The sequence below is a fragment of the Onychomys torridus genome, chromosome 6 (genome assembly GCF_903995425.1).
Source record: "Onychomys torridus chromosome 6, mOncTor1.1, whole genome shotgun sequence".
NCBI lineage: Eukaryota > Metazoa > Chordata > Mammalia > Rodentia > Cricetidae > Onychomys > Onychomys torridus.
The window spans coordinates 77,720,862-78,009,219 of NC_050448.1; the positions used below are offsets into that span (position 1 = coordinate 77,720,862).

The following is a 288,358-nucleotide window of genomic DNA, read 5'->3' on the forward strand; positions in this document are numbered from 1 at the left end:
GGAAATAATGAGGATCAAAGCTGTAAAGAGATTCTGCTAGAAAGGATTCTGCTGAGTTGGGCATGCTGGTGCCGCCAGTTTAGTGCCAGGTTTCATAAGAGACCCTGTCTGACGATAAACTAAAGAGAGATGGCAGACACCCAGATCCTTCTCCAGCTTCTGCATGGGCAGATGTAACTGTCTGCTCCACTATAGAATGAGAATGATTAGTCAGGTGTGGTAGTGCATGCCTCTGTGCCTATGAGCTCAGCACAGGTGTGGTGGTGTATACCTCTGTGCCTATGAGCTCAGCACAGGTGTGGTGGTGTATACCTCTGTGCCTGTGAGCTCAGCACAGGTGTGGTAGTGCATGCCTCTGTGCCTGTGAGCTCAGCACAGGTGTGGTGGTGTATACCTCTGTGCCTATGAGCTCAGCACAGGTGTGGTAGTGTATGCCTCTGTGCCTGTGAGCTCAGCACAGGTGTGGTGGTACATGCCTCTGTGCCTGTGAGCTCAGCACAGGTGTGGTGGTGTATACCTCTGTGCCTATGAGCTCAGCACAGGTGTGGTAGTGTATGCCTCTGTGCCTATGAGCTCAGCACAGGTGTGGCGGTACATGCCTCTGTGCCTATGAGCTCAGCACAGGTGTGGTGGTACATGCCTCTGTGCCTGTGAGCTCAGCACAGGTGTGGTGGTGTATACCTCTGTGCCTATGAGCTCAGCACAGGTGTGGTGGTGTATACCTCTGTGCCTATGAGCTCAGCACAGGTGTGGTGGTGTATACCTCTGTGCCTATGAGCTCAGCACAGGTGTTGTGCCTGTGGAGCTCAGCACAGGTGTGGTGGTACATGCCTCTGTGCCTGTGAGCTCAGCACAGGTGTGGTGGTGCATGCCTCTGTGCCTGTGAGCTCAGCACAGGTGTGGTAGTGTATGCCTCTGTGCCTATGAGCTCAGCACAGGTGTGGTGGTGCATGCCTCTGTGCCTATGAGCTCAGCACAGGGATGGTGGTGCATGCTTCTATGAGTTCCAAGCCCACCTGGTCCACATGGGTAGACCCTGTCTCAAAAAAAAAAAAAAAAAAAGAGTCATTAAAAGGACCTACTAGCACCTTGAATCCAAGCATTTGGGAAGGTCAGAGTTCAGTGCCAAGCTGAGTTGAGACCTTTTCTCAGACAGATCTTGAGAAGGTAGTGGAGTCAGAGGGTGGCAGTGGTGGAGCTTACCAGGCACGCACAGGCCGTGGGTCTGATGGCGAACACCCCACACAAAAGTGAGATTTGAGTCCTCAGACAGCAAGGCAAGTAGGCATGGTAACCCAGCTGAAGGTCAGCCTGAGCTGCAGGGTGGGACCTCGCTCAGACGAGCCAGGCCATGTAGAGAGGAAAGGACCAAGCCTTCCAGTAACCCAGGCTTCCTGCAGTGTCTCTTCTTACTAACTGCTGTTCACATCACTTGCTTTCCTTCAGAAACCACATTCAGAGAGTGTTTTGTCTCCTCCAAACACAATAGATCCTTTTCCACGGGAAGCATATGTTATCAAAGTAAACCTTCAAGAAGAAAGTTCAGACAAACATCAAAGATCCTTTTTAGTGATCAGAGGCCAGAGTAGCACTAAAGTGATAGCCTTCAGCATGTGGGGCGTGGGGAAACTGAGGGAAAAGCTGGAACGATGGTACGCCATGTGATGAAACAAGTCGGTAGAGGAGAGAAATGATGAGCAGCACATTGAGTTTAGAAGCCAGGAAGCCCTGGTGAGGAGCCTTGGTGTCAGTGCCGGCAACACAGCCTGCCCAGGGTTGCTCCAGGAAACCTGAAAGGTGATGTGCTATCATAAGTTGTTGATGTGGCACGTGGGTCTGGTGGTACCTTCCTTAACTTTGCAGCTGCCTGACCATAGGCTGAGGCAAGAGGATTGCCTGAGCATAGTTCAAGGCCACCCTGATCAGCATAGTGGGACACTGTCTTCAAGTCCCTAGAACTTAAGAAGTAACCTCAGGCCAGGTGGTGGTGGTGGTGGTGGTGGTGGTGGTGGTGGTGGTGGTGGTGGTAGTGGTGGTGGTGGTGCATGTGCATGTCTTTAATCCCAGCACTTGGGAAGCAGAGACAAGTGGATCTCTGAGTTCAAGGCCAACCTGGTCTGTAAAGTGAGTACCAGGACAGCCAGTGCCTACACAGAGAAACCCTGTCTTGGGGTGGGTGGGGTGCCGAGTAACATCAGTATCCAAAGTCAAACTGTCATAAAATGCTGGGTTAAACAAGCTAATATTTACTAATTTTCTGACATACTGGACACAGAGATCCCAGGATTTAATATTTTTAGCAGAAAAACTTGATTTTGTAATACAAATAGGTAGTTCAGTTTTCATGATGTTACCAAGATTTCAAAGGGTATGTGTTCTTCCTTCCTTAGAAACCTCGTTCATATGATTGAACATGCACAGAAAGAGCTTCAGAAGTTAAGGTGAGTTGGTTTTTTCTATTTGAATAAAGTTTAGGTGATCCCTGATAGAGCAGGGGAAGAAAAGCCATTAAGACTATGGTCCTATGAAAGTAAATAGCTAACCCACTTTCATTAAGAAATTTTTAATTATGTGTTGATGTCAGTGTGTGTAAAATAATTACCTTTGAGAAATAGAAATTCATAAATTCCAAGAGGTAGATACAAGGAGTAGCAAAAGTCTAAGTTTGTATGTTGTGGTGTGTATTGAATGGAAACTTGGGATAGACGGTCTTGAATGATTCCTGGTTTATGAGAAGTGGTTGGGAAACCCTGAACAATCCATAGATTGAGCCAGAAGTGTGGAACACAGGTGTAGCCCCAGAGCTTCAGAAGCTCACAGCCTGGCTACATAGTGAGACGCTGTCTCAAACCCCCAGGGGACATCTGCCTGCGGTCTGAAGGGATTTGTACCTGAAGCTACTCCAGTCAGCAGGGGTCATGTTGAACAGTTGGCAGGAAACCTGGGAAATTGACCTGGCCTCCAGCCAGGGGTGCTTAAGCACCTTCCTAGGTAACAACTTGGAAGAGCCAGGCATGCTACATTGGGAAACAGCTCCTTCGTGTAGGGCTGGTAGCTTGTGACTGACAGGACCTCATGGCTGGACAGTAGAGCTCCACACACCACCATGTATATTACTGAATATGTTACAAGTGCAAGAAACTGTCTGCATTTGGGGTTTTTGTTTTGAAGTTGGTTTGGTTTTAGACAGTAGATCATTTAACAAATAGCCATTTAATATGTAGCCACTGTAATCCACTGTGTCCAGCATGTGGCACTGAGTTTGCTATACCTAAGCGGAGACGGATAAGCTTGAAACCTGAAAATGTGTTCAACTCACAAATCTGCAAATCCAGAAGGAACATCTTGGGAATTAGGCAGGACATTGCAGGATAGCACCTCTGTACACAGGTGCATATAGGAAAGAACCTGGAAGGCAGCCACTGTCTTAGTTCATGTTAATAACACCACAGGCTAGATAAGATCTTTTGAAAGAAAAGATCTTTATTTTGGCTTATAGTTGTAGAGAGTCAAGGCTGAAGAAGTGTGTCTGTTGACAACCCGGTTAGGGACAGATCTCCACATGATATGCGGAATCATATGACGAGACAGGAGGCTGCATGTGTGTTCTGGACTCTAATTATAAAGCCACTAGTATTCTGTTCTTGGAGTTCTGTTCTGATAACCTTATCTAATCCGACACCTAAGCATTGTAATTGGACCCTTCCATCCCCTTAGCATCTCACAGTGGCCGTCTGCTCCAGTGTGAAGGTTAGACAGGGTAAGCATTCGAAGTCCAGTACTCATTGAAAATCCCACAGCCATTGCCAGCAAAAAGTTTGTAGAAGGAGGGATTTGTAATCTATGTACGTGTTTGTGGGTTGGTTGGTGTTTTGTTTGTTTTGTTTTTTCCCACAATGAGCTTATTTTCTGAAATTTGTAATTGAGAAATAATTAGAAGAAAGTTAACTCTGAAAGTTAATTCCTAGAATTGGCCTGTAATTGTGTATGTGAGTCCTAAAGAGTTTAAAGAGCCTTTCTTGCCAGGCCTTTAATCCCAGCACTTGGGAGGCAGAGCCAGGCGGATCTCTGTGAGTTCGAGGCCAGCCTGGGCTACGGAACGAGATCCAGGACAGTCTCCAAAAGTACACAGAGAAACTCTGTCTCAAAAAACCAAAAAAAAAAAAAAAAAAATCTTTTCTAGTATTATCTTGTTCTGTTGACGTTTATGGTATGTTAAAATGTATAAAATATTTTTACAGGAAACATATTCAAGATTTAAACTGGCAGCGAAAAAACATGCAGCTCACAGCTGGATCCAAATTGAGAGAAATGGAGTCAAAGTAAGTGTAGGGTTTCATCGTGTTCTAAGTTGTTTGGTGTGCTCTGTGAGCAAGAGTTAAGATTACAGTCATATTGGTTGGGGGGGCTGCTGTTTGCTGAGCGAGGCGCCTATGGAGCAGCCGTGACTAGAGACCAGGGCTGAGCTACTGCTACGCGGAGCTGGTTTTACCGCCCCCAACGTGAGGCCGTTTGTCTTGTAGGAAGGGAGAGAGGTGCCATGCTCTGCCTAATTTGTTTGCACCTTTGTTTGTTTACCCTGTTAATGCATATTCTTTTAAAATATTTTTCTACATACGCATACATACATGCATAATTTCTAGAAATCCCTAACTACAAGCTGTGTGGGGCCAGCCTGTGAGAAATGAAGGAAGATGGGTCTTGAGTTTAAGGCCAGCCTTGGCTACAGAGTGAGATCCAGTTTCCAAAAAGAGAAATTAAGTTCATATATCCAGCGATGGGTTTATCATCTCTACTTTCTCCTTCATGACCCCCACAGCATTCTCTTGTCCTCTCCCGTCTCCAGTGTCCTCAGTGTCAGGTACCTTCTGTAGAGGGCCAGCGTCCACACTCATTCCCCCGGAACTCTTGAGGAATGAGGGATAAGAGAATTGGTTAGAAAGAGGGAGAGAGAAAACCCAGGATAGACTTGGGTGGGCCTGGATCCTTAGCCACCGGCCCAGTACTTTATTCCAAGGTCTGTTTATAACAATACCAAGGGATGGAGCAAAAGACTTTTCTCTTGCTAGTTACAGTCCCCTGGTACCCAGGCCCGTGGTCCAGTCAACCTCTTCTGCAGTCCTGCTGGGTACAGCCACTAGGAAACCTAGTGGGCGCCAACAACCTTCCACGAATTTCATCAAGCTGATGCTTCTCTTAAATTTGTCCTTGAGATTTATTTACAGGAAATAGTGATGGTGACCTCCTTAAGTTTTGTTTGTTTTTGTTAATTCTGCAGTCTTACCCACCATCTTCTCAGACTCCGCCCTGTTTTCTGTTCATCTTAGGCTTTCTTCCAGCACCCCTTCCTGGAAGTCTCTTTGTCTCACTCATTCTCTTCAGTTTCTGCTTATTGTCTGAGGAAAACGTTCAGGTTCCCTTAGGATTTTAAGAACTAATGCAGGGGGTGGGGATTTAGCTCAATGGTAGAGCGCTTGCCTAGCAAGCACAAGGCCCTGGGTTCGATCCTCACTCCAAAAAAAAAAAAAAAAGGACTACTTTCCCATAAGTGTGCTTCACTTTGTTTTAAAAAGAAAGTTAGAAATGTTAGTGCCCTGAGTGGAACTCTGTGTTTAAGATAAACTCCTTATTTTCCCTTCCCCAGTTGGGTGTCCCTGGTAAGTAAGAACTATGAGATTGAGCGGACCATCGTGCAGCTGGAGAATGAGATCTACCAGATCAAGCAGCAGCATGGGGAGGCGAACAAGGAGAACATCCGCCAGGACTTCTGACCTGGGGCGGAGGGCAGAGGAGCGGGCTCCACAAAACCTTCGGCGTGGGCTTTCTCAGAGCAGCTGTCTGGTTAGGTTTAGAGACTGTGGACTGTGTATACTGTTGTATTGCTTTATATATGTGTTGTAGCAAAATAAAGATTTTCAACATGTGGCTATTTTTGTAGCTGTAAGAATCTGAGTGTGTTCAAAGTTTAGAATAATCTCATATTTTGTAGCAGAGGTCCATTTTTAAGGCTTCAAATTTTGTGACGAAACTTCTTTAAGGTTTCCAACATGTTCAGGAAGCTGGGAACTTTGAGTTATGTTTTTGTGGAATAAATTTTTTTTTTTTTTTGTGGGTGGGTCCAATGAACTTTATTGATGGTATTCAGGAGAGTGGAGCCCCCTTCTGGGGATTTGTGATAGAAACAGGACATGCTCAGTGCTGGGGGCTGAGTTGGGTCAGGAGCTCCTTAGCAGCTGAGGGCCTCTGTCTTCCTCTTTTGCTGTGGTGTGTGGTTCAGGGCCTCGTACTCCTCCTTGGGAGCCATGTAGGCCTTGCAGTTCACCAACCTGGCTATAGCCGTAGTCATTGAGTACCAGGAAATGAGCTTGACAGAGGTACTGAAGTGACGCAGCCCCAGCTGATGGTGCTCTGCGTTGAGCAGGACAGTCAGAGAAAGAGGGAGGTCTAGCCTCTGGTGGACTGAACCTCCAGCCATTCAGAAGTGTATTGATTGATTGTAATACAAGTTCCTCACACCAAAGCCTCTTTGAAGAAAAACATCACAGCCCTGCAACCTCAGTCCTGATTGTATACTGTTTGCAGTACCCAACAGTGCAAGATGCTCCAGGTGTGCTGGGATAGTCTTGTGACCAGAGTCATGGAAAACTCCTTCAAAAAGCCACTCTGAATCATAGAAAACAATCTCTGTTCTCTACTGTGATTTCTTCAGGGTCTAGGTACTCCAACAAACAACTATTACATTCTAATGTTATCCTGGATATGGTGGAAAACAACTATTTCATTCTAATGTTTACCCTAGGTAACAATTGACTACCAGATTCCCACTATACCTAGCATCTAAACTGGAGGAGTGGCCAGTGGTGGTGGTGCATGCCTTTAATCTCAGCACTCGGGAGGCAGAGGCAGGTGGATCTCTGAGTTCGAGGACAGCCAGAGCTACACAGAAAAACCCTGTTTCAAAAAACAAAAGCTGGGCAGTGGTAGTGCCCGCCTTTAATCCCAGCACTCTGGAGGCAGAGGCAGGCAGATCTCTGTGAGTTCCAGGAAAGGTTCCAAAGCTACACACAGAAGCCCTGTCTCAAATAAATAAATAAGCAAGTAAATAAAGATAGTGGTAGAGTGGAGGTTGCTGTTAAAGTTGCAGGAGACAACCTGGTGCTCAGTGCAGCCCAGGATGACCTTTATCATGTGTCACCACCTTATTGAACATGTCGTCTACTTGGCAGCTTCAGGTGGCATGTCAGATCCACAATGGACATATTAGGGGTGGGAACACAGAAGGCCATGCTGTGGATATTACTCTGTATAAATAAAAATGCTGTTTGGCCAGTGGCCAGGCAGGAAGTATAGGCGGGACAAGAGAGGAGAATTCTGGGAAGTGGAAGATGGAGAGAGAGACACCACCAGCCGCCGCCATGAAAAGCAACATGTAAAGACGCTGGTAAGCCACAAGCCATGTGGCAAAGTATAGACTAACAGAAGTGGGTTAATTTAAGATAGAAGAAGTAGATAACAAGAAGCCTGCCACGGCCATACAGTTTGTAAGCAATATAAGTGTCTGTATGATTATTTTGTACGAGGGGGCTTGGTGGAACCTGGAGAGAAGCTCTCCAACTACAAGGCCGTACTAATGAGTTTTCCATTTAGGTCTAGGATGACCATGCCACAGCTTTAGCAGGGCCAGTGGGTGCAAGGATAGTGTTTTAGGCAGCCCTGTGTTTTCCAGAGAGGTCACCTGCAGTCCTCTGGGTAGCGATGATGGCTGCATTGTAGTCATAAGTCCCTTGATGGTGCAAGAGTTGTTACAGATAACCGTCATAGTGGGGGAGGAGGGTTGCTAAGCCGCTGGTGATGCAGGAAGCATTGCTGACGACCTTGAGCTAGTTGTCACACTTCTTATGGTTCATACCCACTACAAACAGAGGCATCGGCGGAAGGGAGAGAGATGGCAGCTGTACCCTTCAGTGGGCCCTGTTCTCCATGGTGGTAGAGATGCCAGGAGACCCCACAACATACTCAGCATTTGATGGTGGGATCTTACTTCCGGAAGATGGAGATGGCCTTCCCGTTGATGACACGCTTCCCGTTCTGAGCTTTGTGCTGTGGAATTTGCCATGGGTAGAACTGTACCGGAGCATGCATACCGTGTATTTGTAGTCAAAGAAGGAGTCATTGATGTCAACAATATCCACTTTGCCAAGAGTTGAAGGCAGTCCTGATAACTGAATCGGTTGTCCCCTGCTTATAACAGGCCAGTTGTTTTTGTTTTTGCTTTTGCCAGGGGTCAGTTTGACCCATATTACTCCACCATCCTATGTTGACTCATGTCTGGCTTCAGTCAGACTTGCAGGAAGTACATCTAGTCTAGTAGCCAATCAGGGTCCTACCTGGCCACAAACATGAATTTGTTCTTACTATTTTCAGTCAGACAGACCCCTGACACAGCAGACAGACCCCTGACACTGCAGCCACAGTTGCTGACCAGATGTCATGGCCAATCATAAAATGATTCCTGTACCAGTAAGGGTCTATACCCAATCACTTCAAAGTCCACTTAACCACAGCTGGAATTCCCCTGATCCTCCTTAGAAGGAGCCTGTGAGCTTCTCTTGGGGCTCACATTTGCCACTTTGTCAGATGGTTTGACCCCCAGCATGACGGAATTTTTTTTTATTAAATATGGTCAAAACCAGCCACTGACCTTCACCATCGTGTCTCAGGGACTAGGCTGGACTGCACAAGAAAATGCTGCTGTCTCTGGAATGGGGAGAGCAGAGGACCTAAGTGTAGGGTAAAGGGGTCAGTCAAAGAAATACACCCTGGCCCTGAAACCAGAGCCAGGGAAAGAAACACACTTTGGCCCTGAAGCCAGAACCAAAGGGCTTAAAAGGGCCCACTAGAAATACACTGGCCCTGAAACCAGAGCCAAAGAAACACTCTGCCCCTGACCAACTCAACATGAAAACCAACCAATCCCCGAGCACTAAATCCAGCCAATCTCTGAGTACCCAAACTCAGGGATTGAAATCCAACCAATTCCCACCCTGAAAATCTTCACCCTGGAAAAACTCTGCCCCTAAGAAGCCCTGTATAAGCCCTGTACCTGCTCAGCTGGGAGCTGCCTTTTTCCACTCTGGTAGAGGCAGCTACCCTCCTGGATTCTTCCCTCCCAATGCATCTCCTGAGTGAGGTTTGGGTGAGACCCCACCCCCCACCCCACTTCCCTTGCTTGCCCAATGGAGGAACTTTCCCTGGAGCCAGAAGAGCTGAGCAAAACTGTAACTTTCTGGTGAGGAAACCTTCCCCTGCTGGAGCGGAGTTGTTACACTCTGGAGGACCTGAGCAGAACTGTACCAACTTCACTGGGGAAACCTTCCCCTGCTGGAGCAGAGTTGTTACACTCCGAGGACCTGAGCAGAACTGTACCTACTTCACTGGGGAAACCCTCCCCGGCAGGGGCAGAGTTGTTACATTGGGGAAACCTTGCTCTGAAGCAGGGCTGTAAGATGCTATGCTTATGATGACTCTGGTATTCCTTGGCTCCCAACTGCATCCGAGCTGCAATGCTTACACTAAGAATTGTGTTGATCAGCAAATGTTTTAACTCATCTTTGCTGTCAACCTGACTTGTTTGCAAGGCACCTGGAAAGTTGTCAAGTGAGGTGGCAGTGACTTATTACAACATGGACTTTTCAGACCCTGGAATTGGTTTGTGATGGTGTCAGGTCCAAAGGAAACTTCAGATCCCCAAACTCTAAAGGGCAGAGCATATGCATATGTTCAGAAAAGACAATCTTGACTTAGCTCAAGCTGGACTGAAGAAGGATTTTGGCAGTTAGGTAAAAGCCAGCATTCTTTAGGAATTTGTGGAACAGATTTAGCCAAAAAAATCATTTCCACTGTGCTATGGTGGCGCATGCCTTCAAAGGCAGGCGGATCTCTGTGAGTTTAAGGACAGCCTGGTCTACAGTGAGTTCGGGGCGGGAGGAGGGAGAGAAAGAAAAAGAAAAAGTCATTTCCCTTACCTCTGGCAGAAGGGACATATGCCTCTTCACTTGACATATACCTGTGGTTGCATATCAAAGCCCATGCCAGCCTCCAGGCACCCTCATGAGGTGCCCTATTCCTGCACTTGTTAAACACATCAAAGCCTGTCCTGCCCCTTCTCACCACCCCCACTACCCTAAACTCTCTCCAGCCTCCCTTCCCAGGACTCACTTTTTCTTTACTACCCTCCATATTTCCCACACCCTGCTTTCCTAGCCCTGGCCACATCTACTCCGATTCTCTTTCTGCTCTGGACTCTTCCCCAAACCTCTGGATGTTCTCTCTCTCTCATCCACAATAAAAAGCTACCCCTGACCATGGAGTGGCCATTTTGATGGTTTCTTTATTGCACCCCCTGAACACAGTAGGATTGGGGACTATTTGGAAAAGCAATCGAGGGGGCATAGAAGACTGGAAGCCGAGTTCCATGGCAGTCCTGCTGAGGGCTTGCTTATACAGTCAGCAGTGTAAAGATTATGCTTATGGAGTTTCAAGTGGGAATAAGGACTGTTAGTATTGGGATTCCTGGCCACTCCCCCAGCTACATGACCATGCATGAGCTGGCAAAAAACGATCAGTCATTTCAGAGCCTATGTGATCCATGCTCCGCGTGGTTGTGTAATGTGCACGCAGCATGGCATAGCTCCATAACCCCATATGGCCATGTGCAGGGGAATCCATAAAAAGCGGGTCACAGACTCCTCCCCCATGTTTTCCACAGGCCTGATCACAGTCTCTTCTGTCCCTCCCTTCTAATAAAACTCTTTATAGTGGGTTTTGTTGTGCCTGGTGGCTTTTCCTCGCAGGATAAAAGCGCCGCATAAAACCAACAGTTAGGAAGCCCCAAAGGCCACCCCTGCAGCTTTGTGGGAGGCTGGGTTTAAAGGGAACAGACTAATGTAGGAGAAAGTCAAGGCAACAGTGTTCCGGGTTTACCCTGGGTGTTTCTGGCTCCTTGTAGCCATTTTTACAGGGAGAATCAGGAGCAGCATACTGGCGCAGAACTGTTGGGGAACCAACAGTTTGGCCCGAATGGAAGCATGTTGAGAAGTACTGCCGTGATTACTAAGAGAGGGAGAAAAGAAAGGTCTAGGTGAGATTGCTCAGCACGAAGTCCCAGCACTTGAGGGGTTGGTGTGAGTTGAGACCAGCGCAGGCTCCTGTCTCGAAGGAAGTGCTTAGAAGAGGACAATAGAGAAAAAACAACATTGAAGCGATTTTCCACAATTAGCAAGACCTTCCATCATGGGCTCAAAGGCAACACAGTGTATCAATTTCAAAGCCTTTAGGAAGGGTCCTGGGACACCCTGATCGCTCTGAGTCATCTGGCGAACTGATTCTCTGGGATTTTTCCTCCGTATTTAGCCATCAAGGCATTCAGAGACTGCAGGAGGTTGAGGGGGCCCCAGTCCACTAGCCCCAGCCCCACGGCCGCTGCCGCGTGCTCCTGTCCTCGGGATGCCGGTTTTGCTGAGGAATGCAAGACTTAGAGGTTCTAGAGAGTTGGTGAGAGATTTCCAACCAAAGCCTGAGGCCCGCTGTGACTGTGTCATGTCCCACAGCGGCCCTGGTGGTGAAGCAGCAAGCTGGGCGTGAGACCAAAACTGTAGTGGAGAAATGCGGGCCCTGTGGAGATAGAGGCGGCGGCAGAACCAGCCTGAGAGAACCAGCAACACCAGAGGGGTGCGGCTGTCACAGGATCCATGTTACTAGTCAGCAATGAGTTAATGTTAGCGCCACCGAGTTTCTGTTTCTGAGGATTCTACTCAAATGCTCCCTTTCTGAAAGGCTCCTATTCCGATTGGGAATGGGAATGTTTGGCCTGTGCTGCTGTATCTTGGAAGTATGGAACTTTTGATTTTTACAGTGTTTCAGAACCAAGAGTGCTGACTGCCAGAGGGGCCCCCCAGAGCCTCGGAACAAGGGAGCTCTGAAGACTTTGGGGATTCCTGGAGATGAACTGATTGCATTTTGCATTGTGAAGTAGACATGAGCCTTTGGAGCCAGACACAAATGCTGTAGATTGAATCTTAAATGCACTCCCCCCCCCCCCAAGTCCACTTGTCAGAAGTTCATTCTCCTGCTAGAGCGGGTTGGTGGAACCCTTAGTGGGCAGAGCCTACTATATAAACATTAGGTCATTGGGGGCACATGCTTGACGGAGATATTAGGGCCATGACCTCTTCCCTTTCTTTTCTGTTTCCTGACATCTATGACGTGAGCAGCCCCCTCTACCATGTCTCCACTGACATGACGGGTACTCAAAAGCAACTGAGCCTGCCGTGGACTAAAATCTTGAAATCCATGAGCCAAAATAAGCTCATTCCTTCTTACAAGGTATCTGTCTCAGGTACTTATCACTGTGACAGAAAGCCGCCTAACACACCAAATGAGATGGGGAATCTAGTGGTTCCGTTGTCTGCCATTGCTATTATCACAAATAACACACCAAGCTTAACGTGTGTTGGGCCGTAACCCTGAGCCTCTTCATTTTTCTGTAGGTTGAGGGAAAGTCTCATTAAGCTGCCTGGGCTGGCCTTGAATTCACTGATTATCTATGTAAGCACTTATCTAGAGAAGAGCCATGTCAATCAATGGGCAGGACTTGAGTATCCATAATCAAAAGGCACAATCAGGCCAGTGAGAGGGCACTGTAGGTAAAGGCCCACATCCATGCTCCCAGGGCTTCCAGACCCTTTTGGGTGCCCCCTTTTAAGTATTAGTGGAAAACAGAAGGTCACTGAGTAGATAGCTGAGACCAGCCTCCACCTCGAAAGAAGGAACAAATCTAACAGGAAATATGGAGAGAAAACCTTTCTTCTTGTAGAAGTTACTACATACAGCCAGAAGATAAAATACAGATTGCTGTTCTCCTAAGACTACTGAGAAAAAAAATACAATTTTTTAAAATTGCAAATTATATTAAAAAATGTGTCCTCTCTTTTTCATGTATCCATGTATAGTGCATGTGTGTGCCTGTGTGGGCATGCCTGCATATGTGTTTGTGTGTTTGTGTGTGTGTGTGTGTGTGTGTGTGTGTGTGTGTAAAACACAATTCTTGATGGGCAATGGTGGGTGGTGGCTCCTGCCTTTAATCCCAGTGCTTAAGAGGCAAAGATAAGAGGATCTCTGTGAGTCTGAGGCCAATCTAGTCTACATAGTTAGTTCCAGAACAGCTAGGGCTGTTCTGATATATCACTCGGGGACCCTGAGGGTATCTCTCATGTGCAAGGAAACATGCTGGCATGCTGGGCAGATGTAGCGGTGGGCTGGCAGGCTACCCACTCCATGTGGGCATGGTAGCTGGGTGGTGGGTGGACATTCACATCCCAGACACTACATCTGAGAGGAAGTGGTTTATTATAATAGAGAGAGAGATGGAAAGAAGATAGGAAAGAGGGAGAGAAGAGAGAAAGAGGGAGGTTGAGGGGGTACATACCTCATAGGAGTGAAGAGAGAAAGGGGTGAAGTTTTTCCTTAAGAAGAGGCTTCTACATCAGGACACAGGGCGGCCCCAAGGGGCAGGATTTCAAGGGGTGGATCAGAATATTAACAAGGGCTACCCAGAGAAACCCTGGCTCTGGGGAAGCTGAGCCAGGACGATCACAATTTTGAGTCCAGCTTGCTATAAGCAAGACCCTGTTTCAAAACAGAAGAGAGAAAAAAATAAATAAAGGTAGCAGAACTTCAAATCAGAGGAGCTGAAATTAAACTTGGTTGAACTCAGTGTGGTGGTGTATGCCTGTAGTCAGAGCTGCCCCAGAGGTTGAGACAGGAGGCCACAAGGTAGAGGCCAGTGTAGACAACATAACAAGCAAGTGAAACTGTAAAGGGCATGTGGAAGTTGTGAATGGAGTTGGTGGTAGAACACTTCCCCAGAATATACAAAACGAATAAGAATAAATAAATAAGTGGATAACCAGGCATTGTAATGTGTTTGTAGTTGCAGATACCCTAGAGGCTGAAACAGGAAGATGACTTGAACTCAGGATTTCGAGGTCAGCCTGGGCAACAGTAATCATAACATAGCTCAGTGGGAACCTCCAGAAGGGCTCCAGGTTCTTCTGTCCAGGAACAAGGAATTGGATGAGATACACGGATAATAGCGAGTAGAGCAAGGATATTTATTAAAGGGCTAGAGCAATGGCTCAGCGGATAAGACCCTGGCTGCTCTTTCAGGGGACCAGGTTTCAATCCCCAGCACCCACACAGTGGTTCACAGTGGTCTGAAACTTCAGTCCCAGGTGATCTGATGCCCACTTCTGACCTCCATTGGGCACTGCACCCATGTGGCGCACAGACACACTTGCAAACAACACCCATACACATAAAATGTAACTAAAGTTCTGATTTTTAAAAAATATAGGCTGGGCAATGGTGGCACACACCTTTAATCCCAGCGTTTAGGAGGCAGAGGCAAGTGGATCTCTGTGAGTTCAAGGCCAGCCTGGTCTACAAAGCGAGTTCCAGGACAGCCTCCAAAGCTAGAGAAACCCTGTCAAGAAAACAAAACAAACAAACAAGAAAGAAAGGAAGAGAGAAAGAAAGAAAGAAAGAAAGAAAGAAAGAAAGAAGGAAAGAAAGAAAGAGGAGAAATCTCACACTAGTGACTTAACAGTACACCTGAAAGCTCTAGAACATGAAGAAGCAAACTCACCCAGGAGAAACAGACATCAGAAAATAATCAAACTGAGGACTGAAATCAATAAAATAGAAACAAAGAACAATACAAAGAATCAATGAAACAAAGAGTTGGTTCTTTGAGAAAATCAACAAGATAGACAAACCCTTATCCAAACTTGTAGATGTAACCAGCTTGTTAAATAAGAAACACAGAACCAATTGCAGAGTTAAAAACCACGAGGTCAGAGCAAGAGCGGAAAACCTTACCCTTCACTGCTTCTGCTGCTCTTCCTCTCCGCAAGAGAGCTACCTCTGTGTGTCCTATCTTTTTTATAGACTTTCTGTTCTGTTTTCTCATTGGTTGTAAACCCAGCCACATGACCTCCTCGTCACCTCCAGGTCTTCTATGGTTGAGATTAAAGGCCTGTGTCTGCCATGCTGGCTGTGTCCTTGAACACACAAAGATCTACCTAGCTCTGCCTCCCAAATGCTGGGATTAAAGGTGTGCACCACTACTGCTCAGCTTCTGTTCTGGCTTGCTCTGACCTCAAGGCAACTTTATTAACATACAAATAAAATCACATTTCAATACAAATAAAATATCACTATACAAACTAACCAAAAGGCAGAGAGACAATATCCAAATTAATAAAATCAAAAATGAAATGGGGGATATGCATGCCTTTAATCCCAGCACTTGGGAGGCAGAGGCAGGCAGATCTCTGTGAGCTCCAGGCCAGCCTGGGCTACAGATTGAGTTCCAGGAAAGGCTCCAAAGCTACACAGAGAAACCCTATCTCAAAAAAACAATATATATATATATATATATATATATATATATATATATATATATATTGGTTTCAGGGCAGAATTCTACCAGAATTTCAAAAAAAGAGCTAATACCAATACTCCTCAAATTGTTCCACATAATAGAAACAAAAGGAACAATATCAAACTTTTTTTACAAGGCTACAGTTACCTTGATACCCAAAAACAAAAACACACAAAGACAAAACTAAGAAAAAGAATTATAGACCAATCTCCCTCATGAACATTGATGTAAAAATACTCAATAAAATACTGCAAACCAAATCCAAGAACACATGAAAAAAGTCATCCATCATGATCAAGTAAGCTTCATCCCAGAGATGCAGGGATGATTCAACTTACAAAAATCTGTCAATGTAATCTACCATATAAACAAACTGAAAGAAAAAAGCCACATGATCTCATTAGATGTGGAAAAAGCCTTTGACAAAATTCAATGCTCCTTCATGATAAAGGTCCTAGAGAGATCAGGAATACAAGGAACACAACTAGACATAATAAAGGCAATTTACAGCAAGCCAGCAGCCAACATCAATTTAAATAGAGAGAAACCCAAATCAATTCCACTAAAATCAGGAACAAGACTGTCCACTGTCTCCATATCTATTCAATATTGTACTTGAAGTTCTAGCTAGAGCAATAAGACAACAAAAGGAGATCAAGGGGATACAAATTGGAAAGGAAGAAGTCAAGCTTTCCCTATTTGCAGATGATATGATAGTATACATAAATGACCCCAAAAATTCTGCCAAGGAACTCCTACAGCTGATAAACACCTTCAGTAGTGTGGCAGGATACAAGATTAACTCAGAAGAAAAAACAAACAAAACAAAAAAAAACAACCAGTAGCCCTCCTATACACAAATGATAAAAGGGCTGAGAAAGAAATCAGAGAAGCATCCCCTTTACAATAGCCACAAGTAACATAAAACATCTTGGGGTAACTCTAACTAAGCAAGTGAAAGATCTGTATGACAAGAACTTTAAGTCTTTGAAGAGAGATATTGAAGAAGATGTCAGAAAATGGAAGGGTGTCCCATGCTGTTGGATAGATAGGATCAACATAGCAAAAATGGCAATCTTACCAAAAGCAATCTACAGATTCAATGCAATCCCCATTAAAATCCCAACAGAATTCCTCTCAGACCTTGAAAGAACCTCAACTTCATATGGAAAAACAAAAAACCCAGGATAGCTAAAAGAATCCTGTACAATAAAGGAAATTTTGGAGGAATCACCATCCCTGACTTCAAGCTCTACTATCGAGCTATAATAATAAAAGTAGCTTGGTCTTGGCATAAAAACAGACATGTGGCCGGGCAATGGTGGAGCTCGCCTATAATCCCAGCACTCAGGAGGCAGAGGCAGGAGGATCTCTGTGAGTTCGAGGCCAGCCTGGTCTACAGAGCTAGTCCAGGACAGACTCTGAAGCTACAGAGAAACCCTGTTTCAAAAAACCGGAAAAAAAAAAAAAAAAGACATGTGGATCAATGGAATTGAACTGAAGACCCTGACATTAATCCACACACCTATGAACACCCGATTTTTGACAAAGAAGCCAAAATTGTACAATGGTGTGGGGCATACATGAGCTACAAAGATGGTGCCAGAGGAAGTTAGCTTAAGCTGTTTATGCAGAGAGTAGATATAAAGGATGGTGTGGAGAGGAAGTTAGCTGGGGTTGTTTGTATGGAGATTAGATACAACTGGTGCCAAGGAAGTTAACTCAAGTTGTTTATGCTGAGATAAGATACTAAGATCAGGAGATGATGTCAGTGCATAAATAACTCATAAACAAAAAAAGGGAGTGTAGGATGACCTTTAAAATGATTGGTTGGTTACTTCACCCCCTCCTAGAGTTCTGAGGTTTTTGCTATAAAAGAGGCTTACTGCCTAACAGTAAGAGTTCTTGCTTGACTTGGGAGGCTGGGAAACAGGCTGGCAGTGCACTTACTTTTGCTTGGTTCCAGGCCACCTCTTCACAGGTAACCTAAGTTCCCGGTGGGGCAGGACCCCACACAATAGAAAAAAGAAAGCATCTTCAACGAATGGTGCTGACATAACTGGATGTAGAAGAATGCAATTAGATCCATATCTATCACCATGCACAGTTCATTCATGTCCTCTTCCTATTAAATATAGAGAACCACTCTGCTCGCCAGCCTTGCCAGAACCTTCAGAATATACTAAGCCTTTGTTTCCCAGAACTCAGTTATGGCCTGTAACAGGAAATTTCTCAGTCCTACCCAGTCCCACAGCCATTTATAAAATAATCACTCAGAGGCTTATATTAATTACAAACTGTATGGCCTATGGCTCAGGCCCATTATTAACTAGCTCTTATAACTTAATTCAACCCATTTTTATTAATCTGTGTTTTGCCACGTGGCTTCACCTATTCTCTCACATCTTGCTTCTGCTCACAGTGGCTCCAGCATCTCCCCTGACTCCGCCTTTCTCCTCTCTCTATCTTCAGTTTGAATGTACCGCCCAATGTTATTCTGCCTTGCCATTGACCAAACAGCTTTATTTATCAACCAGTGGGAGCAAAACATATTCACAGCGTAGAGAAAGACATCCCATAGCAATGGCCATTTTCCCCAACTTCATTCAAAATAAGCTTTGTAACCATCAGTGAAACTGAAGCCAACCATGACCTATTTTTGTTCAGCTTGTTTTACCTCCATCCATTGCTGTAAGCTGCAGGAAAAAATAATAGAATCCAGCTACTATCACAAAAGCTACTCCTTGGAAAGGTCAAGGACTTTTCTGAAGGTCAAGCCATGGCTTAAGAAGTCTTGGTGATAATTTAGCTGGTTCCTACAATGATTTTCTTGTATGCTATGTGTGCTATATATCTAAAATACCTAACAAGCATCCAAGGCCAAATGATCTCCTGAACTAAGGTAACACCCTCATGGAAACAACACCTGTCTCCTGGATCAGGTGGACAGCTTTATACTTGTGAAATTTCAGCTGAGACCTTCCTTTTCTTATACAGCCTTACTAACATTATAGACTCCTAACTTCGTACCTAACCACTTTTAGGGCTGTAGATAGAGCACATAAATTCCTTTTTTTGATATACTAACTGATCATTAGCTCTCAGATGACCTCCTCCTTTACCACTCCCTTTTGGGTTATAAAAGAAAGCCCAGTGGTCACTGCCTAAGGAAAATTCTTACCTGCCTTTATGATCCTGTAAGAATTCAAGCCTGGTAACCTTGCTTGGCCAGAGGATTGCTATTGCTTGAGTTTATATTTGAATACTGGAGAGATGAGGGGATGGAGAGGTGTAAGGAGACTTGCAGGAGGATTTGAGGGTGAGAACTTGAGGACAAGACAAAGAAGGGGAATGAGAATGGAAGAACTAGATGGGTAAGAACTGGAGAGGAACAAACTGAGATGGGAAAGAACTAGATTAAAGGGCTAGAAGAGAGGACTAGAGGAACAAGATGGAAGATGAGGAAGAGCCAGATGGGGAAGAACAAGATGAGAAAGAAGGAGATGGGAGAGGAGCTAAGATGGGAAGGAACTAGACGGATGAGAACCTAGAAAGGGCAGAACTAAGATGAGAGAATTAAGATAGAACTTAGAGGACAGCAGATAAATGCAGAGAGAAATCAGGCAAGAAAGGAGCTAGGCATGAGAGCAGAATAGAAGCTGTGTAGAGAGAGAACTGACTCAGAATAATAAAGTGTATGGACTAAAGAGTCTCGCGTACATAGATTCACTTCCTATCATCAAAGATCAGATTATTAACTGGTTGTAGATTCTTCCCGGACCCTGGGAGAGAACTATCAAGGGGTAGGATCCCCATAGCCTTCATTAGTCCATCCATAGAAACAGTGACTTTTCTTTTGAAAATAAAAAGTTATTTATTTTTCTTCATTTCTTTTTAGATTTATTTATTTATTCAGAAGAGGGCACCAGATCTCATTACAGATGGTTGTGAGCCACCAAGTGGGTGCTGGGAATTGAACTTAGGACCTCTGGAAAGCAGTTGGTGCTCTTAACCTCTAAGCCATCTCTCCAGTCCTCTCTTCTTTTTTTTTTTTTTTTTGAAACAGGGTCACTCTATATAGCCCTGGCTGTCCTGGAACTCACTACTTAGACCAGGCTGCCCTGGAACTCACAGAGATCCACCTGCTTCTGTGTTGCGGTAGTGCCCGTGCTACCACCACCTGTTTACCATGTCCAAGTGAGGGGCTGTGGATAGAAAAACAGAGACAAAAGACAGTGGGTCATTTGTGCCAAAGGATGCCAAATGCCATTTATTGAAGAAGGGAGGAAATCTTAAATACAGGCTTACAGCACAATGGAGGAACCCTGGAGGGCAGAAGTTCTCTACTGAATGTTCTATATTCTTGCATCTAAGCTGTTTACACCAAATGCAGGATACATACACAAAGAACCTCCAGTGAGTGTTCAGGAGGGTGGAGACCAGCAGAGAATCAGCATAGGGAGGACATCAAGGTCAAGGTAGGCAAGTGGGGCTGCAGTTACCCAACTTGGGAGTTCCAGGGCGCTACAGGTCCCCCCTTTTTACTAAAAAATGAGCTTCTGACTTAGGTTGCGTGGGACATCAGCAGGTTGCCTTACCCGTCATGGAGACAACTGCCCAGTACACGCAAGCGTTCTGTCTTAGGTTGGCAACCACCCCCCAAGCATTACCCGTCTCTGAATACTCATTATCATACAGGCTCAACCACGTGAGCTGTAGGGTTAACTGCTGCCAAAGATCTCAAAGCAGAGTCCTAACCCACCCATAGCCAGTAGGCTAAAGGCAATTGAGCCATTCCCTTCCTTAACAAGCCTTACTGCAAATTGGAGTCCTTGTAAGATGGTATCCCAAAAGCAAATGGAACTTGAGTTTATATAAATTTATAACATTCAAAGCCAATCGAAATGTATATAACTACTGAATTAAATTTATCATGCCCAATAGAATGAAAGAGTAATTAACTATGGTAGCCACTTTTGCTGCCAGGGTCTCCATTGTGCTAGCTGTAGTGAAATGGCAATCCCAGAAATAGTAGCAGCAGTGGCTGCCACTGCTATAACAGCAACAACAGTGTCAGCGGAGTCAAATTCTCTTTGGAGCGTGTGAGCATCATCTGTGTCTAACTGCCACAGTCCACTGGCATGGCCACAGCTCCAGGAACATGAACCACCAAGGCCCATTTTTCTTGATCCCAACACGACTTAAGTTGGCAGCTCTGTAAAAGAACAACTAAGAACCATAAAGAAAAAAAAAAGACAGACAGAAGACAAGAAGCAGAACTAATGGTCTCATAATGGCTACATTCAGGCTCACAGATTTTAAGGTATCTTCAAAAGAGGCTAGATGAATTTCAGGAGGCCAACAAATGTTGCATAGAGCCACTCCTGAAAAGTAGGTACCACACCAGCTTGCAGAGGATTGTAAAAAGTGAAAAGGCTTAGCTTGCATGCTACTGTAAACAAATGGAAGTCAGTGACCTTCGGAGTTATCCTTAATCTCCTAGGTGTCTGGGTGACACGTTCTCAAACATACTTGAAAGAGCAGTTACCATACATTACCTTCTGAAGAATCCAACCACATGGCTACAGTTCCTAGGCTTCTGTTAATGCTTGCCAAGGCTGGCCGTATTGGGCTCTCAATCCCCATTGGCATCAGAAGGGGAGAGTTTCTCACAAAGGCCCGATACGTCTCTGCCATGCTGGGATTCAGCAGCAGCCACAGGGCACACACGGCGCTCAGGAACCCAAAAAGGAAACTCATTGTCCTGAGGAAACACACAAACAGAACCCCGGGCCCACACCAACACCGGATCGGGTCCCTTCCAAGTGCCAGTAGAAAGATCCTTCCATCGCACCAGAGGGTGATTTGCAACAGGAGCCCTCTAGTGCTTATCTTCAGCGGATACTCCAGCAGAATCCACTGATAAAAATTTAAAATGTATAAAACAAAGGAAAGAATAGAATGTGGAGAGGAGAGATGAGCCCCTAACTCCCCCCTTAGGTATGATGGCAGCGTTCTACTGAAGCCTGTCCTTGAGGATTATAGGGAATACCAGTCTTATTAGCAATAGACAAATCTTGGCAGAATTTTGAAAATCCTGTACTGCTGTAGGCAGCACCATTATCAGTCTTTATGCATTTAGGCACTCCCATATAAGCAAAGCATGAAGACAATGATTCTTTACATCCTTAGCCTTTTCCCTGGAATGGGCAGAGGCAAAAATTAGAGAGGAATATATGTATCAATAGACACATGGACATACTGTAATTTTCCAAAGGAAGGCACATGTGTAACGTCCATCTGCCACACATGATTAGGTAAAAGTCCTCGGGGATTAACTCCCAAATGAGGAACAGGTAAAAATTCAGCACAAAGAGGGCATGATTTAACTATCTGGATGGCTTGCTCCCGGGTTATGCCCATGTGATAACGAAGAGATCCAGCATTAAGATGATAATGTTGATGCAACTGAGTAGTAGCCTTTTCAAAGGTGGAACAAATTAATGTGACAGCCATAGGAGTAATGGCATCAGCCCTCTGATTACCTTCACTTAGAGGTCCAGGCAATCGAGTATGAGCTCTAATGTGGCCCACATAAAGGTCATGTGAGCGGGAACCATATGAGTCCTTGTACTTGCAACAAATATTCATGAATGGAGAAATGGGATGGTATGTAGGCTGTTGTCTCCAAAGGCATAATTGCATGTGCCACATATTGGCTATCAGTATAAATATTTACACACTCATCAGAAAACATCTGTAAAGCAAGCAACAGTGCCTATACCTCCGCCGTCTGGGTGGAAGTGCCCTGGACTTTCATTCTTTTCACTATGTTACCAGAAACTACCTCAGCAAAACCACGTGATGTGCCATCAGTAAATACTAGACTGGCCTGAGGAATAGGAGTCATCTGTACTATCTTGGGAAATATGACAGGGTGCAATTTAAAAAATTGACACACATCATTGGAGGGGTAATGAGTATCAAACTGACCCTGCATGGAGCATGTCAGTATGGTCCAATCATTATCATTAGCTTGCAACCATGCTATTTGAGACTGGGTGTATGGGGTCACCGCCACATCTGTCTCCTTACCAAAAGTTTGAACACTGATCTTGATTCCCTTAAATATAATTTGAGCAACAGCCTGAGGATAAGGAGTAATGGTTTTCGCTGGAGAAGCTGGGGAATGTACCCATAGAATAGGACCTGTTTGCCAAAACACTCCAGTAGGTGAATGAGAAAAACAAAATGTTTATGATCTAAATAAGGATAGGGAAAGGATACCTACACATTTTCTGGGGCTATCTGTAAATTAGCCAGGCTAAGAACCTCTTGTAATTTAGAAAAGACATCAAAAACAAGTTTTTAACTTTAGCAGCCAATAAATTATCCATGTAAGTCAATCATAATTAAATGCCAATATTTAGGAATTGCCACAGGGGCAGCCAAACCAGGCTGTGTTGCTCCCATGAGAAGCATGGTTTTATTTACAGCTCTAAGATCTTGTAACAGTCTCCATTTTCCTGACTTTTTGTAGAGGCCAGTTGGGATCTCAGGATTCTTGTGAAATTATAGATATATCCAGCACCAGAATCCAATTATCTTTCAATCAATCCCATATAATTTTATTTTTAATTTAGGCTGTTTGTCATTGATAACTGTTTGTCAAAACATCTTTTCTCCTGTACTTCCAAAGCCTCCAGTTCTACATATAGGCGCCATTTTGCATTTAAAATATGAAAGCAATAATAATTGAGCAATTTTATCACCAGCTTCTATTTCCATGGTCCTTTTCACATATGCCAATTATAAAAGCATTAAATACAATCTCTATAGGATCTGAAGAGGTAACTTTAGGTAATACTCTTCTAGAGTATTTTTATAAAATCTTAAAAAGAGGATCCTTCTTTATAGATTCCAAGTAACACATCAATGTAAATCACCAATTATTAACAATGTGGACCAAGCAATTTACCTGCATTGTATTTACTGGAAAAATAATTTTGTAGCCTCTTTATTAGTAAGAGATTATTTTTATGAGTTTATCTTAGCAACATTATTTAATAAGCTAACAACATAATCCATTTCAAGTGTTATATTTCTATAGCATTAAACCAAGAATTTCTAGAAAGCAACTTAAAGAAAGAGCAGAGGCAAATTTTCAGTAATGATCAACAGACCTAATATATAGTTCAAAATTATGAATTCTGTTCCTTTAGCTTATCTACCATGAGAATCCACCATTCATCCAAACATTTATTAAGACAAACAAAAGAACATAACACTCTTTATTCAATGAATGACTAATATCCCTGGAAATTCAAACTGCATTGACTTAGCATTCCATGTCCTGACCGAAACCTTTTCCACCAGAAGTTGTTGGGCCCTTTTAAACTTTTAGCGCCTGTCCCTCTCCAGGCCTCTGCTCTCTTGGCACAAGCTTCAGCTTTGGTTCCATCCAGTGCTTGGGCTCTAGTGCCGGCGCCCACCCGAGCAGAGCTCCACTGCAGCTCCACCTCCCACTGGTGCGTACCTGCCTGCCTGCCTCTCCTGGCCATCTCAAGGGCCATCACATGCCTTTGTCCACCACATGCACATCCCGTTTAAACTTCCTCTTACTCCCATGAAGGGACTACCTAATAATGAATTATTCTCACCATAAGGGAAAACAGAAAAACATTTCCCACGAAGGGATCCTAGATATTGAATTATTCCCTGAGGGAAAAAAAAAAAAAAAAAAACATTTAAACCAAAGTCAAGCAAACAGACAACAAAACTTGAACCTCTCTCTGGGCTTGCTTGCTTGTTCAGCCAGCAGCAGTGAGGCCCACCTGCCGACTCCCTGCAATTCAGATGCTGCTGCTCTGCATAATGGGAAATTTCCTTTCCTTCCCTCTTCTCTATTGGGAAGATTTCCTTTTTATTTTAAATCTTTAGCTGTCTTGCCCTTTCTTAACTTTGGTGCTTTCCTGCTTCAGCAGTCCAATTAACTGTGAGCTAGCTGCACCCATTTCAATTCACCCTTATCTTCTCTTTTTTCTTTCTTTAAATTGAGGGCACCAGACTTACCCAGGTGTCCATCAGCTCTTCCCTTCTTTCTCGGATCTCGGTGGGTCCTCCATTTGTTGCGGTAGCGCCTGCGCTACCACCACCCATTTACCATGTCCAAGTGAGGGGCTGTGGATAGAAAAACAGAGACAAAAGACAGCGGGTCATTTGTGCCAAAGGATGCCAAATGCCATTTATTGAAGAAGGGAGGAAATCTTAAATACAGGCTTACAGCACAATGGAGGAACCCTGGAGGGCAGAAGTTCTCTACTGAATGTTCTACATTCTTGCATCTAAGCTGTTTACACCAAATGCAGGATACATACACAAAGAACCTCCAGTGAGTGTTCAGGAGGGTGGAGACCAGCAGAGAATCAGCATAGGGAGGACATCAAGGTCAAGGTAGGCAAGTGGGGCTGCAGTTACCCAAACTTGGGAGTTCCAGGGCACTACACTTCTGCCTCACGAGTGCTGGGATTAAAGGCGTGAGCCACCAGGCCCGTTTACTTTTCTCAGCATAGCTAAATCTTGCGTGCATCGTGGTTTTTATACTTGCTATCTTTCCATTCTTTTCCAGGTAGATAGCCGCATTAGGCTTCCTACTGGTCCCTGAAGATGACCGGAATCAAATCCTTAAGTCAAAAATCTTTGTGTTGACCTAGGTAGACCCAAAGTAATGACAAGGATGCTAATAAAAGGCAGATAGAAGCCAGGGAGACAGAGGATGCTGATCTGTTAGTTTTGGAAATAAAAGGAATCATGGGCCAAGGAATGCAAGATAGCTTCTAGAAACTGGAAAAGCCTAGAAACCGATCTATCCAAGTATTCCCAAGAAGCCCAGCAGAGCCACTTCTGGCTTCAACTTCTGGAATTGGGGAGGAGACTTGTTTGTCCTTAAGCCTGAGGTGTGGGATAATTTGTCACAACAGCAGCCAGAAACTAATACGAGTAACTGGCAGATAATAACTGTTAAACGTGCTTACAAAATTGGTATTTTTTATAGGCAGCTCACAAAATACCAGCAGAAAGAAGAAAAATTATTCATTCGCAAGTTTGCCAATGGTAGCCACTTTTGGCACCATGGAGAATGTCTTTGTCACTTTTTGGTACCAGGGTTCAAGCCCCAAACTTTGCACATGGTAGGCAAGTGTTCTGCCTGTTCTAGACCCAGATGGCACTGTTTTTATTTAATGCCACAAGAACACATATTACAGATAGAAACCCCACATTTCCTTTTATTTCAGTAAAAATTGGTTGGATATCATGGAATCGAAGATCAAATAAAATAGGACCTGGGCTCTCAGTGGTGAGCTCTATCCAACAAGTGCAAGATCTAGCGATTCTCACACCCATAAGTCCAGCTAATGAGACGCTCTGTAACGTATTGGTGAACGGACCTTTATGTTTTTCTTTTACTCTGCTTTGTGCCCTGAGGGCTTGTGCATATTACATATTACATTACATCCTGCTTCTTCTACCCTTAGAGTGTGTTTCTGTAGATTAGAATTCTCTTTGCCGGGACAGCTTAAGCTTTGAAATTCCCCGTAAGCTGTAAAAGGGGATTTATTGGTTTATTCATTTAGCTGGCCAGGACAAGGGTGGAGCTCACTGCAGGGTAAACTACATCCTGAAGTTCCATTTTACTCTTTTTCATCTGCCTCTCTCTGGTTTCTTACTGTCTCCTCCTCTTACCTGCAGGCTTCCACTGTGCAATGAGGCAAAGCCACAAGCAGAGTCAGACATCCATCTTGAAAGGTTAGCAGTCCAAGAAGGCAATCCCGACAGTAGATGTAATTCCAGAGAAGGAGTAGAGTCTGTGTTTCTCCTCGGATCTGGAGATGTGGCTGGGGGCTTGGGGTTGCACGGTTGCCATCCGGGATAGGGTGTCTTACCTTTGGTCACGGTGGTGGAGCACTGTATGATTGGACCTGATAAGCTTTCATCAGAACAAGCAGAGTGAAAGGAGGAAGCTGCCAGGTGGAGACAGGAGTCCGTTTACATGCAGGATCTTCCTGGGGTAGGAGATAGCCCCTTCCCTTAGCCGGCCCAGAGTGATAAATCGGTCACCCTTTACCTCCTGGGTTTTATTTTTGCTTCAGAAACACACACACACACACACACACACACACACACACACACACACACACACACATATATATATATATCTATGTATTTTTTGTTTGTTTTTGTTTTTGGAGACAGGGTCTCATTATGAAGCCCTGGCTGGGCCTGAGACTAACTATGTAGACCATGTTGGCCTGGAACTCACAGCGATCCACCTAGCTCTGTCTCCTGAGTGCTAGGATTAAAGGCATGCGCCACCATTCCTGAGTAGACATATTATATTTATAATGGTATAATTCCTTTAGTTGGAAAATTAGGATGTTTTTACTGACCTGAGACATGGTTTGGCCATGTCAGAAGCTGACAGCTCTTAAGCATATTAAGTTGTTGAAAGATAGAGATTAAATAATTCATGGGGGTTGGGGATTTAGCTCAGTGGTGCAGCGCTTGCCTAGCAAGCACAAGCCCTGGGTTCGATCCTCAGCTCCAGGAAAAAAAAAATCATGTTTGACAGTTGACATCTGTAGCCTTGTGGGAGGGAGAGTTGGTTTTTTCACTGTGCTAGGGATCATGAGTGCCAGGCAAGTGCTATACCATTTACTTATATTCTGGCCCCAAGAGTTTCAGGTTTTAATTCACTCTCTCTCTCTCCTTCCCTTCCTCTCCCTCCTCCTTCTGCCTTGATCTTCCTCTCCCTCCCTTTTCCCCTCTCCTCTTCCTTTTCTTCTTACTTTTATCATGGGATAACACAGCAAGAAGGCACTCAGTGGAATTTTAAATCCTTCCTATCCTTCAGAACCATGAACCAACAAATTCATGATTTAAAAAGAAAAAATTTAAGACTTTCCCTTTAAATATATCATACAGGTTCAATGCTATACTTTTGCTTGGTTAAATTCTTACATGTTTTGAGGTGAATGCAAATCCAGATATTGCTGTCTTGATTACATGTCTGGGACCACTTGTTCTATTTTATTAATTGCTTCGCTTGTTTACCTTATGTGTTTAACAGTTTTGCCTGAATATAGGTCTGAGAACCACTTTTTCGCACAGTGCCTTCAGTTGCTAAATGAACAGGTCAGATCCTCTTGAACTAGAGTTACAGATGGTTGTGAGTTGCCCTGTGGAAACTGAACCCAGGTCCTCTAAGAACAACCAGTGCTCTTAACCACTGAACGTCTCTCCAGCCCCCTACTTGTTCATATGTGTACATATAATCTCTGTCTGTGATGATAAAACTTGAATTAGTTTCACCCAACCTCCTAGTTCCCCATCCAAATATTCACTTAGGGCACGTGAAAAGATGGAGTCCTTTATGAAGGCGCTGAATCTACATATACAGTACAGATTTCACTCAGTTTCCACGCTCCACCAACCAGGAGCCTTGTGATGGGACAGTGATGACTTATCATCCAATGAATCACCATTAAGCCCAGGGTCAGGCTGTGCCTTGCTCTGAGTTACTTCCTGTGGCTTGCAGGCTGGGCCTTGCCCTGTGTGACTCCATCTTACAAAGCAGCAGCAGTTTACTATACTCCAATGAATAAAAGTGCTAAGGCAAAATTACTCTGCATCTTTTCAATTTAATTTTATTTTATGTAGATGGGTGTTTTACCTGCTTGTATATACACCATTTATATGTAGTACCTGAAGAGGCCAGAAGAAACCAGATCCCCTGGGACTGAAATTACAGACTGAATCAAACCCAGGGCCTCTTAACCTCTGAGCACCCTCTCCAGCTCTATTCAACTCTGCATCTTATTTATGCACATAAACAACCATCGTCTGTCCAGAACACACCATGAAGAACACACTGGTAAGGTGCCAGGCAGTGGTAGCACATGCCTTTGATCCCAGCTCTCAGGAGGCAGAGGCAGGTGGATCTCCGAGTTCGAGGCCAGCTTCCAGGGCAGCCAGGACTACACAGACACAGAGAAACTCTATTTTGAAAAATAAAAAAATAAAATAAAAATAAGGAATTTATTAATGCGAATTTTAAAAATGCCACTGGCTGGGCAGTGGTAGTGTATGCCTTTAATCCCAGCGCCTGGGAGGCAGAGGCAGAGGCAGAGGCAGAGGCAGAGGCAGAGGCAGGTGGATCTTTGTGAATCTGAGACCAGCCCACTCTACAGAGCTAGTTCCAGGATAGCCAGAGCTACTCAGAGAAAGCCTGTCTCAAACGAACAAACAAACAAACAAACAAACAAACAAACAAAAACAACAGAACAAGAAATTGCCACTGGTGAAATTAGCAGATTACATGAAGAACATACAGGCACATGTATGCTGATGTCGTATAGGAGAAAGCAGGCCTGTGAGTAAACACACTAGGCTAGTGAATGGCACAGCCTCACCACCTGGACTATATAATAGGGCAGGTACCTGTTGGTGTGGCAGCTCCTCCAGGCCAGGCAGTAAATGAATTACCACATCCATGCATAATCCTGCCCCAGGGCTTCAGCTCCTCCCATGGCCCCATTTAATTCAACCTGCGCTACAACTTGACAGCTCTGGCCATGGCCTCTGTGATGGGCTCCTTAAAACCATCCTTAGCTAACCACCTGCAGGGACTTGCTTTGCACCACTTCTCTGCCTCTACCTTCCAGAAGGCCCCTCGGACCTGTGCCTCTTTAACTCTAAGATGGTCTATAAACTATAGCATTATTGGGTAAAGTATAATGTGTGACGCTAGTCTTTAAAATTTGAATGGAATAAAAGAAATGAATTCCTGGGGTCAAGATTGCTGTGGTGGTTTGAAAGAAAGTGGTCCCCAAAGGGAGTGGCACCATTAGGAGGCATGGCCTTGTTGGAGGAAGTGTGTCATTGTGGGGGCGGGCTTTGTGGTCTCTTTTCTCAAGCTTGCCTCAGTGTGACTGTCAGTCAGCTTCCTGTTGCCTCTGAGTCACAATGTAGGACTCTCAGCTCCAGCACCACCTCTGCCTGCATGCTGCCATGCTCCCCACCATGATGGACACAACCTCTGAACTGTAAGCAAGCCACCTCAACGAAAAGTTCTTATTTATAAGAGTTGCATGGTCATGGTGTCTTTTTACAGCAATAAAAAACCCAAACTAGGGTTGGGGATTTAGCTCAGTGGTAGAGTGCTTGCCTAGCAAGCCCAAGGCCCTGGATTCGATTCTCAGCTCAAAAACAAAAACAAAAACCAAACAAACAAAAACCCAAACTAAGACAATTGCCAAGCAAAATCTAGAGTTATTGGGGTGAATTATACCCCGCAAAACAGTCTATGTGATAGTGCACGCCTATAACTCCGGCTTCTTGGGGGCTCAAGCAGGATTCCAAGCTTCATGGCAGCCTGGGTAATTTGATAAGACCCTGCTGGGGACTTTAAGAAGGAGTGGAAGTGTAACCCAATGAAGGGTCACTTGCTGGGTATGTGTGAGGTCCTGTGTTCAGTCCTCAGTGGAGAGGGGTTGGCAATGAAACTGATATGGCTTATGAATTTATTTTTTAGTATTTATTTTATTTTCTATGTGTGTGTGCTTGAGTGTATGTATGTGTAACATATGTGTGCAGGAGTCTGAGGAGGTCTGAAGGGGCACTGGATCCCCTGGAACTGTAGTTACAGATAGGTATGAGCTTCTATGTGCGTGCTTGGAACAGAACCTGGGTCCTCTGAAAGACTAGTATGTCAGCTAGTTTTATGTCAACTTGATCCAAGCTAAAGACCTCTGAGAGGAGAGAGCCTCAATGAAGAAGATGGCTCCATAACATTGGGCTGTAGGCAAGTCTGTAGAGCATTTTCTTAATTAGTGATTGATGGGGGAGGGCCCAGCCCATTATGGGTGGGGCCATCCTGGGCTGGTTGTCCTGGGTTCTGTAAGAAAGCAGGCTGAGCAAGCCCTGGGGAGCAAGCCAGTAAGTAGCACCCCTCCATGGCTTCTGCATAAGCCCCTCCCTCCAGGTCCCTGCTCTGTTTGAGTTCCTGTCCTGACTTCTTTTGATGATGAACAGTGATGTGGAGGTATAAGCCAAATAAACCCTTTCCTCCCCAAGTTGCTTTGGTCATGGTGTTTCACCACAACAATAGTAACCCCAAGACAGGTAATAAGGGCCTTTAACTGCTAACCAATGATTGCTCCCCCCACCTTTAAAATTCATTTGTATTGTTTTAAATTATGTGTAAGTGTGTGTGTCTGTATATGGGAATATGCACTCGAGTGCAGGTGCCTGCAGAGGTCAGAGGTGACAGCTCCCTCTGGAGCTGGAGTTTCAAGTGATTGTGAGCCATCTGATGTGGATCCTGGAAATAAAATGAATCTTTCTGAAAGAGCAGTACATGCTCTTAACTGTTGAACTGTCTCTCCAGCCATGAATTTACCAAATATAAAATCCACAATGTCGACTTATGGAAAAAAAAATGAATTGTGAAAAGACAAAACCATGTCTGTCTGTGTTAATGGCATGACGTGTTCTTGCTACACAAGTCACAGGAGAAGAAAGGCTGTTAACTAAGGGGAGTACTGTGCTGAGGAGAAGATTGCTCGGGACTCATGTAAAGATGGAAGAGAGAACTGACTCCAGACCTCTGACCTCCACATTCATGTTGTGGAGTGTATGCATATAGAAACACATTATATATACAAATTAGGGTCTGTGAGAAGTTCCCAAAAGACCACCAATCACAATGCAATCAGCAAGAGCGTTTATTATCACATGCCTGTGGGGTCACTCACCTGTACAAAATGGTGACAACCTTGAGGGGCCTGTGAGCTCCTTTTAAGCACAGCTAAAGGAATTTCAAAAGCAGTGGGACCATTCTACTTAGGATTGGCTTACGCAAGTGGCAATTATATTAGTACATTTCTAATTGGTTAGAGCTAGTGGGGACGAGCTAAGGCCATAGCTTTTCACTCTTGGGCAAGTCTGGACAAGTCCCAGGCTTTTTCTTTATTTGGTTATCACCTATGGGTGGGAAAAGGGTTGGTCCAGGCCTAGTACATGCAGGAACTGAGGCCTAGTACTTATTGAATTACTAGGGGCCTGTCTTGATATTTGCCTGGCCCTCTCACTACACATGATCACAATATTTGTTTAAATTTAAAAATAGAAACCATAGTAACAAAAAAAAAACAATGAAAATTAACATAACCACATAAAATTTTACCACAAATAATCACATTGGTTCCCAATTTCCTTCTAAAGTCACTGAATATAATCAGTCACAAGAATTTATTATTATTATTGTTGCTGTTGTTGTTTTAGGGTTTTTCAAGACAGGCTTTCTGTGTAGCCCTAGCTGTCCTAGAACTCTCTATATCGATCAGACCACCTTGAGCAGATTACAAAAATATTTTTTAAAAAGATCAAATATCAGTGTTTTCTTTTAAAGATTTGTTTTAGGCTGGACATGGTGGAAAACTCCCTTAATCCCAGCACTTGGGAAGCAGAGGCAGGTAGATCTCTGAGTTTCAGGTCAGTATGGTCTACAGAGCAAGTTCCAGTGCAGTCAGGGCTATGTAGAAAGACCCTGTTTCAAAAAATATATATATAAATAAATAACTAAATAAAATTTAAGAAAGAAAAGTCACTGTTTCTATGTATGAATGAAGGTAAGTTCCCAGGAAAAAACAAGCCTGTCTTGAAAAAAACATATATTTTATTTTGTATTATATATATATGTCTGCATATGGATGTGTGCATATGTGAGTACAGTTACCTGTGGAGTCCAGAAGAGGGCACTAAATTTCTCAAGAGCTAGAATTACAGGCAGTTGTGAGCCACCCAATGTTGGTGCTGGGAGCCTAACTCCAGTCCTCTTTAAGAGCACTATGCACTTTCCCCACTGCACCCCACCCCAAGACAGGGTTTCTCTGTGTAGCCCTGGCTGTCCTGGAACTTACTCTGTAGACCAGGCTGGACTCAAACTCCCAGAGATTGGCCTGCGTCTTCCTCCCAAGCACTGGGATTAAAGGCATGTGGCACCACCACCCATCACACTATGTACTCTTATCCACTGGGCCATCTCTCCATCCCCATGTCAGAGCTTTCTTGTGGCATACATGTATAATACAGTGAGAGCATCTTTATATGTTAATCAATTGTAATTGGTGTAATTATTACTTTGCTATCTTCTTCTAGTGTTCATTACTGCTGAATACACAATCACAGAACAGAACATAATCTCTTCTTTGGCAGCATATCAGTGGCAGACCCAGTGTTTTCCGTATGTTTCCCTTATACATTGTGTATGTACTGTAAAGAATGAAATGTAAATGCATCTACTTCAATGTTAGAAATGACCATAAAAGCCAGCCATTGTGGCTGGCACACACCCTTAATCCCAGAACTCAGGAGACAGAGGCAGGAGGATCTCTGTGAGTTCATGGCCAGCCTGGTCTACAGAGTGAGTTCCTGGACAGTAGGAGCTACACAGAGAAACCCTGTCTCGAAAACAAAACAAAACAAAAAGTAAAAATAAAGAAGGTGATGGGGCTGGAGAGATGGCTCAGAGGTTAAGAGCACCGACTGCTCTTCCAGAGGTCCTGAGTTCAATTCCCAGCACCCACATGGTGGCTCGAAACCATCTGTAATGAGATCTGGTGCCCTCTTGTGGCCTGCAGTCATACATGCTGTATACATAATAAATTTAAAAAAAAAAGTGATCATTTCGGAGAGCACTGGATGTTATTTGTCCTTCTAATTGTATGGATTTACGTTCCAGAGAACAGGGCATTTGAGAAACCAAGAAAAAGAAACGATACTGTCAATACTGGTGATCAGTTTTGCTACTTCCGCCCCCTTCTTTCTCTCTGGGAAACCACCACCCGGGATCTGCCTGCTTTTATTTCAGAACTTTGTTCATGGATTTTTCTTTGTGTTCAACATGGTCTGGCTACGTAGCCCAAGCTTGTGATCCTTAGTGTCCTCAGAGTCCTGAGTGCTAGGACAGCAGGAGTGTGCCCCCACAGCCAGCTTTCTCTGAATGTTTAAAAGAGAGTAGTGTCCTCAGGTGAGTGCTGTCTGCCACTGCCATAGAGACTTACCAAAGCAGTGCTGAGGGCAAAGTGTGTGTAATTGAGACATTTGGGGGCTGGGATATACCGCAATAGAGTGCTTACCTGGTGTTGTAGGAATTTATCAGACTCACTGTGTGGGGTAGATAGTAGATCGGACAGCTGTTTTTCACAAGTACTTTGACCTTGAAGAATCCTTGTAGAAAACTGTTTTGTTGAAGCGCCTTTGCAGCCACCCCTGGACTAGAGTCATGAAGGGATGTGATGCTCTCCTTTAGTAAGACATGTAAATTAGATTAGGGACCTTGGTATGGGGAAATACTTTGTGTAACTTTCAATAAATATGCCTTTGTACAGCTGTTTGGGGTTCAGCCCATCAGAAGAGGCTGGACCTTCCCTGCTGCCACACAGGCCTTAAAATTTTATCTTGGAATATCTTCTTTCTTCACCTGACCTGTGCTACACATTGCACCCCAACAGCCTGGTATGGATAAAGCCTGGGTTCAATACCACCACTAACTGGGTGTGGTGGTACATGACTGTAATTCTAGGCCTTAAGGTAGAGGCCAAAGGATCAGAGTTCAAGGTCATCCTTAGCTACATAGCCAATTCAAGGCCAGCCTAGGCTATATGAGATCCTGTCTAAAAAACAAAACTAACTACAAAAATTGAAAGCAAATGATGTCACAATTCCTTTAAAACCCTAAACGATACTAGGTGAAATTTCCGACTTTGTGAGTCCAATTATGGACTCCCTCTTAGTGTACTTGTGGCCTTCAAGTGATTGTTATACAAATACCCAGTGATATGCTCTATTAACCAAGGGTATATCCTCCCAAGCTATAGTTACCAATTCATTATTTTCATTATGAATGTCTAGCTGATTGTGGCTGCTCCTTTACACACATCTGACTTGATGTGTCTTGCCAAAAGGGGTATATGCTATCTTAGATATGGTGACTTTTTGGCGATGAGACTACTGTTAATCCTACTGAATGTTAATCCCACTGATTGAGAATTAGACCACTACCTCAGTTTAATGCCAAAGTTGAAGCAAGCTTTAATTAAATACCGGCCAGGAGAATGGGCTCTGGCCAGATCTGTACCCAGGTTCCCGGGAAACAGCCCTGAGTCTCAGTTTGCAGCAGCTTACTACAGAGGAAAGCCCATAATTCATTGCACTTCCCATCAGGTCCAATCAGGAGCGAGCATACATCCTGATGTGCAGTCTGCATCCAGTGTGGGGCAAGCGTACATCCTGACATATTTCCTGCCTGTGAACCTCTGGTCCACTAGTGAGCAAGAGCATCCATGCAGATGGGTCAAACAAACTTGTTTAGGGGAGTGAAAAACTTGTGGCTTGTTACCTCCCATAAACAGTAGCCTCCAGCATTTCAAGAACTATCTGTCCTTGGGCAAGAGGCTTGCAGATCAGAGACATTTTTGTTTCATGGATCTCTTAGGCATAGTAATTAAAACTCAAAATGTAACTTTGGCTTTCACAGTACAGGTGGTAGATGGGTTCCAGCATGTGAGAGGACCCTAGATTTGATCTCCAGCATGAAGAAACCAAATGAATAAGCTATAACCAACTAACAGCAAAAAAGTAGATCTTGGAGTCTAGAACCACAGATATAAAAATTTGTTGAGGAACATTGCTTTAAACAAAACATAAGATTTTTTTCTACAGACAAATTGTTAAATAGCATAGATGAAAGTTGAATGAAATTATAATTGTTATGTGAGCTATAGATTCATTCCCCAGGAAGCAAACTCTGGGGTGAAAATATGGAATGCAAGAAGTTTACTGTTAGCATGCTCTTCGGGTCGACACTGTGGGAGGGAAGAGAAGGTGGGACTGAGCAGAAGCTAATCTGAGCTGTGCTTGTGGAAAGGCCCTCTACAGTCCCTCCAAGCCCTCTCACCTGGGATTGTGAAGTGATGGGGTGGGGGTGAGGGTGGGGGGGTGGGGGTGGGGGCAGCTAGGTGGTTTTCTTCCACTGAGGACGAGTCTCAGTAAGGGAAACTGGGGGACACATGCTCCCCACCTGGGGCTAGTAAACACTTCAGTGCCTCACAGCAGCCCTTACTGGTCAACCTGGAAGTGACAGCAGGGGTAACACCAGTGAGACATTGGGTGCATTAGAAACAGCTAGGGAGGCGTTGGGGATTTAGCTCAGTGGTAGAGCGCTTGCTCTGGGTTCGTCCTCAGCTCTGGAAAAAAAAATAGCTAGTGAGAGTGGGGGCCAGAGAGATGGCTCAGCAGCTAAGAGCACTGGCTGCTGTTTCAGAGGACCCAGGTTCAGTTCCCAGCCCTCAGGGTAGCTTACCACCATATGTAACTCCAGTCCCAGTAGATTCCCATGCTCCCTTCTGACCTCTGTGGACACCAGGCACACATGTGGTGTACATACTGACTGGCAGCTTGCTTTTACTCATTGTCAAATGAATTAAATATCTTCTTTTGACCCTGGACTTTTTTTTTTTTTTTTTGAGCTGGGTGGAGGTATTTTCGGATTCTAATAAATGTAGGCAGAACATTCATGCACATAAAATAAAATCACTATATCTAAAAAAAAAGAAGCTGGGTGGAGGATGATTTAAAGGGTTAGGTGCTGCCATCATGCATGGAGATCTGGATCCAATCTCTGGAATCCACATGGTGGAAAGAGAGAAGCTGCTCCCACAAGTTGTCTTCTGACCTCTACACACATAGTGTGACAGGTGTCAAACACACACATTTAAAACTAGACAAGCGGGGCTGCAGAGATGGCGCAGAGGTTAAGAGCACTGGCTGCTCTCCCAGAGGTCCTGAGTTCAATTCCCAGCACCCACATGGTGGCTCACAACCATCTGTAATGAGATCTGGTGCCCTCTTCTGGCCTGTAGTCATACATGCAGACAGAACATTAACATTGTATACATAATAAATAAATATATAAATAAGTCTAAAGAAAGTTTAGACAAGCATTTTAGGGTTCCCTGCAAGCATCATGCAGGCAGGGAAACCATCTGAGTGAGATAAAAACAAGGACTTAGCCGGTGCTGGGTCAAAAACATCTGGAGTCTGACCAAGCAGTGTATTTTTTTCACACATTTAAACACAGTAAAACTGGGGGGGAAAGTTTCCACATGACAATGATCACAAGGGAGCTTTAGGCACGGCTGCCTTGAAACCCCCTTGCAATGCACATCTCTTTAGTGAAGGCACCTGTGATCTTTAACGTAAGAATGAGTTCTGTTGACTGAGAAACAGTGCCCAGGATAAGAGCCCAGGGAGGAAGGGTTTGGAATAAGCATAAGTGGGTTTTATTTGTGTTTTAACAATTCTGATTCCTGAGTGCTTTCTGTAAACTGTGCCTGCTACAGGGCTTGGTGGCAAACATCTTTAACATCTTTAATCCTAGCACTTGGGTGCAGAGGCAGGCAGAGCTCTGTAAATCCAAGGCCAGCCTGGTCTACAGAGCAAGTTCCAGGACAGCCAGGCTATGTAGAAAAAAGACCCTGTCATTAAAAAAAAAAAAAAAAAAAAAAAAAAAAAAGTGGTAGCTGGGGTCTATAATCCTAACACTTCAGAAGTGTAGGCAAGGAGATCAGGAGTTCGAGGCCAGCCTAGGCTATATGAGACCCTGTTTGGGCTAAAATAAAAGCAAAAGCCAAACAAAATCTATTGACAGGCATGTAGCACAGTGGTTGAGTACTGCCTGGCCCCCACAAGGCCATGGATTCAGTCACCAACACTGTGATAATAGTAATAGCCAGGAGTGGTGGCACTTACCTGTAATCCCAGCACTGGGGAAGCGGAGTCAAGAGGATCACTGCCAAGGCAAGGCCAGCCTGGGCTAACCGGTGAGACTGTGTCTCAACATCTCCATCCAATAATAATAAAGTTGGAAATAACTGTATTCCAGAGCTGAGCTATTACTCAGTGGCAGAAGATGTGGTTAACATGTGAAAGGCTCATACCTAGAACCAATAAACAAATAATAAAACTGTGTCCTATGGCGTAATCATAATCCAGCCTTTAGTAGTTCTTTGTATTAATTCTAAACCCCATGCCCCTGAAAAATGAAATAAAAAGGAAGGAAAGGGCAGGACTGCTCCCAGGTACGATGAGGAGAAAGTTTATTGTAGATAAAGGGAGAGTTTATTGTAGATAAGGAGAGTGTAGTAGAGGCAGGGACATCTGGGAGAATCCAGAGTGGACATGACCAGACTGAGCTGGGTCATGTGGAGAGAGGGAGCAGAGGGGAGGAGGAGGAGGAGGAGGAGGAGGAGGAGGGGTAACCAGGTGCAGCAGCCAGGAGGCCAAGGTACACAAGGGGCAGGTAACCAAAATGTCTGGATTACATAGAGAAGAGCCTCTAGAAGGGCAGCCCAGTCCCTGGGCCGCAGAGTTCAGGGTAGATGGCCGGGTATGCCAGCCACACCCTGTAACAAGTAGGACTGAGGGATATTGGGAGAAGCTGGCAGCCAGGTCCACTTTGACATGTTAATAGGCACCTCAGCCATTTGTCCCAGGTTTGAGACTTAACAGCTCCATTCTCTGGCTTACAAAATAGGGAGGCTTTACCTGTCCTATCTGAACCGGACTTCAAGTTCAGTCAGTAAGTAAATGCAGACTTTTTCTGCTCCCTGACACCTCAACCCATGTCCACTCTCTCCTCCATGGAACACCGTCTGCTCAGTACTCTGCCTTCTCCTCTGGATTTGCTGCCCACAGATTGTGTCCCCAAATTCATCTGTTTGTCATAAATTTTCTCCATCTCCAGCAGGGCATGTGTTTGCACGTGCGAGAGTGTGAGTGTGTTTGAGTGTGTGTGGGGTGTGTGTGTGTGTGTGTGTGTGTGTGTGTGTGTGTGTGTGCATGTGTGTGTCAGTCCAGGCTCCTAGAGAAGAGGTTGTCCCTTGGGTCTTATGGCATCGGTCATGTTAATGAGTACAAGTCAAACTGAATAGATTTAGAGACAAAGGGGACTTTCAGAGATCATTTAGTTCGGCCAGACTTCACAGGTGAGTTCACAGAGACTCAGAACTATTAGGTGGACTCTTCCTCTGAACTCCCCCGTGACTTTGTACTTCGTGTATAGTGTTTATTGCTTTCTACTTTGCGTTTTAATGATCTTCCTACCAGTTTTACCTGTCTATGGATTTTTATAGGCCACTTCTCATTTACTCACTGCTTGAGTGGTGTGGTCCCCTAAGGCTCTGTCCTGAGTCAGCTAACCTGGGCCGTCCATTCCCACAGGTGTCAGTGACTCATGCTCTGCATCTTCTGTCCGGTGGTGACAGGTGACACTTCCACCTGAATGTCCTGAAGATTCTCAGAGTCTGTTGTTGTTGACTTCTCTCTCATCAATCCTCCTAACCTGTCACCAGGTCATATTCATTGACTTTGAAAATGCCACAGGACCCCATTTCTGTCCTCACTGTCACTTGTCATGAGTTCAGGACTCATCTCACAATGACAGATGTACCTTCTGCTCTCTTCTCTAAGCTTTCTTTTCCTATGCCTTACCCTTGATGCTGCTACCAAAGTAATCTTGCCCAAGAAGTAATCTAACAAGGCAGCACATTAGTTTAAAAATCATCTTTGGCTCTCTGTGGTTAACATCTAAATTCCTAGAGCTGGTGGTAGAACACTGGCCTACCATGAGTAAGGTCCCAGCATAACAACAAGCAAATGATAGATGGACAGACAGACAGACAGATAGACAGACAGACAGACAGACAGACAGACAGACAGACAGACAGATAGATAGATAAGTAGATAGATAGATAAGTAGATAGATAGATGATGGATGGATGGATGGATAGATAGACTTGTTATAATGGTATGCAAAGCTTTTACAAGACAGGCAGAAAGCCTAGTTGTTAAATTAAGTTCCCAGGAGGTGCTTTGTTTTAGAGACATTGTCTCATTTTGTAGCTTTAGCTGACCTGAGACTCACAGCCATTTGATCTATTGCCCCCTTCCTCCTGAGTGCTAGGATCAAAGTTGTGTACCACCCTGCTGGAGGTAAATATCCATTGTTACATAATTACTATGTAAACATAGTCAAATTTATTTACTTCTCTGTTTTCTATGTGAAAAATGAGTACAGCCATTTTTACCAATGGCTACCAATTCAACAGGATTAAAAAAAAATGCTTTGTTTTGTTTTTCAACACAGGGATTCTCTGTATAGCTTTGGAGCTTGTCCTGGAGCTTGCTCTGTAGACCAGGCTGGCCTTGAACTCACAGAGATCTGCTTGCCTCTGTCCCCCGAGGGCTAGGAATAAACGCATGCACCACCACTGCCTGGTAGTATTTATTTTTAACTATGGTATGTCTGTAGTGGGTATGTGCGTTAGGGCATTTTAGTGCATGTGCTCTTGTAGCAGGCTTCCTTGGACCACCAGCCCCCAAGTCATGACATGGAGACTTCTTATTAATTATGAACACTCGGCCTTAGCTTAGGCTTGTTTCTAGCTAGCTTTTTTCTTTAACTTAAACTCAATTTTAACTTAAATTTCTATTAATCTATGCGCTGCCCCAAGGTTCACTTACCGCATCTATGTACTGTCTATCCTGCTTTCCTGCTTCCTCCATGTCTGTCTGTCTGGCACCTGGCTGGCTGGACCCTGGCTGGCCAGCTCTCCCTTACTCCCTGCCCAACAGCTCCACCTATCCCTCCTCTGCCTAGCTATTGGCTGGTCAGCTTTTTATTAGACCAATCAGGTGCCTTAAGCAGGCAAAGTGAAACAGCAACACATCCTTACACAGTTAAACAAATATTCTATTCTACAACGTGCCCAAGAAGATAAGAATCAGATCCCCCTAAATTGGAGTTACAGGTGGTTGTGAATCTCTGGAAGAGCTGTGAGTCCTTTGCAAGAACAAGGGTCTCTTAACCACAGAAGCCTCTCTGCAATCCTGATAGGGTTATTTAAAGGACTAATTCACATATAGCATACATTGCTGCTCTTTCCAGATCCCCTGTTCTTCGGAGAAATGCAAACAATCTAAAGCAAGAGAAAACAAAACAAAACAAAAACAAACCTCCCTAGAAAAACCAAAGGATTAAAAAGAGCAGCTAGGGCCGGGCGGTGGTGGCACATGCCTTTAATCCCAGCACTCGGGAGGCAGAGGCAGGCAGATCTCTGTGAGTTTGAGGCTAGCCTGGGCTACCAAGCGAGCTCCAGAAAAGGCGCAAAGCTACACAGAGAAACCCTGTCTCAAAAAAAAAAAAAAAAAAAGAGCAGCTAGAGATGTAGCAACAGGCTGGGGATTTGGCTCTGTGGTAGAGTGCTTGCCTAGCAAGCTCAAGGCCCTGGGTTCTTGCTTAGCACATGCAAGGCCTAAGGTTATTTTTTACTACTGCCCTGGTAGGAAGGTAGACTTTTGTGCCTCCATTTGACCTTTGGACTACTAAAACCATGGTCCCCCAAGAATGTGGCATTTCTACAGGAGCCTCATGCTCACAGAAGGAAGAAGCTGTTGCCAGTCAGAAAAAGAACTCACCTCCCAAGAGAATACCTCACATGGCTGTAACAATTTACCAGGCCACCCTGCAGGAGAGACAATGATGGATTGTCACAGACACCATTGTATTTATAGCCAGATTGCCATACTATTCTCAAGAATCCCCTGGATGTCCAGAGGTCCATTGCTAGTAAGGGTCTTTGGGGATCATGGCATTGCAGGCTGGAGGGGGCTAGAATGGCCAAAACCTTTTGTAGCAAATCTTTAGCTTCATGGGCAAGCCTGACTATAGTGGAAGGACAGGTGAGGCCCTCCAGCAATAAAAATAGGTGTCTTATCTCTTGGTCAGGGATGGGTAAGAAAGGTTTAAGCCAATCAAAACATAAGTGAAAATCCAAGAGGAATCAAACAGCCTTTTCATATTATACCAAACCTTTTTAAAAAATTGTCAAAGGCCATGACCTCTGCCCTTGTCTGATTTAATTGTGAAATTACATGTGTTAGCTGTAATGAATAATAGAGAAACTTAGCTGACCATGAGCCCTTAATATATTTAGCTAGCTCCTGGCATGCTAAACTAATCTTCCTCATCTCAAAAGATGTCATATAAAATGAGGAAAAGCAAGGGTCCACAATTCTTCAGCCTTTAGAGGGGCAATGAGAGCAAGAAAGGGGAGTATACACATTACCCATCCTGGGTTATTTCCTCCTTGGTGGAGGCAGGCTGATCCATGGCCAGGTACACATCTCTTGCTGGGACCCATATTGACGTAGTGCACTTTGAATAAAAACACAAGCATACCCTCTCCCATGGGTCAGAAGTGGGGCTAGTGGCTGCCATTGGAGGGAGATAGGATCTCTCCATCTCACCAGGGGCAGAGGCATGTTCCTTGGCAAAGATGCCCTGTGCTTGTAGGCCAGGATGAATCCCTTATCATCAAAACTGAGAAATTTCATATGGAAAAGGATCTCTATTAAGGCCAGATGAGGATCTCTCCCAGCCTCTGATAAGATAGATAGTCCTTGTCAACAGCTCCTTAAGAGCTCTGTTTGTCCTGTCAACAATGGCTTGTCCCTGTGGGTTGTAGGGGATGCCCATCATATAGGATATCTTCCAGGACCCCAGAAAGTCATTGAATTGCTGAGAGGCATAGGCAGGGCCATTGTCAGTCTTAAGTGCCCAAGGTACCACCATAACTACTATGGCTGACTTAAGGGCCTTGATAACATTGACAGCTTCTCCCCAGAAAGGGCAAGGGCATAAACAAAGGAGGAATAGGTATCTATTATCACATGAACACATTTAAGATTGCCAAAAGGGCCAGGCGGTGGTGGCGCATGCCTTTAATCCCAGCACTCGGGAGGCAGAGCCAGGTGGATCTCTGTGAGTTGGAGGCCAGCCTGGGCTACCAGGTGAGTTCCAGGAAAGGCACAAAGCTACACAGGGAAATCCTGTCTCGAAAAACCAAAAAAAAAAAAAGATTGCCAAAAGGAGCAAAGTGCATAATGTCCATTTGCCAAATGGTGCTAGGCAATAAGTCTCAGGGGTTGACCCCTGCGCATTGAAGCAATCCTAAGAGGTCAAGAGGGGGGCAAGTTGCGCATGCTCATGACAAATGTTTACACCAGGGAACCAGTAATTCTGGAAGAAGTCTATGCAAAATCTGTGGAGACAGATGGAATTGCTGGTGAAGAGCCCCGGCTTGCTCTAGGAGATCCATACTGGCTATGAATACAATGGTGTCTGTGACCTCATTTCCTCAAGCCAATATTCTGGGTAATTTGAAGTGAGCTCTAATATGGGACAGGTACCAATGCTCAGTCCTCTGATTTAGGACATCTTGTATGAGCAACATGGTACTGGCAATGGGGGTCAGTGAGTCTTTGACTCAAGAAAAGGCCAGGACACAAACTGCCTGTACAATGTCCTGGCTGTCAGAAAAAAATATTAACAGGCTTGGTCTGGCACTCCACTAGAACTTTTAGGTGGACCAATAGTTCACCTAATTGAATAGAACCAGGGTTGGGGATAACATATGTAACATCTTTGGAGCCAGGATGCTAGATAAAAATACCATATCTATTTTTATTGGACTCTGAAAAGGCCAGGGTGGTGTGAAGGATGGGAGTAGAGGAGAGGACTGCACGGGGCTGTATCTTTGTTGGAAGTGTGGGGAATTCTGTTAAGATCTTGCTTTTTGGCAAATGATTGTCAATAATTCCTGTGAATCCTGCAACCATTTCCTGGAATGAGATAGAATCTGCCCAGAGGGACTGCGTATTCATTAAAGGGGAAGACAAACTTACCTGGCTTTCCTCCATCTGTCCTCTGTGCCAGCATCCATGCCTTAAGGCCAAGTTGGAAGGACTAGTCAAACATAGGGGTGGCCTTGTGCAGGTCAGAATGTGCTTGATGTATCCATAGAAGGGGCCTAGATTACCTACTATTCTCAAGAATCCCCTGGATGTCCAGAGGTCCATTGCTAGTAAGGGTCTTTGGGGATCATGGCATTGCAGGCTGGAGGGGGCTAGAATGGCCAAAACCTTTTGTAGCAAATCTTTAGCTTCATGGGCAAGCCTAACCATAGTGGAAGGACAGGTGAGGCCCTCCAGCAATGAAAATAGGTGTCTTATCTCTTGGTCAGGGATGGGTAAGAAAGGTTTAAGCCAATTAACCATGACACATAATTGTTGTAATTCTGTGAATGAGTACAATTCTGTCATTTACAATTTAAAGGAAAGGGGCCAGACCTGTTTAGCAATGGAAAATCCTAAAAAGGAAAAGGGGGTACCATTTGGACCTTATCTGGAGCCACCATCAGATGTAACAATGCGAGATTCTAATACTCCCTTGGCAGTCTTTTGCAGGTAGGCTGCCAGGAGGCAGGAGGAGATCATCCATATAATGGACCAAAAGGACATCCCTGGAGACATTGACCAAAGCTTGAGAAACATAACCGGCAAATAGTGGGGCTATTCTTCATTCCGTGGGGCAAAACAGTCCATTGATATCTCTTGGCTGGTTTATGCATATTAAGTGCCCACACAATAAAGGCAAAATTATCTTGATCTTGTGGCTCCAGGGGAATTTGGAAAAAGCAATCCTGAATGTTTAAAACTAGAATAATAATAAGATAGAGGAATAGTGCTAGGGTGGGGGAAGCCTGGCTGTATGGACCCCATTTTTCCCATTTGACCATTAACTATCTGAATATCCTGCAGGAGGCGGTAGCATCCAATCTCTGGGGGTATATATAAATATATATTGGGGGTATTATGTTTACTTGTGGACGGTTCTATGTGCTCCATATTTAGCTGCTCTGCAACCAGTTCCTTTAGGATTGACACTTGGGTTCAATTATGGGCCACTGTTCCACCTATTCTTCTTGATCTGAGTGCCATGTCAATGGAATGGGGCTAGGTGGCTTGATAGTGGTGGATCTCATGGGGACAATGGCCTTTAGAATTTGGAGTACAGATCTGATGCAGGGTCATGGATCGTAAGACTCCCCTTTTCATGGACCTTGATGTCATCAAAAAAGGCCTTGTCATCTGTAGTTAGGGCAACACCCATATCCTCCAATATATCTCTGCCCTGCAGGCTCCTAGGTACAGTGGAAATGATGTGGTGAATGGTTCCCTGATTGTCATCAAGGTCCTTCCAATGAACCAGATGGGTGGTCATCTTAGAATCTTGTTGGCCTCCTACACCACTGATGTGGGGGCCATGTTTAACCTTCCAATGAGGGATGCAAAGCACCTCAACCTTGGCTAAAATAGCGGCATCTGCACCCATGTCAACAAAGTCTTTGACAGCTTGTCCATCAAGATAGAAGTCAGCATTGGGGAGTGTGGAAAAATGGGCATTGTGCAATAGATGTTTGGATTACCAGAGCTTCCTCCTACTGGCAGGGCTGAGGAGCGCCTTGCTTGGAATTTAAAGGGGCTGGTGTTTCAGCAGGCTGTGACCTGCGGTCGTTTGCCCAGTGAAATCCCTTATTGCATCTGGGGCATTGGGTCCTAGATTTTGCGTGGGGGCAGTCATGCTGCAAATGGCTGGGTTTGCCGCATCCCCAACAAGTTTCATCTACCTAGGGCCCTTTGAGGGTGTCATTAGCACACTGCCTGGCAGTGAGGAGAGAGAGTATCTAGGGAGGCAGTAACAGTGGTGATGAGAGGTCTCTGGTGGCCAGCACCCATTTATGTGTCCTCATTGCACACAGCTGCAACTGCATTGTGGATTTGGATACTGAGCCCCTACCAAATCAGCTGTTTAACCAACATATCTCTAGTGGGGCCTGCATCCACTCTGCGCTCTACTGTCTCATTGACATGGGCCAGGAAGTTAGTGAAGAGCTCCTCTGGCTGTTGGATAAGATTGCAAATGTAAGCTGAAGGGTCCTGGGGGCTGTGTGCCTTAAGAGCCTTGAAGGCCAGGTAAGAAACCTCTTGGTAGTAGGCTCCATGGCCAATCTTTGCCTTCTGGATGGGATGGACAAAGTGACCTCGTCCAGTGAGAATGTCAGGGGTCACTGGAACGTTAATTAAGAGGTTCATTCATGTTTGGGCTTCTGCTGGATCATCGTAGCCGATCTCCAGCTAAGAAAGGCAGCCAGTTCCAGCACAGCTTTGAGCAGACTATACGAAAGTATGTCTGTAGTTGCATTGCCTATTGAGTGAGGACTTATTCAAAGTAAGGGGAGTCCTCCCTGACTCATTAGCCACCTTCTGGAGGAGAGAGAGTCTAGCTACGGGGGTGGGAATCCAGGGCTGGACCATGCCATTTGGACCCAGGTTAATCGGATAAGCCTCCTCAGGCCTCCCAGTTATGAATGGGGCTGATTGTGGCCTGTGAGGGGTATACAGTGGAACAGGGGAGTGGCCAGCCTCTGAGGCAGGTAGGCCCTGGGGCAGGTTACTCCAGGGATACCCTAGCAGTGGGGTTGACACGTACAGTGGAAGTGGGGCCGAGGTGGGGGAGCAGCGCATGGGATCTTAATGGAAGCTGCATTCTCCTTGACAGATTTCACAGGGCTGAACTGTCTGCCTTCTCCTCATCGGATGCCATGGAGAGGTCAGACATGGAAGGGGAGGAGGTGATGAAGAAATTACCCATCTTGTAGAGGGAGACAGCAGGCAAGCAACAGTCAGAGAGAAGATGACAGTCAACAGGGGTGGAAATTTGTATGAGACTCTTATGTCTTGTGCCTAGTGGGGGACTTCTGTTTTTAGGCCACAGCTGTATACCCACATGGTGTCTCTGGATGAGGGATAGCATTTGGGAGTCAAGCCTTGGTTCCACCTTCTAGGGGGTCAATCCTTATGTGGGGGCAACAGGCGAACTGAAACAGAAAAAAAATGTGTCTTCCTAACTGGATGAGAAGACAAAAATGACAGACAATACAAACAAGGAAAAGAAACGCAGGGTCCCAATGCTTAGCTGCTGAAGGGACCGGGAAGAACACAACACTGAGAGGTCTTCTCACCAAAACACACCGCCTTGGGGTGCTGTCCAGCACCACGAGTGGAGGGAGGGAGGTGGGAACGGAGGCAGGGAAGCAACAATAACAGAAGCCCCACCTTCAGGCGCCAGATGTTGCTGGATCCTAATGGTTCCAGATGTTGCTGGGCCCTAAGGGCTCCCTCAGGGGAGGGGGTGAGAAGGCACACAGATGCAGGGAGTCAGGGGTAGGCAAACAGCAGACTTGTTATTCAGTAACAGTGAAGGTCTTATATACCCTCCTCCCAGCACCCAGGCTGTGTCCCAATCTGGTGACATTACGTGGTCACCCCTCATTAGCCAGGCATGATCAGGATCTCTGACAGGGCCTGTTGCTAGTCCCACAGGCAGACTCTGCATGATCTATACAATATCTTTTTTTGTTTGTTTTGTTTTTGCTTTTCAAGACAGGGTTTCTCTGTGTAGCTTTGGTGCCTGTTCTGGCTCTCCTTCTGTAGACCAGGCTGACCTCAAACTCACAGAGATACCCCTGGCTCTGCCTCCCAAGTGCTGGGATTAAAGGTGTGTGCACCACCACCACCACCACCACCACCAGCAGCTCAACATCTTTGATAGACCCAAATATCTCACTTTTAATATGTTTGAAGAAGAGTGTAAAGTAAAGCAGTATAACTTTTTGTGTCTATGAACAGTTAGTCAAATCCAAACTATACTTATGACAGGACGAAGTAAATGAGGATCATCTGTCTCCATTCCAGAAGCAAAGCTTTGGGTTTGTTTTTTCATTTCAATATGTGTGTGTGCATATTCGTGTGTATGCAAGTGCATGTGTGTGTGTGTACACATATGTATGGAGATCAGAGGACAACCTTGGGAATTCCTTTTACCTTCTCTGATACAGGGCCTCTTATTTGCCTGGAGCTCATCAATTAAGGTAAAGTGAGGTACAGCTAGGGCAAGGCTCACCAGTATGTCCTAGAGATCATCTCTCTCTTCTTACCCAGTTCTGGGATTGCAAAAGCACACCCTGCATGGAAACTCTAGGACAGTGGTTCTCAACCTTCCTAATGCTGTGACCCTTTAATACAGTTCCTCATGTTGTGGTCACCCTCAACCATAAAATTGTCTTGTTGCTACTTTATAATTGTAATTTTGCTACTGTTGTGAATTATAGTATAACTATCTGATATGTGACCCACAAAGGGGTCGCGATCCACAGGCTGAGAACCTAGATAACCTAGAGGCTATCAAGAGAATATATGGGGTCCTTGAGAGCAATGGAGACTTCCCCATCTCAGGTGTGCACAGCTCAGACAGCTACGGTGCTGGTCAAATCAACAGCCACCAAAGCAACCAGCGCCAGTGGCTTCCAGGTCCTTTGTCTCTCAAAGAATGAATTTCATGGGCAACAGGAGGGTAAGTTTAGAAAGGCATTTTATTATAAGTGGGAGCTAGAAAAAGAAAGAATGCAGAGCTCCTGTGTGGCGGGAGTGGGTCCCAGAAGCAGGGTACCGTGGAGCTGTTAGTCTGTGTGTGCTGTACAGGGCTTAGAGAAGAAGCTAGGGAGAGAGAGCGCAAGGGCAGTCAGCTCAGTTGTCCTGCTCTGGAGGCATTTCTAAAACATCTGGATTGGTTAAATTTAGTCCCAAGTGTCCTAGCAGCTGTTGTTTGCTTCACAACAACCAAAAAATTCGAAATCAACACAATAACATATAGGATCCAGATTCTCTGTGTATTTCCCATCATACGTGGATTATTCTTTATTTTATAAACTATTCATTTTTTTGTCTATGACTATACCCTTTTTCTTAAGACTATGCACATTGTTAAACACACTGTAACCTGCTCAGAGGTTTTTCTGTCTGGACCTCTTTTACTACGTATCTCTAGTCTTTTTTGACCTTACGGACAAACCTTAGACTGCTAAGGTACACCTGGATCCTCCAAGCACGGCTCTTGGCTGGCTCCATCCACCTCTCAGATCTCGAAAGCCAAGAGTGAAACTGCATTTATCTGACCAGGAACTGCATTCAACCTTCCTAGAGTTCTAAAATGTCAATGCTTGCACTGTGGCAGGTGTTTTTATTTAGTTTTTTGTTCCTATTTAAGGTACTGGCTGCTCAAGGGCTCAGTGGCCAGCAGAAACTGTCCGGCTGAAACTCTTTTTTTTTTTTTTTTTAAAATAAATATTTTTTAGAGTTTTATTTTTTATGTATACAGTATTCTGTCTATATGTAGACTTTCAGGCTAGAAGAAGGAACCAGGTCTCATTACAGATGGTTATGAGCCACCATGTGGGTGCTAGGAATTGAACTCAGGACCCCTAAGAAGAGCAGCCAGTGCTCTTAACCTCTGAGCCATCTCTCCAGCCCCCAGCTGAAACTCTTAAAGAAGCCATATCCCTTTTTTGTTGTTGTTCAGCTTTTTCAGGCTCTAGATGGGTATTTGAGCCCCAAGTTGTTACATCAAGTTGTTGTTTGTTTTTGCTCTTTAGGGGGTCTGCCACCCTGCTCCCAAATAAATCACACACAGAGGCTTATTCTTAATTATGAATGCCCAGCCTTATCTTTGCTTAGTTTATAGAAAGCTTTTCTTAAGTTATCCCGTCTATCTTTTGCCTCTGGGCTTTTCCTGTTCTCTTACTTCTGTAAATCTTACCCTCACTCCGTGGCTTGCTGTGTAGCTGGGTGGCTGGCCCCTGGAGTCCTCCTCCTTCTCTAGCTGCTTGATCCTCCTCCTCCCAGATTTCTCCCTCTATATATTCTCTCTGCCTGCCAGCCCCGCCTATCCTTTCTCCTGCCTTGCTATTGGCCAGTTCTTTATTACACCATCAGGTGTGTTAGACAGGCACAGTAACACAGCTTCACAGAGTTAAACAAATACAGCATAAGCAAAAGTAACACACTTTAAAATAATATCCCACAACAATTAGAGATGGCCAAAACCACAACAGGCTTTTGTGCAGTTCAGCAATTGAACTCTGTTCTTCAGGCTGTGTAACAAGTCCTTGTATCTGCTGACCCATCTTGCCAGGTGGTTTTTGCTTATTTGTGTGTGTGTGTGTGTGTGTGTGTGTGTGTGTGTGTGTGTGTGTGTATGGGTTTCTGCCTTCCAGGAAGGGCCACTCCCCTTTCTGAATGTATATCTGTTGTTACCTATCAAAGTCCATGCTAGCTTCCCAGTTCCCTTAGTCCCTGTTCACATGTACTTGTTATACATCTCAAAACCTACACTGGCATCCTGGCCCCTCTTACCTCCTCCTTTACCCTAAACTCCCAGGCTGCTCCAGTTCACAGGACAGTATCTCAACTGGTCTTCTGTATATACTGGCAGCCCGAAGAAGTCAGCTCCGATGCCAGTGAAGGAATGGAGGTGCTGGCAAGCAGGCAAAGAACAAAACCTTCTTTTTTCCATGTCCTCATATAGGCTTCCAGCAGAAGGTGTGGCCAAGATTAAAGGTGTGTCTTCAAGCCTCAAGATCTGGATTAAAGGTGTATATATGTTCCTGCCTCAAGATCCAGATCAAAAGCCCACGTGTTCCCACCTCAAGATCGGGATCAGAGGTGTGTCTTCCTCCCTCAAATGTCTGGACTAGCAGTAGATTCATTCACCCACTTCAAACCAAGCAGAAAAAAATCTCACAGGTGGACCCTCCATTTCTGGCTTGTGGTTCATTCTGGATACAGTCAAGTTGACAACCAAGGACAGCCGTCACAGGAGGACTCCCAGGATGTGTACAACCTGAGATGTTCCAGGTACGGGGGAAATCCTCTCTGCCTGATGGCTGCTGAGCAGAGGCCCACCACTGCCACCGGAAAGAGAAAGATACATCAGAAGTCATCTGGTCTGAACACCTCCAGAGCTAAGTTTGGCTTGTAGGGGATGCTATCTGGTTAGGACACAATGGGAGGTCTGACTCAACTGAAGATCTTGTGTCATAGGGTTTCTACAGTTATGAAGAGACACCATAACCATGGCAACTATTTTTTCCCCTGAGACAGTTTCTCTGTATAACAGCTCTAGCTGTCCTGAAACTAGCTTTGTAGACCTTGCTGGCTGTAAACTCACAGAGATCTGCCTGCCTCTGCTTCCTGAGTGCTGGGATCAAAGGCATGCGCCACCACTGCCTGACAACCACAACATCTCTTTTTTTTTTTCAGTGATTTTCTTTTCCTCATTTATTTTCACAATCATCTTATGCCTCCACAAAAATAACAAGTGATATTTTCATTGGTGTTGCATTTAGTGTATGGATAAATTGTTAGTATTGTGTCTAAATTTCCTTTGCAAACTATCTAGGTAAATAATTTTACTACATGATAGTGTAGAAATCATACATTTATTTTCTTAGACTTCTAGGTGTTTCTTTTTTTCAGTCATCATTTTTATAACTGATAATTGCTTCTCCAAATTGTGTGTCCTGTTTCTCCTTAGCAGTGGGTAGGTGACAGGAAGGCTTCCAGTTGTTAAGCAGACACTCTACCACTGAGCCAAACCCAGCTCCCCAAAGTTGACCTGTGTTTCTAGTACATTTTCTTCTGGCTAGTGATCTTGCTAAGTCAGCTACTAACTCAAATTCCTTACCTGTAGATGACTTTAGATTTTCTATGATAGCCGGGCAGTGGTGGCCCATGCCTTTAATCCCAGCACTTGGGAGGCAGAGCCAGGCGGATCTTTGTGAGTTTGAGGCCAGCCTGGGCTACAGAGTAAGTTCCAGGAAAGGCACAAAGCTACACAGAGAAACCCTGTCTTGAAAAACAAACAAACAAACAAACAAACAAACAAAAAATTATTTTCTGGCTTCCAAGTAGGTGTCATGGCATATGTGCACCAACCCCTATACATACACACCCACCCACCTACCCATACTCCCCCCACGAATGCACATACACATCATATACACATATCCATGCAAATATCCATCTTGTGCATGTGCTCATGTGCACTCACACACCCACAAATAACAAAAAAATAAAGGAAAAAAATTAATGACAAGGCTAGTGTGGGCTATATAGTCAGACCTTGTCTCGGAAAAAAGAAAACACAGCATCTCTTGTAAAAGGAAACATCTGATTGGGCTGCCTGACAGTTTCAGATGCTGAGTCTATTATCATCATGGTGGGACATGGTGGTGTGCAGGCAGACATGGTGCTAGAGAGGAGCTGAGCTCTACAGCTTGATCTGTAGGCAGCAAAGCAACTGTGGTGACACACTGAGCATAGCTTGAGCAAAGGAGACCTCAAAGCCCATCCCCACAGTGACACACTTCCTCCAACCAGGCCACACCCACTCCAACACAGCCACACCTCCTAATAAATAGTACCACCCCTATGGAGGCCATTTTCTTTCAAACTACCGCCTCCTGTATCTGGCTTCTGTGTGAGGCATTGCTGGCCTTCCCTTGGTCTGTTCCAGTGTAGGAATGTGTGGTGACCACCCCTGGTTGTCTATGTGTCTCTCTGCATGATGGTGTCTCCCTGTGTGTTTCTGTCAGTTCTGTTGGTTGGAGAAACAGATCTAAAATGGAAGAGGGATTGCACTGTCCAAGACTGCCACCACTGCTGCCCTGAGATGGCTTTCTCTGGTGCGAGACCTGCCTCTGTGGTAGCTTAAGACCTGTGCCCTCTTGTTGGGGACACATAGCCTTTTCGCCTGGCCAGGTGGCCCAGAGAGCCCTGAGACCAATGCCTGGTTTTCAGGCCCACTCTGAGCACTCTCTCTGGCTTGTTTAGTCACTTGAATCCTGCTTATGGTCCTGGGGTCCTGGCCCTGTTCCCTGAGGGGAGGGGAGGAGAGGCCCTCCGGGAGGAGATAATAGTTCCCCTGAGCTAAGTTGCCCATGGGGAAGGGGGAAGTAGTCCCCAGTGGCACTCAAGGGAAGAGTGGGACATCAATTATGTCCCAGTCTCGGCTTTTGTCTCCCTCTCTGCCAGTGACTTATGTAATTGAAAGACCCAACCCTCCCTTTTCTTGCCATCCTGTTGGAAACTGTTTTAAGGTACAAGGGCGTTGGATACCTTTAGCCAAACATGATTGAGAGGATTAAAAGCAGCAGCCAGAAAGCCTGCTAACTTATCCAAGGTAAGTCAGCTAACACAAGGACCTGATGACATCGCCTGCCGGGTTTCTGGAAAGACTCTGTGAGACATATCAGCTATTTATCCCCATATTCCCAGATGCTCCCAAAACCGACAGACCACTAATACTACCTTTGTCGCGCAGTCGGCCCCAGGCACAAGGAGAAAGCTCCAGAAATTAGAGGGATGTAAAAGGATCAATAGGTCTCAACTTTGGGAAATTGCTCCGGTTTGCAACAGCCAAGGGGATTCATCTGGAGACAGACATGGAAGAAACTCTGTGATGCAGTGATTGTTGCCCATTGGTAGACAGACAAGAGAGGAAATAGGGAAGTAGATGAGGATAAAGGGTCCAAACCTCACCAACATTGTTTGGTGAAGCCCTGGGTGCAGATCAGACAGCTGGTGCCAGTCTCTGTTTACCTGGTCCCCATTGCTGGCTGACTCACTATCAGTGTTAGCAGGATCTCATTGACTCTGATTCTATTTGGGCTAACAGTGGGACCCTGAATCCTCAACTGCATGGCAAACTACATCAAACAGAAATAAACTCAGTTAAGCGACTTGTCCTTAGGATCAACAAGGACCCCCTAGAACAGGATAGGGTGAGTCAATGATTTGACTCGTGCCCATAAAACCAGTGGGGAAGGTGACAGGGCAAGACAAGGCAGAGGCTCCACCATCTTGTATTTTTGTTTGTTTTATTGAGACAGGGTTTCTCTGTGTGGCCTTGGCTGTCCTGGAACTTGCTGTGTAGACCACACTGGCCTTGAACTCACAGAGATTCACCTGCCTCTGCCTCCCAAGTGCTGGGACTAAAGGAATGTGCCATCATGCTTGGAACCATCTTGCATTCTTTTTTTGTTGATTTGTTTTTGTTTTTGTTTTTGTTTTTTAAGACAGGGTTTTTCTGTGTATTTTTGGTTCCTGTCCTGGATCTCACTCTGTAGACCAGGCTGGCCTCGGACTCACTGAGATCCACCTGGCTCTGCTTCCCAAGTGCTGGGATTAAAGGCGTATGCCACCACTGCCCGGCTGGCTCATCTTGTATTCTTGATGAGGTCATTTTAGGTTTAACTAGAATTTGATCGCCTTGATGGGGAATCACTTGAAAAATTTCCCACCTCTATTAGAGGAACCTGACATCAAGATGCCCCAGCTAATTTACCTTAGCTTCTGTTAAACTGCCTGCTTGTGTAAACCTCCTCCTGCAGATGCCAATCAAGATACCAGGATTTGGGTTTTGCCATTAAAAATCTCTCACCCTAAACTCTCTGGGCTATACTTGGGTTCCAAATACCTGAGTGTGGTCCCTGCCAGCTAGACTAAAGACTTTCAATTGGCTACAAACTGTGTCTGGGTGGTCATTTCTGATGGGCTTTCCATAACACTGGGAACCAAACCAGAGTCCTGTGCAAGGTCAGTAAGTGCCCTGAGCCACTGAGCCATATCTGTAGCCCCTGAGAGTTTGTTCATTTTTTTTTTTCACAATTTGCTGCTGAGAATGGTGAACTGAGTTTGAGTCTCGGGACTCACGTGGTGGAAGGAGGAAGCAACTCTCAGATGCTGTCCTCTGACTGTTAGGGTCCTAGAGAAGTCCCACAAGACCACCATCCATGTATGCAATCAGCAGGAGCATTGATTATCTTCAGAAGGTACCAGCATGCTGGGGCCACACATCCAACACAAAGGGAAAATGGCGACCCCCACCCCACCCCCAGAAAAGCATGCAGGCTCTTTTATACACAGCTAAAGGAATTCTAAAGGCAGTGAGGTCATTCTATCTAGGATTGGCTTACACAAATGGCAATCATATTAGTATGTTTCTAATTGGTTAGAGCTAGCAGGGGTGGGCTAAGGATGTAGGTTTTCCATTCTTGGGCAAGTCTGGACAAGTACCAGGCTTTTCCCTTATTTGGTTATTGCCTTGAGGCGCTCTCTCTCTCTCTCTCTCTCTCTCTCTCTCTCTGTCTGTGTGTGTGTGTGTGTGTGTGTGTGTTGGGAGGTTGGCCTAGGCCTAGTACTAGTACATGCAGTTTCCTGTCCTTACTGTCAAGGCATTGGCGATTGATTGCCCTATGTTTGTGGCTTCCTCAGAAACTGTCTTGTTTAGTTTCAAGAAGCAGGAACTGAGGCCTAGTTCTCAACTGTAATTAGGAGCCTGTCATGGTATTTGCCTGGCTTTCTCCATGACCTCTGCTTGTGTTCTGTAGGGGTGCACTCATGTGCCCTACACACTTATAGACATACACAAAATGCACATAAATGTAAAAAATTAAGATAAAAAGAGGGGTTGGGGGATTTAGCTCAGTGGTAGAGTGCTTGCCTAGCAAGCGCAAGGCCCTGGGTTCGATCCTTAGCTCCAAAAAAAAAAAAAAAAGATAAAAAGAAATTAGGAAGCAAAATTGGCAAAGGAAAATGGATTTATTACAGTTTGGTCAAACCATGGAGACAAAAAACAAAACAAAACAAAAAAAAAACAAACAGAAAGAAAGAAAGAAAGGAAGGAAGGAAGGAAGGAAGGAAGGAAGGATCTAAGAAATCTAAGTATTTCCCCACTGTGCTTGTGATAAACTTGCAATTACAGAAAGTCATGAGATCATGAAATAAAGGCTAGCAAATGTGATATTTTTACTATTAGATATGCTGATTGGTTCTTTTCTGGGAGGGGAAGAGCTTGACTCCAGGTTGTCTTTATCTGTTACAAAAGTGGGTTTAAATTTTAGTGTATGTGTGTGTGCAAGCATGAGATGTTATGGCATATGAGGATAACTTTTAAAAAAACACTTTATTTATTTTTATGTACATTGGTGTTTTGTCTGCATGTATAACAGTGAGAGGGTGCCAGATTCCCTGGAATTGGAGTTCTAGGCAGTTGTGAGCTGCCGTGTGGGTGCTGGGAATTGAACCCGGGTCCTCTGAAAGAGTAGCTCTTAACTGTTGAGCCATCTCTCCAGCCCACAGAGGATAACTTTGAACTCCATGTATGAGTGTGTCTTTTTGTGGGTATATGCATGTGAGTACAGGTGCCAGTGGAGGCCAGTTTTGAGCAGCCTCTGATATGGGCTTGGAAATTGAGCTCAGGTTCTCTGGAAGAGCAGCACATGTTCTTAACCACTGAGCCATCTTTCCAGTCCCTTCCCCCATTTTTCAAAGAGAAAATAGTCTTGGGTTAGTATGGTATAAAACACCCCCATTCACTCCTGGCCCGGCAGAGTTCCTAGGCTTGAGAGAGCTCTTTGTCCATAAGTCTTTCCCTTTGATGGGTACAAAGTGGAAAGCTTTTATATCTTTTCTTTGCATGTGACCTTCAGCTACTGATCCCTGTAGTTCTGCTAAACACAGTAATTTTAAAAGTGAAAAGATAGAGATCATCTGATCACCAAAGGGAGAGGCTCTCAGTTTCTAGATTTATTTACTTTATGTATGTGAGGGTTTTGCCTGTGTGTATGCATGTGTACCACATGTGAGCCTGGTACCCATGGGAGGCATTTGAGCTGCTGGAGTGAGTTCTGGATGGCTCCTAGGAATGGAATTCATGACCGCTACGAGTGTTCTTTTTGTTGTTGTTGTTGTTTGTTTGTTTGTTTTTTGGTTTTTCGAGACAGGGTTTCTCTGTGTAGCTTTGCACCTTTCCTGGATCTCCTCTGTAGACCAGGCTGGCCTTGAACTCACAGAGATCTGCCTGGCTCTGCCTCCTGAGTGCTGGGATTAAAGGCATGCACCACCTCCGACTGACCACAAGTGCTCTTTCTTAAGTGCTGAGCTATCTCTCCCACCCCGCTCCCCATGTCTCTCTTTCCACTCTCTCCTCTCTCACCAGGGCTTCACAATAGGATCACAATTACACAATTACATTTTCTGGATCTTTTCCCCATAGTTCCATCTTGAGGAACTTTTTAGTGATAGATTGTTAGAAACCAGAGCCCTTGCTGGGTGGTGGTGATGCATGCCTTTAATCCCAGAAGCAGAGCCAGGCAGATCTCTGTGAGTTTGAGACCAGCCTGGTCTACAGAGTGAGATCCAGGACAGGTACCAACAATACACAGAATACCCTGTCTCGAAAAGAAAAGAAAAGAAAAGAAAAGAAAAGAAAAGAAAAGAAAAGAAAAAGAAAAAAGAAAGAGAAAGAAAGAAAGAAAGAAAGAAAGAAAGAAAGAAGGAAAAGAAAAGACACCAGAGCCCCTCCCATTCTGGAAAGGAGCTGCCCCAGAAAGACCTTGTGATCATCCAGGGTGGTCATGATTGGACCTTGATGTGGGGAGCATAAGAGAGGAGAGTAAGTATATCATGTCACAGGCAGTGTGATGGGGCCTTCAAGGGAAACACGGGCTTCTGTTTAAAACCTAGAGGGGGACTAGAGAGATGGCTCAATGGTTAAGATCACTTGCAGAAGACCCAGGTTTGGTTCCCATCATCCACATAGGGGGCTCACACTCACCTATAACTCCAGTTCCAGGGAGTTTGACACCTTCCTCTGGTGTCCCAGAGCACCAGCCACACATGTGGTGGACATACAAATGTGGTGGACATATACACATGTGGTGGACATATACACATGTGGGCAGATACTCATATGTATAAAACAAGATACATCTTAAAAAAACAACAACCAAAAACCTAGAGAGGAACTTCATTAACAGTGTTTTAGCTTAGGGAGCTGGAGAGAGAACTTAGCACTTAAGAGTACTTCCTCCTCTTCCAGAGGACCTGAGTTCAGTTACCAACACACACATCAGGTGGCTCACAACCGCTGTAACTCCAGCTCCAGAGGATCTATTGCCCCCATCTGGCCTCCATGGGCCCTTATATGTATGTGGCATGCACGCACGTGTGCGCATACACGCAGGCATGCATATGCAAGCGCGCGCGCGTGCTTGTGCGCGCACGCGCGCGCACACACAAACACACACACACACCTCTTTTTCAAAAGAGTACTGGCTTAAAGTAAAAGATGCTACCATAGATAACATGGCGGCAGCGGGGGGGAGGAGGGGGGTTTGGGTGGGGTGGGGTGGGGGTGGGGGTGAGGGTTAGGGGGATTGAGGGGAGGACACAGACCCAAAAGAGAGCGAGCTATCCAAAGAGGGAAAAAGCCCTCCTTTAGCTATCCCCAAGGGGTATGGAGCCTGGCCAAAGCCCACAGCCAGTTTCAGGGCAGGCATTATCAGAGCTATTGGTCTGAAGAGGCAGAGATAAGTCTGTTTATGAATTCCTGCGGCCTCTGCAGCAGAGGAGGCGCAGCCTGATTTTCCAGGCTGCAGATCTGATCTCCTAGAGTGGCCAACATCTTAAAGCAGCAGGCCCAAGGTCTAACGCTTGTGAAAAATCCCTGGAATGTGCTGTGCCTGAAAATAAAGTCATGAGCAGAGTACCCACAAGAAACAAGAAATGTAGGTGAAAAGGCATTTGGTGAATGTCAGGTGGGAATGCATAAGGTAGACTTTTTAAAAAAAATATGTATATATATATATTTTTAGATTGCATTTATTTTTATTTTCTATCATGAGTGTGTTGCCTATATGCATGTCTGTGCATTACATGCAGGCAGTGCCTGCAGAGGCCAGAAGAGGTGTCAGATCCTGGAACTGGGGTTACACACTATAAATATGACTGAGCTACCATGTGGGTGTTGGGAATTGAACCATATTCTCTGGAAGAACAGCAAACACTCTTAAATGCTGAGCATTCTCCCCAGCCCCAAATATTTTGTTTGTTTTGGTTTTTTGAAACAGGGTTTCTCTGTGTAACTGCCCTGGCTGTCCTGGAACTCACTCTGTAGATCAGGCTGGCCTCGAACTCACAGAGATCCACCTGCCTCTGCCTCCTGAGTGCTGGGATTACAGGCGTGAGCCACCACTGCCCGGCTATTTTTTTCCCCCCAGAGCTGAGGATGGAACCCAGGGCCTTGCAAGTGCTCTACCACTGAACTAAATCCCCAACCCCGATTTTTTTTTAAATCATTAACTTTTCTTTTAAAATTCTTGGCTTGAAATGAGAAAAAAAGATTAAATCAATTTAGATTTTTTTAGTTTAAGAATTCTGACATTATGTTTCAAGTAACATTTTGTTTGTTTGTTTGTTTTGGGTTTTCAAGACAGGGTGTCTTGAAACTATAACTATCACTGAGCTGCCATGCGGTGTTGGGTTTCTATTGCTGATAGACTGAGGGAAACTTAAGCAAAAGAGACCTCAAAGCCCACCCCACAGTGATACACTTCCTCCAACAAGGCCACACCTCCCGATAGTGCCACTTGCTATGGATTTATGGGGGCCAATTACATTCAAACTACCACACAGGGATTCTCTGTGTAGCCCTGGGTATCCTGGAAGTCACTCTGTAGACCGGAGATCTGCCTGCCTCTGCCTTCCTAGTGCTGGACTGAAGGCATCCTTAGTGTAGTTCCAAATGCTTCCACAATCTTCCAACAAAGTAATCCAAGGGCATGAAAAGTCACATGATCAGGTCTATCACAGCACCCTCCCCCCACACACACACTTTAGTACCAATTTCTGGTCCAGTTTCCTTTCTCTTGCTGTGGTAAAACACTCTGACCCAAGCAATTTAGGGGAGGAGTTTATTTGGCTTATCCTTCCTGGTCATTGCCAATCACCAAGGGAGGGCAGGGGAGAAACTCCGAGGTAGAAATCATGGAGGATGCTGGTTGCTGGCTCATTCTCAGGCCCATGCTTAGCTAGCTTTCTTATACAGCAGCAGAACACCTGTCCAGGGAATCGTGCTGCCGGTGGTGGGTTGGGCCCTCCTACATTAATAATTAAGATAGTCGTCCATATACACAGTCACGGGCCAATCTGATCTTGGCAGTCGATCTCTTGAGACTCCTTTCTTGGGTTACTCTAGGCTGTTACAGCAAAATAGGACAGATGCAAAAGGTATTCAAAGAACGTGGACCTAGGTGCTGTGGGATAACGCTCTTGCACACTGTACGGATTTGTCACTCAAATTGGTTTAATAAAATGCTGATTGGCCAGTAGTCAGGTAGGATGTATAGGCAGGATGATCAGACTAGGAGAATCCTGGGAAGAAAACAAGGTAGAGAGGGGGTCACTAGCCAGACAGAGAGGAAGTAAGATGAGAATGTTGGACTGAAAGAAAAGTACCAAGCCACGTGGCTAAACACAGACATGAATTATGGGTTAATTTAAGCATAAGAGCTAGTTAGGCATATGCTTGAGCAACAGGCCAAACAGTTTATAATAATATAAACCCGGTGTGTTTATTTGGGCCTGAATAGCTGCGGGACCAGGTGGGACAGAAACGTCCGTCTACACCTAGGGAACAAGTAGGTGTCACTGACCTAATGTCTAACAAAATAGACTTAAACCCAAATTAGCAATTAAGGAGACAGTCCATCAAGAGCACATGAAGATTATAAACATACATGCATTGAACACAAGTGTCCACTATTTCATAAAATAATACTATGAGACATAAAGTAACAGATTAACCCCAGTGCAATAGTAGTGGGTGACCTGAATACCCCTCTCTCACCAAAAATAAACACAAATATTTGAATTAAATGACATCATAGTCAAAGTATTTTGAAACTTAAACATTAGTAGTCCAGACTCAAGGTTTTGGTTTTAATTAATATATAATGCTTGCATATAAATGACAACCATAATTTGCTTAAAGTATAGATTATATAAAGTATATAAATTTATATGAAGCTACACATTAAGACATGAACAAAAATTCCAAAGAGTTTTGTGATTAAATGTTACACAAAACCAGGTGGTGGTTGCACTTGCCTTTATCCTAGCACTTGGGAATCAGAGGCAGGCAGATCTCTGTGAGTTCAAGGCTAGTGTGGTCTACAGAGTGAGTTCCAGGACAGCCAGGGCTATGTCTCAAAAGAAGAAGAAGAAGAAGAAGAAGAAGAAGAAGAAGAAGAAGAAGAAGAAGAAGAAGAAGAAGAAGAAGAATGTTTAAAAGGCATTAAATGTGATGGGTGGTGGTGGTGGTGGTGGTGGTGGTGGTGGTGGTGGTGGTGCATGTCTTTAATCCCAGCCCTCAGGAGGTAGAGGTAGACACTGAGTTTGAGGCCAGCCTGGTCTACAAATTGAGTTCTAGGACACACAGAATTGTAATACAGAGAAACCCTGTTTTTTGTTTTTTGTTTTGTTTTGTTTGTTTGTTTTTGTTTTTTGAGACAGGGTTTCTCTGTGTAGCTTTGTGCCTTTCCTGGCACTCTGTAGACCAGGCTGGCCTCGAACTCACAAAGAACCATCGCCACCACTGCCCGGCGAGAAACCCTGTCTTGAAGAACCAAAACCAAACAACCAAACACAAGCATCAAGTGCTATGGGAAGAGACCATCACTTCAGAGCTTCTTATTAGCCAAGGATCGTGAATTCCAGCACAAGTAATATTTGCTGTTAAGGTTGACTATGCAGAGAAAATATTCCCCCTATATAAAGATAATTTCAAATAAGCACATTAAAATAGCAACAAACTATGCTTGGGGTCTATGTGTGTATGTGACATTGAAGTATGAGTTTATTCGTTTTTTCAAATAAAAATCTGGAGTTGTCAGAGTATCTCACAAACATGACTATAAAATTTTGTTTATAATAAAATACATCTTAACTGTCCCTACAGCCTCTGTGTCTGTTGAGATTTGCCTGTGTCACACCCCAAGTTACTCTGTATCATGTAAGCTGTGGTTTCCCAGGATTTGCCTTGCTCTAAGAGACTCCATTTTACAAGGAGCTTTCAACTCCATTTTGAGGATGGAGGATGAGTGTATATCTGGGGGAGGATACACAAACAGCCCAATCTGTCTGAACCCAGTCATGCATCACAGACTGAAGATGACATTCCTGGGAATAGAGGGACACTCTGGGAATTTTATCAGGATGAATTGAGACTTGGGGACATATGGGCATGTTAAAATCGTGTTAGAGAAACCAGACTCAAGAACTTTTCAGACACACCTGGATCTCAGCACTTTGATGGAGATTGCCCATCCCCACAGGGCTGTCATTGGACTATTTGATGTGAGCATCCAGGACAGACAGGCAGAGAATTCCTGACTGTCACCGGGGCTTCAGTTCAGCTTAGTACCTGCAGTTGATGGCGTCTACCCAAACGTTGTCTTCCCATCGCTGGCTCACCTATCTGGACCTGCTTGTTCCTCTGTCTGGACCTGCTCTCACCCTTCCACCTGTGCAACTGGATTTATCACTACAGCTCAGTTCTCAAACCTGTCCCACTTATCAGCTACCTTTACTTTTCAGTTTTCTTCCTTGAAGCTCAGTTTGGGTTATCTTTTCGACACAACTCTATTTGCATTTCTATCAGCCAACTTAAAATCATTTTTAGATTATTCTACTTAATGAGTCCTTTGCATGCGTGTGTGTCTACGTACCACATCTATGTCTGGTGCCCATGGAGGTTGGAAGAAGGTATCAGACCCCCTGGAACTGGAATAACGGATGGTTGTGAGCCTCCATGTGGTGTAGGAACTTGAACTGGGGTCCTTTGGAAGAGCAAACAGTGTTCTTAACCATGGAGCCATCTCTCTTGCCCTCCTTCAGCCAGCTTTTGAAATCTCTTGTTTTAATCCTTTGTGATGGTTCTGTGACCTCCATGTTTACATGTAGATGTACTTACTATGTGCTGTGTTGGTCTGAGAGCTAACACTGGACCAGAAGAGCCTGTGTTCACCTTGCTAGGATTACCAAGGGAAAGTGGGAATATTATTTGGCAAATTGCTGCTACTGAAACCCCCATACCTTATAAAGTTATTGTTATGTAGTGAATTCTGACATTGTGGAAAGACATAGATGTAGCTGGAGTTTTCCTGGTCCCACCCGGCTCTCAGCCATTCAGACCCAAACAAACATGTAGACGCTTATATTAATTAAAACTGTTTGGCCTAATGGCTCAGGCTTCTTGCTAGCTAGATCTTACACTTAAATTAACCCATAATTCTTATTTATGTTTAGCCACGTGGCTGGGTACCTTTTCCCAGTTTTGCCTTTACATCTTGCTTCTCATGGTGGCAGCTGGTGTCTCCAGACTCAGCCTTCCACTTCCCAGAATTCTCCTCTCTGCTTGTCCTGCCTATACTATACTTCCTGCCTGGCTACTGGCCAATCAGCATTTTATTTATCAATCAATCAGAGCAACACATTCACAGCTTACACAAAGACATCCCCAGCATAGCACACAAACACATGGATCTATGACATGCCCACTCACGACACAAGGGGTTTTGTCTTAACAGGTGTGATTCTATCCAGCTAACCTAAGGAGCCAGCCACCTGTGATCTTATTTAAATTACCTAGTGCCCCTTTGAGATGTAACTTCAGTCTTGGATACCGAACAGGTCAGTGGGGATGGGGGGGGGCATCTCTATTGCATTGCTGAGATCCAGGTGGGTCTGATAAACTCCTGAGCCCGGTTTCTCTAATATGATTTTAACATGTCCATATGTCCCCAAGTCTCAATTCCTCCTGATAAATTCCCAGAGTGTCCCTCTATTCCCAGGAATGTCATCATCAGTCTATGTTCCAAGGCTGGTTCCAGACAGATTGGGCTGTTCGTGTATCCTCCCCCAGATATACACTCAATTGTTTGTTTCTTGTAAAGACACTGAAGTATGACTTTCTTGAAAAGCCCACACTCACACCTGATATTCGGTTGGAGCTTCTGGTTCACCCATGCATGGTCCGGAAAGCCCCATTAGCGATCTCTCTCCAAACCCTGTCCATTCAGATAGTCTCTGAACAAAGCCCAGTTCCAAATTCTTTGCAGCTAATCAAGCCGCCCAAGTTGACACCTAATGGCTCAGCTTTTGACTATACTTGGGCACAAACCCAGCTTGTGATGAACATGTCATCACCCCTCAGGTACAACCTATAAAGTCTCCCTGCTTTAGTTTGGGTGTGCAACATCTCTGGCCTCAATCTCTGGGACTGGAGAACCTACCTGGGAGTTGCTCTGTTCAGGACACCTGTTATACCTTTTCAATTTGGCTTGATCTAAGTCATCCCCCCAGCCCATTGTAAACCCATTACTTTGATAGGTGGAGAATTGAAGCCCCTTGGATTTGGTCTTTGGAGGTCACCTTTAGCTCCTGATGCCTGTGTTCTTGTTAAACACATGTTTTTGCAAAACACATAATTTTGCAAAGAAAAAGGGTGACTGCTAGCTGAAGGAAGTGGCATAAGTGTCTCTCTCATCCAGTGTTCAGCATAGGATCACCTGTTGACAGGGAGGAAGGAAATGTGTCAAAATGTTAATAGCTGAGAATCTGGTTCAAGTGTAAACAGGCAGCTGCCTAAGAAGCCGCATACAAAAATCCTCCTCCATGCAGCTAGCCCACTTTTATTCTTATGTCAGAAAGGGTGACTTTTCCTTTCCCTTCATTTCTTTTGCAAATACTGGCCCAAAGCATCCTTTCTCTGAAACCACAGGCTTTCACATCATTTCTCCATTTCCCTTCTCCCAGCTCATGCCTGGGTTCCCAGTTGCCTGCCCTGTTGTGGTTTTTTTGTTTGTTTGTCTGTTTTTTTTTTTTTTTTTTCAAATTATAATGAAATGGTCCTTGAGCTTTAAAAAAAGTTTAAGAAAGTTATAAGCATTTGTTGCACTATTGAAACTTTCCTATAAATTTAGTTTTTCATTATTAAATGTGCAGAGGGCAGGCAAATACCTGTAATCTATCAGAATAAGAGGTAGAAGCAGGGTTTTCAATATGTGTCCATGGTCCAAGCTATTTGGGGAGCTGGACTAGAGGAATCAAGGCCAGCCTGGACAACTTAATGAATCCCTGGTCTATCTATTTCCTCTGGTGTGACTTGATGTCTCCATCATTAAGGGAACTGCTATAACAATCTACAGAAGTCTTTGGCCTATAGTCCTAGCTATGAAAGTAGTCAACACAGTATGGCCAATAGCTTAGTCTAGGGTTATGGTGATGAGATCAGTTCCTTGTTAAGACTCTCACCTGAGATTCCAGTCCCCCCTCCCTTCTGCATTCCTGACACATGAAATCCTGTGGTAGATGGAATATATCTTCGGGGTGCTATGGCATATGGAAGTGGAAGTGGAAGGATAACTGGAATTTCTTGGCAGTGCAGCTGGCTGTGAGTCACTCACGTTCCTGTAAGTAACCCCAGTAAATCGACTGGGTCACCAGTCTAGACTTAGTTAGAATCCTCTCTTTTGTCTCTGTGTGCTCTCTCTTTGTGGGGTGAATAGATATTTCTTTATGCTGTCCCAGGAAAGTCACAGTTACTGGGGAAATCAGGGTTTCATTTTGTGGGTTCTCAATCTTATTAATGAAAGAATTTTAAAATGGATTCAGGCTCAAGGGTAAAGGCACTAAAGGCATTTGCCATTAGGCATGGTGACCTGAGTTCTCTCCCACATGATAGGAGAGAACCGACTTCCACAAATTGTCCTCTGACTTCTACATGGCACCATGCTGTGCAGAAGCTTCTCCCCACAAAGCAAAACAAAACACAACTCCCCTGCCCCCAATCCCAGGAAAGAAGATAGGCTTAGCAGTCAAGTTCTATAAACAACTGCATAGTATCTCATTATGAAGATAATTATTTCTACCATCTTCCTGGCCTGTCTGCAGGTGAATCAGTTTCCTGGCCAGGTGATTGACAGGACCAGCTGGATTAACTCTGAAAAGGAGACAGTATCCAGAACTAGAATTTAGATTCTACTCTTCTGACTGGGAGAAAGCCTGAACAAAGCCCAGACATTCTCATCTTTTCATACTCTAAATATATATATATATATATACACAAAGATTTATTTATTTATTATGTGTAGTTAGAGTTTTCCTGCCTGGCCCAGTCAGGACAAATCTCTCTTACCCGCCAGTCCCACAATCGCTCAGACCCAACCAAGAAAGCACACAGAGACTTACATTGTTTAGAAACTGTATGGCTGTGGCAGGCTTCTTGTTATCTACTTCTTCTATCTTAAATTAACCCATTTCTGTTAGTCTATATTTTGCCACATGGCTCGTGGCTTACCAGTGTCTTTACATGTTGCTTCTCATGGCGGCGGCTGGCGGTGTCTCTCCCCAGCCTTCTACTTCCCAGAATTCTCTTCTCTCTTGTCCCACCTATACTTCCTGCCTGGCCACTGGCCAATCAGCATTTTATTTGTACAGAGCGATATCCACAGCAATTATGTATACAGAAGAGGGCGTCAGATCTCATTACAGATGGTTGTGAGCCACCATGTGGTTGCTGGGAATTGAACTCAGGACCTCCGGAAGAGCAGCCAGTGCTCTTAACCTCTGAGTCATCTCTCCAGCCCCTAAATATATTTTTAAAAGTGTGTTATGTATACACATGTTCATGTGCGAGTGCCACAAGGTAGGGAGAAGACGCCAGAAGATGTTGGATCCCCTGAAGTTGGACTTACAGGCATTTGTGAGAAAGTTGACATGGGTGCTGGGAATCAAACTCAGGTCCTCTGCAAGCAAATGCTCTTAATTGCTAAGTTGTCTCACTAGGTCCTATTTTATTAATTATTTAGTTAGTTTTTGAGAAAGGGTCTAACTATGTCATTTGGGCTGTCCTGTTCTGTCTGCCTCCCAAGTGTTGAGACTAAAGGCATGCACCACCACATCTGGCTACTTACTTATTTTTGAGATAGACTGTCATTATATAGACCTGGCAGTTCTGGAACTCACTGAGATCCACTTGCCCTGCCTCTGGAATCTGAGATTAAAGGCATGTGTCACCACACCCAGCCAGGCCCTAATTTAAATCTTGAATTGAGGTAAAGTTGATCCTTCCTTTCTGGTTTCATTAGTCAGGGCTCTCTAAAAGAGCAGAGGTGATTGAATTTATGTTGAAAGGGGATTTACTAAAGTGGCTTCCAGGCTGTGGTCCAAGTAATCCAACAATGACTGTCTCCCATGGGGAAGGGCAAGAGTCCAGCAGTTGTTAGTACTTCAGCGGTCCTAATCTGGTGCCAGGGTCCCTAGGAAGTCCTAGAGAGCTGCTGGTGTTTAGTCTCCACTGAATTCTGAAGTTGGTTCTAATACCAGCAAAGGGAGGTTTCAGCAACAGGATACAAGACTTAACCGTCAAGAGTGAAGGCGAGCAGATAAGAAGCAGAAGCTTCTTCCTTCCTGGCCTCTCATGTGGGCTGCCCCCAGAAGGTGTGGCCCAGATTTAGGGTGGGTCTTCTGACCTCAAATGATCAGGAAATAAGGTGGGTCTTCTACTTCAAATAAGCCAACCAAGAAAAATCCCTTGCAGATGTGCCCCGCTGCTAGAGTTTTAGTTGATTCCAGATGTAGTCAAGCTGACTACCAAGATTAGCCCTCTTACTTGTGGCGACGGGAAACAGGAGGTGGGATTGAAAGCTGACCGTGAAGGAAGGGTCCGTCCTCAATGGCATCCAGAACTGCTGCTACCTAACAATACAAAGAGACACTTTCTCAAAAATTAAAAACTCAAGTATTATATTAGGATGGTCACTTGTTATCAGAACACTTGCTTAGTATTTGCAAGACCGAAGCTTCAGTCCCTGGTATTTAAAGTCAAATAATCTAACGGATTTCTGCTTTGATGGTTTTTTCCAAATGGCTGATGTTATGGGGCACTCTACTTTCCATCTTGGCTCTATCTATCTCGAAGCATTTAAAGCATTGGAGATTTCATTTGTTTGTTTGTTATTGTGAGACACAGTCTCTATTCCAGGACAGGTCCAAATTCTCTAGGTACTAGAGGATGACCTGGAACTGCAGGTCCTCTGCTTTCACCTCCCAAGTGGTGGGATGCCAGGCCTGTGACACCACCCTGTTGAGTGTGGTGCTGGTGATGGGCCCCAAGGCCTGTTCATGCACACTAGACAAGTACTCTAGCAGCTGAGGTACATTCCCCAGCCTAACACCAGAGACATTTAATAATATGAATGACCAGTCATGCCAGAAGGCAGGACACTGAGGCAGAAGGATCGCAAGTTCAAGAGCAACCTGATCTACATATTGAGGCTTTTTCTCAAAATAAGCTAATAGGTATGAAGACTACCCTCCTAATGTGATCTTTACATAAAGCATTAAAAAACAAACAAACAGGGTGGTGGTGGTGGTGGCGGCGGCGGCGGCGGCGGCGGCGGCGGCGGCGGCGGCGGCGCACGCCTTTAATCCTAGCACTGGGAGGCAGAGGCAGGCAGATCTCTGTGAGTTCAAGGCCAGCCTGGGCTACCAAGTGAGTCCCAGGAAAGGTGCAAAAAGCTACACAGAGAAATCCTGTCTCGAAAAACCAAACCAAAACAAACAAACAATAGTTTTACTAGATATTTTTCACCCAAAGTTTTTTGTTTGTTTGTTTTTGTTTTTTAAGACAGGGCCCAGTGTAGTTGGAATTTTCTTTGGGCTGTCAAGCAGTTCCCAAATAAAGACACAGAGACTTATTATTAATTATGAATGTTTGGCCTTAGCTTAGGCTTGTCCCACTAGCTCTTTCAACTGAATTTAATCTGTTCCTACTCATCTATGTTTTGCCTCAAGGCGTTTTCATTTCTTTCTTCTGTATGTCCTGCTTTCCTGCTTCCTCTGTGTCTGTCTGTCTGGCCCCTAGCATCTCCCTGGTATCTCTTTCTCTTTCTTCCCCTAAGCCTAAATTCTTCCTCCTACTTATTCTCCTGCCTGGAAGTTGCTCCTATACCTCCTCCCTCACTATTGGCCATTCACTTTTTATTAAGCCAATCAGGTGCCTTAGGCAGGCAAGGTAAAACAGCAACACATGTTTACATAATTAAACAATTGCTACACACCTTTACATAGTTAAACAAATATTCTGCAATATTTCCCCCTTTCTGTCTAAATAAAAAGAAAGGTTTTAGCTTTAACACAGTAAGGGTATACACAATAAGAACTATTATTGGGTTGGGGATTTAGCTTAGTGGTAGAGTGCTTGCCTAGCAAGCACAAGGCCCTGGGTTCGGTCCTCAGCTCAAAAAAAAAAAGGAACTATTATCAAGTAAGAATAACATTTAAAAAATATCCAGTCCATTTGCATTTGGCAGATTCAGAGAAAATACTCCATTATCTATCCTATCTCGGTGAGTCCAAAGTTGTATACCTAATTTACTTTATATCCTAATTTGTATTACCCAAAATTATCTTTTTTAGACCTCAAGACATTTTCTTAGATAAACACTTTAAGCTATTATGTTTCTCAACCTTATAAACTTTATATCTCTTATGTAAGTTTCTTTTTTGAATTTGGTAACAAGGTAAACTATAACTCCCTCCTCTTCAACTCCATCAAAGATCTGAGAAGGATATATTCTATATATTCTATATAATATATGATATTACCTGAGTAAACAGAAAGTGCTTGGAAGTTTGGAAGTAAGCAACTTCCAAAACTATAGAAATGACAGAAGCAGCCGAATGCCTGGAAAATCACTCCAGGTTCCTCTGCGACATGGAGTGTCCATCTTTGGCCTGCAAGCTCAGCATATCTGACAGACTTTTCCATGAAGCAGCAATTTTTAAGGACTTGTCTTGGCAAGGTTTGGCACTCTTTTTCCTTTGTGTCCTGCTTGTCCAGTTTGTATAGTACATCAGTAGTCAAGGCAAGTGCAGTCTCTTGCCCAAATGGCTAGCCCCACCACAATGAAAGCAAACTCCATATGGAAGTCCTTCAATGCCCATCATCCTTTCATGAAGTGTTGGGCCCTGGCCCCCGTTCCTTGAGTAGCTGTTGCCTTGCTTGCTGACCTTGATGTCCTCCCTATGCTAATTCCCTGCTGGTTTCATTCCTACTAAACAGCTTACCAGAGGTTCCTTGTTTGCATATCCTGCATATTGGTGTAATGCTAGAATATAAAACAGCTGTAGCTAGGTTCTTCCACTGTACTGTAAGTCTGTATTTAAGGCCTCCTCCCTCCTTCAATAAAGGGCATTCTACTGAGACGATTGACCTGCTGTCTTGTCTCTCTTTTTAATCCTCAGCCCCTCGCTCGGACATAGTGAATGGGTAGTAACGTGGGTGTTGCTACAATGAAGTAAAATGGTCCTGCCGGGAGCAGACATGTCTCACTGTCATAAAAATCCTTAGGTTATTAAACATCTTAAATGTTATCTTCTGTAGGTCTCTGAAGTGTTTCAAGATTGCCTAATTATCTAAAATATATCTGTTTAACCTTGAAAACATACATGACTACAAGTTTGATTATTAGAGATGATTGACTACTAATCTGCATTTTTGATCATCCTAAACTGTTTGTAGTAATAGCTTTGAAGGACTAGAACATTATATTACATTTTTAAATGAGCTGCAAAGATACAATACCTTAAACAAGAGAAGAAACATATATAGTATATTTAAAATAACCAAAGAGCTGGAGAGATGCCTGGAAAATCATTCCAGTTTCCGCTGTGACCTGGAGTGTCCATCTTTGGCCTGCAGGCCCAGCATATCTGACAGACTTTTCCATGAAGCAGCAATTTTTGAGGACTGTCCCACCTTGTCTTGGCAAGGTTTGGCACTCTTTTTCCTTTGTGTCCTGCTTGTCCAGTTTGTATGGCTCATACGGTTAAGAGCACTAGCTGTTCTTCCAGAGGTCCTGAGTTCAATTCCCAGCAACCACATTGTGGCTCACAACCATCTATAATGGGATCTGGTGCCCTCTTCTGGCCTGCATGCATACATGCATACAGAACACTGTCTATATAATAAATAAATAAATAAATCTTTAAAAAAATAAATCTAAAAAAACCTTAAATTTATATTAATATATAAAAATCCATACCGTTGTAAAATATTTGAGATGAAGAGTTGTCTTTTTATCCTATATTCCTATATTCCCACTAAATGATGACAAACATCCATAATTTACCAAATGACTAAAAACCACCCATCCCACCTCTTGGGAATGTGGGCATTGTGTTTGCTAGACTGCTTCCTGTTGTCTGGGGGCAATGACATCCCCAGGGGACCCTTAGAAAATTGTGACAATGGTCACGTCCTAAAAATAACCAGCCATAACATTTGTTGTCCACTCTCTGTGTAATGCACAAGGCTTATCTGAAGTCCTGGCTAGAACAGTTGGTGAGGCTGGACCATCTCAGGCAGCAGCCTTGAAGTTGTTCTGAATTCCTAACTCAGCAAAAAACTTCAACAGAGGCATTCTGAAAGACTGGATTGCATGGACACCTATTTTCATTGGTATCTGATCCTCTTGCTCTGAAAACACACAAAGGTAACATACATATCTGCATTAACACATGTATGAACTATGCATTGTACACAAACCCAGCCAAAGATATTTTTCTTTTGTTTTATGTTTGATCAGGCAAAAGCTATCTATCAACTTTATAAGTTTGTTTGCACTGTATAACCAACCCTCTATCCATTCCATATGAAAGTCATGACGACTCTGTAACCAACAAGATTTATCATGCCTCATCCATTCTCAGAGCTATTCCAATGTCAAGGGATCAGCATATATCTCATCTGGCTTGTAGGTTTATTTCTTTATGTGTATAGCCAAGATTTTCATGGGGTCTTCCCCATTCAAATATGGTCTCTATTAATTTTGAAGGAATCCACAGCCTTTCATTTCCTGTGGAAATAAAAGCAAAAAACTCTCCCCCCAATGCAATACATTTTCTAAATTTCATTTTAAAGTTAAGACTTCCCTAAAGTATCTAGGCTGGTTTAATTCAGCAATCCCTTTTAAAATCCTATGTCTCTCAGCAGCTGTCATTCACTCATGAGCATTCAAAAAATTCAAAGTCAAAAGAGCACCAAACAGGATCCAGACTCCCTGTGTATCTTTATGTGGCTTATTCTTTTCGTATTATTTTATTCTTTCTTTAAAGCCTTTAATTAATTATTTTTAAACTATTGAATTTTCCCTCTGACTATCTATACCCATTTTATTTTCTTCCTTTAAGTACCTATGCACACTGTAACCTGTTTAAAGGGTTTTTGGTCTGGACCTGTTTTACTGTGCACTTATAGTGTTTTCTGATCTCCTGAGCCAAACCTCACACTGCTAAGCAGCAGCTAGTCCTTCCACAGTGTGGCTCTGCTGGGTGGCTCTGCCCCTCCTTAGTCCCTGAGAGCCAGCCGTAATCCCTCAGGCCTGGCTGAGAGCTGCATTTCCCTGGGAGCTGCTTTTAACTGAGAGCTGCATTTTACCATCCCAGCTCTAGGAAGTTGGTGCCTGCACTGTGGCAGTCATTTTTCTTAGTCTGTTGTTTTTACTTAGCCAGCTGGTTGCTCAAGTGCTTTGCTGCACAGCAGTGCCTCTTAAAAGAGCCATACCCATTTTTATTGTTGTTTGTTTATTTTTCTGCTTTCTCAGGCCCTATGTAGAAATTCAGGCCCCATGTTGGGTGCCAATACAGTTATAGGCCCAGTCCATTTTCAGGGTTCTGACATCAGGTTTAGGTTCAAAGCAAGGGGAAGAACTATGTATAATTAAGCAGGCTGGTCAAGGTATAGGTCTACCCACCATCGGTTACCAGAACGGTGTGAAATCTCTTTGCTTTTTCCTTGGGACCCAATGTGTTTCAATAGTCTGGTAGCTACCAAGATGGCACGAGGGTCTCCTAGAGTCCTGCCAATACAGTTACATGATCAACCTTTTCCTATTTCAGAGTTGTTAGAACATTTTATTACTAATGTTTGTCGCCAAGAGAATTTATATCATGCTATGGAAGCAATAAAATACACAATATTTTCTCTTACTTAAAATTAAGCAACTTGGAGCTGGGCGGTGGTGGCACACACCTTTAATCCCAGCACCCAGGAGGCAGGGTCAGGTGGATCTCTGTGAGGTAGAGGCCAGCCTGGTCTTCAGAGTGAGTTCCAGGACAGGCACCAAAACTACACAGAGAAACACTGTCCCAAAAAACAAAAAAACAAAACCAAAAAAACAAAAACAAAAAAATTAAGCAACTTGGAATTAAAGTATATGCAACTTCTCAAATTTACCAGAATAAAATTCTGGATATTCATACAGTTTCCACAGAAACATACAATGATTTCAAATCTGCATAAATTGAATTTATAAAATGTATAGAAATGCATAATTATATTCTCAACTTACAAAACAAAGATATGGGACTCATTTGTAAAGCAGCCAATTGTATAGAACAACTGCTTCAGCTTATCATGGTTTTCATGTTTGATAAACATTGCAGCAGGAATGATGAGACCAAGGAGTGGAATTAAAGAGATATATCTTTTCTTTTTCCCCCCAGAAACATAAAAAGGCTTTATTTGCATGGGAGCAGGAATTTAATCAAACAAGCCGCATCCTACGTCATCACCTGACTCCTCAAGCTTCTCCTCTACGGCAGCAGGGGCAGAGCCAGGGGCAGGAGCTGCAGAGCCAGGGGCAGTAGAAACAGCCATGGCCCTGCCAGCAGGCACACTGGTGAGCTTGCCAGCACCCTGGGCAATGACGTCCTCAATGCTTTTCCATTTAGCTCACTGATGACCTTGTTAAGCTGGTCACTGTTACCTTGATGCCCATGCTGTCTACATTCTTCATGTCTTTGATGCTGGGAGAGGAGCTGCCCCCTAGGGCAGCCTGCAGACAATTGGCTGTGGCAGACAGGCCTCATGCATGAGATATGTTTTAATAAAAATATACACAGTGCACAGAAAGTGGAGAGCTCCCCGAGAAAGAGAGTCACATGCCTGAGTGGGAACGGGGTCCTCCTTTTATATCAGTTGAGAGAAGTAACTTAATCTTATCTCATGGACAATTGTGGGGGCCATTCATCTTTAAGTACTTAAGAGATGGACAGCTTATTATCTTGTTAGGTCAAAATCTTTTCCTTCCTTTTTTTTTTTTTGAAACAAGGTTTCTCTCTTTAGCTATCTTTTAACTCACTCTGTAGAACAGGCTGTCCTGGATCTCAGAGATCTGCCTGCTTCTGCCTCTGGAGTGCTGGGATTAAGGGCGTGTTCCACCACTACCTGGCAGTTGCAATTTTTCTAACACTATTTGTTCTTCATGACACTGGCCACTTAGGGTAAAGTGTTGTCATTGTTTGAATGAGAAATGTCCCCCATGGCCTTAGGTCTTTGAAGCCTTGGTCCCCAGTGGTGACACTGGGGAGGCTTAGGTGGTACACAGCCTTGCTGGAAGAAGTATGTCACTGAGGTCGGGCTTTGAGATTAATTGACTTGTGCCATTTCCAACTCTCTCCCTGATTTGTACTTGGGGTTTAAGATGTGAGCTCTCAGCTTCCAGTTCTTGTTACTATGCCTGCCACTGTGAAGGCAATATGAAGACCTAGACTTGACTTTACAGACTCCATCTTAGGGAAAGGCCACCATCCTAGACCATCTGGTGGCTGGGGGCTATACTCATTTCCAGGAAGAACTTCAGGAATGCACCTTGACAACAAAATCCAAATGGATACCCTAGAGGCATCCAACTAAGACACAGGGCAGTAAAGTTTAACAAGGTCCAGATGCTCCTGCAGACATCCTGTCATCGGTTTATGGCCCCTGCAGATAGCCAGACATCCTGTCAGCAGGTTGTGGTTCCACATGGGAAGTTTAACCAATAGTTTCAAAAAATCACCTTGCCCCATATCTCTACCCAATCCCAAAATGCCAAGGCATCCGCTATGTTGGAGTATAGGGCGGCAGTCCTAGTTCGAACCTGACAATAAAAAGACCCTTGTGTGCTTGCATCAGAAACTGGCTCTTTGGGGGTCTCCGAGGGTTTTGTGACACGGGTACACCACCACCTGCTTCCAATCTGTTCCTGCTATTATGGACTGCCGCCTTGTGGAGCTGTAAGAATAAACTCCCTTCTGTAAGTTGTCATGCTCATGGTTCTTTATCACAGCAAGGAAAGTAATACAGGAGGAGGAGGCCATCATTAGGTTCTAACAGGAGGAGGAGGCCATCATGAGTTAGGCTCTAACAGGAGGCAGAGGCCATAGTGAGTTAGGCTCTAACAGGAGGAGGAGGAGGCCATCATGAGTGAGGCTCTAGCTGTTAGCTGAAGGCATCACAAGTCACTGAACCAAGACCAAGCAGTCAGGGTCCAACTGTTGGAGAGTGGACATTTTGCTTTTGCTTTTTGACTTTTTTTTCAGGGGGGAGAGGCTTCTCTGTATAGCCCTGGCTGTCCTGGAACTTGCTTTATATAGACCAGGCTGGCCTTAAACTCACTGAGATCCAACTGCCTCTGCTACCACCACCCAGCTTTTTTTCTTTTTAAAATAGTTTACTTATTTTTATTTTATGTGCATTGGTATTTTGCCTGCATGTATCTCTTTTTGGGAGTGTCATATCCCCTGAAAGTGGAGTTACAGACAGTTGTGAGCTGCCATGTGGGCGCTAGGAATTGAACTTAGGTCCTCTGGAAGAGCAGCCAGTGCTCTTAAACACTGAACCGTCTCCCCAGCCCTCGGGTTTCTGTTTTCAATAAACAGAATGGTGTACATAGAGTACATTATTTTATTTCATAATATATTATATCTTTAATAAGCGTGTGTGTGTGTGTGTGTGTGTGTGTGTGTGTGTGTGTGTAAACCATGGCATTGAGTGTATATGAAAGTCAGAGGAAAACTTGTGGGAACCAATTCCTCCCTTCCCTCTTGTGGGTCTCTAAAGACTGAACTCTGGATTTCAGGCTTGGCAGCAAACATCTTCATCCACTAAGCCATCTCCTTGCCCCTCCCCCCATACATCCCGATGTGGGAGCTGGTTAAGACACAGAATGTTTATAGGAAGGTAAAGCAACAGGATGTTCTAAGGCAGTGGATCATGACCCCTTTGGGGAGGTCAACGACCCTTTCACAGGGATCACTTAAGACCATTGGAAGACACAGATATTTATTTGCATCATGACTCATAACTAGCAAAATTAGAGTTATGAAGTAGCAATGAAAATAATTTTATGGTTGGGGGTCACCACAACATGAGGTTTTATGGTTGGGGGTCACCACAACATGAGGAACTGTATTAAAGGGTTGCAGCATTAGGAGGGTTAAGAACCAGTGTTCTAAGGCGAGGTGAAACATTCCATCCTGCAGGGAAGCTCCTTAAGCTCAGGAAATGAACAACTTCATAGCTTCAGGTAGTCCCCGAAATTGACCAGATTCACTAGGCCCTTCTCTTCCCAAGCATATATAGACAGTAAGGCCTACTGAGAGACAGTCTCAGACAAGCTGAATTGTTTAAATTCAGGGGGCAGGAGAGGTGGCTTATCGGTTAAGAGCACTGGATGCCCTTCCAGAGGACCTGGGTTCAATACCCAGCACCCAAATGACAGCTCACACCTGTCTGTAACTTAGTTCCAAGGAAGGGAATCTGATACCTTCACACTAATGCATGTAAAATGAAATGAAATAAATTATTAAAAAATAAAAAAATAAAAGAGACTCAGACCAGTAGAACAGGCTGGACGAGGCTCAGACCCACTGAGCTACCTAGAAAGGACACTGTCCAACCTGATGAGCAGGGTGTGTGTGAGCTCCTGGTTTCCAGCTTTCATGAGCTGTTATCCATGTAGGGGTGGGCTTTGGTGGTGCACCTGTCTGTGAGTCATTTCTGCTCCTGTAAATTCTCTCACCCACGCTCCTGTCAGAACTCTTGGTTCACTAAGTTGGACTTTGGTGGTCTCCCTACTCCTATCTGGGATGAGTAGACATTTGTTCACATCTCCTCAGGAATCTAGAAAAATTAACAAAGTAGAAGGGGAACTAATAGGTAGCAAAAGATGTGGTGATATCTTATCTGTGCTCTAATAAATAAAGCTTGCCTGGAGATCAGAGGGAAAAGCCAGCCACTGTAGTAAACAGAGAAATCAGGCAATGGTAGCACATGCCTTTAATCCTATCATTCAGGAGGCAGGGATCATCTGGATCTCTGTGAGTTCAAGGCCACCTGGGAAACAGCCTGGCATGCTGACACACACCTCTAATCCTAGGACTTGAGATCTCATGTCTTGCTTGGGAAAGACACATGCCTTTCATCCCAGGAAGTGATGGTAGGAAGCAGAAAGGTATATGAGGCATGAGGACCAGGAACTAGAGGCTTTTAAACTTTTAGGCTTTTTGCAGTTCAGCTGAGATCCATTCAGATAAGGACTCACAGGCTTTCAGTTTGAGGAAACAGGATCAGCTGAGAAGTTGGCAAGGTGAGGTTAGCTGTGGCTTGTTCTTTCTCTCCAATTTTCCCACTTTCACTTCAATACCTGTCTGGTTTTTTTTGTTTTAATTATTAGTAATAAGACCATTTATAAATTCGTGTTACAAAAAGAGGGTATGGGGTGCATGGGTTCAAAGCTCATTATATTCATTTATGAAAATACCATCATGAAACCGGGCCTATGAGATGATTCAGCAGGTCATGGACCTGCTGCCAGCCTGAAGACCTAGGTTCAGTTCATGTGACTCACACAGGGAAAGGAGAGCAGTGACTTTACCAGCTGTCTTATGACCTGCACACACACAGAGGAATGCACATGATCACACACACATGCACACAGAGTAAATGCATAATACAATGAGACATTTACTCTGAGATGTCATACTGAAACTCATTGTTTTATACAATCACCATATGCTGAAAAGCTATGGGAGCTAAACTTACATTGACTCATCAACAGTGCATGTGAATATGAGCATTTTTTTCTCATCTTTTTTAAAAAATTATGATTTATTTATTTTGTATACAGCATGTATGACTGCAGGCCAGAAGAGGGCGCCAGACCTCATTACAGATGGTTGTGAGCCACCATGTGGGTGCTGGGAATTGAATGAACTCAGGACCTCTGGAAGGGCAGCCGGTGCTCTTAACCTCCTAGCCATCTCTCCAGCCGCCCAAATATGAGCATGTATTCACAATCAGTTTTACTTTTTTCTTTCTTTCATGTTGCTGAAGCATGAATCTTTTTTTTTTCCTCGAGACAGGGTATCTCTGTAGCTTTGGAGCCTGTCCTGGAACTCTCTCTGTAGACCAGGCTGGCCTCGAACTCACAGAGATCCACCTGCCTCTGCCTCCCGAGTGCTGGGATTACAGGCGTGCGTCACCACCGCCCGGCTGTAGCATGAATCTTATCAGGTCTTACTGATGAAATCAAACCTGATGCCAGGTGTTGGGGTGAATGCTGGAAGATCAGAGAAGCAGAACAAGCCACAGCTACCTCACCTCGACAGTTCCTCAGCTGATCCTGTTTCCTCAGACTGGAAGCCTCTGAGTCTTCATCCAAATGGATCTCAGCTGAACTGTTGCTCAAAAGCCTAAAAGCTTAACCAACTCTAGTTCCTGGTCTTCACGCCTTAAATACCGTTCTGCTTCCTGCCATCACTTCCTGGGATTAAAGGTTCTTATTACCACGCCTAGCTGTTTCCAGTGTGGCCTTGAACTCATAGAGATCCAAGCGGATCTCTGCCTCTGGAATTCTAGAATTAAAGGTGTGTGTGCCACCATTTTCTGGCCTCTATATCTAGTGGCTGTTCTGTTCTCTGACCCCAGATAAGTTTATTAGGGTGCACAATATTTTGGGGAACACAATATCACTACATGTTGTTGCCACAATTTCAAAACCAGAGTTAGTAGAGACAGGATTCTTCTGGAATCTTTTGGATAGGAGCTGGACATAGTGGTGTGTACCTGATCAGAAGGTCAAAGCAGTCTTAGCTACATAATGAGTTTGAAGCCAGCCTAGGCTATGAGAAACTCAGTTTCAAAGCAAGAAAACACAAGAGAAGAGAAAAAAAGAGGAAGACTCACTAAGGCTTGGAGTACAACTCAGTGGTAGGATGCTTGCCTAACATGTGCAAGGCTATGAGTTCAGTCCCAGGCAGTACAACTGTCTGTCTATCCATCCATCTATCATCTATTTATCTATTATATATATATATATATATATATATATATATATATATATAGAGAGAGAGAGAGAGAGAGAGAGAGAGAGTGAACATATAGAAATAAACTTCTTAATTATTAAATACAGAAAAATACATAAAATATAAATTACATAAAAATCAATAATTATAGAGTGCGTTATCCAAGACAGGAAATGCAAGCATGCCAGCATTCCTTTCTAATCATAATCTCTCCCACACAGTTACCTATCACCATTACTCTGATGGTAAGCACAGGCTTTTTAAAACATTTAGAGTTTTGTAATCTATGTAGGCATTGTTAGTTTTATTTTGGGACACATAATATTGTATTTATTTTCATGTATTTTCATATAGAAAGAGATATTGATTTTCACAGAATTAGGAATAGAAACTGGGGCTTAATGTATGATGCTAAACAAGTGTTCTGCCACTGAGCTAAATATCCTAGCCTATTTCTTTTTAAATTTTTCTTTTTTCTTCTCTTTCTTCTTTCCTTCCTTTCTTTCATATCCCGACTGGAATTTCCCCTCCCTTCTCTCCTCCCGCTCCCTCTCCCCACCTTCCCTCTGCCTCCTCCCCCCAACCTATTCCTTCTTTACTATTCAGAAAGGGGCAGGCCTCCCATGGGTACCAACACAGCATGGCATATCATTGTGGTAAGACTAAGCCTTCCCCTTGTATCAAGGCTGGGTAAGGCAATCCAGTATGAGGAATAGGTTCCCAAGAGCCAGCCAATGTGTTAGGGAAGCCCCTGCTCCCATTGTTAGGAGTCCTGTAAGTAGACCAAGCTACAAAACTGTCACATATATGTAGAGGGCCTGGGTCGGTCCCAGGCATGCTCCCTGGTTGTTGGTTCAGACTCTGTGTGTTCCTATGAGCCTGGTTAGTTGATTCTGTGGGTTTTCTTGACCTCTCTGGCTCCTTCAATCCTTCTTCCCCCTCTTTCACGGGATATCCAGAGCTAGGTCTAATGTTTGGCTGTGGGTCTCTGCATCTGTTTCCATCAATTACTGGATGGAGGCTCTCTGATGACAATTGGGGGAGTCACCAATCTGATCACAGGAGAAGGCCGGTTCAGGCTACATATCCATTGTCTGTGGGAGTCTTAGCTGTGATCATCCTTGTAGTTTCCTGGGAGTTTCTGTTGTACCCCAAAATATTCTCCCTTTCTAGTGTAAAGTTTTCTTTTAAAAATTAAAATATAACACCATTATTTTATTTTAAAATGTGTTTCAAGATTCATGTGTTTTATATGTGTGTGTGTGTTTATCTAAATCTCTGTGTGTGTATCTATATCTATATCCTTAGATCTCTTCCCCTTCAGATAGTTGGATAAATCTTTAATATTTCCTATTGAAAATCTATAGTCGCTGTACATCTACACAGAGTCTTTGAATACCCACAGTTGTCTACACATCATTACAAGGTTCAGAGTCACAGCTGGGAAAAGAGCTCCAGGGAAACCCAGGAAGAGGAGGAGGCTGAGGCCTAAGCTGGCTGTGGTTGGCCTCGTGGGCAGGTGTGTCGGGGAGCCCTGGAAGTTTGACTTCAGGACAGTTCGGTGTTAACTAGAGGTTTCCCTGAGACTGGTGGAGAAGATGCAGCTTAGATCTCTGGCCCTGGTCTTTGTGTCCCTCTGGGCAGTGGAGAAAGTCTGCAGGTACAGAAAGTTTGGCATTTTCCTTCATCCTGAACATACAAGCTGAGAAAAAAGTCACAATTCTGAGTTAGCAGGAAAGAGGCAGCTTTCCTGGCAGAGCCTGGGTCTTGGCAGCCAAGGTGCCTGGGGGCTTGATCTCTTCGGAGAAGGAACTCTGGCAACCCATTGCTGGGCTGCTGGGAGAGGCAGGAAAGAGGAAGGGGGAGATGGGGGATGAGGGTTCTTTCTGGCCTGAGGCAGGAGGCCCTTTCACTGGCTCCATCTGGCTGTGATTCCCCATCTGCCTCTACTAGGATTGATGCAAACCCATCAAATCAGTGGTATGAGCTGGGGAAAGAAGGTAAGAGCCCAGACTGCAAAGCCCCTTCTCCTCCTCTGTCCTGTTGTCTAGGTTATAAGATGCAAAAGGGCCTTCGGGAGCAGAGCATTCCTGCCAACTGTTGTGGCCCCAGGACTAAAGGACGATCTATGTGTGTCCCTTGGGTGAAATAGTGCCGTTCCAGGCCACCACCAGGAACACTTAACAAAACCCACAGACGTGCAATTAAGATAAAAGTCGTGTGCAGTTTTTGCCCTAGGTAGACAAGACACTGAGCCTGTGCTCAAAATCCACCAAGAGCGGCCTCGGTAGCCTGGCCATTGGCCTTTTTAGAGTCAGGATCTTGCTGTGCAGCCCAGGCTGGCTTGAGCGCCTGACCCTCCTGCCTTTCCCTTCTGAGTGCTGGGCTGCAGGATGCACCACCAGGCCTGGCCACATTCTTAGGAGGACCGCAGGCTGTTATCTGAACATGAAGCCAGCCTCCTTGTCACAGAGATGCTGTCACTCTTTCAGCTTTAAAAAAACGGCACTTCATCTATCGGCCTTGTCCACACTCCCCCTCCTCTCTTTTTTATTTCTCTAGAGGGTTATCTTTCTTTTCTTTTTTCTTTTTCTTTTTTTTTTTTTTTTTTTTTTTTTTGGTTTTTTGAGACAGGGTTTCTCTGTGTAGCTTTGTGCCTTTTCCTGGATCTTGCTCTGTAGACCAGGCTGGTCTAGAACTCACAGAGATCCACCTGCCTCTGTCTCCCGAGTGCTGGGATTACAGGTGTGCGCCACCACTGCCCGGTTTCTTATTGACTTTTAAAAAGATATATTTTAAAGTATATGCTTGTGTGTGGAGGGCACATGCCTGTCACGGCCGATAGCCACGGAGGCCAGAGATTTCTTTCTTTAGCTTTAGGCCTGGAACTTAGGTATGTAGGTATTTGTTCTCTGAGACACTGTTTAGTTCTACCAAAAGAGAGAGAGAGAGAGAGAGAGAGAGAGAGAGAGAGAAGGGCCAGCAAGATAAGCAAGATAGAATAGTGATCCCTGGAACCCACAGAAAAGTAGGAGAAAGCTGACCTTGAGTTGTCCTCTGACCTCCGTGTGTGGGCTGTGGCACACACACACACTGCCTACCCACACAGTAAGTGAATAAATGTAATTTAAACAATTTTCAAACAAAGACAGCAGGGCCAGGGAGTGTAGTTGGGAGAGTGCTTGTCAGGCACGCATGAAGCTGTGGGTTTGGTACTCAGCACTGCATAGACCAGGCATGGTGGTGCACACTTCTAATCCCAGCACTCAGGAAGTGAAGGAGGAAGAATCAGAAGCCCAGGGTTAAGTTTGAGGCCAGCCTGGAATACATGAGACTTCACCTCAAAACAAGAACAGGAACCAGCTCTATTTGCCGGAACACATAGGATCTCAGTGTCATCCGCTCCTCTGCTTTCTTCACTCACTTGACAGAGGACGTCTCAGAAGAAGTTTCTTTTCTAATTTCCCAACTTAAAAACAAAGCAACCACAACAAAACACATACAAAACCATCAGAGACAGCAGAAAATTGGAATCTACATTTCTGAAAAAGGAACGGGTACCATAGGCTGATGAAGAGGGACTTCAGAAGCAAGATCCTGGGTTATAAGGCCAATCTGTGATATTCAAATGATGCACCGAGAGAATTCTACTGAAAAGATCAAACAGTGTATGTGTATTTCGAGACAGGATCTCATTTTGTAGGCCAGGCTGGCCTGGAACTCACGGCAATTCTTCTGTCTCAGTCTCAGGATTACTGAGATCATAAGAACGCACCCCAATGCCCAGTGGGAGGAAAAACAATGAATGACCATTTTTAAAGTCCCCAGATAAAAACCATTAAACGCTTAATATGTGGGTATACCAGATCACCTTATATCAGAGTCAGTATGTAAAAAAATTGCCATCAACAATTTACGGACTTGATGGGCTGGCAAGATGGCTCAGTGGGTAAAGGTGCTTGCCACCAAGCCCTCTGACGTGAGTTGGATCCTTGGGACCTCAGATGGTGAAAGGAGAGAGCCAGTTCTAGACAGCTGCTCTCCATCTTCTATATGCTCACCATGGCGTTCATATGCACAGGCACAAAAACTAAACATTTTAAAACATAATTACAGTGAAAACATAGAGGCTTGAAACAACAAGCCTTTGTTACTGTGGGCATGGCTTAGGGTGCCTCTGTGGCTCATAGTTCCTCACAAGATTTAGGTCAAACTTCTCGCCAGGGCTGCAGTCTTATGTGAAGATTCGACACAGGGAAGGATCCACTTCCAAGCTCTTTTGTATGGTTTCTGGTTCCCGAGTAAGTGGGCATCTCCACAAGCTGATAGAGGGCATGATAGCAGCCATCTTCTTGGGTAAGCAATACATGAGAGAGCATCCAAGTGAAGTCTCAACTTATCCATCATCTAATCTTAGAATGGACACCCTACCTGCTACAACTCACAGCACTCAGTGACATTCTAGTCAGGTTATATAGACTAGTTTATATAAAACAAAGGCTACAGATTAAATAACCAAGAAAGGAGGCACACACAGCATGATCTAGAATTGTGTGAAGTGGGAAGATTAGGTTCTTCCAGCTGCAAGGGCATTTAACGTGGCACATGGCTTGCTTCCAGCTAGGGAATTCACCTGAGCCCTTGTATTCAAAATTTTCACTGGGGCTTAATCACATAGACACAGATGGTGTGGCTGATGCTCCAGGTCCTCCTGAGCTTGAGCTGATACTGTGGGGCTCAAAGTGTCCACCACAAGGCACATTGTTAGCCCAGATTAGCAGACACCGCACTGCCCCCAGGGTCCCCAGGTAAACAGCATTCTTATCAGACAGAACATTCCAAGAGTTGAGAGATTCCGTCTCAAGCGGTGAGAGCAAAGAACAGGCCTGTCGTCAGGCAAGGCTCAAGAAGTGAGGTTCCCACGGCATGCTTCTGATCGGCTTCTAAGTGCCCCATTCTTAAATATGATAATGCTCACTTAAGAAAAGTCTTCACTGTGAGAGCAATGAAAGTAAACCAGGAGGAGAAAGGCCTTCAAAAAAGAGACTGAAAACAAGCCAACTGCTGTTTCCAGTGGCACAAAGCTGTATTCCAGGGCTTCGCAACCTTCCTAAAGCTGCAAACCTTTAATACAGTTCCTCAATTGGAATGACCCCCAACCATAAAATTATTTCATTGCTACTTCATAACTGTGATTTTGCTACTGTTATTAATTGTAATGTAAACATCTGATATGCAGGTTACCTGATATGGGACCCCAAAAGGGTTGAGACCCACTATTTGAGAATCACTACTACAATCCCAGCTACTTAGGAGGTTGGAAAATTGGAAATTAACAGCCTGCCTTGGCTGTGTTATGAATTCCAACTCAGCCTAGAAAATGAGCCCCTCTCTCATATATATATACACATACAAAATATATATATACATATAAAAATAAAACTTTTTTTAAATTTTTTTTTCAAGACAGGGTTTCTCTGTGTAACAGCCCTAGCTGTCCTGTAACTTGCTTTGTTGATCAGCCTAGCCTTGAAATCACAGAGATCAGCTTGACTCCAGGGATTACAGGTGTATTCCACCATGCTGGCTTATTTTTATACATAAGTATTTCATGAAAAAGTTAGCAATATGGAAGAAAGCAAGGAAACTGAGGGTTTTTTGGGGGGGGGGAACTCAAATAGAAATGTAGAAGATTAAAAAAAAAATCAATGAGTCAAATATAAAAAAATCACCATGGAAAGCGTCATCAGTTTTCTGGAGAAGAGAGAACATCAGAGACCAAAGACAATGTTGACAAAATACTGTATTCAAACATCAATAGCTGGGCAGTGGTGGTGCAGGCCTTTATTCCCAGCACTCAGGAGGCAGAGGCAGGCAGATCTCTGAGTTCAAGGCCAGCCTGGTCTACAGAGCTATTTCTAGGACACCCAAGGCTACACAGAGAAACCCTGTCTCAAAAAACAAAGAACAAGAAAGAAAGAAAAAAAATCAGTAAAGAAAGAAAAAGAACATGACCATAGTGTCCATGTCCTCTGGGATATAACCAAGAGACCAAACTTAAGGAGACAGGATAAACACTAAAGACACGGTAACTCTATTCAGATCTGCTGGAGCTGGATTAATAGGTAGTTGTAACCATCAAATGTGGCTGCTGGGAACAGAACTCAGGTTTTCTGCAAGAGCAGCAATCTATTACTTGACCAACTGCCGAGCCATCTCCCCTGGAGGCTCTCAATTTTAGAGAACAGCGGGCATAAGATGTCAGTTGGGTACTGATATAGTTATGGTAGATGATTTCAGTATCTAGTCCCACCTTTACAGAAGCCATCCAAAATAAGATTCCATAAACTGAAGAACATAATGTAGGAGACCAGCCACCACACTTACTTACCCCAGGTACTCTTGAGGATTGAGAGATAAGAGACATTGTTAGAAATAGAGCTGGAAAGAAAACACAGGATAGACCTTTGGTGGGCCTGGATCCTTATCCAAACGGCCTAGAACTTTATTCCGAAGGTCTATTTATAACAATGCCAAGGGGTGGAGCAAAAGACCTCCCCCTTGCTAATTAGACCCTTACAATCACCTGATAGCCAGGCCCATGGTCCAGTCAACCTTCCATGAAGTCCTGCTGGGTACAGCCACTAGGAAACATAGTGGGCTCCAACAACATTAAAAAAAAAGGGGGGGGGGTTAAATGATAACATTAAATGAACTTAACAGATATATACAAAATAGCTCATTCAATAGCTAGGATGTACACACTCCTCAGCAGCCCATAGAATGTTCTCTAATGTAGGCCATATTCTAGTAGGCCACAACTGACTTCTTCTTACCAAATCCAAAAGGATCAAAAACAATTTCTTGATTATATCTGATCATGGTTCAATAACCCTAGGAACCAACAGTAATTAAAACTACAGAGTCTACACAAGTACATTAGGGTTGAATGATATTTTTATATTTTAGTTTTATTGGTGTGTCTGCCATATGTATCCACAGAGTCTAGAAAAGGGTATCAAACCCCTAGTTCCTAGAGTTACAGATAGTGGTGAGCCATCTGTATTGGAATCTGAACTTGGGACTTCTGCAAGAGCAGCACATGAGCCAGGCAATGGTGGTGCACACCTTTAATCCCAGCATTCTGGAGGCAGAGGCAGGCCTATCTCTGTGAGTTCCAGGACAGCATAGGCTACATAGAGAAACCCTATTCTCAGGAAAATAAGTAAGTAAGTAAGTAAGTAAGTAAGTAAGTAAGTAAGTAAGTAAAATTAAAAATAAAAATAAGAAAGAACAGCAGGTTATTTTTTGGGGGGCAGGATTTCTCCATGCAGTCTTGGCTGGCCTGAAACTCACTATGCAGACCAGGCTGGCCTTGCTTCTGCCTCCCAAGTGCTAGGATTAAATGTGTGTGTCCACCATGCCAGCTAACAATATACTTTAAATTACTACTGTGTCATTGAAGAAACCAGAAAGGAAAATTTTACATTCCTAAAATCAAATGGAAATTAAATCATAACTGGAACCTTCAAAAGTTCTAAGAGCAAAGATTGTAACTCTACTCAATAAAAACACTGAAATAGGGACAGGAGAGTGGTTTAGACATTATGAGCATTGGTTGTTCTTCCAGAGGTCCCAGATTCAGTTCCGGGCACCCATATGGCAGTGCACAACAGTCTAATAGCTCAGTTCCAGGAAATCTAATGTCCTCTTCTGGTGTCTGCAGGCATCAAGCCAAACACCCATACACACAAAATATAAAGAAAAAATAATTTTCAAAATAACCTGGAAAGGGATGCGGGGCCTTGGGGAACATGGTTTTGTTGGTGACAAAACTTTTCCTGGAGAAATGCAACAGAGCATCTACTCACCCCCACCACCACCACATAGATCCCATAACACACCAAATCACAGATCCCACCAAAGTGAACCAATGAATTTTATTGGGGTTACTTACAGGAGTATGGGTGAGGTCACTTACCGGAACGTGGGTTAGGGGTTACTTACAGGAGTATGGGTGAGGGTCACTTACAGGAGTATGGGTGAGGGTCACTTACAGGAGTATGGGTGAGGGTCACTTACAGGAGTATGGGTGAGGGTCACTTACAGGAGTATGGGTGAGGGTCACTTACAGGAGTATGGGTGAGGTCACTTACAGTAGCGTGGGGGAGGGGTTACTTACAGAAGTATGGGGGAGGGGTTACTTACAGGAGCAGAAACTACTCCAAGACAGTTGCATCACCAAAGGCCAGCCCAGCATGAGTGACGGCTCACAACACCTGGGAACTTGGAGCACACTGCACAGCCTTGCGGGCAGCAGATCAACATATTGGAGAGCGTCCTTCTCGGGTGCTTCAGTTGATCTAAGTCCCATCCAGGTAGCTCTTTTCATCTGAGTCTTCTTTGCAGCTTTTCTTCTCTCAGTGCCTTCTTGGTAGCTCCAGCTTGCTAAGAGGGACGCTCCATTTTTTGTTGTTTACTCTGGCAGGGAGGGGCCTAGTGAATCTGCTCAGTTTTAGGGAGTTCCTGAAGCTGTTTTTTAGTTGTTTACTTCCCTGCTTAAGGAGCTCCCATTAAGAATGAAATGTTAGCCAGGTGGTGGTGGCACATGCCTTTAATCCCAGCCAGCCTGGTTTACAAAGTGAGTTCCAGGACAGCCAGGACTGTTTCACAGAGAGACCCTGTTTCAAAAAACAAAACAAAACAAAACAAAAGAATGAAATATTTTTTGATCTCTGAGGACACTTATACAACAGGCTTTAATCCCAGCATACAGGAGGCAGAGGCAGTTGGATCCCTCTGAGTTCCAGGCCCCCTAGGGTCACAAGGGGAACAGAACCTACATCAGGAAAAAAAAATCTGAAAGGTGGCTCAGTGGGTGTCCTAATCAGTGTTCTATTGCTGTGAAGAGACACCATGACCAAGGCAACTCTTATAAAGGAAAGCATTTAATTAGGGGCTTACTTAGAGTTTCAGAGGCTTAGTCCATTATGGCAGGGAGCATGGCAGCAAGCATGGTGATGTGAGAGGGGGCTGGGGGAAGGATGGAGGGAGAGAGAGGAAGAAAGAGGGAGAGGGGAAGGGAGGGGAGCTGGCATGACTTTGAAAACCTCAAAGCCCACCCCCAGGAGACATACTTCCTCCAACAAGGCCATACCTTCTAATCTCTCTGATCCTTTCAAAGGGTTCACTCTTTGGTGACTAAGCATTCCAAAACATGAGCCTGTGGGGCCCATTGGAATTCAAACCACCACAGTGATGGGGGCACCTCCTGCCAAGCCTGTTATCTTGTATTTGACCCCTAGAACCCACATGGTAGGACAGAACTGACTTCCAAAAGCTGTCCTCCCACCCACCCCACCACTCCTGCACACACATATACACCTCCCCCCACCCCTGCACACACATATACATCTCCCACCCACCCCTGCAATACATATACACCTCCCACCCACCCCTGCACACACACATACACCTCCCCACCCACCCCTGCACACACATATACACCTCCCACCCACCCCTGCACACACACATACACCTCCCCACCCACCCCTGCACACACATATACACCTCCCACCCACCCCTGCACATACATATACACCTCCCACCCACCCCTGCACACACATATACACCTCCCCACCCACCCCTGCACACACATATACACCTCCCCACCCACCCCTGCACACACATATACACCTCCCCACCCACCCCTGCACACACATATACATGCACAGTCAAGGACAGAGAGAAGACAAATTCATGGATTCTCCTTTGCTTGCTTGCTGCTGCTTATGATCAACTCCTTTTCTTCCCTCTTCCACAGTTCAGGGCCCAGTCCATCAACAAGTGCCACAAACATTCAGGCTGGATCTTCCCACCTTACTTAATAATCTAGACAAGCCCTACAGGCATGTCCACCAGCCTGGACATGATAGCCTATCATGAACTAGATAATTTCTCATCATGGCTCTCTTCCTGGGGGCGGGGGACAGCTTGACCACATAGATGCCATGGCAAGCTGAGAGGCTCAGACACAGCTTCTGGCAGGCAACACCTGGACCCAGGAAAAGTCATAAGCTGACCCTACCCAGTGGGGCCTGCATCTAAGGGGAAATATCTGACATTTCAAACATTCCCTATACCCCTAGACAAATGCTAGCCAATCAGGGTCCTGAACCCTGGAAATCCCTTCATGCCAACCTCTGCTATGATAAAAACCCCAGCCTGCCTGGGCTTGGGGCCCTCTGCTCACACTGCTGCTTTGTATAGACAGAGAGACCAAGCCTGAGTTTGAAATAAAGGCTCTTTGCTTTTACACACAAGACTTGGTCTCTGTGGTGATCTTTTGGAGGTCCCCCACGATCTGGGCACACCACTTCATAGGGGAATTCTAGGTCTGTCAAGTCCTCAGTTACAACTAAGCAACACAGGTGTAGTGGTTCACACCTGTGACCCCAGCACTTGTCAGCTGGCTCCTTCTCAACCAGGTATGAGCTAGAGAAAAAAAAACAGTAATAAGATTGAGAGGATGCCAGAGTTGCCATCTTACAGAAGGGTCAAACAGGGATCAGCAGGCCCTTGGACACAATGTTCAAAAAACCCCCACCAAAGGATGTGCTGCCCCTTCACCCCAGACAATTAGGAGCTGTACACCAGACATTTCCTAAAGGATATAATGTAACATAACTGGAATGATAAACAAAGCACCAGATATGTCCTGGTGGATGTTTTCTGCTGTTTAGATTGTATATCACAGCTGTCAGAGGGAATGAGTTTCCTGCGGATAAAAATGGGATGTCTGACTATCAGAGGAAATGGGTCTGCTGGCAAAATAGATACAATAACATAGATGGCTAGAGAATATGGCAGTTCCCTTGCAGCTGCAACTCTCCAATCAGTTCAAACCAAGCATCTCTAACCTCAAGTAAGCACCAACCCTGAGCTTGTAACTATATAGAGCTGGAATTCCCCCAGATCCCCTACCCTAACCACTATAAAAACCCTGCTTGATTGCTACTCAGGGTCTCTCCTGCACTGCTGCTGTGTCAGATGGATGGAGAGCCCCGAGTTAACTCAAAATAATAAAAAGACTCTTTACTTTTGCATCAGATTTGGTCTCTTGGTGGGCATTGGGGAACTCTAGGTACAACAAGATATCAGAAAGAATCCAGGATTGGTGCTGCATGGAATCCCAGCAGAAATAGGATTGCCGCAAATTCAGTCAGCTTGGTCTACATAAGGAACCCCAGACCAGCTAGATCTATTCAATATAATCCTGTCTCAAAACCAAGCAAGCAAGCAAACAAAGTAAAAAAAAAAAAAAAAAATGAATATATTGAAAAGATCTCATATAAAGAACCTAATGAGTCATTTTAAGGCCTTAGTAAAACAAGAACAATTGTAGAGACCCACCGAGGTTTCCTAGTGGGAACTCAGAGTCCAAGAACCTGAGCTTGCTTTACCCAGCAGGACTGCATATGGGAATGACTGGACCATGTCGTGGTTACCAGGTGTTTGGAAGGGTCTACACTTGGAAATTGTCATAAAAAGCCCTTTTGAAGAGACAGATGAGCTGGTGGAATTTGATCCAGGTCCTCCCAAAGCTATCCTGTATTTCTATATGTCTCCTCTCTGCTGTTTTTCTACCTAAAAGTTTCTTATTCCTCTCTCCTCCTCATACGAACCCCTTAAAATAATCCAAACTCAAAGCAGTAGATGGAAAGAAATAAAGTTTAGAGCAGAGATTAATGAACAGATTTTGAAAGAACAATGAATTAACCAGTTTGTTTTTTAAAATAATAAGGAAGATTGACAACCCAAGCCAAACTAAAGACTCTAGAGAATACACAAATTGATAAAAATTAATGAAAGCAGGGAGGGGCTGGTGAATTGGCTCAGCCAGTAAAGGAGCTTGCTGCAAAGCCTGACTATGAGAGTTCAGTGCCTGGGGCCTGTGTGGGAATGGAGGAAGGAGAAAACCAACTGCAGTGAGTTGTCCTTTGCCTTCTGCACAGTCACTGTGGCTCATGCACACACAAAAGAAATGAATACGTGAATAAATAAATATTTTCTTTCTCTTTTTAAAGAAAAAAATGGGTTGTGGTGGTGAATGAAAAAAAAAGATAAAAAAGAAGGGCATGACTGCTCATAGGTATAGTGGAGGAGAAAGTTTATTGTAGATAAAAAGAAGAGCACATGCCTTTAATCCCAGCACTCCAGAGGCAGAGCCAGGGTATCTCTGTGAGTTCGAGGTTAGCCTGGGCTACAGAGCAAGTTCCAGGACAGACACCAAAACTACACAGAGAAACCCTGTCTTGAAAACAAACAAACAAACAAATAAAGGAGAGCATAGCCAGAGGCAGGAACATCTGGGAGAGTCCAAAGTGGCCATGCCCCTGAACCATATGATGGGGGGGAAGGGTGAGTGGGAACCAAGTCTAGCAGCCAGGAGGGCAAAAGGTAAAAAGGGGGCAGGTAACTAAAGATCTTTGGCAACAGTTAACTCTGCAGCTCTCACACAATTGAGCCTGTATGATAATGAATATTCAGAGACAGGTAATGCCTGGGGGGCGCTCACCAACCTAAGACAGAGTGCCTGTGTGGCCTGGACAGGTGTCTCCATGATGGGTAAGGTGACCTGCTGACGTCCCATGCAACCTAAGACAGAAGCTCATTTTTTAGTAAAAGGGGGACCTGTAGGGCCCTGGCCCCTGTTTTGAGTAACTGTTGCCTTGCTTGCTGACCTTGACCTTGCTGTCCTCCCTATGCTAATTCCCTGCCAAGTTCCACTCTCCTGAATGCTTAAGGGAAGTTCCTTGTCTGTGTATCCTGCATATTGGTTCTCCCTTTGTGCTATAAGCCCGAATTTAAGACCTCCTCCCTCCTTCAATAAATGGGCATTTGGCACTAAAAGAAGGAGAAGAAGGAGAAGGAGAAGAAGAAGATCATGATGGGGAAACCTACAGAGACAGCTGACCAGTGCTAGTTGGAGCTCACTGACTCTGGACTGACAGGTCGGGAACCTGCATGGGACTGAACTAGGCCCCCTGAATGTGGGTGACAGTTGTGTGGCTTGATCTGTCTGTGGGGTCCCTGGCAGCAGGACCAGGACTTATCCCAGGTGCATGAACTGGCTTTTTGGAGCCCATTCCCTGTGGTGGGATACCTTGCTCAGCCTTGATACAATGGGGAGGGGCTAGGCTCTCCTTCAACTTGGTATGCCAGACTTTGTTGACTGCCATGGGAGGCCTTACCCACTCTGAGGAGTGGATGGGGGTAGAGTGGAAGAGAGATGAGGAAGCAGAAGGGGAGGGAGGGGGAACTGGGGTTGGTATGTCAAATGAAAAAAATTTATATATATATATGGGGGCAGGTAACCAAAATGCTGGATTATATAGGGAAGAACCTCTGAGAGAAGGGCAGCCAAGCATCTGGGCTGGAGAGTTCGAGGGTAGAGGGCAGGGTATGTTAGCCATACCCTGTAACAGGTAGGGACAGGGGGACCTGCTTTGATTTGTTAACTAGGCAGCTCATCCATTTGTCCCAGGGTTTGAGACTTAAAAAAGAGAAAAGACCAGAGGATGGCTATAAAATCCACAATATCACAATGGAACTTTGAAAACATAGGTTCTGAAAAACTAGAAAACCCCAAAGTAGATAAATTAGTAGCCACATATGACCTCTTAAAGTTAAATCAAGTGAATATAAACAGCCTGAAGAGCTCCACAACAGTCACTGAGATTGAAGCGGTAATGGGAAAAAGACTACCAACAGCAAACCTGAGGATCAGATGATTCACTGCCCAATTCTACCCAGGTAAACGAGGCGGCCACGCCAATGCTCTTCAGACTGCCCCATGACACAGAAAGGGAGGCGCTATCAAACTCATTCTAGGAAGACAGTATTACTCTAGCACCAAAACTGGATAAGGAAAGCTGATTTTGAACAATTTCCCTGATGAATACAGATAACAAAAATTCTTAATTGAATTCTTGCCACGTATAGTCAAGAATGTACTGAGACCATAGACTGTGATTTAGATGGCCTCATTCCAGTGATGCAAGTTTGGTTCAATATATACAAATCAATAAGCTTAATACAGCACATTAATACATTTAAAGAAATATCGATAAGAACAGAAATAACCTCTGAGGAAGTTCGGCATCACTTCATGATTAAAACCCCTAAAGAAACTAGAAAAAGAAGGAACACATCCCAGCACAGTTGAGGGTGGAAGGAGCAGACCTACAGTCAAGCTTTTACTAAATGGGAGAACTGAATGGGAAACTGAAAGCATTTTCTCCAAAATCCGGAAGGAGACATGTGTGCCTGCTATCGTGTTGAAAGCCTTGGGACAGTAAGAGAAAGGGCTGGCTACACAGCTCAGTGGGCAAAAGTGCTTTCCACTGAGGTGCTTGATTCCTGGGACTCACAGGAGGAAGCAGGAACTGACTTCCATAAGTCATTCTCTGACCTCCTTGTGTTTGCCTTGGCATGAACACACATGGGTGCATGAGTGTGTGCATGTGCACACATTTAAACAAGTAAAAGTAACAAAAATAAAAATTAAGGGATATTTAATATTTCTGTTTGGTAGGAACCTCTAGCTCTCCCCTGCATGATCCGAAAAGCACCATTCTTCTCCCCTTCTTCCCCCAACCCTGCCTGCTCAGAGAGTCTCCAAAGAAAAAGGAGCAAAAAGCTCAGTTCTTCATTCTTGGTGACTATGGCAACTTCCTCCCCTGTTGTCACCAGCAGCCAAAATCACCACCTCATGGCTCAGCTTTTGACCAGACTTGAGCACAAATCCAGCTTGTGGTAGACACATCATCACCCCTAGTCTACAAGCTATAAAATCTCCATGCTCTAGTTTGGGGTGTGTGGCTTCTTTGGCCTTGATCTCTACTGCAGAACTCACTTCGGAGTTGCTTTGTTCCAATAAACCTATTGTTCTACTTTTTCAAATTGATCTGGTTTATGGTGTCAGCAGAGAAACCTATTATGGGGTGTTGTACCTGTTTTGTGAAACTCCCAGAGACCACCAAGGAGCTGGGGGAGCAAGAAGCTTCTGATGCAAGCACATAAGGGTCCTTTTATTCAGGTTCAACCTGGGCCACCTCACAGCAGATGGAAGGAAATGTTGTGGTGGCCAAGAGCCCAGGTGTAGAGAGTTTTTATTGGGAAAAACCACAAGCTGGGAATTGGCAACTTGGGATTGGGTAGAAGGGATATGAGGCAAGGTGATTTTTTTGAAACTATTGGTCTAGACTTTGGGGCAAAACTACATTTGAAACCATTGGATTAGACTTTTGGTGGGGAATCACAACCCACTGAGCAGGATTATCTGGATATCATCAAGGGCCATAAACCGCAGACAGAATATTTGCAGGAGGACACTGCTCTGTATCTGTTCCAGTTGTCATGGCACATTCCTTAGGTCCTTCCTAGAACTGAATACAGCAGGTGGTCTAAGATGGTGGCCCTACCCTAAGATGGGGTTTGTATTGCCTTCACAGGGGTGGTGGTGCAGAAAATCTATTAATTTCCAATTGTATCCAGGTGATGGTGGTGCATGCCTTTAAACCCAGCACCCAAGAGGCAGAGGCAGGAAGATCTCTGTGAGTTCAAGGCCAGCCTAGTTTACAGAACTAGTTCCAGGACAACCAACATTATACAAAGAAACCCTGTCTCAAAAACCAAGAAATAAAATAATAAAATTAAATAAAATAGAGAAAGCAATATAAGGCATACAAGGAGAAAGTCAACTATCCCTAGTTGCAGAGAATATGATCCACACACAAATGACCTGAAAATCCCACCAGAAAACTTATTCTGAGAAATACTTTCAGCAAAATATCAACATGCCAAACTACTGTTAAAAGTCAGTAGCTTTGCCAGGTGGTGGTGGCATACACCTTTATCCCAGCGGGAAGCAGAGGCAACTTAGTTCTCTGTGAAGTAGAGGTGAGCCTGGTCTACAGAGCAAGTTCTAGGATGGTCAGTGTGAGAGTCAAAGTTATGCTTTAAGTTTTAATTACTGTGCGTAAGAGACCCATGAAACAAAAGACAGATAGTTCCTAAAATGATAGAGGCTATTGTTTATGGGAGATAACAAGCCTTGTTTTCACTTCCCTCAACAAGTTTGACATCCCGCCAGATGTACTTGATCACATGTAGGTGGGAGGTATATGAACAGGAAATAAGTCAGTATGCACACTTGCCCCTGATTGTGGGCGGGAGTGGGGAATGATGGGATGGGGTGGGGTGGTGGGGTGAGTGGGTGGGGTGGGGTGGGGAGGCTGGTGAATGGTGGTGGGGTGGTGAGTTGTGGGTGGGTGGGGGGATGTGAAGTAGAGGGGTGGAGGTAGGGTGGGTAGGAGTGGGGTGGGGGGTAGGGTGGGTGGGAGTGGGATGGGGGCTAGAGGGTGGGAGGGTGCAGGCAGGAAGTTTATCAGAATATATGCTTGCCCCTGATTGGACCCGAAGGGAAACATGGTGGCCTTATGGTTTTGCCCCTTTTAAGCCTCTGCAAAATGTGACTTATGGTCATTTCCAGGGAACCTGGATCTGCCCAGAATCCATCTTCCTGGCCAGTATTTAATTAAAGCTTGCTTCAAATTTGGCTCAAAGATTACAGCTGTAGTCTTATTCTCAACCGGTGGGATTAACACCAGGACTACACAAAGAAACCATATCTCAAAAACAAAACAAAACAAAACAATTGGCGTTTAAAATATATCAATAAAGACTTTCTAAGAATGAAATCAAGGGGTTAAAAAAAATCCCATTCCCAGAAGCTTCAAAAAATAAAATAAAATAATATATCTAGGAGTAAATTGAATCAAGGAGATGGAAGACCTTTATTAAATCTTCAAGATAATGGAGAAAGAAATTTCAAGAAGACAATGGGAGATTCAAAGAGCTCCTATGTTCATGGGTTGGCAGAATTAATATTGTGGAAAGCACTATAGTACTAAAAGTGGTCTATAGAGTGAACTCAGTCTCCATGAAAAAGCCGATGACATTATTCACAGAACTAGAAAAAAATACTACCAAATTGATATGGAACCAAGACAGACTCTGACTAGGCAAAGCAATCTTTAACAAAAGGAACAATTCTAGAGCTACCACAATACCTGACCTCAAATTATAGTACAGAGCCATAGTAACAAACAAAACCTAGGTACGAATACAAGAACAGACATTTAGAAACAATGTTCTAGAATAGAGGACCAAGAAATAAAATCACACAGTTACAGACATGAAAATTTTTTAAAAGGTCTCAAAAACTTTAACAACTGGTATTCCCCATGTAGAAGAATGTAGCTAAATCAGTGGTTCTCAGCATGTGGTTTTGACCCCTATCACAGGCATTACCTAAGACCATCAGAAAACACGCATATTGGGGTTGGGGATTGAGCTCAGTGGTAGAGTGCTTGCTAGCAAGCACAAGGCCCTGGGTTCGGTCCTCAGCTCTGGCAAAAAAAGAAAAAAAAAAAGAAGAAGAAGAAAACATGGATATTTACATTATGTTTTATAACAATAAAATTACAGTTATGAGGTTGCGGATTTAGCTAAGTGGTGGAGCCTAGCAAGCACAAGGCCCTGGGTTCCATCCTCAGCTCCACACACACACACAAAAATTACAGTTATGAAGTAGCAACAAAAAATAATTTTATAATTGGGGATCACAGCAACATGAGGAATTAAGGGGTCTCAGTGTTAGGAAGGTTGAGAATCACTGAACTAATCTATGTCTGTCACCCTGAGCAAAAAAAAAATAATAATAATTCAAAATGGATCAAGGATCTTAATGTAAGATCTGAAATTTAGTGACTGGGAGAGAAAAGCATAGATAAAACACATAACATTTAGGTAATGTGCACAGGCACATTTCTGAAAAGAATTCCAGGACCACGAGAAATAATCTCAGGAATTGACAAATGGGACTGCATGAACTAGAAAGTTCAACATAACAAGGAAAACAAACACAGTGATAAGATAGCTTACAAAATGAGGGGAAACATCTTTGCCAAATACATATAGACAAGGGATTAGTATCCAGAATACATAAAGAGCTAAGAAAATTATTGGGACTAGGGAGATGGCTCCATGGGTAAAGTGACTGCTGGTAAGAGTGAGGACCTGAGTTTGGATCCCCAGCACCCACATAAAATGCCAGGTACCGACTGGGTAATATAGCTCGGAGGTAGAGTGCTTGCCTAGCATGTGTGAGACTCCAAGTTCAATTCCCATCAGTTCTTCTGTAGCACCAACACACACACACACACACACAGAGAGAGAGAGAGAGAGAGAGAGAGAGAGAGAGAGAGAGAGAGAGAGAGAGAGAGAGAGAGAGATATGAAAAAATTAAACACGCAAAGACTAAATCATCCAGTCTGCAAATGGGCCGGGGAGCTCAGAGCTCAGCAGAGAGTGCTCAGAAAAGGAATACAAATGAATGCAAGTGACACAAATTCTACACAAATGTAGAAGAGTGAACGACCTGTGAGAGAGAACCAGACAGAGTGGTCAGCACATGGGCCACAGCAGAACAAAGCGTGATGACTAATGTGAGTGAGTGTCATAATGAAACATGTTTCTTTACATGCTACCTTAATTCATTAAAATTCAACACAACAAATAAATGAAATATAAAACATCAAGTAATACTGAGTCATTGATTTGGGAAGATTTTATCCTGACTTTATTTTATGTATTGTTTGAGGATTTTGTATGTGTATACAACTTGTCTTGACCATCTCCTCTTGATCCAGTTTTTACTTGACTGTAGACAATGAGGCCATTTCACAGGTCTAATCTTCCAGATAGGTATGATAACACAAGAGACTGATGGCGGACTGGTAGAACCATGACTTCTGGGTATCATATGGCATTGAACTCTTGAATTCACAGCAAATGTGTTCACTGGTACAAGATTGAGATTGTTAACATCCTGTTGTGGAGGGGGAAGGGCTAATGGTTGCTCCGGAAGAGACATTTTTGCATTGCTGTTGCCACTGGTGAGTTCTCATGATCCTTCAAGTAACACTAATGAAGTTATTCTGGATACACACACACACACACACACACACACACACACACACACACACACAGACAGATGGACAGACAGATTTGAAAGAGTGTTGGTTAAGCGGCACGCCCACTTTTTAGGATGGGACATAATCCTTACATCCCAGACTTCCGCTTATTATTTTAAAAAAAAAAAAAAAAGCAGGTAGATGGGAATAGAGGCATTGTTCCTCTCAAAAGCTGCTTCCAGCTGACTGTTAGACGTCGGTTGGTTCTTGGGGGAATGGAGAAGGGGAGTGTTCTGAGGCAGACAGGTGTTGTGGGATACTGTCTGGCATCCGTCCTTCTGGAGATGTGTATCCCCCTTGGCTGTGGCTGGGAACCTTCTGTCTGACAAGATGCTGGTGACAAAGAAGAAAGCTTTTATCTGTTACAGTTTTTTACTTGATGATCTTTAAACTCCGGTTCTGTGGTGGTCCTGAACAGTGAGTTAGAACAGGGAACTGGGAAGAGAAAAGCTTGTGGTGCATGAGAGTTTATTTTTTGGAATTAGCGACAAGGCAAAGATCAAGACCCTGTCTGTATGCACGAGAGAAACACAGGCAGTAGATTTGGAATGAGACAATGAGCTCGGTTTTTTTGTTTTTTTGTTTTGTTTTTGTTTTTGTTTTTGTTTTTTGAGACAGGGTTTCTCTGTGTAGCTTTGTGCCTTTCCTGGAACTCACCTGGTAGCCCAGGCTGGCCTCTAACTCACAGAGATCTGCCTGGCTCTGCCTCCTGCGTGCTGGGATTAAAGGCGTGTGCCACCTCCACTGGGCAAGACAATGAGCTCTTATCTTAGTTGGAAATCTTTTTTCTTTAAGTAACTCTGAAAGTGCAATTAAATCTGGTGAGGTGGGTAAGGCTGTCCTCTGTAACTGACAATAGAGAAAGGAGAGGTGACATCCCAAAACTCCCAGGACTGAGTCAGTGGTTTTGGTGTCCAGAAAGAAGGAAAGAAACGGATCACGGATCACTTCCCTGCTTCGTTCTGGGTTCCCTGCCATGTCTGTAGCCAAGCCTAGGTCTGCTGGAGGTCTTAGCTTGATGTACCCATGTGTCTTGGTGCCTGGGGGCAGTCAGTTGACTGGTTGTCTTTCCAGGCAGCACTTTTAACAAGGCTGTTGAGGGCCTGGCAGGGCATTCACTAGCCTGTGGTCTTTTTTTACTTAAAACAGGGACCCAACAGCTTTTGGGAGTCAGTGAGTGCAAGCACTTGGCAATTTTGTTTTCGAGCTTTAATCTCTTCCTTGACATAACTTAAAATGCCACTCTTTGCCTGTGGGGTCAGGAGCCTTGCTCTCCAGATGCTTAAGTTTTAGTCGGGGAGGTGTGGGGAACAAGAGACATATTTTATTCCATGTCCTGAAAAGTCAGACAGAAAAGGTTGCACGTGGCAGACACAGAAGTGGGGAGGGAAAGGGGTTTGGAGCTTTAGCAGAAAGCTTGGGGATAAAGTAACTTTTTTATTTGCCCATTTGCTGGCAGAAGTTCCCAAGATGCTGTTATTTGGCCATATTTACGTAGGTACCGCAGAGCTGTTATGCAGTCAGGTTTACCAGTACCTGCTCCTTTGTTCTATGGCTTTTGCCCATTTGTTGGCTGAAGTTCCCGCAACACTATTATGTAGCCAGATTTATTGGTACCTGCCCCTGATAGGAAATCACAACATGTCCACACGGTTGGGCTTGCCCGGCCGACTGCCTAATTATTTCCGGTTCAAAATAGCCATTTCCAGGTCAGAACATTTCGAGTGGCTAGGACTCCTTGGCTTTACATGGTTGCATAAAGCGCGCACGACCATGTAATCTACGCGCATTCGTGGAGTAGCCACATGCGGTCCTGTACGCATGTGCGGCTCACTCTTTAAAAAGCTGGCGCCATTTTACACAGGTCTCTCTTCTCTCTCTTCTCTCTTCTCTTCTCTCCTCTCCTCTTCTGTCCTCTCCTCACTCATGTGTGTGCTTCACACAGGCCTGTCACGTCTCTTCCTATCCTCTATTAATAAACAGCTCTTCTGTGGATTTGTCGTGTTCAGGATGTGTTCCTCGCGGGGTAAGAGCGCCGCCTAAATAACTAACATTGGTGCTGTGAGGGAACAGGTGCTTCTGGGCACCCTGAGCCTGGAAACCCGGGAACTAGGGACGAAAACTCTGCGCTGCACAAACCGGGAACTCTGCTCTGTACGTGACAGATCCATTTGCCTGGTTGCACAAATCCGCAGGCAACACCGCTCCTCTGATCAGTGAGTTATCCCCTTTTCGGCTAGCATAAACGGTTTCTTGAATCTGTGAGAACGACCGTTGAACCTCGCTGGTTATTCTTGAAACTGGGGGAACCCCTGGCCATGGTCTTCACTGGCTATGGTCAGCCCCTATCTTAGGCCCGAATTTCCAGCCACCTCCCACGTCTGCTGCTTGAGATATTTTTCGCGATAGGACCACCACCGTCAGGTGCATCCAAGGCTGTGTGAAGCCAGCACATTCTTTGTGCCAGACAGGGCGGCTGGGCATTAGGGGCTCCCGGGGAGTCCTTGCTTCACACAGCGGGGTGCGCCCCCCCTCCTGCTTATCGGCTGATAAGGCGGCTGTGCCTGAGATCTGTCCAGCCTCCGGGAGGTCTTGGCTCCAGATCACTTTTTTTTTTTTCTGCCTCTCCGCTGTAGACATAGGAAATAAGGCTTCCAACCCGATAAGTACGTCCTCTCCCTTAGGCTGTCTTCTTGAAGCTTTACTTAAAGATTCCTAAGCTTATCTGTCTCTGTACTGAGAGATGGCCCAAGTATGCTTTAAAAAATTAAAAAAAAAATCCCAATCTTTTATGGGAGTTATCTAATTCTTGCCAGCAAACAGGCAAATGGAAAGAGTTGCTCTTTATCTTAGCTTTCTCTCTCTCAATGTTAAACTGTCTCTTCATTCTCTCCTGCTCATGTGCTCCTAGCTATGCCTAAACCGGAAGAGTCTCTGTCCCTATGTCTCTCTCAATAAAGCTCTAGAAAGGTAACCATGGCTTATGATTCTTCTGCCAACCAGCACGCACCTCCAGGTGGCCGCCCAGGGTGGTGGCCAGCCATGAGAAGTGCAGCTTTCCACCACTGATACCACCACGATTTTTCACAGTGAGTCTCCTGTTCTAATGGCTGAAATCTGAGCTATATGTTTGCAACGGACAATCCTGGGGGTTATCCTCAGGCTGTGCTGGCAATGGCAGGCACATTTTTGCTCGGAGCAAAAATGGCACCTGGGGCCTACCGGGTAGACCACTGCAGCACAGTCGCAGCCCTTCCCATCCCTGGATGAAGAGGATGGCAAACTTGAGCTGATTCTTTGATCTCTCTCCATTCTTTGGGGACACCCAAGATTGGAGTCTGATCCCGGTTTGTTATTTTAATTTTTTATTTTTCTCTCGGCTACAGCCATGGGACAGAGGGCGGATACATTTACCGCCTACAGTGGCGGATAGGGGTGGGTACTGGAAAACCTGGCCACATAACAGCATAAACCTGACCGCATAACAGTGTGGCAGGTACTTCAGCCAGCGAACAGGAAAATAAGAGTTGCTTCATCTCCAAGCTTTCTGCTAAAGCTCTAAACCCTTTCTTTCCTTTCCCACTTTGGCATCTGCCACGTGTAACCTTTTCTGTCTGACTTCCACGCCAGTAGTGGGCAGGCTCAAATGCTTGGGCTTGGGCAGTTTCTAAGACTCGCCCTAACTTACCTAAAAGAAGCTGAGATCTAAACAATTAAGTTTACAATAATCAGGATGGCTCCTAAGCCCCCCCCTCCCAAAAAATCAGCTTATAGCCTCAGGCAAGTCTTCCAAAGGATCGGTTTACAGTCTGCCTACTGGCAGATCTTCCAAAAGCTGTCCCTAAGCCACCAATCATCAGGAAAAATTCAGGTCACAGAGTAAAATCCATCTCTTGTTCCCTGCTAAAGTTAAGTATCTGGAGAGCAAGGCTCCTGACCCCACGGGCAAAAGAGTCATCTGTGGCGTTTAAGGTGTGCCAGGGAAGAGATAAAAGCCCAAAAACAAAATTGCCAAGTGCTGGCACTCGCTGACTCCCAAAAGCTGTTGGGTCCCTGTTTTAAGTTAAAAAGGCCATGGGCTAGCGAATGCCCTGCCCATCAACAGCCTTGCTAAAGATGCCACCTAGAAAGACAACCAGTCAGCTGACTGCCCCCAGGCGCCAAGACCCATGGGTACAGCAAGCTAAGACCTCCAGCAAACCTAGGCTTGGCTACAGACATGGCAGGGAACCCAGAATGTAGCAGGGAAGCGATCAGTTTCTTTCCTTCTGGACACCAGAGCCATTGACTCAGTCCTGGGAGTTTTAGGATGTCACTCCTCCTTTCTCTATTGTCGGGAACAGAGGACAGCCTTATTTACCTCACCAGATTTAATCGTACTTTCAGAGTTACTTAATGAAAAAAGATTTCCAACTAAGATAAGAGCTCATTGTCTCACTTTAAAGTTACCGCCTGTGTTTCTCATGTGCATACAGACAGGGATCTTTGCCTTGTCCCTAATTCAAAAAAATAAGTTCTCTTCCACTCTTAAGCTCCAGAGGACACCAGGATCCACTGCCTTGTCCCCAATTCCAGAGGAATAAGGTATCACCCCTTTCCCAACTAGGGCCACACAGGGCCGGAGGCAAAAGGGACCATCAAAATATCCAGGCGGTAAGGATATAACAGTCTATCACTATTCAATACTCAGCAACTAATCACCTATATAAATGCTAAACTAACAAAACAAACAGGTGCCTTAAATAAACCACCTGGAATAATGCTTGTCTCAGGTAAAAATTAAGCAGAGTACTAAAACATCACAGCCACCTTTTTAACGTGATTCCATCCAGACAGGTCAGATCTACCTCAGATAAATGTCAACTCCAAAAACAAAATAATAATGAGTCTTTTCTCCAAGCTTTTTATGTCACCAGTATCTTGTCAGACAGAAGGTTCCCAGCCACACCATGAAGGATGGACAGCTGCAGAACAAGGCATGACAGAACTTCATCCCAGGACCAGCCACACCATGAAGGATGGACACAGCTGCAGGACTTCATCCCAGGACTTCAGGAGCCAGCTTCCCCATTTCCCCCAAGTGCTAACCGACGCCCACTATTCAGCCTGAAGCAGTCTTTGAGAGAAACGGTGCCCCACACCCACTCATCCACATTTTTTTTCTTTTTTTAAGAGAAAATTAGTCAGGAATGAGAGGAAATCACAACATGTCCACACAGTTGGGCTTTCCAGCAGACCGCCTAATTATTTCCGGTTCAAAATAGCCATTTCCAGGTCAGAATATCTCGCGTGGCTAGGACTCCGTGGCTTTATATGGTTACGTAAAGCATGCACGACCATGTAATCTATGCGCATTAGTGGAGTAGCCACATGCGGTCCTGTACACATGCGCGGCCCACTCTTTAAAAAGCCGGCGCCATTTTGCACAGGTTTCTCCTCTTCTCTCTTCTCCTCACTAATGTGTGTGCTTCACACAGGCCTGTCACATTCTCTATCCTCTTTTAATAAAAACTCTTCTGTGGTCTTGTGTTCCAGACATGTTCCTCGCGGGGTAAGAGCGCCAAAATAAATAACTAACAGCCCCTATCTGCCAATGTAAGTGGTAAATGTATCTGCCCCTTTGTCCCATGGCTGTAGCTGAGAGAAAAATAAAAAATTAAAATAACAAACCGGGATCGGACTCCAATCTCGGGCATCTCCAAGGAGTGGAGAGAGATCTAAGTATCAGCTCAAGTTCCCGACCCTCTTCATCAAGGGATGGTAAGGGCTGCAGCTGCACTGCAGTTGGTCCACCATTGGACCCAAGACAGCACTGACCCCCTCATCAGGAGCAAAAATGTGTCTGTCATTGTCAGCACAGCCCGAGGACAGCCCCCAGGGTGTCTGTCGCAAAGAATATAGCTCAGCAGACTACAGCCGTGAGAACGGCGGACACTCACTGTGGTGAAGAATCGTGGTGGTAGCAGCAGTGGTAGCTGTGTGGGGGTCCAGCACACGCTTGCAGTCTCACTGGAGGGGGTAGGAGGCAGGAAGTGGCAGCAGTCACAGCAGGTCCTCAGTGGTGTGTCGGAGTCATGGCACCAAATGTTGGTTAAGTGGCGGCACTCATGGCTGGCTGCCCTGGGGGGTGGGGCAGCTATGCTGACAAAGGAGAGTGCTGGTTGGCAGAAAAATCAGGAGCCATGGTTACCTTTCTAGGGCTTTATTGGGAGAGAGGGAGAGAGAGAGAGAGAGACTGTGTGGAGGGTGGAGAATATGGAAGGAGAGTGTGGACAAAGAACACAGAGAGAGCACGCCTGCTTTTTAGGCTGGGACGCTGTCGCAGGCTGGTGACGTAATTAAGGACAGAATCCTTACAGAAAGGACACTAGTTAGAAAAAGGAAGGCATATTAGTTACTTTTCTTTTGCTGTAGTAAAATGTTACAAACGCAAGTTATAGAAGGACGTGTTTTATTGAGGCTTATAGTTCCAGAAGGATAGGCGTCCAGCACCATCATGGCAGGGAGCATGGCAGCAGGCAGGCTGGCATGGCCACCAGAGCAGGAGCTGAGAGCTCACATCCTGATCCACAAACAGGAAATGGGCGAGTACACTGAGGGTGGATGGAGGCTTTAGAAACCTACTTAAGCCCACCCCCAGTGGCATGTCCCTAGAGGCCACACCCCCTAGTTCTTCCCTAAGGGCTACCAATTGGAACCAAGTATTCAAATGTCCAAGACTTAGGGAGGACACCTCATTCAAGCTACCAGAGAAGGTCAGAGGAGTAGAGGATTGGAGAGGGACAAGAGAGGGTAACAAGGCTGGGTATGAATAGGATTAAAATCTGATAAAACTATATATAACTTACATGCTTTTTGACACAAGATTTCACTGTGTAGCTCTGACTGTCCTAGAGCTAGCTCTGCAGACCATCTGCCTCAGCCTCCTGAGTGCTGGGATTAAAGGCATGTGCCACTATGCCAAGCCACCAGGCACTTTTTTGTTTGTTTGTTTTTTGAGACAAGGTTTCTCTGTGACTATTCTAGAACTCACTCTACAGAGTGATTAGGCTGGCCTTGAATTCAGAGATCCACCTGCCTCTACCTCCTGAGTGATGGGATTAAAGGCAAGCTCCATTACTGCCTGGCCTCAGGCACTCTTTACAGTAATACAAAGTCAAATTATCTATATTCTGGTAAGTCCCAATCCCTTTTTCCTTTCCTTCTCACTTATATTTTCTTTTGTTTTTTTTGTGGGGAATGGAGGAATGGAATGGGAGACATGGTTCATCAATTAAGAACATATAAAGCCTTTCCAGAGAATCCAATTTCAGTTGGACAGTGGTGCACATCTTTAATTTCAGCACTAGGAAGTAGAGGTGGGCAGATTTCAGAGTTCAAGGCCAGCCTGGTCTACAGAGAGAGTTCTAGGACAGGCAGGGCTATGCAGAGAAAGCCCTGTCTCAAAATAAGCAAACAAACAAATAAATAAAACAAAAATAAAAACAAAAAAAGAGAATCCAAGTTCAGTTCCCAGCAAGCAGGTCAGGTAACTCACAGCTGCCTGTAATTCCAGATCCAGGGACTCCAACACCTTTGTCTAGCCTCTGTGGGCACCTGAATTCACGTGTGCACACACCCACACAAGGATACATAACAAGATAAATAAATAAATCTTAACTCTGTGTGTGTGTGTACATATGTGTGTGCAGGGGTGGCCTGTGTAGGTGTTATGCTATGTAGTCCAGGCTGGTCTGGACTCCAAGTCTTCTTTCCTCAGCCCCAAATACAATTACAACATGCATCACTATTCAACTTTGTTAAGAACAGCTTCTTGCATTTGCTGCAATTTCGGGAAGGCTAGGAGAGGGTGTGGGATTGGAAGGTGGCAAATGATCTTCTAATAACATAGACACTGGAACAATGAAAATCTTAGGACTCTTAATGGAATGCATTGCACCAGTCTCTGTATTGATGGCTACGCTATTATGTGCACAATCAGCTACACCATATACAGTATTTTGGTGACTGTTTAAAAAAATGTTTGAGTGAGTGGATAATTATCTCCTTAGAAATCCCACTTCTGTTTATTTTCTTAGTGAAAAATTACATAATGTTGGTTTGCTCTATTCTTAATTTCTAGATTCTGGAAATACAAGTTTTTCACATCTTTCACAATTAATAATGTTACCTTCTTTGGTCATCCCAACTATATGACAAATGATAACATTTTTTTATTTGTTTTTTTTTGGCATAGTTTTTTGGTGGCTAGTGTACTTTAAATGTTTTTTCTCCTATATGTGTCATTTATTTTTTTATTTTTGTGTAATTTGTCAGTTGTGTTCTTTGTTTCATATTAAATGCTTTTCAGCTTCTTGGTTTTGAGATCTTTTCCTACACTAGAGTAACTAAGATATGGGCCATGCACTTGAGGAACAAATGTAGTCAGCTGCATCTCCGTTAATGTTCACTATTGAAGGCAAACCTCCCACATGCTCTGTGAGAAGGCTTTCAAACCGCTTGTGATTTTCTAAGAACCCTAGGAGGCTTACTCAGCTGTAAGAGACACAAAGTCTTTGTCTATTCTGGTCTCCTTCAGCACTGGGCCTTTGCACATCCAAATAAAGTCTCCTGAACTTTCTCTTGAAAAGCTCAACTGGGGCCAGGCGGTGTGTGTGCATGTGTGTGTGTGTGTGTGTGTGTGTATGTATGTGTGTAGGCACATGCCTTTAATCCCAGCACTTGGGAGGCAGAGGCAGGTGGTGGGTTCCAGGCCAGCCTGGTCTACAAAGCGAGTTCCAGGACAGCTAGGACTGTTACACAGATAAACCCTGTCTCAAAAAATAAAAATAAAAAGGGGAGGGGGGCTTCAGCTTCAGAGAAAGAACAAACTCCCATAAGTTGTCCTCTGACCTTGGGGAGAGGTAAGGCACATGTGCTCACGCTCACACACACACACACACACACACACACACACACACTAAATAAATAAGTAAACAAATAAATAAATGAAGGAATGAAGGAATGAATAAACAAACAAACAAACAAACAAATAAATAAATAAATAAATGTTAATCCGGGCTGGAGAGATGGCTCAGAGGTTAAGGGCACCGAATGCTCTTCCAAAGGTCCAAAGTTCAATTCCCAGCACCTACATGGTGGCTCACAACCATCTGTAATGAGATCTGGTGCCCTCTTCTGTGTACATAATAAATAAATAAATAAATCTTAAAAAAATGTTAATCCCACTGGGCAAGAATAAGACCACTAACACAATTTAGAGTCAAATTGCAAGAAAGTTTTAATTAAATATTGGCCAGGATGATGGACTCTGGCCAGGTCCATTCCTGGTTTCCCAGAAAATGGCAACAAGTCACACTTTGCTAGGGCTTATAAAGGCACAGCCATAAGCCACCATATTTCCCATCAGATCCAATCAGGGGCAAGCATATATCCTGAGGAACTTCCTGCCCACATACTTCCTGCCTATATCTGATCAGGGCAAGCATACATCCTGACATATTTCCTACCTACATACGTCCTGCCTCCATGTGATGAACAAATCTAGTGCTGTTGGGTCAGGGGAGTGAAAACAAACAATAGCCTCCAGCATTTCAGGAAGTTATGAAGTTATCTGTCCTTGGGCAAGGGGCTTACAAGTTGGAGGCATTTTTGATTCATGAATCTCTTAGGCACGGTAATTAAAACATAAAGCTTAACTTTGGCTCTCACAAAAGCCAACAGTTGTAGACATTATTCTAGTCTTAGCTAGGCTATTTCGTTCCAAACTTCTCCTTGATATGTCAAGTACATGGACTCCACCTTCACCCTTCTCACCTTGGAGAAGGTGTGGACAGGCCCATCATGTTGTGCCTGTTCGCTAGGAGGACAAAGCTTGGTTAGCAAGCTAAGTGTCAGCACCTTCTAATTATTTTGATGGGCTTGCTCGCGTTGACATGTATGGTTTCATCCAGAACAGGCAGCTGTTTCTCACCCTTGTGTTGTTCGAATGTCACCAGATATGGGTGTCTTTCCGATGAGCTGGATGTTGTCTACTCTACATTTGAAGGAGCAGCAGGATGTGGGGGTCCCTTGTGTCTCTTGAGCCTGCAGCTGGGTCAAACGACAGACCTCATGCCGGATGGAGGCAGGCCTGGGCCCTCTTTAAAGAGTTTTTGGCCAGGTGGTGGTGGCACATGCCTGTAATCCCAGCACTCGGGAGGCAGAGGCAGGTGGATTTCTGTGAGTTTGAGGCCAGCCTGGTCTAGGACAGGCTCCAAAGCTACAGAGAAACCCTGTCTCAAAAAAAAAAGGAGTTTTTGTTGGTTTTCAAGACAGGGTTGCACTACCTAGCCTTGGCTGGCTTGAATTTTGCTATGTAGTCCAGGCTGGCTTTGAATTTGCAGAGATCTGCCTGCCTCTGCTTCCATGTGCTGGGATTAAAGGCGTGTCTGCCATGCCCAGTTTAAGAGGATTTTTTTTTTCTTTTTGAAAGAGGCTATCTTAAGTAGCCTTAAACTTGCTATGCATTGAAGGCTGACCTTGAACTCTTGATCTTCCTGGTTTTACCTCTAAGGACCTGTGGTTATAGATACTATGATGCCTAGTTTTATATGGTCCTGGGTTCCAACCTAGGTTTTTGTGCATGTTAGGCAAGCTCTCTATTAACTAACTTATATCCCCAAACATCCAAACATGGTAAATGTTGACTTTTTCCCTACTATGGGCTTAGGTGTTGTTTTGTTTTGTTTTGTTTTGTTTTGTTTTTAGCTGAGGACTGAACCCAGGTCCTTGCGCTTGCTAGACAAGTGCTCTACCACTGAACTAAATCCCCAACCCTAGGTTTGATTTTTTGTTTTTTTTTTGTTTTTTGTTTTTGTTTTTCCAGACAGAGTTTCTCTGTGTAGTTTTGTGCCTTTCCTGGAACTCTCTGTAGACCAGGCTGGCCTCCAACTCACAGAGATCCACCTGCCTCTGCCTCCCGAGTGCTGGGATTACAGGCGTGCGCCACCACCGCCTGGCCTACTTTAAATTTTTAAGAAGAGAAGAATAAACCTATTAAGTTTATTTTAATATGTGTGTGTGAGCACGGGTGTGTGAGTGCCTGTGTGGAGGTCATAAGGGGCATCAGATCCCCTGGACCAGGTTGCATGTTTGTTGAGCTATCTTGGGGGTGCTAGGAAACAAACTCCAGTCCTCTGCAAGAACAGCCACCGCTCCTAACCGCGAGCCGTTTGCAAGCCGTGACATTTAGGTACTCAAATCCATGGCCTTAGACTTTGTCAGTTTTTTTGTCAAGTTCAGACTTTTCCCATCCCAAATTTATCAAATCTATCCCAATTCTCTTTTTTCATTTCAATGTTCTATCCTGGGACCTCTAAACCTATGTCTTTCCAGAAAGCAGAAGCATGTGGTGAAGCAGTGAAATGGGTAATGTTCCCGATTTATTTTTCCTGTGTAGGAAAAGCCAGCTGTGTGATGACATAGTTCATAACTTAATGCTCTTTGTGATCTGACAATAACGTATGGGCAGCTCTCAAAGCAAACTATTCTACAGCATTTGTTTGGAATTAACTTATTTATTTTGCATCATCAAGGGTCGAACATAAGGCCTTAAACATGTGAGGTGATCACTCCACCACTGAGCTCCACGCCTAGCCCTTTTTATACTTTTTATTTTGAGATGGGGTTTCCCTAAGTTGCCAACTGGCTTGAAGTTTTGGCCCCCCTGCCTTAGCCTTCTGAGTGCTAGGGCTACACGTGTGCCTCTATTCCTAACTTCATGGTGTTTGCTTTTTTGGTTTTTTAGTTTTTGTTTTTTTCTGAGACAGGGTTTCCCTGTGTAGTTTTGCACCTTTCCTGGAACTTGCTCTGTAGCCCAGGCTGGCCTCGAACTCACAGAGATCTGCCTGGCTCTGCCTCCCGAGTGCTGGGATTAAAGGCGCGCACCACTGCTGCCGCCACCCAGCCATGATTTTTATTTTTTAACTTATTTTTTATTTAATGTCTACAGGTGTTTTGCCTGTATGCATGTCTGTGTACCACATGCATGACTGGTATCAGCAGAGGACAGAAGAGTAGAGAACAGATGTTTGTGAGCCACCATGTGGGTACTGGGAGTCAAACCGGGTCCTCTGGAAGGACAGCAAGTGCTTTTAACTGTTCAGCCATTTCTCAGACACTATGACTATTTTTCACATAAGCATAGACCATTACCTATCTCTTGGTCAGGTGCTGGCAAAGTTTCTCTTTGGCAAAGGCCCAAAACAGAAGCTACTTTAGTCAGAAGATAAAATCAAGATGGGGCTGGAGAGATGGCTCAGAGGTTAAGAGCACTGGCTGCTCTTTCAGAGGTCCAGAGTTCAATTCCCAGCAACTACATGGTGGCTCACACCATCTATACTGTGATCTGATGTCTTCTTTTGGCATGCAGCTATACATGGAGAGTACTCATACATAAAATATAAAAAAAATTGAAAAATTAAAAAAAAAAAAGAGTACCTGTTGCTCTGGCAGAGGACCTAGGTCTGGTTCCTAGCACCCACTTGGTGGCTCACAGTCATCCTTAAATCCAATTCTAGGGGATCTGATGAACTCTTCTGACCTCCATGGGCCCATGCAGGCAAAACACAAAGACACATTAAAAAAACTATTCTAGAGGCAGGCAGGCAGACCAGAAACTTAGCTACTACCCACTGAGGAGTTAGTGAAAACAAGCTCCTAATCAAGAGCTTTGAACAGGGACACCTTTAATCCCAGCACCTGGGGAAGGAGCCATCTCCGTGGGAGGAGACCAGAACGGATCTGTACACTGTCTGAGACCAACCCAGGGCCCAGCTGCTCATCCAGAGAAACCCAACAACTTGGAGGTGTTGCTGAGACTACCCTACTCAGCTGAAACCCATCCGGGAGAGGAATCAGAAACCTACAGTTTGCAGCCTGAGGAAACAAGAACAGCTGAGGAGCTGTTGAAGGAGCAAAACATGACCTGAGAACACAAAAGAAGGCACCGCCCAGCCACTGAACCAGATCACCAGAATTGTAAGTATACACTTCACAGACTGAGAACAGGTAAGCTCCCATCTCCAGACCAGCAGATCAGATCTCTAGCTCCTAGGCCCCACCCATCGGAGTCCCAGCGACCAGACAGCTACCTTTCCCCGCTCCCCCACCAAAAACAAAACAAAACAAAAACAAAACACAAAACAAAACAAAACAAAACAAACAAACAAACAAAAACTAACCCCTACGAACCTAACAACCTCTGAAACCATAAACACACCCTATACCAACTGGGAACAACTGCTCCCAGAGACAGAACCCACTAACATTGATTTGACTAAGCTGCTCCCAAACAAACAGAGCCCAACAGCACCAATTTAACAAAGAACTCCTTGTGAACCAAGGTTAACAATTAGAACAAGAGAGGCACCTTCAGACACAGATACTGCCTGCACCGAACAGAGGAAGAGATGAGTAGACGCCAGTGCAAAAACACAGGCAACAACATGAAGACCTATATGACAACATCACAACCTAGTGATTCTACACCTGCAAGACCTGAACATACCAAGGCAGAAGAAGCAGAAGAAATCAACCCTAAAAATAACTTTAAGAAGATGATAGAGGCCCTTAAAGAGGAAATGAAAAATTCCCTTAAAGAGGAAATAAAAAATTCTCTTAAAGAGGAAATGAAGAACTCCATTAAAGAGGAAATGAAAAACTCCCTTAAAGAGGAAATAAAAAATTCCCTTAAAGAGGAAATGAAAAACTCCATTAAAGAGGAAATGAAAAACTCCCTTAAAGAGGAAATAAAAAATTCCCTTAAAGAAATGGAAGAAGGGCTGGAGAGATGGCTCAGAGGTTAAGAGCACTGACTGCTCTTCCAGAGGTCCTGAGTTCAATTCCCAGCACCCACATGGTGGCTCACAACCATCTGTAATGAGATCTGGCGCCCTCTTCTCTATACATAATAAATAAATACATTTTTTAAAAAATTAAAAACTCAAAATGTCTTTAAAAAAAAAAGAAAGAATTGGAAGAAAAAATTGGAAGAAATCAAAGAAAGCCAAGAAAAAGTAATTAAACAGTTGAAGGAAACAATCCAAGATCTGAAAATTGAAATTGAGACAATAAAGAAAACACAAACTGAGGCAATTCTGGAAATAGAAATCCTGACTAAACGAACAGGAACTACAGAAACAAGCATAACCAACCAAATGCAAGAGATGGAACAGAGAATCTCTGACAATGAAGACACAATAGAGAAAATAGATGTATCAGTCAAAGAAAACACTAAAGACAAAATGTTATAACACAAAACATCCAAGAAATTTGGGACACCATGAAAAGACCAAACCTAAGAATGATAGGGATAGAAGAAGGAGAAGAATACCAACTCAAAGGCACAGAAAACATATTCAACAAAATTATAGAAGAAAACTTTCCTAACTTAAAGAAAGAAATACCTATGAAGATACAAGAAGCTTACAGAACACTAAATAGGCTGGATCAAAAAAAAAAAAAAAAGTCCCCTCACCACATAATAATCAAAACACTAAACATACAGAACAAAGAAAAAATATTAAGAGCTGCAAAGGAAAAAGACCTAGTAACATATAAAGGCAAACTCATCAAAATAACACCAAACTTCTCAATAGAGACTATGAAAGCTAGAAGGTCCTGGACAAATGTTATGCAGACACTAAGAGACCACGGATGCCAACCCAGACTATTATATCCAGCAAAACTCTCAATCACCAGAGAGGGAGTAAACAAAATATTCCATGATAAAACCAGATTTAAACAATACCTGTCCACAAACCCAGCCCTACAGAAAGCACCAAAAGGAAAAATCCAACCTAAAGAAGCTAAACACACCCATGAAAACTCAGGCAATAGATAATCACACACCAACAAACACTAAAGAAGAACAACACAACACAACCACAAAAATAACAGGAACTAACAGTCATTGGTCATTAATATCCATCAATATCAATGGTCTCAACTCACCTATAAAAAGACACAGACTAACAGAATGGATAAGAAAACAGGATCCACCCTTCTGCTGCATACAAGAAACACACCTTAACTTCAAAGACAGACACTACCTCAGAGTAAAGGGCTGGGAAAAGGCTTTCCAAGCAAATGGACCTAAGAAACAAGCTGGTGTAGCTATCCTAATATCTAATAAAATAGACTTCAAACTAAAATCAATCAAAAGAGATCAGGATGGACATTACATATTTATCACAGGAAAAATACACCAAGATGAAGTCTCGATCCTGAACATTTATGCCCCAAATACAAAGGCACCCACATTCATAAAAGAAACATTACTAAAGCTTAAAACGCACATCAAACCCCACACATTAATAGTGGGAGATTTCAACACACCACTCTCACCAAAAGACAGATCTACCAGACTGAAACTTAACAAACAAATAAAGGACCTAACAGATGTTATGACTCAAATGGACTTAATAGATATCTACAGAACATTCCATCCTAACACAAAAGAATATACCCTCTTCTCAGCACCCCATGGAACCTTCTCAAAAAATTGGCCTCATGCTTGGTCACAAAACAAATCTCAACAGATACAAAAACATTGCAATATCTTCCTGTATCTTATTGGACCACTATGCCTTAAAGTTAGACTTCAACAACAACAAAAATTATACAGGGGGCTGGAGAGATGGCTCAGAGGTTAAGAGCACTGGCTGCTCTTCCAGAGGTCCTGAGTTCAATTCCCAGCAACCACATGGTGGCTCACAGCCATCTGTAATGAGATCTGGCACCCTCTTCTGTATGCATAATAAATAAATAAATCTTAAAAAAAAATTATAGAAAGCCTACAATCTCATGGAAACTGAATAATGCCCACCTGAAACATCAATGGGTCAAGGAAGAAGTAAAGAAATTAAAGATTTCCTAGAATTCAATGAAAATGAAAGTACAACATACCCAAACTTATGGGACACCATGAAAGCAGTGCTAAGAGGAAAATTCATGGCTGTAAGTGCACACATAAAGAAGATGGAGAAATTTCATACTAATGAATTAACAGCACAACTGAAAGCTCTAGGACAAAAAGAAACAAACTCACCGAGGAGAAATAGACGCCAGGAAATAATCAAATTGAGGGCTGAAATAAACGAAATAGAAACCAAGAGAACAATACAAAAAAAAAAAAAATCAATGAAACAAAGAGTTGGTTCTTTGAAAAAAATCAACAATATAGACAAGCCCCTAGCCAAATTAACCAAAAGAGAGAGCACCCAAATTAACAAAATCAGAAATGAAAAGGGAGACATAACAACAGACAATGAGGAAATGCAGAGAATCATCAGGTCATACTTCAAAAACCCGTACTCCACAAAATTGGAAAATCTGGAAGAAATGGACAATTTTATGGATAGATACCACATACCAAAGTTAAATAAAGACCAGAGAAACCATTTAAATAGACCAATAACCCCTAAAGAGATAGAAACAGTCATCAAAAGTCTCCCAACCAAAAAAGCCCAGGGACCAGATGGTTTCAGTGCAGAATTCTACCAGACTTTCAAAGAAGAACTAATACCAATACTCTTCAAATTGTTCCACACAATAGAAACAGAAGGAATACTATGAAACTCTTTTTATGAAGATACAATTACCCTGATATCCAAACCAAACATAGATGCAACAAAGAAAGAGAATTACAGACCAATCTCCCTCATGAACATTGATGAAAAAAATACTCAACAAAATATTGGCAAACTGAATCCAAGAATACATAAAAAAAATTATCCATTATGACCAAGTAGGTTTCATCCCAGGGATGCAAGGATGGTTCAACATATGAAATCTGTTATTGCTAGAGCAATAAGACAACAAAAAGAGATCAAAGGGATATAAATTGGAAAGGAAGAAGTAAAACTTTCACTATTTGCAGATGATATGATAGTATACATAAGTGACCCCCAAAATTCTACCAGGGAACTCCTACAGCTGATAAACTCCTTCAGTAAAGTGGCAGGATACAAGATCAACTAAAAAAAAAAAAAATCAGTAGCCCTCCTATACACAAATGATAAAAGGACTGAGAAAGAAGTCAGAGAAACATCACCCTTTGCAATAGCCACAAATAATATAAAATACCTTGGGATAACACTAACTAAACAAGTGAAGGACCTTTTTGATAAGAACTTTAAATCTCTAGAGAAAAAAAATTGAGGAAAATGTCAGAAAATGGAAAGATATCCCATGCTCATGGATAGGTAGGATTAACATAGTAAAAATGGCAATCTTACCAAAAGCAATCTATAGATTCAATGCAATCCCCATCAAAATCCCAACACAATTCTTCACAGACTTGGGAAGAACAATACTCAACTTCATATGGAAAAACAGAAGACTCAGGACAGCTAAAAGAATCCTGTACAATAAAACAACCTCTGGAGGCATCACGATCCCTGACCTCAAGCTCTACTATAGAGCTATAGTAATAAAAACAGCTTGGTACTGATATAAAAACTGACATATGGACCAATGGAATCGAACTGAAGACCCTGACATTAATCCACACACATATGAACACCTGATTTTTGACAAAGAAGCCAAAACTATACAATGGAAAAAAAAAGAAAGTATCTTCAACAAATGGTGCTGGCATAACTGGATGTCAGTATGTAAAAGATTGCAAATAGATCCATATCTGTCACCATGCACAAAACTCAAGTCCAAGTGGATCAAAGACTTCAACATAAATCCAATTACACTAAACTTAATAGAAGAGAAAGTAGGAAGTAGTCTTGAATGCATTGGCACCGGAGATCACTTCCTAAATATAACACCAACAGTACAACACTGAGCACAATTAATAAAGGGGACCTCTTGAAACTGAGAAACTTTTGCAGGGCAAAAGACACGGTCAATAAGACAAAAAGACAGCCTACAGAATGGGAAAAGATCTTCACTAACCTCACATCTGACAGAGGATTGATCTCCACAGTATATAAAGAACTCAAGAAATTAGACATCAAAATACCAAACAATCCAATTAAAAAATGGGCTAAAGAGCTAAACAGAGAATTCACAAAACAAGAATCACAAATGAATGAAAGACTTTTAAAGAAATGCTTAACATCCTTAATCATCAGAGAAATGCAAATCAAAACAACTCTGAGAAACCACCTTACACCTGTCAGAATGGCTATGATCAAAAACACTAATGACAGTCAATGTTGGAGAGGATGTGGAGCAATGGGAACACTACTCCACTGTTGGTGGGAATGCAAACTTGTACAACCACTGTGGAAGTCAGTATGGCGGTTTCTCAGAAAACTGGGAATCGAACTACCTCAAGACCCAGCCATACCACTCGGGCACATACCCAAGGAATGCTCAACTATACCACAAAGATACACGCTCAGTTATGTTCATAGCAGCATTATTTGTAATAGCCAGAACCTGGAAACAACCTAGATGCCCGTCAACCAAAGAATGGATTAAGAAAATGTGGTACATATACACAATGGAGTACTACTCAGCAGAGAAAAACAATGACAGCATGAAATTTGCAGGCAAATGGATGGAAGTAAAAAAGTCATCCTGAGTGAGGTAACCCAAACCCAGAAGGACAAACATGGTGTGTACTCACTCATAAGAGGGTACTAAATATAAAGCAAAGAACAATCAGACTGCAGTCCACAGAACCATGGAGGATATATATATATGGCATGGGGGATCCTAGGATGACTGTAGCTTATAATAAGATTTGGTTTTACTCAATTACTGAGCAACCTTCAACGAAACATTTCACTATTAAGATAAGAATTTATACTGTATCAAGCTGGTAACAGAAAAAATAAATAAATTAATTTAAAAGAAAAATAAAAAATAAACGAAAAATTTGAACTATTAAAAAAAAACAAACACATTTTGCTGAAGCAAAAAGGGGAAACTAGGGGCTCATCATTCCTCTCCACATTCTATTCTTTCCCTTGTTTTATATATTAAAAATTTTTTATCGGTGGATTCTGCTGGAGTACCCACTGCAGATAAACACTGGAGGGTTCCTGTTGCAAATCACCCGCTGGAGCGATGGAAGTGATCCAATGACACTTGGAGGGGACCCCATCTGGTCTTGGTGTGGTCCCGGGGTTCTGTTTATGTCTTTCCTCAGGACAATGAGGTTCCTCATTGGGTTTCTGAGCGCTGTGTGTGCCCTGTGCCTGCAGCTGAAGCCCAACATGGCAGAGACCTATTAGGCCTTCATGAAAAACTCTCCCCTTCTGATGCCAATGGGGATTGAAAGCCCAATATGGCCAGCTTTGGCAAACATGAACATAAGCCTAGGAACTGTATCCATGCGGTTGGATTCTACAGAAGGTAATGTATGATAACTGCTTTTTCAAGTATATTTGAGAACGTGTCACCCAGACACCTTGGAGATTAAGGATAACCCTGAAGATCACTGGCCTTCATTTATTAACAGTAGCATGCAAGCTAAACATTTTTATTTTTACAATCCTATTCAAGCTGGAGTAGTACCTACTTTTTAGGAGTGGCTCTGTGCAACATTTATTGGCCTCCTGAAATTCATTTAGCCCCCTTTGAAGATACCTTAAAATTTGTGAGCCTGAATGTAGCCATTATGAGACCATTAGTTCTGCTCCTTGTGAGGTGCCTGTTTTTCCTTTATGGTTCTTAGTTGTTCTTTTGCAGCGCTGCCAGCTTAAGTCATGCTGGGATCAAGATTAATTGGCCTTGGTGGTTCAATGTTGCTGGAGTTGTGTCCACGCCAATGGATACCCACATGCTCCAGAAGAGAATTTGACATCGCTGCTGCCATTGTTGCTGTTATAACAGTGATGACCACAGCTACTACTGTTTCTGGGATTGCCATTTCATAATTGGTTACTACAGCTAGCACAGTGGAGACCCTGGCAGCAAAAGTAGCTACCACAGTTAGTTAATCTTTCATTCTATTGGGCATGACAAATTTAAATCAATAGTTATATACATTTCGATTGGCTTTGAAAGTTCTAAATTTACAAACTCAAGTTTCACTTGCTCTCAGGATACCATCTTACAAGGACTCCAATTTGCAGTAAGACTCGTTAAGGAAGGGAATGGCTCAGTTGCCTTTAACCTACCGGCTATGGGTGGGTTAAGACTTCTGTTGGTCTTTTCTATGTTGAACACACAGATTGCAAGCCCATTGCCACTTAGAGATCTTTGGCAACAGTTAGCTCTGCAGCTCTCACACATTTGAGCCTGTATGATAATGAGTATTCAGAGATGGGTAATGCCTGGGGGGCGCTGACCAACCTAAGACAGAACGCCTGTGTAGTCTGGACAGGTGTCTCCATGACGGGTAAGGTGACCTGCTGACGTCCCATGCAACCTAAGACAGAAACTCATTTTTTAGTAAAAGGGGGGACCTGTAGGGCCCTGACCCCCATTTTGGGAAACTTGCCTTGTTTGCTGACCTTGACCTTGATATCATCCCTATGCTAATTCCCTGTGAGATTCCACCCTCCTGAATGCTTAAGGGAAGTTCCCTGTCTGTGTATCCTGCATATTGGGCATTAACAGCTTAGATGCAAGATTGTAAAACATCTGAAGCGAACTTCTGCCCTCTGGGGTTCTCCCATTGTGCTATAAGCCTGTATTTAAGACCTCCTCCCTCCTTCAATAAATGGTATTTGGCACTAAAAGAAGGAGAAGAAGAAGAAGAGGGGGTCAAGATCATGATGGGGAAACCCACAGAGACAGCTGACCAGTCCTAATTGGAGCTCACTCTGGACTGACAGCTTGGGAACCTGCTTGGGACTGAACTAGGCCTGCTGAATGTGGGTGACAGTTGTGTAGCTTGATCTATTTGTGGGGTTCCTGGCAGCAAGACCAGGACTTATCCTAGGTGCATGAAGTGACTTTTTGGAACCCATTCCCTGTGGTGAGATACTTTGCTCAGCCTTGATACAATGGCGAGAGGCTAGGCTCTCCTTCAACTTGGTATGCCAGACTTTGTTGACTACCATGGGAGGCCTTAACCACTCTGAGGAGTGGATGGGGGTAGAGTGGGAGGGAGATGAGGAGGCAGGAGAAGGGGAGGGAGGGGAACTGGGGTTGGTATGAAAATTTAAAAAATTTTAATAAATAAATATTTTTTTTTAAAAAAAAGAAAGAAAGAAATTGAAGACAGAGATGTTCTAAAACAAAGTGGTGATGGTGTCATGGGCCTATGAGGATGCTGGACTAAAGTGTATCAAATTATGCAAACAGGAAAATTGTATACTATGTGAATTATCTGTCAATAAAGATCTTTTAAAAAAATAAGGCAAAAAATGAAAAAAATAAAATAAAAAATAATAAAAGGCAAAAAAGAAAATATTACAAATATTTATAAGAAAAAAGAAAGTAGTTTAGGTATAAAACTTTGGACCCACTATGATAGGATAGACAATATTGTACTTTCTCTGAATTTCCCAAATACAAACATCCTGGACATTGTAAATGTAATCCTTACTTGATAATTTTTCTTATTACGTATAGATTTACAGTGTTAAGAGTTAAAACCTTTCTTTTTAATTTAGACAAAAAGGGGAAAATGTTGTGGAACATTGTTTACACTGTGAAGATGTGTCTTTGCCAAAGCACCTTGTAATTTGGTTTAATAAAGAGCTAAATGGCCAATAGCTAGGCAGAAAGAGAATTGGTAGGACTTCCAGGGAGAGAAAGAACTCTGGGAAGAAAAAAAGTAGGTGCCAGCAAGAGATGGAGAGGAAACAGGAGGTATGAGATGGAAGAGAGGTAAATTCATGCCACATGGTAGAATGTAGATTAATATAAATGGGCTAATTTATGTTATAAGAGGTAATTGAGAAGAGGCCTAAGCTAAGGCCAAGTTTTCATAATTATTAAGTCTCTGTGTTGTTATTTGTGAGCTGACAGCCCAAAGAAAAATCCAATTACAGCCATCTGTATGTCTGATGTTTGCACTGTGATTCATAACAGTGGCAAAATTGAAGCTGTAACATAGCAATGAGAATGACTCAATAGTTGGAGGTCACCACAACATAAGGAATTGTGTTGAAGGGTCACAGCATTAGGAAGGTTGAGAAGCACTGGCTTAGAGAATGTCTCTCCTTATCTAAAGTCTACGCAGGCTAACAGAGAAAGTATGTCTAGCCTCCTTGACGTTATGAACTTGGTTAAACTTTAGCTATTTTGATCATCTAAGTCATAAGAAATGGTTAAATTCTATAATGGTATGGATCAGGAAATGTAATGTAAAGGATCAGGAAAGTTCTTAGTCTCTCTGTGTACTATGTCTTTGAGTAAAATGTTTTATATTTTGATAATAAAGGGAGCTTCAACTCAGAAATTGTTATTTTAAGGTACAATATAACAGAGATAAAGCTATAAAATCCTTATCTTATAAAAAGATATTAACTTATTGTAAATTATTAAAGATGATTAAGACATACAAGCTAATAGATCAAATTATTTAATATGTTCAGAACTATACTTGTAGTCATGCTAAATACTAATGCAATTAATTATAAGAAAAAGATTTATTTAGATTCCTGTATGTGTTTTCAAGGTTAAGTGTAACACAAGTAACTAAAAACAAGCAAAGGTGGTTTAGCTCAGATATACTTAATAGGTAATGATCCTCAAATGTGTCAGAGATCTGCTGAATATGGCATTTAAAATGTTAAATGAAAAAAGTTACCATAACAGACACAGAAACCCCAGCTCCTAGTGGTGACCCCAAAGTCTCCAAAGAAGATGATGGGTCACAACAATGACTCCACCTGGATTGTGGTAATGCTTACCACAGGGTGTAACTTCCCCAATGCCTCAAGTGCCATCAAGACCCTACATGTACTGGCTGGTTTTGTGTGTCAGCTTGACACAAGCTAGAGTCATCAGAGAGGAAGGAGCCTCAGCTGAGGAAATGACTCCATGAGATCCAGCTGTAAGACATTTTCTCAATTAATGATCAAAGGGAGAGGGCCCAGGCCATGGTGGGTACCATCCCTGGGCTGCTGATCCTGGGTTCTATGAGAACACAGGCTGAGCAAGCCAGGGGAAGCAAGCAGGTAAGCAGCACCCTTCTCCGGCCTCTGCATCAGCTCCTGCCTCCAGGTTCCTGCCCTATTTGAGTACCTGTCCTGACTTCCTTCAGTGATGAAGATCAATGTAGGAGTATAAGCTGAATAAACCTTTCTTCCCCAAGGTGCTTTATGGTCACACTGTCTCATCACAGCAACAGAAACCCTAACTAAGACACTACCCAAACTGTAGACAAGCAGGACACTGGAGAGTTGGTTGCCCCACTTTGCTTAGACAACGTAAGATCAGTCCTCCATGTTCCCCCTCCACAGGAAAAGTCTCGTAGGTCTCCTGGAGCTGGTGGCCAAAGACTGACACTGCCCTAGGATCCCCAACAAAGTCATCAAGACCACAGGAGCCTAGGATAACCATCTAGGTAATGTGGATAAGTCTCTGTCATGTTAACTGATACATAGGCCATTTGGATTATATTCCCTGCTATAATTTATCCTTCTCAGATCTCTGATAGCATTGACGGCTAAACTAACTAGCTTTGTCAGCTTGACAACAACAGACAACCAGCTTCTTCCCCAGGACTTCAGCTATCTTGTCAATTCGCTTCATATATAAAAACTGGTTCTTGCTTTTTTAGATCTACTAGGTCCCTATTGAGTAAAGGCAGATAGATTTGCCTTGCTAATAGGCTTCATATTAAAGGATAAAAAGGAACTTGCTTTGCAAAGACTGCTCTCAGTAATCAATCACTTATGTCTTATGGCAAATGATTATATAGAAAGAAAAAGTTTTTAAGTTTATGTAAATTCTGAGAGTCTAAGGAAATTATTTAAGACATATAAAAAATGGGAAATGTTTCAGATTTCAAAAAAATATTCTATAGTCAATTATATAAAAAATGTATAATGGCTAATCTTGAGATAGTGAAGCTCATTTCTGAATGTGTCCATGAAAGTGTTTTCAGAAATGATTAGATGACAAGGGGTGCTGTTCTAACAAATGTTTTAATCCATTGATTCCAAATAATGCACTACTGGGGGAGAGAGGGAAAAGTCTTTGCATGGTTGGAGGAAGTGGATTACTAGCTCACTCTGGTCATCCTTGGGCTACATTCTGCCCTAATCAATCCCTCCCTCCCTCCCTCCCTCCTGCTTCTGGTAACAGGTTATAAACCACTCTAACATGCCTTTCCCACAGTGATGAAAACCTCGGGAAATGTGAGCCAAAATAAATCCTTTCTCCCTAAAGTTGTTCATGTCAGACATTTTGATCCTAGTGAAAAAAAGTCTGATTACTATGAGGGAAATCAAAGGTCCACCTTTTTTATGTGTGATGTTGGGTATGGTAACCCATGCCTCTAGCATGCTAGGTAACTGCCTTTCCAGGGAGTTATATTTCCAAGTTCCCACCAAATTGTTATTGATAAGTAGTTGTGTGCAATCTTCTGTTTTGTTTTGTTTTTTCAAGATAGGTTTTCTCTGTGTAACTGCCCTAGCTGTCCTGGAATTCTCTTTATAGACCAGGCTGACCTTGAATTTGCAAAGATCCACCTGCCTCTGCCTTGCAAGTGCTGGGATTAAGAACATGGGCCACTACTGCCAGGCTATGTACAATTATTTTTGTAATTAAAAAAACAAAACAAAACTAGGGTTGGGGATTTAGCTCATTGGTAGAGTACTTGCCTACCAAGGGCAAGGCTCTGAGTTCGGTCCTCAGCTCAAACAAAACAAAACAAAACAAAAACAAAAAACTACCAATGATTACCATGTGTAAAATCCCTGGTTCTGTGCACAGCACTGCAAATTTAAAAAATAAAAAAAAAAAATGATCATGACTCTTTGAGTGGTCCAATCAACACTTTGCTTAACTGGGACTTATTGCTGTAGATGAATTTTTAGTGGTCTTATTAAATAAAGAACACAGAGCTAAATATAGGGGTGAAAGGCTTAGAGATCAGGGAAATAGGAATAGTCACCAGCTAAACTTACTTCACCATGCCACAAGTTCCAAAGTGAGATACTTCCTGTCTACCCGCACCTTTATTGCCTTGCTGTTCTGCCCTCTCATTGGCTCTTAGCCCAGCTACCTCACTTCCTTGTTACTACCTGTCTGTACAGACCTCCAGGTCTCTATGTTTGGTACTGGGATTAAAGGCATGTGTCACTATGCTTGGCTCTGTTCCCTAGTATGGCCTTGAACACACAGAGACCCTGACTGCCAAGTGATCAGATTAAGGGAGTGTGCTACCACTGCCTGACTTTTGTGTTTACTTGTGGTGGTATTGTGTTCCCCACAATATTGTGCACCCTAATAAATTTATCTGGGGTCAGAGAATAGACAGCCACTAGAACAAAGCCAAAAATGGTGGCTAGAAAATGGGTCAGAGCAAGCCATAACAGAAGTTGGGCGGTGGTGGTGCACGCCTTTAATCCCAGCACTTGGGAGGCAGAGCAGATCTCTGAGATCAAGGCCACAGTAGAAACAGCCAGGCATGGTGACACATGCCTTTAATCCCAGAAATCCAGCCTTTAATCCCAGGGAGTGACTGCAGAAAGTAGAAAGATATATTAGGCGTAAAGACCAGAAACCAGAGGCATTTTTGCTAGTTAAGCATTTTGACTGGTTAAGCTTTTAGGCTTTGGAGCAACACAGTTCAGCAGAGATTCATTCTGGATGAGGACTCAGAAGCTTGTAGTCTGAGGAAACAAGACCAGCTGAGGAACTGGTGAGGTGAGGAAGCTGTGGCTTGTTCTGTGACTCTGATCTTCCAGCGTTCACCCCAATAACTGGCCTCAGGTTTGTTCTTATTAATAAGAACTTTTAAGATTTGTACTACATCTACTTAAAATGGCTTACTATTTCTTCTGATCTCCAGGCAAACTTCATTCATTAACGCACAAATAAAATATCACCACATTCTAACACAAATAAAATATCACCACACACTGCATTTCCCATTACCAAATTTCAAGTGTTTGTGTATTAAACCATTATTCCCTCTGGAAGCACACAAAAATAGGCTGCAGCCTGTAGTTTGTTTTTAAGACAGGGTCTAATGTAGCCTAGGCCAGCCTCAGACTTGCTATGTAGTTGAGGATGGTCTTGAACTCCTGATCCTCATGCCTCTAACAGCCAATTGCCAGGATCCAAGTGTCCCCACTGTGCCAAGCTAGGCCTTTGTTCTTAACTACTTTACTCTACTGTTTTTCACAAATGTCTTGGATAGAAGAAATACATTCACATAATGAAGTCTGTTAACTAAAATTAGGATGTGTCTTACTGATTGAGCATACTGACAATTGAGAACAATATCTAACAAGGAAAGCTGATCAAACAGGAGGCTCTCTGAGGGACACTACTTGAGACAAGACACAGAACTTCAGTAGGTGGTGGTGGGAATGGCCGGTCCAGCTAAATAAGGAAATGTACAGTAGCCATAAGACAAGGTGTGTGTGTGTGTGTGGTGTGTGTGTGTGTGTGTGTGTGTGTGTGTGTGTGTGTGTGTGTGTGTGGTGGGTGGGTGGGTGGACACAGAGAAGCTGTTGAAGACCACTGAAGCTAGAGAGAGGGAGCAAGGGGAGAACTGGACATGGTGTGGCTAGAGATAGTCTGGACCAGATGATACAAGGACTAGGAAGAATTAAAGAGTTTTCTTTTTCATGTTAAGAGGAATGGGAGAGCTGGAGAGATGGCTCAGAGGTTAAGAGCACCAACTGCTCTTCCAGAGGTCCTGAGTTCAATTCCTAGCAACCACATGGTAGCTCACAACCACTTGTAATGAGATCTGGCGCCCTCTTCTGGCCTGCAGGGACACATACAGGCAGAATACTGTGTACATAATAAATATATAAATCTTAAAAAAAAAAAAGTAGGAATGGGAAGACATGGGGATGGTGGTTGGGGAAGTAGAGATCAGTTTCTGTAGTTGGCTGTTTTTTACTTTTTACCTTTTGGGGGGCCACCAAAGTCACCTAGCCCCTAAATAAATACACACAGATTTTTTCCTTACTTATAGATGCCCAGCCTTAGCTTGGCTTATTTCTAGCCAGCTTTTCTTTCTTTCTTTTTTTTTTTTTTTTTTTTTTTTTTTTTTTTTGGTTTTTCAAGACAGGATTTCTCTGTGTAGCTTTGCTCCTTTCCTGGAAGCAAAGCTACACTTGGAAGCCCAGGCTGGCCTCAAACTCACAGAGATCCATCTGCCTGGCTCTGCCTTCCAAGTGCTGGGATTAAAGGCGTGTGCCACCACTGCCCGGCTAGCTTTTCTTAACTTAGATCACCCCATTTAGCTTTTGTCTCTGGGCTTTTATCTTTCTCTATTCTATATACCTTTCTTCACTTCTTACTCCATGGCTGGTTTTGTAGCTAGGTGGCTGACTCCTTGAGCCCTCCTTTCCTTCTCCTTTTCTCATTCCTTGATCTTTCTTCCCAGATTTCTCCTTCTATTTATTCTCTCTGCCTGGCAGCCCTGCCTATCCCTTTCCTGTCTAGCTATTGGCTGTTCAGCTCTTTATTAGACTAATCAGGTGTTTTAGAGAGGCACAGTAACACAGTTAAACAAATGCAACATAAAATAATGCAATACATCTTTGCATCATTAAACAAATGTTCCACAGCATAAACAAATGTAACATATCTTCAACTAATAATTCCCCAACAACTTTGTTCCTAAAGAATTATTGCAGCTTGGACAATGATTTCAGAGGAGACAACATAAAGATGAAGACAGTATCTTGAGGATAGAAAGTTTATTTAGGGGTTGGGGATTTAGCTCAGTGGAAGGCCCTGGATTTGGTCCTCAGCTCAAAAAGAAAAAAAAAAATCATTGAAAGTTTATTTAAGATGGTGACTGTGAGCTGGGCAGTGGTGGCGCATGCCTGTAATCCTAGCACTCGGGAGGCTGAGGCAGGAGGATCTCTGTGAGGCCAGCCTGGTCTACAGAGTGAGTTCCAGGAAAGGCATAAAGCTACACAGAGAAACCCTGTCTCAAAAAACAAAAACAAAAACAAACAAACAAACAAAAAAAGACGGTGACTGTGGAGATGGAGACAAATGGAGAGATTTTTGTATGAATATTTGGGAAGTCAAACTTGAAAGAATGGATAATACATTTTGTTTTGTTCTATTTTGAGATAGGGTTTTGTTGTTCAAATTTCTAAAAGGTCTTATAATGAAAACCCAGAGCCAGAATATTGTGGTAAATGCTGAAAGATCAGAGAGACCAAAGAACAAGCCTCAGCCACCACCTCTTACCTCACCAACCCCTCAGCCTGAAATACCTCACTGGATAGACTGAATGAGCTTCCTCAGCCAAAAAGCATTCAGCTGAAAAAGCCTCTAGCTGAAAGGGACACTCCTGCCGAAAAACCCTTAGTTCTTGTCTCCTCATGCCTTATATACCTTTCTCCACTTAGCCATCACTTCCTGGGATATAAGCATGTATGCTTCTCAATACTGGGATTAAAGATGTGTGCCACCACTGTGTGGCTCTGTTTCTCTCCTAGACTGAGTCAATCTCATGTAGTCCAGGGTGGCTTTGAACTTGCAGAGATCCAGACAGATCTTTGCCTCCTGAGTGCTAGGATTAAAGGTGTGCATCACCACTGTCTGGCCTCTGTGTTTAATCTAGTGGCTTGTTCTGTTCTCTGTTTTTCAGGTACTTGAATTACAAGTGTTAGCCTGCCATTCCTGGCAGGAGATTGGATAGGAATCAGAATTTGTATGTTTCAAGCATGTTTTTCTCTGGAAAAACATAAGTGCTCTTAACTGATAAGCCATATCTCCACCTCCTTTAAATATTTATATTTATTCCTCTCTCTCTCTGTGTGTGTGTGTGTGTGTGTGTGTGTGTGTGTGTGTGTGTGTGTATGTGCCACGTGTGCCTATAGAGGCCAGGAGTGGGCATTAAATACCCTGGACCTGGAGTTACAGTCAATTTTGAGCCACCCTGCTGTGGATATCACTCTGTATAAATAAAGTGCTGATTGGCCAGTAGCCAAGCAGGAAGGATAGGGTAGGCGGGGCAAGGAACAGGAGGAGGCTGGGAACAGGAAGGTTGGGAGAGTCACTGCCAGCCGCCGCCATGACAAGCAACATGTAAAGACACTGGTAAGCCACAAGCCATGTGGCAAAGTATAGACTAACAGAAATGGGTTAATTTAAGATAGAAGAGGTAGATAACAAGAAGCCTGCCACGGCCATACAGTTTGTAAGCAATATAAGTTTCTGTGTGTTTACTTGGTTGGGTCTGAGTGACTGTGGGACTGGCGGGTAAGAGAGATTTGTCCTGACTGGGCCAAGAAGGAAAACTCTAACTACACCACCCGGTGTGGGTCTGAGAATTGAATTCTGGTCCTCAGGAAGAACAGCACCCTTAATGGCGAAGCCATTTCTCCAGCCTCCAGTATTTATTTTCTATGTATCTTTCTACTGCAATCCAGTGAATAATAATACCATTCACTGAGAATGAGAATGTGGGGAGATGAGGAACATCTGTAGGGAGATATAGTCTTCAACATGCTGAGTTTGTGGAGCCTTTTATCAGTAAGAAAGAAGGCAATATGCAAAAAGGCCTAGTCTTCAAAGCATAGATCTGGACTGAAGATATAGTCCTGGGAGTTGTCATTGTATCAATGGTAACTGAACCTGTGGCATGAATGAACTTATCTAGGGGGAAAATGATTGAGAAGAGAAACTACAGTAGGATTTGAGAAAATCCAACATTTAATGACTGTACATGAAGTTAGTTTATGAAGGGTGGTGGTGGCACACGCCTTTAATCCCAGCACTCCAGAGGCAGAAGTAGGCAGATCTCTGTGAGTTCAAGGCCAGCCTGCTCTACAGAGTTTCGCAACAGCCAAGGCTGTTACACAGAGAAACCTGTCTTGAAAAACAAAAACAAGTAAACAAACAGTTTGCTTAGTAGGACTGATTGTTCAAATTGTACACATTCTAATGAAAAGCTTGTCTTTAGACTTCCTGGGAAATAAGTTCTGAGTCCTTGGAATACTCTAGTATGAGTTTCTATCTGCTTGAAGAAGTGGTTTCTGTGTGCATTTGACCTCAGGGAGAACAGAGTCTGAGTAGTTGAGATGTCACAGGGCATCGCATGTCTATGGGACTGACTCCCAATAAAGATTCTGACAGCATGTCTCGGGTGAGCCTCCCTTATTGGCAGCACAATACATGTTGACACATATCATTGTTGGAGGAACCAAGGTAACTCTAACATGAGAGGATACCTGGGAACGTTGAGACTTTGTTCGCCATGTCTTTTGCCTTGGATGATTTTTACCTATACCTGTGAACTTTAATAAATTGTAGCAGGTGCCAGGCGGTGGTGGCACACGCCTTTAATCCCAGCACTTGGGAGGCAGAGGCAGGCAGATCTCTGTGAGTTCGAGGCCAGCCTAGTCTACAGAGCAAGATCCAGGAAAGGCGCAAAAGTACACAGAGAAACCCTGTCTTGAAAAACCTAAATAAATAAATAAATAAATAATAGCAGACTTTTGAAATTGTATAGGTTCATTCAGAAAATCACTGAGCCTAAGAATGGTACTGGGCCTCTAACAGTCTGTAGCACAGAAACAGCAGTTCCAGTGGCAAGAGGAAAACCAGGAGAGGGTGGTATCTTGAGAGGCAAGGAAGTGACTCCTGAAGAGGGAGAGAGCAACGGTGTTAAACCCCTTTGAGATGACAGTTAGAAGTCAAACGTGTACACTTAATGCAAATATAATGGAAATAAACCACAGTGTTGGAGAAAGCAGTTTCAGTAGAGTGATATGAGTGGAAATCTGGCCAGAGTGGATTTAGACATTAGTGGAATATGAGGAACTACAGATCTTTTTTTTTTTGTTTTAAAGATTTATTTATTATGTACACAGTGTTCTGTCTGCATGTATGACTGAAGGCCAGAAGAGGGCACCAGATCTCATCACAGATGGTTGTGAGGCACCATGTGGTTGCTGGGAATCAAACTCAGGACCTCTGGAAGAGCAGCCAGTGCTCTTAACCTCTGAGCCATCTCTCCAGGCCAGGAACTAGAGATCTTTAGAGTGAGAAATGTGAAAAACAAAAAACTGAAAGTTAACTTCAGTTATGAAAAAATGCATCAAAACTATTTGGTTATTCATTATTATTATTATTATTTTTAAATAAGGGTTCCTCTTTCTCCACATCCTCTCCAACATTTGTGTTTAGTTTTTTTTTTTTTTTTCTTTTAAAGATTTACTTAGCCGGGCGGTGCTGCTGGTGGTGGTGGTGGTGGTGGTGGTGGTGGTGGTGGTGGTGCACGCCTTTAATCCCAGCACTCAGGAGGCAGAGCCAGGCAAATCTCTGTGAGTTCGAGGCCAGCCTGGTCTACCAAGCGAGATCCAGGAAAGGGGCAAAGCTACACAGGGAAACCCTGTCTTGGGGAAAAAAAAAAAAAGTTTACTTTATTTACTATACATACATGCCAGAAGAGGGCACCAGATCACATTATAGATGGCTGGCTGTGAGCCACCATGTGGTTGCTGGGAATTGAACTCAGGACCTCTGGAAGAGCAGCTAGTGCTCTTAACCTCTGAGCCTTCTCTCCAGCCCTGTGTTTAGATTTCGTGATGATAGCCATTTTTGACTATGGTGAAGTGGCATCTCAAAGTAGTTTTTATTTTCATTTCCCTGATGACTATGGAAGTCAAACATTTAAAAAATTAGTTATTGGTGGGGTTGTGGTGGCCCACGCCTTTAATCCCAGTACTCAGGAGGCAGAGGAAAGTTCCAGGACATTTAGGGTTGTTGCACAGAGAAACCTTGATTCAAAACAACAAAAGTTATTGGTCATTTATTGGATTTTTTTTTTTTTTTCCAAGACAGGGTTTCTCTGTGCAGCTTTGCACCTTTCCTGGATCTCACTCTGTAGCCCAGGCTGGCCTCGAACTCACAGAGATCCACCTGCCTCTGCCTCCCAAGTGCTGGGATTAAAGGCATGTGCCACCACCGCCCGGCTTTTTTTTTTTGGTCAGAGCTGAGGACGAACCCAGGGCCTTGAGCTTGCTAGGCAAGCACTTTACCACTGAGCTAAATCCCCAACCCTCCAGCTTTTTAAAAAAAAAAAAGTATCTATTAGGGGTGGTTAGGGGAGTGAAGGCTGGAGGGGTGGGAGGAGAAAAGGGGGGAATCTGTGGTTTGTATGTAAAATAAATAAAAAATTTCTTACTAGAGAAAAAAAAAGAAGTGTAAAAAAGTAAAATAAAAATGTGAAGAATAAAAAAAAATGTATCTATTCGTTAGCCCCTTTGATGACTGGTCATTTTAAGTTGCTTGATTTTTTTTTTTTTCTTTCCATTTTTGGTAAATTCTGGATATTAGCCCCTTGTTTGAGACATAAGAGGTAAAGATTTTCTCCCATTCTGTGGACTGTCTTTTTGCTCTGCTGATATTTTCCTTTGCTGTGTAGAAACTTTTAATTCCATGTAGTCTCCATCTGCTGAAACTCGGAGCTAGTCCTGTGTTACTGTTCTGTTCAGGAAGTCCTTGCCTAGTCTAATGGTTAATAGCCTAAGAGATTTTAATTTTATTATTAAAAACCTTTACAATGGCCATACTATTTAAATCAGCAATTTCATTTTTTTAAGATTTATTTATTTATTATGTACACAGAAGAGGGTGCCAGATCTCATTACAGATGGTTGTGAGCCACCATGTGGGTGCTGGGAATTGAACTCAGGGCCTCTGGAAGAGCAGTGGGTGCTCTTAACCTCTGAGCCGTCTCTCCAGCCCAGCAATTTCATTTTTAAGAATATTCAGAAGAAATAATTGGAGACCTGTAAATTATGACCACAGTGCTTATCACAGTATTTTGTTTTGGTTTCTTTTCTTTTTTTGAGACAGGGTTTTTCTGTGTAGCCCTAGCTGTCTTGGAAATGGATCTGTTGGCTAGGCTGGGCTTGATCTCAGGCCTCTGCTCCTGAGTGCTGGGATTAAAGGTTTGTGCCACCACTGCCCAGCCGCATAGTATTGTTTTTTAATAGAAACTGTGGAAACCATCTTATTGTTTAAAAATAATAACCAATGCATTATAATATATTCATATAATGAAATCTACTTATTGTCTAAATTAGGACACATTTTACTAATTGCAAGAATTAGAGAATACTTTGTAAATTGGACATTTCTGCTTTGGTACTGGTGTATTTATTATTGTGCACCTCAACGATCTTGGAAATACAGAGAAGCTGATATATAATAATTGGGTGCAGAACTCGTTTCTGTTCTCACTCTCTTGATATTAGTGGTTGTCAAACTTACGCAGTGACAGAACTCTCCAAGTAGTCTTTGCAAGCCCCAGCGCCATACTTCCTCCAACAAGGTCACACCTCCTAATCCTTTCAAGCAGGTCTGCTCCCTGGGGACCAAACATTCAAATGAATGAGCCTATGGTGGGGGGCCATTCTTATTCAAACCACCACAACAGTCTTATCTCATGTTTTTCTCCTTTCCCTGTTCAAGCCATCCTAAGCACTCACTCTCCAGGTTGTTCCTCTCCGGAAACCAGGAATCTCTATTTGCTTCAGGCCTTTTGTATCTGTCACCTGTTCCTCTATCTGAATACTCTTGTGCAAGCCAGGCTTCTTCACCTATCAACAGAGCCCTTACTCAATCAGCACTAATCCTTTACACTCTCCTGATTTTTACTCCAGAACGTTTATTATTCCCTGACACATATCCGCGTTCATCCTTTAAATTTGTCAACTTCTTGAAGGCAGAGAGCTTCTTTGTTCTAGCCCTGCAGAAACCCCAGCGTTGTATCTAACACATTCGGGGGCAGCAGAGGTTTTGAAGGGATGAATGAAAAACGTTTTTCTGTAAATTTAAGGACTCAGACAGATATATTTCCTGCAATACTGTCTATAGTTCACGGTGGATTTCTGAACCTAACGTTAAAGCAGCTGTTGCACTTTCATACATTCCCCTCCCCCATTTCTCTTTGGAGACAAGGTCTCCCAGTGGAGCCTAAGCTGGCCTTGAACTCGGCCTATCTGCAGGTGACTACAGATGGCCACTATCATGTTACGACTGTACTGGGAAAGTGGAGGTCTGAAGCCAGCCTGTACAGAGGCCTGATCTCAAACCAAACCAAACCAAACCCTTTCAGAAAGCTCCTATGACAGACGGTGAGGACAGTCAGCTTGCTCACCCGAAGTCGCTGCGTGAGACTCTCAGGATATACAATATTGGTTAGAAACGTGGTCTCCTAAACTGGCACATCAGCCACAAGGACTTTTCAACATCCATCTGCTCTCCAACTTCCTGATTCTGCTCTGGGGTGTGGCCCTGGCATCTCTGTTTAGAAAAAGATCATTTGATTGGCTTCCAGGTATGTAGCAACGTTGGAGAATCACCTTAAGAGGCTAAAAATAGCTATTAGGAGACTTCTTTCTCACTGGAGGAAGCCTATTTCTGGAGACCTTTGGGGTGTGCGTGTGGGTGGGGGAGTGGGGGTTCTGCTCAGCTGCTCTCTGGAGTCACAGCCCTCTAGAGGACGCGGTCCATCAACACCTAGCACAGACCCAGGTGGTCCGCACCTCCTAGCTTGGAAGGCCGCCGCGTCCGAGCGCGCGACAGGTGAAGCTCCCGCGGAGGCGCGCCCGTCGCTGGGGACGGCGTCGCCGCGGAGACGCTCGCTCGGGGACGAACGCGGGCCAGCCTCCTACCCTGGCACCCTTTCCCTCCCTTCTCCCCGCCCCACCGCCCCTTCGGCGTTAGCAGCCAACTCCAGACCACAGGCACCCAGCTGCACCAACTTCAGGCTTTAAAAGCTCCTTCCGAGCTACAGAGCCCTGGCTCTGTCGCAACGCACCGCCCGGAGGCGCGGACGGGGCTCCGCGGACGGTCCGGCGCGCGCGCGCGCGCGCACGCCCCGAGTTCCCGCCTCCCTCCGGAGGACGTCGGCCCGTGCGTGCGCGCGCCCGCCCCTCCCGCCGCGCGACGCGAGGGCGGGGGCGCCGCGTGCGCGCGCGCTCTCGTGTGCTCGCCTGCTCGCTACCTCGCTCGCTCTCGGCGGCCGCTCTCGCTGTGGCTGCGGCTGAGGCTGGGGGCGGCGGCGGCGGCGCGAGCGGCGGGCGGCGCGGGGCGGTCCGGCGGGTTCAAAGAGGAAAACATGGCGGAAAACAAAGGCGGCGGTGAGGCAGAGAGCGGCGGCGGGGGCAGCGGCAGCGCGCCGGTAACCGCCGGGGCCGCCGGGCCCGCGGCGCAGGAGGCGGAGCCGCCTCTCGCCGCGGTGCTGGTGGAGGAGGAGGAGGAGGAAAGCGGCAGGGCTGGCGCGGAGGGCGGTGCGGCTGGGCCCGACGACGGGGGGGTGACCGCGGCCTCCTCAGGCTCGGCCCCGGCCGCCCCGGTCCCCGCGGCCTCAGTGGGCTCCACGGTTCCTGGGGGCGCGGCATCGACGCCGGCCCCGGCTGCAGCGTCGGCCCCGGCCCCGGCCCCGGCCCCGGCCCCGGGTCCCTCGTCGGGGCCGCCTCTCGGGCCACCAGCCTCGCTCCTGGACACCTGCGCCGTGTGTCAGCAGAGCTTGCAGAGCCGGCGTGAGGCGGAGCCCAAGCTGCTCCCCTGCCTGCACTCCTTCTGCCTGCGCTGTCTGCCGGAGCCCGAGCGCCAGCTCAGCGTGCCCATCCCCGGGGGCAGCAACGGCGACGTCCAGCAAGGTGAGCCGCAGGCCGCGCCCTGGTGCGGGTCTGGTGTCGCGGGCGGGGGTCCTGGGGCTGCTCGGAGGTTGCAGTGCTGAGAGGTTTCAGAGGCGAAAGGCACGGCCCCGGGGACGGTTACCAGAGAAGCTGCACCGCCGGAGATACGGGGAGGCAGAAGGGAGGGGTGCCGGCAGCGAGGGGCTGGGGGAGGGGATGCTGCGAGGGAGGTTTGAGGCGCTTCTGCAAGAGGGTGGACTAACAGACAGAAAAGGGGTCTGCAAAACCCGCCGTGAGAAGTGTTTTTGGGTGCAAGGGCTCTGGCCCGGGAGAGTTGTACGAGTGAGTGGCCAGATCGGGGTTGGGATGGATTGCTTTGGAGAGGGGAATTGGCCTGTTCTCTGCTAGGAGAAAGAACTACCGATTAAATGATAATAAAAGGCATCGGAAACCTTAGGCTAAAAAGAAGGCCCCACGATGACATTGCGATGAGGAGCTCGGTAAGTGGTAAAGGTTGTGAGGGGCCTGCATGGTTAGGGGAAATCCTTGGATTTGAGGATGAAGAAACGAACTTGGAACGGAAGAGAGTGTTCGGAAGAGTTGGGCTTAACATTATTTCGTTCGTTATGCATTAATAGGCCCAAGTATTCAGGGCACTGTACTAGGACTGAGTAAAACACTCAGGATTTCATTCAGTCTGTGTAACCTGCTGTAGTAGAGGTGGCTACCATGGTTGGGCATGATGGAGGGAAGGTCTGGGGGGAAGCTTCCTGGTAAAGGAAGTCCTGGAGCATGTTTCTTGATGAGTGAGCACCTGGATTGGTTGCACAGGGCACTTTCTACAACCCTTTAACTGAAAGATATGTGAGGTGATTGGTGGAAGTTAGATTTACTAATGGGCTCGATACTTAAGGGATCTACCCTTCCAGTTTCTGAAACTGTTATGTTTAGATGTGTTATGGATTTGAGATGCAGTATTGGAATTTTCCATTTCCTAGAAAGATCTCTTGTGTACTCTGTAGCAGAGTATAAGTACTCATTATGAAACTATGTTTCTATATCGAAATTAAGAAATACATTAATAGGTAGATACATCCTACAATTAAATGAGTTAGGTTTTATGACAACCTTGCTAAAAGGCTTATAATTTCAAAGCTTTTTGAATGACTTTGGAACTGCCAGGAAGGAATTCTGGGTTATGCCAAAGAGTTGATTGGAATTTATCCTGCAGACTAGAGGACTTTCTTGAAGGGGTCTCTTACCCTAGGCTGTCCTCAAACTCTATGAAGTGTCTCGGATGACCCTGAACTTCTGGTCCTACTGCTTCAGCCTCCTAAATTCAGGGATTAGCCATGTACCAGTACTCCTAGATTTATGTAGTGCTGATTGTAGTTGGAAAGTTGGGATTTTTTTTGGGGTGCCAACCAGCTCCAGAATAAAGACATGGAGACTAATTAATTATGAATGTTTGGCCTTAGCTTAGTCTTGTCCTGCTAGCTCTTATAACTTAATTTAACCTGTTTCTATTATCTACGTTTTGCCTCAGAGCTTTTTACTTTTCTTTCCTTCTGTATGTCCTACTTGCCTGCTTCCTCTCTGGCTGGCCTCTGCCCTTCCCCCCATCCTCCTCCTTACTTTCCCTGCTGGGAAATCCTGCCTATACCTCCTTCCTCACTATTGGCCATTTAGCCTTTTATTAGACCAATCAGGTGCCTTAAGCAGGCAAGGTAAAACAGCAGTACATCTTTACATAGTTAAACAAATGAAACACATCTTTGCATAGTTAAACAAATATTCCGCAACAGCTGGTGGTGGAATCTAGGATTTCATTCTTGTTAGGCAAGCACTTGACCATCTGAGCTGGCCCAGCTTCTGAAGAGCTTTTCTTTCTTTCTTTCTTTCTTTTTTTTTTTTTTTTTTTTTTTTTTTTTGTTTTTTTTTTTTTTTTTTTTGTTTTTTGAGACAGGGTTTCTCTGTGTAGCTTTGCGCCTCTCCTGGATCTCGCTCTGTAGACTAGGCTGGCCTCAAACTCACAAAGATCCACCTGCCTCTATCTCCCCAGTGTTGGGATTAAAGTCATGCGCCACCACTTCCCGGCTGAATTTTTCTATCAGGAGGAAAAAACATACAGATTTGTGATCCAGAAAGATGATGTAGGGCACTTGGAGGATCAAGGAGAGGCAAGGCTTCAGGCAGGGGGACCAGTTAGAATCTTGACAATGATCTAGGTGAGAAATTCTTTGGAATAGGCAGTTAAAAACTGATACCAGATGTTCTACAAGGACACATTTGGTATTAGGGTAGGTATTGGCTTTATGAGAAATGCTGAATTTGGTTTTTTTTCCTAGGGCCATTTCCTAAGAAATTGGAGAGATGAATTCTTTCTTTTCTTTCTTTTTTTTGAGACAGGGTTCCTGTGTGTTTAGCCCTGGAACTTATTCTGTAAACCAGGATGGCCTTAAACTTGGGACACTTCTGCCTACTGAGGACCAGGATTAAAGGTGTGCACCACCATTGGCCAGCCAAGAATAAAGTTCTTAGCTGAGTGTGGTGGTGTATACCTATAATTCCATCACTTAGGCTGAGGCATGGAGGATTGCTGTTTCGTCCAAGGCCATCCTGGTTTACATGGTGAGTTCACAATGAAAGGCTGTCTACAAATACAACAACAAATAAATTAAAATCTGAGTTTTGGTTGATGGAGATACTAAATAATAATAGCTATAAAGAGGATAACTGCTTATGGCCCTTAAGAGCATAATAAGACACATGAGAGTCAGTGTTCTTGTGAAAGCCTGTGTTAAGGGAGACATTTAGAGGGAACCAAAGATGCAAATGTATCTGATTAGCTGAGGGCTGAAGTTACAAAGTTGGCTCTCTGAATTTGTGCAGGAGAGAGAATAATCTGTAAATTCCTTCAATTCTCTTCCCTTTTGTTTTTGAACTAAAATAAGTGGAAAGGAATAAACACGGTCACTTCTAAGTAATGCTGCTTTCTAAGTAATTTTGTTTTCTGAGGAGTATCTAAAACAAATGGAGTATTGAATCAGCCATTTTTAGGCAGACAATCTAGGAAATATTTTGTCAGTAACTTATATGTGCCCTTTACATTTCATAGCACAGTTAAAAATCTAATTTTCTTACTTGCTCATCTTTGTTTTCTGTTAGACTATTGCAGAATGTGTTCAATAAAGGACTTTTGAGCAAATAAGAATCATCTAAAAGCCAGGGGCTGGTGGCACATGCCTTTAATCCCAGCACTTGGGAGGCAGAGGCAGGTGGATCTCTGAGTTCGATGCCAGTGTGGTCTACAGAGTGAGTTCCAGACAGCTAGGGCTATGCAGAGAAACCTTGTTAAAAAAAGAACCAAAAACCAAACAAAAAATCATCTTCCTAATACTTCAGCCCTTTAATACAGTTCCTCATGTTGTGACCCATAAAATTATTTTTGTTGCTACTTCATAACTAATTTTCATACTGTTATGAATCTGTAATGTAAATATTTCTGTAGATAGAGGTTTGGCAAAGGGGTCATGAGCCACAGGTTGAGAAACTGATCTAGGGGGATTGGAGAGATGACTCTGGTTAAGAGCACTGATTACTCTTACAGATGACCAAAGTTGGTTGCCAGCACCAAGGGAACCCATCAGGGGGCTTTCAACTGCCTGTAACACTGCCTGTAGCTCTAACATGGACACAGACACACACACACACAAATCTTAAGATATGAGTCATTGCCGGGCGGTGGTGGCACACGCCTTTAATCCCAGCACTCAGGAGGCAGAGGCAGGCCAATTTTTGTGAGTTCGAGGCCAGTCTGGTCTGCAGAGCGAGATCCAGGAAAGGCACAAAAGCCACACAGAGAAACCCTGTCTTGGGAAAAAAAAAAAAAAGAGTCATCTGCAGAGCTTATTTTATTAAATGTTGATTTTGGGGATTTTTTTTTTTTTTCCAGAAATTTGTTTGATTTGAGATTGACTCCATGTAACTATACCTTTTTTTTTTTTTTTTTTTAAATAAATAACTCCAGCTCTAGGGGTATTCTTTTTTTTTTTTAATTTATTTAACTTTATTTTTATGTGAGGGTCTCCTGGAACTGGAGTTAAAGACAGTTGTTAGCTGCCACGTGGGTGCTGGGAATTGAACCCGGGTCCTCTGGAAGAGCAGCCAATGCACTTAACTGCTAAGCCATCTCTCCAGCCCCGTAACTAAACCTTTAAAATAGAGTTATTTGTGGGGTGTTTTGCCTGCCTGTATATCTTTGCATGTGTGTGCCTGTTGCCTTTGGCTAGAAGAGGACATCAGTTCCCCTAAAACTGACTGTGAGACACTATGTGGGTTCTGAAAATCGAACCCAGCTTCTCTTGAAGAGCAGCCAGTGCTCTTAATAGCTAAGCCAGCTCGCCATTCCTTTATTATTATTATTATTATTATTATTATTATTATTACTATTACTATTTTAAAATTTAACTCTACCTTTTTATTTTCAAGGTGGGGAGGTTGGATTCAGGGCCTTTATCATTTAAGGCCAGCCTTCTACTGATTTTACCTCCACCTCTTGTATCTGCACTTTATTATTGTTTTTGAAACAGGATCTCATGTAGTCCAGGCTGGTCTCAGACTTGCTTGTATCTATCTGAGTATGGTCTTTAACTCCTTATCTCCCAAGGACTAGGTTTGTAGGCATGTGCTACCAGATTGGGCTTGTACACACACACACACACACACACACACTTTTAAAATGCTCCTCATGTGATTCTGGTGCAGGTAATATCTACCAGACTTTGAAGAACTTGGATTTAAAAATTTTAATTTTTATCTTGTGAGTGTTGTATCTGGATGTATATGTGCATACCATGTGCATGCAGTGCCCATGGAAGTCAGAAGAAGGCATTGGATCCCCTGGAAATGGAGTTATAGGAAGTTATGAGCTGCCAAGTGGATGCTGGGAATTAACCTGGGTCCTCTACAAGTGCAGTAAGTGTTACCTTGCCTGCTCCTGGTATTTTGAGAAACAAGTTTAATTTAGTGTTAGAGCATTGGAAAATCAAACTAGTTCATACTGGTTGAATCTCAGTAGTGAGCTTTTAAAAGTGCTTTTGTGGTTTAAAAAATGTTTGATCCTTATCAGGTTGTGTCAGAAAAGCTTTTAATAGTGTGTACATTTAAATCTATAATGTAACAGTAGAAATACAAATTTTATTGATACGTCAGAACAAAGTTTGTTTCAGATACCAGCACCCCTCCCCCCTTTCTCTTTGTAGACCTAGCTGTCCTGAAATTTGATGTGTAGGCCATGCTGGCTTTAAACTTACCTCTGCCTCCTAAGTGGTAGGATTACAGAGGAGACCTACTTGGGTACATTTGTGATAGCACAATGATGAGGCCTCCTATTCCCTGGAGATGGAGTTATAGGCAGTTGTGAGCCACTTGATTTGGGTGTTGGGAATTGTACTGGGATCCTCTGGAAGAAGAATATGTATTCAGAATAGCATAAGATGGTGGCTTCATGCCTTTCCACTGAGCTGTACATCCTAGCCAGCCTAAGTCATTGTGTCCATACTGCTACTTTGTTAAGAGTTTTGAGTTGAGTTACTTTGAATACTGCATTTTTTTTTAAATGGAAAATCATTTAATTGAAAGTGACTGACAGACGATGTTTTCAGGCATGGGTGTTTGGCAGCCATTATATCAAGAATGAATGAACTGAGCCTGTCACTTATAGGAAAACAAGTTGCAGTATATGTTTGCCAAGAATAAAAATTGAGCTTTTAAATGAAAATTGGAATTTTGGAAAAAGGGTGTCTGTTGCTGTGAGCCTGACATTTTTTTAGTATTTAAATCCTTTTCTGATGACATTGGTAGAGCGCGTGTGTGAGCATGTATTTATATTGGATAATAAAATGTCAGCATTTGGAAGAACTATACAACCCGGTGAATGAATATTAAACCAACTGATCAATGTGTAATGTTGTAATATGCCTAGGAAAGAGATTCTAAGCACAACAGGCTAGAAGGACATAGATTTAAATATAAGAGAAGTAAAAGGTTTAGGAGTCCACATTACAACAGATACTTAGAAATGTACTTTTGAAGTTTTTCTGTTATATGAGAGAACTATCAGTTTTTCTACAATTATTTAAATTGAAAAGACTACTAAATGTAATCTTTCCTTTTCTTAAGTATGTAGTTATATGAGGTTAGGTTTTTATGTGCTTCAAAGAAAAAATATAAAGACAGATTAAATGAGCTTGGCTTGGTGGTACATTTCTGTAGCCCCTGCTACTTGAGAACTTGATAGAAGAAGATCACCTAAGTCTACAAGTTCAGAGCCAACTTGTTTCAATGTAGTGGAACTTTGACTAGACAACCCTGATTAATGTGAAAGTTTATATCACAACTTCTACTAGCAGACGTTAAAGAGATTGGAAATAATGTAGGACAATGCCACTCTTAACTATGTACATATGTATACATGTATGTATTTTGGTGGTAGAGATTGAACCCATGGCCTGGAGCATTCTAGACACATGCTTCATCATTGAGTTATAGCTGTAGCTTCATACATACATACACACACACACACACACACACACACACACACACATACACACATATGAAAACTATTTCTGATAGAATTATATTTTGTTATGTATGTGGTGTGTGTGTGTGTATGGGTACATGTATGTGCAGGTATATGTTCACATGTGGGTGCCTGCCCATGGAATCTTGAAGTTTATTTTGGGTGTCTTCTTCCTTGAATACTCTACTGAGGCAGGGTCTCTTGCTGAACTGGGAGCTTTCCACTTCCAACCAATCTGGCTAATGGTTCCCCTGTTTCTGACACTCAAGTATTGAGATAACTGGCAGCAGTCAGGCATACCCTGCTCCCCCCACCCCCCTTCGTTTTTCAAGATAAAGTTTCTTTGTGTAGCCCTGGCTGTACTGGAGTTTACTCTGTACATCAGGCTGGCCTCAAACTCACTGGTATCCTCCTGCTTCTGCCTTCTGAGTGCTGGGATTAAAGGTGTGCACCACTTGACTGAACCTTCCTATGTAGACCAGGCTGCCTTGAACTCAGATCTCTGCCTGTCTCCCTCTGCCTTTTGCCTCCAGTCCTCCAGCCGTCTGCCCTTGTCTCCCAAGTGCTTGGATTAAAGGTGTAAGCTCCCATGCTCAGACTGTGGTGTTTTAAAGTATAGGTTCTGGGAACTCTGGTCCTCATGCTTGTATAGCAAGTACTTTGTATCCATTGAGCCATCCTCCTGTGCCCTAAGGAATTGATAACTATTTAAAAAATTTTAATATTCTGTGTATAAATAGCTATAATGTAGGCAGAAGTGCTTTGAGTCTTTTAAGAACTAGAATATAAAGATTCTAAGGTCAAAATAAGACCTGATTCTTTAAAGGACAATAAGAAAATGATAATTTACAATTATTGGGACAGTGAGAATAGGAGGTGTCAGATTTGTTCACTTATAGTCTTGAGATTAGGTGTATACATCAGTATGCCCCTAACAGAATGTAAAAATGAAGTAAGCACTTATTACCTGGAGTTAGCCTTTTCATAAATAGTTCACCATAGACCTACTGATCTTGTTTTCTTTATGGTTATGACTTTTCTATCACTGTTTTTTTCCTAGTGCCAAGTTCAGAGATTAGGCTGGCATGATGGATAAATTAACCTCTGTCTTTTCTGTGAGTCACAAACTGCCCCTCTGTCCCTAGTCATTAGACCCAAGGGACAGTGGGAAAGACTGCAAGACTGAATGAACACAGATGCATCCTTTGTAGAGAAATGCTTAGTCCATAGCTTAGTGATGAAAGAGCGGGTACTACATGGTACTAATGAACAACCCCCCAGCTCCATATGTTGGGGATCTATCCCATGGCCTTTACATGTTATGTTAGACAAATGCTATACAGCTGAGCTACACCACAGCTCCAGTAATGCTTTTTGAATGTGTGTATGTGGTTTACGTTTCTTCTATGAATTGTCTGTATGTTTCTATTTTTCTTCCGACTACTTACCTTTGCTTTTGCAAGAATTCTCAGTGGATTATGTATATTTTTTGTTGAATATGTAAACTGAAGATTATTTTGAGCCTGTGTATTTTGGTATGATAATCAGCCTCTAACTCAGGTAGACCTCTTGTTTTTTGTCTTTTATCTTTTTGTGGTTAGTGTCCACTGTTTCTCAAGGCTGATCTCTATGACCAAGAAAACATGACAATTAACAATGACTTCCTAAACAGTGCCACCAGCTGGGCACCAGGTGTTCAATACCAGAACCTAAGGGGTATTTCTCATTCAAGTCACCACACCAACCACAGGGTCAACAAGTCACCTATGTAAAGCAGAGTGGCCGTGTAGTGAAGAAGGGAAACGAGGCTTGAATAGAGTACTCAGGATGTGTGTGTGAGGTGGGGGTAAGGGGAGAAGAGGAGGGGGCAGGCAGAATTGTGATTAGGAAGGGTTGCAGGGAATGAAAAGGAAACAAAAGAAATGAAAGAAGAATAGAGCCAGCTATGGTGGTGTATGCTTGGTTGCTTAGTGGTAAGAAGATCAGGTGTTCCACATCATCCCCAAGTACATAGCAAATTCAAGGACAGCATGAGCTATAGAAGACCACATCTCAAAAAAAGCAAACCCCCAAAATGCCTCAAGAATTTGGCAGTTAGGGCTCAGTGCTTCTAGTATGGTTGTAGTCAAAATCACTAGGTAGGCTACAGTTATCTGAAATTGATAAGGCTAGAAGAAGATGCACTACCTCAGAGTTGCTCTCTCATATGGTAGAAAACTTTTTCTATATGGGTCCCTTTCAAAGGACTATAAAAGAGTGTTCTCACAGCACAACTTTTCCCCAAGAACCAAAGATCTAAAGTATAAGGAAAACAGTTGTGTGCCTTAAATGACCTGGCCTTAGTCACAGCAGAATTTCTTAAATAAAAAAAATTAAAATGCCCTTAGGATCTACCTCAGAGGCTGGCTACCAAACCAAAATACATAGGCTCAAAATAGTAAACAAGGTAAATTTCTGAGTGTTTTATTTCTAAGCCAAGCAAGGAAAGCCCTCTATATGTGGTAATTATATTAAATCTTCCTCAGTTGAGCAAAATGTCCCAAGTTATTCTATAGATGTTCCTGTTCTTTTTTTATTTGTTTGTTTTGACATGGTTTCTGTGTAGCCCTGGCTGTCCTGGAACTCTAAACCAGGCTGACCTAGAATTAATTCCAAGATCCACCTGCCTCTGCCTCTGCCTCTTGAGTGCTGAGATTAAAGGCATGTACTACTACTGCCAGGCCTTTATTCTTCTTTAAGTATTACAAATAATTTTACTAGGCTATTTTATTGAAAAAAATTTTCAATGAAAATTCTAGAAATTTTCTTTTGTTATGTAAGTTCCTTTTGTATCCTTGATATTGTCTTAAAGCCTAGAACATTTGCTCTACCCTCTGATACCGTGTCCCCATATTTGGATTTGGTGGGAAGTATTAAATAACAGTTATGAGTCAGGTTTCAAGAAGTGTGTTTGCAGTGTAGTATGTTATGCAGGATTTGAAAGAGATCGCTCAGATTTTTACTTGAAACATTACAAATGACTGCTGGAACAAAATTTTTGGAGCGCTTTGGCCTGTTACCTCTTCGTGGTTCATTAATGGAATGCTAATATCAAAACTATACAACATTTTTTAGAAACAAGTCTCACATAATAAGTACTAGTGTACAGGGTGAATGTTATTGAAGAAAACATTTACCCGTTTTTATATGGAATACAGTAGATATGAGGTAGGGTGCTTAGAATTTCACTGTGCTTGTACTTGTAAGTCTGAGGAATCACAAGTAACAAAAGCACTGCATTTCAGTGTTTTCAGGATATTAAGTTTTCTGTTTTCCACTCAGTATGGATTGTGGAGCATATTAGGGGGGGATGTGTAATAACTTTGAGCCCATTGAAACTTGCTGAAGTGATTAATGATCAAATTATTTAAAAAATGGTGTAAGATATTTTGTAACAGTAAATCAAATAGTCATTGAAATGTTCAGAAGTAGAGATTAGTTATGGCTGAAATTTGCTGCTTCTGCCCATAATGTTGCCTTGCAGATGATCCCTTTTTCTCATATGCATGTTATATATGATTGATTTTGATCTGTATCCTTTCACTTGCAGCTCAGACTGTTCTGACATCTGTCCAACTTTTCCTCTTAATATTGTATGCACTCATGCCTGGCGGTGGTGGTGCACGTCTTTAATCCCAGCACTCAGGAGGCAGAGCCAGGTGGATCTTTGTGAGTTCGAGGCCAGCCTGGTCTACAGAGTGAGAGATACAGGAAAGGCGCGAAGCTACACAGAAAAACCCTGTCTCGAAAAAACCAAAAAAAAAAAAAAAGATAGATTGTCTGAATTAATAATGGCAGGAAAAATTAGCTGTGGATAGTCAATGAATTATTTGAATACTCCCCTTGAATTCATCTCCACTTTGTAAAATAACATGAAGTCCAAGCCAGATTCAGTATTGCTTGTCTGTATTTCTAGCACCTGGGATTTTGAATTTGAAGCCAGCTTGGGTTACATATAACATGTTCCTTTGAAAACAAAGCAAGGAAATGACCAGTCTCAATGTAAAACATTTTCATGTTACCCTATTGCTTATAAAGATCTAAAAGGTACAGTAATGTTATTTTTCTAGTGCTAAGAATCAAACCCAGGACTTCTCCATGTCAATGAACCATCTCTTCCCATACACTCATTCATTCCCCCTTTAAAAAAAAATGTCAGGTTTCACTGTAAATCCACTCACTTTAACAAACAAGGCCACTGAGGTAGATTGATAAAGTCATACTTAAATACGGCTCTTTCATGTTGGAGATACTAACCTATAAAATAGAGGGAGTAATGAAGAAATCCAGCCTGATACTGAGAAACAGGTATTGGAGCGAAGTTGCAGACACTTGTGAGTTGTCATGTGAGTGGGGATTGAATCCAGTTCCTCTGAAACAACAGCCAATGCTCTTACCCACTTAGCCATCTCCATCCCCTTAGTTTGATTTTCTAACTTTGAAGTTTAAGTACTTAAGTAAATGTTTCCCTTTAGAGGGTTTTCAGTAGCTGTATTGTAATATACTGATGTTATTTGTATGTGTGTGTTTATTCTTATGTGTGTCTGCAGTACCTAGAAGTCAGAGGAGGTTGATGTCAGGTCTTCCTAAATTGATTTCTGGACTTGATTTTTTGAGAATGGGTTTCTTATTGAACCTGATTGAGCTAGACTGGCTGTCCAGCAAACGCTAAAGATTTTTCTGTCTGCCTCTCCAGTGTGCATCACAGTGTGCAGCCCATCTTTTTTTATCTGGGTGCTGGAAATTGAACTTAGATTCTCCAGCTTGGTCATAAGCACTTTACCCAGTGAGCCTTCTTCCCAGCACTGTAATATGTTATTAACAACAAGCATCAGGGGCTAGAGATGGCACAGCAGTTAAAACACTGACTGCCCTACCAGAGGATGTGGTAAATAAATACTTTAAAATACAAGCATCATTATAATCATCAGTATTTCACTGTGCAAGAAACAAATGCAAATATATTTTCAAATTAATATTGGAATCTTTTTTTGGTTTTTCAAGACAGGGTTTCGTAGCTTTGCGCCTTTCCTGGAACTCACTCTGTAGACCAGAGAACTCACAGAGATCCACCTGCCTCTGTCTCCTGAGTGCTAAGATTACAGGCGTGCACCACCACCGCCTGGCAATATTTGAATCTTATAGTCCTATTTGGAAAGTGATTGGAACATCATACTAGTTAGTGATGTTTAGGTCTCAGAATTCACATAAGCTCTTTTAATTATAGGTGTCTTCAGTATGACACTAAATCTTTGTGTTGGGTATGTAGTAGTGTAGAATATTAAAATTTAAAAATGTTATGTGTGTGTGAGATCAGATGACAGGGTGTGTGTGTGTGTGTGTGTGTGTGTGTGTGTGTGTGTTTAGAAAGTAATAGAGGCTTTGTTGAGACCAGACTTAACAGGTACTGAAGTCTGGAGAGTTTAGTTAAACTGGTCTACATACATCAGGCAAAACACCCATACACACAAAATAATAAAAAAGGGGAAAAGACACGCCACATCTTTTTTTTTTTTTTTTTAAAAGAAAGAAAGACACCCCATACCTTAAAAAAAAGTTTCAGAACTCTGTGGATTCAGTTGCATTGGGCCAACAAACAGTACATATTAAAAGCATCTTGGGGCTGGAGAGATGGCTCAGAGGTTAAGAGCACTGCTTGCTCTACCAAAGGTCCTGAGTTCAATTCCCAGCAACCACATGGTGCCTCACACCATCTGTAATGAGATCTGGTGCCCTCTTCTGGCCTTCAGGGATACATGCAGACAGAACACTGTATACATAACAAATAAATAAATCTTTGAAAAAAAAAATCTTAAAAGATTGCATAGAATAGTACTGTGATGAATGTTGGTGAAAATGTGACCAGAGCTTTGCAGAAACCTATGTTGTATTCCTTATAGGATTAGTTCAGCATTTGTTACATTTTTTTACAAGCAGTTTTATAGAGATAACTATCCTACATAATGAGTTGTCAATGCAAATAAAGTCAATGTAAGTGGAAACATCACTGAAGACTGTTTGATCTGATATAAATCTAGCCACTCTCAATTTTTTTTTTCTTTTTTTTAATGAGATGTAGCTCATTGGAAAGGGGGCATGCCTCACTTGCCACAAGGCCCTGGATGTTCAATCCCCAGCATTGTAAAAACAAACCTTGGGTTGGGGATTTAGCTCAGTGGTAGAATGCTTGCCCAGCAAGCACAAGGCCCTGGGTTCGATCCTCAGCTCCAAAAAAAAACAAAAACAAAAACCAACCAAACAAAAACTCCTTAATTGTAGGCTGAAGATAAGGATCAGAGGTTGTGAACCTCCATGTTGGCACCAGGAACTGACCCCAGACCCTCTGCAAGAATGTCACTGCAGAGCCATCTCCCTACACTGCCTGTTTTTAAAGGCTTTTCTGAGTCCCTTGACTTTTTTTCACTACATATAGATAAATGTTGTTATCTGTATGCTAGTTTATCTGGCCCACAATCCTGTCTGTCCAGCCATTATGGGGACTGAACCTTTGGACTCTTGTGTGCTAATTATGTGCTTCATCTCCAGCTTACTACATTAAAATTAATGTACTGATTCTTTCTTTTCTGTGAACATCTTCCTTCCTTCCTTCCTTCCTTCCTTCCTTCCTTCCTTCCTTCCTTCCTTCCTTCCTTCCTTCCTTCCTTCCTTGTTGTTAGAGTTTTCCTGCCTGGCCCAGTCAGGACAAATCTCTCTTACCCGCCAGTCCCACAGTCGCTCAGACCCAACCAAGAAAGCACACAGAGACTTATATTGCTTACAAACTGTATGGCCATGGCAGGCTGCTTGTTATCTACGTTTTCTATCTTAAATTAACCCATTTCTGTTAGTCTATACTTTGCCACATGGCTTGCGGCTTACCAGTGTCTTTACATGTTGCTTCTCATGGCGGCGGCTGGCGGTCTCTCTCCCCAGCCTTCTACCTCCCACAATTCTCTTCTCTCTTGTCCCGCCTATACTTCCTGCCTGGCCACTGGCCAACCAGAATTTTATTTACACAGAGCGATATCCACAGCACTTCCCCTTTTCTTTTTTTTTTAAGGGAGGTTTTAACTTTTACATAGTAAAATTACATATAACAAAACAATTATCAAGCAAGAATTACAGTTACAATATGAAAGAAGATATCCTATCTATCTTATATTTGTGAGTCCAAGGTTTTATATCTAACTTATCTTTTATCATAACTGAGAAAATTATAACTATCTAGTCTTCAACCACATCAAAGACCTCAGAAGGATATAATATAACCTGAGAACCGGGAGAAGGATGCAAGCAACTTTCGGGAGTCTTGCAGGGTAGACAGAGACAGCTGGCAGCCTGGACAGTCACCTAATGTTCCTTGTAAAGTTGGGGCATTTGTCTTCAGCCCACAGGGCTAGAGTCTCTTGGTCACTTCTCTCAATGTCCTGTAGAATGTCTGGCAGTTTCCTCTGTGAAGCAGGAACCTGAAGGACCATTTTGTCAAGCAAAGTTTAGTGGTCACCTTTCTATGGGTCCTGCATGTCCAGTCGATCAAGCAGTCCAGGCAAGAACAGTTTCTTGCCCAAATGGCTATTTTTGCTAAGGTGAAGATAAGATATGAAGTGTCTTCAATGCCCATCCTCCTCTCTGAAGTGAATTGGTGCTGCCAGGAGCAGACATGTCTCACTGTCCAGAAAGTCTAAATTTTAAAAATATTTTAAATGCCATATTCTGAAGGTCTTTGAAGTATTTGAAGATTACCTATCTATCTGAAATATCTCTGTGTATACCTAGAAGACTTAACTAACATGGCTACAAGTATAATTATCCTAGATGATTAATTATTAATCTATTTTTAATTACCCATTACATTTTTAAATGAGCTATACAAACATACCTTAAACACGAGTAGAAATATACACACAGTATAACAAAATTAACTTTAAGTTTGTATCAATAGACTAAAGTCTATACCAATGTAAAACATTTTAAACAAGTTGTTACTCTTTAGAAGTTCCTTAATCTACCCTTTCATCCTATTATATCTATATCATTTCCCCTTTTCTTCTTTAGAAAGAGATCACATTTATAATCAACCTGCTTTAAAGAAAAATATTGGTTTTTCTCTGTCCCACACCAGAGGGCTCTTCTGATTTGGGACACAAGAATCTCTTAACCTTTTCTTTTAGCAAATGTTTGGGTTTAGAGAAGGAGTGAGCCAATTCCATCTCCAAAGCCAGCTTGATAATTTTGGGAAATTGGACGTAGTTTTTCTTACTACTTCCTGCTGGAGGGGGGCGCTGCATCTTATGAGGACACAAAGAAAATTTGAGGATTATGGAGTAGTCCATTAGGGTGAACCTCTGAGCTAGTTGCCTTGAAACCATTTTGGATGTTGGATCATCTGAGCCATGGTGTCATCGGAAACCTTTCAGGTGGTCTTGGCTGATTAAACCTCACGTATCTTAATCTGGAACAAATCCATAGCCTCTGGCTTTCTGTGGAAACAAAAGCAGAGACTCTTTTCCAAAGCAACATATCCTTATATCCAAATTTTGAAGTCAAGGTACCTTTAAAATTTACATATTTGTTTAACTCAATAGCTTTTACGGTCAAATCTTTTTTTGCAGTTAAAAATCCCAAAGACAAGACAAACCAGATTCTCTGTGTAATATCCATCTTTGTAACACTGAAATGCCACTGTGGCTGCTGGCTCCACCCACCTCAGTTTTCCAACATGGCGGTGGTACAGTTTACCGCCAGCTCTGGGTCTGGAGCCATGTGTACCATCAACTCTCAGAAGCAGTTCTATCAAAGCAGCGCATAGCCCAGAAATCTTTTTTTTTTTTTTTTTTTAAACTAGCAAAGGCTAAATCCACCACGCAGCAGAGTAAAGTGTCACTTATAGATTCCTCATTCCCGCCACACTGCAGGTCAGACGATCACGCCAGGAACTCGCCATAGTAGCTCAAACCCGCAGGCTGCTGCTAACTTGAGAGAGACAGTTAGGAAGCTGTTTTTAGCTCCGTTTTAAATTCTTTTTTCTCAGGTTTTAGGTGGAAACTCTTGCCAACACGTTGGACGCCATTTGTTGTTAGAGATTTCCTGCCTGGCCCAGTCAGGACAAATCTCTCTTACCCGCCAGTCCCACAGTCGCTCAGACCCAACCAAGAAAGCACACAGAGACTTATATTGCTTACAAACTGTATGGCCGTGGCAGGCTGCTTGTTATCTACTTCTTCTATCTTAAATTAACCCATTTCTGTTAGTCTATACTTTGCCACATGGCTTGCGGCTTACCAGTGTCTTTACATGTTGCTTCTCATGGCGGCGGCTGGCGGTCTCTCCCCCCAGCCTTCTACCTCCCACAATTCTCTTCTTTCTTGTCCCGCCTATACTTCCTGCCTGGCCACTGGCCAACCAGAATTTTATTTACACAGAGCGATATCCACAGCACTTCCTTCCTTCCTTCCTTCTCTCTTCTCTCTCTCTCTCTCTCTCTCTCTTTCTTTCTTCTCTTTCTTTCCTTTCTTTCTTTCTCTCTCTCCCTCCCTTTTTCCCTCCCTCCCACCCTCTCTCGTCTGTCTGTATGTATGTCTTAACATAGCCACTCCAGTTTTTTCTTTAAATTTCATCAGTTATGTATGTTTTGTCTTTCTATATATCTCTGCATTGGTTGTGTGCCTGGTGCCCATAGAGTACAGAAGAGTGTGTCAGATCTCTGGAACTGGAGTTTTAGAGGGGTTGTGAGCCACCATGTCGGTTCTGGTAATCAGACAGACCCAGGCCCTCTGGAAGAGGAGCCAGCTCTCTAGGCATGTGTACACCCCTCTCCTCTTGTTTACATGATAAATTTTTTTCTCACCCTTTTCCTTTGAATATATTTGCATATTTAAGTGTAAACTGTCTTTCATTACATTTCATTACAACATACAGCTGGATATTATTCTTGTTTTTAATCTAATCCTTAAAAATCTTGTTTGTTTGTTCTGGGACTTGAATTTAGTTTATTTAAGTTACCAGTGAGTTATGACCCAAGTACCACTGCCTGCCTTTGGTTGTTTAATCCATTCATACTTAAAGCTATTATTGGTTGACTCTAGAGTTGGTTTTACACCGCCATTTTGGTTTTTCTTATTTCTCATGTGTCATGTATACCTCTTCTAACATTACTGCCTACATTTATTTGGTTTGGTTAATTGATTTTTGAGACAGTCTCATGTAGCCCCCAGCTGGCCTCAAACTTACCATGTAGCTAATGATGACCTTGTACTTTTGATGACCTTGAAGTTTCCTGCCCCCCCCCCCCAAGTACTGATCACTCTTAATTCTAGTACTGTCAGTTGTTATTTACTGATTTTTGTTTAGTGATTTGAGGGAGTCATTTAGCAAAGTCTATATTCTGCTGTCCTGCTGCCTCTGTGCTTGAACCATTGGTTTGAGAGATGTTCTGGCCCAGGAGGAGAATGCCTTTTTGTGGCCTGTCTTGTCAACTTCTGTTTCATTTGTTCTGTGGAGTTACCATCTTCGTCTTAACTGTTTGCTACCAGAACTTCTTGTTTTTAAGAGAGTCAGCCACTGGACAACCAAGTATCCTTAAATCAACTGCTGACAAACAGGACAGACAGGACATAAAACCAAGGACTACCAATTCTTGCCAAAACAAATATGATTATGACTTTAACAAAAGACATCTTCTAAAGCCAGGACAATATGACACCATCCCTGAAATAAATGACCTTTACAATCTGTAAAAGATACCATGCCCTTTTCTTCAAATAGAGCTGAACAGGGAGTGGGCCAATGACTTCTGATATACAATAAAACAACAGATAAAACAGTTATTCTTGAGGAATAACTAAGCTCACATCTCTCAATAATAGACTGGCGTTTAATAGAGAGATGTAAAAAAAACACAAGATGCCAAGAGAAAGCCACATATACACAACCAAAAAAATGGACAACTAAATTAAAAAAACATCAATAATTTCCAAAATTTAAAATCCTAAATCATGACATGACACTAATGAAATTCAGGTGTTTCTGATACATGGACTGCTCTCACCAAATGTGAGGTCAAACTGTTGACCTTGTATACATCTTAGTTCACAAAAGAGTCTGTCAGATACGAATTCAGGTGTTTCTGATACATGGACTGCTCTCACCAAATGTGAGGTCAAACTGTTGACCTTGTATACATCTTAGTTCACAAAAGAGTCTGTCAGATACGCTAAGCCTGTAGGCTAAAGATGATGCCCCAACACTATGGAAAAACCTCAGGTGACTGTCCAGGCAGCTGGCTGTTTCTGTCAACTCACATTTTTTTTTTTTTTTTTAAAGCTGCTTACATACACTTCTTGTTTTTATTTTTTATTAGATAGTATTATTTCCTTCTTGGGTCTCTGAGAGAATTAAAGATCAGTTATAGTTATAATTATCTTTGTTAAGGATTTCAAAAAAACTCACTAAGAACTGTAAATATATAAATTTAAAAGACGTTATAAGACAGTTCCGTTAGCTATATAAGTTAGGATAAAAAGTAAATCAGATACATTCTGGACTTACCAAAATAAGATAGATAATAAAATTATTTTCTCTAAATTTGTCAATTACAAATAGACTAGACATTGTTTAGGTATTTATTGTTTGTATATATGATATATATAGTTATTATACTTTTGTATATAATTTTTCTTATATTAGTTATAACTTTTTCCTTTTTTTCTTTTTATTAAAATAAAAAAGGGGAAATATAGTGATATTTTATTTGTATTGAAATGTGATTTTATTTGTATGTCAATAAAGTTGCCTTGAGGTCAGAGCAAGCCAGAGCAGAAGCCGAGCAGTAGTGGGGCACGCCCTTAATCCCAGCACTTGGGAGGCAGAGCTAGGCGGATCTCTGTGTGTTCAAGGACATAGCCAGCATAGCAGACACACGCCTTTAATTTCAATACCAACCATAGAAGACCTGGAGGTCTGTACAAACAGGCAGTGACGAGGAGGTCATGTGGCTGGGTTACAACCAATGAGGGAGGAGAACAGAAAGTCTTTAAATAGACAGGACGCACAGAAATAGGTCTCTTGCAGAGAGGAGGAACCACAAAAACAATAAAGGATAAGGTTTTCCGCTTTGGCTCTGACCTCATGGTTTTTAACTCTACAACTGGCTCTATGTTTCTTATTTAACAAACAAGATACATCTACAAGTTTTAATTTGTATTTGGAGGTGTTTAAGTTACCTAGCTCTATTTAAGATGATTATTGATGTGTCACAGCTTAAATATGCCATACATTGTATCTTCCCTTGGTGCCTCCATGTGAGAGTTACCTAAACATTTTTAAGATTACATTTTATTTATGATTTTATGACTTACTATGATTTTATATAGTGTTTTGACTAGTTTCTTTGAGACAGGGACTCCCATTGTAGCCCTGGCTAGCTTGGAACTTAGAGAATCTGCCTGCTTCTGCCTCCTGAGTTAAAGATTTGTTTTTTAAATTAGTGTGTGTGTATCTGTCTGTCTGAGTCTGTGTGTCTGTTCATGGGTGTGTACACATACGAGCACATAGAGGCCAGAGATGTCAGACTCCCCTAGAGCTGTAGTTGCAGGGGTTGTGAGTCTCCCTATATGTATGGATGCTGGGAATGGAGCCCTGCAGTAGGCACTCTTAACAACTGAGTGTTTTCTCCAGCTCAACTAGTTTCTTCTTTTCTTTTTCGAGACAGGGTTTCTCCGTGTAACAGAGTCCTGGCTGTCCTGGAACTTGCTTTGTAGACCAGGCTGGCCTTGAACTCACAGAGATCCTCCTGCCTCTGCCTTCTGAGTGCTGGGATTAAAGGTGGGTGCCACTACCGCCCGGCTCTCAACTAGTTTCTTAATGTTCTAGATAAAATATCATCTGTAAGTTTTAATTTGTTTTTGTTGGTGTTTTGCCATGTAGAGCAAGTTATAGAAACTTCAGGCTGAATGTGATGACATACCTGTGATTCAACGTATAGCACTTGGAAGGCTGAGGCAGGAGGATTGACAATTCTAGGCCAGGCTGGGCTATATAGTGAGACCATCTCAAAAACCAGTTTTCTCTGAAGCCATCACATGTTAAGTAGTGATTTTGATCTCAGTTGTTCTTCATCACTAAAATAGACATCTTTAGGTTCAGCGAGAAACCTTGTCTCAGAAATAAGGTAGAACGTGTGCATGCACATGTACACAGATCTCAGCCTAAGCACAAATGTAAGGATTTAGCATGTGTGTATGTTGGTACCTGATGAGGTGGGAGGTGCCGTATCTCTCTGGAGCTGGAGTTAGAAGCAGTTAGAAGCATGCCTGACATGAGTGTTGGTAACCAAGCTAAAGTCATTTGCAAGAGCAATACTTGCTGTTAGTTGCAGATGGGTTTCCAGTCCTTAAACAGAAATTTAAGGGGACTCCAATTTTGTTAAAAGCCTGGCGAAATTTAACAGGAAACAGAACATTTAATTTTTGTCTATCAAGCTTAGTTCTTTAAAAATTTTATTAAAAGTAGAGTAACATTTTGAGAAAGTGTAGTTGCTTTGATAATAAAGTATGAAAACCCATAAACATTTCAATTATGGGGTTGGGGATTTAGCTCAGCGGTAGAGCACTTGCCTAGCAACCTTATGATCAACCTTATTTTGTATAAATCATGTAAGACCTATTTTCTGTAACCCTCATAAATTTATATCTATACTCTGAAGAAATTATGGATGACATTTGTAGATCTAATAACATGTTACATTTGTCAGATACCTATAGCATTATATTACAGACATAACATTTTTTTGTTGTAAACATAGTCTAGTGATCTAATGAATAGATTTTAAATGTAATATTGCCTTTTGTGACAATACTGATTTTATCTTGATAACTACGGTATGCTCACTAAATACTAAAATTTCAAACTCTAACATTTATATTGTGTTAATTATCAGCAGTGAACTAATGTTGAACAATAACTTTATTTCTTTTTCAATAGCAAAATTAGCCTAGCTCAACATTGACAAAGTATATGGAAATTTAATATTTTTAACCTTTTATGTGTATGGGTGTTCTGCCTGGGTATATGTCCTTGGTGTGTGTATGTGCACTATGTGTGTACAGTTCCTGTGGAGGCCAGATGAACATGTTGGATCCCCTTGGTCTGGAGTTAGAGACAATTCTGAGCTGCTATGTTAACTGGGAATTGAACCTGAGTCTCCTGGAAGAACAACTGCTGAGCCATCTCTAGTCCAATTTTTGATGTTTTGTTTTGTTTGTTTGAGACATGTAGTCATGGCTATTCTGGAACTCACTATGTAGATGAGGCTATCCTCAAACTCTCAAAGACCTGCCTTTGTGTGTCTCTTGTGTCCTGGGATGAAAGGCTTCTGCCACCATGCCCGGCTTGGACTTAACTTTTTAAATTTTACATTTTAGTTTGTCTAGCTAGAAAGCAATTCAGAATTTTTTTGAAACACAAGATACTAGGTAGTTCTCTGGCAAAGCAACATAGTTACGAAGTATCCCAAATGTTACTCTTTCTTAGTGATGATGAAATTCTTTTGTAATTCTCATTATGAAAAATAAGTTTAGCATAACAAACATATCTTTCATTACATATATTGACATCCTTAATAAAAAAAATCTCACATTTACCACTTCTATGTTAAGACTGATTCTGGAAAGGAAACCCATATCTATAGTCTAATCGCACACCTTTGATCCCAGCACTCGAGAGGCAGAGCCAAGTGGATCTCTGTGAGTTCGAGGCCAGCCTGGTCTACAGAGTGAGATCCAGGACAGGCACCAAAACTACACAGAGAATGTTTTCTTGATGATAGTCAGTTCTGCTTGAGGTGAGATGGAATCTCAATGTAGGCCTTTATTTTTGAGTAGGAAATACACATGCATATGGATGTCCAAGGTGGATGTCAGAAATCTCGATGGCTCTTCCAACCTTATTCATTGAGGCGGGGTCTGTCTCTCAGTTAAACCCAGAACTCACTATTCTTGCTAGCTTGCTTGCTCTGGGGATCTCTTGTCTCCTTCAGAGGCTGGAATTACAGACAGCTTCAGTGTCCACCTCACTACCCAGCATTTACATGGGTTCCAGGGATTTGAACGTCAGTCCTCATACCACAGAGCAAACACTGTAATCACTGAGCTATGTCCCCAGCCCTTCCATATAATTTCATTTATTTATTTATTTACTTATTCATTTATTCATTCATTCATTTATTTATTTAAATTCTCCCAAGACAAGGTTTCACTATGTAGCCCTGACTGCCCTGGAACTCGATTTGTACAATAGGCTGGCCTTGAACTCAGAGATCCAAGTGCTAGGAATAAAGGTGTGCACCACCACCACTTGGGCCCTTTGATATAATTTTGATTTGCATTTCCCTGATGGTTAAAGATGCTGAAAAATTATTTTAAGTATATATAGGCCATTTTTATTTCTTTTGAGAGCTGTCTGTTCAATGTGTTTGCTTATTATTGTGTTTTTATTTTGGATATTTAATTTTCTGAGATCTTTATACTAGTATTTGAAAAATGCTTACATTTAGTCTAAGTGGGTTCAATGGGTCAAATTTAGGTCTGGTTTGCATAGCAAGTGCCTTTGCCAGCTTGAGCTATCTTGTAGAATTAAATTAATTTTCTATGGATGAATAATGTTTCCTGCTGTATTTGTGTGTGCATGATATGTTGTTTATGTGTTTACCACATTTAAAAAAATCTGTTCACCTATTGATGGACACCTTGTTTTATTCTGTATGTTGGTTACTACTGCTACAGTAGACAAGGGGAATTTTCAGATATCTCTAGAGCATGCTGATTTCATTTCCTTTGAATATATACCTGATAATGGATAGCTGAATTATAAGAAACTGTTATTTTAGTTTTTCAGAACCTCCATACTGTTTTGTATTATTGCTATGCTAATTCTGCATCCTCACCAACAATGCATAAGAGTTTCTCTTTTGCTTCCCCAACAGCATTTTTATTCTATTGTCCTTTTGATAATTGGTGTTGGTTTGTATTTTTTTGATGTCAGTGATGTAAATTTTTCATGACATCGTGTATGTGTGCACATATACTTGCACATGTATACAAATGTGGGTCACGGGGATTGAATTCAGGCCTTTGGGCTTGCAACAAGTATTTTTACTTTCTATGCTGTCTTGCCTGTCCTTGAACAGAATTTATATAGTTGCTGACCATCTGTATGTCTTGAAGTATCCAAATCACTTTTCCATTTCATTCAGTGGATGAGGACTGATTACACACTAGGCTATCGGGTTTTTTTCTGAACTTCATCCTTATCCTCTATTTGCCCATTTTTAGTTTGGATTATAACTGCTGCTGGCGTTTGCTGTTGTTTTACATATGTTCTGAGTATTAATTCCTACTCAGGTGATTAATTTGCGAATATTTTTTTCTATCCTGAAGATTGTTTACTTTGTTTCCTTAATTATATAGTTTGACTTTTCTGTTTTTGTTGCCTTTGCTTTTGAGTCTTCTAAAGTTATGTTTTGTAATTTGACCTTCCTCAATAATTTACTTCTGTTGCTTTTCTATTTTAATATCTTTCAGTTTTTAAAATGTAGAAATCATTTATTTCATTCTTGGAGAGCTTTTTCCTTTTAATTGAATTTCTCTGAGAGTTCTTAATTGTGCTGCTGCTGCCACCATGTAGTCTCCTCTCCTTTTTGATTTTTTACAACAGCCCTCCTCTTCCTCTTCCTCCTCCTTCCCTCCCTCCCTCCCTCCCTCCTTTTTTCAACTCAGGTTTTCTTTTGTTTTTTCCATTAGTTACGCCTCAGTAGGAATTTCCCAGCCTGTTCAGATTGTTCAGCTTCCCTCAAGTTACCGAATCTCCTTAAATGGATATACTTGTTCTTTGCTTATTCATGAGTGTGACTCCCTTTACAGGATCAAGTTGGTGCATGACTTTGTAGTTATTGGTCAATGGTGAGCCAGCAGACCATGTTAGACATGATGCCCTTTGTTTCAGTTGCCCTATACTGACTACATTTTCAAATTAAATGTTGTTTCCCAAGAATAACAGATCCTCACTGTCCCTGGTCGGCGAGTACAAATGGGGTTGGAATAGACCTCTCTTGATCTTTTCATAACTGACTGAATTCTTAGTACAGAATTCAGATGACCTAAAAGGAGTCAGTGAATAAGCAGATGCACTGGATCCTGGCAGCCATAGATGTAGATGTAACCTGTAGTTAAGAGTTTTCCTGCCTGGCCCAGTCAGGACAAATCTCTCTTACCTGCCAGACCCATAGACGCTGAGAACCAACCAAGTAAACACACAGAAACTTACATTGTTTACAAACTGTATGGCCGTGGCAGGCTTCTTGTTATCTACTTCTTCTATCTTAAATTAACTCATTTCTATTAATCTATACTTTGCCACATGGCTTGTGGCTTACCGGTGTCTTTACATGTTGTTTGTCATGGCGGCAGCTGGTGGTGTCTCTCTCCAGCCTTCTGCTTTCCACAATTCTCCTCTCTGCTTGTCCCGCCTATACTTCCTGCCTGGTAACTGGCCAATCAGCATTTTATTTATACAGAGTGATATCCACAGCAGTAACTGTCTTGTTAAATAAGAAACACAGAGCCAATTGCAGAGTTAAAAGCCAAGGGGTCAGAGCAATAGCTGAGAACTGAAAACCTTACCCTTCACTGCTGCTTTGTCTTTCCTCTCCACAAGAGAGCTTCTTCCTGTGTCCTGTCTTTTATAGACTTTCTGTTCTGCCTTCTCATTGGTTGTAAACCCAGCCACATGACCTCCTCGTCACTGCCTGTCTATACAGACCTCCAGGTCGGCTATGGTTGATATTGAGATTAAAGGTGTGTGTCACCATGCTAGCTGTATCCTTGAACACACAGAGATCTGCCTAGCTCTGCCTCCCAAGTGCTGGGATTAAAGATGTGCACCAATACCACCCAGCTTCTGCTATGGCTTGCTCTGACCCCAAGGCAACTTTATTAATATACAAATAAAATCACATTTCAATACAAATAAAATATCACTATACATAGACTCCCCTACCTTCATGGTTACTGCTCCACAGTTCCTTGGGTCTGCGCAGTTCAATACCTCCTTCCTACATAAAGAGGAAAAACACCCAGTTGTAAGTGAATTTACATATACAAGCATTTGTGTATGCATGCAGACAAAAGCCCTGTGTCCTGTGACTGTATCCTTAGACCCAGGATTTCCGTACTTTGAATTGAATATTTTAAGAGCTATCTTGAAATTTCTGGTTATGAAGTACAATTTCTGCCTACTTTAGTGAAAAATCACACAGTAAACAATGTGAAAGACTGTATAGTAAACGTTTCTATAGAAATAAAAAATCATTTTAAAAATAAACATTAACATTCTACAATTGCATACATATATAATATATTTTGATGGAATTTTCTCCATTATACTTATACCCCCTTCCACTGGACACTTGACCAAATCCTCCTCCTACTTAAAAGTCAATCTTAGGTTAGTAGCTGAAATATTTTACTATTGATTTGGTTTGGTTTTGCTTTTGGGTTGAGATAGAATCTTACTCTATAGCCCAGACTTCCCTTAAACTCACAGCCATCTTCCTGCCTCATTCTCCCAAATGACTAGAATTATGACTTTATTTTACTTAAACATTAACAAAAAGTTCATTTGTTTAGCGTATGTGGGCATGCATTTGAGCATGTGCACATCATGACATTCTCTTAAAAATATTTTATGTATATGGCTGTTTTACTTGTATGTTAGGTCATGTGCCTAGTGCCCATGGAGACCTGAAGAGGTAATTAGATCCCCTGGAACTGGAGTTTCAGACAGTTGTGACCCACCATGTTGGTGCTGGGAATTGAGACTGAGTCCTTTGGAAGAGCAGCCAGTACTGTTGACTGCTGAGCCATCTTGCCTGTGTGACATTCTTGAGGTCAGGACAAGTTGTAGGAGTTAGTTTTCTCCCTCCAGCATATGAGTCCTCATGTTTGGAATAATGTTTTTGGGTTTTGTGAGACACGGTTTAACAGTCTTGACTGTCCTGAACTCACCTGGTAGACCAGACTGGCCTTAAACTCACAGAGATTCGCCTGTCTCTGCCGTCTGAATGCTGGTATTAAAGGGGGTGTGCCACCACTGCCTGGCTTGGAATAATGTTTTGTTGGCCCTACTTTATTTTTTAAACTTGCTTTTTTTTTTTTTTTTTTTTTTTGGTTTTTCGAGACAGGGTTTCTCTGTAGCTTTGGAGGCTGTCCGGGAACTTGCTTTGTAGACCAGGCTGGCCTCAAACTCACAGAGATCCACCTGTCTCTGCTTCCCGAGCGCTAGGATTACAGGCTTGCGCCACCACTGTCTGGCTAAAACTTGCATTTTAAAAAACATAGTTAACAAGCTATAATTATCTTAATTTTATGTATCACTGTTTGAAAAGTATGTTAGTTTTTTTTTTTATACAGACTTTTGCCATGTTGAAAAAACTTGTAGTGTATTTTAAATTATGCTGAATATTTCTATATTCACTCATTGTTTTCTGGTTACATAAGATTTAAAAATTTTAGTTTGAAGACATATAGATCCTTAAGAATATATGAAACATAGCCAGGTGGTTGAACACCTTTAAGCCTAGTAGCACTTGGGAGGCAGAGGCAGGAGGATCTTGAGTGCAGCCTGGTCTACAGAGTTCTGGGACAGCCAAGGATACACACAGAGAAACCTTGTCTAGAAAAAACAAACCACATACACAAAAAAAGAATATTTGAAGCTAAGAATATCAATAATTATTTACTGTAATACCTAAATATATTTCATTCTGTTTGATATCAGAATTGGGTTTAATATGATCATGTATGCACATATATCACTATATAACTAATTTCAACGTATTTTCATGCATAGTGCTAAAACTGACTTGTGGGAGTTTGCTGGATATTTATGAACATAATCTAAACATGTTGCTATATGGCATTACTTTAGGGATGAGCCAGTTCATAAATTATTTTCTGTGATATACCTCTAAGTTTCTTTGTTTATTTAGATTTATTTTATGTGTAAGAGTCTGAGTACCATGTGCATGCAGTGAGTGTCCTCAGAGGCCAGAAGAGGCCATCAGAGCTTATGAAACTAGAATTACAGATGGTTGTGCACTCCCATGTGGATGCTGGGAATTGAACCTGGGTCCTCTGGAAGAGCAGTCAGTGGTTTTAACCACTGAGCCATCTCCCCAGACCCCATCCAGTCTCACCTGTGTCAAGCAGTGGTTTTTATTTGGCTTCTCAAGGCCATTCTGTCCCTTTACCTTTTTGCCGGTGGTTTTGTCATAGTTTTCCACACTTGTCATCTCTAGCTCTCCACATGACTGTTAAAATCTATGTGCTGTTTCCCCATCTTCTGTTATTTTACAGGACAGGCAAGACAGTTGAACACAGGGCTTACAAGTGTAGGGGGAGTGCTTTATTTACCACTGAGCAGTAGTCCCAGCCCTTCCCTGAATTATTTAATTCAGTCTTCCTATAATTAAATATACAGGACCCTCTCTTTGCCTGAACTGACCTCTCACTTAAACAATTAGGGACCATATGTGTTACTTCTGTCAAGAACTTCTTCAACTGAAAATACCTGTATCTTTTTAATCTTTACACACTTTCTGAGGGAGAGGCTTGTTTATGATTGAAAGATGTGGATGACTACTCAAAGATAACAAAAGGAAAATCTAAGGCTAAATTGAAAGGTTGTTAGGTCATGCAAAGAACTGCTGGTCCAGTATAGTATATATTTAAAAGTAAATTTCTACTTCAGCGGTGGTGGCGCACGCCTTTAATCCCAGCACTCTGGAGGCAGAGCCAGGCAGATCTCTGTGAGGTCGAGGCCAGCCTGGTCTACAGAATGAGAATTCAGGACAGGCACCAAAACTACACTGAGAAACCCTGTCTTGAAAAAGCCAAAAACCAAAAAAAAAAAAAAAAGAAAAAAAGAAAATTGCTGAAGTGATGAGACCAATTATAAATGGTTAATGGGAAAGTAGTTCGTTATATGTTTACATACTTCAGTTTGAAAATGTTGGTAAGCTGCTTTCTGCATCTTAGAACACTGTGTCTAAGCTGGGGCTCTGACCTAAGTAAGCCCTTATGCATGTTAGGTAAGCTTTGTACTGCTGAGCTACATCCTTGCCTAGCCCAAATTATGTGCTTTGCTTCTTCAGTAATCAAAGTCGAATTTTCGCTTTGACTTGCTTACATCCTGATGGTTCAGTTGAGAAGCTAGTCCAACAGTATTTACCTAAAACATACTTGTTACATTTGACTAAAATGCCTTTCCCTCATTTTAAATAAGGGAAGTGTAGTTTTCCATTAAAATTAACCACTTAGAAACTTGAAAAACATCTTAGACATCCTAATTTCTTCCTTACCTATAAATACCTCATTATCATCGTGAAGTCATTTATGTTTGTATATGTATGAGAACCTCATGTGGGTCCTTCAGGAGCTCTATACTTTGCCCCCCCCCCCTTTTAAAGAGGGGTGTGTGTGAGTGAGAGAGGGGGGGGGGGGGGGAACGCTTGAGCATCAGGAACAACTGTTTATCTGTTGAGATATGGGAAGACAAAAAGATAGTAACTAGATCCTGAAGCAAGGGGCCACTGATGTTTTCCACAGAAATTTTTTAGCATGGGGGTAACAACAGATAGATTTTAAGAGAATGTTTTTTCCTTGTCACCTGGAACTCACAGATAGACCAAACTGGCTGGCTAGCCAGCAAACCCCAGGGATCCTCTTCTTCTCCACCTCCCCACCAAACTACAACCATTTTACTGACTGAATTCTCTCTCTACCCCATGCAAGTCATTTAAGTGTATGAGTGCAACACATGCCTGTCTGTGAAACATATGCATGATGTCCCTGTAGAGGCCAGAACGGGGAGTCAGATTACCTGAAACTGGGATGGCAGGTGGTTGTAAGATGCTCTGTGAGTGAGTTGATCACTATCTGAGACAAACCAGTGCTTTAACCTCTGAGCCATCTAGCCCTAGCCCAGTCCTTTTTAATTTATCTTTAAACATTTTACTTTTTAAATTATGAGCATATGTGTGTAGGCATGTGCAAGTGTGTGCAGGTGCCTGAGGAGACTAAAGGCATTGGACTCCCCAGAACTAGTTACATGTGGTTGTGAGCCACTTGATGTAGGTGCCGGCAACCAAATTCAGGTCCTCTGAAAGTGGACCTCTGTAAGTTAAAAAACAAGTGCTTTTAACCACTAATCCATTTCTTCAATCCCTTAATTTAATTTTCAGAAACATCTATTTAGGTATATGTGTTTGTGTGTGTTTGTACATGTACATAGGTGCCTGCCCTGTAAAAGCCAGAATAGGGCATTGATCTCTGGAGCTGGAGTTGCAGGCAGTTGTGAGCACTCTGGGAACCAAACTCTCCTCCTCTGTAGAGAGAATCCTGTCCTGTCCAAGAGCAGCAAGTGCTTTTAACCTCTAATTGAATTTACAGAGATCTTCTGCTTCTGTCTCCCAACTGCTGGGATCAAAGAAGTGTGCCACCATGCTTGGCAACTTAATTTTTAGATTTGTGTATTTTTTATTTTATGTGTATGAGTATTTTGCCTGCATATGTGTTTGTTGCCCTATGGCTCTTTTCATCCATAGTTTTGGTTAACCCTTTCTCTCCCCCATCCTAGCATTCTCATTTCTACTTTTACTGAATATGTGTTCTACTGTAACTGCCCAATCTACCCTATTTCCCCTCTTGTGGGCTCCTTTCTAGGTCCCTGGCCTCCACATATACTCCCATGTAAATACACACACTACTTTTCCATTAATTATTTACAATTAACTTATCACTGCATCAATTTAATTTAAAACTTATGTGATATGTTTAAATATGCCATAAAATTTAGAATCTAGGATCTGCATGTGGGAGAGAACCTGCAATATTTGTCTATCTGAGCCTGGGCTACCTCTGTTGATGTATTTTCCATTTTCCTGCAAATTCCATTGTGTATATGAACCACATTTTTATTACCTATTTATTGGTGTTGTGTATATTGGTTCCATATAGAACAGCAATAAATATAGGTGTATAAGCATCTCTGTGATAGGCTATGGAATCCTTTGGGACATGCCCAGGAGTGATGTAACTAGATTATATGGTAATTCTAGATTTTGGTTTTCGAGACAGGGTTTCTCTGTGTAGTTTGGTGCTTCCCGTGGATCTTGCTCTGTAGACCAGGCTGGCCTCGAACTCACAGAGATCCACCTGGCTCTGTGTCCTGAGTGCTGAAATTAAAGGTGTGCGCTGCTGCCGCCGCCGCCGCCGCCACCGCTGCCTGGCTGGTAATTTTAGTAATTCTGAGATGTTCCTACAATGATTTCCATGGTGGCTCCCCAACAATGAATAGAAGTTCTCCTTTTCTTGAACCCTTCCCAGCTTTTGGTGTTCTTGTTTTATAGATAATTGTCATTCTTTCTGGCTGGGTAAGTTGTAATCTCAAGGTATTTTAATTTGTATTTTCCTTCCCCTAAGGATTTAACAGTTTTCAAGAGCATGTGCTGTAGAGCGCATCTTAATTTTAGGTCCTGTGTGCCCTTTGACCTGCTTATATCTCTCTGTCCTTGAGCACGTTTTCTGGTCCCTTCACCTTTAAAATGGGCCAGTCATTGAAACTACGAAGAAAACTAAGTGAAGCAGTCATGTGTGTTTTACAATATAAGCTTGGATTGTTGGAGCTAGGTTTAATTCCAGAACTCAGGAGGCAGGCTGGTAGAGCTCTTAAGAGTTTACAGAGTGAGTTCCAGTCCAGCCAAGGCTGCATAGTGAGAACTTGTCTCAAAAAAGGAAAAGGGTGGAGAGATTGCTTAGCTGTTAAGAGCATTGGCTATTCCTCAGAGGACCTGGGTTCCATTCCTGGCACACACATGATGTGTCACAACTGTCTGTAATTCACAGACATCCATGCAGGCAAAACACTCATGCACATAAAATATAAATAAATCTAAAAAAAGCAAAGACTCTTGTGTTAATGAAAATTTAAATAAAACTTGGACAATACTGACTTATCTCTATCATTGCCCTCATTTTTAAATGGGCAAGTTTGAAAAGGGTTAAGTGAGAGAAAAGTGCAGGATAGAACACATGTGAACTACGCTTAATGCATTAGACAGATAGGGGGGAGTGGAGAGCTCCTATGTTCTCAGAGCTGCATCTTTGGTGTGACATCTAACTGTCCTGTTAACCTACGAAGTAGTTACTGGGTGAGCTGGCTTATACAGATTATTTGATTTTCTAGCAACTGGGCTATTTTATGTCATTTGATTTTTAGGTTTTCAGTTAATGTGTTAAAACAAAATTTTATGTTGGGTAGCAGCGGTGGCCTATGCCTTTAATCCCAACACTGGTGGATCTCTGTGAGTTTGAGGCCAGCCTAGTCTACAGAGTGAGTTCCAGGACAGCCAGTGCTACACCTAGAAACCTTGTCTCACAAAACCAACCAACCAAACAAGCAAAAAATGAAAGTGAGGTTTTATTTGTTATTATTTTGTTCTGTTCTTTTTTCCTTCCTTGTCCCTCTTCCTTGATTGGCTCCTTGACTTGGGAATAATCTTAGCTCTGCACCCTTTTGAAAAGGAATATCTTCCCAAAAGTCTTTATGATTCTTACAAATGTACATTCATATAGTATGGAATGAACATGCTTTAAGAAAGTTTAAGCCCATACAGCATAGTTCAGTTTTCAAATGCTAAGCCTTTTAAGTCTTAAGAACTCTTAGTAAATAAAATATAAATGGACAAACTGAATTTTTACTGATAGTAAAAAAAGTTATGTGACATTTTTCCCAGTTATACAAACTCCATCATCACGTGAACTAAGAGAATGTGAAGAACAAGAGTATTTTCTGTCAGGCCTGGTTCCATTTCCTCACTTTCTGTTTTAATGACTTAAGTTTTGAGATGGAATATGTCTATGTCTGAAATAGATGTAATAAATAAAATTTAAGTAGGGACCGGTGTTAAAAAAATTAGTGCTGGATAAACTGTCTCAAGAAAACAAAAATAAACATTTTTTCATAATGTCTTGGGATTTAGTTATATTTGAAAAGGCTGACACAAGCAACTCCATCTTGTTGGTTTGTTTTTACAGTGTATGTATGTCTCCTGGGAAGTTCTGATAATCTTTTAGTAATGTGGTTCTCAACCTTAGGTCTTGACTCATTGATGGGGAGTGTCAAATGATCCTTTCACAGGGGCCGCCTAAGCGCATTAGAAAACAGATATTTACATTATGATTCATAATGACAGCAAAATTACAATTATGAAGTAACAACAAAAATAATTTTATGGTTGGGGATCACCACAACTTGAGGAACTGTATTAAAGGGTCAGAATGTTAGGAAGGTTGAGAACCACTGCTTTACAATGTGTATGTGTGTACACACTAGCATGCATGCAAGTGTACAAATGTGTAAGAGGTAAGAGAGAAAGATGGGGGTGGGATGAGTCAGTCTTTAATTATGTTGCTCAGGCTAACTATTATTGAATGCACAGACTCAAGTGATTCTGCTGCATCAACCTCCTGAATAGCTGTGCTTTCCACCATGCTTGGCTAGAATGAGAAATTTTTTCATTTTCTGTTAGAAGGATTTTATATGTGTGTGTGTGTGTGTGTGTGTGTGTGTGTGTGTGTGTGTGTATACACATACACACACACACACACACACACACACACACACTGTGATTTGTGTTCTACACAATTCTTGGGGACTCTGTTATACCTTGGTCTTTGCATATGATGTTATTGGAATTCTGTGTGTTATAAATTATAAACATACACTAATTTGAGCCTTTATGGAATTATATTTGTTTTGACTTTGTTGTTGTTTGGTGATAAGGTCTTGCTATATGGTTCAGACTGGCCATCAATTTAGGATCCTTCTGTCTCAAGTTTTATGATTACCAATATCTACCATCTTGTCAAGCATAAATCATGTCAGTCATTTTATTTTTAAAAACCTTTTGTTTTTTAAAGATTTATTTTTAAATTATGTGTATGTGTGTTTCAGTGTGTGAGTATGTGCACATGAGTGCAGGAGCTCTTGGAGGCCAGAGGCATTGGATTACCCTTGGAATTAGAGTTATAGGTAGTTGTGAGTTTACCTGACATGGTACTGGAGGTCATACTCAGGTTCTCTGGAAGTGTATGTAGTCTGTGTTCATAACTGCTGAACCTTCTCTCCAGCCCGGATCATGTCATTTGTGTTGTATATGTACCTTCAGTTCCATGGTTGACATGTCAGTAGTTTGTTAATTGACTTCTGTGTTAATTTTTAATTCTTTAGCTTCCACATTACATCAGTAGTTTATCCTTTCTAATGGATATGAAGACACTGATAGGTAAAAGCATGGGTACTCTTTCCCCCATTGTTGCATAGACTATATTGAGTACCAAACTAAATTTTATAGAATGATTGTTATTTCTCGCAACAATAAAACCACCAAGACTTTGTTGATTTAGAACACATATACCTTATACTTTTAAAGTTCTAGAGGCAGGAACTTTGAAATCTTGTTTCACTGGGTTAAAGGCAGTGTTGACAGGACTAATGATTGTACAGGCATTAGAGAAGAATCCATTATCTTTTTAGCTTTTAGTGGCCATCTTTCTTGGCAATCACTCCAGTCTTCAGCTACTTTGTTGTCTAATCTGCATCTGAGTGCTGGAGAGGTGCTTCAGTGGTTAAGAATGTTTGCTGCTCTTCCAGAGTTCATTTCCTAGCATCCACCCAATTTTGATAGCTTACAACTACCTGTAACTCCAGTTGTAAAGGATCCTACACAATTTTTTTTCTGTCTTTCTTAGGTACCTGCACACACACTAATCTGCGCCTGCCTCACTCTTACAGGGTCCCTCTTGAATAATTCAGAAATAATATACATCTCAAGCACCTTGATGACCTCTTTCTCTCCTGACCTCCTTTTGAGACATGATCTTTCTATATAGCTCTGATTGTCCCAAAACTCACAGTACAGACCAGACTGGCCTTAAACTCACAGAGATTCACCTGCCTACCTCCCTAGTGCAGGGTTTAAAGGTGTGCACCACCACCACTACCTGGCTCAGAATTTCTTTCTTTCCATTTTGAAGAACATTATTCATTATTAACTCCTGTCTCTTTTTTTTAGTTGGTGTAATACGGTGTCCAGTATGCCGTCAAGAATGCAGACAGATAGATCTTGTGGATAATTATTTTGTGAAAGACACATCTGAAGCTCCTAGCAGTTCTGATGAGAAGTCAGAACAGGTATGCACCTCAATTTTTTTTGTATATTTTCCTTGTTTTCAAAATGTAAATTATAAGAAAAATATTTAATTAAGTAATTTAGACACTTCTGCTAAGTTCTGTATTTCCAATTAGAAATAAACGATAACTCTTCCACACCCTCAGCCTTGGTGAAGTAAAAGTTATTATTTAAAAAGTTAATTTTTGCATAGATTTTTATGTTCTGAGTATTAGATTTTCACCTATCTAAATAAATGTTTATTGATAAGGGAATTTTGTTAAAGATAAATGGATAACAAGATGATTTTATTCTTTATATAAAGAATTGTTTTTTTTTTTTTTTTGCAATTTACAAAGTTTTCACTTCTTTATTTTGTGGATCTACATTTGGCAAATGTAATGTAGATTAGTGTTTATTTCTCTTTTAGGTTTGTACTAGTTGTGAAGACAATGCAAGTGCAGTTGGTTTTTGTGTAGAATGTGGAGAGTGGCTATGTAAGACATGCATTGAAGCACATCAAAGAGTAAAATTCACTAAAGATCATCTAATCAGGAAAAAAGAAGATGTCTCAGGTACGATACATAGAATTGCTGTTTTTCAAAAACATTTGTGTGTGTACATGCATGCCACAGAGCTTATTTGGGGAAGTCAGAGGACAACTTTCAGGAGTTTGCTATAGCATTTGAGTCCCAGGAATGGAATTTTGACCATCAGGCTTGGCAGCATATGCCCTTATTACTGAGGTATTTTGCTTGTCCCTCTGCACATAGTTTTAATGTTCACACTTAACCTTTTGAGTCAAAAATGGTATGGTCTACTTACTGTTAGTTTTGAATACTAGCACCAATAAAAATAGAGAAAGTTAGTAAAAAATTTTATTGTTTAAATGTTTTATTTTGTTACAGAGTCTGTTGGAGCATCTGGTCAGCGCCCTGTGTTTTGTCCTGTACATAAACAAGAACAGTTGAAACTGTTCTGTGAAACATGTGATAGACTGACATGTAGAGACTGTCAGTTATTGGAGCACAAAGAACATAGGTACAGAAGTCTTAATTGTTTACTGAAAAATATTAGAAATAGTACTGATAAATTTGTTTTTAAACAAATATTGGTCCTATAATTTTGCCTTAGAATATTTAAGCCCTGATTTTATTTCTTGAAGCAGTCTATGTTTGATAAGGTACTGTCATTTATGTTCATATCTACTTACGAATATTTGTTATGGAATATCATTAGTGTGGTTTTGGGTTTGTAAGGTTGGAGTTATGTTACTTCCTTGTTCGTTAGTCCTATGGTTCAAATAAGCTTTTTCCAAATGTAATGTATTTAGGTTAGAGGCTATATGAAAAGTTAGCATTTGTTTGTATAGAGGTGACTAATAAATATTCTCACATATGTGGCTGATACCATGTTTTAATATCTAAACATAAATACACTAGTTTCACATTAGATATATAATTTTCAGGAAAAGTAGGACTCTATAAACAAGTAAATATTATTACTGAGTATAGTTTTAATACATACCCTTTTTTTTTGAGGCAGGGTTTCTCTGTGTAGCTCTGGCTGTCCTGGAACTCACTCTGTAGACCAGGCTGGCCTCGAACTCATAGAGATCGCCCTGCCTCTGCCTCCTGAGTGCTGGAATTAAAGGTGTGCACCACCACTGCCCACCAATACACAACTTTTTATTAACCATATTTTGACTGAACCAGCAGTATTCACACATGTCTGTTCATCTGAACATTTTTAGAACTGTAATAGAATTTTTAGTTAGGCATATAACAAAATTTTTACATGCTTTCTCACTTTCCATGGCTTCTGTTTATTAGAAATAGTAAGTGGTATGGTCTGTCCACAAACTAGAATTATCTAGGGTCTTTTTAAGAATAGATTTTTCCGCTGGGCAGGGTGGCACATGCCTTTAATCCTAGCCCTTGGGTCTCAAAAATAGGCGGGGCGGTGGTGGCGCATACCTTTAATCCCAGGAAGGGAAGCAGAGCCAGACGGATCTCTGTGAGTTCCAGGCCAGCCTGGTCTATAGAGTGAGTTCCAGGACAGGCACCAGAGCTACACAGAAAAACACTGTCTCGAAAAACAAACACTCCCCAAATAAATAAATAAAATAGATTTTTCTAAATGGATGAAAGTAAGTTTTATCAAGAAAAGGTAGTAAATAAGTTTCTGCCCCAATCCCCAACTAACCTATATTTTCCATCTCCCCTTTCTTATTTTCTTTGTCAAATGAAGTCTTGGGAGTTGCCCAAGTTAGTTTTCAAGTTTATGATCTTCTTGCCTCACTCCCAAGCACCTGGGATTATAAGAATGTACAACTGTACCTGGAGTAAATAGTTTCTTAAGTGTGTTTTCTTCAGTGAATTTATTGAGTGCCATTGATGCTGTCATCCAATTGCTAGCAGTTATTGTCCTTTATGCTGGGCATTTTTCTCTGTGCTGAGTGCTCATTTAATTCATGAAGTATTAAAGTGTTTATGTTACAATTGGAAGGTCTAAGAACCTGCTCTCAGGAGACTTTAGTAATTTGTGCAGTGGTAGAGCCACGATTTGCGTACCAGTGTTTATGCTCTGAATCTCTTTATTTGTATGCTTATTTCTGTACAGTATACATTACATAAAACAGGTCACATTTGATTATATCAAGATATAACACCTTTTTAAGATCATTTTCTAACGCTTTATAGCCTTAATTAGTTATATGTAGGAGTCTGCCGGAGACCAGCTCCTACCTGCTCCCACCTATCAAAGGGTTCTTGGGTGGAAGAGAGAAGATGAGGAAATGATAGGTAGAAACACAGAAAGAGACGAGAAGAAAGACAGAGGCACAGAATAGCTTTGGGAGGGCCCTGGGTCAGCTGCCCAGTCCTTTATTCAAAAGGGCTTTTTATAATATGCCAAGGGGAGAGACAAAAGACCTCTCCCTTGTAAGATCAAAGCACACTGTAAAGCTACGTGTATGTAGACCCTTCCAAACACCTAGTAAACATGCCTGTGGCTAAATCATCCCATTATGCAGCTCTCCTGGGTAAATCAAGCTCAGACTCTCTGATATTTGAGTAAGGTCTCACTAGATAGCCCCTGTGGACCACCACAGTTATATTCAGAAATGTCTCATGCCTCTCAGCTGCAAGTTGGCCAATGTTTTACCTGAAGTGACTAATCTTACAGAAGACTTCACATTTAGGGCCAAATCAAAGTATTATTTGTCCTCTAATTGTCTCAAGCATGAAATTATCTTTGTCACAGTTTCAGCCAGATACTTTGATCCATCAATTTTTTTTCATAGTATTTAAAATTTTTTTTACTACAGTTAATTACTTGGGAAGGGGAGTGCCGAAGCTCAGTGTGAAGGTCAGAGTACAACTTTTAGAATTGATTCCTTCTATCATAGGAGCTCCAGGACTTGAACTGTTAGGCCTGACAGTGAGTGTCTTTTATCCTGCTGACCCATCTCTCAGGCTACAGAGTATTATAAAATTATTGGTGAGGGCTGGAGAGATGGCGCAGAGGTTAAGAGCACTGACTGCTCTTCCAGAGGTCCTGAGTTCAATTCCCAGCACCCACATGGTGGCTCACAACCATCTGTAAAGAGATCTGGTGCCCTCTTCTGGCCTGCAGTCATACATGCTGTATACATAATAAATAAATCTCAAAAAAAAAACCAAAAAAAAAACAAGTTTAAAAAATTGTTGGTGAAAAGCAGTAAACAAAGGAAGATAGTATATTTTTCCTTGTGGCAAAATTGCTTCATTGGTTATTGCTTAAAGAAGTAGAGGGTAGTACACGCCTTTAATCCCAGCACTCAGAAGACAGAGGCAGGCAGATCTCTGTGAGTTCAAGGTCAGCCTGGGCTATCAAGTGAGTACAGGCTCCAAAGCTACATAGAGAAACCCTGTCTTGAAAAAAACAAACAAAAAAAGGGAAGAAGTAGAGGCTTCATGGGTAGGGAGTGGTAGAGGATTAGCTTCAACTGACTTCCCACATTGAAGTTTAACTGCAGTCTTTTTTTCCTTTACCGTCAGTCCTAATTCTATTAATGTGTTCCTGCCTTCCGTTGTTCCCCCTCTTTCTCCTTTTGAGGCAGCCTGGAACTTGCTTTGTACGCCATGCTGGCCTTATACTTCTAAGGATCCTCCTGAGTGCTGGGATTATTAAGTATGCTACCTTACCCAGCCCTAACATATGGTCTTGAAGATTGGGGGGCGGGGATTAATACTTTTCCCTCTTCTGTATTCAGCTTCAAAACATTTCTGTGATCATTTATATGTTGTTTTTTTTTTAATTTGTTTTTATTCTTACTGGTAACAGTTCTCTGACACCAACTAAATGTCCTTTAATTCACTTAGAACATCTATATACTTCAAGTTACTTTAATCCAACTGATTAAAGGTCCTTTGGTGGAGTGCTCCTACTTCAGACACCAGTTGTAAATTAGACTAGGACCACTTTGATTTGCAGTTGAGTTTATTATGAAGATATTTTAAATACAAATGAACAGCCATTTGATGAGATACATAGGGCAAGCTATAGGAGAAAGGGATATATTATCCATATGTCATTATCCATATGTTCAGTAGCCTAGAAGCTCCCCAAATTCTGCCTTTTGTATTTTTTTTAATGTAGGTTTATTATGTAGAAATGATTGTAAAGTCACTGGTCATTTGTGATCAGCTCAACCTTCAAACCATCCCTTTTAAGTCTAGAGGGACAGTGATGAAATTTCTTAATGACAGCACTTGCAGGGTATCCCCCATTAAGAGGTATATGACATATATTGTAGTATCACATCTTTCTCTTGTGTTTGTATTTCCATTTTGTTTTAGGGAATGTTTGTTTTTTGGTGCTAGGTCTTGATGTAACCTAGGGTGTCCTCAAGACTTGCTGGGTAGCTTATGCTAGCCTCAAACTTGCTGCCTGCTATAGCCTCTCAGATTACAGATATGATACCACGCCCAGGCCTGCATTTGCATTATGCTTTGCCTGGATGTATGATTGTCGAACTGTACTTAAAAAGCTCTGTTTCCCATTAATGCAGGCTGGTCTGTATGCTTCGAGGCCTGTTATGTTAAAGTTTTTCTATCTATATCTATTATTTAGTTGAAGTATGTTGTTAACATGAAACATCAGTAGCAACAACAAAATACTTTTAAGTGGCTCTCTGTAGTCAAAAGGTATAAATTTTTAGTCTTACCGCACACTATATAATCCTATTTCTATCTTTTCCTTCATTATCTGTTCACAAGATTACTTTTACTTTTGATATCATAAGTACATCTTTTGAGTAGGGCAAAAAACCAAATGTTTTGGCAAGTGGCATACTCTACAGAGTGGTGGCGTTCTAAAGAGGATGCTGGTCTTTTATGCTATAATTATTGACCATAAACTATATAACATTTTGGTAATCAAGAATAGTTTGCTAGATCCTAATCAAAGGATCCAACAGCTCTTCAGTCGGTCCTAAGATCCATTGGGGGAAAGGGTACTTGATTACAGGTATGATGAGCATTGTTTTGCATTCTCATGGTTGCACATTCCTGTAAAAAAAATATTTCCACTTTATAGGAAACTCCAGGATGCTTCTTTCCAGGTTAGAGTTTTTCTCAATACTTGAACTTGTGATAGTTATTCTAGGTTTCAGGATTAACTTATGTCCTCCAGCCACACAGTCTTGATAATGTCTATTACCGCCTACTTTTTCTCAAATGGTCTATATTATCTCCCAGTATCTAGAAATTTCATGCTCCAAAATGCTTGCCATTGAGTGCCACTTACAGCCTTTTGCCATAAGCTATAGTCTGCACTAAAGTGTTGCCACATATGTTCAGACATCACATCTAAGTATGTATCATGTATACTGAATGTGTTCCAAGAGTATTGAGAGACTTCACTTTTGTATTTCACACATAGCCTGGTTTCTTCAGGCCTCATTAAAAGTATGGGCTTCTTTCAGGCATTGCCCCCACTCCACTTTAGTTTTTTTTTTAAAAAGATTTATTTATTAATTATGTATACAGTGTTCTGTCTGCATGTGTCCCTGCAGGCCAGAAGAGGCCACCAGATCTCATTACAGATGGTTGTGAGCACCATTGATTGCTGGGAATTGAACTCAGGACCTCTGGAAGCGCAGTCAGTGCTCTTAACCTCTGAGCCATTTCTCCAGCCCAGACATTTTTTATTTTATTTTTATTTTTATTTTATTTTTTCCAGAGCTGAGGACTGAACCCAGGGCCTTGTGCTTGCTAGGCAAGCACTCTACCACTGAGCTAAATCCCCAGCCCCTCCCTAAATTCTTACACTGAAGTAAAATAATGTATATCTATCATGTAGCTTCAACTGTGTTTGAAGGGGGAAAGTTGTTTCTTTTTCTTTTTTTTTCTTTGAGCTGAGGATCAAACCCAGGGCCTTGTGCTTGCCAGTCAAGCGCTCTACCACTGAGTTAAATCCCCAACCCTCCTCCTCCTCCTCCTCCTCCTCCTCCTTCTTCTTCTTCAAGTAAACTCTCCCTTTTAAAATTTATACTTTTTCTGTTTTGTGAGACAGGTTTTCTCTGTGTAGCTCTGGCTCTCTTGGAACTCTCTGTAAACTAGGCTGGCCTTAAATTCATAGAGATCCGCCTTCGTCAGTCTCCTGAATGCTGGAATTAAAGGCGTAAGCCACCACCACCTCTTGGCTATCTGTTTTATAATACTCAGCAGGTGAGATGTTCACCAGTTAGACATGATATTCATCTTAGTATTTATGTTCAAGTAAAGGAAATAGAACCACTTCACATTAAGTCTTTTAAAGTCATTTTAGTTTTTACCTTAATTTTATTACACATTGCCACTTCTAGTCTGATTTTATTATGTGTTAGGACTTACTTTAATAACTGTTAGAATAATGGGTTTTGGAATCCTAGTGCATTGAGTTTCCCTGTGAAATAGTTCAGTGTCCTTTATGTACTACCCAGCTTTTTTACCCACTCATGTTTATACAGCTGGTCCTTGACCATGTAGGTTTGAAATATGTAGACCCATGTTTTTTGCTTTTGGTTTTTGAGATTAGTGACACTGTGACAGAACTCTCAGATAATGTGTGTAGTGAAGTATAGAATAAAATAAAAAAACTTGACATTTTTTCTGAATTAGTAGGTATATATAGGCAGTGGTCTCCTTTTCCATGTATTACAATGAAACACATCAGTCTATTGGCAAAAGTTAATCAAAACTTAAATAAATACCATTCTATGGTGGTATTCCAGTTGAGAGAGATTTAAACAAACATATAGATGCAGCATTAAATCATAACCACAGAAATTTAGTTGTAGTAGTATGTTTTCTGTTTATATTGTCAGTGAAGTCAGATGTTGGAAATATCTGTTCAGAGTGCTTTGTTACACTAGTCATTTCTGTGAACAGTTCATGTCTAGAGAATGTGTTCACTTAAATCAAGTTTGTAAAGCAAGAGACTAGGAAAAAGAGGGATGCCCTGAACAGTAGAGGTGCAATAATTATATTGAGAATGAAAATTACTTACAGATTTTTAATTGGTTATATTGGGCCATTTTAAAAATAGTGGTATTGGCACTGGAGAGATGACATTAACAGATAAGAATAATTGGTATTAGCTAGGTGTGGGGGCACATGCCTTTAATCCTAGCATTCACAAGGCAGAGGTAGGTGGATTTCTGAGTCTGAGGCCTGGTTGGTCTACGTGGTGAAGAGCTACTGGCTCTCAAAAACAAAACAAACAAGAATACTCCCTACTCTTACAGATGACCTGGGTTCAGTTCCTAGCATCCATGGGGGGTCTTACAGCTGCCACTAACTCCAGTTCCAGGGGATCTACTGCCGTTTACTGGCTCCTGTGAACTCTTGCGTATGTTCAGGCTTATCACTCATACACATAAAATAAGAATAAATAAATCTTAAATATAATGATGCTCATGGGAAACTTACAGAATGTCAGCATACCATAAAATGGAGCATACACACATAGAGTGAGGCTTTTTCTCTTGAAATGAATAGTCATTTGAAGGTCACATTCGACTTATTTTTAAGGCTTTATCTAGGGTGAAGATGGGCTTGACTCAGTGTAAAACTAGTGTTTATTTTCCATTGATAGGTTACAAAAGAAAGCCCCAGACTTTAACTCTATTCACTATCACCTTTTGAAGCTTTTCTATCACCTTTAGCCTTCAGTCTGCTGAGACTAATGTATCCTTTATTCTTGTCACCCCAAGAGAGTACTACATACCCAGGTATCCTCCGTAATGTATTCATTCCCATAAGACTCATAATGTGCCTAGTTTCTTTTCTTTGTTCACTAATTAATTATGGCTTGTCATCAATAGATTGTATCTTCAACTTCTATCATTTTGCAGGTCCTTTCCCCTTACAGTTAATTAGACACTGCTTCCCCTGTGGTCCTCTTAACTGTCATAGTCTCCTGTCATCGGACCTGGAGGTCTGAGACGTTCTGTACTGTTGTTTAGGTCATTTGTCCTCTTTCCTCCAGATCTCCAGATTTTCAAATCATGTTACCTAGAACCAATTATTGTTGCTATTCTGTAAAATCTCACGTCATTCCATTCATCTCTTAAAGATTTTATTTCTTAACTCAGTGGCTAATTGTAGAATACTGTTATTACCTTAATGTCTGACACTTATATTACTCAGCAGTTTGCTCTCTCAGACCCCTTAGTTTGTGCAGGTTTTCCGTTTGTTGTGTTTTGTTCTGTTAGCTTCTCTTTCCCCCCTCCCCCTTTTCTGAGATATGATCTCTTTAGCTCAGGCTTCCCTGGGAGTCACTGTATATATAGTTCCCCAAATACAACAAATTATGATATTAAAAGATTAAAATCTTAAACTCTGTAAGACACCACAAATAGAAGCTGGAGGCCTGAAAGTTGCTCTTGATGGGCTAGTAAGTAGTTAGTCAGTTTGAAGGTCTAGGACCTCAACCTATTGAGGTGGTGTTCATAAGCACTCTGTCCTTGGGCTGCACTAAAGTTTAAAATGTTTTTTAAAAACCTTTGTCTTAGTTAAGGTTTTTATATTGCTGTGAGGAGACACCATGACCACAACAACTCTTATAAAGAAAACATTGAATTGGGCTGGCACACAGTTTCAGAGATAGTCTATTATCATGGTGGGGAGCATGGCCACATGCAGGCAGACATGGTGTTGGAGCTGAGAGCTACATCTTGCAGGCAACAGAATGTCAACTAAGAGTCACACTGAGGGAAAAAACTTGAGCAAAGGAGACCTCAAAGCCTGCTCCCAAGTGACGGACTTCCTCCAACAAGTCCCCACCTCCTTCCTAATAGTGCCACTCCCTTTGGGGACCATTTTCTTTCAAACCACCACAACCATAAAACATTCTTTTTATAATAAGACTTGAGCTTTAAACACCTAGGAATTTTATTCCATTATACTCCAATGAAAATACTGTATGTTATTGACCAAAATATTATGTAGTATGTGACTATATTTTCATAGAAAAAATTTAAGTTGCATAAATAGTTGAGAGACCCTTAATTTATCTTTCAATTAGAGGCTACATCTTGTGTATGTCGTGGTGAGTGTGTGTGTTTGTATAGGCCAAAGGTCAGTGTCCTTTGTCTTCCTTGATCACTGTCTGTCTTATTTTTTTGAGACAAGTCTTTTGCTAAACTTTGAGCTTACAGATTGGTTAGACTAGCTGGCCAGCAAGCCTTAGGGATCTTTCTGTTTCTCCACTACCCCAGTCCTGGGGTTACAGTCATGCACCACACACCTGGCTTTGTGTGTGTGGGGGGGGGGGGGGCGCGGAGCTGGTCATCTGAACTCAGGCCCTCAGGCTTGCCCAGCAAGTACTTTACCAATGTGCCATTTCCCTGTTCCAGAGAATACTTCCTTCGGTTACATGTCTCAGCATTCTGTTTGTCTTTTGTGGCACTGCTTTTTGAAGCTAGGACCTTGTACATGCTAAACATGTACTCTACCATTGAACTACACATCTCTAGCCTTGCTATCTGTTTTTTTGTTTTCCTCCTTTTTGTTTTGTTCTTGAGTTATTTTTTCTTGTTAGCTTTATAAATCTTTTTTCTATACTTTTGGCCCTTAAAGCTGTACTTCTTTGTCTTAGTGATAGCTTTTGGATGATGATATGTAACTCTGCTGACAATGTCTAGTCAAGTATTTTTACTATTTCTCACTTCACAAATTCAGTAACTTTATAGAATAATTCAGTATTAAAAACCTAGCTTTACTGCATATTATTCAGTGTTATATATAATGACTTAAAGTGTTTTTTTTAATTGTGTAGCTATATGTACCACAGTATGGGTGTAGAGGTCAGCAGACAACTTGGCAACTTTGTGGAAGCAGTTCTCTCCTTGTACTTTTACATGGGGTATTGGGGATTGAACTCATGTCTTACCCATGAAGTGAGTGTCTTTACCCAGCAAAAAGCAGATTTTATTTTATTTTTTTAAAGAAGCTGTCTTTGGGACTGGGGAGTTAGCTAGTTCAGTAAAATGTTTTCTGTGTAAGCATGAGAGCTTAGTGCCATCCTCAGAACATAGTAAAAATGCCAAGGATGGTGGCACATGCTTGAATTCCAGTGTTGGGGAGGAGGAGGTAGGTGGGTCCCTGGGGCTTGCTCTGGTCATCCAGTTTAGCCTCATCTATGAGTTTCGGCCCAGAAAGAGATCCTGTCTCAAAAAACAAGCACAACCAGGGCTGATGGCTCGTCTCTGCATGGGTTCTGGTCACTGAACTCTGCTCAACAGGCTTGTGCACAAGCACCTCTGACTGCGGAGCCATCTCACTGACCATCCTCTAGCACTTCCGGAAATCCTGCTGGCAGTGACTCCTTTCTGTCCATATGTACTGTGCATTGTTACCCCATTCCCCCTCTGATGTTGAGATAGAACCTGCATCTGTATATGTGCTAGGTATATCATTAATACTGTTTCTGAGTGTTAGATAACCTTTCTCTGGTTGCTTTCAACTTTCCCTCTTTCTCTTGGATATTTCTCTTAGCAGTGTCCTTTTTTTCTCCTTAGGATAGGTATTTTAATTCATTCTGTGTGAGATTCACTTACCCACAAATGGACATGTGTGTGTGTGTGTTGTTGTTTTTTAAATATCAAATTAGCTTCTCTATAGCCACTTAGGAGCACTAAGATTTCTGCCTGTGTTCTAGTTGATCTCTAGCTCTGTCCCCAGTTTTTATAGGATGGTCTTTAGGGGGAAGGGAATGTGGTACAGTAATCAGAGTACCTGCTTAGCATGTACAATGCCTTGGGATTGATCCTCGGCAAACCCAAAGGAAAAAAATACATTGTCTATAGATAGAAAGCAGACAGGGTGATTGTGATTATATTTGCCTGTGGACAATTCCTGAATATAATGATTGCCTTTTATTTATTGTTTTATAATTTTTAGTGGCAAGACTATTACAGTATTGGCTATTCTGTCATGCTTTAAAAGGGAATTATCTTTGTTTAACCTTAATTTTTTTTACATTTTTGTAATTTTGTGTTATTGAGAATTTATATGTCTCTTTAAAACATATGTTTGTATACATATTATATATACATTAAAACATATAAAGATCACTTGAGTGGAACTTTGTAAGTGAAATTTCTCTACAATATCTTCCTAAAGAAATCAGTTTTCTTTGGTTGACTGACATTTTTGCATGATATGTCTTATGGCTGATATTTACAATCCTAGATATGTATTAAAACTACTTATAGTGATTAAAAAAAGATACCCCGGCCTAAGTCCAGATTAAAAACAAACAAACAACAGTAACAATAAACAAAACTGATCCGATTCCAGGCTGGTCAGGAATCCTTCACTGTATGTTTTTGTTTGCCATCACTGTCTAATATTTAAGAAAGTTATCTTTGCTAGAAACATTACCATCTACTTCATTAATTGTGTCTATAACTGTTTCTGTGGGCTTCTGCCCAAGAGACCTCATTATAGTTCCCAATGCCTTTGTTGTTACAGTTCTAATCACAGTCCCTGTCAAATAGAGAGAAGGCTCTGAGTTCTTTTTCATTCTCCTTTTCCATTAGTTCATCTGTCATGCTGCAGATGCAGCCAGTTTCCAAGATAAAACCCATTCAGTTTGTTCACTTCACTTGTCTCAGTATGGAGACACAAATAAAGAACCTAGTTCCCTTTCACAGAATGTCTGAAACCTTGCTCACAAGGTCTTTGTGTGCATATCCATTTTTGCTGTTGAAAGTTTGAGGGTTTTTTTTTTGTTTTTTGTTTTGTTTTTGGTTTTTTGAAACAGGGTTTCTCTATGTAGTTTTGGTGCCTGTCCTGGATCTCTCACTCTGTAGACCAGGCTGGCCTTGAACTCACGGAGTTCTACCTGGCTCTGCCTCCCCAGTGCTGGGATTAAAGGCATGTGTCACCACCGCCCGGCAGGAGATTTTATATTGTAACACTAAATCATTTCAAGTTACTGCAAAGAGGGCTGAGGAGGGATACTTCAATTGGTGAAATGCTTGCCATGCAAGCCTGAGGACTTGAGTTCAGTCTCTAGCATCCATGTAAAAAGCCAGGTATGGTATTGCACACTTAAATCCCCTGCTGGGTGTGGGGAGGCAATCCCTGGGGCTTGCTGACTAGTGAGCATATCCTGGTCAGTAAGCCCTAGATCCCGATGACAGATGGCTCCTGAAACACAATACCCATTGTTGACCATTTGCCTCGCTACATGAACGTGAATACACACAAAATCAAAAATTACAGTGGCTGCAGGTACGGCTCAGAAGTTAAGAGCATTGGCTACTTTTCCAGAGGAACTAGAATTACAAGGTGGTTCACAACCAGCTGTTACTACAGTTCTGGAAGGGTCTTCAGGTCTCCAAGAGCATGTACATAGTGTATAGGTATACAGGCAGGCAAAACATCCATGTATATGAAATAATAAAAGTATATTCTCCCTCCCTCCCTTCGTTGTGTTTTGTTTTTTGAGACAGGGTTTCTCTGTGTACAGTAGTCCTGGAACTTGCTTTGTAAACTAGGCTGGCTTCGAACTCACTGAGATCCGCCTGTCTTGCCTCCCAACTGCTGGGGTTGAAGGCATTTGCCATCACCGCCCCTGGTAATAGTACATTTTTTAAAAAGAAAAAAGTTACAAAGAATAACAATGACAAGGTATAAATCTTTAATGCTGCCACAAGTCCTTTTTGTGTTTTGACCAATGTAATTTTTAGAACAATCTGATAAAGGTAAATAGCATCATTCTATAGTTTACTGAAGAGAACTAGGACATAGAGAATTGTCTGTGTCATCCAGCTATTGACTGTGAGCCATAATATATCTAAGTCATGTCAGTATCTTAAAGTGCTTTATCTAAAAGGTGGAAGCCCTCCCTCCCGCTATTGCATCCCTAGCCCTAAGAAAAAAGTTCATTAAGAGATAATATAGTTCCTGAAAAGTAAGTAAATTCTCAAAACAGGGTAGTTGTTACAGTCTATAGATTAAGAAATACTTGGATACAGTAATCTAGGGGTACAGATAAATTTGGCTGACACAGATAAAAGTTGAAATTGAGTGTTGAATGTATGATTAAAATATGTAAGCTGGGCATGGCAGTGCACACCTTTAATCACTGCTGAAGAGTTAGAGGCAGACAGGTCACTGAGATCTAGGCCAGCTAGAGTTACATGGTGAAAACCTGTCTCAAACTACAAACACACACACACACACACACACACCCAAAAAAACTCCACAAAAACAAAATATCCACTACTAACAAAACAAAAATAACAAATTATGTATTTAACAGAGGCATAGCTGAAGAAAAATAAGACATTGTTTAATACAAAGGTCTCCCAGTATATTCAGCTTAGATGCAAATTAAGGTGAGTTAAATAATTGATACACAGTGACAACTCTAAAAATAGAATACTGCAGTCATTTGGCATGTCCGAATAGTAGACTTAATTCAAGACTTAAACGGAATGTGCAGTCAAAAGATTGAAGTGACAAGTTAGTAATTCTCAGTCTTTTGAGACAGGGTTTCTCTGTGTAGTTTTGGTGCCTGTTCTGGATCTCGCTCTGTAGACAAGGCTGGCCTCGAACTCACAGAGATCGTCTGGCTCTGCCTCCCGAGTGCTAGGATTAAAGGCATGTGCCACCAACGCCTACTAAAATATTCAAAATCAATCTATCTCTCTCTCTCAATTTTTTTTTGTTTTTAAAAAAGTTTTATTTCATTATTTTATGAGTATGAATGTTTTGCCTGCATCTGTGTCTGTACGTCACTTGTGTGCTAGTGGAAGCCAGGAGATATTGTTACAGGATGTGAGCTGCTGTGTTGGGGGTGAGAATTGAACCTGGGTCCTCTGGAAGAGCATTTTTTTGTGCTCTTAACCACTGAGCTATCTCTCTACTTCTGATTCTCAGTCTTAAGTTAAAAAACAAAAAAGTCCCTCTCTCTTTTGGGGATTGGGCACACAGGGTCTCAGTATGTAGCTCTGGCTGTCCTAGAACTCTGTAGACCAGGCTGACCTAGAACTCACAAAGGTCTACCTGCCTCTGCCTCCCAAGTACTAGGATTAAAGGGATGCACCTCCACACCTGGCTAAGAAAAAAAATCTTTGTTGTTCATTGTTCATTTACCCATGAGCACCATATTTTCAAATATTGTGTAACAAATTACATAAATAATCTAATTTTCAAGGACAAAAGGACTACTGAATTACCATCGGACTAGATGATTATTCATTATATTGTGTATTAGACTAGGTGAAAAAAGGAAGTTTTTCTTGAACCATCTAAACTAAGTCCTGATCATACATAATTTTTTCTTAAGACATTTTGATATACTGAAAATAGCTCTTCAGATTAAAGTCCATGTTAATAGGCACTAAGGGGCCAGTGAGATGGTTTAGCAGTAAAGGTGCTTGTGCCAAGCCTGATGACCTGAGTTCAGTCCCTGGAACTCACATGGTGGAAAGAGAACAGATATCTGCAAGTAGTCCTCTGACCAGCACTGTACGTGTATCATGTTTGCACATGTATGGTACATATACATGCTCTAAATGGGTGTTTAAACTTTTTAAAAATTACTTAAGATTCAAATCTTAAATTATTTTTAAAAGTACTTTCAATATCAATCAAAATTATTTATCTGTCCATTGGTTCTTCTCATTTTTGTTACAGTTTTAATTAGTTAAAAGGGAATTGGGTTGGTGACATAGCTCAGTAAGTGTGCTTGCTATGCAAGCATGCAGAACCCGGGTTCAAATCCAGCGCTCATGTAAAAGCCAGGCTGGCTGCTTGTGCCTTGGTGTCCAAAGTGTGCAGCTCAGTCAGCCTAGCCTAAATGGGGGAACTTCAGGCTCATCAAGGGACTCTGACTTGGGAATAAGGTAGAGAGGGTAGAGGAAGCACCACTGTTCTCTGTTGGCTTCGTGTGTGCACATAGTGACACATTTATACCCTGCACATGTGTACACCTGGGAATAACACACACCAAAAGTAGTAAAAAAAAGAAAATTATTATAAAAGTTTATTCTATGAGCTATTGGGTGGATAGTTTATAGTTACAACTATTTTCATTCTACTCTGTATTTCCAGCTCCTGTTAGTATTTTTGTTCTAGCCCTGCAATTGAAATTTATTCAGGTAACCTTTTGGGGGTGGTGTTTGAGACAGGGTTTCTCTGTAGCTTCGCTGGATGGAATTCACTCTCCTGGCTCTGCCTCTGGAGTGCTGGGACCAAGGGCGTGCGCCACCACTGCCGACCTGGAGTTCACCTTTAATCCCAACAACATGCAGGATGCTGAATGTGGAGAATAATGAGCAAAGTGAATGCAGATAAACTCTGCAACTAGTATCTTGATGGTCCATCATTACTTATGAATCTAACATCAGCAAAGCAGTTGAGGCATTTTATCTGGTACTTTCATATTTGCTTCATCCTGAAAATACCAGATAAATTCAAAAGGTTGTACTTAGAGGTTTTTGTTTCAGTGAACCCTTTTTCCCACCTATCTTTGGCTTTTTAGAAAGTTTATTCATTCTTTAGCATCTGCTTCAAAATTAGCAGAAAAAATTGTGTATAAAAACATAAATACTGGGCAGTAGTGGTGCACGCCTTTAATCCCAGCACTGGGGAGACAGAGCCAGGTGGATGGATCTCTGTCGAGGTCAGCCTTGTCTACAGATCCAGGACAGGCTTCAAAGCTACATAGAGAAACCCTGTCTCAGAAACAAAACGAAACAAAACAAAAAACATAAGGAACAGGTCACATGTTAAATGAAGATACTGGTTTCTGGGTCTTGTGCCCAAACTAGGATGTATTAAAAGATTTTATCTTTCTGTTTATTTATTTGTGATAGTCCACTGTCTCCAGTTTATGCTGTTCATATACTTAGGTGGGGCTATCATTGGAACTTTGTACTACTACAGGGAGCCGGGCCCCCAAAGGAGACTGTCAACTACTCATGGTTTCTCAGTATTGATTTATTTACTGTAGTTTTTTGAGACCGTTCATGTCTCTGCACTCATAGTCCTGCGCCTACCTCAGTGCTCGATGAGACATGTGCTGCCATGTCTGCCAGGTTTTATTTTATTTTTAAAGACAAGATCTCGGGGCTGGGAGATGGCCCAGCTGTTCAAGGCACTTAATTGTTCTTTTCAAAGGACCTGGGTTGGGCTCTCATACCCACATGGTTGTTCACTATTGTCTTTAACTCCATTTCCAGGGGATCTTATGTTCTCTTGTGACCTCTGCCATCACCTTGGTATGGTGTACATATACATACATGCAGGCAAAACAGTTATACACAAAATATCTTTGTTTCTTAGACAGGGTTTTACTGTCTAACAGTCCTGACGGTGGTGGAACTCGAATTGTAGACCAAGCTGGCCTCAAACTCACAGAGATCTGCCTGCTTCTGCCTCCCAAATGTTGAGATTAGAGGCGTGTGCAGCCACCACCCATTTATAAATTAACAAAACAAAACATGATCTTACTGTTTCCTAACCTCTTCATGGACTCCTTCCTTGAGCAATTTGCCTGCCTAAACTTCCCAAGACTATAAGTACATATTATAAGCATATAAGTATCCTCCTATAGTAAAACATATGCATTTTGTGCTATCGATTAACTCTTACACAAATTTTAATGTGTTTGACTTTTTATAGAGAGTTTCCTCAAAATGGTTGCTTAAAAATGATTATACTAGAGACAAGCGTGGTGGTGCGATCCTTTAATCTGGCATTCAGGAGGCCACCCTGATTCTTCTACATAGTGAGTTCTAGGACAGCCAGAGAAAATAGTGAGCTCTGGCTCAAAAACAAACAAGTGGTTAAACTGTGATGTTTCCAGAAACTACAGGAGTTATGTTGTGAATATATCCATTGGGGTACCCTGCAATCAATTGTTCTACATTTCGGACAGCCTCTTAACTGTGATAGACACAAAAGATCCCTAAGAAAGAATAAATATGACTAGTGTTAACTGACCTAGGAAGTGAAAAATTACAATGCAGGAAGTAAAGATACTTTAGTGAAGTATTAGCTTGCAGACTGGCCAGAAGCTGGGTAGGCTAGAACTGTGTAGACTAGATCATTTGCAGGAGGTGTCAGACATTGAATTGCTACTGTCTACCTGAAGGAGAGCTGGAAAAGGGCCAGGTACAAATTCGACTTGATCTTTCTATATGTGGGACCTAGCCTGAGTAATACATCTTTGTGTTGTACTTTTCCTTATGCAGTCATGTTAAAATCTTTTAAAAAGTTTTGTAGTTAAAAAAAATTTGTGAACTAACTGAATAAGAATCTCAAACTGAAAATAGAGACATGCCATTGGCATTAGGATTCCTAATCTAGACACTGAAACGTATGAAAAGACAATTAGAGTTTCATTAAGAAGTATAGAAGAGAAACTTCCAGAATGGTCTGAGTTTAAGGGTAGACAGAATAATTTCTAATTCTTTGTTTCTTTATGCTATCTATGGATTGAGTTTTGAAGCTGTTTCCCACTGTATCCTTAAAACGCTCCTTAAAACGTCTGTGCCATTTTTTTTCATGTACAATGGTTGTCAAGAGGGAAAATATAGATGCAGTCAATCCATTAGATTCTGTTAAAAATAGAAAAGGAGGGCGAATAGCAGCATTTTACCCCACAAAATTATTTGGCCTTACCAAAATAAAGCACTGTTGTATTTTTCTACCTTGTTTTACCATTACTTGATAAGAATTTCATAAGAATTGAATCATACAGTTTGTATTTATTTGGGCATAGTTTCATTAGTTATGCATAATGTTTGTGAGATTTTTATTATATTAGCACGATGTATATAATGTTAAGTGGAGACACACACACACACACACACACACACACACACACACACACACACACACACACACCCCTCTACTTCTTACCTCTTCTTTCTATTAAGAAATAGCAGTCGGTTGGAATTAAAATGCCATATGAACATTGGACTCTTAAAATTTTAAGCTAGTGGATTTTATTATATATATATTTTTGGAACTCTTACGACTTTGATAGTGTTTGTATAGTGTGTTGTAGTTTATGATTTAAATTGTGTACACCTTATTCAGGTATTTGGATTAAAAATATAGAACCTTTAATTAAAATTCAAGTAAGTAAGAGTACTCATAGTTTTCTGAGGAAATTTTTCTTTCATGTGGCTTTTCCACATGAAATGGTATTGGATTGCCATTAAAAGTTGCTGTTCCAGTAATGTCCTAGTGACCAGCAGCAGATAGAGTTACTTCAAGATTGACTCATGTAACTGTAACTTTCTAAATGTTAATTATAAATCTTCTGTTTTGAATGTAGTTTTTGTTTGTTTTAAGGTATCAGTTTTTGGAAGAAGCTTTTCAAAATCAGAAAGGTGCAATTGAAAATCTGTTGGCTAAGCTTCTTGAAAAGAAGAATTATGTTCATTTTGCAGCTACACAAGTGCAGAATAGGTAAGTCTGTTACATAAAAAACAATTTTGTTGTAAGGATTGTTAAGGAAGAATGCATTTTAGATTAAATTTCTTTCATACTACATTAAATATCCATAGAAGACATAAATTTTCATAGACAAAATGATAAAACCAGCGCTTGATGTATTTGTTAAAGTTTATCAACATTAAAATGATTTTGAGGATATACCATTGATTTTTTTATAATTAATAAGACTTCAATATATATGAGCTTTGAACTTGGAAAAATAAGTTAATATGAAGAGAACTGCATTATAAAGGTGAAGTAGAGAGATTGTGTGGAGATGCAGAGAAAGTACTGAGAGTAAAGAGAGGCTTTAGTGGGAATAATTGTGGACTTGTACATAGCCCAGCACTCACATAGGAAGCTGAGTGTGGCTGTGTACCCACCATTAGCCCAGAGCAGTGAAAGGTAGACAGGAGGTTGACTCACGCTTGCTGCCTACCAGCCTGGCTCCGGCTCAGTGAGAGACCGTCGCAAGGGACATCCAACATCTTCTCTGGTCTCTACACTGAGCTCTTACCCACACATATGTGTGCAACATAACACAAAACAAACAAAACAAAAAAACAAAACCACCACTGTAGTGAACAATTTATTTTCTCATCAAACAAGCATTCAAAACTACTTAGCTTACTAGCAGCAATATAAGGGGAATCTAATACAGATTTTGGCATCCTAAGCACACAGCTGCTGTTATTTTAATCATTGCCATGACTATCATCTTCTTTTTGGTTTTTCAAGACAGGGTTTCTCTGTGTAGTTTTGCGCCTTTTCTGGAACTTGCTTTGGAGACAGGCTGGCCTCGAACTCACAAAGATCCTCCTGGCTCTGCCTCCCGAGTGCTGGGATTAAAGGCGTGCGCCACCAACGCCTGACCATCTTCATTATTTTTATAGTTATTCTATTTAGCTACATTTATGTATTTTATTTAATTTTTAAATTTTTTTTAACTTTTTATTTTTTCTTTGTGTTTTTCACGTCATTCATCTTGATCCCATTTATTTCCCTGCCCCTTTGTATCTACCCTCTGCCCTTGTAACTTTCCCCCAAAATAAAATAAAATTTAAGAGAAAAAAAAGAGGGGAAAGCAGTCTTGTCATGGAAGCTTACTTGCAGTGTGCATTGCAGAGTCATTGGTCTGGTTCGAGGTCTCTCATTTCTGCTACACTATCGATGCTGGGCTCACCAGGACTCCTCTTGGATACCCTGTTGTTACCCTGTGTTGTGGAGATCCTGCAGCTTTGGGTCTGCAGGACTGGTTTAGGTATATTTATAAACAAAGTAGATTATTTATAGGGTAAGTGGTAGTAAGCTCTAAAGAGGGCAAATTAATAAGGTTAGGACTCTTTACTGGGAAAAACATGCAGTTGGAACTGGAACACTTTAAACCTGGAAATTCCTGAGAGTGATGAATAGGGTTAAATTGTGGTTAATTGTGTAGACTCATTGATTCTGAAACTTTGTCTTGCATATTAAAACTATTAGTTTGTGATGGTAAAATGACACATAATAAGATGTACAAAGTATTAAATATTTGAATAAATAAAAATAGTGGTTTGTGTATGACGGAACTTTTCATCTTTAGTGAGATCAAAAGAAAATAAAAGGCAAGACTGGAGAGATGGCTCAGCAGTTGAATACTTACTGCCCTTCCAGTGGATCTGGAATTGGTACCCAGAATACATGAGTCTGGCTTGTTGTGGGGGTGCTGGGGTCTGAACTTCAATCTTTAACTCTGCAGCAAGTTCTGTTAATCAGTTTTCTCTCCACAACTCCCCTCCCCAGTATTTAAATATTTTTCCATTTAAAAAAAAACAAAAAAAAACAAGTAAAAATGTATCTGTATGTGTATTGCTTGCTTATCTGCACATGCACTGTGTGTGCCCACAGAGGCCAGAAAGGATTGGAATTCTGGAACTAGAATTACAGATGGTTATGAGCTTCCTGCTATGGGTACTGGAAATGAACCTAGGTCCTCTGTAAGAATAGCAAGTGCTTTTAACCATAGAGCTGGCTCCAGCCCACTTCATTCATTCATTCATTCATTCATTCATTTTGGGTTTTTCAAGACAAGGTTTCTCTGTGTACTTTTGGTGCCTGTCCTGGATCTCGCTCTGTAGACAAAACCTTCGGCTGTGGGCATTCTCAGAGCAGCTTTCTGGTTAGGTGTTTAGAGACTGGAATGTGTATACTGTTGTGTTGCTTTATATATGTGTTGTAGCAAAATAAAGATTTTCAACATGTGGCTATTTTTGTGGCTGTAAGAATCCGAGTGTTTAGAATAATCTCATATTTTGTAGCAGAGGTCTGTTTTTAAGGCTTCAAATTTTATGACAAAGCTTCTTTAAGGTTTCCAACTTAAGGTGGGAACTTTGAGTTATGTTTTTGTTGAATAAAGTACAGTTCTCAGCATTTTTTGTGGGTGGGTACAATGAACTTTATTGATGGTATTCAAGAGAGTAGAGCTCCCTTCTGGGGATTTGGGTTTTTGTTTTTGTTTTTTTTCCCTGAGACAGGGTTTCTCTGTGTAGCTTTGTACCTTTCCTGGAACTCACTTGGTAGCCCAGGCTGGCCTTGTACTCACAGAGATCCACCTGGCTTTGCCTCCCGAGTGCTGGGATTGAAGATAATGTGCCACCACCACCTGGCCATTATTATAAAAATTTGTTTTATATGTATGGGTGTTTTGCTTGTGTGTATATCTGTAACACTGCGTGCCTGGTGCTTGAAGATGCGTTGTGAGTTGCCACATGGGTTCTGGAAATCAACCCTGAATCCTCTGAAAAGCTCCTAACCTCTGAACCATCTCTCCACCTGCCCCCCACCCCACCCCACCCCAATTAGTTTCTAATGGACATGTTTTTAAGTACAATAAGTCTCTCTGAAACTATTCTCTGCTTCCATTGTGCTTCATGACTTCTGGTTTTTGGTTTTGTTTTATGTTGGAGGTCTGTATATGATATTACCCATGGTGTGTGTGTGTGTGTGTGTGTGTGTGTGTGTGTGTGTGTGTAAAGAATCTGAAAAGAATCTGCTGGGGCTTTGAGAGGCAGGTTTCAAGGCAGGGTTTCTCTGTGTAACAGTCTTGGCTATCATGGAACTCACTCTGTCCTCGAACTCACTGAGATCTGCATGCCTTTGCCTCCCAAGTGCTGTCATTAGAGGCATGCGCCACCACCACCTGGCAGTAATTTTGTATTTTATTTACTTTTTTCCATTTACTTTAATAAGAGAATTCAATAAAATTTGCAAATAAGTAAGCAAGCCATGAGGAAATAAATTCAATAAAATTTGCAAATAAGTAAGCAAAGGAGGAAAAAATTGCATGATACTGCTGAGAGTGTGTTAAAATTGTATATATATTTGGCTAATGAAAGACAGTGTGTACAAAAGTAGAATAAATAAAAGATAAAGACTAGATATTATGGTTGGGTGTTGACGTTTTACTTACGTTAATGAGATTGCTTGCCTCTCATTTTATAAACATGAAAGCAGTCTGGCACTTTATACTTGTAACTAGAATTTTAATAAATGTAATTATAAGTGGATATATTTATTTATGAAATAATGTAAGAGGTATTTTTTAAGAAATGGATTGTTTCATAATCGTTGGTGATAAACACATTCTTAGCAAAAAAGATTCCCTAGGTCACTGCTAACAGGCGTACTCCCTACCCCCAATGATTTAATGTATGTTGTGGGTTTTTGTTTTTTTTGTTTTTTTTGTTTTTAAACTATCTATACTGTAAAGCTAATTTGAGAGGAAATTATGAAACAGTCTTAATTAGAACCCACATTTGAAGTGATAAAGTTTGAAATGGAACTGGATACTTTTAAATTCCTGCTCTTTCAAAAGGTTGTAACTATTCATTGTGCTATTGTATTTTGTTTACAGAAAGCATCTTAAGTGGAATTTAAAAGAAAAGGATTAGACAATATATATGTAGTAAATTTGATTGACAGCCAATAGTGTTAGACATTTGTGTATCATATTCATTCCATAGTAATGTGATAGTGTTCTACAGATGAAGAAAGTGGTCTTCGTGAGCTTAATTTAAATTACTAAATATAGAATTCATTCTTTGTATGACTTCTATAGATCTAATTAAGTGGCTAGGTCTGCTGCAACATATGCTGTAGATGTTGACAAATACTTTTAATTACTTACTTGGAAAAGTGCCTAGTTGGATGAATCAGACACAGGTCGAGCTGATAACCTAATGATGCATTTCTCTTATTCAGGATTAAAGAAGTGAATGAGACTAACAAACGAGTAGAACAGGAAATTAAAGTGGCCATTTTCACCCTTATCAATGAAATTAATAAGAAAGGAAAATCTCTCTTACAGCAGCTAGAGGTATGGTTAAAGCCAAAATAAAACAAAACCTGCTTCTCTTGCTCTTTAGCTGTTCTCTATGTTTATTGAAAGCTCTTTTAAATGGGTTGGGGCATATTCTTCCTTGTAGCATTTTCCTAAGGATCCAGGATTGGTACTACTGGGAAAGAGAACCTTTTGTGTTTAGTTACTTTGTAGTTAATTTTAATAAGACGCTGATTTTTGTTTTTGTTTTTGTTTGGCTTATTTGGAAATCACCATGTTGGTCTTGAATTTATATAGAGCCTATCCCTGTATCCTGAGTGCTGGGTTTAAAGGCATGTACCACCATGCCTTATGTAAAACATTTTTTCTTTTTTTAAAAGCCATATAACTAGGTAATAGTGATACTGTCTTAGAAAAGAATTATTAATAAAACATGATATTAATGAAGACAAAGCAAACCCTTTGAATTTCTTTTCTTCCTTTCTGGCAAGAGGCCTCAATTTACCTTCTTTATATAAATAAAGTTTGGCTTATGTTTGAGCCATTTATATATTCCTATAATATGCCGAAAATGTTCCACATTTTGAAATATATAAACTTTGAACTTAATTACTAAGTTGTTTTTAGTTTTTAAAGATTTATTTATTATGTATATAGTGTTCTGTCTGCATGTATGCCTGCATGCCAGAAGAGGGCACCGGATCTCATTACCGTGGTTGTGAGGCACCATGTGGTTGCTGGGAATTGAATCAGGACCTCTGGAAGAGCAGCCAGTACTCTTAACTGCTGAGCCATCTCTCCAGCCCCATAATTACTAATTTTATAGTATTAGGTCTCTGTGTTTCATATTTTGAGATTAATATGTAGTTATAAAATTTCTGAGAATATAGTTCTGTTTTGAAATCCAAATGAAGTTTTTTGTGCTTTAGTTTTTCAAGACAGGGCTTCTCTATGTAGCCCTAGCTGACCTCAACCTTGCTCTATAGTCCAGGCTGGCCTATAACTCAAGAGAGATCTATCTGCCTGTGCCTCCCAAGTGCTGGGATTAAAGGCATATGCCACTACTGTCTGGCCCCAAATTAAGTTTTAATCTAAATCTTTACTGCCCAAAGTTAATGTGTTCTCAGAAAATTTGAAATGTGAATTTATCTATCTATCTATCTATCTATCTATCTATCTATCTATTAATTTATGGGGGCTAGGTTTCTCTGTGTGGTCCTGGCTGTCCTAGAATGCACTTTATAGACCAGGCTGGCCTTGATCTCAAAGTAATCCACCTGCCTCTTGTCTCCCAAGTGCTGGGATTAAAGGCATGTGCATCACTGCTTGGCCAAATGTGAATTTTATCCAAGTTGATATTTTTAAAATAAAAACATTAGACCATCCTTAGAGGGTTTTTCTATTTCATTTATCCATAGAACCCTTTAAAAATATGAGACAGGTAGCAGTATGTAAATGAAAGAAATCTTGTGAGCAGAATATATGAATTCTTGTCTTTTAAATACATTTTACATTGAAAAATGGTAGTGATATTAGAAGTCTTGAACACATCATTAAAGTTTGGAGTCTCATTCCTATTGTACTTGTAGTCAGTGAGTTTTAACCCTAATAGATTTTTTCCTTTAGAATAACCATTAGACTCCAGAGCAGTCAGTAGTAACTATTTTTGATACATTTAAGTGTATTATAAATACATTTTATCCATACATCTAAAAGTGGTCATTGTAAATCTATTTCAAGAGCTTTGGAATTTTAAAATGCATCTTAAGACTAAAGTGTATATATGAATATTTCTGATAAATGTTCCATATGCTCTTAGCACATCAATAATTTTTTAAATAGCTATTTCTTGTATTAATACTTTCCTAAGCTATAAAAGACAGATCTCCCTACGCTTTGTTAAAGAATTGATTTTTTTTCTTTTTTCTTTTTTTTTTTTGGTGTTTGGTTTTGTTAGTTTTGAGCCAGGGCTTCTCTTTGTAGCTTTGAGTATCCTGGAACTCGCTCTATAGACTAGGCTGGCCTCGAACCTACAGAGATCTGCCTGCCTCTGTCTCCTGAGTATTGGATTAGAGGTGTGTGTCAACACTGTCCAGCAGAATTGATGATTTCTAGTAAGGCTGTAGATCAATATTCTGTCTGTCGAACACTTTTGCCCATTTATTTGTTTATAAATGAACTTGTTCTCTTTTGAAAAATACTGTTTAGTAAATGAAGGTGAATATTTTTTTTGGGGGGGATGGTTAAGAAAGAAGTAGATTGGCTATTTTTGGCAAGAAATATAGGACATTTCCCACCCCTTTTTGGGTAGTGGTTTCTTGTGAGAAGTTCATTCTTCCTTGCAGCAGTTTCCTGGAACTTGGTTATACCAATTTGCCTAATTTTTGTTATGCCAATTTGCCTAATCTCTGAAATTTGTCATTTTTCCCTTTTATTTGAGAAATTTTAACCTTGTTCTCAAGCTGTACCAGTAGGTGGCACTTGTAGCTCAGTATTTTCTTTAACCCAGAAAGTATAGTTAGCTAAGATTACATAAAATGATTCTTCAGGATCAGTTCATTTTGTATTGGATTAACCTAAAAGCAAGAAGACGCTATTTTGAACAGTTATTTGATGAAAGAAAAGCCATAAACTACTGCTGATGTCCTGAATGGAGTGGATTAACCTAGAACGGGAATGTCTAGTTCCACTTTGTTAGTTACTTTCTTCAGATTGTTCATAGACTCATCAAATAATTACAAGCTTCCCTTGTACCATTGTTTGAAGAAAATAGAGGATTTGTGTATGTGACTTGTACAGTTCTCCAGTGAAGCTCTTGTTGTGTTTCAGAATGTTACAAAGGAAAGACAAATGAAGCTACTGCAGCAGCAGAATGATATCACAGGCCTCTCCCGGCAGGTGAAGCATGTCATGAACTTTACAAACTGGGCCATTGCCAGTGGCAGCAGCACGGCACTACTGTATAGCAAGCGGCTGGTGAGACACATAGTATCTGTTTTTACTTAAGGGACCTTTTGTTTAGAGCATGGAGTTAAAGTATAAATAAGCATGTTGGCTACTGTAACCATCTGTATATAAAGATACAGAGTAGCTGAGCTTGGTGGCATATAACTGTAATTCCAGTCAGCACTTGGGAAATTGAGGCAAGAGAATTGTGAATTCAAGGCTAACCTGAACTGCATTTAATTTTAAGACTGATGTGATTTTTTTTCCCTTGAAGATTACTTTTCAGTTACGTCATATTTTGAAAGCACGATGTGATCCTGTTCCTGCTGCCAATGGAGCAATCCGTTTCCATTGTGATCCCACCTTTTGGGCCAAAAATGTAGTGAATTTAGGTGAGAAATCTTTTCATGGGTATGATTAGGACTATTAATTTGAGAAGAGAAATCATTTAAGCAAATTCTAGATAAAATTTTTAACTTTAAAATGTGAATGACATAAGAAATGTGCTGTGTTGGAAACTCTTTAGTTGTAGGCTGTTGTTTGCTTTTGGTGCTGGTGTGAACCCTGTCCTCTGGCACTCTGAGCATGCTTTCTGCTCTTCGGTTCTTGTAGAGTGTGGTTCATTTGTAGCCTTTCCTTTTCAAAATTAACATTAATTGTTTCATATAGAAATGATGACTGCATAATGTTTAGAGGTTTAGTAGTTCATGTCAGGTGGTTCAGTGGAGGAGGAGCTTAAGGACACTGAAATGTTCTAGAATCATGTCCCAAGGAGTATTAGACAAAAGGAACTCTTCACTTGATAAAGAAACTTGGGCTGGAGAGATGGCTCAGCAGTTAAGAGCCCTGGCTGCTCTTCCAGAGGTCCTGAGTTCAAATCCCAGCAACCACATGGTGGCTCATGACCATCTATAATGAGATCTGGCGCCCTCTTCTGTGTACATAATGAATAAATAAATCTTTGGCTGGGTGGTGGTGGCACTTGGGAGGCAGAGCCAGGCAGATCTCTGTGTGTTCGAGGCCAGCCTGGTCTCCAAAGTGAGTTCCAGGACAGGTGCAAAACTACACAGAGAAACCCTGTCTCGAGAAGAAAGAAAAGAAAGAAACTTTGCTTTTATTGCTCTACATTGTTGACCTAAAGACCATGGGTGAAAGGTGTTTGGGTAGACAATAAAAACAAAAAACAAACAAAACTTGAGGACTGGAAAGCCAAGCAAGTGGTGCATATTGTGGTTTAGCTGCTAAGGAGACTGAGGCAGGAGGATAACTTGAACCTAGGAGTTTGAGGCCAGGGCAGGTGACATAGTAAGATCCTGTTCCTTAACATGAATGAAATAGAACAAAATGACTCAGATGAAACCCACCATTCATTGGAATATTTTCACTTTCAAAACAATCATGTCAGGGCCAGGTGGTGGTGGCGCACACCTTTGATCAAAATAGTCATGTCCTTGAGATTTGAATTGCACCATTTAAAATATGGCATTCCTTGGGTAAATGGAAGAAAGAAGGCACTCAATTTTGACCTTTGCAGCACCAGAAAAATCACTATTGTTTGGCTTACTCACCAAGAGTGAGTTGAGAGAGAGAGAGGAGGGGGGGGAGGTGTTTTGTTGTTGTTCTTCATTTTCAAAAAGTTAAAAAAAATCATTGACTATAACAGATTTTTTTCTTGTAGCCTGCCAATATCTACCTTAAATCGTGCCTTTTTAGAACTTACCTTTTATTCTCAGCAAGCAACAACTGTATAAAAAGGGAGGGAAATGAACAATTTAAAAGGAATAAATGGTGTGAAGAATTCAGAATTTCCATAGAAAATGATTTTACTCTTACCATTGACAATTGGAAAGCAGACAGGAAGATGGGGAGATGGCTCAGTGGTTAAAGCACTAGTGCTCTGGGAGGACAGATTTCATTCCCAGCACCACATAGCAGCTCACAGTTGTCTGTAACTCCAGTTCCGAGGGGTCTGACGCCCTGTTCTGAGCTCTTTGGGCACCAAGGCACACAGAGGTTGGTGCACAGATATATGTGCAGTCTGAACACTCCTACACATTAGAGAGAGAGAGAAGAAAGAAAGCAAGAAAGCGAGCAAGAAAGCAAGCAAGCAGAATCAGTGTAGCAACCATCATGAGTATCCTGGAGTCTTTGTCATGGAAGAATTGATTCAGACTGACTGGATCCTTCCTCTAATAATGTCTCTTTCAGTCTCCAGCCAGCTAGCCTGGGTTATGCAGCAGCAAAGACACCGTGCCTCAAACTAGCTGGAAAGGTGAAGACTGACATCCAAAGGTTGTTCTCTGACCTCCACATGTGCACTCTTGTGCATGCCCACAGCCATCCACACACAAAAAATGCACATGCACACACATACATTACACCACACATGTATAAGAACAGATAGTGTGTTTTGAATAATGAGGGGAGGGATCAAGGGGCTTTGGAATCTATTTAGTTTCTAATTACTATCTTGAGACCTAGCGCTAATCTGTGCTTTGCTGTTGGATGCTCTGAAGTGCTATTTGTCAAGAGGAGGAAAAGATAATGATTCGTCTTTAAAGTGGGCAATTTAGTTGATTATTTGTAAATCCTTCTTATTTTTTTAAACCCTCAGGTAATCTAGTAATAGAGAGTAAGCCAGCTCCTGGTTATACTCCTAATGTTGTAGTTGGGCAAGTTCCTCCAGGTACAAACCACATTAGTAAAACCCCTGGACAGATTAACTTAGCACAGCTTCGACTCCAGCACATGCAGCAACAAGTGTATGCACAAAAACATCAGCAGTTACAACAGATGAGAATGCAGCAACCTCCAGCTCCTGTACCAACAACAACAACAACAACGCAGCAGCATCCTAGGCAGACAGCCCCACAGATGTTACAACAACAGGTACGCATTGTGTCTCTGCATTAGTGACAGAAATTAGAAAGATCACAAAACTCCCATTCATTCTGTGTATATTAATCACACATTCAGAGTGACTAGATGGAGTTCAAAGATCAGATGGGGTAAAGTTTGAAGAATATGGGTGTTAAGTAAGAGCATAGGAAGCAGTGACATTTTTACCCCTCCATACTATAGCCTCCCCCAACCACCATGAGCGCACACAGACACATAAAATTGTGAGCCAAAGAACCAGATTGTTTCTACGATCTGTTGCATTCTTTAGGCATTTGCTCAAATTATTCTATGGTCTTTTGTTTATGTACTACTGACAATCAGTAGTGTTAACTCCATGATGAGATGAATTAATGTTTACCATCCCTACCCCACTTCCTCCCTCCCTCTCTCCCAGAAAGGGTAGACAGAGAAGTTTTGGAGTGACCAACTTTTTATAGTAGTTACCAGTCCTATAAATATTGGGGTCATAAAAAGAGAATACAGCTTATTCTATTTGCTTTATACTATTCTGTTCTAATTGAATTACTTTTACTTTAACTTTTTATGTTTGAAAAATAAATTTGTAGAAATATATGTACTGGATGTGGTGTTGTATGGCTTTTATCCTAGTACCTGGGAGGTAGAGGCAGGCTGATTTCTGAGTTCAAGGCCAGCCTGGTCTACAGCGTGAGTTCCAGGACAGCCAGAGCTGCACAGAGAAATACTGTCTCGAAAAACAAACAAAAAACATGGGGAAAAATATGAATTGCCATTTCTTTTTATAGCCTCCAAGATTGATCAGTGTGCAGACAATGCAAAGAGGCAACATGAACTGTGGAGCATTTCAAGCCCATCAGATGAGACTGGCTCAAAATGCTGCCAGAATACCAGGGATCCCCAGGCACAGCGGCCCTCAGTATTCCATGATGCAGCCACACCTCCAAAGACAAGTATGCCTAGAGTTACATTTGTAAGAATCATACAATTTTAAAACTAAAAGACATCATTTGTCATAATTAGTTGTTGGTATGAGTCTTTGATACTTATGATAATTTGTTTTATATCTGCTTGTCCCAGAAAAAATACATGCACATGAAAATTTGTCTCTTTAAGCTTATCGTATACTATGGAATAAGATACTCTTGTGTAACTAAACCTATTACCTACAGACTGAAAAACGAGGAACTTTTGATTAACTTACAAGTGATAATCCTAAAATCAAAGTTAGAACTTTTAATTTTCTGATATTTTTATTGTGCTTTTTAATATGACATTTTGATACTGATAACATAAAGAAAAATTTAAGTAATAGGGCTAGCTTTATGTATGTGCTAATTTTTTTTTGCTTTTCTATGGAGTATAAATATGCTTAAACTTAAAAATTAGTGTGGGTTAGGGTGTAGCTCAGTTGGAGAATGCTCAAAGTCCTGGGCTCGATCTCTATTACTGCCAAGAATCTCTAAGATAACAATAATAAAGTAAATTAAGCCAGGTTCAGTTGCTATGACTGTAATCCCAACCGAGAGAGGGAGAGGTAGGATCAGAAGAAGTTCAAGGTTACCCATGGCTTCATGGAAAATTCAAGGCCAGCCTAGGCTACATTAGACTTTGTCACAAAAGGCCAACTATCTTAGATAGGGATGAAGAAATGGCACAGTGATTAGAGGCACTCTACTCTTACAGAGGACCTATGTTTGGTTCTTAGGACTCCCCTGGCAGCTCAAAACCATCTGTAACTCCAGTTCCAGGAGGTCTAACACCACCTTCTGGCTCTTGAGATCACTGCACATACATGTTACACAGAAACTTATGGAGGCAACACACATGCACACAAATAAATAAGTAACTAAGTAAATGAAATTTAAAATGAAATAAAATACAAAAACAGTGATTTAGAGGCAAATTTATAATCTTTAAATAAATTATATAATTACATAAGCACAGTATGAACTATTCATGAGTTATGATTATAAAATGAAGTGTTTTTAAATAGTTAAAGTTTCAAGTTAAAAGGAGTATTTTTTTTTTTTAACTCATTGAGTGCTTTCTCAAAACATGGACGTGCTTTGGGCTGAGTGTGGCAGTGCACACCTGTAATCTTAGGACTCAAGAGATAGAGTAGAATTAGCGTGAGCTGGAAGCCTGCTGCAGTGGCCCTGAGCCATAATCATTTTGGGGATTGGGAGTTTGTAGATGACTCAGGATCTGAGCACTAACTGCTTCTCTTGCAGTGGACCCTAATTTGGTTCCTAGTACTCACATGGTAGCTTACAGTTACCTATAACCTCCAGTGCCAGGGATCTAGCACCCTCTCTAGTATGCGTGTGGTGTGTTTAAATCAGGTGTGCACACATACACAGAAACTAATACAACTTAAATAGAATCAAATAATTTCCAAAGAAAGACTAGAATAAACTCCACTCAGTACGTTAAACACTTAAAGCAGTCATTCCCCAGCTTTGTTTTGTTGACAGGGTTTTTCTGTGTAGCTTTGGTGCCTGTTCTTCTGTGTAGCTTTGGTGCCTGTTCTGGATCTCTCATTGTAGACCAGGCTGGCCTCAAACTCACAGAGATCCGCCTGGCTCTGCCTCCTGAGTGCTGGGATTGAAGGTGTGTGCCACCACTGCCCGGCCAATTTCCCAGCTTTTTTGACCAAAATTACACCCAGAAAGATTTGTGAAAAACATTTGTTCACCTTGTATTTAAAATTTTTATACATATGTAAGTGGTGGCAAAAAATATATTAACTTGAAAGCTAAGAGTGGGATGTAAGATGGCTCAGCAGATTAAGTCACTTGCCACCAAGCTTGATGGCCTGAATTTGTTCTTCAGAAACTTCAGAGTGGAAGGAAAGAACCAAATCCTGCAACTTTGTCCTCTGACCTCCATATCCACACTATGCCATATGTGTGTACGTACACACACACACACACACACAAAATGAGAAAGTGGGCCTGGAGATATGGTTCAGTGGTTAGAGCCCTGACTGCCCTTCTAGACTTGATTCCTGTTGTCCACTTGATAGCTCATAACCACCTGCAATTCCAGATTCAGGGGACCTGTAACTTCTGATCTCTGTGGCACAGTGCATGTGGTGCACAGGCGTACATGCTGGGAAAATACTCATATTCATAAAAATAAGTGAATGTTTAGGGAAAAAAGAAAATTCAAAAATTCCCAGACTATTCTCTTTGGACTTGAATTTTACTTTTACTACTTCTTCAGAATTGTATCTTTTGTGTATATATCTGACAAACAAAAGTTAGACTTTTGTAATTTTCTGCAGAAAAAGATATTTTAACAAAAATTCATTAAATTGAATGATACCAAAGGCTCTTACTAAGGTTTCAAACCTTTCTGTTGAAAGTGATCATTGTATTACTTGTCAACAGTTAAGGGAAGAGTCTGTTTCTGTGGTGTAAGACTAAGCAGATGAAGCTGGAGAGATGGGTCAGCAGTTAGGGCACTTCTCCTCTCTCCCAGGACCTGGTTTGAGTTCGCGGTACCCACATGGCTACTCAAACTGTAGCTCTTCTTCCAAGGTATTTGATGCCCTCTACTGATGTCTTGGGCGCTGCACATGTGTGGTGCACATGGACATGCAGACATTCATACACGTGAACAAATGGATCTAAAATAAATAGTCAAATGACATAAAATTCTTTAATGTATGTATCTCTCACATTAAGTGTAGTCTTTTTACCTCCTCAGCTATGTTTTTTACTATTGTTGTTAGGATAAGAACAGTTGATTTTTATTGTGAATGTTGTTTTCTAACAGCTCTCTTGACAGATCTGTTTCCTTAGTCCAGTTTATTGGCTCTCCATTGTTGGGTCTGCAGTATAGCCCTTAATACCCAAGTCCTCTTTCCGTTGTGCCTGTTTGTCTTTACTGTTTGGTTTTAGTTTTTCCCCTTGTTAGTTGGCAGTGTGCCATTACTTTGTCATGTGAGAGAAGGACAGTTGTCAAAAGGCCATGCATTACACAGTCTTGGGCAACTATGTTTTAAAAATAGTACCTAGGAAGACTGAGGATACTGTTTTCCTTGTAACTGTTGAGATACCCATGTACTTCTTAAGTTCTTGGGGTGCTTTCAAGTATTGTGATTACCAAGGTTTAGCATTTGAAAGAGTACAAAGAGTCAGACTAACTAGCTGTTAGGTGTTAGAGCTTTCCCTTACGAATTCACTGTCAGCATTTTTAGTTTTTAAATATTTAAATGACTTAATTGTATGTGTATAGTATACTTCCCAAAGACATGCACATGTATGACCTTAAATAAACCTTGTAACAACCCTTTTAATGAAACAATTAGTGGATCACTTATCCATGTATCACAATCACTGAGACCGTGACTGACGGTTAAGACTTCATAGTGTTAGAGCCAGGAATCAATGTCAGTTTCTTTCTGAAATTCATCGTTCTTTCTCCCATATTGTTAAATTTTGTAGTTCTTTTCATTAGCTAGTAGACTAAAGGATCAAAGAAGAGTATCTTCAGAACTGTTGCCTTCCATGGCCCGCTATTTGCAAACTTGGTGACTTCTGCATCATCTTAATATAGCTTTGTTCTGAAGATCATAACAGTAGCCTGACAGGTTGACAATTATTTCCAAATTTGTTTTACCTTAGATAGTACATAAAAATGAATGAGAAATGAAAAGACTACTTCAAACTGTTTGAGAGGCCCCACTTCTTTGTCAGCTGCTCACACTAAAGATAGTTAGAATTGTTCTAAGATAGTTAGAATTGTTCAGAGATGGTGGCAGAGTACATAATAATAATACCTTCTTTCTTACACAGCACTCAAACCCAGGGCACGCTGGACCCTTTCCTGTTGTATCAGCACACAACCCAATCAACCCAACAAGCCCTACCACAGCAACTATGGCAAATGCAAATCGAGGTCCCACCAGCCCATCTGTTACAGCAATAGAACTAATTCCCTCAGTCACCAATCCAGAAAACCTTCCATCGTTGCCAGATATCCCACCTATACAGGTTTGTATTTAAGTTAAACGAATCGTTGAAAATCTCATACTAATTAGAGAAGGTACATATTTGAGATTTTGTTCAGTTTCAGGACCAGTAATTTCCTCGAGCCTTCTGAAGAGTAAAGGGTACATATGTATGTAAAGTTTAAAGTTACTGTGCTGAAACTAGTATTCCTCCATGTTTTAAAGTAGAAGAAGCTGAATACTCTGCGTTAAAATCTGTCTAAACAAGTACAGTAATGGACCAATACCGGCTTGTTTATGTGCTAGTTCTTCACACTTTTTATCATTTTCCAGAGGCAAAACCTCAATCAAATAATATGCTTATGATATGATTTGGGACCTAGAAGAAACCCAGGACCAAAATGGGGTCTCACCTTTTCTAACACTTCTTTTAGATCCACAAGTAAGAACAGTCCACTCCTCATGATTCAGTTGAGCAGAGAAAGGCTGTGTTGAGATGCAGACACTTTGGGAGATATAGTAAAATGGAAGAAATAATGGTGAAAAGGAGAAGATGAGTCACAGAGTGCTCTGAGATCTCTAATTTCTTTCAGCCTTTATATTTATAAATACAGTCTTTGAGGATTATACTGTTATTTCCCCTTATTGTATGACTTTAGAGTTGGAGGTCACTGTTGCATCAAGAAGCAGTGAAGTTGTTGAAATAGTAGGACTGTTTTTGTTTTGTTTTGTTCCTACTGTGTGTTCCTGGCTGGCCTGTAAGTCACTGAGATCATCTGCTTCTGACACCTGAGCTAGGATTGAAGGCCTGAGCCACCAATGCCTGGCTATGTGGGAGTGTTGAATGATGCTTTGCTTGAAGAACCCCTGGATTCTTGTGATTCGTTCATTCTATTAGAATTTCTTGATATTTGAAGAGGTTCCCCCTCCCCAGTGGTAATAACAGGATTGGTGCTAAAGGGATTAGACTATATAATAGAATATAATAATTTTTGGAATGCAAGTTAAAAGGTTACATTTGTAAATTATCTTGTAATTAACAAAATGCTTTCTTGAGCAGTGTGTTAGTTTTGATGCTTGAAATAACCTGCTAGAATATGTAATGTTGCTATTGATAATGAAATCATGGTGATTTTCCGATGTACATAATAGGCTAAAAAATGTTGGAATTTGATTCAAATTATTGACTATAAATTTAGACTCTTGATTATTCATAGCAATACCAAGAAGATAGTTTGAGGCTGTAGACCTGAAAAGATAGTTTGTCATTTTTTTCTAGCATGTTTGCAAGATTGTTCAGCTATCACTTCTAATTCTAGGTATTTTCATGGTTTCAAAAACATAACATTGGCAGTCATTCTCTATTTCCTTTTCTAGCTCCTAGAAACTAATAGTCCTTTCGTTATTATTATGGACATTTTGTTGAGATAAAACGTGGCCTTTTATGCCTTTCATTTCTTTATACCTTTTATTTCTTTGACTTAGTGTAATGTAAACCAAGTTTATGCTGTGACTTGATTCCTTCTTAGGGCTGAATAATATTGTGCTATGTAGAATACTCTTTCTCTCTTCTTTTGAAGATGGGGTCTTGGAATGTAGAGCAGTGTGGCCTGGAATCCACTATGTAGCCCAGGCTGGCCTCAGACAGACTTTTCATTTCACTCTCTCACATGGTAGGATTATAGGCATGTATCCCATGTCTGTTCCTGACTTTGGATCTATCACAGTTAGTAGTTGGATATTTGGGTTTCTACTTTCTGCCCTGTAAGGAAATACTATTACTGTGTGAGCTTTTGTCTGTAACAGTGGTTCTCAGCCTTCCTAAAGCTGCGACCCATTAGTACAGTTACTCGTGTTGTGGTGACCTCATCATAAGATTATTTTTGTTGCTATTTCATAACTAATTTTGCTACTGTTATGAATTGTAATGTAAATACCTTATATGCAGGAATGCAACCCCTGTGAAAGGGTCATTTAACCCCCAAAGGGGTTGTGACCCACAGGTGAGAACCGCTGACCTATAAGCTTTTGTGTGCATGTAAGTTAGTTCTCTAAGATAAAATAAAAATAACTTAAATAACTTAAATACAACAAAACAAATGGACAGGAAGAAAAATAGAGAGCCAAAGAAACAGCACAAGAAACACATCCACAGAAATCCCATTCAGATATAAAATTGGAAACCACAGTATATAAGGAAAAGACCTGTTAGGTTTTTGTTTGTTTTTTAAGCTCAGACAAAACATTGTTAAGACCAAAAAAAGAATTTTTTTTTTTTTATTAAAAAGGACTCCAAAAATACCTTATCAGTTAATTTGTTTTGTGTTGGCCATCTACTGATGGGCGTGGCACTTTCCTTAAGTGTGGTTAAACATTAAATGGAACTGCTGCCATCATAACATGGACAGTAACATTTTTAAGAGTAAACTTTGCATTGGGCATGTGGCTTAGTGCTGTAATGCTTATCTATAGCATGTACAAAGGACCAACCTACCTTCCTTCCTTCCTTCCTTTATTTTGAAAGACAAATTCTCAATTTATAGCCCTAGTTGCCCTGGAACTCACCATGTGAACCAAGTTGGCCTCCCAACTCAGAGACCTACCTGCTTCTGCCTCCTAAGTGTTGGGATTACAGATGTGCACCAAGATGCCAGGTTGTAATATTCTCTTATAGCTACAAGGAGTATAAAATAACAGAATGTATAGTGAATACATACATCATTAGTAGTCATTATTTTCATTTTCAAGTTTTATGTGCTGTATGTAATTGTACACATTTTTATGTAATTTGTCATGTGGCATGTTTATTTGCATCAGCAACATCAGAGACATAAATAATGGCTTTGTGTTGTGAATGGCATCATTAAGCAACAGGAATTTAGAAGAATAGTTTACACAGTATAGTCATGTGTTCCAAAACACTGATTTGGTCTGTGGCAATCATACACATAATGATATTCTAATAAATTATGTAATGGAGCCGAAATTATGCTAAATTAAGAATTCACATAGAGAAAATCCAGCATTAACATTAATCAAAGTTAATGAATATTACAAATAGAAAGTTTAATATGAAGTACAGAGATAAATTCTCAGACTTACCTATTTTGCTCAATCCAGAGAATAAATGATTTGTACTTGAACATGTAAATATACTGTGTAGTTTGGTTGTTGGCATAAAGATTTTTGTTTTAGATGTGAAAAATACTATTAGTAGTGCCTTGAAGACATGAAAAGGCGCTATTGGGAGATACAAAATACTGAAGAGATAGATGAAATGTAATTGGTTAGGAATTACTAACAATATATAGCCTTTTTCTGAAGATGTTATAATTTTGACAATTAGATAGCTAGAAAGTAATAAAGTGAAGACTTAAAAAATTAAAATTATGGGCTGGAGAGATGGCTCAGTGCTTAAGAGCACTGGCTGCTCTTCCAGGTGTCCTGAGTTCAATTCCCAGCAACCACATGGTGGCTCACAACCATCTGTAATGAGATCTGGTACCTTCTTCTGGCCTGCAAGCATATATGCAGACAGAACACTGAATACACAATAAATTTTTTTTTGTTTTTGATTTTGTTTTTGTTTTTTGAGACAGGGTTTCTCTGTAGCTTTGGTGCCTGTCCTGGAACTCACTTTGTAGACCAGGCTGGCCTCGAACTCACAGAGATCCACCTGCCTCTGCCTCCCGAGTCCTGGGATTACAGGTGTGCGCCACCACCGCTGGCCATAATAAATATTTTTAAACAATAAATTATTATTGTGCATGTAGGGTGGGTGTGTGTGTGCGTGCGTGCCTGTCTGTCTGTTTCTGTGTCTGTATCTGAGTGTGTCTAAGCTGCATACAGGTGTGTGGAAGCCAGAGGACAAGATCACAGAGTCCGTTCTCTTCACCCACCTTTGCATGGTTGCCAGGGATCGAATGGAGATTGTTAAGCTTATACACAACTGCGTTTGCTTGCTGAGCCATCTTGGTGGTCCCAAAGTGAAAAGTGTTGAAAAATACAGTTTGCTTTCCTGAGAAGATGATAGGAAGTTGTAAATGGAAAACAGAATGCTTCATATTTTAATGTTTCACTACAGTAATAGTGTATGTGCTTGGTTGTAGTTAGAGTTTTCCTGCCTGGCCCAGTCAGGACAAATCTCTCTCACCCGCCAGGCCCACAGTCGCTCAGACCCAACCAAGAAAGCACACAGAAACTTACATTGCTTACAAACTGTATGGCTGTGGCAGGCTTCTTATTATCTACTTCTCCTATCTTAAATTAACCCATTTCTGTTAGTCTATATTTTGCCACATGGCTTGTGGCTTACCAGTGTCTTTACATGTTGCTTCTCATGGCGGCGGCTGGCGGTGTCTCTCCCCAGCCTTCTACTTCCCAGAATTCTCTTCTCTCTTGTCCTGCCTATACTTCCTGCCCAGCCACTGGCCAATCAGAACTTTATTTACACAGAGCGATATCCACAGCACTTGGTTGATCATGTTTAGAACTGTATTTGTATTGGTAGAATGTAATTTTTTCCTTATGATTGGTAAAATAGTTTTTATTAGGTTCAAGGTCAGAATTTCAGTATATTGAGGTTTAAAGGCAAGACATTCCGGGAAACATGGATCACTGTACTATAGTGCATTTTCTTCAAATATTTGGAAACTTGCCTTATAGTAGGCTCTAAAACCTGGGTGTCTAAAGATCAAAGAGAAACAGTCTTTGACCTCAATGGTTTTCTTATGTAATAAGGATATAGTTTCCTAGGCATGTTCAATACATGAAGTTATTGCTTCATTTGGGTATATGTAATGATATAGGTAGAAGAGTCTTCTCCATGTGGAAGTCAGATTTTATATGAGATCCTCTTCAATGTGGATTTAAGGGATGAGAGTCTCAGGTATTGGTCCCAGAAACTCCAGGCAGGAAGAATTACACATGCAAAAAAGCACCAAGGTGTCAATACTTGGTTGAGATACAGCTGGCAGTATAGTAAAGTAATATTGGAGACTGAGGTCTCTGTCTGTTTTGTTTTTATGTTTTCCTGAGACAGGGATTCTTTGTGTAGCCCTGGCTGACCTGGATCTCGCTCTGTAGACCAGGCTGGCCTCAAACTCAAGAGATCTGTCTGCCTCTGCCTCCCAAGTGCTGGGATTAAAGGCATGCACCACCACGCCCAACCAACCATTAGTTCTTAAATGTGTGGCTTATAGGAAGATTAAATAATTAATTTATTTAAGTTCATGTCTGCAATGCATATATCTAATAAATATTAGTTGTTATAATTAGCTTGCCTCCAATATTATTTTTATACAGTAGCTTTAAGGGAAGAACCAAGAGATTTTATTTAAAGGGAAACATTATTTACTTGAGAAATATGTTAAGCACTTTTCTTGAGGAACAGTGGGGACAAGAGAGGCTTGCTGGCAGGAGAGTGAGTACACATTTTAAATCCTACTCATGTTTGTTTCTTAAAGAGGAAAGCACAAAGTCAATCTGGTAAGATGTTAAACTTCCTGGAAACGTGTAGGCTGAGTAGGAATTAGGAAAGGAGTTGTTGGCAATAAATTATGTGAGGTATAAGGAACAGAATGTTGAAGAGCAAAAGTAAGGCCAGTGAGGAATGGAAAAGGAGGCAGGAATGAGAAGAAAGGAGTTGAGAGACAGTAGGAAGTGGGCATCTGGGACCTTAGTAAGCTGCATACAGGAGTTTTAATTTTATCCTGTGTTCAGCAAGGGCCTTGTATTTGAAGGGCTTCATTGTAGGTGAGGGGGGATGGGAAGAATATTCTAGTTGATTCCCCCCCCCCCCCCCCCCCCCCCCGAGTTTAGAAGGCCTCTGTAGGCTTTCTAAAAGTAACCCATTATATAGATGGTATTTTTTTTTTAAGTTAATCAGAAAAAAAAAAATGAAAATACCCCATTTTTCTTGTCAGTTTCTGTAGCTTTCTTCTTTTTAAAACTACATGATTCTTCAATTTGTTGGGCACCAGGCATGCATGTAGTGTGCATACATACATGCAAGCAAACATTCACAAACAAACAAAAATACTTTAAAAACTACATTAAAAAACATAACAGCTGTTCATTTGAAAAATCATTACTATTCACTGTGGAAATGACTGAAACTTTTCATACTAACCATACTATTACTGGTGAGAAAGTAAAGGAATTAGATTCCTCACACACTCTTGGTAGGAATGTAAAATGCAATAACCACTTGAAAAAAGTTCAGTTTCAGGAGAGGTCAGATATATCTACCATTGGACTAGCTCGCTCTTTTGATCATTTGTCCATTTGATGGTGCTACAGATTGAACCTTGAGGTAGGGTGCTAGGTATGGCTGGCAAGTACATTCATCCTCAACCCTACCAGCTTACACATTTTAGAGTTATCCATTTCGGCTCTGCCTTTCCCAATACTGGATTAAAATCAGACTTCATATTTGCCAATCTGGTAAGTAAGATGACATCATTGTGATTTAATTACATCTCCTTTCCCTTCTCCTTTATAACCTCCTTTTCCCTCCTTCCCTTTGTGGTTTTGAGACAGCCTCAACAAGTAACTACGCTGGCCTCGAACTTGTGATCCTCCTGCTAAGGAGTTGGGAGTAAGGTTTATAGGTGTGCACCATCAAGCTGGCTTGATCTCATCTCTTAGTGTGTTCTTTGTTATGTTCATTTTATTTCTGTGAGAGCTCTGCATTTTTCTTTTGTATTGCCTTTGCTTTTATACCACATGTTATTAGTAACACCCATGAAGTAATTTGGGGGTACTAATAAATAAATGTGTGTTGTGGGTTTTGTTTTGTTTTTGTTTTTTTGAGACAGGGTTTCTCTGTATAGCTTTGCACCTTTCTTGGAACTCACTCTGTAGACCAGGCTGGCCTTGAACTCAGAGATCCACCTGCCTCTGCCTCCCGAGTGCCGGGACTAAAGGTGTGCACCACCACCGCCGGAAATAAATGTTTAATAATAAATGAATTGATGTTTTTCAAGTTAGATGTTTTTTTAAATTATTTTAATTAGTTTATTTATTTTGAGATAGGGTCTCACTGTGTCACTTTGGCTGCCATGGAATTTACTATGTGGGACAGGCTGGTCTTGAACTTAAAGAGATCTTCTTGCTGCCTCTGCTTCCCTAATATCCAGCCCATGAGGTGACTTTTAACTCTATTCATGATGATTATATTCATGTCCACTTCTTCCTGACATATTGACTCATTCAACTTTAGGGTCATCTGTTTACCTAGATAAAAGTTGTAGGTAGAAAATATTAAAGGAGTAGACTAGGGTTGTTATTTTCCTCTATTTGTTTTTATGTGGTATGTATCAGTCTGTCTGGGCCTGGATGGATGGCTCAGAGTACTAGTTGCTCTCACAGAGTACTCAAGTTTAATTTTTGACACATACATGGTGGTTCAACTATAACTCTAGTTCCAGAGATAAAATGCCATCATCTGACCTGAAGGCACACACATGGTGTACATAATTGTAGGCAAAACACTCATACACGTTAAAATAATTATAGTGAATCTTAATCATCATCTGACCTCTGAAGGAAGACACACACACACACACACACACACACACACACACACACACACACACTGAACATAATTGCAGGCAAAGCACTCATACACATTAAAATAATAATAATGAATCTTATAATAAATAAACAACAAAAGAGCTCCCTCTTAAGTGATTCTATCTAGTTAACTTGAGTCACAGTTAGGGATTCTCCTGTAGTTCCAGCTTACAAATGGGTGTTTAACAAATACCTATAGCCTCAGGGTTGATGGACATAAATACTGTTACTTTTTGTTCTTTCTAATTCAGCCTTCTCACTTCAATCCAGCTTGTCACTGGCTTGGGATTTATCTAGGGCTTTGGGAAATTGTGATTTTTGGTTTTCAGGAGGACCCTCCCCTGCCTGTGGTTGTATTGTTACCTGCTCCATTCTTAGTTTCCAGTTCTGCATTGCTTTGTTTGCTTGTTTATCTGTTTATTTAATTTTGTTTTTTTGTTTGTTTGTTTTTGGTTTTTGGTTTTTTTTGTTTTGTTTTGTTTTTCCAGAGCTGAGGCCCGAACCCAGGGCCTTGTGCTTGCTAGGCAAGCGCTCTACCACTGAGCTAAATCCCCAACCCCTAATTTTGTTTTTTTGAGTCAGGGTTTCTTTCTCTATATAGCCCTGACTGTACTGGAACTGTCTCTAGACCAGACTGGCCTTGAACTCTCAGAGATCCTCCTGCTTCTGCTTCCTGAGTGCTGGGATTAAAGGCGTGCGCCACCACTCCTGACATTTGTTTTATTGCTATAAAAATTAGTTCACTTTTAGGAAGAAAAGAGAGCAATAGGTACATAGTTTTGTTTTAAGCCAGAAATAGCTTTGCATAAGAAATAATTTGACCTTTATCTGGAGAACAGATTGGAATGTGGGAATAAATAGAATAAGTAAGAAGATTAACAAGTAATACTAATTTGACAATTACTTAGGAGTAGTGTGGATTTTCAGATACCTTCAGCGGTGTCTTTTACTTGTGTAAATATTTCTCAATGAAGCATCACATTCTGCAGGATAGATGGCTTATTTTAAGACAGGAAACTGATGCCTTTTGGGGCAGAACTGTCCCGAAATTGCAACGATTTATCTCCTGACCTTATCCTACTGCCTCTGAGTATGAAATGAGTTCAGATTTCCTGCTTTTTCTTTCTTGCATATACAGTGATGTGCTTTGGCCAGGCTGGATACTGATATAAGAATTTGTCAGAGCTTAAGGTTTGGTTTTGGCATTTGTTTCTCTTCGTGTGAATGATTCTGATGGGACACTAAAGTGGAGGAAGGGAGACTGAGGACAAAGGTACTCTAGCAATTTTGAAAAAAGAAAGTGAACTAATTGTTAGTATGTCAGAACTGTTTTTGTAGTTGAACAGGGTTTAACAGATTATTGTTTGTCTTAGCAGCTGGGTATCTGTTGTATAACGTAAATTATAGTATCAGTAACTAACTTTATACTGTGTTCTCAGAAGAGCCTAAGGAAGCAACAGTTAGGTTGAACTTGACATTGCATAAATCTGTTATAGTAAAGTGAGAACAAACAGTGACATTAATTTATTCATCCTCAGTTTAATCAAAGCAAATTTATGTTTATCTCTTTTTAGTTGGAAGACGCTGGCTCAAGTAGTTTAGATAATCTGCTGAGTAGATATATCTCAGGCAGTCATCTACCCCCACAGCCGACAAGTACCATGAATCCTTCCCCAGGACCCTCTGCGCTATCACCTGGATCTTCAGGTAAAACAAACAAGGATATTGCGTCATTGCTCTAACACCTTCAGGCCTGGGGTGCACGAGTGAAGGCTGTCTCCTGGTATCTGTATCAGGTAAAATCAGCAACAAGAGGGAGGTGTGTGGAGATCTGTCATGTAGATATGCACTTTACACACACACACACACACACACACACACACTCACTCACTCACTCACGAACGATATGGTAGGGAGGATAGACTAGGATAAGGAATTGTCTTAAGAAATTGGCATTTTAGCAAGCTGGAGACTCAGGGAAATTACTTTGCAGTCCTAGTGTCCAGAGTAAAATGCAGTAACAGGACTAAAGAGAATAGCTCTAATTTTTCAAGGGCTTTAGCCAGTTCAATGAGGCTCACTTGGATTGTGGTGGATAATTTGCTTTTCTCAAGGTCTGTTTGCTTTTCTTGGTGGGTTTTTCAAATATGAATACATATATGGTGGGGGTTTTTTGTTGTTTTTTGTTTTTTGATTTTCAAGATAGGGTTTCTTTGTGTATAGCCCTGGCTGTCCTGGAACTCACTCTGTATACCAGGCTGGCTTTGAACTTGTAGAGATCTCCGTGCCCCTGCCTCCCAAGTACTGGGATTAAAGGCGTATACCACCGCCGCCGTCACCACCTGGTACATGCATATATGTTTAAATAATGTTGACAAGCTTTAACTGGCTAGAATGGTACAGAGCATAGCTATGTCCTATCTTTTGACGACATTCAAGCATCCAACTCCACCTTACTCATTCTTTGGTGGGTTTGGAGTGTATTAGTTTTTTATGTCCTATGTTTTATAGTGTGGATGATGAATTGAGTTATGAAATTTCAACTCAAAATAGTTTTAAAGTAATGAAAAGTTGTTTAATAAAGTTGAAGAAAGTGAATGTTCAAGTTCTAATTTTAAAATAAAAAGTTGAAATTTGCCTTTAACAGTTAAAGTATATGTAAAGTGTAGTTCTCTCATACCCCAGTTTTATTGTTCCTACTGTCATATGGTTTCAGCTGAGACATTAAAAAATTCATGGTTGGAGTAATGCCAAACAGATTAACAGTCAAGTCATTCTAGAATATTCTTTTTTTTCCTCCTTTTTTCTTTTGGAGTTTTGTAACAGGGTCTCAGATTGTAGCTTAGGCTTGCCTGGTACTTTACTTTGTAGTTGAAGTAGGCAAACTCCTCCTACCTCAGGCTCTTCAGTGCTGGGATTAAAGGTGTGCCCCACTGCCGCCTGGCCAAGGTATAGACTTTTACATGAAGTATCTTATTGACATTTTTAAAATTGTATCATTGAGTTTTAGTAATAATGTTTTTCGGGGGGACATTGAAAAAGGATGACTGTCTGATTGATTTGTGCACGGTGTGGTGTCACCACTCAGATGCAGACAGTGGATGGTTGAGGGTTTAAGGCAGTCTGGTCTATATAATGAAACGCCCTCTCATTTTTTAAAAAAGAGTTAAGGATATGTAGACTATTTTGCGATGTGAAGAAATGACAACTTTCTCAATCTGCTGCTTCTTGCTTATGGGTAATACTTAGAAGATGCTAAGGTCAGTCTGGATTCAGCTGGAAGAAGCCAGTCAGTGCCTGCTGATCACACTTGCCGTCCCTGACTTTACGGCTGTCTGATTTCCAGAGTCTGAGTTAGGCTGTGCTGTCTCACCACTCTGACCCCATCTGACCACTTGTTTTTTAGGCTTATCCAATTCTCACACACCTGTGAGACCCCCCAGTACATCTAGCACTGGCAGTAGAGGCAGGTGAGTATTTTTTTTTTTTCCTGGTATTACGTTACTTACAACTTTTTTATTAAGAAAAATTTCAAATATAGTTAATAAAAGTAAACTAATTTTCATATACCCAGTTTCAACAGTCAGTACATTAATTGTGCCCTGTCTTCTTTCCTTCTTTCTGTTCCTGTCTTGTCTGGATTATTTCAAACAAATCTCAGAAATTATGTCATTTTACTGGTAACTGTTGCTTAGATCCAGTTATTAAGTTCCCAATTTATTCACATAAATGCTTTTTTAAAACAAATTATTTATTTGAACCACATTTAAATAAGCCCTATACACTATCATCAACAGATCGGTTTATATAGCATCAGTTTATGTGTATTACATCTGTTTGTATTATATCAGTTTGCAGATGTAGAGGTTTCTCTTGTAGACTTCTATTTTTCTCACTGTTATTTAATTTGCTTCCCTTTTTGTACATGTGAATAATTTAGAGCAATAGATTTGCGGGGGTGGGAATTGCTGGAGAGGTAACTCAGAAGTTAAGAGCTATATGATTCTTGTATCCATGTCAGGCGACTCACAGCTGCCCGTAACTCCAGCTCTAATGAGATCTACTACTTTTAGCTTTTAAAGACACCTAAGTCAGGTGTATGTGTATATTCTCTCTCTCTCTCTCTCTCTCTCTCTCTCTCTCTCTCTCTCTCTCACACACACACACACACACACACACACACACACAAATAAACCTTAGAAATAAGAGATTTAATCGGATTTGGTTTTAATTAGGAAGCAGGAATGCTTCAATTGTAATACTGTGTGCTTCCATTGGGAGCATGTACTTTTGTTTTTATATATGTGGTTTGTGTACATATGGGCAGTGAATGTGTGTGGAGGCCAGAGGTCCTGTAAGATGTCTTGCTTACTTCTCCACTTGTTGAGACAATCACTGAACCTGAAGCACAGATTTGGCTGGCTGGCTGTCCAGGGAGTTTGCCTGGTGTGTGTGTGGAGGGGGTGTTGGAAGGCTGCTTATGGGAATGACTTTTGTCCTTCTTCCTGTGGCTCCTGAGATCAAATTGCGGTTGTTGGGCTTCATGGCAAGTTCCTTTACTGTTTAAAAAATGTTATTTTGGTAATTATTACTTTAGAATAATTCTATAAAGAAACTTTGTCAATTATTGAGTTAAGGGGTGGCAGGATAAATTTTCTTTATTGACTTTTGTGGTGAATTGATTTCCAGTTCTCTTCAGTAGTGTCCCAGGAGTTTGACTATTATACTTTTATGAATCCACTTACTCCAACACAATTTTAATATTGTCCTAGTTACTAAAAACACTCATTACTTGTAAATTGTTCATTTTTTTCCTTTGGCCTTTTCAGTGGTTAGAGCTAAGAAATATGTTTTTAAGATTAAACATAAATACATCCTTTTTACTGTTTTGTACTTTGTATAATTTAATACAGTATGAAATTTTAGCTAAGATATTTGAGAATTGGGGTTTTACATATCTGTATATTCTGAAAGCTGTCCCTAGTAAAAGTACTTGTTTGGCTCTGTAGTACTTTAAATAACCAGTGCTCTCAAAAGAACAAAACAGTGAAAACTTCATTCTGAGTCTTTAAAAAAAAATTTATTTATTTATTTTTTTATGTACATTGTTTTGCCTGCATGTATGTCTGTGTAAGGGTGTTGGGTTACCTGGAACTGGAGTTACAGACAGGTGTGGCTGCTGGTAATTGAACTCGAGACCTCAGGAAGTGCAGTCTTTGAACGCTGAGCCATTCCTCAGCCCCTGGCTATACTGGTCTTTTTACTTTGTTCAGTGGTGAATTGTTGTTGTTTGTGCTTTATAGAAACTTCAGCCGTGCATCTGTACTCTCCACTTTCATGATAGTGATTCTAAGTTTGTGTCAGGGTGTTTGCTATTTATTGTTCTTTTCTTCCAGTCCCTCTCAAAGAGCTGAAATAATCTTTCTTTGTGAGGCTTTATTTACGACTTGTGCTGATGTATTCTTTAGCCATTTGAGATGGTAGTGTTGGAACTATTTCTATAAAGAGGCACTATCACTGACATTTTATGCTACAGGTTGAGCATCCCTAACCTGAAATTTTGAAATACTCTCAAATGTAAGCACTAGTTTGATGCTCCAAGTAGAGAATTCCCTACCTGATCTCATGTTAGGATAGGTTGCAATCAAATTGCTGGGCACACTTAAATATGTGTATGAAATTACTTTTAAGATTGTATATGTAAGAAACAAAAATGGATTTCATATTTATACTTGAATCCCATCCCAAGTCATCCCACCCTATATATGTAAACGTTTCAGAATAGGAAAAACAGCTCAAAACTAATCTCAGGTGTTTGAAATAGGGATATTCAACTTGTAGTGGCATGGAGAAATGTAATCGTTTACTAGAATCCTTAAGTGGTTCACTGTTTACTTCTAAGTATTTCAGACCATGAAATACAATTTGAAGGTCTGGGGGGATCATGTCTGTTACATTCCTTTTGGAGGTAGTGGTCTACTGTCTTTAATAATAATACTTTGACTTTGCTTATGCTGTGCAATAAAACGTGCCTTCTGTTTACTACCAGCTGTGGGTCATCAGGAAGAACTACCGAGAAAAGTCATAGTTTCAAATCTGACCAGGTGAAGGTCAAGCAAGAACCTGGGACTGAGGAAGAGATATGCAGCTTTTCAGGAGCTGTAAAACAAGAGAAAACAGAGGATGGCAGGAGGAGTGCCTGCATGGTAAGCTCCCCAGGATTGGACAGACCTTAGGAGGTCACTTCATTGACCTCCCATCCTAGTAGGATTATTTATTTTTCTTTAAATTTTTCTGTCTGACATAAGCTAAGTATCTCCTTTTCTGTTTGTTTTTAAGAATCAGCTATAATTAATCAGGAAGACTTGATATTATCTTGGAATTTATATTTAATTAATGCTAATGCCATGATGCTAAATTATGTTCTATTAATGTTCTCAATGTTCACATAGGATCTCAAGGCCATAGCAGAACCTTAACTGTTGTGGTCTGTAACCTAGGAGCTAAACACTAAGATAGTTCGTGTGAAGGAAGATTGTTGATCAAAGACTTTGTGATAGAAAGAGTTCCTTTTTGTCTTTTAATAACCATTCTAGAGCTTCGTAGATGAAATAGTTTATATAATCTATAAAACAGAATGAAGGAATGTCCAAACCTGTCTTCATTTATTGCACAACTTGTATTCCTCCTGCCCAGGCTTTTTAGTTTTCTGTCTACATTATTGGCACATAGGAATCTTAGCATATTACTATATTCAGTGCACTGTATGGATTAAAGAGCTACAACTTAAGTTGGATGTTTATAACAATGTCATTTCTTCCACTGAAACTCTTAGTTTAGAAAGTGCCCCAGTGAAAAGGGTGGTATGGTGAAAGATCTGCTTTACATTGCCACAGTCTTCTATCACTTGAATGATATATGTGCCAAAGAATAGTATAAAATATTTCTCAAATGCTATATAACTGATTTTAATTGGAAAAATAGTGTACTGTAATAAGCTCTCTGTAAGAAAAGTATGATTGTTAGCTCATTTCTCAGTCACTGTGTATAATAGTTTAAATTTCTGAATTACCTGAGTGAACCAATATTAGAGGGACAGAACCCTGAAAAATCATGTTATTATATGTAAGTAATTAGGTTATTCTTTTATTTCACTAATGCTATTTAAAGAATAATTTTAGTGTATGTATATTAATATAGCCACACACACACACACACACACACACACACTGTATACAAGTAAGGATTAAATGATTTTTTAAAAACTTGTCTTTGTTTTCTTGTAGTTGAGCAGTCCTGAGAGTAGTTTGACACCGCCTCTTTCAACTAACCTCCACCTAGAGAGTGAGCTGGATACGTTAACAGGCCTGGAGAACCACGTGAAAACTGAACCCACAGATATGAATGAAAGCTGCAAACAGTCAGGACTCAGTAGCCTGGTTAATGGGAAGTCTCCAGTTCGAAACCTCATGCACAGGTCAGCAAGGATTGGAGGAGATGGCAATAGCAAAGATGACGACCCAAATGAAGACTGGTGTGCTGTCTGCCAGAATGGAGGGGATCTTTTATGCTGTGAAAAATGTCCAAAGGTCTTTCATCTTACTTGTCATGTTCCAACACTTCTCAGCTTTCCAAGGTACCGCTGAAATAATTGGTTTTTAGTCCTTTCATTCTCAAATCTAAATGTATAGCAAAAAGTTGTTCTGGGCTTTTCTCAAAATATCCCATTTAAAGATCGAACAGCAGATAATGAGGCCCATCGGTAGAGCATGCACCCCTGGGTTTAATTTCAAGCACTAAGTTTGGAAAGAGAAATAGGTATATAAATAGTGCCAGGATATTTTTTGTTTTTGTTTTTTTTTTTTAATTGTGTTACCTACCTAAATCTTATATGATTTGTTAATGATCAAATAAGGAAGCTTTTTTATTACATTTTTATGTCTATGTCTGTGCACGTGTGCATGCACATTTATTTGTACATAGCATTGTGGAACCTGTCTGGAGGTCAGAGAACAACTTAGAGGAGTCAGTCTTTTTTTTGAGACAAGGTTTCTCTGTGTAGTCCTATGGAACTCATTATGTAGACCAGGCAGGCTGGCCCTGAACTCAGTAGGATCTACCTCCCTCTGCATCCTTAGTGCTGGGATAAAGGCTTGTATACCACCACATCCAGCTAAGATTTTGCCAGTTTTCAAAGGCAGACACTTAGGAATATAAACTATTGACATAGATTTTATATAAAACTCCTAGGGTTAGGATTTACTTTTTCATCCACCTAGATTAATATGCCTCTATTTATCTCTGTATATTTATATATAGACAGGGAGTAAAGAAAAAGTATGAACAAATAATTTGTGAAATTTATAATTTAATAGAAATCCTAATTTAAAAAAACTATATTATCTGAGTTAAAGGAATGTGTGTATGTGTATGCCTATATGCTTGTGCTTACAAGAATGTGTTTGTATATCTAATTTTTTGAGTGGTCGTAAAAAGATTTGATTTGTTGTTGGTGTATGTATTTAATACATTTCAGAACACTATAAGACATATTCTCTCTACTACTTTCTTTGTATGTATGCACATTGTCGAGGGAGATGCAGGTATAGGTCAGAGGACAGCCTTGAGTGTTGTTTCTGAGATGCCTACTTGAACTTCTCAAATAGCGGGGCTTGCCAGCCAGTGGCCCCGGGTTCCTCCACCCCTCTGCCCTGTGATAGGAGTGACAGTGCCAATTAGGTCTTTATGCTTGGAAGAGACTGACAGATTGTTTTCCTGTCACAGAATTAGAACCGTGGGATGCTGATATGGGGGCTTGAGAGAAGTTGTCAGTTATTTTGATGCAGAAACCGATCATTGACTTTGTGTCATGAACTGATTAGTGTTTAGAGATTCCATTTTATACATTTCCAGAAGGGTATCACTTGATGTGTAATTGGGAAAAAGTTTGGAGATTTTTATTGTACAACTTAAGAGATTAAACAAATAAAGAAGTCATTTTCACAAAAAAAAATTGGAAACAAAAGAAACTAAGGTAGAGACTTATAACTAAGGACTTAACTTTTCCAGAATAGGCTTTGTTGTGATTCCTGGACTAATTGCCTTTTTCCCTGTGCAGTGGAGACTGGATATGCACATTTTGCAGAGATATTGGGAAGCCAGAAGTTGAATACGATTGTGATAATATGCAACACAGTAAGAAGGGGAAAACTGCACAGGGCTTAAGCCCTGTGGACCAAAGGGTAAGTTAAGTGTCAAAACTGACTTGTTAAAAGGGATTTTATGGTTGTCAGCCTATGTATCTTGTCCTTCCTCTCTCACCCATTTGATGTACAGTCCCCACCCTTGTGTACTATGCACGTTACCTGGTAAGTTTTGTGTCATTTGGTGTATTAAGACTTCTGAAGTCTGTAGTTTTGGGTTCGAGACTTTTTTCTAAAGGTAGTAAGTAGTCTGTTGCTATACTGCACTGGGTGGGCTTGAATTTGCAGTAGTGCTCCTTTCTGAGTGCTGAGATTACAGGCATGTACCATCAGGCCGGACTTCTCACTTAATGTCTTTCAACTAAAATCCTGATTTCTGATCCTCTCCCTCAAAATGATAGCAAACACCAGGCAAATAATTACTTTCTCAGTATTCCCTATCACTAAATGGTACCATTGTTCACCTCTATTGTTGGGACAAGAAACCCATGAGATAAAAAGTCAAACATGATTGTAATGCCATTTTCCTTTAGCTCCCCATCATTATCACTTTAACACATTCATAAATTTTTATGTGGACTGTTTTGATAATTTTGTGATGATTTCCTTATTTTTTTTCTTGCCTTTATAGTCTGTTTTTCCATAATTAAGCTGTGTTCTTTTTCTCTTTAAATTTATCACTTCATTGTTTACAATTCTTTTAACGGGACTTTTTTCTTTTCTGTCTCTTTCAATTTTATTTTTTATGTGTTTTGCCATGGTTTTCAGGTCCCCTGGAACTGGAGTTAGTTACAATCTGCCATGTGATGGCTGGGAACTGAACCTGGGTCTTCCATCAGTGCTCTTAACTGCTGAGCAATCTCTCCAGTCCCTACAGTTCTTTAAGAGCATCGCATATTAAAAATGAAACTCAAAATCTTCTGTCCCACTAGCAGCTCCCAAATGCCCAAGCAGCTGCTTCCCAAATTACCACACAGAGGCTTATATTAATGATATAAATGCTCGACTGGTAGCTCAGGCTTATTCTAGCTACCTCTCACACATAAATTACCCCGTAATTCTTGTCTATGTTTAGACACGGGGTTGGTGCCTTTTCTCAGTACGGCATTCTCGTTTACGGCACTCACTCTCACTCTGCATCTGGCTGGCGACTCCTGACTCCACCCTGCCTCTAACCAGTATTCTTAGTTTGGTCGCAGCATCCATTCCTTCTGCCTATCTACTTGCCAATCAGCATTTAACTAAACCCATTCCAGTGACAAATCTTTACCGTGTACAAGAGGATTATTCCACAGCAGACTCAGTCAGTAGAGGCAAGAGAGTAGCTACAAATTTTAGGCCTATATAGAAGTTCTAAACCAGCCAGAGCCACATAGTAAAACTATCTCAAAAACTAAAAGAAAGAATGAAAAGAGATGTTTTTTGTGGGTTTTTTTGTTTGTTTGTTTGTTTTTTGTTTTTAATTGCATTGGAGAGGTAGTTCTTGTTCATTTTTGAACCTGCATGGAGTCATTGAAAAACAGGAATACTTGTTTTTGCCTGACTTAGGGTACTAATGGTAAACATTTCTTTACTCATTTACTGTAAGTTGTTTTATGACTCATATTTCTGTAAACAAGAATTAATAGTAGATAATTACCTTAGTTTTATTAGAATTAAAGTAGAATAGAACATAGTTTTAAAATTTAATGGAAAGCAAAATTATTTTTTTTTGGTACCTATTATGTAGAAGGCACTGTTCAGTTTGTTGTGATAATACTTTATTGCTGTATTCTCCAAAATATCTTATCAGAGAAAAAAGAATTATTGTCTCTCTTTCTTTTGGGGGCCAGAAATGTGAACGTCTCCTGCTTTACCTCTATTGCCATGAATTAAGTATTGAATTCCAGGAGCCTGTTCCTGTTTCGGTGAGTTGCCTTAGTATTACCCTGATAAAGAAACCTAATACTTAAGAATATGGGATGTGGCTTAGATGGAGCTTCTTCAGTGAGTTGCTTAACTACTCTATGACTCAGTATGTTTTAATAACTTCCTCCCCATCTTTAAGAACTTAATTGATAAGTTATAAATATTTGTAGGGCATAGTTGGATGTTTTGATCTACATATAAATTGAAAGATTTTTGGCTTATAATAAGTTTTGGTTTTTACTCAATTACTGGGTAAGCCTCAATCACATTTTACTATTAGGATAAGAATTTATACTGTATCAAGCTGATAATAGAAAAATAAGTTTAAAAAAGGGGGGGGAAAACCCAAAACAACCAAAAAAAATATGTATGGGGCTGGAGAGTTGGCTTAGAGGTTAAGAGTACCAGCTGCTCTTCCAGAGATCCTGAGTTCAATTCCCAGCAGCTACATGGTGGCTCACAAACATCTGTAATGAGATCTGATGTTTTCTTCTGGTGTGCAGGCATGCAGGCAGAACACTGCATATATAATAAATAATCTTAAAAATAAAATTTAAAAAATTGAAAGATTTAATTGGATTAACATGCTCATCACCACCTTAACTTCTTTGTGATGAGAATGTCAAAACTTTAAAGACTTTTGAAACATGGAATGTATCATTAAATGTGATTTACATGTAAGTAAGACAATGTCGTCTTTTCTTACCTTGTCTCTCACTCCAGACTCTAATCATCTTTTTCTTTTTTTGTGGTGGGGGTAGGGATGGGTTGAGACTGGTTCTCCTGGAGCTCACAGAGATCTGATCTGCCTTTCTCCTGGGATAAATGTTCTGTAAACACCTTTTAAAAAACAAAGTACTAATTATTATTCCCTTAAATTTATTTGTATGTATATGATATTTTGTCTGCATGTATATTTGTGCACTGTGTGCATGCCTGGTGTTTGAGGAAGCTAGAAGAGTCATTGGATGCCTTAGGACTATAGTTAGCAATAATTGTAAAGCTGTCATGGGTTCTGGGAATGGAGCTCAGGTCCTCTGGAAGAATAGCCAGTGTTCTTAACTGCTGAGCTAAGGACCAAACCCAGGGCGCCACCACTGTTCTTAACTTCATTGAGATGTTCAGAAGATTAAATAAAATAATCAGTGTAAAATGTGTATATAAATAGTATATAACTTTGCTTAGGGTCTGTTTAACTAGCATGTATGTGTATTGGTTGAGAAATTGAACCTGGGCTTCTTGTTAGTCAAGTGTTCCATGACTGAGCTATACCCTCATTCCAAAACCTTTTTTAGAGCAAAATGGATGTAAGATTCATTTGTTAAAATTACAGTTTGTTGCTAGGCATGGTGTTTTGTTAGTACTTTGGTAGCTAGGGTAGGAAGATAACAGTTTTGAGGATACCTTGGGTTTATGCAAGGTACTATGTCCTATCTTTTTTTAAAAAATGAAAATAATAAAAATGTGTCTATATATTTCTCTGATAGGAACTGTGTTTTGTTTCTATGTTCTACTTTTAAGATTGACATAAGGGAAATAGTTTTAATAATCAGAACATTGAACTGGGACAAAAAGCTTGTTCTTTTAGGTTCTTTCCTCTCCTCTCTCTTTTTCTTTTCTCTACAGGATTCTGCCTGTAGCTGTAGAGAGATAGATTACAAGTGTGAACTACCACATTCCGTGTCAGCAAACTTTGTAACTGAGAAAATGTGCTTTGCTGCCTTTCGTTTCTAATTGAATAGTAGAAATGTGAAATTATTTGAGTTCATCCCTGCTCTTCAGGTGTTGCTGATAGAGAAAACAAATCTATAAATGTTAGTTGAATAAAAGTGTATGGATGAATTTTTCATAATGGCTTTGCCATTTGAAAATCCTCTTAATGTACATAGTTAAGATTGAGGAAAGACACCTAGGAGACTGTGTGTTAGTGGTTTTTTTGTTGATTATACTGGGGACTTGGAATAAAGGCTTTAAAATACTACAATAAGAAAGGGCTAGAGGTTCTCACTGCCTAATTAGTATAATAAAATGTGCTGTGTGCACTTGTTAGCTGTTTGTTGTTGAATGTGAACATGTATTGAATGGTCGTTGACCTATTTACTGAGTAGGCTAAGAAATGAATTTGAAAAGCACAAAAGATATAAACAGATGGAAAGTGTCTTATACAAGTACTAGTCATTGATTCTTTCTAGAAAGCCTTTTTATTTTAAGTTCAGATTGTTCACAATAGAAAAGAATTCCCTAGTGTTTTCTTTTCATGGTGTATTCAGTTATCTTCTAGCTTAGTATGGTAGTGCTACCAGTGTGGTAGATCCACAGGAGGCTGAGACAGGAGGCCAGCCTGAGCTGCATGGTAGACTGTTGTCTTAAAACGGTAGTCCAAACCCTCCAGCCCTTGCTTAGATCTTAAGGGTAGAAAACTTGTGGCCAAAGGTGGAGTCAGAACACTAAAGGCAAACTTTTCCTCTAGCATTGTCAAGATTGCTGTTTGAGGTGATGTTTTCTACAACACTGTGCTTTAACTATACATTAATAGACTTAAATTTTTTTTTTTTCCTTTCGGGACTATAGAGATGGCTCAGTGGTTAAGAGCATTCACTGTTCTTCCAGAGGACCCTGTTCAATTCCCAGCACCCACATGGCAGCTAACAACTGTCTATAACTACAAAATCTAACACCCTCACACAGGCATACATACAGGCAGAACATGAATACATACATATAAAATAAAAAAATAATTTAAAACTTTTTTTCTTTCTCCTTTAAAAATGTTTTATAAGAGCTCTTAGGAGTCATCAAGTACCAAGATGAGCTGGATACAGCTCTTAAGTTTTGAGGGAGGCAATATCTGGTGGTTGCTTTTTTCCATTCATACTTATTAATGATAGGACTTCGGAACTTCCAGTAGCCATGGAAAACAGCACATATTTCACAGTAGGATTTGGTATTCAAGATACGATTGGGACACAAAGTTTGAGATACATTTGTTGCACCTCAAATATAATTAATATGCTGTACATTTTCGAATTAAATAGTTTGATATTTTGGAGAATTCTGACCTGCCACGATTTTTTTTTTTTTTTTAAGATACCGAACTACTATAAAATTATAAAGAAACCAATGGATTTATCAACGGTGAAAAAGAAGCTTCAGAAAAAACATTCCCAGCATTACCAAATTCCAGATGATTTTGTGGCTGATGTCCGTTTGATCTTCAAGAACTGTGAAAGGTTTAATGAAGTATGTTAGCTTCCAACCTATAGAGTTTTGGCTTGTTAGTTCTCCTTTGCTTGGTTTTTGGTTCTTGTTTTTTTTTTTTCCTGATGAATTACCTAATTTGTTTATTTGTTTGTTTGTTTGGTTCGTTGGTTTTCTTTGTTTTTTGTTTTATTTTGTTTTTTTTTTTGTTGTTGTTGTTGTTTTATAAAAAGCAAAGCTTCATTCTATAAAAGTGAAATTTGATTTTATTCTCAGCTCCAGAGAAGAAGGCTTATTATTTATAATTTGGAGTAAATATAAGACACTAAGCGTGTTCTTGAATATCTTCTCCTAAGGGAGTTGTGGTTGAATATAGAAAGTTGTCTGAAGTAATTTGGTGGGATATGATTGTGTATGCCCACAATTGGGGCACTTATGGGAAAGCTAACAGTGGCCCTGTTTAGTTCCGTTATTGGCCATGTTAACATAGAGTGTTAAGACTAAACTGAAGGCCCATTGACTTATAGTCCCAATATGTAATGGTGAGGGTTTGGTTTCTGCGTTGAGACTTTTGTTAACTATATCGATTTCTTGTAGGCTAAAGATATATTACCCATAGCTTAAGGGGAAAAAAAATGTGATAGATAATCTGTGTCAGGGGAATTACTCTTTGGAATAAAGTTGTTTGTTTTTGTGGACGATTTTCATTATAGAAGACAGTGTGGTCTTGGAAAAGAATTCAAATCTACCAACACCCGTCTCTAGAGGCATCTAAGTGGTGCTTTAATACTCAAACCAAAATCCCTATGATTTTGCCACAGAATAAATCAGTAAAATCTTACTTCAAATTTATAAGCTGTAAAATCCAGATTTTTTTAAAAGATATTTTAATTTCAAATGGATATGCTATTGTATACTTTCATTGACAAAAAGACACGTTCTGCTTGTTTTATTAAGGGTTAATTTGTATGTAGGCCAGGCATGATGGCACAGGTCTTTAATCCGAGCTCTTGGGGAGGCAGAGGCAGGCAGATCTTTGCTAGTTCTAGGACAGCTAGGTCTGTGCAGGGAGACCTTGTCTCAAAAACAAAATGGAAAGGAAAATTAATTTGTGATTAATGTATCGCCATGAAGAGCATTCTGATTATCCTATGGAGGGCTGGACCGTTTTTACAGTACCGTTTCTTTCATTATTTGTTTCACAAATATTGACCTCAATAATTTGGAATGGGACTGTTATTGAGGTTTCAAATTAACTGTATTGACAACAGTTTTGTAAAGAAAGTGGTTCCATGTTCTGTAGAATTTAGGTAGCACTTGATCTGGTTTTAGCAGTTTGTTTTCCCTAGTATGGCTGACTGTCGTCACCAATCCTATACAGTTTCTTAACTTTAGAAAGGATTATAATTTCCCTTTTTTTTTTTGACTCTGGTATCCTTTTTAGATGATGAAAGTTGTTCAAGTTTATGCAGACACACAAGAGATTAATTTGAAGGTAAGCTTTTCAGACCATGCAAACTTGGTGAAGGAATATGCATTATCAATAGGTGAATATTCCTATCTTTTGCTTGCAGGCTGATTCAGAAGTAGCTCAGGCAGGGAAAGCAGTTGCATTGTACTTTGAAGATAAACTCTCAGAGATCTACTCAGACAGGACCTTCGCTCCTTTGCCAGAGTTTGAGCAGGAAGAGGATGATGGTGACGTAACGGAAGACTCTGATGAAGACTTTATACAGCCTCGCAGAAAGCGCCTAAAGTCAGATGAGAGACCGGTGCATATAAAGTAAAATGACGTGGACTTAAATTAGTCGTTTTTTAAAAGAAAGAAATAACAGAAGAAGGAAACAAAACAAAATGCCCTTTTATTTAAGTGTTACTGGAATATCCTGTGTACAGTGGGTACCTCCTTAAGAAGCTGGTAGCTTTCATACAGTATTAGATTGAAATAATGGACACAGACAACATTCTTGTCATGAAATGGGGAGAGAATGCTGTAACTTTACGAACAAAGTCAGAAGTGATGAGAGTGAGGACTTGTTACAAATGAAGATGGTTTTCTAACTGTTCGAATGATCATGTGCGTTAATTGGTGCAGGATACTGAGTCAAGCCTACGAGGCTTATGTTGCATCATGTGTCTCTGCTAGAGCACACAGTTACTCAAACAACTACACAGACACAAATGGGTTGTTTTCTGGTTAAAAATCGAGAAGGTCAGATTCCACTTGAATGGCACTAAAGATGCATTGAATCATGCCACTGTATTTTCCCTCATTTGGATCTATTGGGCCTTAGTTTTTAAATTGGTTTAAAGAACCCAACGGTAGTTTTATTTTCTACTTAGATGTAGGGTCTAAGAACATAACCATTGATCATCTTGTCAACTTCAGTGGTGTACTGAAATGAATATGATAACTTTAGTAGTGGATCATACAGATTTATGGATGTCATTTCCAGAAAATCCTTCTAAACAATTACACGTACTGGTCAAATCATCCGATCATACAGTTACTCCCTCCAAAGGCAGAACATTTATTTCAGAATTTTCTGTCCATGTAAGTTAGATTGAGAAGGTGACAACTGAGTCTCGCCCAGTCTCTCTTTGTACCAGTCTCCAGTAGACCACTATTGGTAAACAGAAACCTGTCAGCTACCAAATGTGTACAATTTTCTGTATTTCACTCTGTCTTATTTGTAAATAGTGAGCTCAGACTTCTGGCAGATCAGCAACATTTGCTGAGCCTGTTTTTTAAGCTAATGTGTATTCTTACTAATGTTCCTATCAAGAATGGATTTGTAATATATGCTGTCTATTTCTAATGTTCACATTCATATTTTGAGGTTCTATCTTATTTTAATAGAGAACAGACTTCTCAAAAAAATCTTCAGAAGCAGCTTATTATTGAAATATCAAAATATTGAAATAAACCCGGTGGGGTTAGATTACTCATCTGTCCACCAAGTGGGACATGTGCATGGACTGGGGGCTTTAAATGACTTCGAAGAGACCTGTAAGTAAATCCTGAAAACGAGCCAATCCCCACTTGAATGGTAATTGGAATAAACCCAGCTTGATTTACTACCTGAGGACAGGAGTAGTGCCTGAAGCAGATAGACCGTCTTGATCTGGTGTATTTCCGCCTCTTCGTTGTGATGCTCAAGTTCAGTGTGCTCTAGACTGTGTGCACATCTCCGCTGGATTAAAAGTTGCAGTCCTACTTTCGTATGGACACAGTAGAGTTACAAAGTGACCAAAGTAGAATCAACATCAGAAACGTTTCAGGTGTCAGCAGATGTGTGGCAGATCATTTGCCTCTTAAAAAAATCAGTTTAAGCAGTTCAGACTGTAGACTTCCTCAGAAAACTATTTGACGTAATTGTCGAAGAAGTGAATATTTTTAGTGTGCATTGAATCAAATAAAGTGCTCTAAAGAAATTACTATACAGATTCTTTTGGGTTTTTCTTTTCTTATCAAGGGATTTGGGTAAAGAGGAGTGTGATTTAGGTCTTCTCATACTGCACTTAAACAATGTTGATCTTATTACTGCTCCATCTCCTGGCTTCCTTCTAGCGTCTCTTTCCTTATAAATTAAGCTTCATTTTTTAAAAAATGCTCCAAACTGTCTTATTTTATCGAAGTTTCAAGTTCTGTTTTTTATGAGGGGAAGAAAAATTTATTTTTAACATGTTCTTTTTATATCGATTTCTCTTTCTTTTCTTTGAGACCCATGATTCTAGTTTGTCAGTAGATGTATATCCAAGGGTACATTTTTGGCAAGTGGGGGAGTAAGGGTTAGCTTCATTTTGTAAAGCTTCTGAGCTAGTGTTTTATATTTGTTTCTCATATTAATCCTTTACAATTTAGTAAAAAGTTGTAAATAAGCTCTGTCAAGTGGGGCAACACAAATTTTTAAGCAAATGTTTCTCAATATTTGATTCCCTGAGAGAGAATGTTTCCAAAACCATTCTCATGTTACTTGAGGTTTTTATTTCCTTTTGTTTCTTTTAATTTAAAACTGTCTATTTAGAAGCTTCTTTATGGTCGTGTATAATAGGCTCCGTTTCTGTTAGCAAAGATATCCCTATTGCTAAGGAATAATTTTAATTGCTGTCAACAAGCCACTCTTAAGTGAAACTCACTTTAACTTTCATAGAGCCTTTTTTTTTTGCAAGTTAATTATTTAATTTCCAGGCTGTTCACCTTTAATATAAGTATGGTTAAAAAGTTTGCAAACTTAGATTCTTATTCAAGTTATCTCATATTTCCCCATTTATATTTTTAAAAGACAGATGCAGAGTGTCTTTTAAGTCCTGGATGCAGATGTGATAACTCTGATGTTTGCATTCCTTGCTGGAGCCTCTATCTCAGATATGGAGGAGAGTCCACATGATAATTACTTTAAGTCCTTCAAAGTTCTTGATGGATTTAATTCTAATGTTCATCAGCCTGTTCTGCTGGCCTTAATTTACCTAACTTAGCCCTTGACTCCACTGCTTGATTGAGCTAAAGAGCTGCTTTATCAGGTCTGGTCTGTGAGGGCTCTAGAAGTCTGGTAATATTGTGAACCTTGCTTTATATGTAAACATCAAAATTAGATCCCCTGCTGAAATTGCCTCCTTTGGAATCAACAGGTTGTGAGTTTTGGGTTTTTTTTTTTTTTTACAAGGGAATCTTAGATTATTAAAAGTCAGTTTTCATTCTTTCTTGTAACAGGTTTTGAGATTTTTGTTTTAGTTAATCCAAAGACAGTACTTTAAAATGTGCAAATTACAGATTTATCAATTACCTCAGCAGGTATCCTGCCATGTATTTATTTGTGAGTAGGTGTTAGTAAGCCAACAGATTCTGAGGTCTTCCAACTATGCCCTTGGGTTGTGGCTTACCACATGTTATTAAACAGTTTGTTCTATTCAAAATGGGGAGTTGATGCTGTAGGCCCCCCTCCCTTAGCCTCTATATCTGGTACCTGGCCTCATTCACATACAGCACATAAAGTACAAAAATTCGTTTCTTCTTGTAGCCAGCATTGGATTGGATCAGTAAGTAGGTTTGTTAATAGAAATTTACGAAAAGACCTACCCACCCTAACTCCCTGAATTAAAACAATTTCTTTGGGCTGGGGAGATGGTTCATGGGTGAAAAGCACTTATTCCACAAGTATGAGAATCTGGGTTTGGATCCCCAGCACCTATATAAAGGTGGGCACAGAAGGGCCCAGTGCTCGTGCAGCAGATGGGGAAGGAGGCAGAGGTGGAGTCTCCAAAAGCCCATTGGCCAGATAGCCTGATGTGTTCAGTGCTGAGTCCCTCTCCGAGATGAGAGGTGAAGACTAACACTTGAAGTTGTCCTCTGACTTCCACGTGTGCACTCTAGCACATGTCCTCACACACAACCCTCAAATAACACACCTCCACGCGTGCCCTCACACACAACCTGCAAGCATATACACCTCCATATACCCTCACACAACATGCAAGCACATGCACTCTAGCACATACACCTTCACACACGCCCCCAAACACAATATTAAACACACACACCATTTTTGCCTCTCTACTAGTTATCTGCTGAAGGTGATTGAGATTTTCGAGGTGTTTTGCAGTTGGATTGTGCACCTGACCTGGATTAACTTACTCCTTCCAGTTAATGCTTCCTTGATAAAGCAATAACGCTGCTTTGAGTCTGTTGCCTAATAGCATGTCATAATCCTCTCCTGGATGGTGATTTTTTAGGAAAGTTTGTATGCATATCACCCAATCTATCTTTTAAAAAATTAAGAAATTTAAATGTATGCTGGAAGTAATGACAATATATTGTGGCATTTTATTTTAAAAAAAAATTGGGGAAAGTTGCATATTTTTTTAAAAGTAGCTGTTTGAGTAAAAAAACACTGAAGGTACTTTTTTAAGAAAAAAAATTTATATGCCACAGTTTACACAGACATTTCCAAATGTCAGCATATACTCTCGGGCATAACAGCTTCTTTATTTGGCTAAATGCATGTTTTACTTGATCAGAAGTGGATCTCTCTCATCTTAGTTAATTCTGTTTCCTTATGTGATCCTTTATATATTTTTATTGTATCTAGAAGCTAAATTATCTTCAAAAGTAAGTTGGGTATATTTGTTAAACTACAGAATGTATAGAGTCAAGATTAGCCCTTTTCAAGCAAGTGTTATTTAAAAACTGAAAGTGATACTGTGTTGCATTCAACAAATTCCTATGAAGGCACCAAAATGATTTTTAAGTGCCACAATACTCCACTCAGTTGTGGCCTAAATTTCATTCTTAAGAATGAAATGCATGTCTGCTCCTCATCTGAGAAATGTAGGCATTTACGATGGTTTAAAGCAGCAAAACATGGATGTAAGCCTATAACACAAAGTGTGTGCAATCGGAAAGCCTGTTAATTTCTCTACGTAGACGTGCACACACAAAAGGGTCAAAGTCACAGCCTTACTAGTTCCTTGCTTCCAGTATTTCAACTGGTCTCCCCTTATTACTACTACTATTTTTGCACATAGTTAACTATCCTTCAGAATGATTCTTTAAAAGTGCTGTTTCTGTGGTATTGTATTCTTTAAATGATCATATTTAATTTTTTAAACAAGGTTACAATTTCTAATTGTTCTGTTCCTGTATTTTTTGCTGCTGTGTAATAAAAGCAAGTTTTTTCTTTTCATGGTTATTTAATACATTAGCTGCCTGTAAATAATTCTTGTTACAATGCTCTGGAATGTGTTGTAGAAGTTGTATTAGATTAGTTTGAAGCCTTGTTTTAAAAAACACATTGTTTTGGTTATTTCTATTAAATTAGAAAATTGCAAAAGTTTTCAAATGAATTTCCTTTCTTTTTGAGACTTAATTGCAGTTCATTAAAGTTTATACTCTGCTAGACACTGGACATACTTAAAAGATAAAATACAGCCCCTACTTTCCACTGTAAGGTTTGAGGTTGTTAGAATAACGGTATTGCTATCAGAATTCGCGCACAAGACCTATGAGTGAATCACAGGGCACAAATAGTTTTCAAGAAGCAGAGATGGTGGTGGTGATGTTTTGGCAAGAGATAAGGATGAATTGTGTTTAGCCATAAGGAAGCCGTAGACAACTCCGCATGAGCTGTTTGAGAGTGACTGGTATGAACTCTGCTGGCAAGGTGAGTAAGTGACATGAGTGGAAACTTGCTTCTGGAAGTTGTCACCCTGGCCTTTTCTTCAGGTTATACAAAACTTAAGTACATGAATGACCAAGTAAAAAAATCAAACTAGAAGTCAATTGTTACCCTCTGTAGATGGGCTTTATGTAGTGGGTAACAATGGATTTTGGTCATCCATTGTACAGACTCTGGTTTGAGCCCAATTTTGCCTTTGCTTTAGTGGACCTTTCCTAGTCACTTGGTGAGACAGGTACGAGCCCATCTAGCTTGTGGAGCTCATCCTCAGGAATCGAGTACCCTAGGAGAGTTAGTTTGGGACCAGCCTGGGATTCATAGTGAGATCCTGGCTCAAAACCATTTTTGAATGAGGAAGAAAAATTCTCTTTTAGTGATGAAAAAGGCCTTCCACACTGGACATTTTCTAACCCTTTCCTCGGCTCTTACAAATTGGTAAAAGTTTATATTAATTTAATTGATCTGTTGACCTTGAGAGTACAATTAACAATCTTAATAAAGCTTTGGGTTTTTAGAGACTAAGAACACAGAAATAAAAACGTAATGGAAGCTTTTGTCTCCAGTTTCCCCTTTTTCATATTGCATAGCCTCAGATGATAAATGCATTACTGTTTGGGGGCTTTGTGTGTGTGTGTTTCACTTGTGAAGATGGACTGTTAGTGATCTGGAAAGAAAACAATACTCAGGGACATTTGTTTCTGACAGTGTCCCAAGGAACCTTCTTTATGGTGTAAAATGCCTCAAATGTTGAATAAGATTGATTTTTACAAAAACAACCATTTAAAAATCTTTACTCAAAGCTCTACTACACCATTGGTGTAGCATTTGATCTCAGTCTTATGTGGGGTAGTAAAGCAAAACTGGAATATAGGGGCATTAATAAGACCTTTGGTCTCTATTTTTTAAAAGACCAAAAAAGTCAATGAATAAAAGGATGATGAGACCGTTAATAGAACAATTAAGTAAAGCATGTGAACTTGGATTTTTTTCTGTTTTCTATTTTGTTTTGTTTTTGAGTCCTTAACCTAGACTTAACTCCTAGGGGCAAACAATTCTCTCATCTCTGCCTCCTGAGTAGTTAGGACTATCAGCCTATGTGCTGGATCCAGCTTGGGTTGATTTTGAGTTACTTGAGCATGGCCACTAAAGACATTGGAGGGACATTTCAGAAGGTTTTTATATGGACTCTTACATGATATGGGGTAATGTTTTATTTTCTAAGGTGTGGTGGAATATCTTTTCCCTTAAGTTCCTGGAGGTACAATGTCATCTTTCTCATTTTAGTAGGTAAGTGGCCTTGTGTGCACAGAGTAGCATACTTGATGTTGCAGAAGAAGCAGATCACATTTGTGAGTCTTGACGGAAGCCAGGTGACTATTGTAGTGGTTCAACCCCCTCATAGCCTTGAAAATATGTATTTTTGAAGAATATTTATTCTTTGACAATCTCATACATGAATATCTGGATCATAATCCAACCCCCCTCCCATTCTCCAAAAGTGCATGTCTCCTTCATTTTTAATTTGTTAAATAACCCACTGGTTCCAGTTAGCACTGCCTGCATGTGCTTGGGTGTGGGGCCATCCACCAGAGCATGAAAAAAAATGACTCCTCCTCTCCACCCTCCAGCAGCCATCAGCTGCCCATAGCTCCTCGAGTGGGCTTGGTTAAATCCTTGTGAGTCCTCCCAACTGAGCTAGAATGTCAGCTGGCTTGCTCTTGTGAGGTTACAGTAGATGACTGAGTTCATGAGTGTGAGCCATGGCACATCCAGAAGCTAGTATTTCACAGCACTCCTTCCAATCTTCTGGCACTCAACCATCCTATCTGCCACTGTCTCAGGTCCCTGAGCTATTGGAGGAGTTGATAAAGCTGTCCCATTTAGAACTGCACTCATTCAACAGTCTCAGCACTTTTGACCAGCTAGGAGCATTGAATGCTGCCCATTGTAAGGGGGGTGGGGCATCTGCTCTGGCCAAGATAGAAAGCTGTACTAAGTTTCAGTATAAACATAAATATTTAGGAGGCATTGACAACATGTCCATTTAGCAAAATGACAGTAGTAGTGGGTTTCCTTCTAGGGCCCATGACCGCTCTGGCCATAGGCCTTTGACCACTTTCATAGTACCAGATATGAATTCCCTTCCAAGGAACAGGCCCCATGTCAGACAGTCATTGAAGGAAGTCTGGCAGGAGCTCAAGCAGGAACCATAGAGGAACTCTGCTTGCTGGATCACAGGCTAATTAGCTTTTTTATACACCCAGAACCACACGTGTAAGGGATGGTACCACGACCTTGGGTTGGGCCCTTCTGTGTCAAGACGATCTATAGGCTGACACAGGCAGTTCCTCAATTAGAGCTTCTCAGACTCTAGGCCACATCTAGTTGGCAGTGCTAACTAGGACATTTGTCCCCATAATAGTCATGCCACTTGGACAGTAGGCACATCTTACCTGGTGATTGTTACTTAGCATTCAGGGTCTACTGCTAGTTACAGACTTGAAGATCCTTTAGGAGAGTACTTGCCTAGCATGCATAGTGGCCTGGGTTCCATTCTTAGTACTGCTAAACTGGGTGTGGTGGTACGTGTCTATAATCTTGGCACTCAGGGAGTAGATACAGGAGGATCAGAAGGTTAAGGTCATCCTAGTTAACTTAAATTTGTTCATAAGACCCTGGTTGAAAACCAGGCGTTGGTGGCGCATGCCTTTAATCCCAGCACTCAGGAGGTAGGCGGATCTTTGTGAGTTCGAGGACAGCCTGGTCTTCAAAGCGAGTTCCAGGAAAGGCACAAAGCTACACAGAGAAACCCTGTCTCAAAAAATTAAAATTAAAATAAAAAAAAAAAAAAGACCCTGGTTGATCAGTATTTTAACAGCTTAAGCTCACAGATGTAGCATGAATCTTAAAAGGTCTTATTAATAAAATCAAGCCTGGAACCAGGTATTGGGGTGAATGCTGGAAGATCAGAGAAGCAGAACAAGCCACAGCTACCTCACCAGTTCCTCAGCTGATCCTCTTTCCTCAGACTGGAAGCGTCTGAGTCCTTATCCAGATGGATCTCAGCTGAACTGCTTCTCAAAAGCCTAAAAGCTTAACCAGCTCTAGTTACTAGTCCTCATGCGTTAAATACCTTTCTGCTTTCTGCCATCCCTTCCTGGGATTAAAGGCAAGAGTCACCACGCAAGGCTATTTCCAGTGTGGCCTTGAACTCACAGAGATCGAATGCTAGGATTAAAGGCATGTGTGTGCTACCATTTTCTGGCCTCTATATCTAGTGGCTGTTCTGTTCTCTGACCCCAGATAAGTTCATTAGGGTGCACAATATTTTGGAGAACACAATATCACCACACACAGGCTTGCTCATGATTTGCTCAGCTTGCTTTTTTATACAACGCAGGACTACGTGCCCAGAGGTGCCTGGGCCTTCCCACATATCAATCACTAATCAAGAAAGTGCCCCGCGGGCTGGAGAGATGACTCAGTGGTTAAGAGCACTGACTGCTCTCCCAGAGGTCCTGAGTTCAACTCCCAGCAACCACACGGTGGCTCATAACCACCTGTAATGAGATCTGGCGCCCTCTTCTGTCCTGCAGGCAGAATACTGTATACATAATAAATAAATAAATCCTAAAGAAAAAAAAAATGCCCCACAAATGTGGCTACAGGCAAATCTGATGAAGGCATTTTCTCAACTGAGGTTCCTTCCCAGATGATCTGGGCTGGGCTGTATTAGGTTGACAAAAACAAACAAACACTAATTAGCCCAAATGGAAAGCTAGTAAATAATAAGAACCTTTGAAAACTGCCAGTGAGAGCAGCCCCAGTGCTGTTTCTGGGCGTGCCCCTCAGTTGTAGCATGCTTACTTGCAAAGCACTGAAAAAGTAATAAACTCAGAACTCGCTGTGCATAGTAGAATGGGCACGTGTGAAGTCCTAGCCACTGGGGAAGATGAGACTGAGGAAGGAAATGTCTGTTGGGCACAGGGCTGTAAGTCAGGCTGGGCAACATTGTTAACTCTGTCTCAAACAAAACAAAACCACCCAAACCTGTGTTCTCAGAAATGAAGGAAACCCATGAAAAGGGGTTAACACAGATATAATGACACTGCTGTGTCAAATGGACAGTGAAGGACACTAGAAAGTACTAACGAATTCTTAACTTGGTGGTCACAGCTTTAAGGACACTAACATCCAGAAAGGAGAGGAAGGAAATGAAAATATTCAAAGAAATAATGGCTGAAAAGTCTCCAAGTTTACGGGAAAATAGTAACGCCTCCAGGACCCTGTATGAGCCCAAGTGGGACATAAGCACAGAGCCACAAACAGATGGATCATGTCAAGAGAATACTACAAGTCAGACACGGAAATACTGCAGTGGAGAGAGGAAAACTCCGCTATTTAAACAATGAAGATGGGTTAGCAGCTACCTGGCTGGCATCCCGCTGCTATGTTTGAACCCCTCCTCTTCTCGCCTGCATCTGTTGATTGTGTGGAGGCATTTTCTCAGTTGAGGTTCCCTCAGATCACTCCAGATTGTCAAGTTGACATAAAAATCAGCATAACCTCACTCAGTTGGATGGAAAACTGCACATCACCCAATCCAACAGACAGCTGTAGAATGGCATGCATACCGGAAACAACAGAATATACATTCTTTTCAAGGGCTAACCATGCTCCAAGAGACTGTATTGCCCTATCAAAGAAACCTCAGTGAATGCAAATCATATACATACAAACATATGCACATATACACGAACATACAAATATACATACAAACATGCACACGCGCACACACACACATACACACACAATGCAGGCCTAGTTGGCTTCCTTGTTTTTGTTTTGTCTTACACAGAGTCTGGTTATATATAGCCTTAACTTGTCAGGAACTCATAGAGATCCCCCTGCCTCGGTTTCCAGAGTGCCAGGATTAAAAGAGCAGCACCCGGCATGCTCTTTTTTTCTAAGTGCTAGGGATAGAACTAGTGGCTTTGCATGCACTGGAGGACAGCTCTATCACCAAGTTGCACCCCCCTACACACACTGCAGCCCGGCTTCATTGCTGAATTTCATCAAACACAAGGGTTAATAACAATTCTTCATAAATGCTTTGTCCTTTATAAATATTTGAGAAAATGTCTGTGTTTATTGATTAGAAAAGTTAATATGATTATGATGGCAGTAGAAGAAAGGAATGCTTTAATTCATCATATGAGGTTACCATTATCCTGCTGAAAAATCACAAAGACTTTTTGAGAAAGACGATTTCAGTATGTCTTATGGATGGATGTACATAGCTTCTCAAGGAAATACTAACAAACAGATACAGCAACATAAAAGTTCTGTACCAGGAATATGATGGGTAATGTCTTCACCTTGACATGATCCAGAATCACCATGGAGACAGGCCTCTGGACCAGTCTCAGGGGTGTTCTAGATTAGTGTAACGTGAGGAGATCCAACTGCCAGACTAAATAAAGAGGAGAAAGCGACTAAGCTAGGTCATTGTTTCTTGACTGCAGATACAATGTGACCAGCTGCCTCAGGCTGCTGCCACACACTGACCCCTCCCTGATAGACGGCACCCTTGAGCAGTGAGCCAGCATACATTTTGGCTCTACTTGTAGTAAAGAAATAATTTAATGCATACCAAGCAGGGTTTATCCTGGGGTGCAAAGGTTTTCATCATCTGAAAGGAAATATATATTATATTATGACAAGTATAAAAGTGACATTTCAGTAAATAGACGGCACTTGACAAAATCCAGAACCTTTTCATGCCGAAACCTTCGGATAGCAGTGGAAGGGTGTCTGTGGAATCGTCCTCTTCAATGTGACAGACTGAGCACTTTCTTTTGAAAACAGAACGTCTGCCCTCACTACTGTGTTCAGCTTGGGACTAGAAGTTTTGAATAGTGATAATAGAACAGGAAACAGAGCAAAATCTATCTAAATTAGAAATTCGGGTGCAAAGCTAGTTACAACATGAACTACTTATAAATAGACGATCCTTAGGAACCATCAAAATTAAATAAAATGAAAAAAGTATCAAGGTTGCAAGACACTACATGAAAGTCATTTATATTCTTTCTATTTGCAACGAATGAACATCTGAAAATGAGATTAACTGGTTTTGCTTTGTAAAGGGAACAGGCTGTACGTATTGGCCAGCCTGGCTCTGATCTATCTGCTGCTTTACTCTAGGGGCCAACAGTTTCCATCCAGAAAGGCAGTAGAGATGAAGCTGGGTTGTGTTTGAGTGGCAGCTCCGATGAACTTATTCCTGAGCCTGCGCCTGTCAAAGCAGGCAATGGCGGCTGGGACTGACCAGCCAGCAGGAGCCTTAGTCCATAGGCAGGTTCCTCGTCAAAGGAACTTGGTTCATTTACCTCACATGTTCGAAATGCTGTGAAGGGTGAAGACTCCATCGGGCCTTGAGTACAGGCCACGTGTGCCTGTTTCCACTAGCCAACTGAGGCTTTGCCTCGCTGGCATTTCTCCAAATTGACCATCCGTGACAGTGGGCAGTAGCCTTCGTCTGCTCTCTCCTTTTGCAAAACTGGAACAACAGAGCCAAGAAAATGTACATCTGGTCTCAAAGACATCAGGCAAGATGAGGAAGAGACAGGAGAAAGGAACCGTAGATGGGGTATTGTCTGAGTGTGTGCCAAGATTCGATATAAGGACCCAACCGAGAAAGCTCGTGGGTTTGGGGGAAGGTGGAAGGCGAGTGGGATCCCGAGCACCATGGTGGCATTTCGTTCTTTCCAGTGTCTGTCTTGGAGAAATCTTTTCTTTTCTCTATTTTGGTTTTTCCGAGGCAAGGTTTCTCTGTGTAGCTTTGAGGAAGGTGGGTCTTTGTGAGTTTGAGGCAACCTGGGCTACAGAGTGAGAAATCTTTTCTTAAGCAAACCAGAGTAAAGGAAACCAAGAGAATTGCCTGAGCCTCTCACTGCGTCTCTACAAGCTCCCTGCTCAGCTTGCTTGCTGCTGCCTTCCTCCCCAAGGTTTTCCATAGGATGGCTTCTCCAGGTCTCCTCCTCTTGGCCGCCCTAGGCTAGGCCTACTCCCTACCTTTACTGTGGCATGCTGGGAGCTGAGGACTTGACAGCTTTCCTCTGAGACTGAGCTTCCTCTGGGGGGCAGAAACCTCCTCCCCTACCGTCCTGCCCAGGACCTGCCCCTCAGAGGATGTGTCCCAATTCTGATGAAAACAAATCTTTTTTAAAAAAATTTTTTAGATTTATTTATTTTATTTATGAGTGCTCTATCTGCATGTACACCTTTATGCCAGAAAAGGGCATCAGAGCTTACAAGTGGTTGTGAGCCACCATGTGGTTGCTGGGAATTGAACTCAGGACCTTTCGAAGAACAACCAGTGCTCTTAACCTCTGAACCATCTCTCCAGCCCCTGAAAACGAATCTTATCCAATAAAGTTACTGATTTTTTTTTTTATTTCAAAATTGCAGGGGCTGGAGAGATGGCTCAGCGGTTAAGAGCACTGCTTGTTCTTCCAAAGGTCCTGAGTTCAATTCCCAGCAGCCACATGGGGGCTCACAACCATCTGTAATGAAGTCTGGTGCCCTCTTCTGGCCTGCAGGGATATGTACAGACAGGACACTGTATACATAATAAATAAATCTTTTTTATTGCATTTATTAGTGTGTGTGTGTGTGTGTGTGTGTGTGTGTGTGTGTGTGTGCCTGCCTGCCTTGTGTGGCACTCAGAGGACAATTTGTGGGAGTTGATTTTCTCCTTCCACATGTTGGTTCCTGAGGTCAAACTCGGGTCATCAGGTTTGGCTGGAAGCACCTAACCATTGAGCCACCAGGTCTACCTGACGTTACTGATTTCTAGTTGAAATATTATCATTCATTGTAAGAGTCCACCTTGGCTTTCCAGGCCCAGACTCCCCCTCTAGTCCTGTAGAAAGATTGGGATAAGAGAAGAGGGGTTCAGATATAGCATAGCCGCGCCACCCCCCCACCCCCCCCCCCCACGCCGCGTCCCCTAGCCTGCTCTGCAGAAGTGCCTCTTGAGGATTGCTGAGCTGCCTGTCAGCCTCTCCAACCTTCAGCTCCGTTGCTTCCCGACCCCTTGCTGTTGGGTGTGCTGTGCTATCCTCTGCCCTGATTTCTGTCTTTCCGGAGAGGCTGGTTCCCTTGACTGTGCACCCTCTTCTGACACTTTTGGCCCAATTCCTTAGCTCTCAGGGACCAACACGTGGAAGAAATTCAACTCCCACAAGTTGGCCTTTGTGTGCCACACAAGGCACACACACACACACACACACACACACACACACACACACGCACGCACGCACGCACGCGCGCGCTAATAAATGCAATTTTAATTAAAAAAAAAAAGCAATCAGCAACTTCATCCGATAAGATTTGTTTTCTGATAATGGACTAAACCTCTGAAACTGTAAGCCAGTCCCAATTAAACGTTTTCCTTTGTAAGATTTGCCCTGCCATGGTCATGGTGTCTCTTCACAGCAATAGGGCCCTAACTAAGACAAAAAAAAAAAAAAAAAATTGTTTTCATCAGAATTGGGAAGCATCCTCTGAGTGGCAGGTCCTCAGTGGTGTGGTAGGTGTGGTAGGTGAGAGTGTTCTGCCCCACAGGGAGGGGCACTCAATCTGAGAGGAGAGCGGGCAAGTCCTCCCGTGAGAGAGCTAAGGTTCCTCTTTCTTTCTTTTTCTTTCTTTCTTTCTTTCTTTCTTTCTTTCTTTCTTTCTTTCTTTCTTTCTTTCTTTCTTTCTTTCTTTCTCTCTCTCTCTCTCTCTCTCTCTCTCTCTCTCTTTCTTTTTCTTTCTTTCTTTGTGTGTGTGTGTGTGTGTGTGTGTGTGTGTGTGTGTGTGTGTGTGTGTGTTTCAAGATAAGGTTTCTCTATGTAGCTTTGGTGCCTGTCCTGGATCTCTGTCTATAGACTGGGCTGGCCTAGAACTCACAGAGATCCACCTGCCTCTGCCTCCCGAGTGCTGGGATTAAAGGTGTGTGCCACCACTGTCCGGCTAGGTTCCACTTTCAACACCAACCCTGCCTCTCCCTTCCTCCATACTAGCCCAGCACCAGGTAGATGTTCTCTCCACTGAGGGGAAGGGCAGAGGGTCTTATACTGGATTGGTTTCAAAGTCCTTCCAACTGATGCCTCACCGCCACCCCATTCCAGCTGGTTTCACATAATCATTCCTGTTGCTTGTGGGATAGAGCGGTCCCAGGAGTGATGGGGGGGTGGGAGGGGCAGGGCTTTCCATCTGTGAGCAGGAGACCACATGGTGTCTAGTTTACAACCTGCCAACCTCATTCTGATTTCGTGGCTGGACTTCACAGCCCAGAGGCATTCTTTTCTGACTAAGACAGTTTCCCGTGGGTAACTTCAGCTTTTGCAGCACCCAGGCTACAGCCCCCTCCCAACTGAGGAAGTATGAACTGAGGAAGTAGTCAGCCATGAATAATACCCAGACTTACATGTTGTCATTGTCCTTTATGCAAATTCATAAGCCTCTAGAAGATAACATTAGTCAACATTTATTAAATGGTTTGTGCTAGGCACTATTTGAACATAAGCACCCCCCTTCTTTTCCTTCCTTCCTTCCTTCCTTCCTTCCTTCCTTCCTTCCTTCCTTCCTTCCAACAAGATCTCAATATGTACCTCTAGCTCGCCTAGAACTCGATATATAGCTGAGAATAACCTTCAGCTCTGAATCCTCAAGCCACCATCTCCCAGATGCTGGCCTTACAAGGACGCACTACCACAGCAGGCAAATCCCGTCAGCCTTTCCACCTTCCCAGACAACCATAAAGGAGTTTCTGTCCTCAGTGCCATGTTACAAAGAAGTGAGATCAGGAAGCTTAGTTTGCTCTAGGTCCTAGTCTAAGTGGATTTGAATCGGTGAATTTGGCTTTGAGTCTGTACCTTCAACCACTGTGCTACCCTGCCTTTTGGCACACCGAGTCACTATTAACTTGGTATGAATTCACTTTTCTGAGCCTTCCTCATGGCAACTTAAGAACATGTTCTAGGATTGGAATGATACCCCAAAATGAGTGTAGGACTTTCTGGGGTTGAGCCCGAGTCACACACTCCAGCTCTCCTGACCTCAGTTAGCGGCCGTGGGCACTACTGCTGCAGCCTTCTCAGCAGGCTGCAGTTTGTGGCTGAGTTGGGTACAGTGCCACCAGCCGCGTGATCTGGGACGGGGTGTACTGTGTTGCACTGTCTGTCATCAGCCTTACGCTGGTGCACACAGGCCGGCTGTGACATTTGCTCCTCCAAGCATTCCAACAAGACGGGAAGAAGTAGTTACCCCAGGATCTGAACCCGCCCAGTTTGGGCCTTCCATTTGTGTACCCCAGGTTAACTCACCCCAACATGTCTTCTAGCCCATAAAATTTTAGCTGGGTCCCTTGCAGCCATGGAGGTTACATCCTCTTTTTTGTAATTCTTTGTGGTATGGCAATGTTTGCACCCGGCTTGGTTTGAAGATCTGGGCATTCATTTCCCCATTATAAGGCTAGATCTTCATTTAATAGAGAAATGGACATCTGTCCTGTCTCTATGGAGAGGACTTCTAAGACAGACCAAAGGGCACATGTAACAACCACCTCAAGTCTCAGTATGCTTGCCTGTAAAATGGGTACAGTAGTCCTGTTCTTGACAAAGTATGTATTCAAGGGAATGGTTTCAAAGTTTGAACCCACAGAAGTTCTGGGTAAGAGCCAGCTTCTGGGCTGCAGAGATGGCTCAGTGGTTCAGAAAGCTTGCTACTCTTACAGAGGACCCAGGTTCAGTTTCCAGCATTTACATGTCAGCTGTAATCTGTAACTCCAGTTCCAGGGGATCCAGCACCCTCTTCTTGATTCTGTAGGCACCAGGCACATACACAATGCTCTTTCATAATGCAGACAAAATATTCATACATGCACTATAAAAATTTTAAACAAGATAGGGGACTGTTACAGGAGATTGTGATGATGAGTTCCCTGGTAAGCAGTTGACATTGGATGACTATGCCACTGGCCACCTTGTGTCTGTTTCAGAGGATAGGAAGAGGACTGGAGCAGCCGTGGCCCTGAAATAGACCTTCATCCTTGGAGAGTGTAATGCCCCTGCTTCAGACTTCTGCTTGCCTTTTGTCACAGTGGGTTTTCTTTATATAGGCAGGATCTCTCTATGTAGTCCTGATTGTCCTGGAACTTGATATATAGAACCAGCTGCCTCTGCCTCCAAAATTCTGGGATTAAAGGTATGTGTCATCATTGTTATGTTTTTTTTTTTTAAGATTTATTTATTTATTATGTATACAACATCCTGCCTGCATGTATGCCTACAGGCCAGAAGAGGGCACCAGATCTCATTATAGATGGCTGTGAGCCGCTATGTAGTTGGGGAGAATTGAACTCAGGACATCTGGAAGAGCAGCCAGTGCTTTTAACCTATGAGCCATCTCTTCAGCCCTGTTGTTGTGGTTTAACAAAGGTATTTTAATATAGGCTTAAATATGAGGATAAAGAAAAAAAGAGGTTGCTGGTGTGGTCCCAGCACTTGGGAGGCAGAGGCAGGCAGATCTCTGAGTTTGAGGCCAGCTTCATCTATAGAACAAGTTCCAGGACAGCCAGGCTATCCAGAGAAGCCCTGTCTTGAAAAAAATGAGAGAGAGAGAGAGAGAGAGAGAGAGAGAGAGAGAAAGAGAGAGAGATGCTCAGAAGGAATGACAAGATGCCCACAAGAACATAGGTCCAGACTTCTCAAAGATGTAACAGACATAAGAGACCCGATTTGGGTGAGGCAGATCTGCCTTTGAACTGAAGATCTCAGAATGCTTCTGTATTTTGGGTTTCCTCTAACACCTGCTTCCTGCTTCACAGTGTCCCAGTGAGAACAAACTGAGCTCAAGCAAAGCTGGTTCCCAGACCTTCCAGAGCCCTGAGGCTCAGGGGAAGGGATGCTTGCACTGGCTGGTTGCATGCAGAGGGCATTTCCCTCATTTAGAGTTTGCTGGACCATTTAAGAAGCTTGAGAAGGGTGGCTGCAGACCTGCTTTTATAAACATTTGATGGGATGTGCATCTAATCAAACAAAACATGGAGACTCACACCCTATCAGCAATGAAAACGTCACCCGCTCCTGAGATCTGGCTTCCGGCATGGAGCCCAGCTCTGATGTCTCCATCAGTCTTCATCCCAGTCATTCTTTCTCTCTACCCATCCTGTGAGTTAGGAGCTAACTATCTTCAATTTTTTTCCTTATTGCACTATCAAAATTTCTGTGATTAGTGGCCAAAAAGATAGCTCAGCCATCAACAGTGTACTGATCCCGAAGAGGACCTAAGTTTGGTTCCCAGCACTTGTTGGGTGATTCACAACCTTCTATGATTCCAGCCCCATGAGATCCAGTGCTTCTGGGCTGGAGTGGAGGAGGAGGGCACCTACATTCATATGCATATACCTACTCACATGCTGCAGGCCACAGGAATATATCCTAAGAACTCAGCTGGTTATGGAAAAGTCACTACCTGGAGGGATCAAGGAATTCCTCCAGAGGAAGCCAAATTCTAAGGAGCTTTTGGTGTTATCTGGTCTGTTATATATCAGCTGTCTTCTGTTATGGAAATCATGTGTGCCTTCATAGTTTTCCCATTTGACTTTTCCCTAAGAAGGGCTAACAGTGTGGACTGATCACTCTCTGGACAAAACATTCAAGGTATTTGGAGAACAGCCTCAGGAAAAGTTTCCTCTGGAATCAGATATCTCCCTTAGCCACTTTCAAGGACTAACAATAATAACAGTCCAGACCACATGTTAGTCTCCTGATTTAAGGTAAATTCCACAAGGAGACACCACTTAGGTCAGGTGGACATTAAGTAATAGCTTTACACAGTTTAGCTCAGACCCTCCTTTCTTACAGCCTTACTAACTTTATAGACCTCTAACTTCTTACCTAACCACTTCTAGGAATATTTTGGTAACCTCCTGTGCTGACAGCTATGCTCAGCCAGAACCCCAGTTCCAGCCTCCCTGTAATTATCATCATTGGCAGCACCTGGCCAGGTCCATCCCCAGATGGAGGAAAGTACCTTATCAGAGACACCACTGTACTCTCTAACTTAAGCATCCAGGCTACCTGTTTCATAAGGCCTGACTGATGTGCCAATTAAGCTTAACTTCCTCCTTTCCCAACTCTTACCTCTAGTTCCAGATCTCCCTTTAACTATCACCAGAGGCATCTACCTGTACACTGGTTGCCTAGCGACTGAGCACACTTTCCCCACCCTGCAGAAAAAAAGGCGGATAGCTTGGACAGATAGGAGCCACAGGAAAAAAGAAGGCAGTTTTATTTTCTCCCATTGACCTAGCAACTTATAGATTCTTAACATTTTCTACTAATCACGTTTAAGATTGTAGTTGAGTACATAAGATCCCTCTCCTTAGATATTACATGAATTTAGCCTTTAGTTAATTCATTTCCCCATTGGTCACTTCCCTTTGGGGTTGCAAATGATAATGAACAGTTACTGTCTCTCTGTGTGGTTCTTATCACCCCTCCATTTGACCCTGGAAGCCTGGCTTTGCACTGCTAAGGAATCACTGCTTGTAAGTGTATATATACTGGGACTTCCAGGGCATGGGGATGGAGAAGAGAAAAGAGAATGGAAGAACTAGATGGGGAAGAACTTGAGAGGAACAAATTGAGATGGGGAAGAACTAGATTGAAGGGCTAGAAGAGAGGAACGAGATGGAAGATGAGGAAGAGCCAGATGGGCGAGATGGGAAAGAACTAGATGGATGAGAACCTAGAAGGGGCAGAACTAATATGAGAGAATTAAGATAGAACCTGGAGGGGACAAGAGATAAACGTAAAGAGAAATTGGGCAAGAAAGGAGCTAAAAATGAGAGCAGAGCATAAGCTTGTAGGGAGAATTGACAGACTAATAAAGTGTGTGGACTAAGGAGTTTCGTGTACATAGATTCACTTCTTCTCATCAAAGATTAATTATCAGCTGGTTGTAGATTCTTCCCAGACCCTGGAAGGGGACTATCAAGGGGCTAGACTCCCTTAGTTCCCAACACTCACAGACATACATGTACCCATAATTAAACAGAAAATAACATTTTAAAAGTTTGTGATTACATGATAGTTTGGAGACTTCCGACTATCCCCTTAAACATGTCAATAATAACTGTGAGGCAAAAATCGCATTTCTCACCTCAGACAGAATAAGACACAGTTTATTCTGGAATCAAATTTGAGTGACCATGGCCTAGAACATAGACCTTACATCTCCCCAGGTATAGTGTTCCAATGTGGAAGCAGTTTTGTGGAGTTTTTATAGTCACAGACAAAGAAAGTTATAAATTAAGACATTTTAAAAACACATTCCTGGAAACATTAAGCTGGCAGGTATAGCAGGCAGACGTATCTCTAGTGTATGCCGCAGACGCCGGCTGAAGGCATTCTTAGCCCTTGGATTGGTGGAAAATGTGATTTTGTTAACTTAATACATTCTAAAGGTTTTGTTTACCAGGATGTTAGGTCCGATGCAGAGGTGGACAAGGAAGGACTGTTGAGGGGGTTAAGGTAATTAGAATTAGGCTATCAGATCAGCAACATACCAAATCTCCACAGTCACTGAAGTTTTTTATCAGTCTATACAGACAGGAATTCTAGTTCACAGGCCAGTGCATTGAAGAAGGGGTATGTGTGTGTGTGTGCGTGTGTGTGTGCGTGTGCGTGTGCGTGTGCGTGTGTGTGTGTGTGTGTGTGTGTGTGTGTGAAGTCACCCAACAGCAGGGCTTCGGACAGATTTATTTAGTTCCCCGAATGAGTGACCGAGTGGCTAACAGGTATCTGAGGTCATTTTGTTCTCGTCAGAATGCGTCCCAGTGTGTGTGAGGGGCACTTGCCTCCCAGGGATTCTGTCAGAAAGCCCCCCCTCACTTCTACTGTTACCACTTGAAAATCAGTCTCAACCAATGCAGTAGTCAATGACGCTCTCATCACTGTAGTCCACGGACCTATTCACTGCTCCATTTTAGAGTCAATTAGATTTCCCTTTTAATTTTCCCCCTTTAAAAAATAAATATTAATTTTTATGTATAAGTTATATATTTATATATCATATAGTTATATTGTGCAATATATAATGTATAATGTACATAATATATTATATTATGCATGTATGTGCATCATGTGTATGCTTACAGAGGCCAGAAGAGGGCATCAGATCCCCTGGAGTTACGGGTAGTTGTGAGCCACCAACCATGTGGCTGTTGGGAAGCAAACCTGGATTCTCTGAAAGAGTAGCCAATGCTCTTAACCATTGAGCCATCTCTCCAGGCCCTGTTGAAATGTGTGTGTGTGTGTGTGTGTGTGTGTGTGTGTATGTGTGTATGTGTTTTGAGACAGGGTTTTTTTATGTGTGTAGCTTTGCACCTTTTTGGAACTCACTCTAGCTCAGGAGGGCCTCAAACTCACAGAGATCCACCTGCCTCTGCCTTCTGAGTGCTGGGATTAAAGGCGTGCACCACCGCTGCCCGGCTTTTGAAATATATTTATAATCGAAAGGCCACCTATTGGGATGGGATGGCTTCAATAACTGTATATGGGGGAGCACACTGCTCACAAGTTCCCACTTCCAGGGGTCTGTTGAGAGTTGGGATTGTATCAGGGACCCACCATTTGCAGCCTCCCAGGTCCCTCTGTGTATGGCTGCTAGCTCTGGAGGCCGGTCTGGGAAGCTGGTGTAACCTGGAGCTCATGGCTGTACTTGGAGAGTTTGGACTCCGCCCTGCCTTCTGATACTTTGCCTGCCCTGTCACTGAGAGTGACACAGAGGGGTGACACAGCCTGGGGGCTAGTCACAGAAGCCTGCACAATCTCAGTGCTTTCTCCACACCTGCCCCACAGGGCCCCATGTGGATATCGCTCTGTGTAAATAAAATGCTGATTGGCCAGTAGCCAGGCAGGAAGTATAGGCAGGAGAAGCAGAGAAGAGAATTCTGGGAACAGGAAGGCAGAGGGAGAGACACTGCCAGCTGCCGCCATGAGAAGCAACATGTAAAGACACCGGTAAGCCACAGGCCATGTGGCAAAGTATAGACTAACAGAAATGGGTTAATTTAAGATAGAAGAAGTAGATAACAAGAAGCCTGCCACGGCCATACAGTTTGTAAGCAATATAAGTCTCTGTGTGCTTTCTTGGTTGGGTCTGAGCGACTGTGGGACTGGCGGGTGAGAGAGATTTGTCCTGACTGTGGGCCAGGCAGGAAAACTCTAGCTACAGGGCCCCATGTGGAGAACAGAACAAACTGTTTCCAGGAGGCTTGGAAAAGCCTTGGAGACACCCCTCGCTCTCTGGGTGCTCCAGTTCTCCTAGGGGCCCCTGGGCCATGCCTGTTCTGCCCACTGGAGCTTTGCTGGGCAGGCACCTAAGTTTAAAACTTGAAGCTACTGACATGGATGTCCAGGGGGTTGGGCAGCAAGGAATGCTTTGTCGGATATGGTGATGAGGTGTGTGTGGGGGGATTATTCTGGTAGAACATTCTAGAAAGAGTCTCTTCTTAGGACCAGCATTGAGACCCCTGCTGGGGCTCTGAAGTCACTTGAAAAAGTGGAAGGGGCGTAAGTAAATTATTTTTATTTAGTGCGTGTGTGTGTGTGTGTGTGTGTGTGTGTGTGTGTGTGTGTATGTGTGTATGTGTGTGTGTATGTGTGTGTGTATGTGTGTGTGTGTGTGTATGTGTGTGTGTGTGTGTGTGTGTGTGTGTGAGTGCATGTGTATGTTTATGCCAATGCCCATGGAGGTCAGAATAGAATGTAGATGTCTTGGAGTTGGAGTTCTGGTATTTGTGAGCCACCTGCTGTGTGTGGAACTCAGACTTCTGTCTTCAAAACAGAAAAGCAAGTGCTTAGAACTATCGAGCTTTCGCTCCACCCTGGAAGACTTTTGTCCTGCCAATAAACATGACATTCTGCCTGGTCATGGTGGCGCACGCCTTTAATTTCAGCACCCAAGAGGCAGAGGCAGGGGGATCTCTGAGTTCGAGGCCAGCCTGGGCTACAGAGTGAGTTCCAGGACAGCCAGGGCTGCACAGAGAAACCCTGTCTCGACAAACAAAACCAAATCAACAACAAAGAACGAAATTTCCCCTGTTGCTTGGAGGCTTGACTTCTCTCTGACACAGGTGTCTTAGGTATGATTGCTGTGATAAAACACTGACCAGAAACAGCCTGGGGAGGAAAGTCTTTATTTCCTTTTACAGTTGTAGTCTATCATCCAGGGAAGGAACTCAAGGCAGGAAGCTGAAGGCAGGAAGTGAAGCAGAGGCCATGGAGGAGTGCTGATCACTGGCTTGCTCTTCACGGTTTGCTCAGCTGCTTTTTTGTTTGTTTGTTTGTTTGTTTTTGGAGACAGGGTTTCTCTGTGTAGCTTTGCGTCTTTCCTGGAACTCACTTGGTAGCCCAGGCTGGCCTCGAACTCACAGAGATCCTCCTGGCTCTGCCTCCTGAGTGCTGGGATTAAAGGCGTGTGCCACCACCGCCTGGCTTCAGCTGCTTTTTTAGACTAAGGTGGCACCAGTCCCCTGTGGGATTGGCCTACCTACATCAATCTTTCATCAAGAAACTACTACAGGCCAGGAGGTGGTGACACACACCTTTAATCCCAGCACTTGAGATGCAGAGGCAGGTAGATTTCTAAATTTGAGGCTAGCCTGGTTTACAGAGTTCCAGGATAGCCAGGTCTTCTACCCAGAGAAACCCTCTCTCTCAATATATACATATATTGAGAGAGAGAGAGAGAGAGACAGACAGACAGACAGACAGACAGAGAAACTATTACTACAGACTTGCTTACAGGCAATCTGATGGAACATTTTCTTAACTGAGGTTCCTCTTCCCCGATGACTCTAGCTTGCATCAAGTTAAGAGAAAAACCAGCCAGGACCACAGGAGTCTGTCTATATCACAAGCAGAGAGATTTAGATTGAGATAGGGTGTGTGTAGCCCACCTTCTGGATCCATCCTTCTTTGCAGAGTTCTAGGTGAGAGGACCTTGGGCTCACTTTTCAGCCCAGACCTGACACTGACCCCTTTATACTCTGCTTTGCTGGGAGCATCGTGAGACTCTGACCATTTAAATGTCGCCTCAACACCACTGTTTCTGACATCCTCTAATAATCCTGGAGTGGGATATCTCAGGGTTCCTTTGGCATATGAATCCTTCACACCAGGTCAACAAACCTGGCTTTGTTGGGACACCCTGTTTATCTCTGCTGTTGCCTTAAAACAGACATTTAGTTTGAGACTACAGGGGAAAAAATCAAACAGTACAGGACTGTAGCTGAAGGGTCACAAGGTGGCAGGACAAGACATAAGGTCTCTTGTAAACTGCAATGTGAAGAAAACAAACCAGAGAGACTGAGGCTGTAAGACAGATGTGGTGGTTTGAATGTAATTGGTTCCATAATCTCATAGGGAGTGGCATTATTAGGAGATGGGACTTTGTTGGAGTGGGTATGGCCTTGTTGGAGGAAGTGTGTCATGGTGGGGGCGGGCTTTGAGGTTTCATATACTCAGGATACCGCCTACTGTGTCAGTCGACTCCCTGTTGCCTGTAAGATGTAGGACTCTCAACTATTCCTCCAGTGTCATGTCTGCCTGCACGCCGCCATGTCCTACCATGATAATGGACTGAACCTCTGAAACTGTAAGCTACCACTTTGATGAAATGTTTTCCTTATACGAGTTGCTGTGGTCATGGTGTCTGTTCACAGGAACAGAAACCCTAACTAAAACAACAGAGCACAGACAAAAGTGAGAGAAAGAAGTCGAGGTTGGTGGAATGGAACATAGGCATCTTCAGCAATGAGCCCCTGGCTAGGAGCAAGGCAGAGACATGGCTGATCTGGAGAGCCACTATTTCTGGGTCTGGTTCCAGGGCTTGGGGTGTTAGTCCTGAGTTAGTCTGTGAGCCTCTGCATTCTCTCAAATCACATCTCAACAGATCAAGCTTCGGGTTTTTTTGTTTTGTTTTGTTTTGTTTTGTTTTTGGTACTGAGGATCTCCTACAAGGCGTTGTATAAACTAGGCACATTCTTTCCCACTGAGCTGCACCCCAATTCCTTGTTGCAGATCTTCACTGCAACTGGCTTTATTTGTCATTCTAGAATTGAGCACTTGCCTGACCAGAAACGGTTCTTTGTCTCTCCAGTGCCTTACACAGGAAGACAAGCACTGTACACAGACCCCCACCTGTCTCAGCACAGAAGGTTATATTTATAGCCAGAGAACAGGAAGCAGCTTGCAGGAAGTGGAGTCCAGTACCAGGGACAACTAGTTACAGCTGGAGAGTTCCTTATTTGAAGGAGGTTTGAACAGCTGGCTGCTTTTGATTGGCTGAGATTCAGTGACTTGTTACCAGAGTGGGTTGTAGTCTGTTCACACAAGTTAGGTTGCAGCTCACTGTGTTCAGAGAACCTGCAGGGAAATTTAACAGCTCCTGGCAACATCAGTAGCTCAAGTGACACCTTTGATACTAAAATCTCAGATCTGAGACCAGCCACAGTCAGAACAGGGACCACATATACTAAGTCTTACCTCATTCATCGATTGATTCATTCATTCATCCATTCACTCATATACATATGCATGTACATATATTGCTTTCCTAAATTCTTTCTTCCCATGGATTTTTTTTTTTTTTTTTTTTTCTGAGCTGAGGACCAAACCCAGGGCCTTGCACTTGCTAGGCAAGTGCTCTATCACTGAGCTAAATCTGCGACCCCTGGATCTTTTCTTTCTTTCTTTTTTTTTTTTTAAGATTTATTTATTATGTGTACAGTGTTCTGCCTGCATGTGTCCCCAGCAGGCCAGACAAGGGCACCCGATCTCATTACAGATGGTTGTGAGCCACCACGTGGTTGCTCAAGACCTCTGGAAGAGCAGCCAGTGCTCTTAACCTCTGAGCCATCTCTCCAGCCCCTTCTTTTTTTTTTTTTTTGGTTTTTTTGTTTGTTTGGTTTTTTTTTTTTTTTTTTTTTTTGAGACAGGGTTTCTCTGTGTAGCTTTGCACCTTTCCTGGAATTTGCTTTGGAGTCCAGGCTGGCCTCGAACTCACAGAGATCCACCTGGCTCTGCCTCTCGAGTGCTGGGATTAAAGGCGTGTGCCACCACCGCCCGGACCCTGGATCTTTTATAATTAGAAATATCAATAGCCAACCCTGGCAGTCGGTATTGGTTGTGCGGCAAACCTCACCTATTCAGGAAACTGGAGACCCCAAGGAATGGGAGATGTGGCCACCATAGGGCGGTAGATGCTACTATTGCTGAAGACGCTGGCTCATACACACTTGGGCCCCTGGACGTCTCATGTGTAACTAAAAGCAAAATAAAAGCCCAGCAGGGCAAGCGAGATGGCACAGTGACTGCAGGGGCTTGCCTTGCAAGCCTGGCAAGCTGAGTTCAACCCCAGGATCCCACATAAAGGTGGAAGGAGGGGAGGAACTTACTCTCGGATATCCTCTGACCGTGGCATGTGTAGCCCACCTCCCCCACTAATAGGAAAATAAACGAGACTTTTGGCATCTGTACTGGCTGGTTTTGTGTGTCAACTTGACACAAGCTGGAGTCATCAGAGAGGGAGGAGCCTCAGCTGAGGAAATGCCTCCATGAGATCCAGCTGTAAGGCATTTTCTCCATTAGTGACCAATGGGGGAGGGCCCAGCCATGGTGGGTGGTGCCCTTCCTAGGCTGGTGGTCCTGGGTTCTATATAAAAGCAGGTTGAACAAACCAGGTGAAGCAAGCCAGTAAGCAGCACCCTCCATGGCTTCTGCATCAGCTTGGCCCCAGGATCCTGCCCTGTTTGAGTTTCTGTCCTGACTTTGATAACAAATAGCAATGTGGAAGTGTAAGCCAAATAAACCGTTTTCTCCCCAACTTGCTTTTTGATCATGGTGTTTCCTCACGGCAATAGAAACCCAAACTAAGACAGCATCCCTATCTCCATTTTGGACCCTGTCTCTCTCACTACCTGCTTTGGAGACTCTAGCAGGAGGGCAGAGTCACCCTGTATACCTTTATAAAAGGACACATGGGCTTGCATCCTGATGGGGGCGAAGCGACCATAAGCAGAGGAAAGTCACGCAAGTGGAGGAGAATTTATCACCTGCAGCAGGCGAAGAGCCTGGCTGTTATTTTCAAAGCAATGCTCTCCCTGAACAAAGATGGAATGGTGAGTTCTTTTCTTTCTTTCTTTCTTTCTTTCTTTCTTTCTTTCTTTCTTTCTTTCTTTCTTTCTTTCTTTCTTTTTTTTTCTGGAGCTGAGGACTGAACCCAGGGCCTTGTGCTTGCTAGGCACTCTACCACTGAGCTAAATCTCCAACCCCAAATTAATGCTTCTGGGTTTTTTTGTTTGTTTTGTTTTGTTTTGTTTTTCGAGACAGGGTTTCTCTGTGTAGCTTTGTGCCTTTCCTGGAACTCGCTTTGTAGACCAGGCTGGCCTCGAACTCACAGAGATCCGCCTGCCTCTGCCTCCCGAGTCCTAGGATTCAAGGCATGTGCCACCACCGCCCAGCGGAATGGTGATTTCATTCAGTGCCACTGTTCATATAAGCGTTAGCCCATTCTAAGCGGGCTTCAGTTTGTGGTCATAGAGATTAAAATGATGGGCAGGAATGCCTCTGGGCATGCTCTGCTTGCACCATCAAGTTTCAGCTGATAAAGGAGAAGCATGGCTGCTGACTGTTTCTGCATTGCACAGGGGCTAGCTCAGTGTTGGGAGAGATACATGTGGACTGGTGAGGGAAGAAGGGGACCCCTGTCTAGTCAGCCGGATCAGACACAGCCACCCTGGAAATCAATAGGGTGACAGTATCACAGCCAGATGGCCCATATATCCTCTACCTCTGTCTGTCCTACACACAGCATGCTGTCATCGTATGCATTAGAGCTAACACACACCTTCAGGGCTTCAAGGCTGATGTTAGAAGTAACTAAGATGTTTCAAAGCGCCAGGAACAGTGAGCCGTATAGTATGTGGGGTGCCAAGTCAGCCTGCACCCCCTCAAGCAGGAGACTGGATGGTTCCTTTAGCAATATCAATTTCCCGAAGAGTTGACAGGATGTCTCAGAGCCTGAGATAACCATCAGCCCAACCATGGTGTGAACAAGACCGCTTAAATGCATACCCTTTGGTACCTCTCCTCTATAATCCTGGGACTCTCTTCAGCGTCCCAAAGACAAGCTCAGGGTGTGGTGGCCTGTGCTTCCTGAAGTCATTTTACTGAGTAGACTTCTTCCCTGACCCTCACCACTGCTTCTTCTGGGAGTCATTTTTGGGGTGCGTTGCCAGACCCACTCACTTCCCAAAGTCAGCTCCCATTCACACTTTGGCCTAGGACTCTTATTAACTGGGTGAGGTGAATCTCTGCCAGGAAACAGAACCTGTTGGGATAAAAGAAAAAGCCCAGAAGTCACCCCCAGCAGTACTCAGGGTGGGCCCCTGCCCCTCAAAGGCAGCCTGAAGGTAGCTGAGGATCAAACCCAGGGCCTTGCGCTTGCTAGGCAAGCTCTCTACCACTGAGCTAAATCCCCAACCCTTTTTTTGTTTTTTTGAGACAGGGTTTCTCTGTAGCTTTGGAGTCTGCCCTGGACTAGCTCTGTAGACCAGGCTGGCCTTGAACTCACAGAGATCCACCTGCCTCTGTCTCCTGAGTGCCGGGATTACAGGTGTGCACCACCACCGCCCATCAACACAGTATCAGTTCTAAAGAGAGAAACTCTTAGGTGACCTGGTGTGACCCAGGCTTCTGCCTTGAATCCCATCTGAGCAGACTGATGCCAGGCTCTGGTTGGAAGGAGGGAGGTGACTGGAGAGAGAAACAAGATGTCCTTTCCTAGGGAGGCTAGGGAAGGGGTGCCAAGATTAAGGCCCCTTCTTTTCAAGTTTGGCACCTGTCATCATGACTCCGGGTCCCAGGACACTCTGGTTATGGATGTGTGCTTTGCTGCCTTGCATGGACCCCCCTTACACAGGCTGCAGAAGTCTGTCCAGAGCTTAGCACAGCCAGTGCACACCAGTGTTGACCCAGTGTAGCATCTGAATGAGGATGACACAGTCCTTGGGGACAGGCCTAGGCAGGAGGGGGTGGCCTATGTCCCTGGGGTTCCTCTCACTTTGTGAAAGTGAGAGCATGTATCCTGGAATCTATTGGCTTTTGTTATGACCTCAGACCTGGGTAATTTCAGTTTCCATTTTGAGTTCCTCATTTGTGAGGAATATCAGGTCTTATGTAGTTCACAGGAAGGGTCCAAGGATTAAATGAGTACATTTGTGAAAACTTGTTATAGGGCTGGAGAGATGGCTTATTGGTTAAGAGTACTAGCTGTTCCTCCAGAGGACCTGAGTTCAATTCCCAGCACCCACATGACAGCTCACAACTGTCTGTAACTCCAGTTCCAGGGGACCTAATACCTTCACACTAATGCTCATAAAATAAAGTTAAAATAAATTAAAAGCTGGTAAACTTCAGTTAAGTGGCAGGATACAAGATCAACTCAAAAAAATCAGTAGTCCTCCTATACACAAATGATAAAAGGGCTGAGAAAAAAGTCAGAGAAACATCACCCTTTACAATAGCCACAAATAATATAAAATACCTTGGGGTAAAACGAACTAAACAAGTGAAGGACCTTTTTTGATAAGAACTTTAAATCTCTAAAGAAAGAAATTGAAGAAGATATCAGAAAATGGAAGGATCTCCCATGCTCATGGATAGGTAGGATTAACATAATAAAAATGGCAATCTTACCAAAAGCAATCTACAGATTCAATGCAATCCCCATCAAAATCCCAACACAATTATTCACAGACCTGGAAAGAACAATACTCAACTTCATATTGAAAAACAAAAAACCCAGGATAGCTAAAAGAATCCTGTACAATAAAACAACCTCTGGAGGTATCACTATCCCTGACCTCAAGGTCTACTATAGAGCTACAGTAGTAAAAACAGCTTGGTACTGGCATAAAAACTGACATGTGGACCAATGGAATCAAATTGAAGATCCTAGCATTAATCCACACACATATGAACACCTGATTTTTGACAAAGAAGCCAAAACTGGACAATGGAAAAAAGAAAGCATCTTCAACAAATGGTGCTGGCATAACAGGGCATCAACATGTAGAAGATTGCAAATAGATCCTTATCTGTCACCATGCACAAAACTCAAGTCCAAGTGAATCAAAGACCTCAACATAAATCCAGTTACACTGAACTTGAGAGAAGAGAAAGTACAAAGTACTCTTGAACGAATTGGCACAGAAGATCACTTCCTAAATATAACAACAGCAGCACAGACACTGAGAGCAACAATTAATAAATGGGACCACTTGAAACTGAGAAGCTCTTGTAGGACAAAAGACACAGTCAATAAGACAAAAAGACAGCCTACAGAATGGGAAAAGACCTTCACCAACCCCATATCTGACAGAGGATTGGTCTCCAAAGTATATAAAAAACTCAAGAAATTAGACATCAAAATACCGAACAATCCAATTAAAAAATGGGCTACAGAGCTAAACAAAGAATTCTCAAAAGAAGAATCTCAAATGGCTGAAAGACATTCAAGGAAATTCTCAACATCATTAGTGATCAGGGAATGCAAGTCAAAACAACTCTGAGATACCATATTACACCTATTAGAATGGCTAAGATCAAAAACACTGAAGACAGCTTACGTTGGAGAAGATGTGGAGCAAGGGGAACATTCCTTCACTGTTGGTGGGAGTGCAAACTTGTACAACCACTGTAGAAATTAGTATAGTGATTTCTCAGAAAATTGATCTACCTCAAGACCCAGCCATACTACCCTTAGGCATATACCCAAGGAATACTCAATCATGCCACAAAGATACATGCTTAACTATGTTCATAGCAGCATTATTTGTGATAGCCAGAACCTGGAAAAAACCTAGATACCCATCACCTGAAGAATGGATTAAGAAAATGTGGTACATATACACAATGGAGTACTACTCAGCATAGGAAAACAATGACATCATGAAATTTGCAGGCAAATGGACGGAACTAGAAAATATCATCCTGAGTGAGGTAACCCAGACTCAGAAGGACAAACATGGTATGTACTCACTCAAAAGTGGAAACTAGACATAAAGCAAAGAACAATCAGACTGCAACCCACAGATCCAGTGATACTACCTAGCAGGGGGGACCCTAGGATGACTGTGGCTTATAATAAGTTTTGCGTTTGCCCAATCACTGGGCAAGCTTTAGTGAAACATTTCACTATTAGGATAAGAATTTGTACCGTATCAAGCTGATGAAAGAATATGCTGGCTGCACTTCCAGGAGGGGAGGCTAAAATCTTTATAGATTATGAATTAGCCTATAGAAAAATATCTGCTATAAATCAAACAGTGAAGAAGATGAATAGGAATTTCACTTACACAACTTAAGTAAAACATAGCTCTCTGAACAGATGAAGATAGGTTTCTTCTGTATCCCAGAATCTAATCAATATTTATTTATACAATTCAGCTATTATTTGACTTAAAAGGGCTTATTGGGAAGTGTTATAATTTTTACTATTTTCTACAGAGAAAATATTTTCCAGTTCTTGGACTTTTGAATTATAACCTGTTTTTATGTTCAAGCTATCTGTGTATCATTTCTCCTGCGTTGTACATAAAATGTTTTTACATTAAAAAAAGACAAATACCATAGAATTGCATTACATGAAATATATAGAATATACATATTTATAGAGACAGAAAGATTAGACATTATCTCAAGATGGAGAAGAAAGGAATATAGAGCAATGATTTCCTAAGTACAGAGTTTCTGTTTTGTGTGATGGAAAAGCCCCACAAATGGACAGTAGTATCAGGACATATCATGAATGTAATAAATCAATACAATTAATGTAATTAATGAATATCATAAATATAATTATTGAATGAATACTGTGAATGTAACCAATGAATACCACAAATTTAATTAATATCGTGAGTGTAATTAAAAAAATAAATTTAAAAGAAAAAAGAAGAAAAAACTTAAAAGAAAAAACTCACAGGGTGGTGGTGGCACATTGGCACATGCCTTTAATCTCAGCACTTGGGAGTTAGAGCCAGTTGGATCTCTGTGAGTTCAAGGCCAGCCTGATCTACAGAGCGAGATCCAGGACAGGTTCCAAAACTACACGGAGAAACAAACAAACAAACAAAAAAAAAGAAAAAGAAAAAAGAAAAACTCATTGCAGAGTTTAGCAATCTCAATGGTGACTTTCCAGTCTCACTGGACTTTCAAGAGCGATGATGGGTGGTAATGGAGCCCCCATGAGCTAGGGGAGACTAGGATGTCCTAGGGTGCATGAACCTTTAGACCATTGAGTTCCGTTGAGCTGGCCAATGACAAACTCCCTGGAGGATGTTCGACAAGTCTGGGGCTAAGGTGGGTGCTCCACAGAGCAAGATGCCTGGGGAGTTCTGGGTAAAGTTGGAGCTTTGTAGAAGTCAGCGCTTGCTTGATTCAGCAGGTTTTGGGTGACAGGGACTGAGAGTGGGAATGTGTCCTTGTGGTCCTAGACCTCCACATAAATCTCATTTGGCCAGGTTCCCTGTGATTAGCCTGTATGGCTTTCTTCTCAGGTAGTCAGGGATGCCTGGGGTACTTGTTATTTTGGCGCTCTTATCGAGAGGAACACGCCCCGAACACCACAAATCCACAGAAGAATTGTTTATTAATATAGGATAGAAAAGACGTGACAGGCCTGTGTGAAGCACACACGTGAGTGAGGAGAGAGAGGAGAGAGAGAGAGAAGAGAAGAGAGACCTGTGCAACATGGCACCGGCTTTTTAAAGAGTGAGCCACGCATGCGTACAGGACCGCATGTGGCTACTCCACGCATGCGCGTTGATTACATGACCGTGCGTGCTTTACGCAGCCATGCAAAGCCATGGAGTCCTAGCCATGTGACAAGTTCTGACCTGGAAATGGCTATTTTGAACTGGAAATAACTAGGCGGTCCGCCGGGCAAGCCCAACCATGTGGACATGTTGTGATTTCCTATCAGTACTAGAATGTTTCCCTGAAGCCTTTGGGAGCTCTGCCCAGAGCCTTAATGTCTGAGGACCCCGCTGGCTGACCATGCATTTGCCCAACCCACCTGACTGTGCGGCCTGTGTGTTGGCCACAGCCCCATCACCTCCTCAGTTCCCTCCATCCTGAGTTTCTAAGAGTAAAGTTTTGGGAATGGGGCAAAAGAACTATCCCTGGAAGAAGAGACCTTGAGTGGTTTTGATGAAGAGCACTTGAAATGGTACCGATGGGAGGCTCTGTGGAAATGCTGCCCAGTAGAGTGGTTACACCTGGTAGAGAAACCATAAATCCATGTGCACAGAAACACTCAAGTCCGTGTTATCTCGGATGGGGCCACCTTTGGGAAACAGTTGTTAGGCTTCCCAAAACCTCAGTGTCTTCTCTATGTTAAAAAAGGATTATTAGTTTTTTGCTGGGTGGTGGTGGTGCACACCTTTAATCCTAGCACTTGGGAGGCAGAGGCAAGTGGATCTCTGTGAGTTTGAGGCTAGCCTGTTCTACAGAGCAAGTTCTAGAATGGCCAAGGCTACACAGAGAAATGCTGTCTTGAAAAAAAAAAATTAATTTTTTATTTTTATTTTATGGGCATGTTTTGCCTGCATGTATTTCTGCTGTGAGCTGTCATATAAGTGCTGGGAATTGAACCTGGGTCCTCTGGAAGAATAGCCAGTGCTCTTAACTACTGAGCCATGTCTCCAGCCCTATATTGAAATGACTATTATTGTTATTGTTGTTGTGGGGGCACACATGCATTTCAGCTCATGTGGAGGTGGGAGAACAACTCTGGGGAGACAGTTCTTTCTTTGGGATCTGGGGAGACAACTCTGGTTGTCTGAGTCTTTTTGCCTGCTGAGCCATCTTACTGGCCTGTTTTCTCCATGTCTTCAGTCCAAAGTTTTGTTTTGTTTTTCAACATTTGTTTTTGATGTATGTGAATGAGTCTTCTGCCTGCTTGTCTGCATGTGCAGCATGTGTGTGTGTGTGGGGGGGTGCTGCAGAGGGAGAGCATTGGGTCCCCTGGATTGGAGTCATAGGCAGCTGAGCAACTCAGGTTGGTGCTGAGAACTGAACCTGGCTCCTCTGCAAGAGCAGCCAGTGTCCTTAACCTCTCTAGACCCTGACCTTGGTTTTAGTGAGACAGTCTCACGATGTAGCCCTGGCTGGCCTTGAACTCATGATCCTCCTGCCTCAATCTCCCAATCTCTCCAATGCTTAGATACCACAGGGCTCACCACACCTGGCTAAAAAGCCTTTTTTAAATTTTCATCTGATAACTGCAATGGGTTCACTTGCTATATTTCCAAGTCCTCAGGTGTGGTATCCAGGCAGAGATAAACAAAGGAAGCCAGGAGCTTCCTTCCGGGAGGACGTAATGATTGAAGCCTGTGAGATAGAGCCAATGTGATATAATATTAACACAAGAGGGGGGTTTCTTAAATGTAATCAAAGGGCCTGGGCAGGCTGCCTGTGGGCCCTGTCATACTGGGATTCTGTAACGTGGCCTCTGACTAGCCCAGCTAGTCTCCAGTTCCCAACTCTCATGCCTTAGCCACTCAAATGCTGGGACTACAGGCCTGCCCCGCTGTTCCTGCCCACAAAAGTATGCCTTTTCTTTCTTTTTCTTGGCTTAAATGATAGGTTTTTTGAAGAGCACTTTAAATTTGCAAGCAAAGTATGCAACGAAAGATGCTATTAAACACTTAAAAATATCAGCAAAGATAGTTCAGTGGATAGTTCACCTGTTGCGAAATCTAAAAAACCGAATTCAAATCTCCGGACCCACATGGTGGAAAGCAGAGAGAACCGACTCCTTCAAGTTGTCCTCTGACCTCTACATGCACAACGGGACCTATGGATTTCTCCCCGAAATCAATAGAAGTTAAAACGTCCCTGAGGGAGAGGTAGTAGTTTAGGTCTTCAAATAACCTGTGAGAAACAGCCAAGACAAGATTATTCTGGGCCTGAGACCCGTAGGGGGCGAGAGACCATTGCAATTAAACCACAGCCATCGTTATGGTTTATGGTCATTATGATGATGATAATGCTGATGACTTCAAGGGACTGCCACGCGGGATATGAAATAGTTTCAGTCTAAAAATTCTCAGGCTGCACGTATAGGCAAATTTGTGCTTTTGAAGGAAGCTGACACTGGGGAATGCTGCAGCCTCCCGCTGTAGCCTCCCTGAAATTCATTCAGGGTTGCATCCGCGCTGACGTGGTTGTGTCCCTCTTCAGCGGAGCACGGGCACCCTCTGGTGGACAATGTTGAGCAGAACGCCAGTGCCCTGCGAAGACGCGAGGCCTGGAGGCCGCTAGGGGAGCTGCAGAGAGGGTCGGCTGCAGAGCCCAGAGCGTTTGCAGGAGTTCGGGCAGCCTTTAGAGCAGGCGCTTAGGCTGGCTTCTTCTGCCTGCCACGTGTTTAGGCTGCGGCAGGCAAGTCTCACCACGCGGAAGGAGCTCACTGGACAAAGTTTTGATTTTGGTCTGTGGCTTTCCCAAGAGTATCAAAAAACATTTGCTAAACAACCTAACCCCCTTGTATGTTCATGCTTTAAAATCCATGAATATCTTGACAGAGAATTTGGAAAAAGGAGGTAGAGAAGGACAGAAAAGGATGCGGGGAGTCAGGAACTGGGTTTGCTCTCCCTTCCGGGTCTGGCGTCCTGGGGGCCCTGGGAATGGGGTGAGGTAATCACAGGGAGGGACCGGCGTTGAGGTCTCCCTTGCAAGCTCACCCCACACTGGTGGAGGAGGAGAGGGGGGGAGGAGAGTGTTATGATTTATTATTATGATGATGCAGGGGACCCCGAGGAACAGAGAACCAACCATGCTGGGCAGATGCACCGGCAGGCGACCCACTCCATGCGGAGGCTGCATCCGCGTGGAAATGGTTTATTATAATGAGGCATAAAAAGATAGGAAAAGACAGAAAGGAGAGGAAGAGAGGAAGGAAGCAAGGAAGGGGGTCGAGGGTGATCACCTCGAGGGAGGGGAGCAGAAGAGAGAGAAATGGGCGGAGTTTTTCCTTAAAAAGAGACTTTTACCGAAAGACACAGGGGCGAGGGGAGGGGGGAGAGGAGAGAGAGAGAGGAGAGAGAGAGAGAGAGAGAGAGAGAGAGAGAGAGAGAGAGAGAGAGAGAGAGAGAGAAGAGACACAGAGAGACAGAGAGAGAAGAGACACACAGAGAGAAGAGACACAGAGAGACAGAGAGAGACAGAGAGAGAGAGAGAGAGAGAGAGAGAGAGAGAGAGAGAGAGAGAGAGAGAGAGAGAGAGAGAGAGAGAGAGAGAGAGAGAGAGAGAGAGAGAGAGAGAGAGAGACTCTTTATATAGGCCTGGCTCCCCACACAGTAGGTGGGTTTTTTGTTTTGTTTTGTTTTGTTTTTTTGTTTAGATGTCTACACTGGCTCCCCATGTGGTAGGTGTTTGCCTCAGGCAAGGGATGCCCTTGTTGAACAACCACCTGGGACTGAGAACCCAGGAACCTTCTTGGACACAAGGTCCCTCCTATCCACCTCAGTCTTGTCTCTGCTTCTCACTAAAAGGAAACCATTATCTCTGTAACAGGATTAAAGACATGGGCCACCACCACCCTGTGTTCCCATTTTTCATGGGCTCACTAGAAAACAAAAACCAACCAACCAGCCAACCCAGTCTGTACCCAAACTGTTTCAAAGATCACTAAATGAAACTGACAGTGGGGAGATTACACTTGATACAATCTGTCGGACTGAAAATTAACTGAAGAATAAATTTACATCACTAAACACAGACAATCTGATTAGAAAAAAAATGGTAACAAAAGGACATTCCCAGCTGCAGACCTGTAGTTGCTAGATTAGAAAGACCTGGCTGATGGTCAGCATTTTATGATGGAGAATTTGAATAGAAAGGATAATTGTTAATGAAAAAAATTTCGAGAATTATGATGATGGATAGTGGGGAAAATTGGAAGATTTCAACTGCACAGTAAATAGATCAAGAAATTAAGTTGAGGACTGTGGCTCAGTGGTTCAGGTGTTTGCCATGATCCCCCAAACCCACATAAATGCTGAGTGGGCATGGTGGCCCTTCTGCAATTCCAGCCGTGGAAGGCAGACACAGGGGTCCCCAAAGCAAGCTGGCTAGCACATTTAGCTATGTGAGTGGGCTCCAGGTTTGACGGAGATACCCTGTCTCAATGAATAGGGTGGAGCAGCAATGGAGGATGGCTCCTGACATCAGCTTTGGCTCTCAACACACAAGCATACACACACGTGCATCTACACATATATGCGCCTTTCACATGCAAATATGCACACACGTACGCAAAATATCCATATACACACATGCATTCCACACACATATGAAAATGGAAAATGAGCCGGGCGGCGGTAGTGCTGGTGGTGGTGGTGGTGGTGGTGGTGGTGGTGGTGGTGCACGCCTTTAAATCCCAGCACTCCAGAGCCAGGTGAATCTCTGTGAGTTTGAGGCCAGCCTGGGCTACCAAGTGAGTTCCAGGAAAGGCACAAAGCTAAAACCCTGTCTCGAAAAACCATAAAAAAAACAAACCAAACCAAACCAAAACAAAAAAACCAAAAAACCAAAACAAAACAAAAAACAAACAAATAAACAAACAAAAACTGAATTAAAGACATTCCCCTGCAAGGTGAGTTTTCCCCACTTCTGGGCTGTCTGCTCCCTGTCGTCCTCTTCCCTTCCTTCCAGCTCTTGGGGACATGCAGGAAAGGCACTGGCCTGCTTTGTGCTTTATTCACACACAGAATGACTCCAACTTCAGTGAGCTCTGAACTGAGTTTCTCTGTGCTCAGTCTCTTAACTTCCTATGTCTCCCCTTGGCTGCCCCCGCCCCCTCTGCCCCCCCAGACACATGCCCGGCCCTCATCACTCCCCCTCTGTAGATCACCGGCTCTCCCTTCCCAGAGCTCCTCTCTGCAGCATGCTCCACATGCACTGGCACAACTTTAGACGGCTTCTGCACGGCCTGTCCTGGTGGCGCTTCTTATCTCTGGCAGTGGCAGACTGGGTAACTGAGGCAGCAGAAGAGGTTGAGTGGAATAATATTAGGTCTGTCCAGAACTGACAGGCAAGCTGGAGCCCCGGTGTAGAGAATGGGCAGCAATGTGGGGGAAGCAGCTGCCAGGTGCTTCTCCAGGGTTACATCACAAGGGCCAGCTAGCTGGTTTCTTCAGAGCCCTGAAAATGGGCCACAGCAGAGTGGCATGGTGGAACTCCAACTGTCCTGTGTCTCTGTGTCATATGCCTGAGATGCTCTGGCTACAGGGTGAGGGGAGAGAGCAGGTCTTAGTGGAAGGAGGGGCCCTTCTTCTCACCATCCACCCTGTGGCAGATTCTTCATACACAGGAAGCAGGTTCAGAGACATGAAACCCGACACACCTAGGATGTTTACCACCTGACCCACCCCACAAAAGCTGTCCTGACTTCATTAGGCAAACAGACTACCTAGTTCAGTTACAAGATGTTTCAGGTCTGGCTCCTGTTGGCTTGGGCCTTCCTGTCTTTTTGCTACAGGTTGGTTCTAGGTGCCACCCGTTGTGTCTGAACATAGATTTCTAAGCCTGAAGACTCTGGTTTTGGCTTCAAGACCTTCATGTATAGAGAGTCCCAAAACAGCTTGACCACACAGCTGCCATGACAGGCTTAGGGGCCCAGACACGGCTTCTGTGACAGGCTTACTGGCAGGCAACACCCCAGATCCAGGAAAAGCCATAAGCTGATACCACCCAGGGATGGGGAAGTACCTAACACCCCAAACATCCCAACCTTTAGATAAGATAGCCAGATGTCCTCGAACATAGCATACACCTATTTCCCCTTCTTAACCAAGACACGCCTAGACAATTGTCAGCCAATCAGAGTTCTGGACCCTGGAGATCCCCTCACTCCAACCTCTGCTATGGTAAAAACACCACCCTGCCTGGGCTCAGGGTTCTCTGCTCTCACCCGCCCCGTCAGACAGACAGACAGACGGATCAAGCCCCAGAGCTTGAAGATAATAAAGGAGACTGAATCCCATATGTAAAAGCAAAGGGCCTTTATTTCAAGCTTGAGCTTGGTCTCTCTGTCTGTCTGCCACAGCGGTGAGAGCAGAGAGTCCCAAGCCTAGGTGGGGTAGGGTTTTATCATAGCAGAGGTTGGGGTGAGGGGATCTCCAGGGTTCAGAACCCTGATTGGCTGACATTTATCTAGGGATATCTGTAAAAGGGAATTAGGTGTGTGCTAGGCTCAGGGACACCTGGCGATCTTACCTAATCTTATCTGGTGGTTGGAATGTTTGGGATGTCAGGTTCTTCCCCTTAGATGCTGGCCCATCCCTGGGTGAATCCCCAGGTGGGGTCAGCTTACGGCTTTTCCTGGATGGAGTGTTGCCTGCCAGTAAGCCTGTCGTGGCAGCTGTGTGGTCAAGGTGTTTTGGGCCCCCCACAACACACACAGGTTGTCAGCAGAGGACATAGCAGAGCTGTGCTCTCTCCCACCATCCTTGCAGAATATCTGTCTTTCTTCTAGAACCATCTTTCTTTAGCCTTTATTTTTATTTTATGTACATGGCTGTTTGCTTTGCCTGCATGTATATCTGTGCACCTTGTGCACAAATGAAGTGACTCTGGAGGCCAGAAGAGGGCATCAGATTCCCTTAGAACTGGGGTTACAGACTGTTGGGAGTAACCGTGTGGATGCTTGGAATCGAACCCAGTTGCCCTGGTAGCCAGTGTTCTTAACCACTGAGCCAACTCCAACTCCAGCCCTAGAATTGTATTGTATTTCTTTTCTTCTCCTCCTCCTCCTCCTCCTCCTCCTCCTCCTCCTCCTCCTCCTCCTCCTCCTCCTTCAGCCAGAGGTTTCTCTGTGTAGCCCTGGCTGTCCTGGAACTCGTTTTGTAGACCAGCCTGGCCTTGAACTCAGAGATCTGCCTGCCTTTGCCTTCCAAGTCCTAGGATTAAAGGCATGTACCACTACAATCTTTTTATTTTTATTTTTATTTAAAATGGGAATGCTCTAAACTGGGCAAAAAACAACAACAACAACAACAAAAAAACAAAAAACAAAACAAAACAAAACAAAAAAAAACCCAAAAACCAACCAACCAACCAAACAAAACCTCTCAAATGTGGAAATAATATGATTTTTAAAAAATTCATCTTCTCTTAAAATAGGTAGACTTATACGTTTGAACACTCTGTCTCCAGTTTGAACACTGGTGCAAGGCCTCAGAATGAGCCTAACTGAAGGAAACAGGTCACTGCTAGTGAACCTTGAGGTTTCTTAGTCTGGTCCCACTGCCTGTTTGCCTCTGCTTCCTAACTGTGGACCCAGTGTGAGCAGCTGCTTGTGATCCTGGCACCATGGCCCTCCTGCTATGGTGTGTGTGTGTGTGTGTGTGTGTGTGTGTGTGTGTGTGTGTGTGTGTCTGTCTGTCTGTCTGTCTGTCAGTCTATCTGCTTCATGTGTGTTGATGCCGGTGGAGGCCAGAAGAGGGCTCTGAATTCCCTGGAACTGGAATAGTTATGGCATGTGTACTGGGGACTCAGGTCCTCTGGAAGAGCACCAAGCACTCTGGCCTGCTGAGCTGCCTCTTCAGCCCCTCTTGTCACATATCTTTTCATAGGAATGAGAAAAGCCCCTAACAGTCCAGGTTGACCTCACTTGAACGCTCCCTCTCTCAGCCTCCTGAGGGCTGGCGCTTCAGGCACAAGTCTGGCTCTGGCATTCTTCTGATGGGCCTCTAACCTTTCAGGTAATAACAACTCAGATCCCTGCTTCTGGGCCACACTGGCATCTGACGGTCTTTAGATACCTGTAGGCAGTGAGTGGTGGAGCAGACATTCTGTTCTGCAAGGACCCACACAAAGGATGTGACAGCACCATCCAAGTCAGTCAAGGCACAGGCTTCTTCAGCGCTCAGGATGCTCGAGTCCTTCACATCTTGCTAAATGCCCTCCTACAGACTCTGGGGTCACAGCATTTCCTGAACCACACCCTCACTGGCACATACTATAGCTGGGAGTGGGGGTCAACTCAACAGATGTTCAAGTTTGGCAGTGGAGGTGTGCTCGAAGATGCTGTTTTAACACTGACTATACTGGAAAATCTCAGGCTTGGAATCGGGAGATTTAAGCTTATCATTTCTGCTTTTCAACTATCCAGTCTGTAGGAGAAGCCACACTCAAAACAATTTGTGTGATTCATGCTTTTCATTTTGCCCTGTGTGAGCAGCAATGTGGTCTTCGAAAGTTTTGCCTTAATGAGTGAGTTTTTTATTCCAGGTGACTCTAAGTGATAATTTAATTTTAGCAGTTCACCATCAAGGGCCAGCAGCTGCTAGATTCCTTGATCATTAGCTGGATTTTATTGCTCTGTTCTCTAAAATCTAATCCTCCAGCCAGCCCTCTGATTTCCCCACACCTCCATCTTGCTGATTTCTTTACTCCTTGGGTTCTTGAATACAGACATCAGAGACTGGCCTCAGCTGACTTCATTAGAAAACGAACTGATTTGGGGAGCACACTGGGCAGCATGGAGTGAGTCTACTCGGCCTAGACAGGTTTAGAAAATGATCAGGAGCCAGGGTAGGATGCCTGAGGACACTTCCACCATCCATGCCATGGGGTCCTCTATCATTACTGAAGCCATCTGGATGAAGTACCTACTACCCTCTGATATTTTCCACATATTTTTCATTAATATAAAAAGTGTTGAATAGAATTAGCTTATGGGTTGCATGTGGACCAGGTGACCTCTGACCCCAGATGTCCATTGGTGTGAATACTTTTGTTGTTGTTGTTGTTTTTGAGGCAGGGTTTCCCTGTGTATCCCTGGCTATTCTGTAACTCACTCTGTAGACCAGTCTAGCCTTGAACTCAGAGAGATCTGCTGCTGCTGTCTCCCAACTGTTGGGATTAAAGGTGTGTGCCACCATGCTTGGCTGGTGTGAATTCTTAAGTCTGAAGTTCTGAGAACTGTCAGAGCACCAGTTCCAAGGACCAAAGATAGATCGATTGATAGATAGACAGATACATACATAGATGATAGATAGGGATAGGCAGACAGATATATAGACAGATATACAGATAGATACATGACAGATAGATAGATGACAGATAGATAGATAGACAGATAGATGATAGGTAGATGGTAGATGGATAGACAGATGATAGGTAGATAGATGGTAGATAGATAGGTAGACAGATAGAGAACCTACTCCCCTCCTCTGTCCTTTTGTTCTGTTGAGTCTTTTTTTTTTTTTTTTTTTTTTTTTGAGACTGGGTTTCTCTGTAGTTTTGGTGACTGTCCTGGATCTCACTCTGTAGACCAGGCTGGTCTCGAACTCACAGAGATCCACCTGCCTCTGCCTCCCGAGTGCTGGGATTAAAGGCATGTGCCATCACCGCCCGGCTCCGTTGAGTCTTTAATGGATGGTGTGATGATTAATCTTTGTTGTCCACTTCTCTACATCTGGCATCAACTGAAACCCGAGCTGCTGAGGGATTTTCTTGATCAGATCATTTGAAGCAGGAAGAACCACCTAAATCTGGGTCGCACCTTCAGGTGGCAGCTCGGTTAAAAAGACATAGGAGAAAAAAAATTCAGCTTTTTGCCTGCTTGCCCTAACTGGCTAGCATTGGTCTACCCTGTTGCTGACAGTTTCTTCAGGATTCTAACATGCGTTGAAGACCAGCAGCTCTCCAGAGATCCTCCAGAACTTCAGACTGAGGCTGCTGAGATGTCAGCCTCAGGGGCTGAACAAAGGAAGCCCAGACCCATTTCCGTCAGGAGATGGCCGCTGTCACACCACCTGGACCATAGCCTGCAGTCACTGTGACGTACACACGTTCATCCTGTCGGATCCATTCCCTGACTACTACAGATGGGTGATAACCCACTCATTACTGGCATGTGGCACGTGTTTATTAAGTCGATTCTTCAAGTGCTAGTCTCTTCTGGAAACACTCTCACAGACAAACCCGGAAATAATGTTTTGCTGGGCATTTGGGCATCCTGTAGGCTGATCAAATTGACATGGGGAATTAAGCAATGCGGTCAGATTTTATTTAATCGGAGACCAGTGGGAATGAGCTGGAGCAGAGATAGAAATGTATAATTCAGACAAACAGGTTGGAGCAGGAGCTGTGTGGAGATTTGGCATCATCTGTTTTGGTCGATAATGGAAAACAATTAGAGGTACCTATAAAGATCAAAGGACCAAGGGAGGGTGGTGTCTTTGCCATTTACTAGAGACCAAAGCCTAATGCTATTAAACGACTAAACACACGTTCCAGTGTGTTAATGAATTTTAATATTACATGTGTAAAGGTGGCCTGTAGCCCCTTTGAAGAAAATTTCTCAAAGACATGGGGGCAAGCTGCTACTGTTTCAGGCCTTTGGTGACTGACTCTCTTAGATTCCATCTATGTATGTAGCTGCCGAAACAGCATTCATGGAGATGCCTCCAATAGCAGGCTATGATGTCTAAGGCCCAGGCATATGTTGTTGTTGTTGTTTGAGACAGGGTGTCCTGTAGTTCAGGTTGTCCCTGGACTTGCTATGTAGCTGAGGATAGCCTGATCCTCCCGCCGCCCCATCCTGAGTGCTAGAGTTGCTGGTATGCATTAATACATCTGTCTGGATCATAGACATCTACTATGGCTATTGGAGATTTCCAAAATGGCTGAAAACCATCTAAAGCTTGTAAGAGGTTCCTCCAGCAATCATACCATGGCATTTTAGAAGCAACAATTCTCAAATTTTTAATGAAAACGTGCGGGGGGAGCCCCTCTGTATTATCTGTGTTGCAGTTTATAAAAATCTATATTGTCAGCTATTTCCCCTAGCAGGAGTAGAAGATGTTCAGAAGGGCTTGATCAGAAGAAAATAAAAACAATCACAGCTAACCTGATGCCTGATTTTCCTCAGAATGCTATGAGCTTCTTCCCTGGACCTCTGCTAGCCGGGGAAGCTTGTTAGAGCTCATCGATTGTGTTCACAGTTACATTCCAGTCAAAAAGTTTGTCTTCCAGCTTGCTTTATTAGTCATGAAATGATTCTCCTTTTCATACATTATTGAAAGTCCCGAGCTTGATAGAATCAAAAGCATAAACATGTCAGAAATGGGTGGGATTGCTTTCGGAACAAAGCCCAGGAAATGGGCAGACTGCTGCGTGGCTCAGCCCTTTGGGGACTGATCACCGAAGCAGAGATGGGAGTGGGGGATGGACCAGTCTTTTGGTTACCTCTCTCTAGTCTGCATTAGAGGGAATAATCTCTTTGGCTCCTGCCACTTTTGTGGCTTGTTTCGGCTTTGTGCTGAGATAAGAGAGAGAGAGAGAGAGCACTGTGATGCAGATGTAGGGGAGTTTAAAGGATACCACTTCACTTCAGTTGTGATAGGCACAAACAGAAGACACACTTCAAGACAAAAAAGCATTATCAGAGACAAAGGCAAGATCTTCCCTAATGATAAGATAATCAAGGCTCTGCTAAAACAGTCAACATAAGTGTGTACCTCATAACAGCTTCAAACACCATGAGACATCAATCGTCCCTCACAGGAACCTACAGAGAAACTAGAAAAAAAAAACAAAAAACAAAAAACAAAACAACCCAAGATTTAAAGGATCTGAATAATACTATTAACTACTTTGTCCTAATTTATATAAACATCACACCTTCCATCTTCAGAATCTGAATGCTTTCTAGATGGGTGTGCTACCATTCCCCCTAGATAGACCATAGGGTCGACCATAAAACCTGAGGAGAGCATACAGTGTATGATCTCACATGCCAATAACCAGTAATACAAAATCTAGGGACACTGAACCAACTATTCCTAAATGATCTGCAGATCACTAGGGAATTCAAAAGTGAAGTTAGAAAATTCTTGTACTGAAGGGATAATGCGAATACAATGTACAAAATTTCTGGAATGCTGCTGAAGCAAGGTTAGAGGGATTTTTATGACTTTACATGCTGACAATAGAGAAACAGAGCTGGGGGCTGGGGAGACAGCTCAGTGGTTAATAAAACCAGCTGCTCTTCCACAGGATCTGGGTTGGAATCCCAGCACCCACATGGTGGCTCACTCCCATCTGTAACTCTAGATCCAGGGGGTCTGACCCCTCTTCTGACCTCTGTAGGCTTCGGCGCGCATTTGGTGGTGCACAGACATACATGCAGGCCAAGCACTCACACACATAAAATTAAATCATAAATATAACAAAATAAAAAATAAATTTATCCCATTGGTACCATAAGAAGCTTAAAAAAGAAAAAGAAAAAGAAAAAAGAAAACCAGGTCTAGAAAGGATAATAGCTGTAAGTTCTTCCTTCTTTGGGTCAATAAATCAATACTGAGAACTCACTTTGGGGCATACAGAACTGAGTGCCACAGACATGGTTCCTGCCCCCTGTTGGTTATGGTCCACCAACAGAGTCAATCATAAACAAGCTAACATATATAAATACACAATTCAAATGATGGTATATGCTGTCAGGGAAAGCAAGGCCCTGTGGGGATGGATCTCCTTTACATCAGGACACTAGTGGGGGCTCTTTGAGACAGTGATACCTGAGCTAAAAGCAGGAGGGAAGGAGCTCCATCAGGATGAAGGGCTCAGAGCACCATCTGCGAGAGGAGCTGCAATCTGAAGCCCAAGGGGACCAGCTAACAGCCAGGGCTCCAACAGCAGGGCCAGTGAGGCTTTGTGTAGGCTATCAGTCTGTTTTCTGCATGGCTTTCTCCTCTTCTGCATTTGAGTGTCTGGAAGCAGCTTTTTTCCCTCCATCCTCCCCCCAAACAGACGTAAAAATTCAAAGCTACAGAAGGGCTAGTGGGCAGATAAGAGTACCTGGTGAGGGCTTGCAGTTGAGCTATCTGCTGTCAAAGCTAAACCCAGGGGCTGGTGTTGTGAATCAGTTGGTGGATGTCTAGCTGGCGTACATAAAGCTCTGGGTTTGAGACCCAGTACTGAATAAACTGGGAATGGTGGCACACATGTGTGGTCCTAGAACTGCAGAGATCAGAAGGTCAAGGTTATCCTCCATTACCCACCAAGTTGGAGACCATCCTGGGCCAAGAGAAATCTTGTATCAAGAAATGCTGGAGATGTCTTTCTATACGCTGTGAAATGTGTTGCTCTGGTTGACTGATAAATAAAACACTGATTGGCCAGTATCCAGGCAGGAAGTATAGTGTAGGCAGGATAAGGAGAGAGGAGAATTCTGGGAAATGGAAGGCTGAGTCAGGAGATGCTGCCAGTGGCTGCTGCTGCCATGAGAAGTAAAATGTAAAGTACCAGTAAGCCACAAGCCATGTGGCAACTTATAGATGAATAGAAACAGGTTAATTTAAGATGTAAGAACTAGATAGCAAGAAGCCTGCCACTGCCACACAGTTTATAAGAAATATAAGTCTCTGTGTGTTTACTTGGATCTGAGTGGATGCAGGCCCAGCAGGACTGGAGAAATCTCCAGCTACAAAGAAATATACTTGATGGGAGGTCTCTGGGTCTTTGTTAGAGGGCCTTCTTTGGTGTTGGCTTCTAGGACTAGGGGATGAACATCTAGAGTTGTCCCTACTATGGCCCTTTTCCTATCCAGGGACTAGCCTCAGGCATAGGGAATGGTTGTGTGTGCTGGGAACAAATGTTGTTTTCACAGGACACTGTCTTTCAAATCTTTAATTCTAAATAATAATGGCTGTTCTTTCAACCAGTCAACTCATCCTTCTTTGGAGTATAAATGGCGTCCTATGAAGACAGTGGTGTTCATTGCCAACCCAAACCACAACACAGATGCTTCGCCTGGAGTAAGCCACATTTTAGAACAATGCACATTTATGGTCAAGGCTTAATACAATTAATATTTACTGCTTCAGAAAGTATATTTTAGGGGGCTGGAGAGATGTCTCAGTGGTTAAGAGTACTTGCTGCTCTTGCAGAGGGTCCGGTTCAGTCTCAGCACCCACATGGTGGGTTAAAGCCATCTGGAACTCCAGTTCTAGGGGACACAGCACCTTCTTCTGGCTTCATAGTGACACATAGGCACACATGCAGGCAAACACTCATATACATAAGACAAAAATAAATCTAAAAACATTGTTTTAAAAAGTGGTGTTTTTTCTAGACAAGGTTTGCAGTATGTTATTTAGGCTGACCCAGAACTCCTGTTCAGTCTTAACCCTGGAGTATCTAGGACCCTAGGTGTGTACCACTTGTGGAAGTTGGTTTTGGAGGTCAACTTAACAGGAGCCAGAGCCTGCCCGTCTTCACTTCTTCCTGAGTGAGTGCATCCATACTTACTGCTATCTTTGTTGACTCCAGCTTCCCAGCAGGTCTTCAGGAGAATCCAGGCCTTCAGCACCAGACTGGGACTGCTGAGGCATCCAGACACACAGACCAAACATCATCTGGGTTCTTGGCCTCTCCAGCACAGATAGCCATTGCTGATAGCCCTGCCCCTACTGTACAAGCCAGTTTAATAAATCCCCCATTTTTATATATATATATATATATATATATATATATATATATATATATTCCTGGTTATGGTATATTTGTTTGTGCACATACGCCCACTTGTGTACAGAAGTCATCATCGGGTTCTTTCTCAGTTGTTTCTCCTCCTTCACTGAACTTGGAGCTCATTGACTCAGTGGAGCTGGCTGGCCAGCAGACAGACAGACATCCTCCCATCTCTACCTCACCAATGCTGAGATTACTGGTACACGTTGCCACACCCAGCTTTTTATATGGGTTCTGGGGATCCAAATACAGGTCCTCATACTTACATGGCAAGCAGTTTAGCAATGGAGCCATCTCCCTAGCCCTCTTTCTAGTGCTCTCCCCCCATCAAATACTATTCTTCCGTGAAACTGGTTGGGTTTACTGTGAGAGTGTGAAGATGCTGTTTGACGCCTCGGTCTAGGCTGAGACGTCAGCCCTTCCACTCAGTGTTCACTTGCTTTGTGTCCTCTAGGAGAATGTCAATCTTTGGAAAAAGGCTGATAAAACATGTCTCAGTAACGTTAAGAAATTGTCTTGAAGCCGAGCATGGTGGTGCACGCCTTTAATCTCAGCACTCGGGAAGCAGAGGCAGGAAGATCTCTATGAGTTCAAGGCCAGCCTGGGCTATAGAGAGAGTTCCAAGACAGCTCTGACTGTTATACAGAGAAACCCTGTCTCAAAAACAAAACAAAACAAAACAAAACAAACAAACAAAAACAGCAACCAAAACCAAAACAAAACTTGTCCTGATTTTGCAGACCTTATGACCTGCTTTGCTCTCCTGCTAGATCCCCGAGGACCAGACCTCAGAATTCCCTGATTTAGGCAAAGCCTTGGATCCTCCCTCGAGGAAAGAGAATAGACAGAAACCTTTCTCAAGAATGGGTCCTAATTCCACTTTATTCAAGCAGAAAAAGAAAAAGATTTACTGACCAGATAGAGAGGCCTGCAGAGCTGAGCACGTGAAGTGGAACAGGAAGAATTGGAAGGGATCTGTACTTTCGGGACTGGGGTCAACAGCATACCCTGCAGTCAACCACTGCCTCCACTGGGACTGTTGACGCCAGGGTGTGACATTTTGTGTTGCAGACACTCCGGCCATGGTTTCTGGGGACTGCTGTTAAGGTTGTCACCTGGGAAGATCTAAACTGAGTCTAAATGAGCCTTTGATTGGTTGAGCTATCTCCGTTCTCTGCGGGTGACACAGTTCAGCTTCCTATCAAGACCTGTAAGAAAGGGAATTCTCTACAAACAGGAATGAGTTTTGGATGCTAAGTCTCAAACAGCAATTGTCAGGCCCTCTTTAGAACCACCAGAGGCTGCCTCAGCTGGGTCTGTACATTGGTAGAAACAGCCACACTGGAGAGAGAACTTAAAGAAATTACCAAGAAGAGTGAGCAGAGGAGGGGTCTGGGGATGAGCCCTAAGACCTCCCAGAGTTTCAGAGAGACAGAATGGCAGGAGGGGAGAGAAAGAGTGTTATGTCTTGCAAGGCAAATAGTTTTTGAGAAGCAGATGAGTTCTAGGTATTGAATTTTGAATAGAAGTTCAAGAAAGCTGAATTCCAAGAAATGTCCCTCTGTGAATTCTAAAATGACTGCAGATGGGCTCCTGCCCTCCAGTCCCCCCTCCTCACCACACAGGAATGGCGATCGCTGTCACCTTTCCCAAAGCTAGGGAAGATGGTGATGACATTTATTTCACCAAAAGTAGTTATTTGAGAAAAAGGGATGAGAGACATACTTGAATATCATTTGAAACTTAACATGAGTTAAGAACTGGGTCTTGGGGATGGGGGTGTAGCTCAGTTGGTAGATTACTTGCCTAGCATGTGTGAAGTCCTGATTTTTATCTCCAGCACCACATAGGCCTGGTGTGGTGGCTGGAATTTGGGAGGTGGAGGCAGGAGGGTGAGAAGTTCAAAGCCATTCTCTGCTACATAGTAAGCTTAAATCCAGCTTGGGACCCAGAAGACCCTGTATCAAAACAAACAAACAGACAGACAGACAGACAGACAGACAAACAAATAAATAAATAATGGGTCTTACACAGAGGACAAAGCAGCCGGGCCGTGGTGGTGCATGCCTTTAATCCCAGCACTAGGGAGGCAGAGCCAGCTGGATCTCTGTGAGTTCGAGGTCAGCCTGGGCTACAGAGTGAGTTCCAGGAAAGGCACAAAGCTACACAGAGAAACCCTGTCTCAAAAAACTAAAAAAAAAAAAAAAAAAAAAAAGACAGAAAACATCTACATTAAAAAACCGAACTCACACACAGTGCAAAATGAAAAGCACAAATGAATGGAGTGCTATCTTTTGCCAGCACTTTGCTTCAGTTCTCTGGGACACTGTCCTGGGGGATTCTGGCCTCCTGTGTGTCCTATGCCCACCCCATGCCCCTGGATCAGCACCTCTGGACCTGTGAAGGCCTGTTTGCTTTTTAGTCTTCCAGCCAGACACCAGCTGTGCTATGGAGCCCCTCTGACTTGATGCGTCTGTCCATCTTTCCCTTCCATGCCTCTTCACTGACCTTCCTGACTGGATAGACATTCTCAGAGGCAGGAGCTTGTTAATATTATTTACCAATGCAGGACTCTCTCACAACTGTATCCCTAGCACACAGAACTTAGTCGATGCTAATAAACCTTGATGGAATGAATGTGTGAACCAGCATTTGGGCAGCTGGAGTAGTGATGTCACTAATCTGAACTGTGAGAAGGACCGAAGAATCTTGTTGGAAGATGAAGTTCTGTTCAGGCTTACAAAGGCAGAGAGACCCAGACAGGGGTTAGACGGTTGACACCATTGGAGTGTGATGGAGGAAGGATTTGTGTCACGAAGGGAAGTGTCTATTTTGGGTAGTAACTAGGGATTTTCTGTATGTTTTAGATGTTGCTGAGGAAGCATGCTTCTTCCAGGCCCATGCCAGGACATGCTGTGGTAAAGGTGGTGGCGGAATAAGCCCTTCCTCCGGGACCCTTCTCTGCCTCCATGCTCAATGCACTGCCACCACCCTGGAGTGGCTGGAGCGGGGTGCAGGCGCCTTGCAAGAGGAGCCGGCTTGTTGGCTGGAGGAAGGGTTCTGTGATGTGCAGGATGCAGGATGCAGCCAGCCCTGGCCTCATGTCAGGAGCACCATCTGCACCTCAAGCACTGCGATGCCGCAGCTGTCTCAGCCTAGTCAGGCAGAGTTGACACAAGCTTAGCAAATAGCTGTTCCAGGAGGTTTGTAAATTTCCAGTCTGCTGGGCCATGTTTCCCCGAAATTGCCACCAGCCAAATGTTAAATTGGATCCAAGACCTGAAGGGTGATCAGCGAACAGTACGGACTCATCACAGACTTGGAAAGAAGTCTAGGGCTCAGGTGGCCCCCCAAAGTAGACTCTTCCTCAGAATGGAAACACTGAAGAGGATTCGTTGTTAAATCATTACAAGCGTGACTGTCTTTACACATAGTCACATCCTTCAGGCACTGCATGTAAATCGAGTCTTTGTTACTTTAATACAAAAGTAATGTGATTTTTAAAAATTGTCTTTTTAAAAATTGTCATTTTGGTTTTGGAGTCACATGCAATAATTGCATATATATCCATACACAATGTGATACTTTGATTTAACACAGCCTTTAATGTATTTTTAAGGATTCTCCAGTAAGCATTCCTTTTGTTAGGGTGGAAAAAATGCATGTCTTTGCCTTTCATATAAATTGAATATAAATGTGGACATGTTTCTGAGTATGTGCTCATATCTGCTGGGTGCTTGTGTTGGACATCATTAATCTCTTTTGGGAAATGCAGAGGGGTTGGCTCCTGACTGCCTCTAACACTTCCTCCTAATTTAAATGAGAGGAGGGAGGACTGAGTGACAGGCACAAAGCAGGAGCTAAGGTTTCACTGTCACTGTCCCCACACAACAGCATCTAGACAACAAAAGACAGGAAAGCGATACCGCACTGCATGCTGGGATGAATGCATTGATAACGGCGTCTCAGACATAGCGTCCTGAGATGTTAGTGCCCTCAGAGGTTGAAAGTGCTCGCTAATAGAAGAACAGGGGACTCCATTCCTGAACAAAATCTTATTACAGAAAAGACGACTTTATAAATTATACAATACAAATTATCTGGATGACTGGAGTGTCCCCAGTTCCTGATCTATTTGGCTGAAACAACCATCCTTCCCCTCATTTCCATACTAGCTAACAAGCAGCCTTTGTAGAAATTAGCTTCCAGATGACTGTGAGTTTAACTTTGGGAGCAGTAATACCTTAGAGTAAGAGACTTTAATTAATTAAAAAGGAAAATACAAAACAAATCCAATTGTTTATTTTGTACTACTGGGGATGGAACGCAGGGCCTTCTGCATGCAGGCGAGCATTCTAGCGCTGACCTTCATCCCCAGCATAGATAGTTAGCTTTACACGTTCATAGCGCAATTCCAGTAGAGGGACAGGTCCATTTGGCCTCCAGGGGGGCCAGGGACTGGGGCCAATCCTTTAACTGTGAACCGAAGGAAAAGCATGAGTTTTGAGTTCTTGGAGGAATTCCCAAGGTGCACATTTACCCGCTAGCAATGATCTCCACCCTGCTCTTCTTGGGGGTTCTCTGTCCCCCAGTACCCTAGAAGGGTCCTTGAGGCGGAAGTTTCCTCAGGTGCAAAGAGCGAGCTATTGGGTCTGGAATTGGCTGCTGGGAGCAGGATTGCGTTTACTCTTCCTCTTGGCGTCTCCTGTGGGCTAGGCTCTTGGCAAATGAGTGAGGAAAGAACAGATGACTTACCGAGCAGAGGCAATGGGCACATGGTGGAGTTAGCACTGGATGGGTGGAAGGAACTTGGCATCTGTGCTGGTTCCTTCACAACTCTGGCAGCAGAGAAGGGCCGGTCTGAGCCACGCTGCAACTGGGGACTTTCTCACCTTGTCTTGGCCCGACACAGACTCGAGAAAGGTGTTAAGTGACTAAGAAGCTACCGGGGACTCTTGGGTGGCTATTGCTACTCCTGGCTAAAACCTTCCTGCCTCTCTGGGGAGCAGTGGGGTTAGGTGGAAATGGAGCTCACCTACAATGTGTCGGATTTAGAGAGTGTGTGGGGCTGGGAAGGGTGAGGTGCAGGTGAGGTGGGGGTGTGGTGGGGTGTGGTGAGGTGTGGTGGGGGGGTGAGGTGAGGGTGGGGTGATGTGGGGATGGGGTGAGGGGGGTGGGGTAAGGTGGGGTGGGTGGCTGTTCCTGAGACCAGGCTCCAACTGCCCTCACAGTCCTGGTGCTCCTGGGCAAGTTGCTTCAGAGGCCAGCAGTCTTCCCACTGACTAAATGGAGTTTCTCTCACTTATAACCAATATGCTCAAGATAATTACTTTTCGTTTCCTGGTTATGAATCAATGAGACTAACATTGCTTTTGAAAAACATACTTCAGGCTTTCTGCGATGCCCAGGGACAGGTGTTAATATTCTGGCCCACCCCTTGGCGCCACCCTGCATCCTGATGAAAAGCCTCATTTTAAGGAAAACTCTATCCTTTCTTCCTTCCTGCCACGAGGTGCGCACATCTCTCTTTCTTTCTCTCCTTCCTGTCTTTCCTGTCTCTTTATCTCCTTTTGTAATAAACCATTATGCAGAATAAAAGAGGTATTATATAATCTTTTTGTTTGTTTGTTTTTTCGAGACAGGGTTTCTCTGTGTAGTTTTGGTGTCTGTCCTGGAACTCACTCTGTAGCCCAGGTGGGTCTTGAACTCACAGAGATCCACCTGCCTCTGCCTCCGGAGTGCTGGGATTAAAGGTGTGCAATCCCCGCACGCGCCCCCCCCCCCCCCCGTGGTATTCTATAATCTTAAGAAATTATTATTTCTATATAAATCACCAAGTTTCTGGTCCACCAAGAGAGTCCTTTTCCTCTTCTGAGAGGGTCCTTTGCTCAGAGTTGGGCCACGCCCTGACTCACAAGCCTCTTTTTTCCTGTTCCCATTCAGCCTTGGGATCTTTCCCCTGTCAATTTTCTTTTCTTTTTCAGGAGACTGCTTAGGAAATAATTATTTCTATATCAGTCACTCAGGACTGTAGTCTGGCTGTACTCAGGGATCAGAACTACAGCTACAGGGCCTTAAAAAATGGTGGTGGATTCAGATATCACCGCCAATGGCTTAGAGAATGTCTCTCCTTACTCAAGGTCTATTCAGGCTTAAGAATGTGGGCCTCCTTGTCCTTGGTAACTTCATTAAGCTGTAAATAACTGGGAAACCTGTTCACTGTTCCCTCCTGACTTCCAGAGAAACAGCAGATGCCATCGCTTCTAAATCCTTATTTGGTGTGCCATTTACCCCCAAACTCCTGGAACACCACTGCTGCAACCTGCCTTCTTAGCTCCCTCAGGAATGTTCCTAATGTCTTCCACTGTGCGTGACTCCCAGTTCCCCCCTCCCACTTTGCCCCTTGCCAGCTTGAAGTAGCCTTGAGAATTCAGCACCCTTGTTCCCCAACTTGCTTCCATGACTCACCTTTTTATAACAATCAAAATGGAAGAATGTTAGTATTCTGACCCACCCCTTAGAAACCAATGTTAGTATTCTGACCTGCACCTTGGCACCACCCTGTGACCTGACATGAAAACTTCATTTTGGGGAAAGTCTCCTCCCCTTTCTCTCTCTCTCTTCCGCTTTTCCTCAACCCCCCCTCTCTTTCTTCTCTCCCTCTTTCCTATCTTTTCTTTGTCTCTCTATTACAACAGGCCCATACAGGAAACTTCCACAATGTCCAGAGCCCTTGGTGTCCTGCAGATGAAAGAGGATGACGTCCTCAAATTCCTCACCTCAGGAACCCTCTTAGGTGACACCAACTTGACTTCTAGATCGATCAGTATATCTACAAAAGGAAAATTGATGGTTTCTTGTAGGTGGAAGTTTCTCTCCTGCCTGCCTGTTCCCAAATACCTGGCAGCTGCTTCTCAAATAATCGACTAGAGGCTTAATATTACTTATAAATGCTCAGCTGGTAGCTCAGGTTTATTAAAGTAGCTCTTAACCTATAATTCTTTTTTTTCCCCCTTGAGACAGGGTTTCTCTGTGTAGTTTTGGGGCCTGTCCTGGATCTCTCTCTCTGTAGACCAAGCTGGCCTCAAACTCACAGATATCTGCCTGGCTCTGCTTCCTGAGTGCTGGGATTAAAGGCATGCACCATCACTGCCTGTCCAACCCATAATTCTTATCTATGTTTAGCCATGTGGCTCAGTATCTTTTCTCAAATCTACGTTCTCCTCTTGCTTCCTTCTGCATCTGGCTGGTGACTCCTATGACTCCACCCTCCTTCTTCCCAGCATTCTCAGTTTGGTTTTCCCACCAAACTTTCTGCCCAGCTACCGACCAATCAGTGTTTTATTAAACCAAATCTTTACAGTGTACAAGAGGATTTTATTCCACAGCAGTTTCTATATCATAATCTGGGAGAAGCTGCTGCCAGTGCTTGAGCCGTTGTTACCGTTGAGAACCCTGCTGATGTCAGCGCCATCTCCTCCAGGAACACTGGCCACCAGTCATGCTTAGGTTTGCTGCTGCCGCTGGAGCCACTCCAGCTGCTGGCTGCTTCACACCTGGGACCTTCACTAACCAGAATCAAGCACCCTCAGGGAGCCACGGCTTCTAGTGGTGACCGACCCCAGTGCTACCACCAGCCCCTCACAGAGGCGTCTTATGTCAACCTGCCCACCGTTGCTCTGTGTAACACAGACTCTCCACAGACATTGCCATCCCACACAACAAGGGAGCTCACTCAGTGGCTCTGATGTGGTGGATGCTGGCCCAGGAAGTACTCCACATGAATGGCATCATCTCCTGAGAGCACCCACAGGAGTTTAAGCTTGATCTTCACTTCTATGGAGACCTGGAGGAGGAGGAGGAGGAGGAGGAGGAGGAGGAGGAGGAGGGGAGGAAGAGGAGAGGGAGGAGGAGGAGGCTGCTGCTGAGAAGGCTGTGACCAATGAGGAATTTCAGGGTGAATGGATGACACCAGCTCCTGGGGTCACTGCTGCTCAGCTAGAGGGAGCAGACTGGTCCGAGGGTGTGCAGGTGCCCTCTGCACCCATCCACCAGTTCCCTGCTGAAGACTGAATGCCCAGCCAGCCACTGGGGACTGGTGAGCTGGAGCTAACACTGAGTGTGTTGGAGCTACCACTGAGTGGTTCTGAGCTCCTCTGCAGACACCTGAGCAAAGGAGGAAAAGGTAGAAGGAAAATAAAATTGCTAAAAGCTGAAAAAAAGTATTTCAGGGCTAATGAGATGGCTCAGTAGGTTAAAAAGCTTGCTGCCATGCTGAATGACCTGGATTCCATTCCTGGAATCCACATAATGGAAGCATGTGGTAGCTTCTCTCTCTCTCTCTCTCTCTCTCTCTCTCTCTCTCTCTCTCTCACTCACACACACACACACACACACACACACACACACACACACACACACTGGCAACTTGTACATGGAGATCAAGGGCTCCATTGCTCCCCATCTCCACTGTGGCTTCATTATCTCTGGGGAGTTTAGATGGATGGGATCATAGTGCTCAGTGCCCTGGAGCCTTTACAGAGAGACAGGCAAGTCCTCAGGACAACTCAGACCCATAGGGTCGAGGGAAAATTAAGCCAAGAGGCCACCAGTTAGACTCTCCTTTCATCAACTGAAAGTTCCCCGAGTTCAGGGACTTACCTTTGACATGTCCACTGAGACAGGCCTTGAGGGCGTGACTTTTTATGTTATTAATAAGGCTCCCTTTCCCCTTCCCAGAGCTGGAGACTGAACCCAGGCTCTTTGCATACTGGGCAAACACTAACCAGTGGGCTACAGTCCTAATGTCTTTAAAGGGCCCGATATGAAACAGTATTTTAAAAATCTAAGCAAGTCTTATTTCTCCATTTTTTTCTTTTGTGGTTAATGCTCTTTGTTTCCTAAGAAATCACTGGTTACTGAAAGGCTGGTAAGATTTTTTTTATCCTGAGCCAGGCATGGTAGCAACTGCATTTAGTCCCAGCACTCTGTGAGTTCAAGGCCAGCCTGGTCTACATAGCAAGCCCCAGGACAGCTAGGGGTATGTAGAGAGACCCTTTCTCAAAAGAAAAGAGTTTCCCTCTGGAATTTTACAACTCCAGCCTTGCTCTGCTTTTTCAAGATTCCCTTGGCTTTTCCACCTCTTTCGCGTGTGTATGTAAATTTTAGAGTCAACTTCTCAGTATCTGTCAGACAAAACAAAACAAACCCAAAGAAGACAAGTCTGAGTACATCAACAATCTGCAGATCAATTTGGGGGGAATGTGGCATCTTCACAATGTTGGATCTACCCATCATAGTCACGCCGTCCCTGTTTATCTAGACCTCTGCCGGCTTTCCTCAGTGGTGTCTCGGTTTTCGTTACACAGGTTCCACATGTGTTTTGTGGCTATTATTTCTTAGAACCTCATACTTTTCTAGCTATGGTGAAAAGTCCTTTAAAATTCCAAACTCCAGTTATTTGTTGGTATTTATAGAACTAAGATTGACGGCAGGCACGCTTGTACGTGGTTGTAATGCAGCATCCAGGAAGCTGATGTAATGCAGCATCCAGGAAGCTGAGGCAAGAAGTAACCCATTTTGAGAGCAGAGTGGGTTACATAGCAAGATTGTTGCAATAAATAAATTAAAAACAAACAAAGAGATGAGCGTGTGTGTGTGTGTGTGTGTGTGTGTGTGTGTGTGTGTGTGTGTGTTTGTGTTGTATGCTTATATGTGACAAGTGTGGGGGGTGGTATGCATGCTTGTGTGTACATGTCTGGAGGCCAGAGGTTGATATGGAGTCCTGTTACTGCCCATCTTTGTTTTTTGAGACACTCTCTCACTGAATCTGGAACTTGCCCTTTTGATGACACTGACTGGCCAGCAAGCCTTCTGGGATGTTTGCCTCCCCCTTATCCAGTGCTGGAGTTACAGGTAGGTGCTCTGATTAACAAGGACTGAATTAACACAGACTGGAACCCAAACTTGAGCAGCAATCACTTTACCCACTAAAGTCCTGAGTTGGAACATACATTTCATATGCTGTGACATTGCTAAGCTCATTGGTTAGTCCAGGAACTTTTTTGGATACCTTTTTTTTTTTTTGACAACAGCCACAGCAGCGTCAATGGCAAAGCCAGGCCTCACTCTAACCCAGGCTAGTCTTTGACTCAGGATTCGCTTGCTTCAGCCTCCTGAGTTCTGGGATTATAGAGTCATTCTATTTCTAACTCCTTAGAATTTTTCATGAACTTGTTTTCTATGAATGAAGATGATTTGTGTGTGTGTGTGCATATATCTGTGTGTGTATACTTGTGTGTAACTATGTGTACATCTGTGTTTTCATGCATGTGTGTAGATGTGTATATGTGTGCGTGCATGCATGTACCTGTGTGTGTATACTTGTGTGTAGTTATGTGTACATCTGTGTTTTCATGCATGTGTGTAGGTGTGTATATACATGTGTGAGTGTACATATGTGTAGGTATGCGTATATATGTGTGTGTGTGCACATGTGCCCCAGTGGGTTTTCTTTCTTTATTGATTGGAGCAGAATTCCAGGATTCAACATTCAACAGAAGAGATGAAGGTGGAGGCCATCTTTTTCTTGATTTGGGAAGAAAGCATTTAATTTCTTACCATTGAGCATGACATGATTCATGAGCTTTCCATAGACATTGGTTATCCAGTTGATGATTAAATATCTCCATGCATATGTGAGCAGAATTTCACCAAATGGTTTTTCTGCATCTCTTGAGATAATCACACAAGGTTTCTCTTTAATTCTCTTAACATGGAGAATTACAGTTTTATTTTTTTGAATGTTAAACCAATATTGAATTCTTGGGATGAACTCCATGAATAAGTAAATATTATTGTTGAGTTAGATTTGTCAATAGTAAACTAAGAATTTTTATTTTTATATTCATGAGGGATATTGGTACATAGTTTTATTTTCTACTTTTTTTGTTTATATATATGTTGAGGTAAACTTGACCTCAGAAAATGAGAGGGAGTTTTTCTTCTCTCTCTTTTCCCCTTAGATTATACAGGGGTGTTTTTATTTCTCCTTAAGTGTTTGAAAGAAATCACTATCTGGACTTAAAGTTTTTAATGTGGGAGGACTTTAGATTATGAACTATATTTCTTTAATTGATAGATATTTCACATGGTTTTTACTTTTCCTTGTCTTTTTTTTTTTTTTTTTTAACTTATTGTGTATGAGTGTTTTGCCTGCATGTACGTACGTGCACTGTGTGCGTGTAGTGTCTGGAGATCAGAAGAGGGCATTGGATCCCCTGGAACTGGAGTTACAGCTGGTTGTGAGCCGCCATGTGGGTGCTGGAATCAAACTCCTGTCCTCTGGAAGAGCACCCAGTGCTCTCAACTGCCGAGTCATCTCTCCAGCCCCATCTTGCGTCATTTTGATAGTTTTTATCTCTCTGGATGCTGTGAGCAAGGCTGTAGTGTTGTGGGAGCTCTTGGGCTTTCTTGTTGGGGTTGGGGTTGATTGATTTTGAGTGCGAGGCACACTGCAATCCAGTCTTGCCTTGCCTTTCTTGTCAGAGTTCACAGGATCCAAGTGACTCTTCTGACTCTAGAACTGCATAAAGCATCTCCTCCCTTCCCATCATCCTCCACAAACCAGATGGTCCCTGGTTCCTGACTGCTGTGCTTCCTCCTTGTCCTTCCTATTAACTACGAGTCTCACAGTTGGGTTAGTCCACACACACACAGCTTTTGTACTGTTTTCTATCCTTTGGGTTCACAGACATTTTGCTGAATTAATTTTTCTATCTAAATCAAGGAGATGCTAAATGGTCTTTAAAATAAGGTTTTGTGCTGGGTGTGGTGCATATGCCTTCAATCCCAGCACCTAGGAGGCAGGGGCAGGGCAGGGGCAGAGGCAAGGTCTGGGTCAGGGTCAGGGGCTGGGTCAGGGTCAGGGTCAGGGTCAGGGTCAGGGTCAGAGGCAACAGCTGGAGCAAGGGCAGGGGCAGGCAGATCTTTGTGAGTTCTAGGCTAGCCTGGTCTACAAAGTGAATCCAGGTCAACCAGGACTACATAGCGAGGCCCTGTCCACATCAAATAAAATAAAATAAGGTTTTGGGGTAGGATGACTCAGAGAGTAAAGGCACTTGTCACCAAGACTGATGATCTGTGTTTGGTCCCCCAAACCCACATAGCAGAAGGAGAGAGCTAATTGCTTGTGAGTTGTCCCCTGACCTCAACACACGTGCCAGAGTTATACACATACACGTACACTACAACATGTGCGGATAGATACTTTCATAATTTAGTCTATCGGCACTGAAGGCAAAGTGAGACAACCTAAGAGGAGAACTCCACATCAGCAACTGCTCTTGCATTGCCTGAGTCTGCAAGGATGTGCCACAGGAGCATGGAGCTCGGCTTGTCAGTGCACCTGGGGAAATGGAAGCACTCCGGTGTGGTGGTAAATTGGCATGGCCATTCTGGAATCTCATGTCCACTCATCTGGTGAAACTGAGTGGACACCTGCCCTCAGACACGGCAGTTACAATCCAGAGAGATTCTTTAGAAAAGGGGCATTGGCGAATGGCTCCCGGGAGGAAGGCACCAAGAGTCTGTCATTAAGGGATGGATAATTAATACATCCTCAGCAATACTACATGGCAGCTGGATGCTTCATATATGCCAACTGCAACCTGCAAGGATCTTCCAGATGTGGTGCTGGATACTATGCACATAACTAAAGTCAAGTACACATACAAAACACACTTTATAGTTTAAAAGGGTATTACTTTTCCAGTATATGTTAATGCATATGTTAATATATAGTATTATAATATCTACATATTATATATAGTTAATATATAGTAATAGAGTATAATATGCATATAATTATCCATGTATAGTTATACTATATATAATTTACATATGTAAATATCTTAGAATGGGTTTGGTTTGGGGGAAGGAGTATGGGAGTGGAAATTCAGGATTGTGCAAGCATGTTTTTCTTTCTTCTCTACCTCTTTTTTCTTTTTAGGTAGGTAGGGTCGTATGTAGCCCAGGCTGGCCTGAAACTTGCTATATAGTTGAGGCTAAACTTGAGCTCCTCCCACTTCACCTCCAAACGTTAGGCTGATTAGTGGGAGCCACCCCCCAGGTTATGCAGTCCTGGGATGGAACCCAGGACTGCCTTTGTGCTAGGCAAGCACTCTGCCCAACGAGCTGCACCCCCAGGCCAAGCATTTTCTTTCATTCTGGTACATTTTGAAGTTCTCATTAATCCCATGGCTGCTAACTCCTGGATATAGCAAATAACTTGCCAGTGAGCACATCTTTTGTATGTAATCCATCTGACTCAGAGCCCAGAGCCTAGACTGTCCCTATTGGCTTTTCATCGGCCGTCTGACTGCAGGTGTCTGACTGGGATGTGGAGCCCTGGGTTCACATCGGTCTTCTGACTGCAGACGCCAGACAGCGGGAGATGGCACTGGGATGCAGAGCCCACTGAACCTGCCCAAGCTGGTGATCCTAAGTCTACTTACCCCTGCTTCGTGCCAAAACACAGTAAAGACTCTTGCCCCCTTTCCTCTCTGCCTCCCGACGAGTACTGGGGCCTCTTGGTGTGATTCTGGGGACCTGAGACTGTAACAGCTTCTTTTACGGCAGTCACTTCCAGGTCTCTCTGTGTTACCATACTGCACTAAACACACTTAGGGTTTCAGACAGGGACGTATAACAATAAAAAAAACAAAAACAAAAACAAAACAAAAAACAAAAAAAACGCCTGATGATAAATAGTAGACGTGGCCTTGTTTCGACCATGATGCAAATGGGTCATGCGCTGATAAATCTGTCAGCCGCACCTTATTAGCATCAAAGAACCAAAATGCAGCAACATCACCCCAGAGCACCCCCAAGCCACCCCTGCATGCCCCAGTGTAGGCTCTGACTCTGTTCTCTGCACAGGCTTGTCCTGGTGCACTGAAGTGGGCTGCTGGGTTCATTAGCTAGATAAATGAACGATTCCTACCTACCACGTTCTCACAGCCTGACGTGAGGGGCTAAATGAGGCTTCGTGGTCCTCAGGGCCTTTCAGTCTCCTGGCACTGTCAGTAAGGCCAGAGAACATGAAGCCTTTCCAAAGCAGCTTGCATCTCGGAAAAGACTAGTTTTGTGTAGCTCTAGTACTCTGTGGATCTCATGTAGTGGGGGACGCTGTGCCCGGTGAGTGTGGGTTGATGTGTGTGAGAGAGAGAATGGGCTGGGTTACATTTGAGGGGCTTTGGGGACTCATCTGGTTGATCCCCAGCTTTCATGAGGGGAGGCATCATAGAGTCTGTCTAAAAGACACACACACACACACACACACACACACACACACACACACACTGAAAGACCAGATTAGAAGCTTGGTTTTCCAAGTGGGACAGCCTTCTGTCACAAGATGCTCTTTCCTCCAGATCCTAAGCATCAGAAAACTATTGTGTATACTCTATTTAAAGTCTAATACATGATTTGTAGCCTTACATTTGAGGACATACTTCAGATAAATCAGACAACAGTTTCTGATTTTTGTTTGTTTGTTTGTTTGTTTGAGACAGGGTTTCTCTGTGTAGTTTTGGTGCCTGTCCTGGAACTCACTTTGTAGACCAGGCTGGCCTTGAACTCACAGAGATCCGCTTCGCTCTGCCTCCCGAGTGCTGGGATTAAAGGTGTAAGCTACCACCGCCAGGCCCCTGATTCATTCATTCATTCATTCATTCATTCATTCATTTATTTATTTATTTATTTATTCATTCATTCATTCATTCATTCATTCATTCATTTATTTATGTAAGCAGAAGCTAGCTAGCTTACATGCTTAGGCATTAGTCTGTTTTTATCTATATTTCTCAATTTACAAGCCATATCAAACTGAAATAATTAAATTTGGGGTAACTGTATGCCTGAATCTTTCTCTACCATTACTGATTCCAAAGGTTGACTCTCACTTTTCTACATTTTTATTTTCTTGAGATGATCCTTAAGGGCTAAACTGAAATTCTACTCCTACACACAGCAATAAATCATTGCTATCCCAAGTTTTAGAGAAAAGAAGAAATCAGCAGAAAACATCTTCCACAGGTTTCTTGATGATCTGGGAAGGTCCTAAGTATGAACCTGCTCAGCATAAGCACACACTATATTTAAGTGTTCACTAAGCAAGAGGATAGAGTTTCTAAACAGTAACTTGGGTCTCATTACCAAGAAAGATCTCCCATGCTCATGGATAGGCAGGATTAACATAGTAAAAATGGCGATCTTACCAAAAGCAATCTACAGATTCAATGCAATTCCCATCAAATTACCAACACAATTCTTCACAGATCTGGAAAGAATAATACTCAACCTCATATCGAAAAACAAAAAACCCAGAATAGCCATCATTACCAAGATGCAAAATTTTGGTGTGTGTGGGACAAGTTCTGTGGAGACCACGAGAGACTGGGTAGTTTTCTCCATTTTATTGTAAAGAATTAAGTCTTTCAATGCTGACTATATATTTTTTTTCCAACCAAGGGAGAAAAAATAGCCAGCCCCACCACAACCCCAATCTTAAAGCTTTAAAGGAAACCAGTTTCCTTGAGCAAGACTCCTTATTACTTGGACAGAAAACCAAATAGTTTCATTACTCACCAGCAGAGAGACCACATGATTCAAGGGTATACAATATAAGCCACTGGATGGCTTTCCAGCTGGGAAGATGTTGGCTCAGCCAACTTTATAAATCATATCTACTTCTTCCAGAGAACCCATAATTCCTTCAGTTGTCAAAAATAGCACTGGGTGGAGAGATTCTGGAATTTTCTCTCCCGGATTATATATGTCCTGTTCTAACGTGTCCTCTCCATCAGTTAGTTCTTAAATAGTGTGTGTTTATAACAAGGCTAGCCTCTGAGAAGACAGTTTGGAGGTTGTTTTCCACAGTGATGTCTGTAATCTTTAAAATCTGGACTGGGTTTATAAAGAGCCATATGTAAGTGGCTGTCCCTGAGAACCTTCACTGCCACCAGAAAACCCCCAATAGCACACTTTTGTAAGCTCATGTTGGGAGACTGGGAGAGGGAGTTTGATGAATATTTTATTCTGTTACTCAAAAAAAAAAAGTATTTTTAAAAAACACCAATTCTTTCTGTGTAAAAAAATTCTGCTTTTCCAAAGGGGGACTGTTTCACAGAGAATAACTTAGGGAGCCTAGGAACCTCAGAAATCATCAAAAGAGGCAAAAACAGAGCCTCATGTTGCTTTGGAAAGAAAACAGCAAATGTATTTTCTAAGGAAAATTAATTTTATTATGTCACATTTTACCTCAGTGAATTTCACTAAGTTTCCCATGTTTAATGCTGTATGGA

The 288,358-nt window shown here is 42.3% G+C and overlaps 2 protein-coding genes, 1 long non-coding RNA gene and 2 pseudogenes across 6 annotated transcripts in view; 3 read left to right on the forward strand and 2 right to left on the reverse strand.

Annotated features, from left to right (window-relative positions):
• The window catches only part of Bcas2 (BCAS2 pre-mRNA processing factor), a 10,457-nt gene extending 4,526 nt beyond the window's left edge, over window positions 1-5,931 (forward strand). For both annotated transcript variants that reach the window (XM_036191151.1, XM_036191152.1), the window contains 3 exons: window positions 2,391-2,441; window positions 4,242-4,322; window positions 5,645-5,931. In XM_036191151.1, the coding sequence (XP_036047044.1) occupies window positions 2,391-2,441; window positions 4,242-4,322; window positions 5,645-5,771 (259 nt within the window). In that variant the 3' untranslated portion in view covers window positions 5,772-5,931. The remainder of the gene's footprint in view (window positions 1-2,390; window positions 2,442-4,241; window positions 4,323-5,644) is intronic.
• A 66,938-nt stretch (window positions 5,932-72,869) lies between these two features.
• Window positions 72,870-127,872, reverse strand: LOC118586228 (annotated as a pseudogene).
• A 751-nt stretch (window positions 127,873-128,623) lies between these two features.
• LOC118585144 lies at window positions 128,624-132,483 on the reverse strand. 2 transcript variants are annotated; one of them, XR_004945151.1, is made up of 4 exons: window positions 132,446-132,483; window positions 131,783-131,928; window positions 130,894-130,990; window positions 128,624-128,650 (listed from the first exon to the last, which is right to left on the reverse strand). It is a non-coding gene; the product is annotated as an uncharacterized LOC118585144 (long non-coding RNA). The 2 variants fall into 2 exon arrangements; XR_004945152.1 differs by lacking the exon at window positions 132,446-132,483 and adding an exon at window positions 132,171-132,287.
• A 184-nt stretch (window positions 132,484-132,667) lies between these two features.
• Window positions 132,668-226,589, forward strand: Trim33 (tripartite motif containing 33). Of its 2 annotated transcripts, XM_036189584.1 has the most exons (20): window positions 132,668-133,289; window positions 167,078-167,196; window positions 167,604-167,748; window positions 168,082-168,214; window positions 186,022-186,138; window positions 190,405-190,519; window positions 193,313-193,459; window positions 193,704-193,821; window positions 196,044-196,318; window positions 197,095-197,259; window positions 201,112-201,309; window positions 210,416-210,548; window positions 212,248-212,311; window positions 214,891-215,047; window positions 216,128-216,477; window positions 217,960-218,083; window positions 219,877-219,951; window positions 223,040-223,192; window positions 224,595-224,645; window positions 224,725-226,589. In XM_036189584.1, the coding sequence occupies exons 1-20, from the start codon at window positions 132,746-132,748 to the stop codon at window positions 224,935-224,937; spliced, it is 3,396 nt and encodes a 1,131-aa protein (XP_036045477.1). In that variant the 5' UTR covers window positions 132,668-132,745; the 3' UTR covers window positions 224,938-226,589. The 2 variants fall into 2 exon arrangements, with proteins under 2 accessions (XP_036045477.1, XP_036045478.1); XM_036189585.1 differs by lacking the exon at window positions 224,595-224,645.
• A 52,125-nt stretch (window positions 226,590-278,714) lies between these two features.
• LOC118586229 lies at window positions 278,715-280,144 on the forward strand (annotated as a pseudogene).
• The last annotated feature ends 8,214 nt before the right edge of the window (window positions 280,145-288,358 follow it).

Bases quoted from the DNA above. Each gene is read 5' to 3' on its own strand.
- Trim33 (XM_036189584.1), top strand. From the start codon at position 132,746: ATGGCGGAAAACAAAGGCGGCGGTGAGGCAGAGAGCGGCGGCGGGGGC. The intron at 196,319-197,094 runs GTACGCATTGTG...TTCTTTTTATAG, and splicing joins CACAGATGTTACAACAACAG to CCTCCAAGATTGATCAGTGT. The intron at 212,312-214,890 runs GTGAGTATTTTT...GTTTACTACCAG, and splicing joins AGCACTGGCAGTAGAGGCAG to CTGTGGGTCATCAGGAAGAA.